The sequence below is a fragment of the Rhamphochromis sp. 'chilingali' genome, assembly GCF_963969265.1.
Source record: "Rhamphochromis sp. 'chilingali' genome assembly, chromosome: 16".
Lineage (NCBI taxonomy): Eukaryota > Metazoa > Chordata > Actinopteri > Cichliformes > Cichlidae > Rhamphochromis > Rhamphochromis sp. 'chilingali'.
The window spans coordinates 4,757,623-5,009,861 of NC_137943.1; the positions used below are offsets into that span (position 1 = coordinate 4,757,623).

Consider the following 252,239-nt stretch of genomic DNA (forward strand, 5'->3'; position numbering starts at 1 on the left):
ATGCTGAAAGGGACCATCTGGAAACTGAACCGGCTGTAAGGGAGTAGGAGCAGTTTTGGCCGTTTTGTCACACAATTGACAGACTGAGCACGATGACAGAATCGCATGGACTTGAGTATCCATGCATGGCCACCAGTAAAGCTCTCTGAGCCGCTGCTTTGTGCGAACTATGCCCTGGTGACCTTCGTGTGCGAGGCATATCACCTTTTCCTGCAGGGACCTTGGGACCACCAGACGTGTCCCCCGGAAAACCAACGGTGATTCCACAGCAAGTTCATGTCGCACCAGGAAATACGGCTGTATCTCAGGTGGGAGAGACCTTTTCACCTTAGGCCAGCCTGAGCGGATAACCTGTTGCAGCAGAGAAAGGTCAGGGCAGTCCTCACATTCAGCTTTAAAATCCGTCAACGGTGTCGCTGTCAAGAGAGGAGAAACTTCAGCTATCTCCAAGAGAAGGTCTTTTTCAGCATCAATGTCAGTGCTGGAGTACATCAGGGGAACCCGTGAGAGGCAGTCTGTGATGACATTCTGAACACCAGGACGGTACTGCACATCATACTGAAAACACATCAGCCTTGCAGACCATCGTGCGATTCTCATGCCCGCTCTGTTCATACCTTTGGTGCTGAGAAGGGTAGTAAGAGCTTGGTGGTCAGTACGAAGTGTGAATCTGCGGCCCCATACATATGTACGCCATCTTTCCACCACCCAGACACAGGCTAACGCCTCCTTTTCTGTGGTGGAGTACTTTCTTTCAGCAGGAGACAGTGTTCGGGAGGCGAACGCCACAACCCGCTCCACTTGATCTGGATGTAACTGTGTCAACACAGCGCCTAGCCCATAGTCTGATGCGTCTGTGGTGATAAAAGCAGGTAAGTCAGGGTCATAGACGGCAAGTGCGGGACTTTCCAGAAGGAGTTTTTTCAGGTTACTGAAGCTCTCATGTGCTGCCTCGTTCCACTGGAGTTCGACTTTCATGTCTGTTTTCAGCAACTGTCGCAGTGGTTCCACCAGTGTAGCATAATCTGGAATAAATTTACTGAACCAGGATGACAAACCCAGGAACGAGCGCAATGCAGCCATATCCTTTGGAGCAGGAGCCTCAGCAATAGCAGTAAGGTGATGTTGGCTTGGACGTAGGCCTTCCTTTGAGATTACATGGCCCAGGAATGTGATGTGTGACTGGCAGAAGGAACTTTTCCCAGCATTAATCTGCAGGCCGACATCTCTGAGACGTTGGAGAACAGCTTGCAGGCGTGTATCATGCACCTCCTTTGATGTTCCGTAGACGATGATGTCATCCAAGTAGTTGCGAACACCAGGCAGATCTTTCAGGACCGTTTGCATCATTTTCTGGAACGCCGAAGGTGCTGATGCTAGGCCAAATGGGACACGTGTGAACTGGAACAGTCCCTCATGAGTGATGAAAGCAGTCAGCTTGCGGCTCTCCGGATGCAAAGGTAATTGGTGGTATGCTGAGCTGAGGTCAATCTGGCTGTAGTGAGTGGCACCTGCCAAGTCAGAAAACAGATCCTCCATATGAGGAAGAGGATGGCAGTCAGCAATAATGCTCTTATTGGGTTCACGAAGGTCAACACACAGTCTCAACTCCTTTTTTCGCTTTCTGGCCACGACCAAAGGACTCACCCACTCAGCTGCATCGATCCTTTCAATTATGCCAGCTTTGAGTAAGCGAGAGAGTTCTGCTGACACCTCTGTACGTACAGTTAATGGCAGGCGTCTCAGCTTTTGGCGTACAGGCCGCACATTGTTGTTTACCTGTACTTTATGGATGAACCCTTTAACACATCCAAGTTGAGCTGGTGGAATAGGATCAACATTGTACACAGCAGACTTCTGGTTAGACGAATCCGGCTCATCTGCAGTTTCATCCTGAATACGGTCCACTTTGCCTCCGACGATGCAGACGTTCAGTGCTCTAATGAGGTCGAGGCCTAATAGCGGGGAACCAGCTTTGACAATGTAGAAGGAAGCAGGAACTTTTTCATTCTGTGCATGCAGTGCAACTGATGCAGGCAGACAACCCATCACAGCCAACTCATCTTTAGCATAAGTAACTAGTTTGACTTTAGGTCGCACCAGTGAACAGTCTGCAAAATACTGTCTGTAGATAGTTTCTGGCAGAATAGACACAGAAGCTCCAGTGTCTACTATCAGCTCTACTGTCTTAGAGCCACCTTGTACAGTTTCAATGTCGACAGTGCAGGTAAGCTTATCTTGAATAGCTGCCATCATTTTAGCATCTTGCACGCACAGTACTGCCAATTCTGGAACCACTACTTCTCTCACTTCACTGACTGACGACTTACATACCTTGGCAAAATGTCCTTTTTTCCCGCCGTTATTACATTTTGAAGAAGCAGCCGGGCAGTTTTTATCATTAGCTAAGTGCTTGTGAGAACCACACCTGAAGCACTTCCGCTGCTGCTGCTTTGAACCTCCCCGTTTGCGTTGGTCTGGAGTGCAGCCTTTAGCGGGGCGAGGTCCTCTCCTCTGGTGAGAGTGGGAATTTGCCGCGTCGACTGTCTGAACAGGCGCGGTCGGACACGAGCCGGGTGTGGAGAGTAGAGTAGCGTTTTTGACTGCTGCTTCTACCTGGCTCGCAATAGTTAGAGCCTTATCCAGTGTGAGTTCATCCTCCAGTAACAGTTTGTCTTTCACAGCGCTGAGATGAGCATTGGAGATCAACTGATCTCTTATCATTTCACTTTCCATTTGTCCAAAGTTACAAGATGAAGCTAATGCTCTCAGAGCCACCACATACTGAGAAACAGTCTCATCCGCTCGTTGCATACGCTGTCTGAATGTATGACGGCACGCCACGACATTCACTTTCGGCACAAAATGCTTCTCCAGTGTGCTCATGGCGTCAGCATATGTATCACCTTGCTCCGGTAACGTGTAGAATAACCGCTGTCCCTCCGGGCCCAAGCAGTGTAGCAAAACAGCGCGTTTCCTAGCATCCGGCCATGCGTCTCCCGTGGCATTGATTACTAGCATGTAATTGTCGAATATTTTCCGCCATGTAGTAAATGGAATCGGCGGCTCACCCACATGTGGAAGAAAAGATGGTGGACTCGGAACTGATGCACTCATCCTCGTCGCCAATTTGTGGTGTTTCGACAGAAGAACGGAGACAGCTTGGTTTGTAATGGAACGTATATATTCAGCAGTAGTTCGCCATTTTACATCTCACCATACACTTCACTTCTTCTCTCCTTCCATCATCCTTAGTCACAGAGCCCCCTACTGGTAACTGAGTATATGTTCATATTCAGTCCCCCTTGTAAGCAACCCTTCACCATCTTAGCAGTGTATGTAAACACAACACAGAGGTTAATCTTGATTCACATGCAGCCATATCAGACATTTTCATCTGCTCTCTTTTCTCATTTGGGAGTTTGTGGTGTGAAGTGGAGGAAAAAAAATGCTGGGTAAATAATATTAAGTGAAAACAAACAAGTACCCATCCTGACCACCATCATCAATCGTCATCATCATCAATAAATCCAAGCAAGAAGGGCCAAGTTCTTGTTTTTTGGAACAGTGACCACCCGTAACCCCCAACCATTTGTTTTGGTGAAAAGTTTAAACCAAAACTATGAGCTAAAAGAGACCAAATGATCTGTGTAGAAACGTGTAGAAAAAGCTGGAGCTGATATTCTGCTGTTGTTACAGACATGTAGAGTTATGCTTTATTCTGGGGAAACACAGATTATGTCATATACTCAGAGTGCTTAAAACACAGTTTATAAATCACAGCTGCTCTCCTGTGTATTTTGCTTTGTCTCCATTTTTTGTTTTTTTAGAAATGTATTTTAAAAACTACAGAATGAGTTGAGTGGAACTCGGGAAGATCAACACGGCAACAGATTGTCTGCATTTGCTGTTTGTTCCTTCCACATCTGTGCTTCCTTGATTTCTGGGAGTTACCTCACTCTGGATAGCACTTCAAGGTAGACAGCTTATCAAGATGACAGAGTGTTGGCAGAAAGCCTCAAGGTGAAGTGTTGCATATTGTTCCTTTCACTCGTTTAATAATAAACCTTTGAGTGAACATCTGAAGGGCTGACTCACTTTGCATTAGTCAGTGCGTTCCTTGTCTAGAGGATGTTAGTGCATATGGTTGTAATCCAAAAAAGCATCATATGAAAAGTCAGTAAAAAAAACAAATGTAATCATCTGTGTGAGACAGAATTTTATTATAGCAGTTTGAACTATTATTTTAATGCTTACTGTTTTTTAGACTTAGCAGCTCCAGGTCATGCTTTTTTTTTTCTTTTCTTTTTTTACAATGGGACCCTTCAGAGGGCGTTCCTTTCTTCTTATCATCAACGCTGACCCAGACCAATTTGCAGCAGACTCTCTCTAAACCCTGAGGAGAGCCCACTCCATAATCAGCATGTCAGTATAATCAGCACTCATCACTCAGTGACCTTCATGATGTTTTTGAGAAGGAGAAGCCAAGACCAAATCCCAGGAGCTTGTCTGCAGCTAACTTTTGCATTGGATAAAAAATTAATATTTTCATATTTGGTAATGAAAGAAGATAAAACCGTATCAAGGAAAAAGTTTGTCAAATTGAATATATACAATGTGTTCTCAAAAGAATTTGCTCATCCACCCTCACACACATGAATTTGAGTGTTATACCATTCATAATCCATAATGTAATATGATGTCGGCCCACCTTCTGCATCTGTAACAGTTTCAGTTCTTTTGGAAGATTTTCCACAAGGTTTAGGAGTGTGTTTATGAGAATGTTTCACCATTGCAGCATGTTAGACAAGAAGGCCTGGCTCACAGTCTCTGCTCTAATTCATCCCGAAGGAGTTGTTTTGGGTTAAGGTCAGGACTCTGTGCAGGCCAGTCAAGTTCTCCCACACCAAACTCACTCGTCCATGTCTCTGTGGATCTTGCTTGTGCACTGGTTCACAGCCACGTTAGAACAGGAAGGGACCATTCCCTAACTGTTGGGAGCATGAAATTACCCAAATGGCGGCATGCTTTATATAGCTGCCTCCAAGCTTTACATTGTGCTTGTTGATGTAAAGCTTGGAGGCAGCTGCTGGGCCATGGAAACCCATTCCATGAGGCTCACTACGCACTGTTCTTGACCTAACCTGTAGACCACAGGAAATTTGGAGGTCTGTAGCGATTGATTCTGCAGAAAGTTGGCAACCTCTGCACACTATGTGCCTCAGTAGCCGCTGATCCCTGTTTTTTTTTTTTTTTTGGATAACCTCAGAATCAGTCAGCTAATTATAAGTTTAATCTATTTTTTTCTGAGGTCCTTTAAATAGCCAATATTATATAGTGCTAACCTGCCTGGCTTCTCTAATTTTTCTTAAATAACAGCCATTTCAAAAGCTTGAATAATTTTACTGTGGACTGAATGACTACCAAGGCCAGGTAGAATAAAAAGCTGATTATTTAAAAACTTTAAAAAAAAAATTAAGTAATCAAAGTGTTGTAACTAAGCTAATGCTTCAGTCTTTCTCATGACACTGTTGGGTAGTGATGTCTCATTTGTTTTCACCACTGATCTGCCACTTAGTGTGTAATGTATTTTAGCAGATCTAGTGTGGTAGGTTATAGAACAGAGGTTTCCTATATCCATGATGTTTTTCATATATTGTTTGTTTGGCCTGGTGGCCTTGTTTGACTCCACCATCTGCCTGGGGATACACAGAAACTCCTTTCTGTGTGGAGTTTGCACGGTCTCCCTATGTTTGTGTGGGTTCTCTGTCTTCTTTCCTCCCTCTGCGTGTTGTAAATCTCAGTGCTTCACCTTGGTCATGTTAGACCAGTGTCTAGACTTCAGGAGGCCATGCTCTGCTACAGTACGTACATTTATCTAATTGCCAAATATCTTATTAATCAAATTCTGTATCTCAATGAATCATGTTCAGTCTCCGGATGCCTTTTTGCCAACTGCACTGTTGCCAAAAACCCAGTGTCAGATGGTCAATGTTCCTTCCTGCTGTATAGTGTCTTGGTGCAGTTGAGAGAGAACACTGGGTACTAAACCCTAAAATGTGATGCCTCCTGTTGTGCACCTGCTTACCTGCTTAGAATTTTTTGGAAGTGGCCCAGAGGGGCACAAGGAGAGAACTTTGAAGGGGAATCAGCCAGATTTAAATGAAGTATGATTTGTGCTTTTTAATGGGAGCTTTTTGTTGCTTTCTGATCACACCCTCCAAATATGTGGAAATCCTCTTCATTTTAAATGTCGCAGCAAGACAGTAGCACAGACTAATGCTACAGTCATGATGAAGACTTTTGATAATTTTTTTAATTCACATTATTCCAAAACCCAAGTTGTTCTTTGCATTGCAAAGCTTTAGTAAACTGGATTTTCTTCTTTCTTTTTTTAAGTCTCTCATAGCTTAAATTATGAAGAATGGCACATAGCAAACAAAGCAAGAAGAGACTTATGTAATGCCTAATTTATGATATGGGAATATACTGTTTACCCAGCCAGAAAAATAAACTTAACTTTTACACCCTCAAGAGTTCATCTTCTATTCAGATATTCTCTATGGCAGAGGTGGTCAGAAACACGAAAAACTAGGCAGTGGATTGTAATTCTGGCTCAATGTTTAGGTTATATCTGCCAACACAATGCTGTAAAACCCCTGTGACACAAACATATACAGTATATACACTGGAGCAGAAACCAGATCCAAGTGAACCACAAAACAACATAAGTGCAATTGAGATTGTTTGGCATTGTGCCCAGAGCAAAGGTTTCATGGTAAGTGTATATTTTAGAGTTTGGGTGTGTCTCTGAGGTGTCAGAAGCAGTGAACCAACGATGATTCAGTAAAGAATAGCCTGCAGCCACTGGCCCCGTATATATTTATGAGACAGTAAAAGGAGAAAGAGAAAGAAAAAAAAGCAATACTGTAACAAAAGGAGAAGCGAGGAGCAGTGATGTGTGTACAGTAAGTTCTGTCTTGTCTGACTGTGTGCTTGTAGGGGTGTCAGCTATCTGTCCATCTTTAGCTCTCCATGGCATGGTGTTGCTTCTGTGTTGCATGCTTTTCCTTTTCACTCACATACCTACCTACAATATTTGGACTGCAATATGGTTGCACATATGAAACCGATGCACAACAAAAGAGGAACCTTTATATTCAAATAACTCAGTAACCTTTGGCACACACTAATAGGAAGTCTCATTACATGAACTTTAAAGTGTATTTCTGTAGAAGAGAAAAGCACTCTGGAATTTATTACTTCAACTCAAAATAGGGGAAGGATGAACAGTACTTTGTGTTGGACCAGAGAAACAACACTGAACATAAAACATGTTCTTCTCATTTGCAGGTGTGTAGGCTTCACTAGTATCACATCATCCCCACCATCCTATCAGCTGATTTTAGGTTCAATGCAACAGTGTTTGAGTTAAAGCATATGTTCAGTTTCACTGCAGTGAATATGTATTTTCATGCTTGACAGGAGAGAAGTTAATCCGGCAGCCTGCTGGGAAACTTTCCTGTGGTTTGTCCAAATGCCTTCAGTAATGAATCTGTACTCGAAGCTGCCAAAATGAGTTTTAATGTCAGAAATATTATTATAAATGTATTGAGTTCTTTAGAGGGCATCTCAATGGATTTCCTCTCCAAGATATTTTTCACATATTGCAATTTTAGGCTTAAAAAACAAATCAATACTCTGTGAAGGCCAGACAGTAAGAACACAGTCTGCAAGCCTTGAGAATATTTTGTTACCTGCTGTGAAGTTAAATTGGAATCTCGCTGAGGAGCAAATTTTTGTTGTTGTTGTTCTCCCAGTCTGCTTCCCCACAAAGAAGAGCTACCCACCAGCTGATAAATATTTTATTTCTTGAATATTAATTTTCCTTAATGGGGCTCAAATGAGACAGGTGTGCTGACACAGACAGCAGCCGTCTGCTACACTTCAGCTCCTCTAACTCAAGTCAGCCTGACCTCATGAGCATGTTTGTGCCTTTAACTCACAAGTAATGCGGCCTGCTATGCAGCTGTATGACACTCTAACAAGCCTTTGCTTAAGCAATTCATTTGTTGTATTTTATATTTAATTTTTATAGATAAGCAGTAGACATGTGTCTGGGCACTGTACCCATACATTTCCATGGATGCTGCTTTACAAACCAAGGTTTCTAGCAGTAGTGTTGTGGAAATGCTTGCAAAACTTTAGGATAGTTTTAGAACAAAGCACAGCAAAGTTATCTGATGTTGTAACATTCACTAAGGTCTCTGTTATATAAACTGGATTCTTGCATAAAGATATTTTCCTGCAAAACCTCCATGAAAAGTGTCCAATGAAAAAATTGTCATGGTTCAATAAAGTTAGTTGAGTTTAATATATTTTATTCACCTGATTGATAAATTACATATCAATGTTATATTTTTATAATTTAATACATAATTATCATCAATGGAGCTCCAGTGGAGAGGGTGCAGTCCTTCAAGTATCTTGGTGTCCACATCTCCTCAGACCTGACATGGGCTGCCCACATTCAGGTCCAGACCAAAAAGGCTAGGCAGCGCCTGTATCACCTACGACAACTGAGGAAGTTCAGGGTCTCTCCAAAGATCCTCAGGATCTTCTATACAGGTGCTGTGGAGAGCATCCTCACACAGAACATGACATCGTGGTTCGGGAACAGCTGTGTGAAGGACCAAAAAGCTCTCCAGAGAGTGATCCGTACAGCAGAACGCTGCTGCAGGATTGCTCTCCCCCCGCTTCAGGACACCTACACCAGGAGATGCCGGACTAGAGCAGCGCAGATACTGAAGGACCCGTCCCATCCTGGCAACAAACTGTTCCAACTTCTGCAATCTGGTAGAAGGTTCCACATCTTCCGGGCAAGGACAGAGAGACTCAAGAGGAGCTTCTATCCCCAAGCCATCCGTGCCCTAAACACACACACCCGCCCTCTCACATCATCTATAATTGACTGAGACAGGACTCTTCCAGACACTAAACCAAGGCACAATGTACATTTCAATTCCTTTAATTTTAAATATGTTTATATTGTCTATCATGTAAAATAGTCAGATATCTATTCATATTAATGTACAGAATTCACCTGCTTGCTGCTACTACTGCACATTCACCCAGTGTATATACTATATATGTGTGTGTGTGTGTGTGTATATATATAGTTCTTCCTCTACACCCCCCCCCCCCCCCCAATTTTTGCACATGTCGAGGAGCGTGTCAGGCTACATTTCACTGTGTGTTATACTTGTATAACTATGCATGTGACAAACAAAGAACCTTGAACCTTAATTTTAATAAATTCGATGCCACTTTCATACCTGTGTATTTTCCTTTAACCATATCAGACTTTAAAGCCGAACACTGTCTTTCACTGCTGTGATCACCTACAAACAACACCCTCTATTTCTCCATATTTTCACACCACGATCACGCAAACACATCAGCTCAACGGCAGCATATTCACAACAGCCTCACAGCACACACAGACTTGCAGGACACATAACACAAGCCACGCTTGTTCATATTAGTGAATATTCACACACATAGTCAGACTTATGGAGCCTCTCACCACACTTCTTTTTCTCTTTCTATTTACAAACAAGTGATGTTTCCACATTCTCTCCACCTGTCTAAACGAAACACCCAGCATACTTCATTAGACATACACACACACAATTATGGGCATGCTGAGGTTTGTCACATGGAATGTAAATGGAGCTGGCTCCAGAGGAAAGAGGTTAAAGATATTTAACCAGCTTAAAAAACTACAGGCAGATGTTGTTTTATTACAAGAAACTCACAGACCTGTCACAGGTTTAAACGAACTTAAAACACCTGAGTTTCCTAACGTGTTTGCAGCCTGTTATAATTCTAGACAAAGGGGAGTAGCAATTTTAATACATAAAAATGTTAATTTTACAGTACTCGATACAGTTATAGATCCAGAGGGTAGATTCCTTATTATTAAATTATCAATATTGAACAAAAAACTATGTATTGTAAGTATATATGGTCCAAATGTTGATGAACCCTCATTCTTCCACGGATTTTTTAGTGCACTCTCTGAACACCTTGATTGCACACTCATTCTTGGCGGTGACCTCAACCTTGGACTAAATGAAGACATGGATAGGCTCAACACAACAGGAACTCAGCGCAATTGGCAATCCACAAATATAATCAAACAGTATATGAGCGACTTTGGTCTTTGCGATGCATGGCGCTCTCTTCACCCCACCAGTAAGGAATATACTTTTTTCTCGCATGTTCATCACTCTTACTCTCGTCTGGATTATTTTTTGGTCAGCAGCTCACTGCTGTGTGACATTTCAGACACTGAGATTCATCCTATAGCTGTCAGCGATCATGCTCCTGTATCTTTAACACTAATGCACAAGAATAACACTACGCCAAGAAAAAACTGGAGATTTAATATATCACTACTTAAAGATGAAGACTTTATTAAATATTTTAAAAAGGAATGGACTTCATATTTAGACTTTAATGACACTCCCGGAATATCTGCTTCTGTTCTATGGGAAGCAGGGAAAGCTGTGATGAGAGGTAAAATAATTTCTTTCTCATCACACAAAAAGAAAGAAGAAAACAAAAATATTCAGGAATTAGAAAAAAACATCAAATCACTAGAAGAAGCCTACGCGTGCGACCAAGATCAGGAAACATTGAACAAAATATGCAAAACAAAACTAGAATTAAATGAAATTATTAATAAAAAAAAAAATAAAATATAAAAAAAAAAAAAACACAATTCCTTATACAAAGACTTCGCTTGCAGAATTTTGAACACAGTAACAAATCAGGTCGATTTCTAGCAAACCAGCTAAAAATAAATAAAGAAAAAACAACTATATGTGCTGCTAAAGATTTATCGGGGAACACAATATATGATCCTGGAAGAATAAACAACATTTTTAGGGATTTCTATGAAACTTTATACTCACCACAAATAAACCCATCTAAAAATGAAATTGATCTGTGTCTTGACAACGTAACTCTTCCAAAATTACTAGACAGTCAAGCAATGGAACTGGATTCGCCACTGACGCCAAGTGAACTCCAGGAAGCCCTGATAAGTATGCCCAGTAATAAGGCTCCTGTCACGGTCTGCGGAAATGTGTGTGGTGGACCCAGGTGCGAACACAGGCGAGGATGCAGGAGTGGATTTAAACAAAAGCGAGCCGTTTATTATGGCTGATGAAAAGGAACAAAACAGAGTGAAGGCAGCATAAGAGTAACAGTTAAAACAAAACCCTAAACTGGAAATAAACTAAGGAAAAGCTATGGCTTGAAATACGGAACACAGAGGTGGTAACACAGACGACGCGACACAGACTGTAAGAAACACAGAGACTAAATACACATGAGGGATGATCAGGGGAAGTGGCCACACATGGGAACGCAGCTGACACACATGAACTTAACGACAGGACAGGAGGAGTGAAACTGAATACACTGACAGTGAATGCAGGCCTTCAAAGTAAAACAGGAAACATGAGACATGAACCAGGGAGAAGTAGTACGGGGGGAGGTGACATAACTGACAGCATGAACTTGACAGTACAAGACACACAGACATAAACACACGAAGGGCAAGGGAGACGTGACGCAAGGGTGATATATACAAATGGCTGGACTAACTCAATGAACCTAAATAATCAATAAACATCAACATAGACTAAACACAAAACACTGGGTCGCACGACCCAGGACCATGACAGCTCCAGGTCCAGATGGCTTCCCTGCAGAATTCTACAAAGAATTCTGGATAATTTTGGCACCAGTATTCCACGGCATGTTGCAGGAAATCGAGGAAAATGGCAGACTACCACCAAATATGAATTCTGCCAACATTAGTCTCCTGCTAAAACCAGGCAAAGACCCTTTATTTCCCTCAAGCTATCGTCCAATTTCTCTTTTAAATGTAGACCTTAAAATAATCTGCAAAGCTCTCTCAAAGAGATTAGAGAAAATGACCCCCCTCTTAATTCATCCTGACCAAACTGGTTTCATAAAAGGTCGGCACTCCTCAACAAACACTCGTAGATTACTTAATTTAATAGACTACTCATACGATAAAAACATCGAAACCATAATATTATCTCTAGATGCAGAAAAAGCATTTGACAGAGTTAACTGGAAATTTTTATTCGCAACTTTACACAAATTTGGTTTTGGAAACTCTTTCATAAACTGGATAAGAATATTATACAATTCCCCAACAGCTCGTATCAGAACAAATGACCAGACATCCTCCAGCTTCTGTCTCCTGAGGGGCACCAGACAGGGATGCCCACTCTCCCCTTCACATTTTGCAATTTTTATCGAACCTCTAGCAGCAGCATTTAGACAGGCTACAACAATTAAGGGCATAAAATGTAAGAACATAGAACATAAAATCAGTCTCTATGCGGATGATGTGTTGCTTTTTCTGCAAAACACACAAACCAACCTCTCTGAGGTAATTAGTCTAATAAACTGGTTTTCAAGAGTTTCAGATTATTCAATTAACTGGCCAAAATCTACAGTTCTCCCCATTAACTGCTCCTTCCATAATTCTTCCTCTGCCCCACTGCAATCCGGAAATATTAAATATTTAGGTATTAATGTCTCTCCTAAGCTTTCAGACTTAACTAACTTAAACCACATCCCACTTCTAAAGAAAGTAGAAGGCGATCTGACTAGATGGAAATCTTTACCCATATCACTCATGGGAAGGGTCGCCACTATAAAAATGATGATCTTGCCAAAAATAAATTACTTATTTTTGATGATCCCTAACAAACCATCACAAGATTGGTTCAGATCTCTGGATTCATATATTTCCAAATTCCTTTGGAAAGATAAACCCCCGCGTATCAGCTTAAAAACGCTACAAAGAACCAAGGATAGAGGAGGATTAGATCTGCCTAATTTTCACCAATACTTCTTAGCCAACAGGCTTCAGTTCATCTCAGAATGGTTAAAACATACCTTCTTAGTTGAGCCCTGGCTAGATGTTGAACAGGCACTATGCAAGGATCTAGAGATTTCAGACCTACCATTTATTAGCTCAAACATCAAAAGACATGAATGCTTTAAAAGTATCAACATCAGCTTTTCTCTGACAGCATGGTGGGAGTTTCTAAAAATAACGGAGTCTTCATTAATCCCATGCAAACGTACACCTATCTGGAATAACCCTGACATATTACAAAACAATAATATGATTAATTTCCCAGAATGGAGTTGTAAAGGAATTAAATACTTAGAACATATATTAGAGGGAACAGAATTTATTCCATTTGACAGACTAGTTATACAATATGGGATCAACAAGACAAGATTTTTAGAATATCAACAAATTAAATCCATAGTAAAAAAGAAATTTAACCTCAGTCAAGTTGAATTACAAACACCACTAAGTGCGGCACATTTTCTTACTCTTAAATCCCCCAAATTATTATCTAAAATATACAGAACACTTTCTAAATTAGATGAATCAATATCCCTTCCTATTGCAAAGTGGGAAGCAGATTTATCAGTCAGCTTAGACCAAAACTTCTGGTCTCAGATTTGCTTAAAAACCTTTAAATTTATTAAAAATCCCAGTCTGCAATTAATACAATACAAAATACTACATAGAGTGCACTATTCAGGTCATCGGATGTTCAAGATGGGCTTTACATCTTCCAACAACTGCTCACACTGTCAAGGCAATACACCAGACAATTACATCCACGCTCTTTGGTTCTGTCCACCAGTGCAGAAGTTTTGGCGCGAGATATGTGAAGACTTATCAAAGTGTCTGAAATGTAAAATTCCAACCTCCCCCTTAGTGTGTTTACTGGGCAGCTTAGATAATGTCACTTCAGAAAAGAATATAGCCCATATGATTTTCACTGCCCTATGCATAGCCAAGAAAACAGTCCTCATGAACTGGAAAAATAAAAATAATCTTAATTCTAACCAATATAGAAATTATCTATTAGATTACATTAGTCTTGATACAGCCTCTGCCACCACATCAGATCAATTGCTCTGGGCTCCTTTTATCAGCTCCATCACCTAGTGGGGGTGGGGGGGTCATAGTTTGGTCCCGCCTTCACTGTTGTGATTGGTGTGGGGGTAGGGAAAGGCTTAGGGCGTCGGGGGGTTCCCCGGAGGCATCTTCCTTGGGGGGCTCAACCCGGGGTAGCGGTCATGTCCGGTTAGGGGCTCTGTTGGCTCTCAGGTGACTGTTTCCTCGCGGCTGCGTGCAGCGGGGCTAGGGGAGGGTCTGTGCTGACGGACGTGGGTTACTGACCTGGTAGCCTGGCTGGCCCTGGGTGGGTCCGGGATGGGCGTGAGGTTCTGGGGGCGCTCCGTCTCTGGGCTGGGGCCCGGGCCGGGCCTCGGGGGCTTGGATCCTGGTTGGTGTGTTGCCGGGGTTGTGGGCGGGTGGGTGCATGGGGGCCCGGCCCTGGAGCAGGGTGCCGCCGGTGCGTCGAACCACCTGGGGGGCTCTTCAACTGGTGGGGGAGATGGTCACATCTTGCAGGAGCTTTCCTCTCTTCAGGAACTCTCTCTGCAGGAGGGGGAGATACAGGAGAGGTGGAGTAAGATCTCAGCCTGGGCGTTTACTGTCTTATGTAGTCTGGAAGATGAGTGGATGGTGGGGTGGGTGCAGTTTTCTCTGTGGTGGGGTTGGGTGGACTGTCCTGGGCTCTGTGGGGCCGGGAGGCGCTGCTGCACTGGGCCCCGGTCTGGATGGGCCTGGGCCCCCTTTCCCTGGCGGGTCGCGGAGTGTGGGAGTGCCTACTGGGGTCAGCGGGGGAGCTGGCCCCAGGGAGGGGTTACCTGCCCCTCCCTTCCTTCCCTCCCCATCTCCAGCTGCCTCCCTCTTCCCGCTCCACCACAACCACCCACACATGCAGGGCCTTGGAGTACGGGTATGTCACCAGGGTGCAGAGGAGGCTACCCCCCCTCTGTCCCCTTCTGGCTGCCTCTGCCTCAATTTTATCCCACAACTTAGACATTCACATTATTCACACTCTCATTACACATACATATAGGATCTTGGGGGTGGGCACAATCACGGAGTCCAAATTACCATCAGGGTGTACACCCCACCCCTGGCGTCGTTGCCCACCTCTCAATTTTAAATACACGTAGACATTGAGGGCTAGCAGGAGGGACTATGCGCTTACCTGCTGCTCTCTGGCAGGTAGCTCCATGCCCTCCTGGGTTTTAATTGCACCTTAGAACACACATGCATCAACACTACAATGAGCGGGTGGAGGGAGGTTTGGAGTCTTCTCCCACCCCCATTCTCTGCGGCCTGCTGGAGCGGGAGGACTAGGTGGAGTTGGCCGTCCGACTGCGGTCTAGAGTGTGGGGCCTCCCTGCTGCTACGGAGTCGGGGTGGTCTGCCTCTCCCCACCGCAGGGAAAAGGGTAACACCACCTGGGTCTGGGTGCAGTTCCCCCCTCCAGGGGCAAGGGTACCTAGACCCAGTTTGTAGAGTACGCTTGGGGAGTGTGATCGTGTGTACAGCGTCTCTTTATGTCTGTCTCCACGTTGGTTGAGTGTGGAGTGAGTGCATATGAGAGCATGAGGGTGGGAATGGATGTTTGTGTCTGTGTGTGCCTGTATGTCTGTGTCTATATGTCAGGTTGGGTATCAGACGCCACCTCGCTGGGGACACCTCAGGCCCTCCAAGGTTTGGAGGCCTATCTCCACCCACCACCACTTCCCCTGCCGGTGGCGGACTCCCTCAGGTGTCGGTGCGTTGGTGGTTCTTTGTGTCTGGGGGTGGGCGTCCAGGTACACACTGGCTCACTCCTTGGCGGCCGCTTATCGGGGCCTGGAGCCTGGGGCTCGCTCGGGCCCCTTCGGGGGTGGGGTGCCCCCGGCCTCTCGGCCTGGGGTTCGGTCACTCAGGCACAGCTGGCGGCCGGCGGAGCTCATGGGCGCGTCACTGCAACTCCCCCTGGCTTCTGCTCCGCGGCTGCTGAGTGAACCCTCATCTGGGACTCTCCTCAGCTCTTACTGGAACAGTGGCGCGGCTGCCCCTCTGTTGGTCTTCCATGGTCTCTTGTGTTCTGGGGGCCTCTGGATGTCTGGAGTTTTGATCTCCTCCATACCTGCTTCACACCCTGGAGGACGGGGCTGTGGCCCCCCCACACTCCCTAGCAGATCGTTACATGGAGAAACCTTTGGAATACAAGCGCGCTGATCCACACAGGTATGCACACGGGTGTTCACTGCTCGTAGACCCAAATTACACCTTTCTTGGCTGCTACTTCGAAGCACATCTGTCCTGCGTGCTGCACAACAACATTGAATATTTAGTATTTACTGCTGTTTACACTTAGCTAGATTAATGCGATGGTGTTGTGTTTAGTATGTTGCTTTGGTTTTTTTTTTTTGGTCTTTTTTTGCTTGTTTTCTATTCTTCTCTCAACAGGTGATCCAGGAGATTTTTATTTTTTTTCTCCCCCCCTTTCTCACTGTCCCTCTCCCCTTCTGTTTTTCTTTTCCTTCCTCTTTCTTTCTCCCTTTCCTATCCCTCACTCATGTCTGTCCCGTCTGTAACATCTGAAAATAAAATATAATAAATAATAAAAACAAAGATCGACCAAATGGACCAATACGGCAATGCCACGATGATCCATTTGGCAAAGTAAATCCATTGGGTATCCTTGTTGGTCTTCAGACAACAATTCTGATGGCTAAAGAACCAAATGGGACAGGCGAGGGAAAAAAAAAAAAAAAAAGGAAAAGATATATATGAATCTTATAAAGTTTGTAAATGTCTTGTGTGAAACTTGTATGAAAAGCATACAAGAGTGAAAACAGATATAAGATCCCTTGAAAAATTATATAATGAAACTTGTATGTTTTGGATACTTACTAAAACAATGTATGAAAGTAATGAGAAAGTGGCCACTTTCATGAGTAATCACATATAAGTTTTTACTATTTCTTTTCCATATGGGAACACTCCACATTTGGGAAATATATCATTTAAAATAAAACCAGTGTTTTTGTTGCATTTTAAAACTCTAAAGAACTAAAGAGTCTGGCACAAGAGGTAATGACCATCCTGAGGCCAGGCCACTGCAAATAAATTAGCAGGTTTCAGCAAAGAGAGGGCTCGAGTCTGGCAGGTGAAAAAGCTGAGCTGTGTCTCCGTGAGTGGTTAGTCCTGGAACAAAAATGATTTTTTGAGTGATTACTGATTTAGCAATAACACAGATGTAGTGTTTTCAGCCAATCACCAAATAAACTTTTAGCAAGTTAATTGTCCTGCGAATGAAAATGTCTAGCAGTACTTCTGCTATAGAATAAAGCTACCTCGCAGTTTCTGTGTGTAGATTGCTTGGAGGGGAAAGCAATTTCCTTTAATCTTCCCTTTCCTGTGAATAATCTGTGAAATTCTTGCAATATTTCCTCTCATATGACCCTTTTCCACAGGGTGTTGGGTGTCTAATCCAGAGGCAGTTTAACACATTTGCTCCCCCCGAACTGGTGCAGGTGTAAAGAATAGAGGCACCAGCATGACACCATATAATTGCTGGGTCCAAAGTTGGAACCACTGAGTCAGTCACTAGCTATTGGAAGGGCTACCACAAGAAATTCACTAATGATTGGCAGATATATGTCACAAATTCTGTCATATGACATTACTAAAATATTACTGCAACCTCTATGAAATGCATTTTCATTTAACCAATAATTTGCCCATAAATGAGGCTTTTTAACAAATCAAACTGCTTGAAAATTGATTAAAAATTCATTTTTTAAAATACAAAATTCAGAAAAATAGCCCTAACAAAACACAGTGTGGGTACCTCAGTAAACATGTTTCATGATTTTTAAGTATAATTTTGCAAATTAATGGGCAAAAGAATGAAAGGGAGTAAACCAACTCACTGTAAGGCACTTGAAGTACAATTTTTCAAATGCATTCAGTGCATATTATATGAAGTTTTATTAAATTTTTGTGCAGATGGGCTGATTTCTGGCATATCCCCCTATTAAGACTATCTTCTTGAGCAAGCACTGACAGATTCCATCACAGCTGCTTGTTTTAGATCTCTCAGCAGACGTCTCCTCGTACCTGTGCCTCTGCCGTGGACAGTGTTCTTCAGCGTACTGTAACAGTCGCAATTGAGTGGTGTCTCTTTAAGACAACCTAAGTTAATGTTTAGTGATGTCACAAGCATGCGCCACTGCCCTCTGGTGTGTATGGAAGAAACGTGCCTGCATATGGACACATGGACTGAGATGGTCCTCATATCTTTACTTCCCTAACTCAATGTAGCGTTACATGTTGTATGAACACTGCTCGCCTCGTATGATAAAACGGCAGCCGTTCAATCGGGCCTTGTAAGGTTTGTGCAGAGTGTGTTTATTAAAGAACAATCACTGTGGAATAGCCAGTACCAGTGTGGCCGTGGGTTTTTGACTGCTGCCTCCTCTCAACCACTGAATACAACCCATGCTACAGTACCATACAGTGAATATTCAGCTTTTAGTGAAGTAGATGGAGACGCAGTGAGTTCTGAGTTAGTGTTGGCAAAAAACCTCTGCATTCTGAGTGAATTTTGAGGTGGCACAAGATGTGACATGACAGTTAAGATCACTTGCTATGAAGATTCAGACTCCACTCAGACTCTGTTTGTTTTCCCAAGAAAAACAGGATGTGTAATCCCCCTCTTCCACCCATAATTTACACCGATTGACATGACACCACAGCTTTGATGGGAACTCCAGTGGGGCCAGTGCCACACCAGACTACCTTTAGCCACACCCCTGGATAAAAACAGAGAAATAAAAAAGATCATTATATGAGCAACTTCTGTGACAACAAAAGCAAATTCTTCTCTGATCTTTTCTCTTACAACAACAAGAAAGTTAAAAGAAACACGATCGTCTGTTGTGCTGCTGCGACTAAACATCATTTTACTTCTCTTCTGTCATTAAAAAAAATCCTTTCAGTAGTTGGGAGACAAAGAGCAGGCTGCTGATCCTTAACCAGTTCTTGATCCTCAGTGGTTACCTCTTATCTTCTCAACAATAAATAGAATCAGAATCACCAAAACTAAACTGCAAGGGATGCGGAGCAGAGACCAGGGTTCAACTGTGAAACCTTGGACATTAGCAACCATATGGAGCTGTAATTTAATGGGAAACCAGTCTTGTTTTTGAAACCACATGGATAGCACCTGACCAATCAGTAATGGCCTGGAGCATGTCAAACTTCTGTGTTCTTCCAAAATTTCTTTATACCTAATCCTAAGCTTCTGGTTATAACTTAAAAAAAAAACCTAACAGTGGTAAGTTGATTGAAAAAAAAAAAACTAATGAAAGTGATGGTAAGTCCAATTCTAGACATGCACCAGTTGTCTTGTGTAACCAGTACAATTAGTAATTCAATATCTGTAATGTATTCAATTTTGATTTGAATGAATTAGGTATAAGAAAAAAGGGTATCACCAGTAGTTATGCTATTTTTTTTTACTTCTTCTGCGTTAATATAGCTTGTTTTCAGATCTACATTTCACTCTTAAAGTTTTCCTTCAAATTTTGCCAGATAGTGACTAAAAATGTACTCTTTTTTTGCAGTTGTCTGCTTGGCTCTTTTATGGAAACCAGTCCATTAAGTATCACGCCATAGAAATGCACAACCCTGTATAAGGGTGTATGCTTGTGCTCAGTTCAGTGAATTAACTCAAATCTCTTCATTGACCTCAACTTGCACTATAAATCTGAAAATGTTTTGAAAAATGTGTCACACAAAAGTCCTCTAATATGCTCCAATAACACTAAGATTGAGATTTTGATTTTCCATGTATTTCAATAAGTGCCCTGCAAAAGGCTAAATTATAGATGATATAAAAGATGGACGCAGCTTCTAGGTCTGAAAAGAGAAGTCAATGTGGAAGTCCCTTAAGCCTGAATTGTTTTAAAAAAACCATCTTGTTATTTATAAGTTTGTAGAGTATGACCCTACAATAATGCATTAGAGAAAACCCCAACAATCATATGAACACCAATGAACGCCCTTTTAACAGGAAAAAAACTCCAACAGAACCAGGCTCAGGGAGGGGCGGGGCCATCTGCTGTGACCAGTTGGGGAGAGAGAAGGAAGACAGGATAAAGACATGCTGTGGAAGAGAGACAGAGGTTAATAACAAGTATGATTCAATGCAGAGACTATTAACACATAGTGAGTGAGAAAGGTGACTGGAAAGGAAAAACTCAATGCATCATGGGAATCTCCGGCAGCCTACGTCTATTGCAGCATAACTAAGGGAGGATTCAGGGTCACCTGGTCCAGCCCTAACTATATGCTTTAGAAAAAAGGAAAGTTTTAAGCCTAATCTTAAAAGTAGAGATAGTGTCTGTCTCCCGAATCCAAACTGGAAGCTGGTTCCACAGAAGAGGGGCCTGAAAACTGAAGGCTCTGCCTCCCATTCTACTTTTAAATACTCTAGCAACAAGAAGTAGGCCTGCAGAGCGAGAGCGAAGTGCTCTAATAGGTTGATATGGTACTACAAGGTCATTAAGATAAGATGGGGCCTGATTATTTAAGACCTTGTATGTGAGGAGCAGGATTTTGAATTCAATTCTGGATTTAACAGGAAGCCAATGAAGGGAAGCCAAAACAGGAGAAATCTGCTCTCTCTTTCTAGTCCCTGTCAGGACCTAAAATGGCCTAAAATTAGCTAAGACTGCTGGGTCTAGAGATGCTTTTTAAGTAACGGTTTAACTACTGCTAGCTTGAAGGCTTCTGGTACATAGCCTATTTATTAGAGATAAGTTGATCATACATTTGGACAGGTTTCTAGAAATGCTTAACCAACAGTTTTAAATTCTCCCTAATGTCGCCTGCTCTGGCCCCTGGAAGACAACTACCCGTGTTTGGTGGCGTAGCTTTGCATGTCTCAGAATAGAATCGCCAATTAGTTTGATTGCCGGGGGGTGTCGCTGAGTGGGGAGACAGAATTAGACACATGAACTGGTTGGTGTACCAGGCTTCTGTTTAAACTACATTTCCTCCTCACTGTCACCCAGCCATCCGGTTTCCCCAGCTGCTCAGGACAGTCTGCAGGGGGACAGCTATATAGGGGGGCCTACGCTACCTTCGGCTCCACAGGCTACAGGGACCTGGCTATTTTGAGGGTGCAAAGCAGAGTCTCCAGTTCAGTGATCCTGGCCTCCAGAGCTGCAAACAGGCTACATTGAAGTATCATTATTGCTAAAGGAGGCTGAGGGGTAATTAAACTTACTTAAACTTAGACTTATATCACTTTTAACAGAGAAAAAAAAAAAAAAGAAAAAGAAAAAGAGAGAGAGAAACCCTTCCGGGAAAAAGTTTAATCGTTGTCATAGTGAACATGGTGAGCTAAGACAGCTCGCTGATACACAAAAACAAACATCTGCAATTACAACCACGTTTTGGGTGAGGCTTCTCAAAAGGCTACCGACTGAAGGCTGGCTGACAATTATAATACAATGCATCATTAGTAGAACATATGACAGAAATACCACTCAGTCTGGGAACCATATTTCTCTTGCTTTGGTCTAAAATCTTTTCCAAAAATGAGGTTTGGTCTGCCTTGTGTACTTATAATTCCATCAATAACTGCTTCGTTAAAAGGTTGAAAAAAAAAAAAAAAATCATAGTTGTTTATAAATCAAGGACTTAACACTCATTAGAACAAGCATGCTGTCACACAGCTGAAAAATTGGGTGGTTTAAATAATAAAACATGCTTCTTACAACAAAATTATGACAACCAAAGTAATAAGATGCATGGACTCTTAAACTGAGTGGCATTTCCTTGTAATTCTGTGGCAGTTGAAAATAGCAAAATGTTTTTGGAAGAGTCTTCAAGAAGCAGGCAAACAGTTGTTGTTCAGCAACTGCGTATGTGTCACAATTCTTCAACATCCAAAAAAAAAAAAAAAAAAAAAATAAAAAATAATGAAATGGTCAACGATTCATCTTTTCAAGTGAGCATTTCTGAAGCATAAACATTCTTTTTTTTTTTTTTAAAGTGGAGCTCTGCAAAGAGTAACTACACAAACAGACAGCAGTAATGCCTCTTGAAATCCTCCCCTGTGTTAGCAGAGAACATAATCCAAAAACTACCCAAAAAAAATGTAAATAAATTTAAAAAAAAAAACAACAAAAAAACAAAACAAAAACACCAACATTCAGGTTGTGACTCGCTCGCTTATGACATTTTAGTTTATAATAAAAAAATAAAATAAAAATAAAAGAAATAAAAAAAGAAAGAAAAGAAGGAAAAAAGGATGTTTCAGATTCCATAGTTTAAAGTGCAGAGCTGCTGTAATGAGCTGCATGTGACACATGTAGTGTTGCATGTGGGAAAAGAAAACTGCTTCTGCACAGCATCAAGGCAGCGATGCCTGAAATGTATGATTCCCCAGCTGACCTGTGATTCTTTTTTTCCATCCCAATGTCTGGAAACACCTTTATAAAATATAATTAAGAAACAAAAGAAAAGATAAAATCTAAAATACATTACCAATCACAGTGCAATAAATTCGGAGAAGATTCATTCAAAACTAAATTTCACCATCTATTTAAACTCTGTGAGAGATCAGTTGTACAACCATGTACCACTCCTCATCTGTATCACCCTTTTCTGTATAAGTGCTGCATTATGAGCGTCCACCAGCAGGCGGTGCTGTTACACTGTATGATGACAGAACAAAAGCAAGGATGTGGGAACTGAAAGCAGAACAAAAATGGACCTATGGCTCTGTAAACAAATATATATTGTCACACTACTACGCACGTAGCAATTACTTTATAGTTAACAGTTCTATTCATGTGGTCCATCCTGTTTTACTGCATTTTTAAAAAGGCTATTCACACAACTCTGGAGTTCTGTTACCTTCTTTGCAGTCTCTGTTTCAAAACTTCAATTTTTTTTTTCTCCTCCACTTCCATGAGAGATGCCTGATTTCTGTGATTAGGGACAGTATGGCTACAGAAGCAGAGTCCTTTCTGATTTTGAATTAATTACAACATCATTATGCGAGTCTGCGAGGTGCAGCATAAGTTGTGGTAAAGCTGTCACACAGAGAATCAGTTGGATGGCTTACAAACAGGTCCATCTGTAAGCTATCCAATGTTTGTAATATTTCAATATGATGATGATGATTTCTTTTTAAAATGAACTAATTTTATTTTATTTTTTTTTAAATTGCACTGGCTATGGCTAAAAAGAACAGATTTCTCTGTGAGCTTTACTGTAATGACACGCAGACACGCCAATCAGCTGTGTCCACATTTGATCAGTGGGCTCAGTGTCCAGTACAGTCAAGCAACCCTGTTTGCTGTGCATCAGAGAGCGCTCCAACATCATTCTGTGTGTGCAATTTAAAATGCTCTTCAATTCTTTCTTTCTACACTGCACATTGAACAAAATCAAGGAAACTTCCTGAAATTGTATGCATGTTCTTAAACCTTAAATAAATTCAAACAAGATGGAATTCTTGGCAAAAGACTCTTGGTGCCGGCAGTGTGATGAAGCATCATCGAGTGTTCCCAAGTAATTTTTTTCCCCATGTAGACATTAACGGCTGCCTGTGCCATCTGTGATTGAATTTCTAGTACGCAACATCTTTACTCATATTTCGAATGTTCAACCATTGCTAATCAGCTAGCCTTGGCTATTCCTATTTCTGGTTTTCCTACTTCCTGGTCAAATAGACTGCATGGACAAAAGTATTGGGCCACACTTTTTAAACGTTGAATTCAGCCGTTTCCAGTTCTAGTGCTGCAGTTGTAAAAATCAAGCATCTAGCCATGCAGTCTGACTTCACAAACATTTCCTAAAGAGCTTATTGAATTTAAGCATGACACTGCAATAAGCCAGTTTAATGTTTCTTCCCTCCCAGATATTCCACAATCAACTGCAAGTCGTCTTATTCCAAACTGGAAGCATTTAGGAACTGCAGCCTCAGAGTGTTAGACCACATCAAGCTACAGAGTGAGGTCACCAGGTGCTGAGGTACATGGTGTGTTACCAACACTCGGCACAAAAATTGTGCGCCAGGAGATCATAGCATAGGTCTCTATGGCTGAGCAGCTCCTACGGGTATTATGGTAGGTGACCCAGTAGTTTGGTCCATAGCTGTGCAGCTGTTCTAGTCTTTGATGCCAGGCAACTTCCAAAAAACAAGCTCATCCAAATATACCATCTTGGACAGCACGAGTTCTTGTTCTACTCTGGACAACTGTCACAAGCTCGTCTCGACTCTAACCAGAAAATACAGTCCAAGATGGAGAGCCTTTTTGGGAAAAACAGAAGAAGTTCCTTTCATGGCACAAATCTAATCATTTGAAGTGCTGAAGTAACATTCGAGGTTGATTTTTGATGTCTCGGTCCACTTGGGGTGAATTACATTCTTCTAAATAAAACAAATAAAATCTTTAAAGACCTCAATCAACAAAAACAGCTACAAAAATATGGTTTTCCTCTGTGTGTCCATAGTAAACATGCAGATGCCTTCAGAAGGAAGCTGCCTGACTGTTACTGATTAATGCTACACATGAGGCCCAGAGGAAAGCTGTACGGTTCAAAGCCTATGCCAAACGGAATGAGGGAGTTTGAGCTCTTACAGTCGGTATGCAATGTTGTATCACCAGGAAATCTCACAATGAAGAGAAAGTATGTTTGCCCACTGGGTGTCTGTTCTTTAAACTTACTGAAGGCAGTGGGTGGTCAGCAGCAGCAGTTTAGGGGGGGCTGCCATATAAAGCAAAAGGAAGATGAGCAAGGCTTTCGGCTGCTGTTAAACTTCTTCAGAGGACACTCACTCCCAGCAGCTTTCTTGACTAAAGGTAAGCACCGGTTTAAATCCAGACCACAACGCTTGGAAAATAACTTTGAAAAGGTTCGTCCTCTCTGAACTAGAAGCTTAATGGTACTTGGTAGACTTCCGCTCTCAGTGCACTTCATGGCGACCGTGGTCAGTCAGTTAATGACTTTGATTTGAGGGTTGGGGGTGAAGTAAAGTTCAAAAGTTTGTCCTTCTATTGTCGTCTCATCTCCCCGTCCTCCTCATGGTTCTCACATGTCCACCTGGTTCACAATGTTTCTTTTGGAGGCACAAGAGTCAGCCAGAAGAAGCGCCAGCTGATGAGAAGTGTGTGTGGAAGGAGAGGGGCAGTGGTGGCATTACCAAATATGGGATTCACAGTGAGTCATTTTAATGACGCCCACTCCTCCACCTAACCGGCGGTAGTTCATTCCTCCGTACAACCTAGAAAGAGGAGACAAGTCAAAGAATGCCAACAATGCAAACACAGGGCTGCACAATTAATCCAAGTGTAATCTCCATCACCATTTTTGCTTCCCACAATTATATAATCACATTTGAGCAATATTTAAAATTCTTGCTCTGCCATTGAAAACACAAAGAAAAAGCCACTCAAGCACTCCCTAAAACTCAGCCCCTGTCCACATGTCTGCATGTACTAATCACAGCTGTTCACTGCGTCATGCAGCTTGAAGTTCCCTGCAGGAGTCTGTGTGGCTGCAACCAGAGTTAAGATTAGCATTTGTGTTCAGTGTCACAGCTATGAATTTATTTAACACATGTAGACGCACATCACATAGCTAAGTGTTTGACAGCTGTACTTGATGTATAGTAACTAAAGAACTGATCCTACTAGAATACCATTTACCTCCACGTGTTGGCGTCAGGGTCATAGACTTCTATAGTTTTCAGATACGTCGTGCCATCAAAGCCTCCAACTGCCATCAGTTGACCATTAACCACTGCTAAGCCCACCTACAGACACACATAGTTACTCCAATGCCTCATACAACATATGGTATCATTTAAGGTGTGCATTAAAATACATAAACATCCATCATCACTCTCCAACACACACTCACCCCACTCCGTCTGGACGTCATTGCCACTACAGGAGACCATTGATTGGTCCTGGGGTTGTATCGCTCTGCGCTGCTTAGCTCTGTGGTGTCGTCTCTACCTCCCACAGAGTAAATCATGTCCTGATAGACCGCACAGCCAAGGTGCTTTCTTCTGGTTCCCATGGGGGACACTGTGTGCCAGCGGTTCTCTTGAGGGTTGTAGCGCTCCACTGAAGAGGAAAGAATGAGGTGATTAAATAACAGGAGAAAATGGCATAAATATGTAGACAGATTTCAATCATTGGTTCAACTAAGAACATCGTTCAAATGTGTTTATCAATGGGAAACAAGAAACACCACTTACATACAGTTTGGTTTGCTTTACCATTAACTTTAACCAATAAGAGTAAGTGTAACTCCTTAGCTATTGGTCATTAAAGATCATCATCATCATCATCAAGCCTCTGTAATTGTATTCAAGCCCCAAATTGCAACCCTAAACTGCTCCCTGTTGGTCAAACTTAACTGAAAAAGTTTTAGTTTTTATTACACTGCTTTTAGACATAAGTTACAGCATTTTGTCAGATAAAGTATCAGTTTTTACACACAAATATAATTCAACAAATTCTTTTAATCTAAGTATTTTAAAAATGTTGCATTTTTTTAAATCCTCAGCTTTTCAACTAAAATCTGTCTAGTTATGTTTAGTAATTATAGTAGTCAAAATGTGACACTGTGCACTGGAAATTGTTATAGCGATTCAACTAAAGAAAAAGAAAAAAAAAAAAGAAAGAAAGAAAGATTTAAGACATTTGACACCCATCCAAACTGAGGCATGTTTGTCATTTGTTTTAGTTTCTGTGTATTTTTGACATTTAAAATATTTATTTTTAGGCCTTTTTGACACTATAGAGGACGGGAACAGAGAGCAGTGAATGACACACAGGAAATGTCCAGAGCCAGACTAGAACCCAGGCCCCTGCGGCAGTCTTTATCTAAATGTGGCTCGCCTGCTCTGTGAGCTGTTCTGGCAGCAATACTTCAGACATAAAGACTTGAACAACCTCCAGGGAGAAAACTGAAGGCAATTCTGAAGTGCCAAAAACTGCAGTTCCCGAAGTGGCCATTTGAGCCTTTTCCAAACATTTGTCCATCAAGGACTGTTAAAATGTTAAAATAAAGTGCATAATAACAAAGAAGTTGTTTACACTCCTATGGATTTCCCCCCTTTTAAACATTACAGCGATCATTTTTGTGCTGCCATATGGGTCTGCATCTGCTTGCTGTTTGGTATAGACAATCTATGCTCTCATTTGGTGAGTGAAATGCCACTATTTGAGATTAGTCTATTACTTGGCACCAATTAGCAGGTACCTGATAACCAAATCTTGCTAAGGTTAGCAGATGACTTAGTATTTCTCCATCTTTTTTATACAGTCCATGCTTACACATGATTCAGTGCACACCTGTGTTTAATGGAGATGTCCCATCAGATCCTCCTACAGCATATAGAAATCCTCCCAGTACAGCCACAGCTACACCCAGTCGCCTGGTGCTCATGGATGCGACACGAGTCCATTTGTTCTCCTTGGGATCATACCTGAACACAGCCAGGTTGGCCATTTAATTCCAAAGAATCATTTTTGCATTAAACGAACTTTTATCTAGTAGCCACCAATGGAACTGGAAACCCAAATAGTATAGTACAGGAAATCTGCTACCTTTCAACTATGTTGAGACAGGAAACTCCATCCTGCCCTCCCACTGCATACAGATATCCTCCAAGTACAGCGACACCAACACTGGTGCGACAAGTACTGGTGGGGGCCACATCGCTGCTCCACTGGTTGGTTTTAGGATCGTATCTAAAGTGGAGGTAATCATGTAAATAGTAGAATAAGACACACACACAAACAGACTGTTGGAAAGCTGTGAATATCTACAGTGAAAGCCTCAGGGACTTCCGCTGACCTCTCCACAGAGTTGAGATATGACGAGCCATCGTGACCTCCCACTGCATACAATAGATCATCCAGGACACTGACACCAACTCCACATCGCCGCTTACTCATTGAAGCTACCATCCGCCACTCATTAGTCTGCGGATCATAGCGCTCCACACTGGAAATAGCGTCACCGCTGCACCAACCTCCAACTGCAAGAGAAAGAAAGAAAGAAGAAAAAGTAAAAAATAAAAATCAGGCTTTTCCTACAAAATACCAACAGTCGACTGGTAAGGACTTAAATTAAAAACAAATAAAATGCAATATTAGGAAATCATGGTTTTAATTTCTGTGCCTAAGATACTGACCTGCAAAAAGGACCTCTCCACATCGGATGGGTTTCCTGGGTCGGGTTCTGGGACCCTGCATTAGCGGTCTCTCCTGTGGTAGCAGCAGGTAATTCTTGGCCTCATCCACCAAGTCTCTGTAACATTAACCCCAAAGTAAACAGTTTCATATTAACCACAATAGCATCAATTTCCTCGATTATATGTGCACAAGCAGGATTTTTACCACTACTCCCCTTACAAACAGCACTCACCTGCACTCCTCGTCACTCTTGATGAGTGGATCTGAACCCACTGTGCCCACGAGGAACTTGGGGCTGAGGAGTGGCAGGCGGACATGCTGTAGGACCTGCAGAGCAAATACAATTAAAAAAGTCAAGCTTGAAACATTAGTCAGACTAGAACAACTAACTAAAAATGTAGTTCACAAACTATCAGAAAAACACTCAAACTAAACTAACAAGGAAAAATGGACTAAGAGAATTAAACCAAAGGAGATGTTGAATGTACTGCAGGCTTCTAGCGACAAACCTGGGGTAGCTGAGGTCTTCGCTCCTGGATGCTGTATTTCACCCAGGCCATCACGGCATTGAAAACCTGCTCCTCACTCCGCACGTTCAACTCATCACTGGAGATTATGTCAATGAGCTGGTTGGCAGGCAGGAGCATGAACTCCTCACTTTCCATTACCTACAAAAATGAAGTGCAACAGACAGTCAAAGAGAGCACTGTTTATTAAAGGTCTCAGCACATCAGTCAGCAAATCAATTTTCATTACCATCAACGTCAAATAAATTGTATTCACACTTTTTAAAGCAATTCACCTTTCTCACAAAAGCATGATATGAAATCTCATTTCTACACTAACAAAAGCAAAACCTGTCACGGGGAATAATCTCGCTCTGTCTTTTCTTCTCTCTGTTCTTTGTTTTCCAAAGACAAATTGGCTTTTAGCTGATGACATTAAAAATAACTGAGGTGAGGTGACTGAATAGCTCTCATCAGTTCATTTCACAATATTTTAGTTGGGCTAGCATCCTGACTTTCTCCACTTAAGATCATTGCCCTGTTGATGCCTGCATTGCCGTTGCTCTGTAAAATGTGTTGGCACAACTTTGAAATCATTGCGTGAACATGGACTGGAAGGAATCTGGGCCTTGAGGTAGCAAAGTGCAACTTTTAACATAATGGCTTACAGTACTGAAAACAGAAAATTCACTTTAAGAGAGAAGTCTTAAAGGAGACCTACAGCACTGCTGTAACACTTTCTCAAAGTGTTACTGTGGACTAAGGTAATGCCACCTAGAGTAAGTATATGGTTAGACACCACGTTCGGAAGATTTTTTTTTTTTTTTTTTTTTTTTTTTTTTAAAATGGGAAAGAGTACAATAACCTCAGTGTCTGAATTTAGCAAGAAATTAAAGGTCGTTCTTTATCTTTAAGACATCCTACAGTTTAATTAGTTTGTGTATTCTAGTTTCATGGATAGATAAAGATGGGTATCGTTGCATAGCAATGAAAATGCAAGCTATAACTTACAATAATATTGCGTATAGAAATGGCCCTAGCACAGAACCCTTTTGTGTGTGAACAAGACTCCCTATTTATTAAGATAAGATTCAAACCACTGTAGTAAAACATTGTGGTCAACAGTACTGAATACTGCACTGCGGTCTAGCAGCACAGAGAATAAGAGTAAGATCATCTGTAACCCTCACTAGTACTGTGATGAGATCTGAAACCCGACTGAAATTCCTCTGCAGATGAAAGAATAGCTGTAAAACAGATAACTGATAAAGATTTTTTTTTTTTTTTTTTTTTTTTTTTTTTTTTTTTTTTTTAAATAAAAGGACGGGGAAAAGATTGGTCTATAATTAGCCAAGACAGCTGGATCAAGTAAAGGATGATGACACAGCTGTTCAAATATGTCTCTAGAAGGGACAATACTTTGTGTACCTTCTGAGAGAAAGGTTTATGATCAGGGATTTGGTAATTAGGTTAAATGACAGCTGTTTAAAGCCACGATTTTCAAAGGACGGTAAGGTCTTGCATCATGCATGCTTTGCACCGTGCGGGTATATTTGTGGTGTTCGTTGCCTTTGTGGAAACATGGTATTGACAGTTTGCAGTGCATGCTATTCAGCTTCTTTTTCAGACTTTCAAATTCAATTTTATTTATATAGCACCAAATCACAACACCGGTTGCCTGAAGGCTCTTGTGCCCTGTGATATGTTGGCCCTTTAAACAGCCAAAATATCTTCACCATCTTTTTCAGTATTTTCCTTGTCTTTGAAGCCTTGGGCTAATTCCACTGGCGCTTCAGTTTCTGTTTTCTAGTTTCATCTTTTATCTGCTCACACTCCTTACGCACTGGTATGTATAGCTTCAGTATCCAAAACAGTAGCACATGTGCTTCCGCTAGCCACTTCCCTACACTGTATTTGTTAAACTAACTTGAGATGGCTATAACTCTGTTCCAACCACATGACTGATCTGGCAATTATTTATTTATTTATCTATCTATCAAATTTTATAGCAACCATGTCTCATATGAAGGTTATCTTGTGATAATCTTCTTTACAGGAAGTGCAGAATTATTAGGCAAGTTGTATTTTTGAGGAATTATTTTATTATTGAACAACAACCATGTTCTCAATGAACCCAAAAAACTCATTAATATCAAAGCTGAATGTTTCTGGAAGTAGTTTTTAGTTTGTTTTTAGTTTTAGCTATTTTAGGGGGATATCTGTGTGTGCAGGTGACTATTACTGTGCATAATTATTAGGCAACTTAACAAAAAACAAATATATACCCATTTCAATTATTTATTTTTACCAGTGACACCAATATAACATCTCCACATTCACAAATATACATTTCTGACATTCAAAAACAAAACAAAAACAAATCAGCGACCAATATAGCCACCTTTCTTTGCAAGGACACTCAAAAGCCTGCCATCCATGGATCCTGTCAGTGTTTTGATCTGTTCAACATCAACATTGCGTGCAGCAGCAACCACAGCCTCCCAGACACTGTTCAGAGAGGTGTACTGTTTTCCCTCCTTGTAAATCTCACATTTGATGATGGACCACAGGTTCTCAATGGGGTTCAGATCAGGTGAACAAGGAGGCCATGTCATTAGTTTTTCTTCTTTTATACCCTTTCTTGCCAGCCACACTGTGGAGTACTTGGACGCGTGTGATGGAGCATTGTCCTGCATGAAAATCATGTTTTTCTTGAAGGATGCAGACTTCTTCCTGTACCACTGCTTGAAGAAGGTGTCTTCCAGAAACTGGCAGTAGGACTGGGAGTTGAGCTTGACTCCATCCTCAACCCGAAAAGGCCCCACAAGCTCATCTTTGATGATGCCAGCCCAAACCAGTACTCCACCTCCACCTTGCTGGCGTCTGAGTCGGACTGGAGCTCTCTGCCCTTTACCAATCCAGCCACGGGCCCATCCATCTGGCCCATCAAGACTCACTCTCATTTCATCAGTCCATAAAACCTTAGAAAAACCAGTCTTGAGATATTTCTTGGCCCAGTCTTGACGTTTCAGCTTGTGTGTCTTGTTCAGTGGTGGTCGTCTTTCAGCCTTTCTTACCTTGGCCATGTCTCTGAGTATGGCACACCTTGTGCTTTTGGGCACTCCAGTGATGTTGCAGCTCTGAAATATGGCCAAACTGGTGGCAAGTGGCATCTTGGCAGCTGCACACTTGACTTTTCTCAGTTCATGGGCAGTTATTTTGCACCTTGGTTTTTCCACACGCTTCTTGTGACCCTGTTGACTATTTTGAATGAAACGCTTGATTGGTCGATGATCACGCTTCAGAAGCTTTGCAATTTTGAGACTGCTGCATCCCTCTGCAAGATATCTCACTATTTTTGACTTTTCTGAGCTGTCAAGTCCTTCTTTTGACCCATTTTGCCAAAGGAAAGGACGTTGCCTAATACTTATGCACACCTGATATAGGGTGTTGATGTCATTAGACCACACCCCTTCTCATTACAGAGATGCACATCACCTAATATGCTTAATTGGTAGTAGGCTTTCCAGCCTATACAGCTTGGAGTAAGACAACATGTATGAAGAGGTTGATGTGGACAAAATACTCATTTGCCTAATAATTCTGCACTCCCTGTAATCTTCTTTTCTTGACATTCATTCCATCATACATGCATGTGTGGTTTCAAACAAATGAAGGGGAAGGAATTACGGAAATGCCAAACTATAAAAATGAGTTTTCAGCATTCGCTTAAAAGAAAAACTAGAACCTCAGTTTTACCAAAACAGAGAGGAAATTAGAATACATCCAATTAGTAACGGCAGAGAAATGTTCCTTGAGGCAGGAGAGGCTGTTGAGGTTGTTGGGCTTGACAGAAAAATATAACTGTGTTTCATCCTGCAAAGCAGTGGTAAGAGATCCCATTAAAACCATTAACTAGGTGACCCAGGGGTAACATATAAAAATAAATAAATAAACAGAATTGGTGTAAGGCTTGAAGCCTAGGCACTCCACAAACGAGCGGTGCAGATTAGAGCATACATTGATTAATATGAATTCTAAAATATCTAATTGATAAGTATGAAAAAAAAAAAAAAAAAAACTATTAAGGAGAAGAACCGGTGATCCCAACCCAGCTTCATAGTATGCTAATAAGTAGCATTATCAACAGTATCAAAGGCTGCAGATAAGTCAAGCAGGACATAAATGGATTGCTCACCTTTATCCGAGTGCATAAGGACATCATTAATAATTTTCAATAACGCTGTTTCAGTGCTGTGTCTGTAACCTGATTGGAATTTATAGAAAATATTATTTACTCTAAAATCCGAATGAGTTGACGACCAACAACTTTCCTAAGGATTTTGAAAAGAAACAGATTGGAAATTGGCCTATAAGTATTTAAATCAGTGGGCTCTAAGGAGGTTTGTTTTTTAGTAGAGGGACGACGCTGGCTGGAATCCAGCCAGATGAAAGGGACCGACTGACAGGCAGGGTCAAGTGCACAAGTGTGACACTATATTCAAAATATCTGTTGAAGAGATTATTTGAGAGAGACTTGGAATATGGAGAGCAGTCTTTTTCCGTCTCTGTTCAGCCTTTCTTCATTCTCTTCTTTGGTGAATCTGACTTTTAACAGTGCGACATGATGCTGAATTGAAGAGCATATATTATTAAACCAGTTAACTAAGTCACTGATATCTGAAAAAATAGTTTTTGATGCAGTTACATCTGGGTTGCACATCACCAGCTGTTAGTATCTGCACCTTCACAGCCCGTTTGTACTTGACAGTGTGTTTTTGCCTGAAGTGGAGAAAGTGATGCTTTCACCTTTAGCAGGAACAGATTTCTATTTTATGTACTGTGATTTGTTGGTTTAAAGTCTGAAGCTTTGAAGTAGCTCCAACTGTCGTCTTTACCTGCATTTGTCTTCTTGTTGTGCGCACCACAGAACGTAAATGTATGGCCTTACTATACCAACAACACCATGATATGGCACTTTTAGATCATTTACAAATGTAAACCATTTTTATAACAGACGCATTTGGCACGACAGAAAGAAATCTCTATATCCTAAATGTATACTAACGTATGTATACTAAATGTAAATTTTGCACATTCAATCTAAAGCAACATGTAGAATCATTGTAACACGTAGCACTATACAGCGATTATAAACGACCGTGAACAGTTGTATGTGGGTTCTTACCTCCTGAAAATTGTGCTGGGTGAACTTATCTGCAATGCGGAGCAGCTCGCGGCAGGAGTGTGTGTCAGCAAAGGCCCTGATGCCCAGGCAGTTAGATGGATCCAGCTGCCTCTTAAGGAACTCGCAGCACGCCTCCTGGATCTCAGCAAGCTGGAGGAGGCAGGCTGCAGGGAGCAGCGTCTGGACATTCCCCTCCTCTACAGTCACCTGAAAGGGTGCAGATCAGGACATCAGATACACTGAGTTTTTTAGCTTTAGCAACTGATTGATCACAATGTGTGGTCTCCACAGCTCCTCCGTTTTTATGCATTCAAACTGTGGCTCCATGTCAGTCTCCTCACATCTTTTGAGAAAGTTCTGCTATAGTCAAGGTTATAGCCAAGAAACATGTTTTTCATTTTAATCATAGACCTTACTGTACTCTGCAGGAAACAAAGCCGCCTGCAAAGGTTTTGCTCTCCTGATTCGTACTTTTGGAAAACTTTGCCATAGACTTGTTTGGACAGGTTTTTTTACATTCAATATGCAGTTTCATCAGTTTGTCTTTTTTTTTTTTTTTTTTTTTTTTTAAACTTAATGTGCACCTGCGGTTAATTCTAACAGCATGCTACCATCCCTACCTGTGATGTATAAGCAAAGTCAATCAGCAGCTCCATGGCTCTCTCATCAATGTCACGAATAACCACTTCCGTCTGCCTGCTCTCTGCCAGCTCTCCAGTAAACATGGCCCTGAAGAAGAACGGGAAAAAGAAAGATGACATTATTTTTTGTGTCACAGCAATCACTGGAGCCCAGGAATTTAGCTGTAAATAAACTAGCCTGATGTGGGATCACACAGTGTCTCCTCATACCTGAAATAGGGGCTGCAGGCAGAGAGGATCACACGGTGCGCGTAGATCTTCTTGGCACCCACCACCAGCACCACATCACAGAGCTCCCGGTGTTTTCTCAGCAGGTTGATCACCTCCAGGGTCTGCCTCGGGTGTTTGTCTGAGACGTAGGGCATGCGTGCAGGCTGGGGGACCCCTTCAGGGAGCTTGTTGGGGTCCCCCAGAGTACAGCGGCTGGTGATGTCCATTCCAGTGGCGTCCTGACGTGCGCTGGTGGCCCTGACATTAGCACATATCAATATACTCTTAGTTACATTAAATTAATTTCAATTAGAATAAGCTAGCCAAGAACCCACAGTGATGGTAATGCTGAGAGAATGCTGACCCCAGCCAGGCAGTCGGACCACGAACTTTAACAGGTAACAAAAGTGATGAGCAGTCAGGCTGCGCCCTCCATTTCTACCACTCATGTTTCTAAAGTACAATCACTGTGGTGATCACTCTAAAGTCTCTTTGTGCTCATTTTCATCTTTGCATTGTATTAATATCTAAATACTATGGAAAAGATCATGTGTGTTCTCATTAGGATGTGTTGGTGTGTGAGACTGTAGCTTATAGGTTTATACTTGTAAATGACAAGTGCGAGACAAGGTGTTTCAGGACATTTTGCAGAGAAACACATAAGTAACAAAGTACTTTCTCGTGGGAGTAATTAAGTTATATAGTGCATTACTTTACAAGAAAAGTGTTCCGAGTACATGCTAGGGCTGTCACGATTAGTCACGAATACGTCAACTATTAAAATCGTCGACGACTGATTTAATAGTCGACTTGTCGTTTAAAGCTTTGCAAGATCCCGAAAGACGCAGGAATAAGTAGTAGGATTTAAGAGTGTAATAACGGACTGAAACAGAAGACGGCAGCACTGCATGTACAAGGACCTCATATCACCATATCACCCCCCCTCCAAAAAAAAGAAAAGCACTTCACTCTCAAACTGCAGGCTTACTTGTGGTTCCTAGGATATTTAAAAGTAGAATGTGATGCAGAGCCTTCAGCTTTCAGGCCCCTCTTCTGTGGGCCTAGCTCCTAGTTTGGATTCGGGATACGGACACCTACTTTTAGGATCAAGATTAAAACTTTACTTTTTGATAAAGATTACAGTTAGGCTTGAATTAGGTGACCTTAAATCCTTCTTTAGTTATGCTGCAATAGGCTTAAGGCGCCATGGGTGGCTTTGCTCACTATGAAAAGGAGGAGAATAGGTCAAAACATGAAGCCAAGACTTTGTTGAGTGGTTTTGGGGTTTTTTTTGCAAAGTTATTTGCACAAACGAAACTCCTCCCCCTTTGTGTCTGTGTGTCTCTGAGCTTCTGTACAGGATTATCAATAAAATACCGGTAAAAAGTGGCTAGATCGTAGCCGCAGCAGTTCTGACAGAGGTTTCTTCCTGTTATAAGGGCGTTTTTCTCTTCCCACTGTTGTCAAATGCTCGCTCATAGGGGGTTGTCTGGTTGTTGGGGTTTTCTCTGTGTTATTGTAGGCTCTTTACCTTACAATATAAAACGCCTTGAGGCGACTGTTGTTGTGATTTCATGGTATATAAATAAAATTGAATTGAACTGAATACAGTGTCAGTCTATGGCCATCAGCTGAACCTAATATAGCAAGGTCAGTACCCTGCATGTGCCTCAGCCAGTGTAAACTTATCCACACCGGTCGGTTGACTTGGTGTACCCCTGCATCTTTTTAAATCCCAGGATGACTTTGGGTTTGGGATTTACTTCAGCTCATGTTCCCAGTACTGGTCAAGAATTCCTAACACCTGAACGCATCCTCTTCACTTTGTGTCCTTACCATTACAGATGGGAGAAATGACATCATTGCACATACATGACCTTTGTTAAAGACGTTTTGTGGATTGTATTTAATACATAATGTAAAGTTTCAAATCTTAGTCAAAAAAAAATAAAAAATAAAAAATCAGCAAATAAATATCCTTTGAGTGACATATTTTCACATAATAATGTGAAAATAAAATGCAATGTAATCCAGGGCAACTCAGCAACAAGACAAAACTGCTGTGATATTTTTAAAAAAGGAACTTCATCTAGCCAGCATTCACAGGAACTGTTGGCCTGAGGAGAAAAGGTCATGATACACTGAGCCTCTAATGCTTTCACTCAAAACATTCTGACCTTTCATTATGTCATTTGAATTGCCCTAACAGTAACAGTAGGAAAAGTACAAAATTAAAAAGCTTAAGTAGGTGTGACGTTTTAAAGACTGGAGTCAAAGTAGTGGGGTAAATGAGGAGACATAAATGCTGCACCTATAGAGATTTTGATTTAAATTTAAACTGCTCCAGACTCTTATCAGAGACATTCGGGAAATTTTTTCTACTCCTGTAATTGGATGATGTCAGAGTAGGCGCCATTCCTACACGATTAGCTTTGGCTCTGGCGACACCCCACCGATCTGATGTTCAAACCTTATGTTTATAAGTGGCAGCCAATCAGATCAAAGTCTCTTAAAATGTGGGTGGTCTTTAGAGGGCTAAAATAGCTCATTTCAGACAGAAGATGAACTGAGGGGCCACACCAAGGTAGTATAAGATAAATAAGCATCATTTTGAACAATGACTCATACAAAACTACTCCAGTAGCCAAAGATTACAATTATGGACCTGAAAATTGACCTAACGAGTATCCTTTAAAGCTGCTGGTTGCACAACACAGGCAACTTTTAACTATAAAGCATAAAACAATAATTAGATACTGTCTTAGTGTTAACGTCTTAAATTAGGTCCTACCTACCCAATTACACACAGCTATTTTAGTTTTATATGACAAATGTAGAATTACGCTGTTTCATTTCACATTAATGACACTAAAACTGCCTTTACAATTAAACTTCCGGAAAATCGGGTCAGGATATTTTCTTTCCTCAGACAGAACAGAGAAAAGAGTTCACCTCAGTCACATTTCCAGTATTCTGTGTGGTTTCTGCTTGGACTGCACGAGTTCATGGCTGCAACACATGCATGAAACAGCTCATGTTTATAATCTGGATGGGACCTCAGCCCTTATACACTATTATGTTACATTATACAAAAATGCTAATGTTGATCATTCTTCCCCCACCCAAAAGAGAAAAAAAATAACCTAATGTCCATCCCGTTTCACCTGTAACATGCACAACAGACTCCATGAACACAGTTTTTCATTTTGCATAGTGGCTCTGGTGTTTCCCCTTACTGTGAAAAGTTTATTTTTAGCCAGTCTTGTTTCACAGACTCCTGCTCTGCATCGTGACACCACCTATCTTCTCCAGTGGGCCATCAAACCTAAATTTAAAAGCCCAACAAAGCAGCAGAGCTAAGGTCAGTATCACCAAGTGCTATAGAGAGTTCTGGGTAGAACTTCTATTGAACCAGCCCCTTTGATCCCGTAAAGAAGGGATTTTTCTGCCTTTTAAGCTTATGTGGTGACATAACAAGGTGTCAATGAGCCATAGAGGATCTTTAACGCTCACACTGAAGGAATTTGATTGAGGATTTCCGTGACTACCACATCTGATATAATACTGCCGTTAAAAAGAAAATTGGTAAACAGTAACCAAAGAATCTGGAATTAACAGCCACATACTTTTGCCATTCTTCCCAGAAAACTACCACACTTACCTGCGCATTGGCTTTGCATCCATGCACTGAAGAACAATGTTTGGTCCTATACTTTCAAGTTAACCTGTGAAGAAAAACAACACAAATCAGCATTTCCTGCAGTTAGTCTGACCCCCACAAATATAAGATAAAAACTAGTATTTTTTTATATCTGATTTGTGATTCCTGCCTGCTGATGGGAAAAAATTACAACCTCTTGTGACAGCAGAATAATCATTTTTTCCTGTGATTTACTCCACACCACAATCCTACCTACCAAATTGACCACTTCTGTCAGCAAGACTGAGACCAAACAATCTACTGCTATCAAATTATGATCCTGCAATAAAACCTACCTTTGTATGCGTTTTGCTGACACTATGTGTGTGCAGCCTTCTCTCTGTAAATGTTCAGGAACTGGTGACTCACAGTGTCTTTCCGCTTCCTTCACATCTCACTCCACTATAACAAATTCTTATAGCCTTCTTCCATTCCATCAATTATTTCCTATCAAACACTTTTATCATCATATCAACCAGTATCACCCCTCTGCTGCCAGTCTTAATTTAAGTTTTTTTCCACATCCAATAACTTTTTTGATACTCACTAAAGCATGGCTCTCTATAGGCAATCATAGTCCTCTTTTCCTCTTACCTGAGGCACACCTACACCAACCCTGGCTGGTGGGGATTGCTGTCATTTTTCTTTTTAATTTAATGCATTCCCATTTTACTGCGTAGTATAACTTCATTCGAACATCTTGGCTTTACCAGAAAACTCTGAAGACCCTGGAATGATTTCAATATTTTACAGTCCACCTAGGCCAAACAATGTTTTACCCAAGAAGTTATCATACTTTACTCCAAATTATGATCAAATTCTTATCCTCAGTGATTTTAACATTAAAATTATGTTCTAACTGGTCAACCATCAATGACCATTCTAAATTTCCCTATATGAATGAATCCATCCAAGCATTCATTCATTCATTTTCTTCTGCTTATCCATTTCATAAAAATCACACACTTGATTCTAAAAATAAAATATCAATAGTGTAAATAAAAATAAATATCTCAGCACTGCCAGCAGCTCTCTGTCTCACGAGTGGCACAGAATGCTAAGCTGGCTTCCACCAACTGTTGAGTTAACAGACTGCTATCTATCTCCAAACATACTACAAGTAGCTCTCACTGTTTCAAACTTCAAACACACTGCTACCATTGCAGCGAGATGGAAAGAGACAGCAGTAAATGCTTAAGCCTACTGTAATTAGTGAAGATCAGTGGACAGAAATGAGCTGAACAGCTGAAGTTAAATATCAAGATTTTTTTTTATGTATGTAAATAACAGTTAACTAAAAAAGTAAGCTAATTCATTACATTGTTTAACGGTTGCACCTTTTGTCTAAAAGTAAACCTCTAAAATAAAAACCCCCACACAACAACAAAACAACAACAACTGGCCTTACTTCCAGTTGATGTCACTCATTCAAAACCTGGAGTCCCTCCTTCACACACACATTCTTTCTTCCTTCTCGTTTTTGTCATATGGTTACACTGAGGTGTCAAGTGTTTCAGCCAGCTGCTGCTGCACTAGATTAAATTAACCTAATCAGAGAGAAGTCAGAAAACAAGACCCCAAAATGGAAAGCGCTGTGTGGGTTCATCCAGACAGTAGCGGGCTTAGAAGGCTCATTTTAACGTAAGCTTTATTTCAAAAATATCCCCAATATTACTCCATCGGTCTACATTAACACAAGGCAGCTCTCTATGAGTTATTTATTTTTAGCTCTTCGACATGTAGCTTAGCTAAGACACGCTAATTGTTGGCTGATAGCTGCATTAGCAGTTACCAGACTGGTTGGCGATTTATGATTTCCAGTGCTGTGGTAAGAGTTGTGTTAGTATGTGACTTAGCCAAAGAGGAGATAAAAGGAGAAGTAACGTCTTCCGAGGCTAAATGCGTTCCAAAAAACTGAAAATCGGGACTAGCTTCTTAACGCTACTTAACTTCCCGAGGATATGTGGGAAAGCTAGTGCTACAGCTAGCACTGAGATAGGAATTCCCTTCACAATACAAACGTTAAAACAACCTAATACAAGCAGAGACAACAAATTTAAACTATAAACGACATTCAAGAATAATCCAAAGCGTTTAGACTATTTCTGGTCGTCAGAGATGCTGTTTTAGCATCAGCCCACAAGCCACGGATTGAATATTATAAACTGTAGTGCTAACATTAATTAAATCAGTAGTGAGCGGTATATACCGATACCATAAGCAATGACAACTACGTAGGAAAAAAGCAAGAGTGTACGAAACGGGTTTTACCTTAGAGTTCCATCCCAACCACAGACATTAGTCAGCCAGGCTCTTAATGTTTACAGTTTTAAGCCGTCGGTTGTTGAACTCCGCAGCTTTTCTTCCTCGGTAATATGCGCATGCCGAATGTCAAGCGCCACTTCCTGATAATTTGATTTCAAAATAAAAGTAGGGGACTATGTCATCGCACGTAAAGATAAATAATAAAAAATAAAATGTACCTGAAGTACTGTGCAAAAGTCTAGTGTAAGGGTCTAAAAAGTAGTTTGTACTATTCCAACGAGCTTGAAAGTCAACATTTTGTTTGAGCATCTTTTTTCTACAACACAGCCTGTCCGAGTCCAATAGGACAATGCCCGTGCTGATCGTGCTGATCGATGTAGCGGTTCCGAATGACAGCAACATCAGAAAGAAGGAACACGAGAAGCTGGAGAAATACCAAGGGCTCAGAGAAGCGCTCGAGAGCAGGCACGTGCAGAGGGGGGGGGCTTGAGGGGCTTGAGCACCCGCCCCTTTCCTGATGAGTGCCCAAAGTGCCCTTTTGTTGAAGCAACTTTTAAATTTTTTTTAATTTTTTTAATTTATTTTTTTATGTGTGTGGGCGCGCGGAGTCCTGTCTGTGCTCCTCAACAATAATATTTAACTATTAATCACAGTTTTGCTAAATAAAAGGATCTGGCTTGCATCAGTCACATGATCACATTTAACCAATGATCGCCCTTGACGGCAGAACGCGCTGGTTACGAGCCGGGAACGAGCTCACAAAGAGCACGCGCATTTTTTGCGGTCCGGAGCTGTAGGAGAAACTTACCATATTTCTTCCATACAGACTGATGCGACAAAACCAGTAAGTAGGTGTGCAGCGTACACTGTAGTGTATAGCACACAGGAGTGTTAGCTTATTACGTACACGTTGGTAAGCTGTCTTGTTGCAACTGACGAACTGAAACAAACGAGCGTGCTGTGTGTGCAACAGCGCGACAAACATTACCTGTCCTTTTATTAACTGCACAAGTAGTGCTGGTCACAGCTGCTGGCTACCTGTGTAAGGCTGTCATGGGTCTGTAGCTCTGTCACCGTTTTAGGGAACATATTTAGTTTTAAAGTATTTAGAAACATATTTAGTTTTAAAGTAATTTTCTGGGCATTTCCTGCCTTTCTGGAGGGATTATATTTCACTAAAAAACGATCTAATATGCATGTCCACATAATTATGCATTATTATAATTATAATATATTAAAAAACACACTGTATTTTACAGAACATACATTAAGAAGTAGATTATATTAGATTTATATTTTAAATAAGACAAAATTTGAATTTTACAGCAGTAAAATTATTGTATCTCTACAGTTTAAAAATGTAATAAGCTTTGCCCCTGCACAGAGTGGATAGTGAAACAAATGGAATCATCATAATGACATTATTTCATATTTATTACTTCCCCCTCCTCATTGCTTTATTATTGTAGCTCTAGTAATAAATAATAATGTAAGGATGCCCATAGTATATACAGTATTCTGAAGAAGGTCTAAAATGTCACTGTGTGTGCATGCATGTGTGTTTTATGTATATGGATTTTTTAAAAGTATTACTCATGATATAACATTGTCCAGACATGCCTGGTAAGGACATGAGGAGGAAACAGTAGGAGCTGTGTGAGGCTACTAAAGGCAGGGCTATAACATTTTTCTGTCATCATTTTATTATAGATTAAGTGCTGGAGTTGTTAGGTGTGGATAATTAGATTATAGTTTATTGCAATAGCAAGTTGTGCCTTGTTCTCAGATAGACAGCAAGTGCAGAGTGATATATGAAAAGATGGGATGGAAGGAAGAAGAGAAGCAAAGAGTGATTCACAGGCAGAGCCTAAATTATTTCTCACAGTTTTTTGTTGCCTTATGGTTCCAAGCGCTGTCACCAATCTTTGCATTTTGTTATTATCTCATGACACTTGTTTAATCAGCTACCATCTCTCCTATGGACTTTTTAATGTCAACAGTCTCAGATCAACACAGCCCTGCCCTCCAGCACTATCAGCAGCAGGAGCAGCAGAAACCCCTCAACAGCAACATTGTACCCATCAGGTAAAACATCGGCTAAGTTTGCTTTGCCTTGTTGCCCATATTAGATTCTTGATGAATGTGTGTTGTTGTTATTCAGCCTGGTTCAATGTGCCCCTTTTTAACTTTGAGCACCCGCCCCTTTAAACCTCTCTGCACGGCCCTGCTCGAGAGGATGTGGAGGGTGAAGGTAACGGTGGTCCCCGTGGTAATCGGAGCACTAGGTGCGATGACTCCCAAGCTAGGCGAGTGGCTCCAGCAGATCCCAGGAACAACATCGGAGATCTCTGTCCAGAAGAGCGCAGTCCTGGGGTGTATATACGTATATATTAGGAATGCAACGATACTCGTATCGTTGAGCGCTCAGTGGATCAGCGCTCGACAGTCGAGCGCTGATCCACTGAGCGCTCAACACAGACAGCATCGTCAGAAGGAAAGTTGATCAAATAAATTAAACATTTTGTATTGTTCGATACATATGCGTACCGAACCGAAAGCACTGTATCGAACGGTTCAATATCGATACGAGTATCGTTGCATTCCTAATATATACGTGTGTGTGTAGTCCATTAAGGGGTTTTTGAATATCCCTGGTATATCAGTTACAGCAGTTAGCTGCTTTACAACACACACCCTTTATATAGTTTCGTATTCGTTCTTCTTTGTAAAAGCGCATACTCCCAAAGAATACCACGGTATAAAAACAACTTTGTTCCAACACCCATCACTCAAATTATCAAATCATAGTTTCTATATCCTACAAGAGTGCAGTGTAGACTTTTGATTGGCTTTTTGTATATTTGTGGTATTGGATATGTATACACTCACTCAGTGTGTAGTTCATACGAATTCTATTAGAATCTAGCATTCATTTATTAAACACATTTACTGTATTACTTTTTTTAAGAATATCACTACTGAGCAACAAGTGTTCATTTAATTGTAGTCAATAATACTTTCAGTGTCAGCTGGAGAATACTGACATTTTGTTTACATTTGCTTTTTAATATACAAAACATGTATTCTACATGTTTATCTTTGCAACAACAACAAAAAAAAGACTGTTAGTAGTGTAACTCAATCCTGACTTTTCTAGTAGTCATAAGACAGGGCAAAAAGCATTTTAAATCCCATCCCCAGTTCTTTAACCTTAACAAAAACATCACTCAAAAAAAAAAAAAAAAAAAGCAAACAAGCAATTTTACATCATTTTCAAACAAAGTGCCTTATCTCATCAAATCCTTCAAATAAATTAAATTTAACACATTAACAAAAGTCTCATCTTACAGACATCAGTTTTCACATTAATTCTCATCCATTTCATTTCATGAAATTAATGCAGTAACTTGAGCTGATGAAGTGTCTGCTTACATTAGGCAGCAGTGTAAATTCAGTACTCTTCATATGCTGGACAATGAATTTAACCCATCCAGTCCTTACGAATTCATTTTAAACCAACTCCTCTCACTCTCTATTATTTGCTCATCATCCAACCATGAAGGAACCAGTGGCTTTATTTTTCAGGCAGCAGGTTGAAGCTTAGGCATGGCTGACTGGCAGTTGTGTCAGTGAATGGGACATGTGTGGCTGCAGCAGAAGTGGGTCTGGAGTTTGGACTGTGGAAGTAACAAACTCAAAGTTATTCAATGATCATAGATGTCGGTAAATAAGCATGGTTTCTGACAAGATCTCAGACTTTGATTTTAACAACAATAACTGATTCCCAGTACTGAAAATGGGATTCCTCCAAACTATCAGCAAGTGATGCAGAGATTACCTTAGCTCTGAGTTTCCTGCGTATTGGTAGATTCAAAGACTGATCAGCATAGCAATGACCGTATTACCATCAGTGTTGGGGAGTAACGCAATACATGTACCGCCATTACTCATATTTTGTATTTTAAATACGTAACTGTATTCTGTTACAGTTGCTGTTTAAGAAGGTGGTATTCAGAATCAGTGTTGGTCAAGTTACTTGAAAAAGTAATCAGTAACTAATTACTGATTACTTCCCCAAAAAAGTAATCCAGTTACTTTACTGATTACTTATTTTCAAAAGTAATTAATTACTTAGTTACTTTTTAAAAACGATTTACAACCTGAATAGGTGATAAAGTGATAGATCTTTCAGCCCAATTCTACTTTTTCTGCATAATCCATCATACAAAATGTAATCAAATGGAAAAGTCTCTTTTTTTTTTAACTTGTTTTATTAGTTTTAATCTTTTAACTTTATGCATCAAGCAAAAATGTAATTATATGCAACATTCTCTGACTGGAAGAAATTTGTTTAATATATAAACCTATTTTCTGCACATTCCAGCACATAAAATATATATTTTTTTGTGTTTACACTCACTCTTTCAAATAGATGCAAGTAAAACACAGCAGAAAGTAAATAAAATCAAAGACTCGTGGTCCTTTTGCTCTATTTTCACCTGTAAAGCAGGAGTGGAGCAGGCGGAGGGTTACCCTGGTGCAGGTGTGCCGCAGCGGTCAGTGGAAGAATCCGCGAGTTTCTCTGTGTTTCCCATTACGTCGTTGCGCACTCGGTGCTTGTTGGAAGTTTAGGGGGTTTTTTTCGCTGTAAAAAGAAGTTTTCTTCCCACGCACAGCGGACGCTAATGTTTTTGTCACTTTTTATGGAATCAAACTTAAAGGTCAGTACTTCCACGCTTTAAACGCTGCACGCTCATACGCTCTCCCGCACTCGATATATTATCCATTGTTGATCTGCAGACAGCTGTTGTCACAAACGTAGCACTTGCTTATGTCACTGTCATGAGACATTCTCGCAAAAAAAAAAAAAAAAAATTTCACGGTTTTAGTAACGCAGCGTTCCTACGGGAAAGTAACGGTAATCTAATTACCGTTTTTGCAATAGCAAACCTGTTACTTTACTCGTTACTTGAAAAAAGTGATCGGATTACAGTACTGCCCATCTCTGTTCAGAATACAGTTACTTTGTTCAAATGAATGGATTACACGGCGATACTTTCCTGTTTCATATGTTAGGCTATGCCCTCTCTATTTTTAGTTTTCCATGCCGGTGGACACCCAAACAAAACGCGGATTAAGAAGCTCTAATGTCCGTGTCTCAATCTCGCGGCTCATGTCACCTCTACTTGCGGACCGCATAATGACGAGAAGAAATGTTTTTTTAAGAAATTATTCACAAAAATGATTTAATATGAAAGCATTAGGCAGCGTGTTACAGGCATCGCCTTAAAGAATGTAGCCTCATGGGCAGTGTAGTCCGTGCTGCAGGGAGAATGGACTGCCATACCCGTTATGTGTCTGTGAGCGAGGGAGGGAGAAAAAGAAAAAAGTACGAGCTGTCACGGAGCAGAAAGCGGAGCTGGAAGCATGTAAATATAATAATAACCACTGCAGCCAAGAAGAGTGCCTGACGAGCCCAGTTGTAAGTAAGCTATTAAGACTCAACTGTACACTGTGTTCGTGTTTTCCTCCGAAACAATAAGTTCCGTTGGAGCAGCCTTTCAACCAAAGTAAAGCTAGTTTTCAGCTACGAGCCCGACACGAACCCGACATATTAGCCAGAGTTCCCTTTACGGTTTTACGCCTTTACAGCTCAGAGCCGCGAACCTGTTTTACAAGTGTGGAATAGTTTTCTATACGAGATCGCTGCAAAAAGTGCAGCCTTACCTAATGTCAACCTACTGTTACTCATTTTATATTAAGATTTAAAATCTAGTTGGTATTGGTATGGCAGTAAAAGTAATAAATCACACAGCAATAGTACATTCATGTAGTTGTAAAAAGCATGAGAATATATTAAGTAATCCAAAGTATTGAGAATATGTTACTCTCATTGAGTAACGTAACGGAATACATTACAAAATACATTTTGGGGCATTTATTCTGTCATCTGTAGTGGAATACATTTTAAAGGTAACCCTCACAACACTGCTTACCATCCATATAGGTCAGTGTGGTGAGGAGAGGTGCATCTGGAGAAATATAGGTGGTATACTGGAGATCATCCATCAACGGTGGAGACAGCTGACCAGGAGCAAGTGATGTCATCATTGTTGACTGGGCAGGATTTGGGTTAATGTGCTTCTTTTGACGAGCTCGGCAGTTCTGAAACCAAACCTGTATGAAAGAAGCCTGGATTAATCGCTGGTCTTGGAGTGATGGTTTCCCTTGAAAGCGCAGGGGATTGTTTTTCTTCACACAGAAAAATGTCTAGACATCAACTGTGCAAATACCCTGGATTTCTCACTATTCTCAACTTGAGGGAAAACGAACTTTGCAAGTTCATTATGTTGCTTGCTGGCATTTTAAATTCTGGATTTAGCTCCAGATTCTAACTGTTTACATTAATCCAACAATTAGCGCAAAGCAATACACCAAAAGTTACACCTATGTTTAGGGCTGCTACGATTAGTCGACTAGTCACGATTACGTCGACTATCAAAATCGTCGACGACTGATTTAATAGTCGACGCGTCGTTTAAAGCTTTGTAAGATCCCAAAAGACGCAGGAATAAGTAGTAGGATTTAAGAGTGTAATAACGGACTGAAACAGAAGATGGCAGCACTGCATCTACAAGGATGTCAGCTGCCGTTAAACCCCGAAGAAGAAGAAGAAGAAGCTGTGTCCCAGAATTCATAGCGCAGCCCAGCTCAGTTTCCAACAATGGCGGCAGCTAGTTAGTTTTAAAATTACTCTTATTATTCTTTCTGGGTCACAAAATAAACGTTTAACATATTTTCAGGCGAGAATGTTGCTGCGTAAACCTCAAATATCTGCTCAGTTTATCAAGACACCACATATTTTCAAAAGCACTCCGACGTTTTCGGAGACGTCTGTTACCCGCTAGCTCGATAGCTAACCGGGGGCAAGGCTAACTAGAGCCGTGAGAACACCGGACTCCCGGCTGTCACTTAGATAACTTAAAAATTTTATTGTTTGGCTTTTTTCAGTATTTTATTTGTTCCTGAGTAAATCGGTTTGGCTGAGATCAAAGTTATAGTTTTTACACAGCTGAATAAACATCAAGCAGACAGCTGATTATCAGAAGTGTGAGATGCTCGAGAATTTACTCCGGTGTCCTGTTATATTTTAGATAGCAAGGAGTTTATTAAACTTCACCGAAACAATCTGCAAATGTCATTAAAATTTAATAAACTATCATCTTGTCTTTATTTTTAGTTAGCACAGACCTTAAACACCTAAAGCTGTAAGCTAATGATAGTTATATAAGAGCAGATGCTGCTGGTGCAATAAACTGTACGTTTTACATCCAATGGATGATGATCTGATTAGTCGACTAATCGCAAAAATAATCGGTGACTAGTCGACTATCAAAATAATCGTTTGTGGCAGCCCTACCTATGTTATGACCAGTTATGAAGAAATCTGACAGTTACTGCGAACTTTAAAATTCTTACAAAAATTGCCACCCACAGAGTTTAATTATGACCCAAAATTTGTTCACTCCAACCAACTAAGCATGCATTATTTCAAAGGGACTGCTAAATTTGCTCACTTAATCCTGTGACACGTTATTGCAGGACCTCCCTGCAGTCGTTTAGTATTGTCATTCAGGTCTGTTTTACCTGAATAACCCTGCGGCTGAGTCCAGTTCTCTCTGCCAGCTTCTGCAGCGTCTGTGCATCTGGGTTGTTATCTTTAGCAAACTGGGTCTGCATCACCTAAACAAGTGGAGATGACAGATGAGTAAATGTTTACATCACTGAAATCTAAGATGGGTTTCACTGTTATTTTAACAGACCATGGTAGCAGAGTGCTATGGTGTTCAAATGCCACTAGAGGGCAGAAAAACGTCAAAATAAGCTGAACAAATATCTGGCTTATATTGTTCTTTCCTCTGAACACACTCAGCAAACAGAGCCCCAGTAACATTCACTAGTCACCATACAATCATACACAGCCATCACTTTAATATTAAAACAGTAACTTAACAGGGTTCTCTCACAGAAGAACAAAGTATTCACTGGATATTAAAAATGTAGACATGAAAAAAGACAAAGTGCTATTATTTTAGTCATCCATGCTAGTGGTTGTACTTGTTGTGACACTTTTAAGTGTAAATGGTCTAATGGCAATGCAGGAGTTAGCACGCAGGAAAAAAAGAAGAAAAAAAACAGTGGACAACACCTGTAACTGGTCCACAGTGAAGCTGGTCCTGGCCCTCTTAGCTGGCTTGGGCAAAATGCTAAGGTCATCTTTGTCTGCCATCTCTTCATTTTTTGGTTGTTCTTTAAGAAAAACAGGATTAAAGGACATTTTAAATGACTGGTCCCATTTCAGGTCAGATGCCCTGCGGACATCACCGGAACACGAGTTCCATCTAGAAGACCCATGTGTTAGAAAGGTGTCTTTTTGTACAGGGTCAGGCTATATTCTTCAGTATGTGTGACAGAGTGGTAACAGGAGGATTCAGCTGTCTCTCTGCAGAGTTTAAGGTTCGGTGTGATATTGTGACAGGCAGAAGCATTCGTGTTAGCAGTACAGATATATTTTCAAAGTGGGTGTTACTAAGAACTTCTAATATTTTCATTTCTATCCTTGAGACATTTATTCAAGTATTTGATGTTTGAGTGAAACTAAAATGCCAATGCAAGCAAGTATGGCATTGAACTGGTAATGTCTGGAGTATTCTAACCATAGGTTTTTTTGGAAAGACTTCCAAAATATAGTTTACATGGCAGCAGAAATGACATACCTCAGTAAGATGAGCATGTGGTCTGTACATGACATTTGCTTGTCTTTTACTTAACTTTAAAATTCAAAGTTGAATTTTTTAATTTTTTTTTTTTTTTGGGGGGGGGGGGGGGGGGGGGGGTGTAATATTCATTTCACAATCATTTTACTGTTTGCTGTAATTCAGATCGGACCCTTGTCCATCCATACACTCACTGTTTTCCTTGGCTCGTTTGAGATTCTCCATCATAATATCATAGTGTGGCCGGCAGAAGATTCGATTCTCCAGAAGTCCGCATTCTTCCCCTGTAGAAAGCTGGCGTTTACACGAGGTGCAGGAGAAACAAGCCAGGTGGAAGGTGCTACCTCTCGCCCGACGCACCCAGTCACTAGAATGGATGTTACGCCCACAACGGGCACAGCGAGTCCCATATCGCCTGGAACAGAGGGAAAAAAAGAAAAAAAAATCTGTATTTATCTATGAAAGACTTTCTTCAGGTTTTCAGTCCATCCTTGATACCCCATTTTAAAAAAAAAAAAAAAAAAAGTCATTTACATTTTTTCCTGTACTTAAAATAAAAACAAAAAAGAAAACGAAAACCCTCACCCAAACAAGATTTTGTTAGCGACTATAATGTCTAAGGCATAATCCATTGACATTTTTAGCCTTTCCTGTCAGTTCACTGTACCTACATTGCCTACACGCCCCAGTATGTGTACCAGCCCGGCCCTGACCCTGCATGAGGGCTGATATCAATCATCATCTGAGATCAAAGTGCATGTGTACCTGATCGCAGGTGTGATGAATATAACCAGACAATCCATTTGAAACAAACATATTCTTCTCCAGTGATGCATTTGGGGATAAGCTGCAGCAGCTTGCCCTTCTTATCCCCTAACAAGAGAAGTTGATGTGTCATACGTTATTCGGACTTCCTTAAGAGTCATGTTTTAGTCAGTTGGAATAGTCTCCCTCTGCCAAATATTAACTATTAGTCAAAATTTAAACAGGATGGAAATGACAGGAAGTTTCTAAACAACTGAAAGCAAAAGGCAGCCCAATTGCAAGGTGTTAAATATTTTCACCAGTCAGTCGATTCTGACTAAAATTAATTCATGCACGTAACACACAGATCAGATAGTTTTCTGCTCTTTGATATCATTACTTAAAGACTAGATGTGTACTATAAAAATATGAATATCATATATGCAACAAAATCTTACATTAAATTATATTAAAAAATTACCTGGGGGCATAGTCCCCACCTCTTTGCATTTGGAATGGTTTCCTCTGTTAGGATAAGCATCTGGTTAGGTCAGTTTGTTATAGTGTTCTTGTTCTTCTAGCCAAATTGTTTTGTTTAAGCTCATTTTCCATTCCTTCATGTTTTGGATAAAATCTTTATGATCTTTTGGGGTGAAGTGAAAGCTACATTTTTGTAATTGTAAAGCGCTTTGAGGGCCCCAAAAAGCGCTATATAAATGCAATCCATTATTATTATTATTACTACATTTTGAATAGCAAACCTGTGTGTCCTTTCACTGCTTGACAGGAAAAAAAAAAATCATATACCGATAATGTTAAACTATTCTTGAGTCCCAGATTCCCACAGTCTGACATTTTATAAAATTCACATTTAGAATAGAACTAACTGCATATAGGACACAGGTGGTGTGCGTGTGTGATGTACCTGAAGTAGTCGAGTTTGCAGAAAACCTCTTTGTCTCTGATGTAACAGCTCACGTGTCGGCCCAGTGAAGTCTTACACACACTGCATGAGAGGCAGCGCACGTGCCAGCACAGATTATTGACCTAGGATTTCAAATTTTGACAGAGTTTAGAATTATTTAAATACCCTTCCAAAGTATATTCTATCATCATTACTAAAGACCATAGAGGCTCCTGGAATTATTGGTAATGCTTTTATTTTTCTGAATGCAATGAGATATTATTGTTCTCATTTGATAATTAATAAGCCTTTTGTGGTGTGATTCCAATTCCAAAATAATACCAAATGTACATCCAGAGACAGAAAAGCTTTAATGAGCCAAATGAATTTTGACTGCACACTCATCCATTCTGTCCTTATAGACACAGAAGTGTTTAAAACATTTTATTTATTTATTTTTATTTAATTAATTTTCTACAAAGTTTTTTTTTTTTTTAAAGCAGAATAATTATGTTCCTAGTGTTAGAAGTTAGTGTTAATAGAATTCCTTGGAGTACTTTAAAGGACAGTACAGATACAATGAGATTTATGCATCTTAATTTTACAAACACAAATATAAAAATAAAATAAAAAAAAAGTCAATGTATCAGCACTGCCCTCTAAAGCACAAAGAGGACCCCATGCCAAGGGTTCAACAGCTGTACCTTAAGAACTGTGACCCCAATGACAAGGCGATCATAAACCTACGGGCAAAATGAAATACTTTATTTTCTGAGGGTGAAGATTAGTACGAAGCATTAATGTGCTGTGTAAAATTGCAGAAATACTTGTTCTGCTTAGGCTAGCTCATATATTTATATCAGTTTTCAAAATTAATAAACCCTCAAAATGATTTAATTCCTCTTGTAGGACAATCAAATCCACATTTAGCTATAAAGAGAGGCAACTTTGCTGTACAACTCTATTAAAAGAAAGCTGACAAGTGCTGAAAATATCTGAACTACTTTTCCCCCTTTTCTTAGAATGATAACTGGACTGCTTTGTATTAAAACTGGCCTAGTTTGGAAGTGTTGTCAGTGACATTTTGGCCAGACACAGTATGTTAGTTTGACCTTCAGGAGGTATCTGTCCACTATCTCCAGACCGCAGGAGGTGCACACCGGTTTCCCCTGCACACAGACCTCGGTGGGGACCGCAGACGAAGAGGACGAGGAGAGGGAGGACGGAGAGTAAGAGTCCTCATCAAAAATATCATCGGGACCAGAGGAGCCCTATTAGAAATAACAGTCCCCAGAGTAAAAAAATAAATACAAATCAAAATGATTAAAAAGGGACAGCAAAAAAATAACTTTACACTTTTAAAAATGTCCTCAAATGTGTCACGAAATTTAGGAGCATAAGTCAATTTAAAAATTAATTGCGTTTGTTTTATGTACATTTGCTACTCAAATGCGTACACTCACGCGTGCTCCTTGCAATTTCTGTGTCTGTCTCAAGCTGTTATCCCCACGGGAAAAAGAAAACGCAGTTAATTTGGAAGTGAAACACCTACTGTGTCGCTATAAATATGTCCTTGTTGTAGCTGAGTGAAAACAACCTCCGTCGATGGCGTTTCTTCTTCTGACATGGTGTCAGCCATAAGTCTGGAGTGACGCACTAGCCTGACTGGCACCTAGTAAAAGTTATGTCGTCCTCATATGACAACCATCGAGATTAGCCTTCGCTTTCTATAGGTATGAGTGTGCATTTATTTTATTTAAGTAGACATGGGTCCAGACATGGTGTCGAGCTAAATATTATTTTTATTACGGAAGCCCACACATGACTTAAAATATTCTATTAGCATTGTGGGGAAAAGAGGACGTATATGTTCAATTAGCAGCTCGTGGGACCGCATGTAGAGCGGCCTCGCGCACAGCTGAATTTAATTCTGACTAATTGTGTGTTTAGTAACGCACGTGCACAGGCTAAAGACCACTGTATGCTTGTCACGCTACAGTCTGCACTTGGCTACAGTCTTCCAGAGTCAGGTCACAAATCAGGCTTCCCCCCCTTTCTATTACATTTTTGAAAGTGTAGCTACATGGCGTAGGCTACGAAAATATGAAACGTGGAGGTGCCCGTCTTTATTTTGTATTTATATTGCTAACGTCTGCATGAATAAATATTTATATTTTATTTTATTTTATTTTATTTATGTACTGTGATGCGGAACTTATGCAAATTGAAGAAAATGTGTCACTTTTTTAGAAGCCTGTACCTGACTTTATCGAAAACAAAAAGTTCGCTGAACCCTCTAACTTCAAATATTGCATTATATTTGGGGTATCTTAAAAGTTCACTAAGCTAATTTAGGTCGCTGGCCCACATTCGTCAATTGTTCGTTGTAAATGAGCACTGGGATACAGGGCAGCTGAAATGTAACGAGTCTGTTTGAAAATATTATGTAACTAATTTTCCGAAATAAACATAATAATAATAATAATAATAATAATAATAATAATAATAATAATAATAATGATGATGATGATGAAAATAATAAATAACTATAAGCTCGTACGAAGTTTGTTTTACCTGTGATTAACTTACAGAATGTGACTTAATGATAGATTTGTACTCACCACGCTGTTGGACACACAGTTAAACATTTTCATGAAGCATCCCCGTTCAGCCAGATGTTCACAGCAGCAGCGGTTCGCTGTTTTACCCTCCTTGTTTTATTAGTCCACCGCGCTTCTGCCGACTCGCCTGCTTTATTGTGACGGTCAGAGGTTTGTTTCTCTTCTTACCACTTGTTGCAAAGAAAAAAAAAAGAAAAAACCCGACAGAGAAAGACCGGCGCACCTCCCACTGCGTTAGTCTGAGACCGCCCGCTGTAGCAAGAACTCCATTTCGGGTAGATTGGTTTAAATCGTTAGTGTTAAATTAAGAACAAAAATACTTATATTGATATTGATGAATCGTGAGCTTTAAGGCCTCAAAACTTTAGATATCAATATCAGTCAGTGAAAAATGACAAATTGTTGACTGAAATTACAAAGAAATTACAAAGAAATGAGCAAAAAGACATTCCCCCCCATTTTTGCTTAAAATATAGGTCCAGTAAAACGAATTTGATTTGGAAAATTCCCATGACGCAATGTAATATACAGTTATTTACTCGAAAACGACTTTACAATATTGTACTTGGGAAAAATGTTAATATTTGCATGCTGACAGTGTAGAAAGGGAATTTACAGTAGACAGCTTTTCAGTCGAAAACATCTAACCCAGGATTTTATATGGAATCACAAGATTTCGGTTTATATCATTTAGTTTATTTCTCATAACCTGGAAAAAAACATACTGCAACACTTTGAGAAAATCTTCTTAAAAAATGAACCTTCATAAATCTTTTCTTGTGAGAGACACTTATAGGTTCAGTTAAGCCCAGCCGGACTTTATCACCACTCTTCATCTTTTCCTTCCTTGTCATTAGGGACCTAAAGAAAACATCACAGGTTGTGTTTGGGCGCTGAATTATATTTATTTAGACATCCACACCATCTGAGCAGCTGCTAAAGTTGTTGATTTAATCCTTCGAAACTGCTCACAGTACATTAGAACAACAGTTTTAATCAATTCAATTAAGTGACCCTGCTGTTCTTTTGCTGTGCAGCATTGAAATACAGTGTGTCTATATTTATAACTACAAATAAATATTGAAAGTTAAGCTATTTATTGCAATACTATCACAACACTTTCATGACTTTTCATGTACCTTTTATTGTCCCCTTTAAAAAAGAGATGTGCCCCCCACATACACACATCCATTCTTTGACGATTACCTTATGAGACATTAAGTAAAGATGAAGGCTGACCAGAAATTGGGATCGAAAAAGCATGAATGAAAACATTCTCAGAGGGCACTTTCTGAATGGAGAATCAAGAGGCAGGTCAAGAATTCCTTCGGGTCTTATCTGCATATGCAACCCAATACCGCAGCCCACTCAGACTTCTAAAACTGTATCTTTGACGTGGAATTTAATGGCTTGATGTGTGCTTAACCCTGAACAGAAAAGTCTGCTTTTAAAAACTGTAATGTGAAATATGAAAGTAGCAGCACCACAAAACATTCAGTTATTAATGGATGTCATCTGGACCTTTTCTGAAATAGCTATAAGAATGTACGAACATATTAAATGGAACGGTCTTTGTCAGCACTTTCTAGGAACATAAACTTGTTAAACTGTCTAACAGACGGAGTATTGTATCTTTGTCATAAGATGATACTATCATTAAAATGAACATAATAACTTTTTCAGTGAAACAGGCATTTCTGATATTTTCTTGCCCTACTGGAGGAATGGCGAGTAACATTTGTGCAGTGGTTAGCACTCTTGTCTCTCGGCAAGAAGGTTCAAATCCACCATGTGACTGGGCCCTTTCTGTGTGGACTTTGCATGCTCTCCCCGTGTCTGAGTGGGTTCCATCCAGGTGGTCTGGCTTCCTCACACATTCCAAAAACAACCAAAAAGTTGACTGGGAGGCAGAGCTAATTGGTGATTCTAAATTGCCCATAGGTGTGAATGTGAGTGTGACTGTGTTAGCCCTTTGACAGACTGACCTCTCCAGGCTGTACCCTGCCTCTTGCTGGATGGATGGATGGAACTTATCATCATATCATTATAACTTCAGAGTACACCAAAATGACAGATAATGTTGTAAAAGGTTAAATCTAATAAAGTTCCTGTCTTTTTGTGTCTAGGAGTAATTGTAATTGGACAAACTCTTGAAAAATGGCCTAACCTCCCTGTCAGCACCCAATGTAGAGACCCAAAACATAACTCTACTGTAACTCATCTCTCTCTCTTAAACACACACACTGAAGCTGATGTAAGAGGATGTTTATCTCCCAGTGATGCTGATTACAGACATGCAAACCCTTACTTACTTCTTCTCTACAAATCTGAATGGAACTGAATGGTTCAGCTCCTCCAAAAAACAAACCAAAACTGCCCTATTTGCATTTGCATGACATCTGACATTAAATTTGAAAATTTATAGTCGGACAGTCAGCGTGTGGTAACTCTAATAAAATCTTTGTAGCACAATTAGTTTGATCTTGCTTTTCTTTCCTTTCACTTTAAATATCCACTTTAAATGTTCTGCCAAAATTAGCTCAGGCTAATGAACATTTAGTAAAACTACAGTGTGTTCCATGCTAAGTCAAAGCCATGAATGGCTATCATTCTTAAACAGAAAACACTGTTTTTGCAAAAGAGTTACCCCCTGCACCTACTACAGCTTTCTTCAGGCTTTATTTATTTTATTTGCAGCAATATGCATTAATCTCATGTCAATGAAGCTTCCGTATGACTGTTCCCACCACTAACACATGACCCTACGCTGTGTTCACTGCATCATTCCATGTCTGGCACTGATCACCACCTGCACTCATGTATATATCTTTCTACGTAGCACTTTAATTCTTATTCTTATTTTTATTTTTTCATGTCTAGTTAAGCGTAATTTATGACAGTATGTTTGCACTGAAGCACTGCAGCAATTTCCTAATGTTGTAAACCTGCTCAACATTTGGCAATAAAACCCTTTCTGATTCTTATTCTGATTCTTCCAGTTGAGGACATGTGAGATGTTCTCAAACATTTATACTCATACATACTATGATTTACTGCAAAACTGCATCAACACTATGCAAGCAAATGTTTTATTTGTCTTAATGTCACTGTAAAATATTCTAATAACTACTGGCCTCTGTGCAGGAACAGAAGCCCAGTGCCCTGTCCCCCTCCCCTACACAGTGGCAAGTTTACTGTCATTAAGTCAGAGTTCGTGAGCAGTGGCAGTGTTTGTCAATGGGCTTGGTTTCCCTCTTTGGTCATAAACATCCCAGCATCATAAAAACACACAGTTATTTTTGGTTTAAGGCAGCTTTTGCTTTTAATTTGCACGTGACATGCTATGGCTTATCTCGCTGCTTGGAAGTTTTCTCAGTACGGGTGTGTCTCTGTACATCTTTGTGTGTTTGTGTGCAAGTTTATCTGAGATGATTTAGCTGAATGTCAGAGAGTTGCTGCTGAAAGATCGGTTGGGACTGCGTGCATCATGGCTGCTCACTGAACGTGTGGTTGAGAGAGGAGACCACCTTCCTCGCCAACTGCTAGGTTTCCATAGGTTATCTGACCCCTGGCAGGAAGTGTTGTGACAGGTATGGATGGAAGAACATGACTGGAAGACGGTGGTCCTTTCATTCTGTACACCGGAAACTCTACAAACGGTTACAATTAGGAAGGGCAGCACTTTGTGTGTGCGTGGATATATATGTGTGTGTGTGTACCTCTTTAGAAATCTTTGTGGGGACCAAAAACTGGAATTTTACTATACTTGTGGGGACCAAAGGTCACTTTGAGGACAAAAGTGCCTGTCCTCATGAGTTTGAAGGCATTTTTGAAAGTCAAAATGTGGTTTTAGTGTCAGGGTTACAGTTAGGTTATGGTTTAGGCTAAGGGTTAGGGTTAATCCTTCATTTTTGATGGTTAGGATAAGCATTATGTCAATTACATAACCTCACTAAGATATAAAAATGAGAATGTGTGTGTGTGTGTGTGTGTGTGTGTGTGTGTGTGTGTGTGTGTGTGTGTGTGTGTGTGTGACAGAGAGTGGCAACAGTTGCCTCAAGGCGCTTTATATTTTAAGATAAAGACCCTTCAATAATGCTTCCAGAACGCCAACAATCAGATGACCCCATATGAGCAAGCACTTGGAGATGGTGGAAAGGAAAGACTCCCTTTTAACAGAAGGAAACCTAAGGCAAAGCTGTCTGATTCCACAGACAGCCTGAAAGCTGAAGGCTCTGCCTCCCATTCAACTTTTAAATATTCTAGGAACAACAAGTAAGGCCGCAGTCTGAGAGTGAAGTGCTTTATTTGATCAATATGATAATATTAGGTCTTTAAGATAAGATGGGGCACAATTATTCCAGACCTAGTATGCATTGAGAAGGATTTTAAATTCAATTCTGGATTTAACAGAGAGCCTATAGAGAATGCAGCGATAGAACGGGAGAAATATGCTCTCATTTTGATGCGTTGAGAGGTTTTGAACATTTTAGTTTAGTTTAGGGTAATGGCTGACGTTGGTTTTTAAATTCTTTAAGTTTTAGTTGATTTAGTATCACAAGATTATTGTTGACTAAATCTAAAGTTAATTCAGTTTACTTAAATATGTAGTGTTTACAAAGCCTCTTATTTTCCTTGACATCAAATGCAAAATGTGTCCGTATGTCTACGCTTCTCTTCCCCACAAACATCGATGTTTTGTCATGTTTCCATGAAAAACAGTAAGCATGGGGGTAAGGTCGCTGACATACATTAACAGTATGAAATTAACAAGTGATGTGATAGTTTTGAAGCCACACAACAGCTACCTAACGTTCAGAGCACAAGGTTCTTGGTATGTTCACCAAATGCAAAGTTTTTGTGACACGTGATTATTATATGGCTTATTAGTATGACACAAATTTGTGCGTGTCAAACCTTTTCAACTTGGGTGAAAAATTTGCGTAGCTCTCCAGGTGGGGGTTAGAGAGAAGTGAGCAGAATAATAGGATTCATCATAAGTTAAAACAAATACACTACTACAACCTCCTTGTTCTGTTGGCTGCTGAGCTGCATATTCATGGGTTTCCAACATGACTGTATTCAAATCAGTAATGGGTGGTGAAACTTTGCTTGTCATTTAGTGTGAACATCACTATACAAGTTTCTCCAAATGTCTCAAGTCCACTTTTTTTACTTTTGGACCAAATGTCTGAAATGTCTGCTCCACATATCAAGCCAGATTTTTTATTTTCCAGGTAATTCCACTAAAAATGCTCCAACCGGCACTGACGGGAGAATCACAGTCAATAAGTTTAGTGGACAGCAGGTTGCATTATTTCAGGAAAACCTGATAATTAAATCAGCCACACCACTAACTCTAGCACTGAGATCAATGATATAAAAACAATTCTCACACGTTAAGGTTGTTAGGAAGTTGTTTTTCCATATCTACTAGAATGTAAACATGCTTTCAAACATCCTGGTGGATAGGTTCACTTTTGGAACCAGACTTGAGTGAACACAAGAGGGCCAAACACCCAGATTTCATTTAGAAGTGAGGTACTAGGTCTAAAAACATGCAAGAGGAACCCCCAACTTGTTCAGTGTAAAATCAAAAAGACCATAAAGGAAATAATATGCAAAATGATAACAAAAAACATGATAGGATAAAGCAATTTAATAATACAGACTGCCAGCTAGAGCAGGGCGATATGACCAAAAATATTTATCACGATATACATTTGAAAATTTGCGATAACGATATAAGTGACGATATAATTGACACTAGACAAAATACTTTACAACTCCACAACTTTATTAGTGCAAAAAAACCCCCCATCAATGTATTTTCACTTAAACAAGCAGCTGTTTTTTATGTGCATTAAAGTTATATAAAAATTTAACAGTGCAAATGCAAATTCCTCGCTGACAGTTTAACCAAAAGGCATTTCCAGTGGAAACTGGCCGACATATCCTCAGCATAACCATGTATAATATCCACAAAACTTAAAAAGAGCTTATACACACAAAATACGGCACTATTATGTTGAGGCACAGTTTGTATCACTCCGCGAGGCTGCCTACGATAGCTGTAATGCTCCGACAATCCATCAAGCGGTGCGGGTTCGTAGCTTAGCAAAGTCGTACTAAAACATTTGACAGATTTTTGAGCGCCGTGTACATAAAATTGTTTCGAGGTCAGTAAGCACAACCAGAGTTCATACATAAGGCCCATTGGATTATAAGGGGCACTGTCGATTTTCAGAAAAATCAAAGGATTGATTTTAAGTGTGCCGTATTTTCCAAAAAACACGGTAATAACGACGGCCCGCTAGCATGCGCTACCAAAAATAGTGCTTTGTTGTGTAACTGACGGATGAAAGCTACACCAGTTCCACACCACTGAAGTTGCAGCATTTTTACAAACGATTCTGGTCCATCCGCTTCATTCAACGATCTGCTTTCGCCGCCATGCTTTTTCCGCTGTGTGCGTATGAAAACAAAGGCACTGCGCATGTGCGTTTTACCCATATTCTATCACAATATTTCATTTTTCTATCGTTGCCCAACATTATTACCGTGAACGGTATGATATGGCCCAGCCCTACTGCCAGCTAATGTAAGTGACAGCCAGCCGTATAGTCTATAAGCAAATAATGTTCGTCCATCTCTACATCATTACCTTCTCTTATTTTATTTCAGCTCCAAAAAATCTCCAGGACACTGGGACAAGTACAATAAACAGCACGATTCTGGGTACTGTATTGCTCTGACAAGGATAAGTTGGTAGCAGCCGGGGTAACCAGAGGAGTACCACATCTGGGCCTCATTATCTAGTGACAGATGAGTTGTATTCTGCCGGGCGACACAGCTTGGGGCTGGGTAGAGGTGTATTCTGACAGAGGGAAATGACATCATGCAGAGAAATGATGATGATTCCTGGGCCTCGGGGAGCCATTTCTGGTCTAGAGGCATTTCATTAAGTTTCATTTTATTGGGATTGTCATTAACTGATACAGTAAAGAGAGTCTCACTGCGGTCCTGAGCTAGGTCCTTGTTGTATTTCTTGTATTTCAGAGGATCAAATACACCCGTGTGCATAAATGTGTGAATGAATGAATGCCCCTCCTCTCGTTCATCATTTTGCTATTTTCTTCCTCCTTCATGTATTCCCTTTCAAAAATGGAAATGTATGAGATTGGAGGTTTAAATTACAGTATCTGTAAAAAGTTAAATTGTGTAAGGAGAACATTGTAGGAAATGCATTAGAACTTAGACATGGGTAAAGTAAAGTAACATTGACACAAGCATGATGAGCTGCTTTCTTGCATCACTTCACTTCAAAGACTAGCACAGTCTGATGGTATGGATACCGCAGCCGCCTGTGGAGGAGCTACAAGGCATCTGTTTCTCTAAAAGCCTGAGCTACTTGTCCTGTGTGTCTGTTTGTTTATTGGTCTGTTTGTTGTTAATTTTTTGGTTTTGCAATTTCCCACAAGAAAGAGCTGCAATGTACAAGAATATTCACATGAGTTTAGGACAAGTTCATCTTTTCTTTTTTCTTTTGCCTTTAAACTAATTCTCAAGACACTAAGGCAGACACTAAGGCAGAAAAATATTTTCTAATGATCCTTCAGTCCTTTATCAGGACAAATTTGGTAACAGAACACAATTAATCGATGCTCAAAAGGGACGTACACAGACAAATTAATCATTAAGGGGATTTAGGATTGGCCCGCCCCTCCCTGAACCTGGTTCTGCCGGAGATTTCTTCCTGTTAAAAGGAGTTTTTCCTTCCCACTGTCGCCAAAGTGCTGCTCATAGGGGGTCATATGATTGTTGGCTTTTTCTCTGTATATATTATTGTAGGGTCTACCTTACAATATAAAGCACCTTGAGGTGACTGCTGTTGTGATTTGGCGCTGTATAAATAAAATTGAATTGACAATTCTAACACTCATTTTTTATCACTTTAGTGATAAGAGGAAAAAAAGGTCCCAAAACATTTGGGTGGTAGTGTATGTGATCATGTTGTAAGGATCGCGAGTATATCTGACTGAGCCAACCACGATGCAGGTGTTTTTCTGTATACAGATTGCATGTGCAAGGGCTCTAAGTACATTCTAGGGAGTACTGGTCTGAATGTTGATAGCCCTGCAAACCCAAACAGAAGCGTGGAAAGATCGGCTCTCCAAAAACGGCATGTGCCTGAACATCAAGAAGACTGAGTACCTTGAATTGGGCCCCCAGACCAACAGTACCATCACTACGAAACTCGACCAGACGCCAGACTCCGAGTCAACGCAGCGTGGATGAAGTGGCGTCAGGTCAGTGGAGTCTTATGTGACAAGAGAATGCCAATCTATCTTAAGGCAAAAGTTTATAAGTCGATGTGCGCCCAGTGGCACTCTACGGGTCAGAGTGCTGGCCAGCGACGACCAAGCACGAACAAGCCCTGCACACCATGGAGATGAAGATGCTGAGGTGGCCTCTGGGTCTCACACGACTAGACTGAGCAAGGAACGAAGATGTCAGGAAACGATGGGGAGTGACACCGATCACAGACAAGATGCGGGAGGCGAGGCTCCGATGGTACGGCCATGTTGCCCGTAGTGATAAGAACTCCATCGCAAAGACAGCCCAGCAATTAGATCTGGGTGGCAACAGGCCATGAGGAAGACCAAAAAAGTGCTGGATGGACCGAATCAAAGATGATATGAAGGCTGCGAATGTTACACCAGAAGATGCCCTGGATAGGAAGAAGTGGAGGAAGGCATGCAAAACAGCGGACCCTGCATCGCGGGATATGAACTGCTAGGGAGGAAGAAGACTGGCCTGAATATTGATGTGGTTGTAAGGTTTGTGTTGCATCTTGTTCTCAATTGTGAGACCGAAAATATTTTAAAGACTAATGTAACAATGGAAGAATTTCTTATTCTCATCAAGTCTTTCTATAGTTTTGTTTGTTATTAAAATTAACAAGATAAAAATTTTATAAATCTCTGTGGCAACCTGTCCAGGGGGTACCCCGCCTTTCAACCTATGTCAGCTGGGATAGGCTCTAGCCCCCCACACTCTGCAAATGAGAACTGGATAAGTGGAAGAGGATGGATGCATACAATTCATTATGCTGCTGTATTCCAGTTCAGTACACTATCTTTAGCTGAAAGGGAGTGATGTTGTGCTGAACACTGTACAGAGATGTTGATAAAATTGATAATTACCAGTCTAAAGTTCTCAGGTGGCAAAAAGGAGATGAAAACAATGCAACGGACTGAATTAAGAGGTTAACTTTGTCTCCTGCTGTGTTACAAGCGTGAGTCTGCATGTGTTCTCTTGGCTTCAGTTTAGCTGAGATGTTTTGCTTACCCGTCATTCACATCAAGCTCACTGAACCTCTGTTTCAGCCTGTGGAGTTTTCAAAGCTCCCCATTCTGCTCCAAAGGAAACAGTGTGCTCTCCTCAGAGGCTAGCTAACGTGCTAGTGCTCTACTGAGATTAGTGCAGTCAGTCGTCGCCTCTGATTTTCAGTGGCTGTATTGCAGTGGAAACGAACAACAGTCTCTTTGATGTCGGCACTCACATATTGAAATGGAGAATGCTGTAATGCATCTGGGGAGGTTAAAAAGACCTGAATTCTTTGTTTTTATAGTATCCCTCTGTAACGACACACCGACAACCTGTGAAAATGGGCAGTGTGTAAAATGTTAAAAAAAAAAACAATGCAATGACTTGCAAATTTCATAAAACCATATTTTATATACAATACTACATAGAAGTGTTTAAACTGAAACATGTTATTACAAATTTTGAATTTGATGGCAGCAACATATCTCAAAAGTTGGGACAGGGACAACAAAAGGCCAGAAGGATAAGTGGTACTATAGGCTGAAAATAATGTGTAATATTTTATCATCAGCGCTGAAAGGTAAATACATGCTGCCATCCGCACAATGGGCCAGATTTCCTAAACAGGGCAAAATGGCAAGTGAGAGCAATCCCCAAATAGCGCTAACAGGAGTGATTCACAAAAGTTGTGTTGTCTTACTTGCAATTTTGTGACTGTGCTGTCTTTTTAAACTTATTTTGACTGCTGTATAGATAACAGGATGCTACATAGTGGTAAACATGGTTCTGGCCAAAAGCAAAAACGAATAGCAGAAACAAAGTAACGTTAGCTTGTTATTCAAAATGTACTTAAGAAGAATTTTCACATACTCGTTGATTCGCTTTACTTTAGAGCACTACCCTCATCACTGCATTTTCTGCAGCAGCAAATAGTTACTGTGCTTTTTAAAGTTTCTTTTGGCTGCTCCCTTATTCACTGTGTTGGGATCACTGTGGTGGCTAACTCAGCAAATTTATTTGGCAGATTTTGACACTTCCTAATGGGGTTAGGGTTAGAGATTTGTATCTCCTTCTGGAAGCAAACCAGGGATTTTATGCTTGTTGAGTTTAAACCACTACACTATGAGTACTACCTGCTTCGTCAGATTTTAAATAACCCTATAAAATTCTTGTTATTCCTGAAGATTAAACCAGCAGGTATGAATATTTTGGGGTGTTGCTCAATGACAAACATCACATCTGTGGTTGGTTTTCCACTGTCATTTGTCAGATGTCTGCAATGTAAACAGCACGTTTCAATGCCTTTCTCTGAAGTCAGAAGAAGAAAAATTATCCAATATTTAATTAAAAAGCACAGATCAGAATAAAGAACAAATGGAAGAAAATATAAAATTTCTAGCTGAACTGTCTCCTCCTGATCCCCCAGATTTATTTATGCATTTGGTTAAAAGGTTAAGAACTGAAAGAAGTTCTGCATTACTACACTACTGCATTAGTAAAGTTTTACCAGGCTTTGTGTGTGTAAAAAAAAAAAAAAAAAAAAGTATTTTTGCCCCAAAGTCTTTTTATATGATAGAGCTGCATTTTTATTTTTATTTTATTTTATTTTATTTTATTTTTTGCCACTTTAGACACAGCAGTCTACATCTTTATGAAGTGTAAGGTTAAACTGAAGCATGTCCATCATCATATTTTTGATGGATTATATATAGGCATTAAATAAATGTTTTGTATTAAAAAACACATAAAAAATATGTAAAACGTTTCAGACAACAGACAACTGTAAAAAGTTGTCTGTTGTTTTTAGGAATGAAGACTGGAGTGTCACCCAGCAGTTGTGAGGCAGGGTACACAGTGTGTCAGTCTGTGACACGCAGAGACAGACAACCATTTAGAATCACCTGTTAACCTCAGATGCATGTCACTGGACTGTAATACAATGAGTTTTGTACTGCACAAGATAAGCTACCAGTTGTGCTTTTTCTAAAATAACCTCACAGCTCACTCTGGCCATCAACCATCTGTTTTGTGAAGCTGGAGTTTCAGTGTTCGGCTCTTACTGTGATGTTAGATTTCCAGTAAAAGATTTACTAAAATGTTTGCTGTGTTTGTGAGCCTTTTGGGTGCAAACTGCTTCTTATATTTGACAAAGGGTTTGTTTGTTTGTTTAGTAATTCCAACAGTCTATATTATTTATTAAGGTGTTTAAAGGTCCTTCATGGTTAATAGTTTTTTTTCTCCTTCCTGCTCCACTGCGTTTTGTATCCTTGTCTTCTCCTGTGGTCTGTCTTCCCCCTTCCTTTCTTTTACTATTTCTGTGCCACTGTGTCTCTGTCTGCTGTTCCCTGCTTTTTACCTGATGATGGTAGCCTGCACTACCATCATCACCTGCATATGCTGAACATTTCTGCATGCAGCACCGTGAACATGCATGGTGTGTGGCGACAGCAAGATATGCACCGCATTTACTGATAAGTTCAAGGACTAAATGGCAAACTAGTGCAAACATCTGGATGCATTTTATTGAGCTAAAGGGTTCATATAGGTCCTTAAAGTTTAAACACCACACTTTATCCATTATTTTTCAGATTTTTATTACAGGTCCTGACCAGTATAACAGTACATTTATTCACATTGCTATTGCACAGTGACTATTATTTTCTACTTGTACACCTCTGAATAAAAAAGATTTTCATGCGTGGTTAGCATATTAATAATATTGAAATCTCATTTGCATATCTTACTATAATAATAATAATATTAATGATAATAATTCATATGATTAATATTATTACAGTACATTTTAACACTGTACTACTCCTGTCACCGTTTTGTTCCACAGTTTACCCACTTTAAAAGTTATTGCTGTTACCTTGAACTAAAACCAGAATCTTGCTGTATTTGTTGAGTTTACAGTGTACCTGTGGTCACAGGGTGTCCTTTTCAAGCCAATATTAGACAAAACAGTCTTTACTTCAAGTAAAACGCAAAGCAGCACAAGTTTTCTCAGCTCTCTTTCCAAGTCTGTCTTGAGGCCTCACTCTGATGCTGAGAGCTGAAACCTCAGCTTCAAAGCTCTGTCTGTCAGCTGATTGGCTGACACAGCGAACAAACAAACTCCAAACTCACTGAAAGCCTATTGCTGGTGCTGACAGAACATTTTCATCCCATTTCTGTATCCCTCCACTGGCACACACAGATATGTTGCTGTGAAGTAAAACACCCTGCTGTGTGTGCGTATGTTGGACAGAATGTTGGATTCCTATCAAGCTATGTTGGAGGATCTAAAACAGGCACTTCTTATTATCACTCACACTTTATTTAATACATCTGCAAAGGCTCCAATGCAAAACGAAATGGTATATACATATATATATAAAAAAAAAAAAACACCCAGCACGCCCCTGCGGGCGGTTTATCCTTCAAGCTCGGGTCCTCTACCAGAGGCCTGGGAGCTTGAGGGTCCTGCGCAGTATCTTAGCTGTTCCCAGGACTGCGCTCTTCTGGACAGAGATCTCCGATGTTGTTCCCGGGATCTGCTGGAGCCACTCGCCTAGCTTGGGAGTCACCGCACCTAGTGCTCCGATTACCACGGGGACCACCGTTACCTTCACCCTCCACATCCTCTCGAGCTCTTCTCTGAGCCCCTGGTATTTCTCCAGCTTCTCGTGTTCCTTCTTCCTGATATTGCTGTCATTCGGAACCGCTACATCGATCACTACGGCCGTCTTCTTCTGTTTGTCTACCACCACTATGTCCGGTTGGTTAGCCACCACCATTTTGTCCGTCTGTATCTGGAAGTCCCACAGGATCTTAGCTCGGTCATTCTCCACCACCCTTGGGGGCATCTCCCATTTTGACCTTGGGACTTCCAGGTTATACTCGGCACAGATGTTCCTGTACACTATGCCGGCCACTTGGTTATGGCGTTCCATGTATGCCTTGCCTGCTAGCATCTTGCACCCTGCTGTTATGTGCTGGATTGTCTCTGGGGCATCTTTACACAGCCTGCACCTGGGGTCTTGCCTGGTGTGATAGACCCCAGCCTCTATGGATCTTGTACTCAGAGCTTGTTCTTGTGCTGCCATGATTAGTGCCTCTGTGCTGTCTTTCAGTCCAGCTTTGTCCAGCCACTGGTAGGATTTCTGGATATCAGCCACCTCCTCTATCTGCCGGTGGTACATACCGTGCAGGGGCCTGTCCTTCCATGATGGTTCCTCGTTTCCCTCCTCTTTCTTGGGTTTCTGCTGCCTGAGGTATTCACTGAGCACTCGGTCAGTTGGGGCCATCTTCCCAATGTATTCTTGGATGTTCGTTGTCTCATCCTGGACTGTGGTGCTGACACTCACCAGTCCCCGGCCCCCTTCCTTCCGCTTAGCGTACAGCCTCAGGGTGCTGGACTTGGGGTGAAACCCTCCATGCATGGCAAGGAGCTTTCTTGTCTTTATGTCAGTGGCTTCTATCTCCTCCTTTGGCCAGACTATTACCCCAGGAGGGTACCTGATCACGGGTAGGGCGTAGGTGTTTATGGTCCGGATCTTGTTCTTACCATTCAGCTGACTCCTCAGGACTTGCCTGACCCTCTGCAGGTACTTGGTGGTTGCAGCTTTTTTAGCGGCCTCTTCATGGTTCCCATTCGCCTGCTGGATCCCCAAGTACTTGTAACTGTCCTCTACGTCTGCAATGTTGCCTTCTGGTAGTTCATTCCCCTCAGTTCTGACTACCTTCCCTCTCTTTGTTACCATCCGACTACACTTCTCCAGTCCGAACGACATTCCAATGTCATTGCTGTATAGCCTGTTAGTGTGGATCAGTGAATCGATGTCTCGTTCACTCTTGGCATACAGCTTGATGTCATCCATGTACAGGAGGTGGCTGACAACTGCTCCGTTCCGTAGTCGGTATCCGTAGCCAGTATCCGTAGCCAGTCTTGTTAATGATCTCACTGAGGGGGTTCAGGCCTATGCAGAACAGCAGTGGGGACAGAGCATCTCCTTGGTAGATCCCGCACTTGATGGTGACTTGTGCTATGGGCTTGGAGTTGGCCTCTAGTGTTGTACGCCACATCCCCATTGAGTTTCTGATGTATATATATATATATATATATATATATATACACACACACACACACAGTATATACTGGGTGGGCCAGTATGGGCCATTTATATGGATACACCGTAATAAAATGGGAATGGTTGGTGATATTAAAGTCCTGTTTGTGGCACATTAGTATATGTGAGGGGACAAAATCCTCAAGATGGGTGGTGACCATGGTGGCCATTTAGAAGTCGGCCATCTTGGATACAACTTTTGTTTTTTCAATAGGAAGAGGGCCATGTGACACATCAAACTTATTGGTAATGTCACAAGAAAAACAATGGTGTGCCTGGTTTCAACGTAACTTTATTCTTTCATGAGTTATTTACAAGTTTCTGACCACTTATAAAATGTGTTCAATGTGCTGCCCATTGTGTTGGATTGTCAATGCAACCCTCTTCCCCCACTCTTCACACACTGATAGCAACACCGCAGGAGAAATGCCAGCACAGGCATCCAGTATCCGTAGTTTCAGGTGCTGCACATCTCGTATCTTCACACCATAGACAATTGCCTTCAGATGACCCCAAAGTTAAAATTCTTAGGGGTCAGATCGGGAGACCTTGGGGGCCATTCAACTGGCCCATGACGACAAATCCACTTTCCAGGAAACTGTTCATCTAGGAATGCTCGGACCTGGCACCCATAATGTGGTGGTGCACCATCTTGCTGGAAAAACTCAGGGAACGTGCCGGCTTCAGTGCATAAAGAGGGAAACACATCATCATGTAGCAATTTCAAATATCCAGTGGCCTTGAGGTTTCCATTGATGACGAATGGACCCACTATCGTTGTACCCCATATACCACACCAAACCATCACTTTTGTTGTTCCAACAGTCTTGGAGGGATCCATCCAATGTGGGTTAGTGTCAGACCAATAGCGGTGGTTTTGTTTGTTAACTTTACCATTCACATAAACGTTTGCCTCATCACTGAACAAAATCTTCTGCATGAACTGAGGGTCCTGTTCTAATTTTTATTTTGCCAATTCTGCAAATTCTGTGCGCCGATCTGGGTCATCCTCATTGAGATGCTGCAGTAGCTGGAGTTTGTAAGGATGCCATTTGTGAGTAGCTAATATCCACCGAAGGGATGTTCGACTAATGCCACTCTCCAGTGACATGCAGCGAGTGCTGCGCTGTGGGCTCTTGCTGAATGAAGCTAGGACAGCCACTGATGTTTCTTTATTAGTGACAGTTTTCTTGCGTCCACATTTTGGCAAATCCAACAGTGAACCAGTTTCACGAAACTTAGCAAGCAGTTTGCTAACTGTAGCATGGGAGATGGGTGGTCTCGTAGGGTGTCTTGCATTGAAATCTGCTGCAGTGACCCGGTTACTGCGTTCACCAGATATCAACACAATTTCAATCCACACCTCACGTGTTAACCTCTTCGACATGTCAATGGCTGTGAACAAAGAGAAACTTGTAAATAACTCATGAAAGAATAAAGTTACGTTGAAACAAAGCACACCATTGTTTTTCTTGTGACATTACCAATAAGTTTGTGTCACATGGCCCTCTTCCTATTGAAAAAACAAAAGTTGTATCCAAGATGGCCGACTTCTAAATGGTCACCATGGTCACCACCCATCTTGAGGAGTTTGCCCCCTCACATATAATAATGTGCCACAAACAGGACTTTAATATCACCAACCATTCCCATGTTATTACGGTGTATCCATATAAATGGCCCACCCTGTGGCGGAAAATTAACACTGCACATGACTCTGAACACACCATCCCCACTGTCAAATATGGTGGTGGCAGCATCATGCTCTGGGGGTGCTTCTCTTCAGCAGGGACAGGGAAGCTGGTCAGAGTTGATGGGAAGATGGATGGAGCCAAATACAGGGCAATCTTGGAAGAAAACCTCTTGGAGTCTGCAAAAGACTTGAGACTTGGGCGGAGGTTCACCTTCCAGCAGGACAACGACCCTAAACATAAAGCCAGGGCAACAATGGAACGGTTTAAAACAAAACATATCCATGTGTTAGAATGGCCCAGTCAAAGACAGATCTAAATCCAATCCAGAATCTGTGTCAAGATCTGAAAACTGCTGTTCACAAACGCTGTCCATCTAATCTGACTAAGCTGGAGCTGTTTAGCAAAGAAGAATGACCAAAGATTTCAGTCTCTAGCTGTGCAAAGCTGGTAGAGACAGACCCTAAAAGACTGGCAGCTGGAATTGCAGCAAAAGGTGGTTCTACAAAGTATTGACTCAGGGGGCTGAATAATTACGCACACCCCACTTTGTAGTTATTTATTTGTAAAAAAATGTTTGGAATCATGTATGATTTTCGTTCCACTTCTCACGTGTGCACCACTTTGTTTTGGTCCTTCATGTGGAATTCCAATAAAATTCCAACACTGTCCACACCTTCTGTTTGTGAGGGCCAGCCACGAGGAGAAAGTTTGTGAAATGAAATAATCATACAGGAATAGGAGCTAAAGAGAATGAACTGAACACCTGCACCAAAGCACAGTATAAGAAAAAAGATGGCATCACGCACAACTACTGTAGTAGAGTCCGAGAATAAAAAATATAGAGATGAAAATTGGTGTAATAAGTTCATTTTAAGTGTTTTATTTTTTTGATATTTGTGGCCACTCTGGGGGCCACTCCAGTGTTGCAGATCAGATGGTTCTGCAGTGTGACAGAATAAAGGAAAAGAACACTGTGCAGGGTGTTTTGCTGTCAGGTCTCAGTGACCTCTGTGATGAAGCATTCCTATCTTTATGGAACTGTTCTCTCCTGGGATGATAGTCGCCCCCATCGGTAGAGCACTCGGGCTCACCGAATGTCTGATTTTTGGAACATTGTCTTGGACAGTGATCTCCCATGTTTTCAAATTTATAGTGAGACCAGATCATGCAGAAATAATTGTTTATTTATCCTTACAACCCAATTGTACTTCAGTCGTAAAGATGATGAAAGAAACCCCCAAAATCAGTTACATCCATCACTATTATCAACAATGAGAAAAATCAGTAAGAATCAAAGAGAAAGAACACAGACGCACCTTACTAAGACACTAGCAGGGTATCAGTCACAAAAGATCATTGAGACAATGTTTTTCGTTTGTCTTTTGTTGGTTATATTTTAAATAAATTCTCTTTTCTTACAGTGAACCTGCTTGACTTTTATACTTACTATGAAACATACACCTACAAAATCCTAAAGTCAAAAGTCAAATCTTTAAATTATTATTTTCTTTTTAATTCTTCTAAAGAAATATTCAGATAATGACACATTTGTTTACTTCCAGCTGTTTTTTAAGGGTGTAATATTCTGACGTTTTTCATCAGACCTGGATGCTGATCAAAGCAGCGTCTGTCAGTCTGCTGACTAACGCTGCTAAAAACCATAACCTCTGAGTCACTTCTGTTTTAGAAAACTTTCATCGCTTTATCTGCCGGGGCACGCACCGCAAGCCACCGCTGTTTATCGAATCATATCATAATCACAACAAACTGCTTTGGAACTAAAAGTGGACTTCAAAGCTGTAGGAAAATATTTTTGGCTGCCTTTATCCTTTCTTTATTTCTTTCTTCATTAAACCATCTGGACCTTCTTCCTCTTTTTTCTTGATCTGTCCTTCCAGTTTCCTTCCTCCTCCTCTCTTATATTCTACCTCTGTCTCATACATTTCCCTCCTTAAGCCCACATTCACCATTTCTCCCTTATTTCCCTCTCAGCCATCCTCTTTCTATCTATCCTTCCATCTCTCCATCCTGCTCTCTCTGACATGTCTTTGTGTTTCCTGTCCTTTGTGAAACCCTCCTCTCTGTCACATCTTGTTTTCCTCGTTCTATCCTGTTTTAATCCAGTCCCCCCCCCCCCCCCCCCCCCCCTCTTAGGACAGAGTCACGCTATTGGAGGAAACGGGTGAATAGTAAGCGCTGAGTGACAGGTTATTCTGGTCCGACTGTGGAGGTAAACATCTCGAGGTAATGGAGGTAAACGTCCGGTCAGTTGGCTGGGTGGTATACAAACAATAGGCCAGTAGGTTCTGGTTGGGCAGTGACACAGTCCGGATTGTCTGGTGGGCCAGAAAACTCACACAAACTAAATGAATCTAGTCTACTCTTCCACAACTAACTGCAAAATTCTTATTTTCATATCATAGCAAAACACTTCAGTGAATCACATTGTCCAAACTGGCAATGTAATTTTTCATTTAATTTTTATTAATAGTTTCTCAATGTTCAAAAATGTGGAAAGGTCAGACTAAGGACCCGGTAATAAGGTTTACTTATAGACTTTGATATTCAGGTAGTCAGATAGTCAGGAAGGGCATCCATGTAAACCTGATTACCTATAACAAACTTAAACAAGACAACAAAAAACCCCAAAAAAACCAAAATCATTTCCTGTACAATTAATACTTCAGTGCTGTTTTGTGGTGGTCGTTTAATTTCACTAACTGTAACTTTTTGTAAAAAGGATTTTATCCAAGCCACCAAAGTGGTTAAAATAAAACTAGGTATTATAGATGAATGCTAATATAAGGGAGTTCATGTACAACAAGATAGTTTCTTACATGCACAACTAAATTATATATTTAAAAAAATCTTCAGGTTACGTATGTGGCAGTCTGCTGTTCTTTCACAGGATGCTGGATCAAAGAACATAGCAGGTAGGGGTTGCTGTTGTTTCTGTAGTTTGACCTCACAGTAGCAGCTGGGATCAGCCCCTAATCTATTTATTATTATTAGTATTATTAAATAAGAGACAGTTACCTGCTTACCTCATCTTTTTGGTTTTTGTTGTTATTTTTTCCCCAGATTTCTGTTGCATTTGTTGACCTGCCATCCTGTTCTGGTGATGATAAAGTCAATCTGCAGGCTCAGAAGTCAAACTGCTACATTTGAAAGGTAAATAGGGGTCACGTGTGTAATTTTATGTGTGTGTGTGGTACGGCTGTCTGTGCAATAAGCATTCTGTGTGTACACGCACACTCTAGCAACCACACAAAAACATACTTTTCATGTGGGACGTCTCCATGTTATGGCTGGGTGCTCTCAGAGATGGAGAGTTAGTGGAGATGCTGAAGATAAAGAGAAGCAGACAAAATGTACTAGCAGTGCTTACAGCAAAGCCACGGCAAGAGGTTTCATCTGTTCTTCTGGGCTAGATATTCTCAGTTCAGATAAATGGTAACATTTATTTAAACAGTCACACATTTTTGCTTTCTTGTCAAACTATCCATTGTTTTTCAACAAGGCCACGAGAGTGAAATGTAAAACTGTGACCTCAATCCCTCAGACCACCCTGATTAATGATGCTGTTGCTTCACGACAGCAGTAGCATCGCGATCAAGTCGTAGTGGATCAAGTCACAGTCATATGTTTCATATTGATACTGTTGTTCGGTTAGTTAGTTGTTCCGACAATTAAAAGCTACAAAGTAGCCTTTCATTTTGCCTGAATCCTTGAATCTCTTGAATTTTCTTACCACATGAATTTTATCTTCCCCTGTTTCTTCCTCACTGCTAGCTTGTGCTAGCAGCAACAGCCTCCTGTGACTGAGAGGCCTGGTTACTAGTTGTTACTAGTTGTTGCTGGTACTACTGCTCACAGTGCAGCAGTTAACATGTTGGTTAATTTGACACATTCTGCTGCATCTATTTTCAGATTTTCAGCTCCACCTTTTCACCACTTGATCTACACTAAATTTATTCTACAAGCTCCGTGAGCGCACAGTGAAGGTAGCGGAGGGGTTGGTCTGATTGGGCAATCCAGTGTCAGTAATGAAAATAAGTGAATGGGCTGCTGTCAGTGCTTGTACAGCCAGTGTGCAGCAGTCCTTGAGGCTGGCAGATGCTGTCAGAATGACGTTTGGGGTTTAAATTGTAAGAAGTAAAGTTGAAAATTACAGAAATCTATCATTTAATTACTTTGGTGTATTGTGAATGGCCATGGTGAGAAAATGTGTAAAATATGTGAAAATACAGTTCCCTTCACATTTACCAATGTCATGCAGTGGGCCAGATTGGAGTCTTTGCCAGGCCAAATCTGGCCTCCAGACCTTATGTTTGATACCCCTGTCCTAAACACACTTCATGTTATTTATATTATTAGTGGATGAACAATGCTTTGCTTGATGAATTCTGTTTCACAATGATAATAAGAGTCGACTTCAAGGGGTCAAAGAGCAATTATCCCTGTGGTGTCCCTTTATGTTGCACTCTTAAACACATATAACTCAGTCTTTCTTTAGACAACTGTCTCATCATATGACCAACTTCTGATCTAAAGAGCAGAGTGGGAGTCATGACAAAATGGCTGTGCATTAGTGCACATGCCACATGCTAAAAGAGATACAGCGGTTCTGGAGATACAGAGGTCCCTGCATTTGCCAATGCCAAGCCTCCTACTGTACATTTTACTGTTATATTCTTCTTTTTCTTCTTTCCTAGCGGTTCATGTCCTGCTGGATGCAGGGTCTGCTATTTTGCACACATTCCTCCACTTCTTCCTATCCAGAGCATCTTCCGGTATGACGTTCGCAGCCTTCATATCGTCTTTGATTTGGTCCATCCAGCGCTTTTTTGGTCTTCCTCGTGGCCTGTTGCTGCCTCCGGTCTAATCGTTGGCCTGTTTTTGCAACGGCGTTATCATCAGTGGCTCGCCCTTGATGGTGATAGTGCCGTCAGTCTGGGGGCCGCATTCGAGGTATTCAGTCTTCTTGATGTTCAGGTGCATGCCGTTTTCGGAGAGCCGATCTTTCCACACTTGTGTTCGAATTTGCAGGGCTGGGTGGTCTTCTGTTTCCGATAGGCTGACGTCATCTGCATACAGGAGGCTCCATGGGTGTGGTGATTGCAAGTCGGCCATCGCAGTGTCCATACAGAAGATGAGCAATAGGGGTGAGAGGGCCGAGGCCTGGTGGATGCTGACGGTGATCGGGAAGGCTGGCGATCATGGGACCACGCTTGTAACGTTGCAATAGAGCAGTTGAGTCCGTTTCACATAAGCTTGTGGGGCACCATGGGTTTGTAGCGATCGCCAAATCAGCTTGTGAGGGACCAGATCGAATGCCTTTTCCAGGTCCAGGAAGACCAGAACATTTTACTGTTACATTAAACACAGACCTTCCCCAGAGCCATTGCAGGGGGGGTGCGGTATGAAAAGGGGGGGAAAAAACCCAAAATGCTTAGACACTGCTAGCACGGGGCGCCCACACAAACGCAAAGCAGGAGATGAAGCATTGCTGAATATGTTTCCAAACCATCTTCATACTAAGCCAAAGACTAGAAAACATGGTGAAGCATATCTGCCCTTTGGTTTCACCTGCACAAGTGCCGAGGTAGGTCTCCCTGCAGGGTTGGTTTTCCCTTCGTCGGGAGCAGCGCTGGGCTCTTCAAATCACGGACAAACAGGATCCCACATTCTTGATTTTTAGTTCACAAACACTTGTTGTAATGACTAACTACTCCTGACATTTTGGAGATGTTTGCTCTTTATACAGTAAAGTCACCAGTGTGTGAATGTGTGTGTGAATGGGTGGATGACTGGATATGTAAAGCGCTATATAAATACAGGCCATTTACCATTTAAAGTTACAGTGGGATACAAATAACATCAGGCTGATCCTGCCACGATTTGTTCCCTCAGTTCAAATCACGGACAAACAGGATCCCACAGTTGTTTATGTTTTTAAACCCATTTTGCACAGAGAGGCATTTTTGGAAAAATGCATTGATAGCAATTTTGAATATTATTACACAGGAAAAAAACAACTACATGTAAAATAATTACACCGTGACGCCTCTGCCTTTCTAAATGGAGGGACAGTAACTGTGTGTGTTTATATGTAAGTGTGTAAAACCTGCAGACAGTCAGATTAACAGTATTTTGTCTCTATCTGCCATTCTGCTATTCATCTCATGTAAACAATAACGTGGCGCACAGCCTGACGTGAAAAAAGGCACATACCTTTGATGTTGCGTGACGAACTCTGTATTCCTCGTCCACACGTAAACGCAAAAAAGGAGTTTTAGAAAATCTCAGTTTTCTGTGATTCGAAACGCCGTTTACATGTGGACGAAACAGCTGCGTTTTCAAAACTACCCGTATAGGTGCGGACGTAGCATAAAAGAGTTAGTAGTTTATTTTCTTACTACCTGTAATTTATTGCAGATTTCTTGTATTTCGACCGTGGCTCAGGGGGTTGGTTCTGTAACCAGAAGGTTGCTGGTTCGATCCCCGGACTCTCTGTCCTGGTCGTTGTGTCCCTGGGCAAGACACTTTACCCTACCGCCTACTGGTGTTGGCCAGAGGGGCCGATGGCGCGATATGGCAGCCTCGCTTCTGTCAGTCTGCCCCAGGGCAGCTGTGGCTACAACCGTAGCTGCCTCCACCAGTGTGTGAATGCGAGAGTGAATGAATAGTGGCATTGTAAAGTGCTTTGGGTGCCTTGAAAAGCGCTATATCAATCCACTCCATTATTATAATTATTTCCTTAATTGTTTACTAAATGTTTGAGGTGTGAAATAAACCGCAATGGAGCAAAATAGGGGTGTGTGTGGTTGGAGGATGTGTTTGTGCGCATGCGTGCGTGCACGGGGGACGGGGGGGAACATTTTTCTTGTAAAACAAAGGGGGCCTAGCAAAAAAAGTTTGGGAACCACTGCATTAAACATATTATTTGCACTTGTATTTACAGTTTTTCCACTCTTTAAGACAGAATGTTAGCGCTGTTATTTCCAAAATCAAATGCTAAAAATCACACCAGCTGTCACAAACACATAAGAAAGAGAAAAGAAACAGACTGTCAATCTTTAAAAAATGAAACTGACATCAATATCCTGTCTCTGCCTCTAGGTGTTAAGCCAAGAGGGACACACACTCACACAAAGGAAGTGTGTGAGGCCCTCTCTGTCTGGCAGAGTGGAAGATGATTCTCTTCAAGGAATGGGACCACTTAGTAATTTATTCACACTGGTGGCCAATACAAACCATCTCCTAACATTACACTGTTAGATCTAAGCATGCAACAAGTCTGTGATCCTACACACCAAGAACTACACTAAGACCTGAAATTTGAAAGAACCATTCACTGCCCACAAATGTGTGGAATTTACATCTCAGCCCTTTGCCGAAGAATATGCAAACTGTGCCTTAAAGTAATTTAAATCTAGACTGGTTTTAATGTTTTTATCTTCTGTGAAAAGCACATTGAGTTTGCATGTAAGCAAATGTGCTAATAAATAAAACTGCCATTGCCATTCTGTTTAGGTGAGAAAATAATGATTTGATGGCTTGGCACATATATTGTTGCAGGCAGAATTCCTTTCACTTTAATGTACATTTAAGTTTCGTTAGTTACACAGCTATTACAGCAACCAATGAGATGCTCTAACCAAAAAGCATTAAAAATAGTCCTCATAAATACAATTACAGTAGCTTTGAGACCAACATCGCTATTAATGTGAACCAATTTTGTTTCATTTTCACCTTTTAGTTCGTGCAAGCATATGCCTATAAAAATAACTGCAAGCTTGCTAACGCTAGCTTTACTTTATCTGCAACTTAGATTCATCCGGCACGGTTTATAAATCACAGTTCATGTCAACATCCAACTCAAATCGAGAATCAGTGGCTCCTACGCAAGCTAGGCTTCCTAAATCACATTTCATCTTATTATATAAAACACTGCACCTCCAATCTCGTAACTGTTTTTAACTAACATCTGTTTAACCTCCTGGGACCTGGCATCCACATATGTGGACATCACATTTTGGGTTAAATTTTGCTCTACAAGGGCCTGATATCCACTTACAAGGACATTATACTGCTACTGTTCTATGAACAATTTTAAACAAATATCCTCATATGTGGCTCTTATTTTTCTTAAAAACAAAAATAAGGTAAAAAAAATAATAAAAAAATCTGGTAATTCTTTGTTTTTACATTCATCGGGTCCCAATATGCCCGAATATCAAAGAGAAATTAAAAATGCATGCAGTGGAAGAGTTCAGGTCTTAGGAGGTTAATGCCTGTTTTATTCTGATTGTGAACTGATTTCTTAATTATTAATTACTGAATGAACATCAAGTTTTATAAAAAAACAAAAAACAAAAAGACTCTAGTGACCAAGAACATAACCTCGTTAGAGATCCCATCATATAAGCTGAGATCTTACTGTTTTTGTGACCACCAGTCACTACTTGGTGACCGGGAGAAAACTCCCAAACCCTGAAAAACCTGAACCATAAAATAATTTCCAGAAAATTTTAATTGTTTTAACTGAGCTGTTGATGAACCTTTTGACAATTCGTTGAAAGAAATTAAATCTTAATTTGTACATGTGACTTTTAATTTGTATCTTTTTTCTGTAATTTATTGCTTGAAAATGTATCATGCAATTTATTCAGGTTGTTCAGGAAAAAAAACACACTGATGGTGTAGAGGTCTTATTACATTACGTTACAGGGTTTAAGTTTTATAAAAACTATTTACTGCATGACAATCGAAGCTGTAAAGGAAACAGTAAAGTGGTGTCAAGAGATGTTGGAATTTCCTCACCCATTTGGACTAAAGTAAAACATCACCTTGTGTAACCAAAATGAAGAAACAAAGGTACCAGACAGCTACTGCTGCCGTGCTGCCACCTCCCCCAAAAGGTCTGGGTTCAGGAGGTAAGGGATATGTGGAGAGAGTGAATGAGGAGAGTGGGATACAGAGGGGTGAGGAAGGGTAGGGAAGTAAGAGGAGACCTCTGCACCTTCTTGGAGTGTTTATATAATGGTGGTAGGATATCCTGCTACATGGTGAAATCATTACAGACTTGTGTAGTCTTGGTTTGTGTGTGTGTGTGTGTGTGTGTGTGTGTGTGTGTGTGTGTGTGTGTGTGTGTGTGTGTGTGTGTGTGTGTGTGTGTGTGTGTGTGTGCGCCAAAGGTCAAAACTCTTTGTTGAATTTGTTGAATCAAACCGAGTGAGTGAGATGAGTTAGTCGTTGCATGTGCTGCACAGATCTTTATGAAGAGGAAACGTAACAGTTAAGACTGCACTGTAAAAAGTGAAGCTCAGGAATTCTAACAAAACAAACTAATGTTTTTAGTTTATGGCCATTTAAATCAAATGGGCATATTATGTGTTTAATATTAAACATGACCAACGTTTGTAGAGGTAATCCCAATAAGACCTCAGCCCGCCCTGCATTCTCCGATGTCCTCAGAGCAGATATGTCTGATCTTGCTACTAACTTACATACTTGAATTCAGCCTGTTTTAACTTTAAGATCCTTGCAGTAAAAGATGCATTATAGTGACCAGCTAAGCACTCACAAAAAGCGTCACAAAAAGAAAAACAGGTTTCAAATTAAATATATGCTGATATTTATGAAGTAATTACATGTCTCTGATTTTTTATTTTCTGTATTTGTTGTTGAGCATTCAGTAGGACGACTTCAGTTTGTTCAGAATGCAACAGTCAGAGTTCTGACATTTACTACATTTACTGAACATATTACCCCAACATTCAAGTCTTGTCACCAGCTCCCAGTTTGATACAGAATTCCCTTTAAAATTCTTCTGTTAGTTTATAAAGCTCTCTGCGGTTTGCCCCAAAGGAATATCTGTGTGCGTGCGTGTGTGTGTGTGTGTGTGTTTGTGACTCATAGTCGCTTACTTTGACCTTTCAAAATAAACCTGCAGAGCTTGTTGTCAGCATGTTGTCAGTGACACAAACGCTGACATAAAAATAAAATCTGATCATTAGCATTGAATCCATTATATTGTGTTACTAACTCGCTTATCTGCTGCTCATACATGAAGGATGTCGGTGTGTCTGAGCACTTTGAAGGGGATAGAAAGGTCACAGGAAAGTCTCTAAATCCTTTAATCTTCACTGTTAAACCATTTCCATTGTAATAAATAAATGTGCAAACAGTCAGACATAAAAGACAGGAAATAGCATTCGTTTCTGTGGCTGTGCTACACTAATTAGATCTTACACACACTCACTGTGGTTCATAGTTCTTTTTCAGAAGAGATTGTTATTGTTTTTATTGTTAACTCGGTTTTCCTGGGTCTTTTCATGTGTGTTATGAATAAATCTTCTTTTTTCGGTACCGGTACTAGTTTTATTTTGTTGTATTTATTCGCGACACCTTAAAGGCCGGTCTGTGAAAATATTGTTGGGCATAAACCGGTCCGTGGCGCAAAAAAGGTTGGGGATCGCTGCCCTAGGTCAGCTCAGATCCCAGTCATATAAATTTTGTCATCAGACTGTTAGCATGATAAACCGATGTTAGCAAACAAACCCAGAGACCATTTGGTGTACATCAAGTGTAGCCACAGAATTTAAATTACAATATACCAACTACACGGATGACGGATATCAAGTTGATGTCAAGGAAGCAGAACAGGAATGAGTATTCGGCCGTTGGGTCTTCAGCAATCAGTGTCTCTAATAGAGTTTAATGTACGCTAAAGCAGACCTTCAGCCGCACAACATCATCCTCTGCTGCTCAGAGTTCTGGAAAACCAGAGTCGCTCTGCTCCACACTGCCAACAGTAATAAAACATTTTCCAACCACCACTGAACAATGGACAAGAAGTAGTTATCAAGTCAAAAAAAACAACCCTACATTTAAAACTAATTCCAAAAAAGGTTCTCCCTGTATATTAGGCCTTTTGAAATCAAGAAGACATGAGTTTCTGCGACCTCTATCTCATCAATATGATCAATACTTGCCATGTTATGGACAAAACTCTTTTTTGTTTAAAATTAACATTGTTGTTAACAAAAACTTGCCAAAAACGCCCAATGTATCAAATGTGATACAAAAAATATATAATAAATATACAATAAAACTATATCGTACACAAAATGATATACCAAAAAAATGTGGATTTTGTTATAAGGGTTAATAAACATCTCAGTTCCAAAAAAAAAAGAATTTGCTGGCTATTTTTTGATGGGTTGGGTCTTACAGGGTTAATTTAGTAAAACTCACATTATCAGTAAGAACTTGCATTGATAAGACATGTACCTACATTTTCTTTCATTAAATCGGACATTTATTCGCGTGTAACATTCTTTGTTACACGCTGAACTATGTTTACTTTTTTAAGTTAAAAAACGGACCTCACAGCCCGTTGTTGGCTAGTGGTGCTGGTTTCAGTATATGCAGTATATGCAAATATACTGTTTATAAGGTTAGGGAAACCTGTAGTGAGGTGAGTCTGGAGAATTCACTGGGATGATGACAAAACGCTTCTCCCACTGAAAACGCTACGTCCAGATGAGGGTTTTTTTTTAGTGGCATGGTACTCACAGGATTTTGACTAATATCAAATAGTATGCACAGTATTGTCTTAAGTTACTTTCATTTTCATGTTTGGTTTAATCACCAAAATGTTTTCCTTCTTTTACACAGAAGCACACTGCATAACAGGTTGGATATGGTCTTTATCACCACTCCCCATACTAAAAACACAGAGACACACTTCCTGTGCTTGTGTCTCACAAAGTTGGTAGATTCTTTGAGGCTGTTAATGTTCTCTTTTTGTCTCTCATGATGTGAATGTGAGTGTACAGTTGTAATGGCAGACACACTCGTGCACATTTCCTCGCCCTATCTAGGAGGAAGTTTTACATTTGTCACTCTCATGTCTGTCTTCCTACCTTGGACGTGTTGTGTGGGGTGGAGGGTTTGTTCTTTTGGGGGGCTGTTTGTATTCTGACTTGCACAAAGTAATGCAAAGAGTGGAAAGGTGCTGAAAAGCAGAGAGCTGTAACGTATTCAACAACGAAGCATGGATCCCCCGGAGGCTTATTCATACAAACACGGAGCAGGAGAGGAAACAAGAATGAATGGATTGATGAAAGAATGAGAGAGAATGTAAGAGTCTGTGCGGGAAAGAATGTTAGTCCTGCGTGCCTGCAAGAAGCCCGACCGACACATCAAGGCGTATTCGGTTACCTTTACTTTCTACATTTCAAAATATATATACCGAGTGCTTTGAGAAGCAATTTAGACGAGAAATTATCTAAATCCAAATGGCGTAGATGCATTTTAATGTTTAAAGTTGAACTAACAATAATACAGTTTTGAACTTAGCAGATGGAAGCTGATGCTGACTCGATTTCAATATAAGTACGGTATTTCCAGGGTTCACAGTCACTGAAGCCTTTAAAGTATTCAGTTTAAGGCATCTAGCATGTTCATGTAGTTCAAGGTTAGAGTTCAGAAAATGAAAATGCTGCCCTACAAAGGCAGAAAGCAGTAATTACACAAACAGTAAAGTGAAGAAAAGGCCATGTAAATAGGTTTATCCCAAATGTAAACCATAATATAACTGGAGAATGCATTTCCTGATGAAAATGCAGTGCAAATGCTGATTTTTAGCTGAAATCCTGTAATTGCTGAAATATTTGGGAAGCTTGTTAAATTTAACAGAAATACACTGTATTTCCAAAATCTCCTATTCTTTAAATCACGTTAAGAGTGGAATGATGTATTTTAAATGAATATTTGAAAAAAAAGAATATTTGCAAAACATCTGCTGTGTGTGTGTGTGTGTGTGTGCGTGTGTGTGTGTGTGTGTGTGTGTGTGTGTGTGCGTGTGTGTGTGTGTGTGTGTGTGTGTGTGTGTGTGTGTGTGTGTGTGTGTGTGTGTGTGTGTGTCAGTGAGTGAGTGAATTACAGAGTAAGAGTCACAGACACTGACTAAATCTAATGTACTCCTGACTCCATGGGCTCTGATGGGGACGTGATGTCAACATTGTCCAAATAGACTTTGAAGCATTAGGAGAAGCCCTAGAGTAATTTCTCAGAAATTAGTAAGATATTAAAAAAACACAAACAAAACGAGCCCCTGGCTCCATTTTACTGAAGGTCAAAATGTCTACTGGGAACTTTAGATAGCAAAAGGGAGCAAAGAACCACATATCCAAGATCTTCAAGCCTCCTTTTGAAACTCCACCAATGTCCAATGTACTTCCCAGTGAAGAACCTCCTTCTGAAAGTCCACCAATGTCTGATGTTCCTCCAGTTGAAGTTGAACGGTTTAATCCCCCAAAAATGTACAGAATAAAAAGCCCCTTTTCCATTAGTACCTAATCAGTACCTACAAGCATGCAAACAAGGTACTACTGGGTTGTAATGGAAAACTAGTTGATCCGAGTCGAGTTGTGACGATTCGTGGCGAGTCGACCCCAGTAGGTACTAATTGAAAAGGGTCTAAAATAACATCTCAATACTGTGAAAGCTTAATCAGCATTCACACTAATAATATAAAAAAAATCAGAATAATCAGTTATTTTCCAACAAATAAATATAATAAAACAAATAGATATAACATATGACATGCAATAGTGACATACAAACACACAAGAAATAAAAGCAGAGGAGTGGCGTGCTCCTCTTCTTCCAGCGCATCACAGGAAGAAGAGGAGCACGTAGCAGCAAATAAGACCAGAGCCCCAAGTGACATCAAGAGTAGGGCCACGTGTTCTGACCAATAGTTAAAAACATCACCATGTAAAAATGTTGTAAATACTTCACTCACCAAGTAGAAGTTATGGCTTGAGCTATTTTTCCCAACTTGTTAATAACATTACTGTAAGGTCACTACAATTAATGTAGTTTGTTGGAAGTGAGTTATAGTATATTAAAATAAAAAAAATAAAAAACAACAACAGTTCTTTAACAAAATATTTTTGTCCTATGACGCCTTTCAGCAGCTCGGTAGCGCGGTGGTAAGTATTGTTTACTCCACCAGCTGGGTGGGGCCTCTCTGTGTGGAGTTTGCATGTTCTGTCTGTGTTTGTGTGGGTTCTTCTCTCCACGCACTCCAGCTTCCTCCCACAGTCCAAAGACATGTAGTTAATGAGGTTAGGTTAACTGGTGATTCTAAATTGTCCTCGGAATCAGAATACTTTCATAATCCCTACGAAAACTATGGGGTTACATAGGTGTGAATGTGGTTGTCTGTTTCTTAAGTGTTGTTGATGTTTTGGGATTTTTTTATTTTAAATTTCTTATGTTTTCTGAGTTTACAAACCCCCATAATTGTTTAAGAATTACAGATGAAAGCTGCTCAGTCTGATGACCTGCGTGAACAAATCACTTTTCATCACTAATAAGATGACCAACTTTCACTGACACGAGATGGAATAAAGGATCATTTCACTTTGCCTTAAAATATTAGAAATTAACACTGATTTTCCTGCAGACAGTCAGACTGTATACCACATCATAATTATCAACCTGTCTTTGATTGAGCAAGTGTCAAAGATAAATATCATGTAGCAGGCAAAAAATATTTTAATCCATCCATTATTGTACTCACTTCATGATATGCTCTTTCGGCCCCTTAAAAAAGGTAAAATATGAAAGTATTATTTTAAAAAGCCGTAATCCCCCTATTATCCGCTAGGTGGTGCTGTATGTACCTCTCATATTAGCTCTGGTTTCGTGGCTTTTGAATTGCTGTCTCACAGATTGTGCTCTTCGTGTTTTTTCAGTTGAAACAGGAACTGGAGTTAACTGTTTCACTGGACTATATGAGGCAGATAAAATCATTCAAAGAAAGTAAAAGCAAAATAAAAACAAATTTAACAATTATCTAATATCAGTCAATGTATTTATAAGCACATTTAAAAACAACACAGGTTGTGTACAGGTTTTTTACTGTGTACAACAGTACACAGTAAAAAAGTAAAAAGTAGAACAAACACACACAGAGAATAAAACATTATACTCAGTCACTATTAAAAGCTAAAGAGTAAAAATGCATTTTCAGATGGGTTTTTAAAAGCCCGACACTAACCCTAATATGGTAAAGCTCTAAAGCCTACTGATTTGGGGCTATTGGTTGTAATCTATGGTAACCAAGAAAAAATGACATAATTTATATTAAACTATAACTTCTGAATTTCCTCAAGAACAGTTTTACTGTGAGCTGAATGAGAAAAGCTCAAAACATGTTTCCACTAAAATCCCTGCTGTTTGTAAAAAACAACAACAACAAACATATTCCACCATTTCCTTTTATTGCTTCTATTTTCACTCGTGCTTTTAATCTTCTCGGCTGCCTCCCTTTTCCCTCTTTATATTCCTCCTCCTTACCCATGCTCTGTAAAACTAAACTGCTGCATATCTGCTGCCAAATGCCAGCACTGTGAGTCCCTTTTTTTTATTCATATATTCAGATAATCTTATTTAGATTTTAATTTTAAAGAACAAGCAAAAAAATATTGGGTTTCAAATCCTCTCCATTATATTGTTATTGTCAAACATTCATACAAAGTCATATAAAAGTAACGCCATGTAACAGACATGGAAGGAATGAGCAACAGACAAAAAACATCATAATAAGTATCATTACACAAAAAACCATAGATATGCAATCTAAATAGCAATAAATGTTTGGCCTAAATCTGGTCCATCTGCAGTTTTCTATCACTATATTGAGTTCAATTCAATTTTATTTATATTATTATAGTATTTTTATTCTTATTCTTATTGTTAAGTTAAAGATTCTGCGACAATAGAAGGAAAATCTCAGTGACCTGATGACCTGAGCAATAAGCAACAGTGAGGAGAAAGAAGTGCCTGCTAACAGGAAGAGACCTGAAGCAATAATAGCTGAAGGCTCTGCCTCCCATTCTACTTTTGGAAACTCTATGAACCATAAGAACTCTTAACTCTGAGAATGTATGAGCATTTGTATAAAATATTACAATGAGATCTTTAAGGTATGATGAGGCCTAATTGATTTAGGACTTTGCATGTGAGGATGATTCCATATTCAGTTATAAGATTAAGAGGAAGACAATAAAGAGTATCTATACGGTAAATTCCAATAGCTTTTCTGGTTTCACTTTACTTGAGCATGAAGAACGTTTGCTTTTTACTATCTGTGATAAGTTATTGTTAACTGCATGGTGAAAATAATGGTTTACTTATTATTTCTGAGTGATATGAACTTAAAGCAAATGAATAAGAATAAAGGAATCAATGGCATGATCTCACCAGTGGAGAAAGTAATGCCACTGAATGGTACCCTGTTTAGGGGTGTCACACAAACTCTTTTAATGTCCTCCTTAAGTATATCCATGAATTTTCACTATGGTTTTCTTCTACTTCGCCTGCTTTGAAGCTCCATTTTCAACATTTTTTGTTCAGTACAGTGCTCCCTCGTTTATAGCGGGAGTTCTAAAAATAACCCACAATAGGTGAAATCCGTGAAGTAGCCAACGTTATTTTTTACAATTAGTATAGATGTTTTAAGGCCGTAAAACCCCTCACAACACATTTTATACACTTTTCTCAGACAGGCCTTGACATTTCCACACTTTTCTCTCGTTTAAACACTCTCAAAGTTCAAACGTTCGTAGAAAAATAAGTCCAGTATTATAGAATGAAACCAAAGATCAAACCCTATTTTTCGGTCCAGAACATGAGAATAGAGCAGCTACGAGAGAATTCAACATCAATGAATCAATGGTACGGAAGTAGAGGAAGAGAAGAATGAGTAAAGTTTGACTTATCTGACTGTTTTGTTTCGCTTAATGCGCCTTATGGTCCAAAACATACGGTACCTTCTACCTTCTGTAGTGACAATTCCTTTTGTTTGACAAACCAAACGTCCCACAATTAGAAATCCACAAGCCACTGTTGCACTGAGATAATATTTTGTACACAGGCAAAAGAAGTCCACTGTCCAAACTTGAAAGTTGTGTTTTTATGGTTTATTCATCCAGTTTGGCAAGCAATAACAAGATCTATTTTTTGTTACTTCCTGCTGCTTCTCCTGCTCTGGTAAAAAAAAAAAAAAAAAAACATAGACCCACCCCAGTGCATGCTGGTCCTATACCAGTCTCTTTATTTATAGAAAAAATGGCCCTACAGTTCTTACTGGCTGACTTAACAAGGTAAACACCAAAACAAAACAAAACATTGAAACAAATATTAACCTACAAATAAAACTTTTAAATAAACAAACCAAAAAAATATAAGTAAACTAACAACAAAGTTTAACAAATTTCAAAATAATAAAAATAAAAAACAAATAGCTCCAACACTCCGGCCTCTAATTGTGTATACAATCACAATTACTTCAAAATCCCAAAAGGAGGAGCTATTCCCTTAAGCAGGTCCTTAATCTTCGTTGATTATTTTCTTCAAGATGAGGCTTCCAGTAGCAAAAGAAGTTTTGCCACTGGCCTTTCCAAAACACTGGTCTTTGTTTGTAGTCTCACAGAACGCACCAAGCCTTTTGCATCCTGGTTTACATTTAAGACTTTTGCCATCATCCACGATCCTCTTGGAGCTGTAGCGTCTGCAATCAAAACAACATCTTCAGGTATAAGACATCTTTTAGTTCTCGTCTATTTTTGTCTTTCTTGCATCAGAGGTAGGTACTCAGAAAGCCATCTCTTCCAAAACAACTCTGCCTACAACTCTGTACCTGTTTCCACCTTTTCCTGACATGAAGATCACTTTGATCAAACAGTCCTGGTGGTAAAACTGGTTTGTTTTTCAGCAACAAGAAGTGATTGGGTGTCAGTGTTTCAAGATCATTTGAGTCATCTGAAACTCTGGCAATGGGTCTGTCGTTCAACATAGCTTCAACCTCACAGAAGACTGTTTGGAGTCCTTCATCATCCAAAACTTGTTCTTTGAGAACTGAGGCAAAAATACTCTTTATGGAGTACAGAGGCGCTCCCACAAGTAAGTAATGAATAAGATAGTTGGTAGGATTTTGTAATTCCTCCACAATGACATTCACTGTCAGGTCCTTTTTGACCTCTGGGTCATCTGCAGAAATTACACTGTACTCCACATCCAGTTTAGGCCATTCCTCCTTTGACTTATAGAGAAATTCTGGCCCATTTATCCATGTCCTACATTTGAGGAAGTCCCCAGCTCTCATGCCTCTGGATGCGTCATCTGCAGGATTCTCCTTGGAAGAAACATATCTCCACTGATTCACATCTGTTGCTTCTCGAATGACAGCAATTCTGTTTGCAACAAAAGTATTAAATCTTCTGGTTTCATTGGAGATGTATTTCAGTACTGTTGTACTATCAGTCCAAAAAACAGATTTTTCCAACCTTACCTGCAACTCTTTTTGCAGAAGCATATTCACTCGAACTGCAAGAACGGCAGCCATCAATTCTAGTCTGGGAATTGTAGTTTGCTTGGGAGGAGCAACTCTAGCTTTTCCCAGGATAAAGGCAACATGTGAGAAGTTATGCTTTTCCAATTTTAAATATGACACTGTTCCATAACCACTTTGACTTGCGTTTAATGGTTTGGTTTAATGCAACGTTCCACTTTGAAATCAGCTGGAGATCCTCCAGCAAATCACGCCACCGCTCAGAAAGAGAGTGGGGAATAGCTTCATCCCACTTCAAATTTTGACAGCAAAGCTCTTGTAGCAACAGTTTATACTGAAGGGAGACAAGATTCCCAAAGGATCATACAGTGAGCTGACCACAGACAAAATGCCCCTTCTGGTTGTTGGACGGTCCTGCAGGGAGGTTCTGAACTGGAACTTGTCTGTTTCTATGCACCACTGTAAACCCAGTGCTCTCTCAACTGGAAGTTGATCTGTGTCCAAATCCAGATCCTTCATTTCCTTTGCTCTTCTTTCCTCTGGGATTGACATGAGCACTGTGCGACTGTTGCTGATCCATTTTGAAAGCTTAAATCCTCCTTTAGTGCAGATATCCGTCAGCCTCTTCACCATGTGCACTGCCTCCTCTTCTGTAGCAACTCTTCTGTAGTAACTTATAAAGGAGCATCATTGAACAGTCAATGATGCTCCTTTATAAGTTGTTCCACAGTCAAATACAACTCTCAACTTGCCCTTTGTGGGATGATACATTCCATGATGAGGGATGTACCACACTTTTCCATCACTTTTCTGCAACTAATCTGCAGGCACAAATTCAGCATATCCTTGTTCAAGCATGTTGTTTATACATGCAGTGTATTCATCCTTATAACGAGCATCCTTTTCAAGTCTCCGTCTGAGACTCGGATGTTAATTGGCAAGCTGGGACCTTGTCTCCTGAAAGGCAAATCAATGTGATAATGATTTCCAATAAGTTTTATTGAACTACTAACAATATCCATGAAACACAGATCCTCTCTGGACATTTCAGTCTGCTCCTCTGATGATCTTTCATTAAAATCATGATTGTACTGTTTAATCAACATTTCTTCAAGATGCTCAACCGAAATCCTATTGGCTGTTACAGCAGTGGGGTTGTTTTTATTTCTGCTGTTACTTCCAGTGGACAGGGGACCATTTATGACCCAGCCAACTTTGGTTTCTACAGCATAAGGTCCACCTTCCACACTGTTTATCACCTTCCATGGCTCTAAAACGTTGGAAGCACCAGTAGCTCCACATCTGCATCAATGTTGTGAAGTTTAACATATTATTATTCAACGTAGAAAATGGCATGGTCTTTTGAGTCAAAACATCTGGCAACGCCATGAAATCATTGGCTCCCAAACCAGACACTTGTGCACTAACGATCCTATTTTGACTCATTGTTCTCGAAAGGATATTGGTCTTTTTACCCTTTAGATTCAGTCTTTTTGCCAGGGTTTCTGTGCAGAATGTACCTGAACTTCCAGGATTCAGAAATGCGTAGGTTTGCAGAATTTTATTGCCCTTTTGGCTCTTAATTTGAACTGGAACAATAGAAAAAAATGCATCAACTTCATGACCGGCCCCAATATGCCCACATGTCTGAGTGGTTGCAGTTGAAAAGTTGACATAGGAGCTTGTCTTGACATGCTCAGTAAGGATCGGTGAGTACTGATCCGTCACTATCTTTTTATTTTTTTGTTTTTGTCTACATTATATTAAATGTTTCATTATCGGAAACATTTTAAGATATACTTATTATTCTTAACATCTCAACAGATACTGTGACCCGTAACTATCGTAAAACGCTTCGACCGGAAGTAGACACCTTTCGCGCATGCGGGGTACGGATCGGGTAGTGACAGTGCCTGTTTGAGTTTTGGACGAAATGGATTCTGGGATATTGCATTTCACCATTTCGAGCTGATTGGAGACCAAAACAGCCGATCAGATTTTTTTGCATCCAAGTCTGTGATTGGCTGATTTTGTGGCACAAATATAACGGTGTACAGAAAGAGTTGAGCGCGCACGGGCAGAAATGTTGAGAGCGCAAGCAACACATTGCGAGCAAGCGCAAATGCAAAAACAGAGCGAGAGGGGCTGCTATTGTGTGTGTGTGTGTGTGTGTGTGTGTGTGTGTGTGTGTGTGTGTGTGTGGATAATAGCAAACACTGAAATACAGTTTTTGCACGCAGCAATGAATTTTGTTCACTCAAATTTAGCTTTTCTTTGCTCAAAATAAATTTCTCCTCAATATGCAACACTTGCACCTGCAATTTCTTTTTACATGCACTCATTTTTTTTTTTACGTGCGCTTAGAATAGTGGCACAAAAGTAACGGCATACCAATCAGCCGCCGCCAGCTCTTTAAAGACATACCACAGAACAAATATCCAGCCGGCCAGGGCCATAACATGGCAATTGAAGATTTATGTAAGTTTGACAAGCTGAACGCACTGTACTGTACAGGAGACACTGCACGGAGGAGACTGATTGATCTGCAGCCAATTAGGACACAGAACACAATGCACTGAAAAACAAAAAAATGCAAAATTGCACAAAAAAATCCGCGAAACAGCGAGGCCACGAAAGGTGAACCTCGTTATAGGGAGGGACCACTGTATATCCACTATCTCTCCTCCTCAAAGGTCCAAACCATCTCAGTCTTGTCTCTCTACTTCTATTTCCAAACGACTCCCATTTCAATTTTCCATCCTGGTGACTTCCAATGAAAATCCTAACATCTTCAGCTTTGTCACCTTCACCTCAGTAGTCTCCTTTTGTTAGTACCACTGTGTCCAAACCATACATCATAGCAGGTCTCACTACCATCTTGTAAACTCCTGCAGCTATCTTTCTGTCACAAATTGCTCTGACACTTGTCTCTACCTACTCCACTTTGCATTCTCTTCTTCATCTGTCTTGTCCACTTTCCGGTGCTTAGGATGATTGACCCCAAGTATTTAAACTCATCTACTTTCACTATCTCTACTTGCACGTTTCCACCTCTCTCCCTCTCATTCACACACATGTATTCTGCCTTCACTCGGCGACCGTGGCTCAGGGGGTTGGGAAGCGTATCTGTAACCGGAAGGTCGCCGGTTCGATCCCTGGGCTCTCTGTCCTGGTCGTTGTGTCCTTGGGTAAGACACTTTACCCTGCCGCCTACAGGTGTGGGCCAGAGGGGCCGATGGCGCGATATGGCAGCCTCGCTTCTGTCAGTCTGCCCCAGGGCAGCTGTGGCTACAACTGTAGCTTGCCTCCTCCAGTGTGTGAATGTGAGAGTGAATGAATAGTGGCATTGTAAAGCGCTTTGGGTGCCTTGAAAAGCGCTATATAAATCCAATCCATTATTATTATTCCTCTTCTCTCCAGAGCATTCCTCTACCTCACCAGTTTCTTTTCCACCTGCTCCCTACTCTCATAATTGATCACAACATTGTCTACAAACATCATAGTCCACAGAAACATCTATCTGACCTCATTTGTCAACCTGTTCATCACTCTTGTAAGCAAAAAGGGGTTCAGAGCTGATCTACACCTCAAAAGACCCATCTGTCAAAATCGTAAATTTTGCAGATGACTGACAGTTACAGACAATGCATACATATGTGGGGTTCCGCAGCTGGCCCTGTGGTGCACACAGAAAAGCCAAGAGTTGAATAAACTGTAGGCATGACAGAGGCCCCTGTCCATTATCCTCCCTCACCTCACTCAAGTAATTACTCAAGTCTAAAGTTATGCCGATCCAGACGTAACCCAGATTAATAAGGTCCGTATGAGGTTCTCAAGATTTAAGAATTGGACAGCAGCAGGTCCTGACACAGTTCACACGTACTGACTAAAGAAGCTAACTGCACTCCATGAGCACCTGGGCACCTGTCCCCCAGAAGGGACCAGTCTCATCCAACTATTGGCCAACAACCTCAGCACAACATGAAAGCTCCAGTTAGGTATAATATCAGCTAAGATGAACAGGCTCCATACATGAGTGGGGCCCAGAAAGGAACAGGCAGGAACACCAAAGGGGCAAAACACCTCCTTCTGATAGAGCAGTCACTCAAGACTGTGAGACCAAAATGACTCTCCTGTGAACTACCTGGATTGATTACAAGAAAGCCTGTGATTCAACGCCCTACACATCGATCCAGGAACAGCTAGAACCATACAAGATCAACAAGAGCCTAAGAGCTTTCATTAGGAATTCGATGGGGACATGGAAGAAAACCCTAGAAGCCAACTTCAAGCCAATAGTACAAGTCGCCATCAAGTGCGGGATTTACCAAGAAGATACTTTGTCCCACTGCTGTTCTGCTAATTTTTAATTGTAAAAAAAAGTTGGCCCATCAAAAAAAGTTTGGGAACCACTGGGTGAACTGGAGATTCTCATTTTGTTAGGCCTGTTGCTCCCTAGAGTGTACTCCATGAGAGCTGGCACAAGCTCCAGACCCCCATCTCAAGCTTGAATTGGATGAGCAAAAGAAAATAGATGAATGGAGGTTGTATTTCAATCAGAAAAATGAAACTTAGTGAATCCCAAATATTTCGTATATAGTTTTTGATCTCAGTACTCAGTAGCAATCTGAGTTTTGGAAAAAAAAAATTCCAAATGAGATTATTTCTGATATTATGAGTTGTTGTAGGTGTTTTATGTTGTCCCATCTCAAATCACCAAAGTTTTTAAATTTTCAGTTGTCTAGTCTGGTAGCTCCAGCTTGGCTAAAAATGTATGATCCAAAGGTTGCACATATAATGTTTGCTGTGAAATTTTTACTTCTTACAGTACCGATCAAAAGTTTAAAACCACTTGAAAAATGGCAAAGAAAATCATGTTTTGCATGGTTGGATCTTAACAGGGCAGAGCTTCAAGATGCAACAAGAAGAAATGGGAGTGAGATATAACATTTTTTGGAGCATGTAATTTATTGAAAACAACACTTAAACTGAAACAGGCTGTTTTACAGCTGATCAAAAGTTTAGGATCACACCTCCAAAAGAAACCCTGTGAACCCCCAAAACAAAAGTTCCAAACATGAACTCAGTAATGAGTAGCTCCACCGTTTCTATTGATCGCTTTAAAAAATTGTTGCGGCATGCTTGATGCAAGAGATTCCATGAGGTGAATGGGAACATTTCTCCAAGTGGTGAAGACAGCCGCATGAAGGGTATCTAAAGTCTGGAACTGTTGTCCGTTTTTGTAAACATCCCTTGCCATCCATCCCCAGGGAAACACGCAGGGTGGTCCAAACAGTGAAGAAGGCGCAGCAGCGCCTCTTCTTTCTCAGGAGACTGAAAAGATTCGGCATGAGCCCCCGCATCCTCAGGACCTTCTATCACTGTGCCATTGAGAGCATCCTCACTGGATGCATCACCACCTGGTATGGCAACAGCACCGCCTACAACTGCAAAGCTCTCCAGCGAGTAGTGCGGTGCTCTGAACGGATAATTGGAGGTGAGCTTCCCTCCCTCCAAGACATCTACAGGAAGCGGTGCCTGAGGAAAGCGGGGAGGATCATCAAGGACTCCAGTCACCCCAGCCATAAACTGTTCAGACTGCTTCCATCAGGAAGGAGGTTCTGCAGCATCCGGTCCCGTACCAGCAGACTGAGAGACAGCTTTTTCCACCAGGCCATCAGACTGCTGAACACGTCATAGACACCTCAGCTTCACTACTGGAACTTCAACATTATGCACTCCACACTGTATATAAATGCCACTTGTTTTGCACATATTCAACTCTGTATATTTTATATATTTTATTATTATTATTATTATTATTATTATTATTATTATTATTATTATTAATTTATTTTTTTATTTTTTTTACTATTTAATTTGTAAAAATGTGTATACACACACACACACACACACACACACACACACACACACACGTAGGAAAATATTTAGTATACACATCCAGAAATGCATATACTATTATATATTGTACATATATTTATTAGTTTCAGGTTGGCCATTCTTGTATTTTGCTCGTTTGTGTTGTTGTGTTTGCACACCTCTGTTGCTTGTGGGGCTCGCACACAAGAATTTCACTCGCATGTGCTGTGCATGTGTGCCTGCACATGTGATGTGACAATAAAAGTGATTTAATTTGATTTGATTTGAAAGGATCACCTCCTGAAGTTTCATTGTTCCGCTGAAGGAAAAAGCACCCCAGAACATTACGGCACTCCCTCCACTGTGGCGCATAGAAAACATCTCAGGTGGGATCTGCTTGTCATGACAGCAACGTTGGAAACCATCAGGGCCATCAAGGTTATATTTTTTCTCATCAGAGAATAAAACTTTCTTCCACCTTTCAGTGTCCCATGTTTGGTGCTCTCATGCAAAGAGAACAGAACAGTCAGCTCTGTGGCGTTCAAGGAGACGAGGCCTTTGAAGACGTTCTTTGATTTTGAAGTCCTTTAGTCTCAGATGCCGTCTGATGGTTATGGGGCTGCAGTCGGCACCAGTAATGGCCTTAATTTGGGTCAAGGATTATCCAGAGTCTTAATGGATACCCAATTGGATCCTCCAACTCAGTGCTGGTGAAATTATTTGGGGTCTTCCACTTGACTTTTTTGTTCCATAACCCTCAGGATCATTTAAGAAATTCCAAATGACTGTCTTACTGTGTCCCACCTCAGCAGCGATGCCGTGCTGAGAGAAACCCTGCTTATGCAGTTCAACAACCCGACCATGTTCAAAAAGGGAACTTTTTTTTGCTTTTGCCATCAGAATGTCATGACAGTGTGACTACCTGACAGAAAATAACAATAAATCCACATATCTGCACAGTTTTGGCCTGTTAAACACATGTGATCTTAAACTTTTGATTAATAAAAAATAATAAAATAAAAATCAATGACTGAGCATGAATATCTCAGAAACTAAAGATAAAAGCCTAAAATTTTCACTGGTCATTCTTACCATAGAGCAGAATCGAATCAGTATCTGTAATTTGGGGCATACTTAAAAAAGCTTACAATTTCACAGCAATCATTATGTATATCTAAACTTTGGACCATAAAATTTTTACAGAACGGACAGAAATATCAGAGAAAGCACAAGACTAATGTCAAGGATCAGCTGCAGTCAAAATAAAAACCTACAGTGAGCCATAACCAACCACATCTTGTATTTACCTATTTGCCTCCCTGTTCCTCACCCATGCTTTACAGTCTTCACTTCCCTCACCCCCTTTAACCCAGACACCCCCTGTGTAGCCTCGCCCCAAATCCTTTCTCTTTTCTAAATCTCCTTCCTACACAACCCAGACACTTTCAATGCTGCCAATAATCAAACCAGCTCTCCTATAATAACCTTCAAATGTTTTTATATAATGCTCCAAAAACAGCAAATGTGCCATTTTCATGACATATTACTTATCATTATCCATAGATAGAGAGAATGCTTCCATGTGTCCACTGTGTTTTGTTTAAGCCTTCATATAAAAGTGATTTTATGCGTGAGCCAGAGTGTACATGGTATATCCACAGAATTAGTGTGTCAATCCCTAAGTTAAGCCTCAGCACTGCAGGGGTTCACTCTTTATTTAGGTCATCAGATGGTTAAAAAGTCAAACCCCTCCAGATTGGTGCAAACTGAAAAAAAGACTGATTGCAGCTCCAACAACTGGTCTGTGTTGCCTAAATCCTGCATGGGCCCTCATATTCAGAGGTGGCCACCGACTTTTTGTTTGTTTGTTATGCAGGATTTGATAGCAGATTTTATGCTGAACTCCTTTTGTATGATTATCTTCTGCATCTGTATTAAAATGATCAGTAGTTGAGCACCAATAACCAGGACATATGCCTGTATGTGGAAAAAGGAGCTAGTTTTCAAGCCAAACTTCGTCTACATGGAACTTTACAATCATATTCTAAATACATGAACAGAAGCATCAATATATTACATTGTTCACGACAGAGTGAGAGATGGGGTACATCCTGCACAAGGTGTCAGTTTATGACAAGACTACCATAGAGATATGTTGTTTTTACAGATTCTATTTCTGAATAGAATCTATTATTGAATTATTCCATGTATAAGGAGCATTGTAAGTGAGTGAAGTGTGGTGGTTTTTAAAAGCATTGCATGTATTTATTTTGATAATGAATCAGTTGATATTATTATTATTGTCTTGCATCCCCCCCCCCCCCCCCCAATAAAATTATGAATTATCTTGCATAAATAGGCTGTTGATTTTCTTTACTCATTTCAGTTATTACCAGCAAAATACTTGCATGTTTAATCATCTGGGAATCAACCCAAAATTACTCATTTAATTAGACAGAGATCTTTGTCAGTGCTGTGTTGGTGTGTTGCAATCAGAAGCTGCCTTTTATCTGCTAACATCAAGTAGCTACGTTAGAGAGCTGTATACCATAAACTGTGTGGACACGAGGCAGAGACGCACAGACTTATGTTGCTGGAGCACTGGGTCACTGTGCTCACACCCCTGGATGATGCATGGTACATGGACTGGTATTTATATAGCAGTTTTCTACTCCAACTGAGCGCTCAAAGTGCTTTTTACTTCAAGTGACTGTGAGCAACTGTGGCTCAATATGTACAGCTTATTGTGTAGAGGTGGAGGAAATATAAAGAAAATCACCTTAAAACTGAACTAATATGAAAGATGAAACTTTTCGAGTGTACCCGGCTACAAATATGCTTTTCAAAGAGTATTGTATCATGGCAGCCTATGATCGCAGACCAACCCTTGGAGCCAGCCTCAAGTGGCACCTGGAGAAACTGAAGTTTTTGCTGCATTGGCACTGGCTTCATATTTCAGCTGCAAAGATTGGTTGTCATTGATGGCGACTTAGACCTCAAAGGAGGACCTTCAATTTAGAGTAACTAGATAACAGTACTTGTTATTAAACTGCAGGAACTCCAACTGAATAGTTACTTAACAAATTCATTAAATAAAAGCTTTTATGATATTTGAATTCTGATGATGTGTAAGAGAAGGGCTCGTTGCACAGTGGCAGGAAGAGCAACTTTAAATGTCTTGTCATGTCTTTTACTTTTTAATGAGAGGATTTTAGGAATGGGACAAAATGAATAAAACTGTGCAAAAAGAAGTGAGATGGAAGAATGATACAGCAGAAAGGAAAGAGAGAGACTTCAGCGGATAGATGGTGTGACAGATTGAGTTTCGGTAAGGCAGGACCAGAGATGCTGATGATAGAAAGAGAGGAGGGGGGATGATGCACATAGACAGGGACATTACATAACACTTCATCAGAGCAGAAGAGGAAAAGGGAGGGTAATAGGAGGAGAGGCTGTGAATGAGAAGAAACCACTCCTCTATTCTGCAAGAACCTTGAGGCCATGCCCCCTGGTTTGACCCATCAGGAGTAACTACAGTCGAGAAAGGAAAACAGAAATGGATGAGTTCAGAACAGGTTTAAAGCTAGAACTTTTTACTTTTTCAAGGATGCCCTCCTGATAATCACTCAAAATTTTATTTGAACAAATAAAATTTGTTTTTTTGTTTTATTAATACAAGAACAGATCAAACTGGCACATGTATTATTGATACGATACTAATCAGTATTTTATGTGTAATGATGTTATTTTTGAATCAACAATGAATAATGAAAGAACTGCTATTATAAACGTTTCTCTCAGCTCTTTTGGGGATAAAAAAAAATGTGTGTCTCCAAATGGATAAAAAAGTTCTTTGCAACCCACCTCTACCCCCAACATCACTTGCCATACTGTTTCTGACTTAATCAGTGTAACATATCTGTTGTCACTGATACCTGCTCTGTTTTGTGCTGGGTCTTGCTATAGCTCTCTGGCTTTCAACATGTGAATCTGGAGCTATGCCACCAAACAAAAATTACTGGCAATTCTGGAACTGACTGAAGCAAGAATATGCCGATTACAGCAGCTACTTTTATTAATGAACATATCAAGTTCTTCATTTCATTTATTTTATTTCATCATTTCATAACAATAGATGAGATTATGAAGTAAGTAATAGATAGTGATTGGTGTCAGATGAATGGTGCCGCCAACTGTGATGAATATATTCATAAGAACAGTCAACAATAGGCGCTAACAAATCCTGGCTTAGGGGATCAGTTAGGTACATGTTGTTATCAATCATATACAAAGATTGGACATGATTATTAGTGTCTGAATTGAGTTAGACTGGTGGAAATACACAATTACTTTCTGCAAGGAGAGTTCTATAGGAACTTTGTTACTTTGATACTTTGCTTGTTGACCATTTTTGTGCTTGTGTATTGTAAACAATATGTGTTATTTGGAGATTACAAACAAACTGCACTGAATCAAATGGAAGGCATAATCCTAGATAATCCTATAGAAACCTCTGTGTCCCCCAGCAGCCACTCAGTCCTCTGGTTCGCTAGCAGCTCACACAATCATCTTAACAAATGTGAAAATATTAAAAGTTAAAGGACACAAGGCAGGCAAAGCTGATGGAAACTGCAGATCAAAAAGATAATTTCAAACATTTTATCACAGAATATCCCATGTACCTGGGTAACCTGAGTCTAGAATGTCCACTAGCAACCAACACTAGCTACAAAGTGAACTAGCCCTCTTTGTTAATGGGGTTGTCTGAGAAATAATATGACTTACTGCATGGTTCAGCCCATGCAGAAGGTTTGTGGTTCAGTTTTAATGAGTGAATATTAAATATTTTTATTCTTCATTATGGTCACTTATACCACTAATATTAGACTTTAAATTGAGAATTTCAGAAACCAAATGTCCATTTTTTATATACAGTCTCTGGTTGCTGTGTATGTCTCTTAATGTCAAGGATAATTACATTTATAACACAAGATTTAGTTGTATGAAATTATAATTCATTTTCATATTTGGGATTGAAAAATACATCTTGTTGAAGAAAAAAATGCATATTGAGCAAGTAGCTTACTTAAGAGACTTCTTTCATCACGTTAGAAATTACAGGACAAAAATATTCTCCCAGAACAACTTTTTATCGACCCTTTCCCAGAAGGAGAGAAGCAAAATGCCCTCACACATAAAACAGCAACCAGAGCCCCTCAATGTGGAGACCAACGGTTGCATATTTTTCTCTAATTTGTCACCCACTGTACGTGTTTTCATATTAACACGCTCCCCCTGAGATGTACGATTAAATCTCTAAATAATCAAGCCAAAACAAATAGCGCTGTCACCGGCGGTCCGTAAAGGCGGCAGCTTCCCCTCCCGCATGCAGACTCTGAAGACTCCTCGCTTGACGCTCCAGGCTCCTGATTGGTCGAGCTGTTCGGGGGAAGGGGCGTGGCTTGCGTCTCAGTCCTGGCACCAGTTTGCTCTGCAAGCACCGAAAGGTGGAGAGATTTTCCCCATCACACACTCTTACTGTCAAACACACACGTTCAGCGAGAGACTCGGGACGCATCCACACGGTGAGTTTCACTGTTTTAACGTGATTCGGGACGTGTCATCGCGTTTTCTCTGCATCCTGGCGATGCGCCAGCCTCGCGTGGGCCTTTATAAATGAAATGTAATTGGTGCCATATTTATATTCAGGTCTGCAGGCTGCAGTGGCACGGATGCAGGCCTATATTTAGCTTATGATATGGCGGAATCATAGTCGGAGACATCGCTGTGCGCGGTGTTTCCCATCCCAATGGGGAGAGGATGGTGGGCGTGTGAGGAGGAGAAAGAGTCGGGGTGGCGGGGGGTGAGGGGGGTTCAGTGTCTCATGCAGAGGTCCGTGGATTCTTGTCTCTTTGTTATGGTGGTGCCGCAGAGTCGGGATGATACACCCCTCCTGCTGAAAAATCACTACAAAACAGATTCCTCCGATAGTCCTGCTTTGGCTCCTCATTAGTAAGCCAAGAGTAATTGTAGTGGTCTCAGTGCAGTTAGCCAGCACCTCTGTCATTACAATATTCCTACATGGGACCGTAGTAGGTTTTACATGATGTTTATCTCTATAGTGAAACAGATGCATCTCCAGTACAGCGAAGGCCTTGTTATATAAAGAATAGAAGAGTATCTGATTTTTATACATAGTACCCCCCCAGTCGAGACACATACACACTTACACGCACAGACACACTCTGCATGCTGTGTGTGTGTGGATTAGAGCGCATTGTTTCGTCTATGCTCATTTTTTCTCCTCTAGGGCTCTTTCTGCCTTTTCTCTATCTCACATGTGAACCGCATTGAGCTACAGGACTGTAGACTGTCTGTGGGAATACTATGGGAAAATGGTTGTCTCCATTCTGCACTCAAAGTAGAAATGGATTGAAGGTTCAAGTAAACGGTGCATATCTGCTCTGTGTGTGATAGCTGGAGCCAAAGAAGCTACATGATGCAATGCTGAGTAAAATCTCTAAAGCCGAAGAACGTGGCTGCCCCGTTACATAAAGTGGGCATCATCTGTAGCCTGGTACACGGTACAGAGCATATGTCACTTTGACATGCTCAGTGTGTTTGGGGAGACAGACATCTGAAATAATGTACTCTCATTACACCAGTCAGACTCATCTGACACTGTATTTCAAAGTTGTTGTGTGTTTGTTTATAACTGACATTTCATTAAAAACAGATCGCTGTTTCTGTTTGATCAGTTATTTATTTGCTCTATAGATTGTGAAGATGCAGAAAATCGTAATGTTTAAAAAGGGGAAAAGACTTTGCCATTTGATTGATAGTCACCATGGCCACCAACTCATTTCCAGAGGTTTCTCATATCACTTTATTGTCATTTTGTTGCTGATTATAACAACAACAAACTCATACTACAATGTCACTGCTCCGCATTATCATCTTAAAATTATTGTATATAATATCGTTCAGGTATTTTAATATTGTGATATTGTATTTGACTTAAAAGAGGTTGATGGATCTTTCTTTTCTGTGTTCTGAGTTAAAGAGGTAATTAAGCAAAGTCACATTTGCCAGTATTAACATATAATAAATGGACTGGTTCTTAGAGAGCGCTTTTCTACTCTACTTGAGCACTCCAAGTGCCTTATACACCTTATTCACACAAGCACTTTTTTGGTGTCTAAGTGCTTTCTATCTAACACTCTGATCAGTGTATTAGGGACAGGCCACTTGGGTTTCAGTATCTTGACCAAGGACACTTTGGCATGCAGACTGGAGCAGCCAGGCATCAAACTACCAACCTTCCAATTAGATGGCCTGTTCTACCTCCTGAGTCACAGCCACTCTTGTATGTAGTCGTAGTCTAAAAATGTAATCCCCGAGATCTAAATAGCCCTAAAGCTGACCCTTAACTACAGCATGTGATTTCTTATTACTAAGACTTGGAAGAATGATTATCAAAATTGTTCTTGGCAATCAGGAGAACCCCCCAAATATTCTAACTGACATACTTTAGGATTAAGTTTATGACAATGAGCAAAGACTGTCATTTAATCTGAAATGACTTAAAATGTCCAACTCACTGAATTGTGAGAACAGGCCGAGTACAATATTTGTATCCAAAACGACCAAAACTTCCAGTGGCTTATTAGTTAAACTGTTCTCATTCCAATGGTGTCATGTTTGGCTGTTTTGTCAAAGCCCCTGGTGTCTCACAGCCCCTGGTGTCTCACACATAGGCGTAAGATATCCTTTGATGATGGTATTATTGGATGCCAAAGGCAAATGCTAAAAACAGGACCAGGAGACTGCAGTTTTTATCTCTTCTCACTTCTTAGCTTTAGGCACCAACACTGCTTACTTAGGTTTAGAAAAAGAACTCTATTTGGGCTAAAACAAACCCATTCAAAGTGTTAACTATGCATGCTAAAAAATAAATGATGCTAAAAGGATAGCCAGTCACCTCAAATTTGACAGTAAGGCTACGTTCACACTGCAGGCGAAAGCGCATCAAATCCGATTTTTTTGACCCTATGCGACCCACATCCGATCATGGTATGACAGTGTGAACGGCGCAAATCCGATATTTTCAAATCCGATCTGGGTCACTTTCGTATGTGGTGCTGAATCCGATACATATCTGATGTTTTAGAAAGCGACTGCTGTTTGAACGGTCATGTCGCATTAAATCCGCCTTTTACGTCACCGACACAAGACTGAAGCCAATTATCAGCGCCGGAGAAGACATCGCGAACGCTTCCTGGCCATCCAGTGTAGATGTCAGTGAAACATACTATTGTACATACTATTGTTTGAGTACTTACGATTGTTTTTTTTGTACTTTTTATATTTTACATTTATATTTATTATTGAAACTTGCACCAAGGGAGTGGCACTCCAATTTCGTTGTACTCTGTACAATGACAATAAAGGCTATTCTATTCTATTCTATTCTATTCTAAACTGTTGGGAAGACAACGTAAACATTTTATTTGTACTGTATAATCTGCAGATTCTGACAGAAATCTGCAGCTATCCTTGGAAGCACCGCTCCTCTCTTAAACAGCAATAAGGATCATTATTAGGTTATTTACATTATTATGTAAATAACAAAATAACTTAAAGCAAAAATTGGGAAACGTAAAGTCCGAAGTCTTTATATTAACGGCCATCAGTCAAACAATACTGTTTGCTCTGGGTCTAAACAGAGCGCGTTGTGTGTGACATCTTCTTTTGCGCATGCGGGCCGCTTTGAGCGTTCACACTAGAGCGCGTTTGCTGTCGCATTTTATTTGTAGTGTGAACGAGCAGACAAAAAAATCGGATTTGATCAAAAAAATCGGAATTGAGCATTAAGACCTGCAGTGTGAACGTAGCCTAAGAGACCTGAAGAGTGTATATGTGATGAGTTCAGATTAAAACTGAGCTCAGATATTCTAAATCTTTGCAAACAGGAAGTAATTTTTGTAGGTGAGAGTGCAGAGAACTACACAGTCCAAGTAACCGCAGAGTAGCAAATCAGGAGAACATCCAGATTCCAGACCAGGTGCATGAAAATTCCAGATCATGAATATATAAATGAAAAAGGCATGTCAGTTCAACTCCTTTGACTCCTTGAATGTTTGAATCACAGAGATACTAAATGTAAAAAACGTAAGGCCATTTTTTGCCTGAGACTGCTGGCACAGAAGCTAGATGGATTATCAGAGATGTTTTAATGCATGAGCGTTGTAATGATGATGATGCCATAATTTCTGCCTCAGGGATTGGTGGGATTACATCCAATCCCTCTCAAAGGGATCAACCAAGTAGCCCGGAAGTCAGCAGGCACCCAGCTACAGTGGGGCAAAAAAGTATTTAGTCAGCCACCGATTGTGCAAGTTCCCCCACTTAAAATGATGACAGAGGTCAGTAATTTGCACCAGAGGTACACTTCAACTGTGAGAGACAGAATGTGAAAAAAAAATCCATGAATCCACATGGTAGGATTTGTAAAGAATTTATTCGTAAATTAGGGTGGAAAATAAGTATTTGGTCAATAACAAAAATACAACTCAATACTTTGTAACATAACCTTTGTTGGCAATAACAGAGGTCAAACGTTTACTATAGGTCTTTACCAGGTTTGCACACACAGTAGCTGGTATTTTGGCCCATTCCTCCATGCAGATCTTCTCAAGAGCAGTGATGTTTTGGGGCTGTCGCCGAGCAACACGGACTTTCAACTCCCGCCACAGATTTCCTATGGGGTTGAGGTCTGGAGACTGGCTAGGCCACTCCAGGACTTTCAAATGCTTCTTACGAAGCCACTCCTTTGTTGCCCGGGCGGTGTGTTTTGGATCATTGTCATGTTGGAAGACCCAGCCTCGTTTCATCTTCAAAGTTCTCACTGATGGAAGGAGGTTTTGGCTCAAAATCTCACGATACATGGCCCCATTCATTCTGTCCTTAACACGGATCAGTCGTCCTGTCCCCTTGGCAGAAAAACAGCCCCATAGCATGATGTTTCCATCCCCATGCTTCACAGTAGGTATGGTGTTCTTGGGATGCAACTCAGTATTCTTCTTCCTCCAAACACGACGAGTTGAGTTTATACCAAAAAGTTCTACTTTGGTTTCATCTGACCACATGACATTCTCCCAATCCTCTGCTGTATCATCCATGTGCTCTCTGGCAAACTTCAGACGGGCCTGGACATGCACTGGCTTCAGCAGCGGAACACGTCTGGCACTGCGGGATTTGATTCCCTGCCGTTGTAGTGTGTTACTGATGGTGACCTTTGTTACTTTGGCCCCAGCTCTCTGCAGGTCATTCACCAGGTCCCCCCGTGTGGTTCTGGGATCTTTGCTCACCGTTCTCATGATCATTTTGACCCCACGGGATGAGATCTTGCGTGGAGCCCCAGATCGAGGGAGATTATCAGTGGTCTTGTATGTCTTCCATTTTCTGATGATTGCTCCCACAGTTGATTTTTTTCACACCAAGCTGCTTGCCTATTGTAGATTCACTCTTCCCAGTCTGGTGCAGGTCTACAATACTTTTCCTGGTGTCCTTCGAAAGCTCTTTGGTCTTGGCCATGGCGGAGTTTGGAGTCTGACTGTTTGAGGCTGTAGACAGGTGTCTTTTATACAGATGATGAGTTCAAACAGGTGCCATTCATACAGGTAACGAGTGGGGGACAGAAAAGCTTCTTACAGAAGACGTTACAGGTCTGTGAGAGCCAGAGATTTTCCTTGTTTGAGGTGACCAAATACTTATTTTCCACCCTAATTTACGAATAAATTCTTTACAAATCCTACCATGTGGATTCATGGATTTTTTTTTCACATTCTGTCTCTCACAGTTGAAGTGTACCTCTGGTGCAAATTACTGACCTCTGTCATCATTTTAAGTGGGGGAACTTGCACAATCGGTGGCTGACTAAATACTTTTTTGCCCCACTGTAGGTATAGTTAACATTTTTGCATCATTTGTAAGGCAATAGGCTTTTCTAGGCTTTTCCACTAAACCAAGCAAACAATATCATTGTAGAGCTTGTCAAACCTTGACTACATATATAAATCGTTTTACAGTGTAGCATTGACAGTAATAATCAGTTGTTAGCTGGAAATGTGTAAGCTCTGTTGTCATTCAGTAAGTCAACAAGTCAGCCAGGCAGAGCTAGTACTGTAGAGATACGATCTAATCATGTTGTAGTTTCTCCAGGCGATATCATAGGCCTGGCTTGTAAAATAAGATAAGATGACCTTTATTAGTCCCACAGGTGGGAAATTTGTTAAAATGTAAGAATTATGTAAAAAATGTAAGATTATGTAACAAAACATGGAGTTATCTCATAATGTTTGTGCCCAGCATGAAACCAGGCGATATGAAGAGTGATAGCATTCTGTAGCCATTAGGTTTTTCTGGAACTTTAAAGAAAATCTATGGACTACAAGATGAACTTCATTTGTTATCCAAAACTATGATGTTTCCTATTTTTTTCTGTTAAGTAAAGAGGAATGGAACAGTGGAAAAGATGACTAGATTACCAACAGTTAGTGGTCTACAAAAAAAGTAGTAACGGTTGTAAATAATATTGCTAATTATTAAAGTCCTACGGTCAGGAGGAGTCCTAGGTAAGGAGCTTCTGGAGTTAAGGAGTTTTCCTTTAACTCTGGGCTTCCGTACACCTCTATGGAAATTTTACCCTATTGTAGCAATTTGTTTAGCTTTTCAGTTCAATTCAATTAAGTTTAATTTATGTAGTACCAAATCACAACAACAGTCATATCAAGTTGCTTTATATTTTAAGATAAGGACCCTACAATTTATAAAGAACAATCCCAATGATCAGACTGTGAGCAAGTACTTGGCGACAGCAGGAAGGTGAAACTCCCTTTCAACAGGAAGAAACCTTCGGCAGAACCAGGCTCAGGGAGGAGCAGCCGTCTGCCACAACTGGATGGGGGTGAGGGGAGGAAAACAGGACGAAAGACGTACCATAGAAGAGAGCCAGAGTTTAATAAGAGCTAATGATTAAATGCACAATGTGTAGTCCTTTCCAACTGATTGCTGTTCTATCTCTAAACACCCATGTTTCAAGGTGCACAAGGGATGTGTATTCACCAAAAACGTTTGGGTAACACAAACACCAACCAGCAGTCAAAATAAGCAACTAGCTGTTGAAAATAGTGTGAATACTAGCTGAAATGTCAGACCAAATAACATTAATAATAAGGATAAAATTACCGTAGGTAAATTATCAGATAATGAAACAGCTAATGAAAGATAATACTGCTTTTTGTATGCTGGCTTATAAGCCCTTGGTTTGTGTGACAAATTTGGGTTTACAGCTTGCTGCATTGCTTTTAAGTGACAACACAAGTCAAATAATGCAGCTGTGTTACTCACACATGGAAAATAAACTGTCTATCAAATTCCACAAACTTTCATCTTGACGCGTTTCAAAACATTATGTTAAGACTAACTGTAAATCCACTGAAATGGAAATTGTGCTTGCAGTCTCACTCCTGCTTAGTGATGAATTCACAGTGAATTAACTTTTCATTAATTCTATATATTTATAAGTTTCCCCCCTCTGAATATTTTAATGTTATCCAGTCAGCTTTTCACTTTGCTAATATATGGATCCACACCAGTCACTTTGAGAATTCCTCTAAAGACTTTCAGCAAACTTCACTATACTTCATTTATTATTGAAACCAATTTTATTGCCAGATTGGGGACAAGGTGCGTTAACTTCCCTCAAACATTTATTATGTCTGATGAAATATATCAGTCACTGAAAGAAACATTATTGTTATGTAGTGTTTTAATCCTGCACACATGTTATCCGCTACTGGAAATATCAGGTTATGTGCTTTGATTGTACTGTTATCTTCAAATTATTTGGTTCATGTGAGGATTGGTGAGGAGGTGACCATGTTAAGCAGTATGAACATAGACCTGGTGCTGCTGCCTTATTTGTGGTTACCATAGTGATCTGCCTTGGTTAAAAGTGGATCACATTAAAGCACTTTTCCTGCTTTGTGAGACAGATCTTTTAAGAGAAATGTCGTTGCTAAATCTCAAAATAAACAGCTCAGTGCATTTTTAAAGGTTGATTGATAGCTGTAACTTCAAGATGGAAAGAGCAAAGAGCTTAATTGGTCAACCTCTAATAGTTAGCAAGACAGCAGTTCTTCTGTGAGGACTGTCAGTTTGCTTGAGGGCTTGGCGTTGAACAAAAGTGCTTCAAATGGGAATGCACACCAGATAACACTGTGTATGAAACCTTTAGAACGGGAAAGGCCGGTGTTGTATTGGATGTTAAAGTACTTGCTGTATATGATGATCAGTCCCTGTTACATCCAGGGTATCCAGTGGCATCTGTGCATTGACGGATGGGTTAACATTATAGATTGCATTTAAACAGAGCCTTTAGGATTACTAATAATACCATTACTAGTAACTCAATTATCCATTTACTAATTTACACATCATGATCTTTATCAGATCACCCAGATGAACTACTTAAATGTGACCAAGGTAAATACCAACAGATATCAAGCACAGAGCAAAAATTATTGTCCATGTAGCCTTTGGAGTGAGCCAACTGTACAGTAGAGGTTCAGTGAATAGATCAAACAATGGCTTCAGAGGCAACAACAAAGGTCAGTTTTTCCTGTGGAGAAAAGAGGCGGAGATTCAAATCAGACCTGACATCATGTGGCAGTTGAACCAGGAATGATGGAAAACACTGTGTCCCTTTCTCATCTTCATATTCATCCTTCTGAGAGCTTCCATTATTATGTGTTCATGATTTGAAATAAGCAAAGGTTATTTCTGTCCTACTGAGCTTAAGATCAGACCAGCCATCAGCCAGTACAGCAGAGCGAGGCAGGAATGAGTATAAAATGTCCCCTTCATTTAAAGCATCAAAACATGCACCCTGCTCCCAGGATGTAAGCAAGAGTTCATTATTTAAACCCAAAGTCTGGAGTGCAGTCACAGTTCATCCCAGTTAAATGTTTGGGTGCAGAAAAATGTTAGCTGCTCAAAATAAGTTGAAATTTATCCAATCCTTCCATATCCATCCAGTCACAATGTTTATTTTTAAACAATAAAATAAACAAATCTCAGTGGTCCGAAACGCAGTGTATTCACTGGCTGAGTCATCCCTAATGGCTTTTCAGTTAAATGGAACCGCAGTTCTGAATACAAAAGGACACATGAACTCAATGTAATTGTTCCTCAAACTGAATTCATTATCAATCACATGTCACTAAGCACACGCAGTATGCTTAGATGAGTGACTACTGTGTTGTCACTCAATTAGCCGAGTCCCATTTTGAAGCCTAAGATGAGCATTTTTGCTGTTGCTGCTTGTTTTTGCAAACAGACGTGATGAATTGATCTGATAGTGAAACCACACATTCACTAGCTATTGATTTGTGACCTCTCAGTCACAAGCTTGGTTTGATGTTTGACATCATATGACAGAATATCTCTTGAAGTTGGATTGCAAACTTGGAAACTTTATTGGTAACTACTAGCCTAACACAAAGACATTTCTTATTTGACTGTCAACTGCTTAGTTTAAATGTATCAAGCTTTCATTTATGAAAAGATGAATGTGACTATGGCCATTTACAGTTCAACATTTTTACTTTTAGACTTTACTAGAGTAGCTTTGCATGACTCACAGTTCAAAATAAACCTTATTCTTACTCTTGGTACCATTTCTTAAGTAATCATCCATCTAAAACAAGATGTTAAAGCTCCCTTTTTTCCTCTCTTTAGGCCAAATTCTTGCTAGTACATAACATGTAGCTGTGCACACAAACTGGCTGTCTTAGCCATATCCTCTCTTTTGACATCATACTGAACAAAAAAGTAAAAAAAAATACTGAGCCAAGTTTTTACAGTCTAATGAGCCTCTGCTTTTTTCTGCTTTTTGCTATTTGTGCATACATCAACCTCATTATTAAACCTTGGCCATGTTTAAAACGAACCTCCACCACTGAATCAGTATATATGTCTCCAGAAAAAAAAGCACAAGCATAATAGTCCCACCTTAATGGACCAAGAATGAAAGAAAGTAACAGAAACAGTGCTCTGTTGAATGAATGTGCTACAAAACACAAAGAAAAATCTATGAAATCAGAGTATGCACACAGCAAGAAAAAAGTGAGATGGAAAGATACAGTATCATTTCATGCAGATCAGTTTCCATTTGTTCTCCTCTATTCAACTTCACCAGCTCATATCATCTGTGCACTTCTTGTTTTCTTGAGTACCTTGACAACACACACACACACAGAAACTGAAACACAACACAAAGTCACACTTGACAGGTTTGCGCAGTTAGTAATCTGGATTTAGCTGACTTGTCTGCACCTACCCTCATATACTGGAACGTGTGTGCGTGTGTGTGTGTGTGTGTGTGTGTGTGTGTTATCAGTGGTAATATAAACTGCTGCTCATCAGAGACAGTCTGTGCATGTATGTGTGTGGGTGTGTCAGAACTTGTGCCCATCAAGGAGGAGACAGTGAGGAGCTGCTGAGTCACCATGGCGACTGGCTGGGCAGCCATGACAGGATTTTGTTAACACGTTTTGATGGCATGAGTCTGAAAAACAGAAACCTTCTTATATCACTGATATGATGTTTTTGTCCTGATTCTTTAATCAATGAGAATGGTTCTTTATAGTTACCTATAGGGCTGCCACGATTTGTCGACTAGTCACGATTACGTCGACTATCAAAATCGTCGACGACTGATTTAATAGTCGACGTGTCGTTTGAAGCTTTGTAAGATCGCAAAAGACGCAGGAATAAGTGGCAGGATTTAAGAGTGTAATAACGGACTGAAACAGAAGATGGCAGCATTGCATGTACAAGGATGTCACCTACCGTTAAACCCCGAAGAAGAAGAAGAAGAAGCAGCTGTGTCCCAGAATTCATAGCGCGGCCCAGCGCAGTTTCCAACAATGGCGGCAGCTAGTTAGTTTTAATGTTACTCTTATTCTTCTTTCTGGGTCACAAAATAAACGTTTAACATATTTTCAGGCGAGAATGTAGCTGTGTAAACCTCAAATATCTGCTCAGTTTATCAGGACACCACATATTTTCAAAAGCGCTCCGACGTTTTCGGAGACATCTGTTACCCACTAGCTCGTTAGCGAGCCGGGGGCTAGGTCACTAGCGCCGTGAGAACACCGGACTCCCCACAAATCGTTTTCAAACCCACCGCTGTCTTTCGCTACTCAGGTTAAATATATATGAGTCACTTAGATAACTTAAAATGTTATTGTTTGGCTTTTTTTTTTTTTTGTATTTTATTTGTTCCTGAGTAAATCAGTTTGTCTGAGATTAAAGTTATAGTTTTTGCACAGCTGAATAAACGTCAAGCAGACAGCTGATTATCAGAAGTGTGAGATGCTCCAGAATATACTCCAGTGTCCTGTTATAGTTTAGATAGCAAGGAGTTTATTAAACTTCACCGAAACAATCTGCAAATTTCATAAAAATTTAACAAACTATCATCTTGTCTTTACTTTTAGTGAGCACATACCTTAAACACTTAAAGCTGTAAGCTAATGATAGTTATATAAGAGCAGATGCTGCTGGTGCAATAAGCTGTAGTTTTACGTCTAATGGATGATGATCTGATTAGTCGACTAATCGCAAAAATAATCGGTGACTAGTCGACTATCAAAATAATCGTTTGTGGCAGCCCTAGTTACCTACATGTTTCCTGTTTTCATATCACATTGTTTTCCTGCTGTCTGGACCAGGGTTTTAATAGTTTTGCAATTTTCATTAGTTTTTATTTTTATTTAGTTTTGACTTCAGATTTTCAATTTTATATCAGTTTTAATTAGTTTTTACCAATTGTTTGCTAGTTTAGTTTAGTTTTTATTTTTTTGAAAATCCTTAGTTTCAGTTTAGTTTTGATTAGTTTCAGTTATAGTTTTAGTTTTGTTTGCAATAATTAAGTGTAACAAAATCCCAGTTTCATCATATCAGTCATTCTCTTCTGCTTATCCTTGGGTATGTTGCTATTCCAGCTACCATACCCTGCACCCTGGACAGGTCGCCTGTCTGTCGCAGGGCTAACACGCAGAGACAGACAACTCACATTCCCACCTATGGGTTCTTTAAATAAATAAATAAATAAAGGCAGATGAACAACCATTGATACCAGGCAACTATAAAATGTATATCTTGGCCCCAATGAGACTATTAACTCTTGCGGCACCGGGTGTTCGTAATTTTGGTTCAAGTGAATTGATAAACTTTTTGAAGGCAATTGACTCACACAGTTATGTAGATGTCCCCGTCCTGTTGTCTCGGGATGCATCATGCTGCCTTGCCTGGGGTTAGCTTCTGTTTCTGGTGATGAGGTTTGAGTGTGCTCCCTTACCTTCTCAAGGTAAGCTAGGTTAGCCTTCTTGTGTGAGCTTTTCAAGTGCACTTTAAGGTTTGTGGGATTTTTTTCCTTTAGAAATGTCCCTCATAATTTGTCTCTTTCCACTACAAGACACTTCATCCAAAACACAGTCATATTCAAAGTAATCCCAAATTGGACTCTGGCGCTTTCTCCCGACTTTTCCTGACATGATTCTGCGCGTGGACGGAGCAGCAACACAGACGACTCGACTAACGTACTGCCACCTGCTGGCATAATGAGACAGCAAGAAAAAAATCTGAAAACTAAACTTCATCTTCACCCTTGACTATTGTATGACACACACACATCAATGAAAACTAAACACATTTTTGCTATAAATTCAGTTTTAGTTAGTTTTCCTTCTTTTGTTTTTATTTTTATTTCCGTTAACGAAAATGTTTTTTCACTTCTAGTTTTCGTTATTTCGTTAGTTTTCGTTAACGATAATAACCTTGGTCAGGACCATGCGTTTGTCACACCAGGTTTTATTAAAAACATAAAAGGAGAAAAGCAAGAAAACATACGTAGTATGATGAAACCACGATTGAACTGGTATTTCTTTCAGAGTCAACATTTCTAAACCAGTTAATGGACTCTCAGACACATTTCAGCTCTCTAGATTACTTGCTCCCAATTAAATTAGGGAACATATTTATCCTCCACATCTGCCAGCTTTGTCATCTAGCTGTTGAGAGGAGCTGCCCTGTCATTGTGGGACAGATCCCTGCTTGGCATGTAACCACGCAGATGAAATCGACTTTGTTCACCGAGTAGTGAGTGTGGATGAGCTCCTTCTATTTCCCTAAAGCTGCACATAGCAATTTGTAACTACTTATTAGAACTTATTTAACCTCAGATGTTACTGCTTGCTGTGGAGTCATCATTCAAATGACTTGCTTCACATTAGATATACAGTAGTTGTTTGATCTTTCATTAATATGAAAGTTTAGATCAGTAGAGCTTCAAAATACATATGTGCATTGTGTTTAGATTGATGATATGGCACCATGTGGTTAGTCTCCAATAGAGATTTGCAGCTGTGATGGTGGAAGAGCATACAGCCCACTGTCCCTTAACAGACGTTGTTGTTTTTTTTATTACTTTGAGCCAGCTGTTTTCCTACTTTAAGATACAGATACATCAATCAAGTCATGTTTAGTTCCATCTGAAATACACACCTTGTCTTAAGGTATTTGATGTCACTAGTACAAATCTCATACCAGTGTTAAATGAGTTTATGTTTTGTTCCATTTGCGTTTTTGTTTTTTTGTTTTGTTTTTTTGTGCAAAGTGCAAATCTATATGAAACAGGTCGATGGAGATGCAGCCAGGATTCAAATTTGGTGGAATGCAATGTCAAACCAAATTACAGTGTCCTTCTTGATCTTAGATCTGGAAAATGACAATAAATTCAGTACACACATTTTCCATTATTCTTTTTTCTTATTACTCCTACTTTCAATGTCATGGAAAGTGCTGCTACAGCAGCGATGTGCTCCTCTACTTTTTTGTGAATGAGCCTGGATGCACAGATGTGTATGAATATATGTGCTATGTTGACTCATAAAATCTCATAATAAACCAGAATCCTGAATATAACCATGTGTTGGTAACTGCACTTAATACTGTAGCTACAAATATTTGTGGTCTTCTAAGCCAAACAGAAGTGCAAATGCATATGATTTTTTTGCCATTTTTAGCCACCAACGAGCACAGTGAATGTGGGAAAGTGTATCTCCCCGGGGCCACTAACCTCTCCATTCACTGCTGTTACATCATTAGCACAGATTTAGATATTGTACTGTGAGTCATCACAGAGCTGAATTGACCTACAGCTTAGCTGAAAACTGACTTGTATCTTTCTGTGTAATGAAAACAAGTGTTTTCTAGTCTATGGTGAGATGATAACTTGACCAGATGTGTAACAAAATCAGAACTGTATTCATTCCAATTTTGTAAATCTATTTTAACCCACATACAGATGAGAAGTGAATGAAAAAAAAAAAAGGGGGCTCGTCCCTTTTCGTTCGTGTGATTGGTTCGTTTCCTTTTTGCGTTTGTGGTGGGGGGGAAAACGTCGTGCGCGAGTTTTGCGGCTCTGGAGTGCGCGGATGCGGTTGGGTGTCTGCGGAGTTGTGTTTTCCTTTTTCGCTTTGCTCGTGATGTCGTTTGACATGGATGATTTTGCGCAACGTCCCTCCATTGAAAAGTTGGAGCGGTGCACAAAAGCAGATTTGTTGGTAGTGGCTAACTTATTCGGGGTGGATGTTCCGTTGAATGCTAAGAAGGCGGAAATTAAACACTGTTTGGTGGAGAGACTGGTGGACAGGGGAGTGTTTGGGGGGCAGAAAACTCCTGCACCAGGAGGGACCACCTCATCAGCCTTTGGTTCGAGTTCTGCATCCGCATTAGGAATACCAAGGGATTGTGGTCGGTATAAACAATCACAGGCGAGGGACTGCCACCGACATACACCTCGAAATGCTGCAATGCGAACAGCAGAGAGAGGGCCTCTTTCTCAATCGTGCTGTACCCTCGCTGATGGACATTGAATTTCGTTGAGAAATAGCCGATTGGGTGATCCACACCATGATGGTCTTCCTGCAGCAATACGGCACCTGCCCCGTTTGCACTGGCGTCCACTTCCAACTTAAAAGGGCGTGCAAAATCAGGGGCGGCCAGCACTGGCGCACTGCACAGGAGAGTCTAGTCCAGTCCAGTCCAGAACGCACTCTGACACGCAGAGGTCCACACAAAAGGTCTCAACACACTAGTGAGGCTAGTGAGAGGTGCGACCACGTCCGCGAAGTTTTGACAGAAACCCCGGTAGTAGCCCACCATGCCGAGGAAACGGCGAAGCTCACGCCTAGTCTGAGGGGCGGGAAAATCCAGTATGGCCTGGATTTTGGCCGAGATAGGGCGCACTTGCCCCTGACCCACCTGCTTTCCTAAGTACGTCACCATGGCTTTACCAAAATCACACTTGGCGAGGTTGAGGGTGAGGGATTCCCTTTCCAAGCGATGGAACACATCAGTGAGTGTCTCCATATGCTCTGACCAGGTGTCTGAATAGACGACAATGTCATCCAAATACACTTCACACTTGCAGACGCCGCCCAGCACGATATTCATGAGCCGTTGAAATGTGGCGGGAGCGTTGCGCAACCCGAAAGGCATGACAGTGTACTGGAGAAAATGGTCAGGAGTAACAAAAGCAGAGATTTCGGCCGCACGTGATGTTAGGGGAACTTGCCAATAGCCCTTTAACAAGTCCAGCTTGGTAACGAAGGTCGCAGAACCGACCCTATCAACACAATCCTCCATTCTGGGCAGAGGATAGGAGTCAGGCTTGGTCACACTGTTCACCTTCCGAAAATCTGTACAAAACCATGGGGTCTTATCCGCTTTAGGCACTAGGAGACATGGGGAACTCCACGCACTAGAGCTAGGGACAGCAAGACAATTCTCCAACAGATAAGAGACTTCTGTCTGGAAAAGAGCACGCGTAGTGGGATTCACCCGGTAGGCATGCTGTTTGATTGGAGGATGGTCCCCCACATCGATATCATGCTCCAACACGGTGGTACAGGATGGAGTGTCCGAGAAAAGATTAGGATGATTTTCAATCAACCGACACACGTCATTTCGGACATCATCGTCTACCCCAGTTAAATGTGATCTTAAATCACGTAGGATTTCAGAATTCCTAAGTCGTGCGCAGCCCACAGCACAACCGAAAACCAAATCGTCACCTACTGGGTCATACCGAGTTTCGGAAACCGGCACCCCCACAGTCGCAACTGTTGACACACCACCAGCAAAGTAGGGCTTCATCATATTAATATGACACACACGGCACTTTTTCCTTCGCTCTGGGGTGTTGATGACATAATCCGTGTCACTCAATTTCGCCTGCACTGTATACGGACCACTGAACTTGGCCTGGAGGGAAGATCCAGGGACCGGTAAAAGTGTTAAAACTTTATCACCAACCTCAAATTTTCGCTGCACAGCCTTCACATCAAACTTCCTCTTCATCCTACCTTGTGTTGCACTGAGAGCATCCCGTGCAATTGCGCACGCTTTATGCAAACGCTCTCTGAAAGAGCTCACATAGTCTAACACATTTTCCTTAGGGGCAACAGTGTCGGACAGGAAGTTCTCCTTAAGCAATCGCAAGGGGCCACGCACTGTGTGACCGAACACCAGCTCAGCAGGGCTAAATCCTAACGACTCCTGCACACTATCTCTCACTGCTAAAAGAAGCAGCGGCAACCCCTCATCCCACTCCTTTTGAGACTCAAGGCAAAATTTCCGCATCATCGATTTCAATGTCTGATGAAACCGCTCGAGCGCACCTTGCGACTCCGGATGATAGGCACTAGATTTCCGATGTTTAATGCCAAGTGACTGCAAAACCTGAGCAAAAATCCTAGACATGAAATTAGAGCCTTGGTCAGTTTGAACAGCTTTTGGTAAACCAAAAATAGAGAAAAAGTTCACCAATGCCTTAACAACTGGTTTAACCTTAAGGGTGCGCAACGGAATTGCCTCGGGAAAACGGGTAGCAACACACATCAGAGTCAAGAGGTACTGGTGACCCGATTTTGTTTTAGGGAGCGGACCAACGCAGTCGATGAGGATGTGTTCAAAAGGTTCCCCTAAAACTGGAATAGGGTGTAATGGAGCGGGTGGAATGACTTGGTTAGGCTTACCACTAATCTGACAGGTGTGACAAGAACGACAATACTGAGCAACGTCATTCTTCAATCCTGGCCAAAAGAAATGACGCAGAATGCGGTGATAGGTTTTCCTAATACCTAAATGTCCAGAAAAACTGTCATGGGCAAGACTAAGAACTTTGGGTCGGTACTGTTGAGGCACCAGAACCTGTTTAAACACATTCCAACCCAAATCACCAGCTGTAGGCGGATACCAAGTACGCATCAACACGTCATCCTCGACACTATAAACACGAGGGTACTGGTCGCTAGAGTTGGCAGCGGAAAAACAACTCACAAGAGTCGGGTCACTCTGCTGTGCCGAAACCAACTCCTTTTTGTTGATTTCCAAAGACAGTTGAGGTGTCACTGATGGGCTAATAGGCAGCATCGCCTCAGAGTCGCCCGTCAGTGGAACACGGGTTTCAGATTCAGACTCCGGCCCACCACCAGCACAGAGAAAAGAATCAGATAAATCCACGTCACCGTACTTGCGCCTATGCGCACGAGTTACCGCGCAAGCAGGAAAAACAGAGGAGGAACGCTCCTCAGCGACAGGGTTAGATAATGAAATATCAGGCACCGGTATCTCAACCACTCTCGGGGTAGAAAACACTTTTCCGTTAGCCAAATCATTCCCCAGAATCATCGCAACTCCGGGCACTGGCAACTGGTCGCGCACGCCAACCGGTACCGAACCCGAAACGAGCGGCGATTGAAGAAACACATTGTGCAGTGGCACACGCAGTACATCCATTTTTACACCCCAGACAAGAGCATCCGAACCACAAAAAGAGTCATCAGAAAAAGGTAGAATACCCTTCAAAATAAGAGTCTGCGCGGCCCCAGTGTCACGCAGAATCATGATCGGCACCCGATCCTCCTCTTTTTCATTCAACGAAACAAACCCCTCCGACACAAAAGGGCAGTAGCTCTCATCAAAGCCTTCACTTCCCACTCCATTGCTAGGTGAAGTGGAAGCTGACATAGAACGAACGAAACCCACACTTTTCGGCTTCCTCACCGTGTTGGCCTGCTCCCTGCGCTGTAGTGATGGGCAAGCAGCAACGAGGTGCCCGATTTCATGACAATAAAAACATTTGCGATCTGACATAGGAATAGCAGCAGAACGTGTCTGGCGCTTAGGGGAAACCCTATAACTTCTGACAGGACGAGGTGAGGAAGTGTACTCACGGCGCTCTGTCAAAAGTGCAGCACGATGAGTTAACACAAACTCGTCGGCAAGGACCGCGGCTTTAGACAGTAACCCCACCTTCTGCTCATTAAGATACACGACAATGTTTTCAGGGAGACATGTATTGAACTCTTCCAGCAGGATTTTTTGTAAAAAATCACTTTTTTGCCCCACTGTATGTGTGTCTGTGTGTTACACCGGAGCTCTTTAAAGGGGGAAGCTTGACAACCAAGCTAGCTACCATTAGCTGACAACTTAGCACTGATGTTCTTTCACTCAAATGATGTTACTTCTGGTTCCAAACATACAGCAGCAACAGCTCTGAGAAATCAAATAATAAATGATGACATCCATCTTTTACACTCTTAATGATCAGCATGAATGGTAGATATAGACTACAAATAAAACTTGCATATGACTCAAATGCGCAAGTTGAGTTTGATATATTTTTGCAATGTGCACTTATCAGAAAACTGTGCCAACATTGAAAACAGGAACTGCTGAGATTGATAAGAATTTGGAAGCTCTTCTCAATTCCAATCCCTACGCTTGTTCTCAACCAAAGCCAGACTGATAGTTCTGACAAAAGCAGAAAACAACTTGACCACTTTTATTCTGATGCAACACAGAGGCATCAGGGAAAACAATACTAGCTAGCTAGATTTTAAAAAGAGAGATGAAGACCCAGCTGAAACTGATTCTATGATGATGACAGGTAGCATGAGTGCCTGAGAAGTTGGACTAAGACTCAATTCGCTATCAGGCCGTTGGTGCTGAACATCTCTTGCCCTTGTTGTGTTTTGACCAAGTTAACATCACTGATGTGACTGTACTGACCATTCATAATCAATGATTATTATGGGATTTACACAAAATGTGGTACTTTTGTGCATGTCCTAAACATATGTCAGTGTGCACATAACTTTCCATTGTTAATATATTATTATATAGTATTATATCATATAGTGTTCCTAGGAAGACAAGCAGCTGGGCCCAGTACATTGTGAGATTAGTGGTGACAGCCAGGGGCTTGAAGTATAGTGGAAGTATAGTGTGTGCGGCTGAGCTGTAAAGCTGCAGCACGAGTGTGTGAACAGCAACCGTTAATAAAGCAAGTATGCTGAAAAGCACTGAACCGTGGACTGTGGTCTGCTGCGTGATTACTACACAGCTACGTCCATAACGTAAAGTAAACCTCTGAGCTACAGCAGCAGCACAAGTTCAGCCACAAACAAAACTGGTGATTCGCTTCTCTACACCGCTGACTTTAACACTTCACGCTTGCAACCGTGACTATGTGATTACTGTTTTGTTCACCACAGACGTCTGCATGACAGAAGACTCAATGCAACCAGGTGGAGAGATGGACTCCAGGACACTATCAGTTACTGTCAAGATCGAATTCACACAATTTTCTTTTACACTGTTTTCTGCTTTTGTCAGAACTATCAGTCTGGCTTTGGTTGAGAACAAGCGTAGGGATTGGAATTGAGAAGAGCTTCCAAATTCTTATCAATCTCAGCAGTTCCTGTTTTCAATGTTGGCACAGTTTTCTGATAAGTGCACATTGCAAAAATATATCAAACTCAACTTGCGCATTTGAGTCATATGCAAGTTTTATTTGTAGTCTATATCTACCATTCATGCTGATCATTAAGAGTGTAAAAGATGGATGTCATCATTTATTATTTGATTTCTCAGAGCTGTTGCTGCTGTATGTTTGGAACCAGAAGTAACATCATTTGAGTGAAAGAACATCAGTGCTAAGTTGTCAGCTAATGGTAGCTAGCTTGGTTGTCAAGCTTCCCCCTTTAAAGAGCTCCGGTGTAACACACAGACACACATACAGTGGGGCAAAAAAGTATTTAGTCAGCCACCGATTGTGCAAGTTCCCCCACTTAAAATGATGACAGAGGTCAGTAATTTGCACCAGAGGTACACTTCAACTGTGAGAGACAGAATGTGAAAAAAAAATCCATGAATTCACATGGTAGGATTTGTAAAGAATTTATTCGTAAATTAGGGTGGAAAATAAGTATTTGGTCACCTCAAACAAGGAAAATCTCTGGCTCCCACAGACCTGTAACGTCTTCTGTAAGAAGCTTTTCTGTCCCCCACTCGTTACCTGTATGAATGGCACCTGTTTGAACTCATCATCTGTATAAAAGACACCTGTCTACAGCCTCAAACAGTCAGACTCCAAACTCCGCCATGGCCAAGACCAAAGAGCTTTCGAAGGACACCAGGAAAAGTATTGTAGACCTGCACCAGACTGGGAAGAGTGAATCTACAATAGGCAAGCAGCTTGGTGTGAAAAAAATCAACTGTGGGAGCAATCATCAGAAAATGGAAGACATACAAGACCACTGATAATCTCCCTCGATCTGGGGCTCCACGCAAGATCTCATCCCGTGGGGTCAAAATGATCATGAGAACGGTGAGCAAAGATCCCAGAACCACACGGGGGCACCTGGTGCATGACCTGCAGAGAGCTGGGACCAAAGTAACAAAGGTCACCATCAGTAACACACTACAACGGCAGGGAATCAAATCCCGCAGTGCCAGACGTGTTCCGCTGCTGAAGCCAGTGCATGTCCAGGCCCGTCTGAAGTTTGCCAGAGAGCACATGGATGATACAGCAGAGGATTGGGAGAATGTCATGTGGTCAGATGAAACCAAAGTAGAACTTTTTGGTATAAACTCAACTCGTCGTGTTTGGAGGAAGAAGAATACTGAGTTGCATCCCAAGAACACCATACCTACTGTGAAGCATGGGGATGGAAACATCATGCTATGGGGCTGTTTTTCTGCCAAGGGGACAGGACGACTGATCCGTGTTAAGGACAGAATGAATGGGGCCATGTATCGTGAGATTTTGAGCCAAAACCTCCTTCCATCAGTGAGAACTTTGAAGATGAAACGAGGCTGGGTCTTCCAACATGACAATGATCCAAAACACACCGCCCGGGCAACAAAGGAGTGGCTCCGTAAGAAGCATTTGAAAGTCCTGGAGTGGCCTAGCCAGTCTCCAGACCTCAACCCCATAGAAAATCTGTGGCGGGAGTTGAAAGTCCGTGTTGCTCGGCGACAGCCCCAAAACATCACTGCTCTCGAGAAGATCTGCATGGAGGAATGGGCCAAAATACCAGCTACTGTGTGTGCAAACCTGGTAAAGACCTATAGTAAACGTTTGACCTCTGTTATTGCCAACAAAGGTTATGTTACAAAGTATTGAGTTGTATTTTTGTTATTGACCAAATACTTATTTTCCACCCTGATTTACGAATAAATTCTTTACAAATCCTACCATGTGGATTCATGGATTTTTTTCACACCAAGCTGCTTGCCTATTGTAGATTCACTCTTCCCAGTCTGGTGCAGGTCTACAATACTTTTCCTGGTGTCCTTCGAAAGCTCTTTGGTCTTGGCCATGGCGGAGTTTGGAGTCTGACTGTTTGAGGCTGTGGACAGGTGTCTTTTATACAGATGATGAGTTCAAACAGGTGCCATTCATACAGGTAACGAGTGGGGGACAGAAAAGCTTCTTACAGAAGACGTTACAGGTCTGTGGGAGCCAGAGATTTTCCTTGTTTGAGGTGACCAAATACTTATTTTCCACCCTAATTTACGAATAAATTCTTTACAAATCCTACCATGTGGATTCATGGATTTTTTTTTCACATTCTGTCTCTCACAGTTGAAGTGTACCTCTGGTGCAAATTACTGACCTCTGTCATCATTTTAAGTGGGGGAACTTGCACAATCGGTGGCTGACTAAATACTTTTTTGCCCCACTGTAAGTGCTGCGTTTGACACTGTGGATCACTGTATTTTATTGGATAGGCTTGAACATTTTATTGGAGTTACAGGAAATATTTTATCATGGCTGAGATCTTACCTGTCTGGGAGGTCTCAGACTGTTAGTTTTAAAAATGATCTCTCCGAGACCTGGGCAATGAGGCATGGGGTCCCTCAGGGCTCTGTACTTGGACCATTGCTGTTTTCTATGTATCTGCTGCCTCTTGGTGTTCTTTTACGTTCTTTTAATGTAACCTTTCATTGTTACGCTAACGACCTGCAGCTTTATGTTCCTCTAACCTTTGGAAATTGTGCTGAGGTGTCTAAACTAGAATCTTATCTATCTGCAATTAGGGGCTGGTTATCGGATAATTTCTTGCTCCTAAACACTGATAAGACAGAGTACTTGTCAAAAAACTTCAGTACTTGTCCCAAAATTTCATCTTGAAAATTGATGACATAAATTGCAGGGACAAGGTAAAAAACTTGGGCGTGTGGTTCGACATGGTGCTCTCCTTCGAGTCTCATGTTAAAGAGATAACAAAGACTGCCTTGTATCATTTGAGGAACATAGCCAAATTCAAAATCAACTTTTGCCAACGACATTGCAGAGGTTCTTGTCCATGCATTTGTGTCTTCACGTATTGATTATTGTAATGCTCTTCTTTCTGGGCTACCAAAGAAAAGCTTTAGAGGTCTACAGATGGTGCAAAATGCAGCTGCTCGCATTTTAACAAGAACTGGGAAATTTGAGCACATTACCCCTCTACTGAGATCTCTTCGTTGGCTACCTTGTTAGGTTCGAGCAGATTTTAAGATCCTGCTGCTCACCTACAAGGCCAGTGGATTGGCATCGTCATACCTCTCTGACCTTTTACACCTTTATGTTCCATGCCGTGCTCTACGATCTTAGGACTCTGGCCTTCTAAAGCTTCCCAGAGCCAGAAAAAAGACAATTGGAGAACGTGCGTTTTCTTTTCGTGTACCATATTTGTGGAACAACCTCCCTCAAGATGTTAGGCAGGCATGCTCTGTGGGGATTTTTAAAATTAAGTTGAAGACACATTTGTTCAACCTATCCTACATGTCTTAATTCTAGGCTTTCTAGTTTTTAAATTCTTATTGTTTTTAACTTGTATTGTGTTTTTTACTTGTATTGCTATGTATTGCTTTTATTTATTTATCCTTTTAGTTTCAAATAGCTGTACAGCACTTTGTTTATTATTGTTGATAGTTTTGTAGCCCAGGGATTGAAGGCTACAATGGGCCTACAGTTGGATTGTAGACCCATTCTAGGTCCTGACATCCAAGTATATGTAGCTCAGGAAGTCTAGTGGCGTATGAATGTGTGGGAATGTTAGATAATATGCAAATGTGTACAGAAAAAAGTGCTTGTGTGAATGAGACAAGTTGTATAAATTGTTTTGACTTCTCAGAGTAGAAAAGACCTATATAATAACTACTTCATTTACCATATGACTGCTCTTTGGTCTTGCCCATAGTGGTGGAGAGGCTGGAATTGGAAATTGATTCTGTAGACAGGTGTGCTTTAATCACATAACAAGTTGAGATCAGGACTATCTACAATTGATTGAGCCAATCTGTGGGAGCCAAAATTCTAGCTGTATTGTAGGGGATCAAATATTTCACTCAGTGACATGCAAATTAACTTCTAACTTTTATATAATAGTTTTTTGGGTTTTTTTTTTTTTTTTTGGGGGGGGGGGGGGGGGGGGGATATTTTGGTTTATCTTCTGACTCTCTCCAATAAGACTGCATTAAAAATTAGACACTAATTAGAATTTGGATGTGAGCTAACTTACAAATTCAATAGATCAAATAAACTGTGACAGTTAAGAATGTTGTAAATAAACACTTTCCAACCAACTGATAGTTTAATTGTTGATTTTGATTGTTAATAACTTTTTTGCATCACAAATCTTCATTTATAGTTATAAGAATGCATCAGCGTCTATAGCAGAAATGTAACAGTATACATTTTTAGTTTTAGTATGACATTTCCCTTTTTGTTTGGTTTTATTGGAGCAGATTATGTGGTCTGACTGAGCACTCTAAGCACTTTAGACAGCATAGCTCATTCACCCATTCACACCCACTGATGCAAGCATTTTTTTTCTACTTTTTTCTACATAAATTGTTGTTTAATGTTGTAGTGATTGAAATGATGAAAAGACATTTTTGTTCAATGACTCTTGCAATTCTAAGAGTTACTCTATTTACTGATACTTTAAGATTGAAAAATCTATAATGCAAACTCCTCCCAGAAAACTTTGTCAGCCTGGTCAAAATAATTACAAAACCTAGCTAATACCCTTTTTATGTAAAGCAGAAAAAGGCAGCAATTTGGAAATAGAGCTTAATTGACATTAGGTTTCGCGTTACCTCACACACAGTTACAAAAATATCCTCAGGTTAATCTCAGTTGTATTATGACGGTACAGCAAAGTGTTTAAATTCCTGCCAGTGTGTGTGTCCTAGCTTGTGTGAGGACTGCCAGTGGTTTGGAGGGTGAAGTGATTACGTAGCAGACGGTTGGCTTCAGACAGGGAGAGGTGGTGGTTTTCGGGTAGAAAGACAGTTTTTAATCCTTCAGACCTGAACAGCTCACTCAACAGTCTTACCGTCACTATAAGCTTTTTCTTTTTTCCTCCTTACTTTATGTACTGCTTTTTCTTTGCATAGTAACATAGTAACATGATAATACAGATGTGTCGCACTGATGTTAAAGTTTATTCTAAGAGGGAACCCACTGATTGTAGCCATCCTGTTGAAATAATGTTGTTTGTAAAAAAAAAAAAGAAGAAAAAAAAAGAAAATGTGATTCACAGAATGTTTATTTGAATAGAAATAAATTTTCACATATTTTAAACTTAACTAACTGTCTCTGTTTAGTGCAACTTTCTTGTAGTTGTCCACTATATTTCAACATTGTAATACAGTTCACAGGTATAGTAACTGTTGACTTTGCAGATTACATTTTTAGAAAACTACCTAAAAACAAACAGAATATATTATTCTGCATCTAAAATGATGAGCATGACCAGCTGTTAACTTTACTTTAAAATTTTGGAGTGCACCACTTTTACTAGTACTAGTACTACCTTAAGATAATGTTATTTCATATGTATTATACATTGTGGGAAGAAATATTGAGAAATATATAAGCCAGATTCACTCTTCTTACAGCTCAGCTGTAATACAGCTATTACAGCTTATTCACTAGCCACTCATTAACTATGCATGCTGTAGAGGATGTAATGCACATTGGTTTTATCAGAGCTTTTTCATCTGAAAATATCTGCGTACTGCAGACATAAATAGACAAAAAGCAGCTTCAAACTGAGCAGAACTGCAGAGTCCTGTGATCATCTTTAGTGTTTTTATCATTGTTTTGAGTAATTCTCTGTAAGTAAATCTTCGTATTGAATCTAGAAATTATATACACTGTTACCTTCAAAACGTGAAGCTTTTCCATAATTGGGATTCTGGATAAGCTTCTGTATGGGTTGTATTTCCAGACACAAAACTTAATTGTTATTCTGTATAATTCTGTATGTCAGTAATGATAAAAAAAAATGTCTGCTATTGTGAGTAAAAACAGTAGATAGACAGATTCAATGAGGCAAAAAAAAGCCCCCCCCCCCCCCCAAAGAACCCCAAGTTCAGGCCTCTGAATGTTCTGGCTGATGAAACCTGTCCAATGAAGCGATAAATATTGCAGTATAATACGCTAGGAGGGCAATGGAGGCTTCTATTTAGGGATAGTTCATTTTAAAAATTAGAATGATGGCATTATTGAGTACATCCTGATTGTGTTTGTGTGAGGAAGAGTCAGGAGGAATGTGTGACTGTGACACAAAGTACTTGGAATGAGCACTTTTGGTAAAAATGTATGTTTATGAGAAAAATGAGAGGAGAGTGAAAAAATAATACATTTGCATGTGGATTAGCGCAACAGTGAAAACCAACAAGAGAAAACAAGACTGTTAAAGAACCCCAAAGTGACTCTCAGTTTGGGAATGTTGTGTGTGGTGACCACTGTAAGGTGTCTGACCCCTGAAACAATGGCCTACAGTTCTTCTCAAGGCCTGCTAACACTCTACTGTATGTCCTCATCCTGGCTGCTGGCCACAGAGTGTCAGTGTGTGTGTGTTTGGTACAGTTGCAAGACAATGACAGCTTGTTTGCCGCGAGTGTGGATGGAGGGATAAACAGAAATAAAGGACAGGGAGAAAGAAGAGTTTGTAATAGGGTCATGCTGTCTAAGTGTTGGGCTGCAGTGTGTATTTGTGGGATTTAGAAAGTTGTAAGGGGTAATTTCTTAACTGAACATATTGATTTAAGTTATGTCAGGATGAAGTGCATTTCATATTCTTATTTCCTTCCTTGATGCATCTTATTCCAGAAACGGTTTGTCAGTCAAATTGTGCCTCTGTGTCATGGATTAGTTTGCATCATATTTGCTTTTTATGCTGTACTGTATATTACCGCTCTACTTTTCTCCACATTGGAGCTTGCTGAACAGGTGCTTCAATTAAGCATTTAATTAAGCATTAAGATTCCTTCCAAATTAATACGATTCCCAGTAGGGCTGTTCGATATAACGATATATATTGGATGCAATATAAAAACATCTATCGTTTCAGTTTACGCTATCGTTTGTTTAGTGGTGTCGCAAAATAAACTGTTTATGGCAATATTTTTTCATCGTTTTGATGGTCACTGTAGTGGCTGTATTAATTTCTTAAAGTTCTCTCTTTCTCTTATATTTAATATAACCACACTACAGACGGACAAGCGCCTGTTTTTATGCGTTGCCGTTAGCAACAACGACAGTAAAACCATCGCGTGTCCGCTTGTTTATTTTCCACATAACCCTTTCACAATAAAGCTCAAGATCCTGTTGAGACTTTTCAAAATAAACTGAATCACGTGAAAGAGTATGCAGAGTATTTACGGATGAGAAGCAAAAAAGAGTCGCCAGGTGCTAAAAAATAAACCTTAGACTCAAACGTTAGAACAGCCTTTTTCCCGCAGCACGCCGTATAATAAATACCCACAAAGAAAACGGTGGCCGTTACAACTTATGTCTAAAAATGTATCGCTTCATGCATCGGTTAAAACACTCGACTCCAGGTACATGACGCCCAGCTGGAAACACTTAACGCAAGTCGAGCTGCCCGAGATTCACAGCATTTACAGAAAATGTTAAATCTTTGTGATTTATATCGTTAAGGGGACGATATATGTCTTATATTGGGATATGAGATTTTGGTCATATTGCACAGCCCTAATTCCCAGTTCCAGATGCACTGAAACATCCCCACAGCATAATACTCCCACTACCATGTTTCACTGTGGGGACGGTGATCTTTCTTCTTTCTTCGCACATAAGCAACATATCTGTGCTTATAGTTTCATCTCATCATCAGTAATTCTTTTTTTTTTCAACTCTGAACTGATTGCTTTTGTTTTTGGCACGATGCTTTCTCAAGTAACAGTTCAGGCCCTTTGTGAAGCTTTTATATTGTGTGTAAAGATACTCCTCAGTTTTGACTAGATTTTTCAAGCTTTGAGCATTTGAAAGGTGCTTAAAAAGAAGTAAATGGTTCAATAAAAAGGTCTGTTTTCAAGTTGCTTATTAATATTTACCCAGGTCATTTTTTCTGAAATATGCCTGCTACTTTCTGTAGATAAGTAATTTAAGTTTTCTAAAAAAGAAGTCATATGTTGAAAATCCCTTGCTCTGTTTAAAAAAAAACTTGGGAGATTTTTTCCCAAAAACTGCCTGATAAAGTTTATAAGTGTAGTGAGCAACATGGGCGCCTGACTAAAGGTGAAGAAAAATATCATTAAGCAAAAATTTATGTAAGTAATTTTGTCCCTTTTCTCTCCAGTAACGGGACTATGGACCTGAGCCTGCGAGATGCTCTGGGTGGGGGTGGCGGTGGCGTCCAAGGTGGGGCCCCTGGTGATGCCCTCCTGAAGAGAGACTTTGTGGCTTCACTGGAGAAAGAGAGCTACGATGACAAAGTTGGGGAGACGGTCTCCAAGAGTGACTACCGACCCTTACTGGATGGAAAGGACACCAAGAGCGGTAAGTTGCTACAAGCATTTAAACATAGACATAGTGATTTTCTTCATGTGATCTTCTGGCTGAATGGGTTGGTTGGTAACCCATTAGATATTTAGATATTTTGGCATCACTAGAGTTCAATTTAAGTTGCCTGCCTCACACTGGCGTCCAGTTCAAACTGAAAAACACAACCTGTATTTACCAGTTGGTTCTGTAGAATGAGCCATCAGTTGATGTGTGCTAGCACTGAGATCAGCTGGGATTGCAACTAAGCTTGACTTCATGGCCTGCTTGAAATAACATTAGGCTTGCAGTGCTTTTAAAATGAGTTACATCTTATCAATCTGATGGTAAGTGAAAGCTTAATAATGAAGCTGTGCCATCTGTGTATGGCTGTTATTGTAGTGCGCCATATCTTAAAGTTATTTTAAAGTCTACCACATATCTATATGATAATATATGTAATTTAATAGCAACAGAAAGGCAACATTATGGTACAGGACTCGGTGATTGGATTGGAGACTGTATGCTGCTTAGTTTTTTTGTCACGTTAGAAACCTGATCACTTGAAGAACCTCTGGCACTCAGCTTGGATCCAACACTTACTATAATTCAGTTTGACACCATCCGTTTTTTAGACAGTCCGTCTCTGGGTCAAAGTTCATTTTCAGACTTTACCTCTTAAAGAAACACAGAAGAAATAATTAGTTATAGAAATAGAAGAAATAATTTCCCAGGCTGCGTTGTATCCTTTGTGACTGCTAACATATTATTAACTTGACACCTTTTGAAGATGATCGGTGAAAGAGTCACGTCAGATTTGTCCAAAGCTGTAGGAAAACATTAGTTAGTGTGGAGGCGGCTGGATCTCAGGGAAGTAATGTAGCACAGATAAAGTTCTGTTAACTGTTCATAATATCAGACAAAATGTGCTGAAAAAGTAAAGCAACTTGAAGCTGACTTGGCCTCAAAATGATAATTTGTCACGCAAGCCTGTGATTCAAATGAAAATACCACCAAAGCAAGGTTTGACATGACCATGTTAATCTTCCATAGATGTTGAGTTGATCAAAACTGTGTTATGAAAATGGTGGAGTACAACTGTCCTGTTAGTTTGGTAATGTTTCCTGGCTTGCGGTACTATAATATGGAGAACTGAAGACATATCACTAGATGTTAAGAACGACTGGTGGATAGGGGAGGAGATTTCGATTGCTTTTTGTCAGCACAACGTGTCTGATACGCTTGGTTACTGACTTTTAATAAATAAATAAATCTGAGATGCTTGTAAAAACGTGTATACAGCAACTGTTGCCTGAATATTTTTCTGTGATTCATTCCCTACATCATGGTAAATAAATATGGTAGCAGTAGATATTATATAGTGGTTTTAAAGTATACAAACATTGTCTATGAGGGCGCAGTGGAGAGATAAGCTTTGAGACTGCTTGCCTTCCTTCCATAATTGAACCATAGAGAAATGAAAGAAGGAAATGTTAGGGCATCAAGGTTAAGAGCAAAGCTTTTCATAGAATTGGAGTTTATAGCTATTTGGTTAATGCTACCATGGGGCCAAGCTAAAGAGGTACTTGGAAACCAAACATCCATTAAGAGAGAAACTTAGCCTTCTTTAGACAAATGATTGGTATGAACCAGATCCAGCCAGATGGTTGGATAGTAGGAAGTAGCCATTTGCAAATAAATAAACAAAAAGAAATAAAGAATTAAGAATTTAATGCTGGGCCCCCAAATGGGCAATCAGAAATATGACCAAAACCAAAAAAAAGAAGAAGAAACAAGACAAAACAAACAAGAATTAACAATGTCACATAATATTGCACAGATATGAATTTAAAAAATACCACCGTATGTCCTTATTTTACATAATCACTTATTTCAGTTATATTTAGTTAGCATTTGTTTCACAGATTAATTGTCTATAGATTTAGGGAATAATGAATCTAGTAACGAACCTCGTCCCCTATTCAGAATTGCATGCTGGCTGAAAAAAGAATAACAATAACATTTCACTAAATAATTCATTGTTAGTTATCTTTTGCATGATGATGAAGATACAGGGAGTGCAGAATTATTAGGCAAGTTGTATTTTTGAGGAATAATTTTATTATTGAACAACAACCATGTTCTCAATGAACCCAAAAAACTCATTAATATCAAAGCTGAATGTTTTTGGAAGTAGTTTTTAGTTTGTTTTTAGTTTTAGCTATTTTAGGGGGATATCTGTGTGTGCAGGTGACTATTACTGTGCATAATTATTAGGCAACTTAACAAAAAACAAATATATACCCATTTCAATGATTTATTTTTACCAGTGAAACCAATATAACATCTCCACATTCACAAATATACATTTCTGACATTCAAAAACAAAACAAAAACAAATCAGCGACCAATATAGCCACCTTTCTTCGCAAGGACACTCAAAAGCCTGCCATCCATGGATTCTGTCAGAGTTTTGATCTGTTCACCATCAACATTGCGTGCAGCAGCAACCACAGCCTCCCAGACACTGTTCAGAGAGGTGTACTGTTTTCCCTCCTTGTAAATCTCACATTTGATGATGGACCACAGGTTCTCAATGGGGTTCAGATCAGGTGAACAAGGTGGCCATGTCATTAGTTTTTCTTCTTTCATACCCTTTCTTGCCAGCCACGCTGTGGAGTACTTGGACGCGTGTGATGGAGCATTGTCCTGCATGAAAATCATGTTTTTCTTGAAGGATGCAGACTTCTTCCTGTACCACTGCTTGAAGAAGGTGTCTTCCAGGAACTGGCAGTAGGACTGGGAGTTGAGCTTGACTCCATCCTCAACCCGAAAAGGCCCCACAAGCTCATCTTTGGTGATACCAGCCCAAACCAGTACTCCACCTCCACCTTGCTGGCGTCTGAGTCGGACTGGAGCTCTCTGCCCTTTACCAATCCAGCCACGGGCCCATCCATCTGGCCCATCAAGACTCACTCTCATTTCATCAGTCCATAAAACCTTAGAAAAACCAGTCTTGAGATATTTCTTGGCCCAGTCTTGACGTTTCAGCTTGTGTGTCTTGTTCAGTGGTGGTCGTCTTTCAGCCTTTCATACCTTGGCCATGTCTCTGAGTATTGCACACCTTGTGCTTTTGGGCACTCCAGTGATGTTGCAGCTCTGAAATATGGCCAAACTGGTGGCAAGTGGCATCTTGGCAGCTGCACGCTTGACTTTTCTCAGTTCATGGGCAGTTATTTTGCGCCTTGGTTTTTCCACACGCTTCTTGCGACCCTGTTGACTATTTTGAATGAAACGCTTGATTGTTCGATGATCACGCTTCAGAAGCTTTGCAATTTTGAGACTGCTGCATCCCTCTGCAAGATATCTCACTATTTTTGACTTTTCTGTGCCTGTCAAGTCCTTCTTTTGACCCATTTTGCCAAAGGAAAGGACGTTGCCTAATAATTATACACATCTGATATAGGGTGTTGATGTCATTAGACCACACCCCTTCTCATTACAGAGATGCACATCACCTAATATGCTTAATTGGTAGCAGGCTTTCGAGCCTAGACAGCTTGGAGTAAGACAACATGTATGAAGAGGATGATGTCGACAAAATACTCATTTGCCTAATAATTCTGCACTCCCTGTAGTTCAGCATCATCATTAATTCACATATATTCACAGATTTTTCTTTAATTCAGAATGGTTTAAGTTCATATAAACAGGGACAGCTCATGTTCCTCAGATTATACTCTACATATCCAGGCTATCAGGGATCTTCCTGGGACTGTGTGTCGCTTTAAAGATTGCTTTAAAGTGTACATGACACTTTGGCTGACCTTGTCTAGACTGAAACTGGCTGTAGGATTGTCTGTCTTTTCTCTCAGGCTTGTTCTCTGCATTTTTTCATAGTTTCATTTTTATTTCACTTTCTCTTTCTCTCAGTTTCTGTTCCATCCCTCTTTTTTGTCCTTCTCCCTTCGTGTCATTCTCATGCTGTGTCGGTCTGGAGACAGTGCTGCCTTAGCATCATTGCCTTCACACACACACACACACACACACACACACACACACACACACACACACACACACACACACACACACACAAAGCCATAATTAGCACCCACCTTGAGGCACAGCCTCATCCATCGAGTTGAAAGTGAACCTGTCTGGCTTTTAATGTTTTACTTGCAATAATCCAGAGCTTTAAGGAGCCAAAATAATGCATAAACCCTTGTCTATGGCACTAATATGGCATGTTGGTAACTAAAGGACATATACTCGATCTTCCCCTTGCTCATACCCGCACACCCAACCCAGTACTGTATCTCTCTTTAGCAGAGTCAAGTGATGTCTTTTCACAGACGTCTATACAGTCTGACCTTTGCAGCCAGAGGAGTTGTCCTCTGTTGGGTATGAGAAACAATGGAGTCTACCTCTAACAGGAGTTAACCCTGATGATATCAACATGGTTTGATGATTTATAAGCAGTTTATTATGTTAACATTTTAGTTTGCCTTGCACAATCAGTAGTCTGATACAAAACTCTTACTCTGACCCCCACAAACCAAGCCTAGTCAAGTGCTACAGGCAAACAGAATTATGACTGTCAGAATGAATGCTGCAAGAGTTGTGAAAAAGCTACATTTAATGTATGTTTTAATGTATGTTAGGCCTGTAAATGGTAAGTAGAGTTGATCTCAAAAATGAAAAATATGCATATGTTTAGTACAGTTTTTCCAGGCATAATTAGTGCACTACTAATATTTTAGCTTTTTTGGCATTTTCTTAATTCATAGGCTGGATGAAAGTATAGTTGAGGGAGACACAACAACGAGAACATCTAAGCATTGGTGACTATACGCAGTAGGCCTGTAGGTCATATGAGTGTTCCTGTCCAAGAGAGAGGATCATACTGTGTCTGAGAGCAGATGTTTTACCACAGGGGTTTCTCTGATGTTGTCATATCACAACTCCTCAAATGCATCAGACACACAAGTGAGACCTGAAATGTCCATTCAAGGCCGACTTTTTTCCATGCCTAATTGACTTGGAAAGAAAATGCAATCTAAATACAAAAGTTGCACCCAAGTTAAAATAAGTTATTCATATCTTGATTTGCTGTTCGATGTTCCAAACTTCATTAATGACAAACCTGTCAGTAAACTGTTCAATTTGAGTTGCTCAGTCCAGTTGTTAGACTTTATTATACACTGCTGTCTTCTTTTATAGAGTAAAAAGTAATCGAAATTGTATAAAAATATTAGCAGCACAATTTTCAGATATATAATAGTTTAAATTATGGGTGGGTGGTATAAACGGTATACGGTAGAAACGATATGAATTTGGCCAATGGTAGAGATTTTGACTATACCGCTCTACCGCAATAGCGTATGTTGATGGTGTCATCAAGCTGCGCCTGTTTTGGTTGAAAGTATTGCAGCGGCTGCAAACAATATCATCTGCAAATTATGCCGGGTGACAGTAATAGCGAAGAGATGAAACACGTTTTGGAATATGAAGAAAGCCAAAAACTGCGCTTCCTCCACTTCCGTACTATTGATTCATTAATGTTGAATTCTCTCGCAGCTGCTCTATTCCCATGTTGTTGCAGTATATTAATGACTAACCTCGTATTGTGGATGGATTATCTCAGTTGTTCTCCTGACTGAAGTTTGGTCCGTTTACAGCATCCTGCCATGCGATTGCATTTGTCCCTAACCATCGGGAACCCTCACGTTAACTTGTATCGAGTGGAAAAAAGTTAGCGTTCATCCTTCAGCTTCACTGTGTTTATGTTACGCTAACATAGCTGTGTCGCTAGCGATCATGTAGCACATCATTATATACCAGCTAGCCCAACTTCAGTAACCCTACAAACGTCACTGCTGTTTATTTTCTGTCTTCATTTGTGTTGGAAGTGACAGCAGAGCTGTACTTTGAATTTTTCAGTCAATACATGCTATATCATGCTTAGGTGGAAACTAGCGAGCTAACTTCCTGCTAACTTCCTGCTAACTTCCTGCTAGCTTCTAACTCCATTAAATTTAATAAATTCTGTTTTCATGGATTCCTGGATGTTAAACTTAATTGTTACACCTTGTAAATCAGCAACTCTGATCATGTTATTAAAGATGAAAGAATTTAGACAGTTTTTAACTCTCAGTGATGCTGCAGTGTTTGTTTGACTTTGGAACCTATAAGTTTTGGACCCAGATTACTCTGTGAGGCTCCTGACTATGGTAGCTGTAATCCTCCAACAATCCATCAAGCGGTGCGGCTTCATAGCTTACCAAAGTCGTACTAAAACATTTTTGACAGATTTTTGAGCGCCGTGTACCACATATAATTAGTTCGAGGTCAGTAAGCACAACCAGAATTCATACATTAGGCGCACTGTTGATTTTTGAGAAAATTAAAGGATTTTAAGTGTGCCTTATAGTGCAGAAAATACATTATGCAGAAGAAAAGAATAGATCGCGATATATATCATTACCGCACATGCTTCAAATTATACCGCAATATGGATTTTAGGCCATATCGCCCAGCCCTAGTTTCAATAGTAAAACAATTTAATAGTAAACATAATTAATCTTGTATTTAGAGTAGTAGTTCTCTGGAATTACAATTCAAAGACTACTTTCTTAAAGCAACTCGGTAACATAATTCATAAAGGACATTGAAAGCTGTACTCTTTGACCTGTTCATTAAGAATAATTTTTACAACTGAATAAAAACAACTGTCTGCACTGATTACAGTGACTTTGGTTGTTTTTTGGTTGATCAGACTAAAAACCTACATGGCAAAAAATCTGATTCTGGATCGTCAGTAGTAGCCAGGCCAGTCAGTAATTTGAGTGGTATACCAGAAAATACATTGCATTACATTTCCAAAAAGTAGAAGATTTCAAAGTTAGGAGTTTTTCTCCAGGAGGATTTATATCAGCACTTCTTCCAGTTTGGAGGAGCGCTTATTTGATAGGAGAAGAGGAAAGAGCCAATATACAATCTGTCAAATGGACAAAAATGAACTCTAACAGCTGCCTTAATGTTATACAGGATAAAATGCTGCTTTAACATGGTCAACATTAAGAGAATAACACAACTTGACTGCAGTTCAAATACATTCTATATTAAGAGGAACTTGGTGAATCATTTTTACATAATGACTTGTTAGACTGGCACATTGACATCTCTAGGTGGATGGTGAAGACACGTCAGACACAATATCAATCAATGTCTCAGACAGGGGAGTTTCTCTTCAGCTTCTGTTTTCTCTGCTTTTTTAACTGCATTGTTTTTTCCATGTCCTCCGATTTCTGTTATTCAGTAGTAGCAGGTGTTTACTCTTCCTTTTGCTGTGCTCAGCTGGGATGAAGGCCTTTAATACACCTTTTTGTAATATGAGCTGAATATGAAGCCAGGTGCTCATGTGTCCTCAATGTCACTGAGGACAGCATGTTTTAGTTCTGCCTCGTTTTCATCCTCACACCTCATTTTACTAAAACAGCACCTACTTTACTGCTTTAGAGTGGACTGAACATGAGTGGCCTTATCTCACTTTACACATAGCAGCGGAAAGATCAAGACCAGTACTATCAGAATTCTAATTCAAGAAAGAAAAACAGAGTATTAAGTGTAGTTCAAACAAATAAATATCATATATAATAAATAATTAAATAAATAATTATTCTATTAAATTAATATAATAATAATTATTATATTAAATTATTTAATTAATGATGCCTTAACACCAATTTCTTGTCATCTCCTCTCAACCAGGCACATGATAATTTACCAGTGCATAGTCATGACCCAGTGTGGAGTACTCTCAGCTTTTTTAAAATCTAGATTTAAACATATATATACTCTTTCAAGTCTAAGGTTTGACGCATCAGGAGTTATACAGTAAAAAGAAGTCATCTGGACCTTCTGCAACATGCGCACTGTAAGCTAAAGTAGCTTTGCATGAATCATGGTTCAAAATAATCCTTACTTCATGTTCTGACCTACAGTAGCATCCTCTCCACTGTGCTGCAACATAAGCCCACTGTAAGTACAAAATACTTTCACAGTGATGAGACTAAAAGTCATACAGAAACATCCTCGCTTGAGGATCAATAAGCTATTGAATAATGGGGTACACTTAGTTTACACACCGCTTCTACATTTTGTTCAGTAAATAAAAACATGATGTAATATATCATGTGTTGTTTGTCTGATGTTACATTTAAAGTAAGGTGATTTTTTAAATTAAAACCTGTATATTCTTTTTACAATAACAAGAGATTAAAAACACTTTATTATGTATCTTTTAGGCCTGATCTTGTCACAGTTATTGTACTAATTGTGTATGTTTCATCGTTTGTAAGCACAAATATCTAAAACCACTTTATAGAAAAACATAATTGTAATGAGTAATGAGCTGCCAATGTCTTCTCTGTAATTTTTTAGTCTTTTTTTCTGTGGAAGTAAAATTTCTTTGTAGTGTTGCTTCTTTTTATTTCTTTGGTAGTTAAATGTCTTTACACTGAATGAAAGGGGAACAATTTGGAGGTGTTTTATTGAAACGATTTATTAATTGTAATTTTAGTGTTCTGGCCCAATTTAGGATTAAACTGGACTGAATGTGTATAGTGACTTTAACAGCAGAGTGAAGTTTACCTTACTGTGGGCTCATGGTGTAACACAATGGATAGGAAGCTACTGCAGTCAACTCATGTTTTTATCAAGCTGGGATGTGGCTGTGTTTGTTGAGGCATACTAACACACCCCTGCAGGAGTATGCTTTTACTGTATGTGTGGTATCACAGTACAGGGGAGGGAGAGAGGAGTGACCTTCTTGGAATATTGTGTGTGTTTGTGTGTGCCCGTGTAAAAAGAAAACACCCAGTGAGAGTGTGCGTTTGTATTTGAGGCGTTTTGCATTCCTGAGTGCATGCATTTGTATGTGTATGTGTGTTGTGCTACGGGACCTTGAGGTCATATGCAACTGCAGTACAGTGGAGGAGCAAAGGCAGCAGTGAGGTCATCGCACACACCTTGGCTGTCACTGTCAATAATAGGGATGTGTGTGTGCTGAGTTCAGCTTATCTGTTGAAGTGAATATGACATAAGCGAAGCTTTTACAGCGCTTCTGGAAATGGCTGATTGACTGACAGCTGAGCAAATGTGACATCCTAAAGCCACCAACACAGACAGAGCAGTTTTCAAACTCAGATGGTTTTTACTGCAAACTTTGATCTCTGTTAATAATAATAATAGTAATAATATTAAGAATTATTAAAAAAAAATATGAATAAAAGAGAAAAAGTCAGCTCTAAATTAAAATAATTCAATTGTACTCCACAAGGTATATTCTGACACATGGGGGCATAGTGAGATCTAAAGCAATATATACACTTTATTTATCACCAAAACTTTGGTGACTGTTAATCAACCAAAACATGAATAACAAGCAAACTTAATAATAGAAATAAAATAATTTCAGATTCAGTTCTCACCATTCGGTTTCAGTTCCAAAATTCAGTTTTTTGGGACTGACATCCGGTTCCGGTTCAAGAGTTATCAACCGCAGATTAGTAAAACTATGTTTTACTAGCGGACCGAAAGTGTTACTGACGGGAATCTACAGCGTCTTGAGCTGAATTAAGACTTCAGAAGTCATTCGTCATGTCGAATGACCAGCGGATGAACTCTCAGGTTGGTAATAAATGTATTACATGTATAAGACCAAGCGTCATGTTAACAAATGATAGCCGTACAGTAGCTTTTATGCTTATTGTAGCTGTTAGCTACAATAAGCATTGAATTCAGCTTTGACAAACAAATATGATCGACTGTTTCTAGTAGAATTCCAAAGTTGTCATCTTGTACCCTGTCAGAGCCCTGACAGGGTACAAGAAACTATTTTGTGCAACTTTTTTGTATTTTCAGTTTTGAGGGATAAGCCTCTTAAATTTCTCTAACCAGAAATATATGTTAAAAAAACCAAAACGATTTTCAATGTTTTTGTAGTTTATTGCACTTTTTTGCAATTTATGTAATTACTATGCACTTAATGCATACATATTATTAACATTTGGGCTATAATGGTTGTATTGATGTATAGCTCCCAAAAATGGCACTACAGCATGTAAAAATATAATATAAGCTCTGGCGGACTTGGTTCTATGGTAGGTCTTAAAGGGTTAAAATAAGATACCATTAACACTTTGAGTGCAGTTACAGTTAACAGTGAATATAAATTCTACAAATACATTTATTGCATAGTGTTACCCCCCTCCACCATTAACAAATGGTTCAGCCCATAGCAGGACCGGCTTTTTTCTTGTTTTCAGCAGCAAGCCATGCCTATGATTGTGCCAGAGCACATTTTGAACAACACCGCCCCATGTTGTGTAGCTTTCTGGATTTTATACTTATTGGGCTACATATTTATTTATTACACAGGCTATGCAGTACATAGGATCAAAATTCAGTTGTTTTATGTGGACTTTATGTGAAACTAACATGTTTAATTATGTGGGCTACAAAAAATAATTAAGTTATAGACTATATTTATATGAAAAGCATGTATACTTACTGCATTTGAATCACTTTAACCATATGTCACCACCTGCATATGTGTTTGAAAAAAAAGGCTTTGATTTTGCCACCCCATTTGATTTCTCTGCCACCCTCATGCCACCCTAAGAAAATTTCTCTAGATCCGCCCCTGCTCCAAGGCACACATTGCCAGATGTGAGCACAGAAGCCCCAACCAGTCAGAAGAAGCTTACAGTAGCTTATCTTAGCTCAGTGGTTCCCAAACACCACCTCCCCACCTAACCACACACACACATATTTTGTTTTCAAACTCCATTGAGATTTATTTCACACCTCAAACATTTAGTAAACAATTGAACAAATAAAAGTAAACTGCAATAAATTACACGTAGCAATAAAATAAACTACTAATTCTTTTATGCTACGTCCACACCTACATGGTATTTTTGAAAACGTAGCTGATTCTACGTAGCTGATTCACCTCCCACAGGTGTGTCCTGTGGGAGGTGTTGCGGGAGTATGGGGTGTCTGGCCCATTGCTATGGGCCATTCGATCCCTATACAACCGTTGCAAGAGCTTGGTTCGCATTGCCGGCAATAAGTCGGACTCGTTCCCAGTGGGTGATGGGCTCCGCCAGGGCTGCCCTTTGTCTCCGGTTCTGTTCATAATTTTTATGGGCAGGATTTCTAGGCGCAGCCAAGTGGCGGAGGGCTTTCGCTTTGGTGGCCTCAGAATCTCATCTCTGATTTTTGCGGATGATGTGGTTCTGTTGGCTTCATCGGGTGAGGGCCTCCAGCTCGCACTGGAACGGTTCGCAGCCGAGTGTGACGCTGCGGAAATGAGGATCAGCACCTCCAAATCTGAGGCCATGGTTCTCAGCCGGAAAAGGGTGGAGTGCCCACTCCGGGTCGGGGATGAATTCCTGCCCCAAGTGGAGGAGTTCAAGTATCTCGGGGTCTTGTTCGCGAGTGATGGGAGAAGGGAGCCGGAGAGCGACAGACGGATTGGGGCTGCAGCTGCAGTAATGCGGACGCTGCACCGGTCCGTCGTGGTGAAGAGGGAGCTGAGTGTAAAAGCGAAGCTCTCAATTTACCGGTCGATCTACGTCCCTACCCTCACCTATGGCCACGAGCTGTGGGTAGTGACCGAAAGAACGAGATCGCGGATACAAGCGGCAGAAATGAGCTTCCTCCGAAGGGTGGCTGGCCTCTCCCTTAGAGATAGGGTGAGAAGTTCGGCCATCCGGGAGGGGCTCAGAGTAGAGCAGCTGCTGCTCCACATCGAAAGGAGCCAGCTGAGGTGGTTCAGGCATCTGACAAGGATGCCCCCTGGGCGCCTCCTGGGTGAGGTGTTCCAGGCATGTCCCACCGGGAGGAGGCCCCGGGGCAGACCCAGGACACGCTGGAGAGATTATATCTCTCGGCTGGCCTGGGAACGCCTTGGTATTCCCCCGGATAAGCTGGAGGAGGTGGCTGGGGAGAGGGAGGTCTGGGCCTCTTTGCTTAGGCTGCTGCCCCCGCGACCCGGCCTCGGATAAAGCGGATGAAGATGGATGGATGGATGGATAGCTGATTCTATGCGTTTGGACCTGCGTTTCGAATGAACGAAAACGGCGATTTTTTTAAAACTCCATTTTTGCCTTTACGTGTGGATGAGGAATACAGAGTTCATCACGCAACGTTAAAGGATTGTGCCTTTATTCACGTCACGCTGTGCGCCACGTTATTGTTTACATGAGATGAATTTCTACAATTACAGATAGAGACAGAGTGGGCGATCGTGGCTCAAGAGTTGGGAGTTCGCCTTGTAATCGGAAGGTTGCCGGTTCGAGCCCCGGCTTGGACAGTCTCGGTCGTTGTGTCCTTGGGCAAGACACTTCACCCGTTGCCTACTGGTGGTGGTCAGAGGGCCCGGTGGCGCCAGTGTCCGGCAGCCTCGCCTCTGTCAGTGCGCCCCAGGGAGGCTGTGTCTACAATGAAGCTGCCATCACCAGTGTGTGAATGTGTGTGTGAATGGGTGGATGACTGGATATTTAAAGCGCTTTGGGGTCCTTAGGGAATAGTAAAGCGCTATACAGGCCATCTACCATTTACAAAATACTGTTAATCTTAATATCTTCAGTTTTTACTTTACTGTATAAAGAACATCTCCAAAATGTCAGGAGTAGTTAGTCATTACAACAAGTGTTTGTGAACTAAAAATAAAAAATGTGGGATACTGTTTGTCCGTGATTTGAAGAGCCCAGTGCGTGCTCCTGACGCAGGGAGAACTAATTCTATCACAGAGACCTACCTCAGCAGTTGTGCAGGTGAAGCCAAAGGGAAGATATGCTTCACCATATTTTCTTGTGTTTGGCTTGGAATGAGGTTGGTTTGGAAACATTTTGGCGATGCTTCATCTCCTGCTTTGCGTTTGTGTAGGAGCCCCGTCAAAAATCTGTCCATTATGCTAGCAGTGTCCAAGCGTTCTTTTTTGTGTGTGTGTGGGCCCCACACTTCGAGAACCTCTGTCTTAGCTAGTGGAGTTGGGCAGTTAAAACAACTTGTTTCAGACTGAGGTTGAACTGAGAGGCTGCACTAGGGCCCAACATAATTGGCCTGTATTTATATAGTGCTTTACTAGTCCCTAAGGACCCCAAAGCGCTTTAAATATCCAGTCATCCACCCATTCACACACACATTCACACACTGGTGATGGCAGCTTCATTGTAGCCACAGCCACCCTGGGGCGCACTGACAGAGGCGAGGCTGCCGGACACTGGCGCCACCGGGCCCTCTGACCACCACCAGTAGGCAACGGATGAAGTGTCTTGCCCAAGGACACAACGACCGAGACTGTCCAAGCCGCGGCTCGAACCGGCAACCTTCCGATTACAAGGCGAACTCCCAAGTGTTGAGCCACGATCGCCCCGAAATAATAAGGATTACTTTGAACCATCAATCATTCAAAGCTACTATGGCAGAGTCAAAAAACATTAAAATAAACAATGTGTAAAAACTTTCAGGGCAATAAATGCACACATTATAATGCATTTTTTTAACTGCATCTCCAAGGTGGATATTTAGCTTGTTGTTAGATTTTAAAGCTTCAATAGCCAAACATTTTATTGTATTTATTTATTGACTAATGGACCACAAATTCTAGGTTTGCTTTCTGTTCTCGCTAAGCAAATTTGAGACCACCGCCACAGCTTTAATAGGACAGTGTACTTACTCCTCCCAAAGTTTTAATCCTGTTAGGTTTTTTTTAATTGATTATGCTCATTATTAACTATGGGCTTCATCTATTATTACAGAGCACCTAGAGTGTGAGTTCTACAGAGGAAAGTAGAACTTCTGTTAGACCGTTCTTTTGCTCTGTGTCATTCATGTGATTTCTGGTTAATTTGTCTGTGCGTATCTTTTTATATTAACAACAGTTAATTCAACACATCTCCCATTTTCCCCGGCACCATCTGCTTGGTTTCTGTCATCTGTTGCCCCTTCTTCTTTGTACTGCTAAACTTTGTCTCTGACAGCAGTAAAACATAGCCAAGAAGATTTCAAAACTTAGTAATCTTAAAGCGCTGTGGTGCAAGGAGTGATATTCTAGATATTAATATTGGTCAACCCATGAAAAAGCTAAAACCAACAAAATAGTCACTAACTTGAGCACCATAGGCACAAGGTATCATGTTTGCCAGTGAGGACTTAAATGCGGGTCTCAAGGTTGTCACAGTTAGGTGTGCTTATTTACAGTGCAATTACAAACTGCTATATACAATGGTGCTGGTAAGGAATGGGACTCCAGGGATCCAGGGAGAGGTAACAAACATCCAGTCATCAAACACTCTTCACAGAACAGAACAATCACTTACAGAAACTCAGGCTTTCCACAGTGAGGGAAAAATCCAGGGAGGTGCCGCAGTGAGGAACCCACAGTGAGTACCACCCAGGTGGGGAGAACAAAATAAACAAAGAGCAAGGCAAAGGAGGGAAGAGAGAAAAAGAGAGAGAGAGAGAGAAAAGAAAAGAGAAGACAACAAACAAGCTAACGAGCCAGGGAGGACCCCCTCCTTGTCCCATGACTGTTCCTTACACTGAAGACTGGAGAGATATGGTTTTAGCTCGGAAACATGGAAAGCATTGTCGATGTGTATGTTGGGCAAAGACTTCACGCAAGCAGAGATGGGGTTAACCTCAATCTGGCCTCAATTTCATATGGAACCGCTAAAATTTGTGGACAGTTTCTTAGATTCTGCTTGAATAGGGCCCTAGTCAGGAGCCAGACCTTCTGCCTAGGAGTATAGGAGTCTGATTCCTTCTGGAGGAAGGTTGCTTGCGTGGTCTTCCAGATACGGCGTCACCTGCACAAATGATGCTAAACAGATGGGGCAGAGTGCTCACCTTCTATTCCCGGAAAGAGCGGGGATTGGTGGCCCAAAGAGGCCTCGAAAGGGAACAGGCCAGTTGCTGAAGAGGTCATGCAATTATGAGTGAATTCCACCCAGCCAAGCTGCATGGTCCACGCGGTTATTGGTGGAGACGATGCATGGAGTGCAGATTCCAGCTCCTGATTGTTTTGTTCAGCTTGACCATTGGTCTGGGGATGAAAACCAGATGACAAACTGACCTTCATGCCAATTGCTGAACAGATCTCTTTCCAGACCTGGGGCCCGCGATCGGAGAGAATGTCAAGAAGGATCCCGTGGAGGCAGAATATGCGGTCTGTGAGGAGCTGAACCATGTCCAGTGCTGTGGAAGGTTTGGGTTGGGCGCCAAAGTGTGCATCTTTTGAAAAGCGATTTACTATGGTGAGTATTACCGTGTTTCAACTGGAAGGGCTCAGACCAGTCACACAGTTGAGAGTGATGTGGGACCAGGGTTGTCCAGGAGTTGGAAAGTGCCTGAGCAGACCTGCAGGAGGAAAGCTGGAAGACTTATTCTGTGCACAGATAGAACAGGAAGAGAAGTATTCTCTAGCATCCTTTATCAGTGTAGGCCACCAAAAGAGATGCTATAGGAAGGTGAAGGTCTAATGGATGCCAGGATGCCATGTAAATTTAGTTATGTGTGCCCAGTGGCATATACGGAAGCAGAAATGAAGAGCCGGCTGGGCAGGCCGTTACCGGAGTATTGCTGTGACAGAGCATCATGCTTGATGTTGGGTGAACTGTGTCTGTAAGTTATGGAAAAGTGGAAATGGGTAAAAAACAGGGCCCACCTGGCTTGTCAGGCATTAAGCTGTTCAGCTGTCTGTAGGTAGGCTAGATTCTTGTGATCCATCCAGACTATGACTCGAGCCAAGGTCTCAACACCTCCAAGGTGAGGACGTTGTCGTTCTGTTCTGCAAGAGAGAGACTGCAACAAAACTTTTTTTAAGAAGTTTGAATGCAGCTTTGACTGGGTGACACCACTGAAAGGGAACTTTGGGAGAGGTTAGTTGGGTCAGAGGCAAGACAAGACTGAAATCCCTGATGAAGCGATGGTAAAAATTAGCGAATACCAGGAACCGTTGCAGCTGTCTGCAGTCTTGGACCAGCCAGAGATGCTGGTTCCCAGCTTGATATCCAGTGTTTGTTCCAATCAATGCAGGGGTTGTGTAAACATAGCCGGGGTGATCCAGAATGAGAGGTGCTTTGAACATGTAGAAACTATTCTGCTCCATGTGATTACCCGAAAGGGAGAGAGTGACAGAATTGGTCTTATGAGTGATGTCAGGTGTTGACCATCCAGGGCACTGACCATGGAAACATTACATTTTTGCACCAGGCAATCATTAAAGTAAAGGTGCAACATTTTGGCCACATGGGAGAGGAGTTGATGTCCCATGTGACCCTTCTTATGCATTATAAGCACTCACCGGCCGCTAATCTATGGTGGTGTTCAGCGGGGGTTTGATGAGAGGGTCTGAGCTGCAAAATCACTTCTCACCTTCTCATGTCTTTCGGCCGCATCAGCAGTGCTTCTGCCCGAATCAACGAACTCTGGGAATTGGCGTTTTGCATCTCCTGATGTGCCCGCATGTGATCATGAATCCTAATACACAAAGGTATAAGAGAGTCTAGGGAAGCAGGCAAATCTCAACCACTAGTTCATCTTTTAATTCATTACAGAGGTTATTTAATGAAGTTCCCCTGAGGGCATTCTTTCCCAGCCTCTGTCCTTCGCTCAGTTTACCTTGCTTGAGGTTCAGCAGACCAAGACACAGGGCATGCAGTCAAAAGGGTCCTTAGCACATTTGTTTTGTGCAGTTCTTGCCAAAAACGAAGTCCAGTGTCTTATTTCAAAATAAAGCTGTTTGCAATTCTTTAAAGGTTTGTGACTTATATAATATAGAGGCCTGAAACTTAGTCCTTCATGCACCATACATCCTCAGGCATGCTGCTTTATTTGACTTAAACACGTACACACAGCAGATAAACACTAGCCAGAGAATATGAATTTAAGGAAATGCAATGCTAGTTCATGTCATCCTGTAAAATCACTACCACTCAGTGCCTTTAGAAGGCTTTTGCCATCTTTACAGAAGGAAACACCTGCCATTACAATAAATCTAACCTGTCTTTTCAACTTGGGCAGGCAAGCTGTCGCTTATCTTCATCATCATGTTTATTTATATTTATTCACATCAACACTGAACAATAACAAACAATAATATATTTATAATTAAATTACAATTGATCCTTCAGTTTAAAAATGTTTGTGCTTTACAACCTCTAATAGCTCACTGCCTCCATTACCATTTCTCTCTCCTCTCTTTTACATCCCACTGCTATCCATTGCCTTCTTGGCTTTCTTGTCCGCCCCTTTAAACTTTAAACTCGACTTAAGTGCTTGTGTCTCTCCAGACATAGTGACAGCTGTGACTGAGAATGTGCTGCAGCAGTTTGACTCTAACCTCTTCTGTCCTTGGTATGGAGTGAATATTAGCAGCATATGCGTGCCAATATTAGCTCCACAAACTAGTGGCAGGTAGCAGAAACAGGCCAAAGACAGCATGATAACATCGGGAAGATGATGGTAAAAGATCTCTCAATTTTGGGGGTAAAATACTGTCCCAGCTGTACTCCCCTGTGATTTGCACATCTCACCTAGTTCTAAGCTCCCTTCTATAATAGGCGGGCCCCTTTGAAAGCATTTGACTGCATTTCAAAACAAATTTGAAAAATGAGTCAGATTAAGAGTTTGCTCAAGACTAATCATATCTTTTCATTTTATGTCACAGGTCAGGGAACACTCAGGTGTTGAAGCTGGCAGTAATATCAAATGATCGTTTATTTGAACCTACAAATAAAGTAAAACACAAAGCAGTGCACAGAGGTGGCAGGAGTACCAACCAGTGAGAGAGACAAACGCAGCAGAGAACTCACAATCAAGAGGAAAATTAGACAACAGCTTTTTCAAGACTAACACACCATTTCCTTGTATTGACAACATTTAGGAAATTATACTGTACTCGTATATAAGGATTCTAAATATCACATGTATATAGTTTGTCTTCAAACATTTGACCTCTGACCTCACGTTTACATTTTTGCCTTTCCTTTAAGTTGGCCCTAAACGAGTTCTTGTTCAGGACTACTTTCATACTAAACTTCCTAAACTGACCCGTGAGATGTCTATAAATACAGCAGCAGGATTGCCCTCAGCCTGGATGCAATTATCTGGAATCGTTACTCTTGAATAGACCGGAAGTGCATCTCAGTTCAGTATTGGTGGATGGTTACCTTCACCCCTGTAAGATACGGTCCAAGATGGGAAAAAGTGCACTTAACAAAGCCCAAACTACCCCAGAGGCACTGCACAGCAGGCAGCACTATATGCACTATGACATTGCAGAAGAAATGTTTGAGTTGTGGCTTCCTTCTCAACAACCTTAAAGTGGTATTCCAGAGATGTTCACATCTGTGCTTTTATAGGACCTGAAGAATGTTAATCCTTTTAAAGAACTGGAAATTTGGGTTGCAATGTGGTACGCAGATGCACTGCACCTTTAGGCAGACCTAGACAGCTTAAATGAAAGTCAAAAGAAAGCTGACGTGAACTGGCATTGAGATCTCCTAATCCAGCTGATCTAAAAGCATTGCAACTGAGCTGCAACAAATGCTTTATTACAAATCAAGCACAGAAAGCGTGATATTGCTGACTGTCATCTAAAGTCATTATCATACTAACTGTCTCATTTACACTGCAGTACAATTATTTTGAGAGATTGTTTTTGTATAAAAGTCTTGAATCTTACCCATAAGGAAAAGATATATGTAAATCTTATAAAGTTTGTATCTGTCTTGTGTGAAACTTGTATGAAAAGCATATAAGTGTGAAAACAGATATAAGATCCCTTGAAAAATTATATAATGAAACTTGTATGTTTTGGATACTTACTAAAACAATGTATGAAAGTAATGCGAAAGTGGCCACTTTCATGAGTAAATCATGTAAGCCTTATATGATTTACTCATGAAAGTGGCCACTTTCATGAGTAAATCATGTAAGCCTTATATGATTTACTCATGAAAGTGGCCACTTTCATGAGTAAATCATGTAAGCCTTATATGATTTACTCATGAAAGTGGCCACTTTCATGAGTAAATCATATATAAGTTTTTACTATTTCTTTTCCGTATGGGTAGCCTCACCTGTTATATCAATCTCACATGAATATGTATGTCATCTGTCTGTTATATTGGTATATGCCATCTGATTTGCATATGTTCCAGAGTAGTGCATTTTTTATCAGTTGGACTGTGACTTTAACCTGGCTTTTAAAGCGATTTCCTTCCCTCCATAACAGCTAAAGTTTAAATAAGAGGCGCAAAAGTGCCAGACACTGTGGTGCAATAAGCCTATGTACAGCACAGTGGGAAGCCCATCAAACTGGATTCCTTCAAACTATGCAGTGAGGGCTATTTTAGTGGTGGTTCCCTGCTGCTATGTTTTTGGCTTGTTTCTGCTGGTAGAAAATTTTAAAGGGCTTCCAGTCCAGTGATGCAGAAATGACATAAAAATAATGTTTGAAAAAAAGGAGGTGTTTGACCTTGAGGCTTGATACTGGCTGCTATCCTCAGAGGGCTGTCTGGCCTCTGACTGTGCTTGCACGCACATGCTGCTGCTGCTGTGCGTGTGTGTGTGTGTCTGTGTGTCTGTGTCTTAGAAATAAGGGATACAAGAGGAGGGAAGAACAGTGAAACTTTTCAGACATAAAACAATAAAACATATTTATCATTTACTCACATAAGTCTATCGGCTGCATGCACCTTATATCTATGTAACACTCATAGCTTCTCGGTGACAAATGCTTCAATTTTTTTTCTATCGATGTACTGTAAACATGTGCATGTGCATCTTATACTGTATGAAAAAGGAAAGAAAAACAAATAAAGTTACCTTTCATTGATTTGGTATGTATTTTTTTATCAGTGATTCTGAGGAAAGCTTAACAGCAACTAAACTTGTTAACATAGTCTGTATATAAAAGATGGATGAACAATGCAGAAGCGCCTTAAAGCTGCAATTTTTCTAATGGCCAGCAGAAGGTGGCTCTTCTGGACTTCCAGTTGTACAGAAGTCTTTTGTTTCCTTGGCTTCCTGCTCCTTTTCTCATGGGCAGTTTTCCCAACTCTGCTCGGATCAGCTGGTTCATGCAGTGACAAAGCATAGGTTCATAGAAAGTTCAAGGAAGTTCCTTTGTTGGAAATGTAGCTTCGTTTTCTAAGCGGTGAACATGGCAGATTTGGTTCCAAATTATCACTGAGATGTGGATCATCTAATAGGTCCATCTTTCTCTTTAAAGCGATTCACATTAAGTAACTTCGTAATAACACAAATACAAAAGTAAGTAAAAGTGTGATAGTAATCGGGGGGAAAAAATATGGGAGACTGGCAGCTGAAGAGAAATCTACTCAAAGGGAACCCAGACAGAAAAAGAAAAAAAAAGCTGTGACGTTGTGTCTAGAATGACTCTGCAGTTAGTGCTTCTGTGTGTGTTTCTGTGTGTGCTGCTCTATACTCCAAAAATGGTTGCAGACACAAAGGAACACTGGCTCTCAGAGACACACTCATCCAGTGGACCAAAGCTTCCCTTTAATGCACACTTGTTAATTATTCACAGTATCCACCATTACAGTGCTACTGGGCCAGAGCCAAAAGTATGTGTCCCTGTTTTCCCACAGTACATCTGAAAACAAAAAACAGCTTTTCAGTCAAAACCAATGCATGTGCATTCAGGTATACAAAGCAACAAGATGTTTTATTTTCGGCACAAAGCAGCCATTTGTGACGTGCAGCTTCAGTCAGTTTTGGTTTTCAGCTGCAGTGCCAGTTTTTATGTGTATTTCAGGACCACGGACAGATACATATTAGAATTGGTGCTGTTTGTGCAAGAAGCAAAGATCACAGTTCATTTTATTTCAGCTTCTTTCAGCTTCAGCTATTTTCATTTTGGATTGCACTCAAGTACCTTTGCATGTTCCTAATAATACTTATCTTATTCTGGGTTCTTAGTGCAGCCCCTCAGTTCATCCTCTCCCCTTTGACAGACCTTTGTAAATGGAAAGCCTCAGTTATGTATTAGTTGACTGTATTATATATTATATGCACTATATGTTAGAATCCACCACCATAGTAGATCTCGTTGAAACCATATAGTGATTTATTTTGTAATATTTATATAGAATTATAAGTGACAGCTGGTTTTATTTGTTCAACATGGTTTTGTGATTGTCAGTAAAATAACTGTGCAAGTCAGACTTGGAGTTAATGATGTAATGGCCACTGGTAGAGTAAATATTGTATTATTTAGTTAATGCTTGTGTTTCATTGTTAAGATGACAAAATTATTATGTTAAGCTAGTTTTATTTTCGGCTGCTAATGGGAATTAATGGATGCAAATCCTCCATTTATTTTACTTAACAGATTATATTACCCTTTCAGCTTCTTTCCTTTTGCAGTACTCAAAGGAGCTAAGAAAGTCTGGCTCTTCGTGTCCCATGTGTTTGTAATAGTGGTGATGTTTCTGTCTTGTATATGTGCTTGTGAGTGTGTTAGTTCAGTCCTGGCGTGTGCCTCAGCTGTTGGGAACATGCATCGATCCTCTAAGACACGTCTGTTGACAGGTTGTGTTGCCAGGGGAACCACAGATGCTGTCATCTTCTACTTGCGTAACCATGGTGATAGTCCCTTCAGCAGTGTGTTGTGTCTGCTTGCTTCACTGTCAAATGATAGGACAAAGACATACACAACATGTGGAGGCAGGATTTGCGAAGCAGCACCCGTTTGATGGGCAGACATCTGACAGAGCAGAGCTACATACAGACTGACTGAGGTGCACTGTCTCGCTCTCCATGTGGAGCGCTCTAAAAGGACCCAGCAGAGCGCTCTGTATGATAGGGACAATGGGAAACTACAACTAGTGCAAAAGTAAAACAAAGAAAAATAAATATATCTCCTGTTCAGTTTAATGAAAAACATAAAGCTGTAACAAAGGTTCTTCATATACAGATACGCTTTGCAAATCTAAACCTAGAAAACTAAAGAGACAGTCGTTATATTCTTATATATTCAGCTGAGGATGACAGTGATAATGCTCTTTATTTCCTCAGGTCCAGGGATGATGTCATCAATGATGTCATCAGGAGGACGCCAAGACCCACCAGGACAGCCTGCCTTCAGCTCTGACTACCTGTCTGGTGAGGGTGAATGGACTGAAAGTCATGTAGTAGATAGTAATTTTATCACTCTGCCTACAGTCACAGGAGAAAACCTCTGTAAACACTTTGGTGATTCATTTTGGGCTCAGTCATCCACGGCATTTTCTAAAATCTGGTCATTCAAATTGTCAGAAAGGAGGTTTATGCAGGGTATGCTCATTGGCTAATGGCGTGTGATTGACAAAACGAGCTCTCACTAATCAAATTGTGATCACATTCACCCATTCACATCCATTCATACAAGCACTTTTTTCTGTGCTTTTTTTATGTAACTGCTTTTTATCTAACATCCACACACCCTCACACTCCGATGGATACAGCAGAGAGCAACTTTGTGGTTAATATCTTGCCCAAGGATATTTGGCATGCTGACTGAAGCAGCCAGGGATCAAACCATCAGTCTACCAATTAGTAGATGACCTGCTCCACCATATGTGAATTAAATTCAAAATGTAGCTGTTAAAAAGTTTGAAGCTAACAGAAGACTTCAGCAGTTGACCTATGTACCAAAGTTACATATTTATACCATATATTGAGGTTACTGTGCCTCATTCAGGATTTGTTGCTTGTTAAAATGCAAAGAGGAATGTTTTTCCTTTGAAAGAAAAGCTGTTGGTTAACCTGCAGCCACTTTACTGAGCAAAAACTTTGCATTTTCCAATCTTCTCTGGTGTGGGGATTATAAAGTAAGTATGCAACGCAATTTATTATCATGCATCAATTGCACAGGAATCATGTACAAAGGAAACAGCGAGGAAAAAAACATCCATTTTCAAAGTATCCTGTCAAAAACCATTACTGTGTGGTGTCTGAGGCTTTTGTAAATTTTTTGTTGCATATATATCTTTGTATTCAGTTTTTGTTACTCCATGCACCAAAATAAAATGCAGGTAGAGTTAGATGCTGATTTTATTTGCATTGGTTGACATTTGTTCTGCCCATTTGTTTGTTTATGTTCTGTCCCACTGCTTTATTTCTCCCTGCTCCTCGTCGTCTTCTTCTTTTTTCCACTCTGTTCATTTTGCTTCTCTCTTTGACTCTCGGTCCCCACTGTCCTTTCTCCATTTGCCAATTTTCTTTGCCTCTGTCTGTCCGGCTCTTTCTCTTGGTCAGGTCCTATGCGTGGGATGACAGATCAGTGGAGCCTGAACAAGACAAAGGACAGCAGCAAGCCTGACTCATTTCTAGGTCCATTTTACTTTTTCACCTTCTGTGCCATGAATACCTTTAACTGCAAACTAAGTAGCAGGTCACTGTATTTTGTCTCTTCTTGCTTTGAATCTAAATAAAATAAAAAGACTCAAGAATCTGGTGCAGATTCTGGTATTTACTTTAATGTGGGGGTTTTGAAATAAAGATGGGGTTAAAATTGCACATACATGGTCAGAATCCTGCATATAGCATATCTAATATTTGTTTAAATATGCCTTAGTAAGTTTTACTGTCACCGGGCACTTTTAGTACTAATCGAAAGCTGTAAAGGCGTTTGGCAGAATTATAATTGGATGCATTTCATCCATTTCACCACTGGCTTCTATGTGAGTCTGCCTCATTCACAATTACATCCACTCTGTTCTGTGTACTTGTGCCACTGGTACAAAACAGCCCCTGAACATGATGCTGCCACTACCATGCTCCAACAGCTGGGATAATATTCTTGGGGTTGAAAGCTTTATCATTTCACCTCTCATCCGAGAAACCTCTGCAGTTGTTCAGTTCAGAATTGAAGTCTTTTTTTTCAATAATTGAAACATGCCTACTTTACACACACAGTCATCACACTACAAACAGTTTCTACCTCTCTGTCAGTGCAACACAGCGACCTACAAACCTATTGAAGAGATGTGGGCAGCTAATCTCCGAGCAGACAAACCGCTTAGACACTGAATTAATTACTTAATTAATTAATGAATTATTAATTATGTGACAGAGAAAGTGTTCATAGGAGTTTTTGCAGGCATTTGACAAAACTAAGTACACCCCAAGAGGGAGAATCTTTTTCACACTCTTCTTTACAACATCGCTTCAGTTCTTTGTGCTTTGCTGGGATTTGCTTATGCACAGCTCTCTTAGGTTCCTTCCTCACTATTTCAGTCAGGTTGAGGTTTCCACTGGGTATTTGCATCACCTTAATTCTTTTCCTTTTCACCGTTGTGTTGTTGCTAGTGTGCTGGGGATCCTTGTCCTATTGCATTACCTAATTTTAGCTCTTGAACATGTAAATTATAGTCAAATGTGAGGCAACATTTTTATAGAGAGGCGTTCTTAGCTTTCTCAGTGACTGAAAGGTAAAACAAGGCTTAATCATCACCCTTCCAAGACAGTGCTTGGCAGTTGGAATGAGGGATTTGTGCTAATATGCCAGGTTTGGTTTTTGCCAAACATGGCAGTCAGCATTCTGCACTTTGGTCTCTTCTGGTCAAAGGACATTATTTTACAAGTCTTGTGGTTTGTTTAGATATAACGTTACCATCAGTATTTAACTTCTCTCCCAGCTGCATGTGGTATGAGCATATAAAGTATACAACATTCAAACAGACAGCTTCCTGTTGGTGATGTAGCTCCTTGCTGTTTCTCTCCATCAGGCTTTTCTCAACCTGGGATTGGAGGGACCATGGGGTCCAGTATGCCACCCTTCCAGACCAGTATGAGCACTACTCTTGGCCAGACTGGAATGAGTCCAGCTATGGACACCCAGAAAAGTTCAAGCCATTTTGGTGTGGAAAGCAAAACCATCAGTAACACCAGTGGGAGCAGTCCCTTTAAAAGCAGCGATCCATTTTCTTCCGGTGGCATGGGAATCCATTCCATGAATCACTCTGCAGGTATCACACTGGAGCTTGGTTGCACGTAATACTGCATTCTGGGGCAGCAGGGGAGGGGGGAGTGAAGGACCAGTGAATCAAAATGTTAATATTGATTCAATATCGATAATATATAAAGGACTCATAAACTTTCCCAGACCAAATGGGTTTGGTTGCATGTCTAACACAGCTATAGCAACAAGTGGAGATCACGGATGGAGTTCACGGTCCGTGAACATCACATTTAATTTAATAAAAGCTGAGATGTTATGCTATTCTTGCTTTAATACTACTGAAGAGACGCAAAGGCAGAGCAGGAGGGAACAGTGGTGACAGGAGAAGTAACACCCTGATCACACAGGCCATGCTTTCAGCAGCAGAGGGCAGTCTTTTCTAGTTTTCACCGTCACTGGAACACTCCCAGCTCTGCTGTTTTGTTGCTGGTGACCTTATTGCTTTACACTCTGTGCACCCGGCTACTGTCCTTATCATCAATCGACAAACTGGATCAACAGACAAATGAAACAGTGACCATTTTAAATAATATAGCGCCACACAGTGTTCATTAGTTCCTGCAGTGAAGAGAAAATAGTAGCCTAACGTAGATTTAGTACACCACATGACATTTGTAGTTGTCTTTATTATGAATTTCTAATGTTTATCATAATCAGTAGCAACTGGGTGTCAACTAAATTTGTTGTTGCCAGGTAACAGAAACACAAACCCAGAGTAGTGCATCAGAGTTTTCCTGCTCATGTAATTGTACATTTTAGAAACTAGAATAGAAACATGCATATTCTCCTGCAAATGCTTTTATATGTCTTCATTATGTTGTCATCTACATCTAACTCTAGATTCTGCCAGAAATCAAACCCTGCTATCAAGAGTCAAAAGAAAATGGCCTGCAAAAAAACAACTAAAGGGCTCTAAAGCCCACACTTGAACTCTTATACTGACTTTCCAAGTTTCCATTTTAGGCAGAACTTATTAAACATTTAGTAATATTTTTATTCATTAGCTTTTCTGTATTCTGCTTGTTGGTGTACTAAAGATAGTCCTTCTAGCTTAAAGCCAGCTAACAGTTATGTAACAGCTTCTATTGAGTTAAGTCCCTGTCTCTCAGCAGATCTCATGCATCAGTGACCCAATGAATATATATACTAGATACTTTCAAAATTGCTCTTCTAAAACCAAAGGTGAGCTCAGCTGTTAGCCATTAAAGGCTACTGTAATGGATGCATTTGTACACCACAATTGTTGCAGCAGCTAACATATTTTGCAGATAATTACAGTTTGTTGAGCCTTATCTATGTTAAATTCTTCTCAAGTAAGGACAACAAACATATGTTCAGAGAACATCACAATGTGCATTATGTCAATACCTGATAAAAATCTGAAGCTGTGAGCTAGCTAGCTTTATTTGGCTATTGATGAAGCTTTCTCCTACTGGCTGAAAATTGGTAGTTGGTCCTTCTCCTTTTACATCAGTGTTTCCCAACCACTGTGCCGCGAGAAATGATCAGGTGTGCCCCGGAAGATTATCTGGTTCTACCTGATTAGGACTCTTAAGCAACACCACCAAACCAAAAGTGTCACAAAAAGCAATTTGATGATCTTCCCCCGCGCACCAGGTATAGCAGAATGGGCTCAATTTGTCCCCAGTATACCTTGTATGCTTTCTTCTGACCATTACTCATGCTAGGGCCTTCATCTGGGTCAGAATTTTCTCCAGGACTCAGGTCAGATTGACTGCTTTATCTTTTCAAATATTTATCTATTGCTATTATAAGCTGCATGGTCTCAGAGCATGACTATTATGTAATTTCTGTTTTACTGGCAGTTGGCAACCCATTTAATTAGAGCAGGTAGTTGTACTGCCCTCTAGTGGAAGAGAATGTAATTGGTCTGCCCATTAGTCACGCTGGTCGTTTAGAGCAGCGATCTCCAACCTTTTTTGCGCCACGGACCAGTTTATGCCCGACAATATTTTCACGGACCGGCCTTTAAGGTGTCACGGATAAATACAACAAAATAAAACTAGCACCGGCACCGAAAAAAAGAAGATTTATTCATAACACACGTGAAAAGACTCAGGAAAACCGAGTTAACGCTAAAAACGATAACAAAATAACGCTGAAAACCAGACATTTCACCCCTGAGCCTCAACTCTCACGGCCCGGTACCAAACGAGTCACGGACCGGTACCGGTCCGAGGCCCGGGGGTTGGGGACCGCTGGTTTAGAGTACTCATCAGGTGGAATCAGATAATCTTCCACGGCACACCTGATCATTTTTCATGGCACACCTATGTGCCGCAGCACAGTGGTTGGGAAGCACTGCTCTAAGCGACCCAGATGAAGGCCCTGGCATGAGCAGTGGTCACAAGAAAGCAAAAAAGGTATATTGGGGACAGACCGAGCTATACTTGGTCTGCGGGGGAAAATTCTCAAAATGCTTTTTGTGACATTTTTTTTGGTGGTGTGCCGTGTGATGTTTCTAAAGTGAAATATGCGCCGTGGCTCCAAAAGGCTGGGAAACACGGTTTTACATAACCAAGGTGAAAAAATGTAACCTTCCTGCTTGACAATCCTGCTTGTCCCCTCACTCAGAACTCATCTGCTGTCCCTCAATTTCTCTTAACAGTTGTTAACAGTAAAGGACAAGCAAATGTGATAAAAGTGCAGACTTTCAGGTTTAATTTAAGAGTTTCACAAAATATATTGCATTAAGTGTTGGGATGAGACTCTATGACAGAGACTCTATGGAACTGCAAATATGTGGTACAATGAGATACTGATGCAAGTGAGGAAAGGCCATCGTCAGACTGACAAATCCAAATAAACCTGTCAGAGAGATAAAAGAAGCTAGCAAACACTTTCAGAGTGGCTAAATCAACAGTCTGCTGCAAAAGAAAAGATTTTCTCAAGGCAAAGAAATAAGATATTCATCTAGACTTTCATCCAGGCGTTAAAAACGGAAAGAAAATGTAGTGTAGAATTCCTAATGTAATTCATCTGTAATTCCTGAACAATTAGTGCAATCCTTTTGTAAAACCCTTGAATAAAAGTCTACACTTTAGTCACATTTTGATTGAATTATTTAAAACCCACTGTGGTGGTGTCCAGAGGCAAAGACGCACTCTAACTAACTGTAAGTACGAAGTGAGAAAGCAGTAATGTCATTCCATTGACGCCAAATCATAATTTCCTGTCGACACAGTTGCCAGAAACATCTTAAAAGTTAGTTTTTTGATTGTCCCACATTATCTTTAAGCTTCAGTGAGCATGAATAACTCATCCCTGTCGGCAGGCAGAAAACAGAAACCCAAATTTGGGGTGATGGCGAGTCATGCCCCTCCACTTCCTCCTGTCTCACATCACTGGGTATCTAATGAAGCAACAATAAAAGAGCAAAAAAACAAAAACATGTTACTTAAAGTCACAGGGGGATTAAATTGGATCTGTCTAGGCATTGGCACAATTTAGGAATTTACATTCATGGAAGTGTCATTGCTGAGGTGCTTTATAAGTATGGAAAATAGTCATTTATAACACAAATTCTGTGTGTCTTTTTAAGTTGTGTCTACAACTCAGTGTGGGGATATTTCTGCAGGATACTGATGACACATTTTCCAAACATGCTTCTATTCTTCTGCGTTTACTATCCTGTGTTTAAGGCTTGCAGTCCACTGCGCTCCTGCTCTGTCTGCGGTAAACCTTAAATAGAATTTGGCAAATTACAGCTCATACTGTGTTTTTGCATGGGTCATGTGTTCAAAGCAGCCCATGCTCCAACCTTAATGTATTTCATGGCGGTTTGCCAGAGTCCAGATTAAGAAGTACTCCCATTAAATATGTTATCCTATTAAATATAGATGATAATATCCCTGGTCTTGTCTTCCTTTAGTGTTGTTTATAGCAGGGCAAGCATCAGGTTGTTGGGAGAAAATAGCCAAGTCAATCAATTAAACCATGCTGGGAAAGGTGCCAGATTTAGAGAGGATTGCACCTTTTTCTGGATTTCCATTAATAAGTAGTGATGTAAGACTGCAGTTAGGATGATGAAAACTAGAAAAAATAATAATATTTTAGACTGGAAGAAGAGCCGATGAGCAGTCATAGACTATTTTACAGTTTGCCTGTTTCTGTCTGTTCATCTTACTGTTTCTTGTTCTCTCTGAGCTGATGATGTGCTTGTCAGAAATAATTGAGAAATATGGATTCAGAGGAAAAAGCCAGAGCCAACTGCGATGCCTTCATTCCTCAAATAAGAGAAGATAGTGGGAACAGACAAATAAGAAGATCATTTCAGTGCAGGCTGAACATTTTTTGCTTTGTCTGCCATTTGATCGTTTTGTGATTCCGCAGTGCGTTCCTAACGCTTAATGTGATTTGAGTGCGTTTGAATGTGCACTTAGTAGACACGCATGTTTTTAATTTTGTTCTTGCATGCTAGATCCTGTGTTAACTGTGCTTGGTATATTTGTCTGTTTAAGTTGCTTCAAGGTTGCATTGCTCTCACAGTGTGCTTATTTTTCTGTGGCGTGTGTGCGTCCTCCCTCTAAGAGCAACTTTGTATCCTGGATGGTGGTGATGATGATGTTTAAATATTCAGAATTATGCATATTTGTGCAAAAGGACACTTGCATCACACATTTACTGGTTGACTGGCACTTCCTTTCAGACTTCACTGGCAATTTGGAAAACAGAAATCTACACCAAACTATATGACCAACTTTCAGTTTTGACTTCCTCTCATTTTACATTATAGTTATTATCATAAAGAGTAACAACTAAAAACAACATTACCCTTCATGCACACAAATGTGCATGTCAATCACAGTCTAACTTGGTCCTAAAAGGTTCCCTCAAACGTTGTTGTCAGTGAAATTTTAGTTTACAGTATATCCAGTCAAATCCAGGCAGCTGGGACACCAAGCAAATATATCTAATGCCTGGTGTAAAACAGCATCTATAAAACGTTTTATGCACGTGTGATCTATTATAGTCTTTACAGAACCATAGACAAAACAACAGGTGAGTAAAGCAAATACAGGTTGAATGTATTTATAAAAGCAGGCACCATCACATACAACTTACTGCAATAAATTGTTGAAAATGTTGTGCCTAAAAAGAGCCTAAGAGCAGTCAGACTATGGTTACTATCACTGGAAACCAACCCAGCAAAACAAACTTCACTTCATGATTTTATGTGCATTTCCTGGTTGGCATGTGGCATACCACTAGTACACAAGGCGGGAATTTATTGCGTATTATAGCATGTAGCCACGTGTGCTTTCCAAATGCATTGCTAATACATCTTCTATAGTACCAGCTTAGGTGTTTCTCCTGTCCAACCATATCATGTGATGTCACTAAAAATAATCTGTCTTCATCCGGTTGTTATTTTACAGTGTATGTACACCACACCGAAATATTTCAGCAGGTAATAAATTTAAACGAGTAAAATTTTAAAATAAGTTATGTTCCACAAAAATGTCTGTTCTTTGTTTTTTGGGGGATGAGTCAAGGCTCCAGGTGACAGTAATAACAGACGTTTATTATTTACAGTATTTGTTAAGCAATGAGAATAAGTATAGTTCAGTAAGATAAACTCATAGAAGACACTTATCTCTACAAATAAACAAATTTAACATTAGTAGGAAATTAGTCCAGCTTTGCTCAATTAATGTGCATAATTGAACTTATTAACAGGATGCGAAGAACTAAAAGCTATCACTGAATGTCAGAGATGCCTCTAACTTGCATTGCAGCGATATCTACTGAAGTTAACTCTCATCAGGTAGTCCTCATCCAGGGACTCATGTGATACCTTTTTGGTACCCAAAGATGGCCTAAAGAGTAGGCTGCCCTCAGTGCAACTTGAAAGGACCAAGAAGTAGCACTGCCTAAATGTGGTATTTTTCTTTTGTAGAGTCTGTAGCTATTATCAAACCTGAACTTCGAACAATTTTTAGTTAGCTATGTTGGTGTAGTTTTCACACACGTCCTTTCTCACATGTAGCACACATCAGGGAATACTCTGGATGCAAACTACTCTAATTACTTTGGTTTAGACAAAAAAACTACCTGAATCATGTTGAAGGACAGGTAGTCAGTGCAACAGTAAGGACAGTGAGGGCTTAAGCTCTTGTAATGCACCCACTAAAGAGCACTATTAACAAGACAGCTTGCTGGTTAGACTTTGTTTTTAGCCTAAAATTGTGTAGCTTCTTTAACGTATCGTCAACCACAATGGTCGTTAAATCATTTTGATTGTATAGCAGCGTCTGGCAATGGTAGACATAACAGACTGGGGGTTTTGATGAAGTTAAGAAATGTCAGCCTGGAAAGCACAACTTAGGATATCAAGCACCACTGAGTGCTCTTGTGAAACCACAGAAACCCTTTCTAAGGTAAGATACATATCTTGCATAAGTTAACCCAACTGCGTAAGAGGGGGGAAAAATGTCTGCTTTAGCTTATTTCATAAAAACTCATATTTCAACATGAATTTAGAGTAATCCTATTATCTTCACTACATCAACTTACTTTCACTGTCATAGATGCAAGAGTTATTTACCAAAATAGCTGGTACACCCAGTTAAATCAGATTTAAACCTGAAATAACGAGTACAGCTATAGTAACCATAATCTGATGGCTTTTTATCAGGTGTTTCTCTGACACAGTATGTGATTGGTTCCTCCTCTTATAAAACCCTCCCCCTCGGCAGCTCCCATCCTCTCTCCCAGCGGCTCAGTGGATGACAGCAGTGCTACATCCTCCAACTCTGAACCCCTCAGCCCTGACAGAGCAGGGCCGGGGAACGAAGCCGGCAAGCAGCAGCAGCGGCGACGGAAGAAGAAGAGGAAGGGCCGTGATGAGGTCTACGACTTCTTGGATAGCCAGGAGAATAACATCAGCAGGATGCAGGATAAAGGCAGAAGGGAGGTGGAGGAGGACGAAGATGAGGAGGAGAACTGGGAGTGGGAGATCAGAGAGAGTGGAGGAGGGGGTAGGGTAAAAGGCAGAAAGACTAAGAGTCGGGCAAGACTTCCAGAGGAGTGGGGAGCTCCACAGCAGCCTGTCTCTCCCACACCAGCTACAGTTGCCCCTAAGTGGGCTGCAGGTGCTGACATTGGCTCTAGTGACCCCAAAGCTCCAAACTCCATCCCCAGCCCCACTCTACCCTCTGCCCCTGAACAGATACCCACAAGTTTTACCAACTGTTCCCATGTTGGCCAAGTATCAGATTTGTCTTCGCGCTCCTACGAGCCTATGTGTTTAGATGACTTTTCTGTGTCTGTTAAAAATGGGCAAAAGCCCATTGAAGAGAGAATGTCAGCCAAACCTGAAAACCATATTAGCACAGCTGCTAGTACAGTCACCAAGAATAGTTTAGCTGGGGATGTCAGCGGTAGCCTAGCACTAATGACAGGGGACAACCTAAGCCCTGTCTCCCAGACCTTCTCTTTCCTTGATTCAGTTCTCCAGACCCCACCGGGTTCCACTCCCGACTCCCAGACAACCACCCCCATCACCAACACAGCCTCACTTGCTCCTGCTTCCCTCACAAAGTCAACCCCAGTAGAAACCACTGTCCTTGCTTCACAAGCTGCTTCTGATTTCAACCCTTTCAAGAGCACTTCAGACCTTCCCCCCACTGTGTCCACCAGTCCATCACCTTTAACTTCAGCAGAAACATATCCTTCAGCAGCCATAGCTGGATCGGCCCTCAACGTCGATGCCAAGCCTTTCATCCCCTCAGCCACACTAATGTCCTGCACAGCTACCCCCAGTAATTCGGAGGCCACTCCTGTTGTTAGAACAGCAGCAGTGGCCTCCACGGGAACCGCCGGTCCTGCATCCTCTACCACTTCAGCCACACCTCTTAATTCCTCAGCTGCTTCCTGTAAGAAAGAAGCCACCCCTGCATCGTCATCACCAGACACTCCCCCCAAATGCGTACCAGTGTCCCTTAGCTCAGCCACACCCCCTCCTCCCATCACCCAAGCAGCCCCTCCCTCTCTCCCTGCACACTCAGACCACCAGGAGTCCTCGTCGCCACAGCTCCCCCCATTGGAAGGTTGGTGAACTACAGGGAAGATTATGAATAACATGGAGCTAATTTAAAGAAAAGTGATTGTAGGCTAGAATAGCAAGAAGTAGTGATGTTTGTCTCCCTGTATGCATGGCTCTTTGCCTGCTTGGTGCTCGATCCTGTCGCCTGCGAATCCGAAATAACCGGGGCCCGACAGATATATCCAGAACAGCTTCTGTTTAATCAGCTTTTAAGATATTTACCTTTACGACAGATAAACATCTGCTCTTTGTTACTACTGCAAATATAATCTGGAAAATATCGCAGACAGAAATTCATTTGTGTCCAAATATAATAATATCCTATGCTGCCAGCATGACTATGGGACACAAATGTACTGTGCTGGTCGGGCCCTACAAACCTGCCAGGGTAAACTGTCTGATTGGATTTTCCTCTGCCTGCCTCTGTGTATCTGTTACTGTGATCATAACAATTTGATAATACTTGACCTGCTGCTGATAGCTGCTGCCGTCTATGCTTGCTCCACTGTCTACTGTTTCATGTGATTGTCAGCTGCTATGTAACCTACCACTATCTCCTTTTTGTCTGTAAAAACACACATAACCTGGGTCGCTGCATGGAAAAGCCAGTTTGTCAATGCCTTTCAGATTCAGTCAGTAACTTTGTAGACTTTAATCATCTGCATAGAGGCAAATTAGTGTATGTAGAAGAGGCAAGGTGTGGCCGTGACCATAGACGTCATATAAAAGATGGACAGGATGTAGCCACTGTGATGCCATTTGTTCATTTGCAAACTTTAGAGGTGTGTTTCTGCTGTCATGCTGCCATCTTGTCTTTTTGATGCCAAACTGTGAAATTAAGCAGGACTGCACAGTCATAGGATTGCAATGTGTCAGTCAAAATCAGGCTGGAACTAAAGCATAACCTTGTTATCTGAACTAATAGTGACTCATCAGAAAAATGTCAGCTGAGGTCACAGAGCGAGGGAGCCCTTAGACTTCTGTACTTCCTTTTAGACACCAGGAGTTACCACTTCCTGAGTATCAGAAAGCACTTGATTTTTCAGATGCAAAGGCTATGCCCATCTTTTATACACAGTCTATGGTTGTGAACAAGAAAACTGGAAAATGTGTTACAAATTCATCTTTCATTTATTTATTAGGTCGATAAGGCACAAAACCCAGTTTTTTATTTTTTCACCTCTAAAGTTTTATTTTCGCAGTGATTTTCAGTAGTGAATTCTATTGCAGGTGTTTATTATAAACTATATATGACGTGTTATATGTTAAAGATGCATTACTCCATTCAGCTATTTTCTAAATTCTCTACAATGTAGTATTTGACCCAAAATGAACCAAAAAATCCTCAAATCTCTACTACTTTGAGCCACAGGATGTGACCTTCATCATAAAGTTACCCATGTGTCACCTGTGAGTGACCATATTTTCACATTAAAGTCAAGTATCGGTCTCTGAACCATTTTCATGTCCCTCATTGTTAGATTAAATCTTGTAACAAGGGACTTCAATTTATTCTTTATATTTCATTGGCCAAGAATTAGGGGATCTAAAAAAAGATCAAACGGTGGCCCTCACCGCAGCAATGTGCTCCGATGTGATCAACTCAAGAAAATACCAGCAAAGAGGAAAATACTGTAAAACACATAACAGAAGTTGGATAAAACACAAGTGAAACAGAAAAAAACGGCACAAAAATACCAACTTAAAAACACAACAGAAGTGTTTTTGGGGAGACAACAACGTGGACGCAACAGTTACAAAATTCACAAGCTAACAGTAAACTGCTAATAGCAAACACATATGTGCAGTTTTTATGTGAATCATATGATAAAAACACACAGACTCCTCTGTTTCTCTCATGCATGTCTCAGTGCAGTCCTTCACATGTTTTGGTTTCTGTCACATTCATATCGTAACACTTCTCTGCTCTTGTTTTGTGAGATTTTTTTCTAGTTCCACTCTGTTTTATTCAGCTTCTGTTGTGTTTTGTGTGTTTTTGTAGTATTTTTCTATTTACTGGTATTTTCTTAAGTTGCAGTCTGTTTGACCTCTCAGGACCACCAATCTTAAACATAGTTAATTTGTAGGTACGGAGGAATTTATATTTTTGCTCAGGTCATACTTCAGATTACAATCTTTGTTTTTGCATTATTATCCTGATTAGAAGTAACCTTCATGTAACAGGATTTTCCCCTGTTGTTATTACAACAGACAGGCATATCCATCCAAATCTAACCAATCACCAGCCACATAGTAACCTGCAGTTTACTGTCCAGTGCCTGGTAAGGCCTGCCTCCTGTAACCTGAGAAAAACCCTGATGGCACCTCATTCTAGTACTCCTTCCTCTTACTTGAAATGCCTGCATTCTAGCCTGATCACTCTGTCGCTACAGACTACATCTCGTACCCTCCTTATGAAGATTTACTTTCTACTGTAATTCCCTGTGCTTCGCTTTAGTCCCGACCTTAAACCACCCTGACACTCCTGGTGAAATATGTGTTTAATGCTCTTTAGATAAAAGGTTTTGTCAAGTAGCTAGAATTGCGTCTGTCTCTTCCACACAGATCTTGGCCTGAGCGAAAGTTTTCAGGTACATGACTCAATACTCGAGTCTTATTTTAGCGAGAGAGGTCTTAAAGCAGAGGGATTGTTAGAGCTGACGTTGGAGAATTGTGTATAAGACAATGGAGTTAATTCTAAAGCGAGTAAACTTGATTTTTTTCTCTCTCCCTTTCCATTTTTTCTTTTTCATAATGCCACCAACAATGTAACCTCCACAGGTAAGAACAAGTTTCCCTTTTCCCTTTTTCTTCTTTCTGACCCAGGAAGTTTGCACATCCTTATGTTAGATCATTTTGGGGATGTTTAGTATGCTTGTCCCTGTGTTTGTTTGTGGATGTGGATGACAGTGAAGTATTTAAATACACAGAACACAGAAAATGTATTTTATTTCTAAAAGTGAACTGAGGGATGTTCCTGTGGTTTAAGATTCTTAAAGCTAATTTGAGATTTCATCCACCTAGCCCAGCATACATCACCACATTACCTTCTTTAGGTGAAAACTGTACACTGTATGTATCTCAAGTCTAAGGTTCATTCCCTCCTTTGTAAGATGGGGTCTGACGAACTCACTAATGTGCATGGAAAGAATGCCTGGATCTGTCCATTTATAGTCCAGTTTTGACCTGGAGACTAATGTTTAAACCAGAAATCTCATAGAAAATACATCTATAATTCATTTTCATAAAGATATAAGTAAACAACCAGTGACTTTGAATGACTAAATAAATGTAAGTGATGATACTTGGCACTCTCTAAATGGGTTGATTTTTATGGTGCCTAAGTCAGCCCCACATCCTGTATGACTCTTCAGCATTACAAATACAGTGATGATGTTTGCAGGGCTGCGATGATTTTTCACAGATTTTTCCTTAAGTTTTTATTCCACAGTTCAAATTTGAACTGCACATTTCCCATTGTGTTTGCAGAAAACTTTATGGTTTGTTATTGCTACGATTTAGTGTTACCAAAAATCTCAATGACATTTCCTAACAAAAGCTGGAAACGACTGAAATCACAAATTTATTCAGCTGTTTGTTGCAGGATGTGTTTAATGTGGTTCACTACACATTACAGTACTTGGAAGACAGTTGTGTTGCATTTGACATGTATTTCGCGTGGTTTACTGTGAGACTGACATCACTATGTAAGGCATAGTGATGTATTGATGTTTTTTTTGAATGACCACAGTTATAGTGAATCTTTCTCATCCAACTTGTATCCTGTAGCTTGTATTTCTGTGTTTGCTGAGAGGCAAAAACGCTAATGCTGGAAATAGAACAGCTCTAATAAATAATTTAAAGTTACTGTGAGAGTCATGTCCACGGTGAGTGTATGTACATTTTTCACCACAACTGTACATTATTTCCTTTGGGAATTAGTAGAGATCAAAAATGGAGTTATTAAAGAGTCTGTTTGAGTTTACCTGAAACACAACTTCTATGTGACTGCTTAAAATGGGCAGGGTTGTATCCACAACAACATAGAATCAGTGATTGCAGGTTAAATGATTAAAAATATATTTTTAACAGTAGTATTTCAGTAATATTAGAGACAACCAGCCACCCTTCCTCCAAAGGGTGTCTGGTTGTATGGTTGCTGCTGTGCTCCGATGTGATCAAATATTAAATATTAGATATTAAAAATTGCTGCTGTTAATGACCTTGTGTGTTAGTCTCTTCACTCTGTGTAATTTGGCCCAGACTGCGCAGGTTGTATGTTTTTATTACCCAGCCAGTCTGGGAGTTTCTCTCTCCTGACTTTATCTTGACTCCATCTATTTTTAACTCTGCATCTTTCTCTCATATACAATATTGATGACAGTGACTGTTTCACCCTTATGTAAGGCGAACACACCCTCATTTTTTCAATGTGCATGTAGTCCGAAAGAAAGAAGAAATTGTTGTCGTTCCTGCTGTGTCAATGTGTGTGTGTGAGACAAAGAGTCTCTGGTATGCAAAGCAAAGTGGCAACCATCTTTTACCTGATGCTGTGTCCTGGATTCGTCCTTGAGAGAGAGCCAGGGAGATTAAATCAAAGCAAATTCTAGAAATTGAGATAACCACCGGGAAACCCAGTGTGTTGTGGTTGGCTGTGTAACACTGCATACAGTCATGTTGCAGTCTGTGTCGGCTGTTAAGAAGGTTGCTGTTGTAGAATCTCAGCCCTGCTCACTGGCTCCATCAGGTGCCTGCTACAGAAATTACACCTATGAACCACTGCTCTCTGAAATCATCACCAAGAAACATGTGCAGGTGTCATAATATTGTCGTGTCTCGGCATAACTGTAAATATTCTTTTTTAGTTTTTACAAAGCATTGTTTCGTCACATTCATTTGGCAAAAATCCAATTTTGGTTCTATTTTTGAAGCATTTTATGGTCTAAAATGTAGGACAGAGGACAGAGAGGACAGAGTCCATCTGACTGAGTCACCTTAGTGTTGTTATCAACTTTTTTCATTAGAAAAAACTGGGCTGCATTTCATTTTTTATTCACAAATGTGCTCCACATTTATTTTCAGTGTTTTCAGTGTCAGATTTTTCTTTTAACTGGCAATTAAGATTGAGTTTGTTTTGCATGTGCGACTGCTATCCACTGACAAAGCTGTCACCGCTGCTTGTCTGAGCACTAATTAGGAAAATTTGAAGAAGTGTTTAAAGCCATTGCTAACTGTTTCCATGTGATCGGTGCAGACTTGTTTTCGTAACAATAAGCAGCAGCATCACTGGTGCCAGGAGGCTAACACTGGTACAGCAACAGCTTTGCTAAATTAGACAAACACTGCATTAGTCAGATATATAAGTTTTCTGAAGTTGCTGGTAATGGTTCCGTTTACGCATAACTAACATTTTACACACAGCAGCTTTCATTTAGCTGCATTTGTTTTACATGTGGACTGGCAGACCGGGGTGGTGGTCCCCATCTTTAAGAAGGGGGACCGGAGGGTGTGTTCCAACTACAGGGGGATCACACTCCTCAGCCTCCCTGGGAAAGTCTATGCCAGGGTGCTGAAAAGGAGAGTTCGTCTGCTAGTCGAACCTCGGATACAGGAGGAACAATGCGGTTTTCGTCCTGGTCGCGGAACACTGGACCAGCTCTTTATCCTCTCCAGGATACTTGAGGGTGCATGGGAGTTTGCCCAACCAGTCTACATGTGTTTTGTGGACTTGGAGAAGGCATTCGACCGTGTCCCTCGGGGTGTCCTGTGGGAGGTGTTGCGGGAGTATGGGGTGTCTGGCCCATTGCTACGGGCCATTCGATCCCTATACAACCGTTGCAAGAGCTTGGTTCGCATTGCCGGCAATAAGTCGGACTCGTTCCCGGTGGGTGATGGGCTCCGCCAGGGCTGCCCTTTGTCTCCGGTTCTGTTCATAATTTTTATGGACAGGATTTCTAGGCGCAGCCAAGTGGCGGAGGGCTTTCGCTTTGGTGGCCTCAGAATCTCATCTCTGATTTTTGCAGATGATGTGGTTCTGTTGGCTTCATCGGATGAGGGCCTCCAGCTCGCACTGGAACGGTTCGCAGCCGAGTGTGAAGCAGCGGGAATGAGGATCAGCACCTCCAAATCTGAGGCCATGGTTCTCAGCCGGAAAAGGGTGGAGTGCCCACTCCGGGTCGGGGATGAGTTCCTGCCCCAAGTGGAGGAGTTCAAGTATCTCGGGGTCTTGTTCGCGAGTGATGGGAGAAGGGAGCCGGAGATCGACAGACGGATTGGGGCTGCAGCTGCAGTAATGCGGACGCTGCACCGGTCCGTCGTGGTGAAGAGGGAGCTGAGTGTAAAAGCGAAGCTCTCAATTTACCGGTCGATCTACGTCCCTACCCTCACCTATGGCCACGAGCTGTGGGTAGTGACCGAAAGAACGAGATCGCGGATACAAGCGGCAGAAATGAGCTTCCTCCGAAGGGTGGCTGGCCTCTCCCTTAGAGATAGGGTGAGAAGTTCGGCCATCCGGGAGGGGCTCAGAGTAGAGCAGCTGCTGCTCCACATCGAAAGGAGCCAGCTGAGGTGGTTCGGGCATCTGACAAGGATGCCCCCTGGGCGCCTCCTGGGTGAGGTGTTCCAGGCATGTCCCACCGGGAGGAGGCCCCGGGGCAGACCCAGTACACGCTGGAGAGATTATATCTCTCGGCTGGCCTGGGAACGCCTTGGTATTCCCCCGGATAAGCTGGAGGAGGTGGCTGGGGAGAGGGAGGTCTGGGCCTCTTTGCTTAGGCTGCTGCCCCCGCGACCCGGCCCTGGATAAAGCAGATGAAGATGGATGGATGGATGGATGGATGTTTTACATAAGTAGACAGCCCACATCAACTAATGGCTCAGCATCTTACTGAGTATGTGCTAGGGCGTTCTATCTCAGCTCCAGCCCAACAGACTGACGACCTGTCTAGGTTGTACCCCAACTACTGCCCTGTTGCTGAGATAAATGACAGCCCTCCCGCAACCCTGAATTAGATAAGTTGAAGAAAATGAATGATTGAATTAATAAATAGGTCACATTAGCTACCTACCTTCCTCCTTTCATGCTGTTTCTGACTTAATCACTGTCACAAATGTCTCAGAACAGCGCCTGCCACTAAATATTAATGAATACAGTATCAGTCTTCTTTTAACTCTAATGGTCTTGAGTAAAATGTACTTTTGAACATTTTGACATTGTTAGCCATAACCAGAGAGCGCTCAATATCAAGGTAAACGTGATCACTCAGCACCAGAAGGTTCATTATAAGGACATGGTGAATTTGAAAATTTCAGCTATGTTAGAATTAAGTAAGATTGCGTAACCAGTATTATCTTTTCTATTGGTAATGAATAATTATGTGCTAATTATTTCTCATCCTAAGTAATCCTGGTCCTTCATACTCTATGACCAGAAACTGTGAAGAAATTCTGAGTTAGGAGTGATGTGATCTATGTTCGCTTTCACCATTGTCGAGTGTAGAAACTCTAGCACCATATCACAGTAACAGTCACCTCAACGCGCTTCATATTATTAGATATTTAGTATTATTTAGTATTTATTTAGTATTTATTTATTTATCGTCATTATGAAATTGCGTTTGGGGCTTCCATACAACCCAAAAAAAAGAAGAAAATAATAAATACCCCTTAAAACCCAAGTGTACATATTTAACCCAGTGTGACTCCAATGCAATAAGACAATCCTTAGCAATAATGTTCGTAGAAATTCAGACAAAGACCTGAGAAACATGACAAAATACAACAATGCAACCCATAGATAAAAATATGTCTGTGAAGGTTCTCAGTCATCCAGGTCATCATAGTCTAAGGAGCTAGGAAAGAAAAGCTTCTGGACTTCTTTGAGTTGCTTGAAGACGTTTCACCTCTAATCCGAGAAGCTTCTTCAGTTCTAAGGGTCCGTTAGAACTGAAGAAGCTTCTCAGATGAGAGGTGAAACGTCTTCAAGCAACTCAACTTCAAGCAACTCAAAGAAGTCCAGACGCTTTTCTTTCCAAGCTCCTTAGATTATTAGATAAAGTTCCTACAGTAACACAGAAAAAAAAAAACAACTATGAGATCTCTGTGCAAGCGCCTGGCGGCAGTTGAAAGGAAAAACTCCCATTTAAAAGGAAGAAACCTCTGGCAGAATCAGGCTCACTGATGGACAAAGGACACACTGTGGAAGAAACGTAACATGCACCCAACCTTGAGATGATTGATACTACTCTCATATGTAACAAATATGTAGCTTCAACCTGTTAGTTTATCTTAATGTAGAGACTGGAAACGTGTATTTCACCTAACTATCCATGCTTAGATATCTGACTGCTCACTCATCATGACAGCTCATTTGGTTCAGTCACGTGATGACTATGTAAGGTTGCTTATCTCTCAGTAGTGTTTAGACTCTCTAAAAGGCAGAATTTTACTCACAAGTGAGCTCAACATAAGACATAGATCCTCTAAAGAACAGCTTTGGACTGAAGATTGACATCTTTACATGTCTTCTCCTCTGCCCTTTGCATGCCAGTGTTTGCACTATTCCTCCTTCTCCTGTATTTTTATAATTTTTTCACTCCTTCCCATCTGCTGCCTGCAGATCATCTGAAAGTCACTCCATCTTCCTGCGTTCCTGCCAATTCTGACTCACTGGCGCGTAACAAAAATTGCAATGTAGAGGCTAGAAGTATCTGCCAGTCTTCTATTTGCTTATTTGGGTCTCAAAATGTATCTTTTTCTTTCTTATTTTAGGACAAAATATATTGTCTTTGATGTTTTATCAGCTCTAATTTTCCTAATTAAAAATCTCTGTGGTGCTTTTAAATTAATTCCAGTCATAGGAACAACAAGTGGGCTAAGGGGGAGGTTTTGGAAATAATTTTTGTTTCTTGCCCTCCTTTTCTCCCGACTTATCACCTCCATACTTCACCCCAGTTTTCTTCTTAGTAGCCTCAATCCCCTCTCTGGTTAAGTCTCTTCCTCATGTATTAGCTTTATTTAATCTTTCTATTCCTACCGTTCTCCCGCTTTCTCTTCTACCCTTTATCATGTCTCATCTTTATCTTCTGTCTTCCCCATTCCCCCGTCTACCCACCCTCCTTCTCTCTATTTGTCCTTTCTTTTAATGCCCTCCATCCCTCATTTTCTTCCCCTGCCTCCTCCCTCCCTCTTTGCCCTTACTGTCTCCTCCATCCACATCACGTCTTTCCCTCTCCCTCCCAGACTCCCCGCGTTGCTGCAGAACCATAATAATCACCGCATCGACAATTTGGGTGTGGGTGGGGGCTGTGGGGGTGTCGGCATTGATGGTAGTTTGGGAGGGAGGAGGGTTGAGGAGGGCGTTGTCAGGGAGACATGGGAGGCGGTTGCCGTGGAAACACAGAGACTCTGCAAGTGAGGGATGGAGAAGGGGTGGACTGGGTGTGACACTCAGTGAGGTCGAAGAGTTAAAAATAGAAACGCTCTGACAAGATCCCCCTCCCCACCACCACCACCACCTCTCCACACTGCTCACAGTTTCTCTTTCACTCTCTCTCCCTTTTCTGATCTGTGCCACGGGCAACCAGCTGTGGCATGTTCTGCCTTCATCTCCAGTTTATCCTTGACCTTCAAAAAGAGAGCTGTTTGTGACCTCCACCTCCGATAAACTGCGCCACAAGACTAGATAAGATTTCATTTGCTGCTTTGTCTACGTATGTGATTTTGTTTTGCTGCCTCAAGCTTCTATTTGTGTCCCCAGTGGCTCTGTGGTTGAGTTGCCAAAGTTTTAGTCAAGTACAGATTTTTACATTTACACTCAGGAGGCTGTATTTAACAACTTCAAATTTCTAATCATCAAACTTTCCAGAGATAATTTCTCCAGGCTGAATTTGCATTTACAGCAGGCCTTTCATAGGCAAAGTACAGCCACGTTAGCATACTAATGAAAAGAAAGCTTGGAAAGGACAGGAAGGAGCTGGAGTAAAGGAATGAAATATTGGAGCTCATTGCTATCGTTTCTCTTTTTGCCTATGAAGATAATATTGAAAATATTACTTAACTTTAATTTCGTTTGCAAAGAAAAAATGTCTTTAACAATGTGCATAGGGTTAGGGTATTCTGAACAGTATTCTGCCTTAAAAATCACAACAGTAATTAAAGTATGCTAACATAGGCAAAAATAGGCCTAATAATGCCAAATAATTGCAGCTATTAAGTCTATAAAATTAAGATTCTTTAATTAATGGCTGAACTAAGAGTTAAGCAGTCCATGCAAACAAAGTAACAAAGGCAGACACGAGGCAGAGTACTAGAAATATTCCCAAAACTCCAAAAAAGCAAAACTCATGGGAATTATGCAAAAGCAGTGGAGTTGCAATGCAGTTGTGGAGAGACAATCTGGCAAGGAAGAAATGGAAGCATGAGGTTGTACCTGTAAGTATCGAGTGACTCACCTGTTGGGAAAGGTGTGGTACAAACAGCAAGAAAGTCAAAGTAACGGCAGTAAAACCAGGAGACAGTTTCTCAACGTTATACAGGTCATCACATTTTTACATAATCATTGTTAATAAATAGTAAATAATAGTTAATTAAACTTCAGTATCTTGTTATTTTGCTATTGAAAAAGTTCAATAATAATCATTTTTAGTAAGGTTGTAATTAATGTTTGAATGGTTGTGTCATTAGTCAAATGTCAATTCTTAGTGAAAGCAGTGAAACAGAATTTTAACCAATTTCAGTTTTGTAAATGTCATCCAATAATGTTATTAGACCCACCACACAATATTCATTAATGAAAAATTGCTACTTTACAAACTAACTATTAATCCGTTTTTTATTAGTATCATTCCATTTTTAGCAGTAAAAAAAACTTTTCAAGTGGATTTTAATTAACTGTCAAGTTCTCAGAGTAACTTGCAAATATTGGATGTTTCACAGCAGTTCTCCAAAGCCCCTCTTCTCTCAGTCAAATAGGACAAACAGCAGAGATGGATGTCAGGTTAGGGAGAAAAATAGGTCGCTAACTGACATAGAGACCTCATTTTGGTTCATATCTGCATATAAACTGATCTGATATTCTTTTTTAACGACACATGCAGTACTCTGCAAAGAAATGAGCCACCCTTCATTTCTTCATGTGTTGCCTCCAAGGAGCCAGACTTTGATGTCATTTTTTAAAGAACATTAATCCACAAAACTGTAATATTTGGTAAAAGAAACAATCCATGCTGGAATGGTGGTTATGTAGTTTAGCCAAATGATTCAGCCTTCTAATTAACTTGGTCAGAATTTGGAGCTACAGTGACTTTTAAACACGACTCACTGAAGTAATTCAGGTAATTAGAAACTTTTAAATTGATCTAATTTGTGTCAAAGCTCTGAGCTATAACTCAAAGCTCATACACATATTTTTAGAGCGAGCGTCAACTTTCTCCACACTTTCTTGATCGAGGCTGCTATGGTATCGGCAGAGATATTGACTCACAGCTCATGGAGCCAATTAAGGTAGAGGGTTTCTCACATCACACGTCAGTCACAAGGAGACGATTCTCATATTTATAAATTCAGCCTGACTTAATTGGTAGGAAAAAAGCACATGATGTCTTTATAATTATCTGGTTTCCTGAACTGGTAATAAAATGGGATTGAAACTTTGTGTCAATTACAAGTGTAGAAAAACACAATGTGCTTAAGCTAACATCACTGACTGACACTGAGACACAAAAGAAACAGGCATCATGTAGATGTGCAAGATTCTGCCCAAATCTGAATGATCCAACTTTTGTTTCATTAAAAGATTGTTTCATCTCTGCTTTAAAGGTTCATAGTCCAAAGTCCAAAATAATCTGTATGTATCTGTTTATACTAAGCCTTGGTTTAGCCATTTAGTTCATTGATTGATTGAAATGAGCTTGATTGTGTCACAGTAGACACTAGTTGTAATATTCTTTTTTGTACTAGAGGGAAACGAAGTGTTGAAAAAACAAAGCTGTGAAATATTAACTATGTGTCATCATGGTGAACTGCACTGTACTCTAGCAACACAGTGAAACCTGATGTATGGAGTATTGGCTACAGGCCACAAATCCTTCAGATCTGATAGTTCAGCAGGTACCTACAAAGGACTGAATACAAAGTGGAAGTCGTCATCTGTCACACTTTAAACCTTGAACCCAGTTGTGAGTTAAACCATACTCAAACATAAGTGGTGCCTGGATCTTTTGCATAATACCTATCCTTTCTAAGTCTGTTGAAGCTATGCAACGGTCTAATGTCTTCCTCTCATTTGGTTACACTAGACAAATTGTTTATGGATAATTATGTAATAATACTCATTCATTTTCAGTCACGCTTGATGAGCTGTTCTTGCTCTTTTGGCACAGGCCTGGCATCTATTAGGGGTGAAGTGGTGTTTGATGGAGACACTCGACTGCCCCAAGTTGCTTTAAGAGGCAGATTATCTACTGTCTACATATTCAGTAGTGCTTTCTACTACATTCTCTGTCTTTCTAAAGTACTTTTAATCGTTTAATATTATTTTAAGTGTTGAACCATTGGCAGTACAAAAAGATGAAGGTAGCTTTCGGTCTGAAAAGTGAAGCCAACAAAGAAGTGCCTGGTGTCTCCTGTGGTCTTTTAGAAGACTATGAGAAAAAGGCCCTTGACCTTGACCTTGGTAAGCTAGTTTTGTAAATCCATTGTAAAATAATGTTATTAATCCTATCATTCATAACATAGAGTTTCAAAACACAGAGAAGATGACGGCAAAAATGCTCATCTTCAGGTTTCAGAATGGGACTTGGTCTTTAGGGGTTAGTGTTACTGATAGAATAGGATTAGGTTCAGTTTTCCATTAAAGTTTTGCCTGGAACTCCCTAATGGAAAAATTCTACACTAATAGAAAAAATGTATGAGATTTAATTTGTAATGTGATATCTTGTAGTTTCTGAATATTTGTCAGTTTAGCATGTGGGTAAAACAAAATTCAAGGCTAATGCCACGCAGGTTGTTTGGTGACTCAGATGTTAAGATGAAGGTAACACTGCTGGCTGATACTACTAGAACAAAACATTAGCAGGAGACAGCTGCCTGGGGACTGACGTCTAAGTCATCATCGCTGGTATCCCTAACCCCTTTTTTGAGGAGGGCAACTTGGAGGACTTTGATCTCAAAGGGTTAAGTCAATTATGATTGCTAGTTCTTAGTGGCTTCCACCTCTGTATGTACTCAGTGCTGCTGATCAGAAACACCCTGCTTGCCTTGCCATTTTGGACATGCTCCAACCCAGTCATCTAGCAGTTGTGATTTGGCCTCGTTCCAAATCAGTTAGGCCTTAACACCTGCACATTTCCTCCACATACAAGATACTGAGTAAGAGAACCAACTGTCATTTATTACCTAATATATCCAGGACTTTCACATTCATCGCTGCTCCAAGACAGTCATCATTGCAGTTTAGAGTTCCATGACGTACATACAGGATATTATGAGAGCTATATCCCCTTTAAAAACATGACCTTGGTCCTTTGGAAAGGTTACTTCTGCCTTTAGGCAACCATAAGAATCTCTAGTAGATTGTGCCAAGAGAGAATGCTGAATTCCAGATGGTTGCACTCCTTGAAGTCAATTTATTCTCACTGCAGTGCACATGGTGTTTGTGATATGAGTGCAGCACAGAATGTCAGGTCACTCTGGAAACAGCATCATTTGAATGCCTAGAAAGTGCCTGGAAATTTCACTTTGCTGAACAAGCCTACAGAGAAATGTAATGTAATACTGACAGCTGATGAAAGAGTTCTATTCCTCCTTACAAAGGTTTGTCCCAGGCTGAGACCACTGCACAACTCTTAAAAATCCTTTTTTATAGTCTACGTCAGCTCCAAGTGTTTGGACTTCATCTTAATTTAATTATTGGTGTGTTGTGGATGTCATTGTAATAAGGGCACCATTGCCTTGTGCTTTGAGTATTACACAGGCATGCAGAGCAATCAAACCTAATGAGTCGCTCTTGGTGACACTTAATACCACCGTGCACAAAAGACAGCCACTACTCACTTCGCCATGACCATGTTGCATTAACAGATCCAACCAGTCGCCTTCAGGCAACTTTTGTTGTAATTTGTCCATATATAAATAAAAATATCGTGCTATATTTCATAAATAAAATTATTATTTTTTAAAAAAAAAAAATTTTTAAACTTCCTATCCACTCTCTTACTTATCTGCCCTAACTTTAAATATAGATATTCTTTAAATGGTAGATTTTACATGATGAGATATCCATTCATTCATTTTCTTATTTAGTCTTAATTGGTCAGATCAGTCAGATCTCTCACTAGTCCATTTTGCATCACTATTAATATAAAACAAGCACAATGTTCAGTGGAATTTATTACTCATCTGGTCAACATCTCTTATACTAATATATTTAGCTAAATGTGGGACATGTTTTTGACAAGTTACTTTTACCTCAGATAATTTAGCTTGAGTTAGTGATATATGTGCTACATGTGCACAGTCACCTAAAACATTCACAGTCTACTAGGGATTCAATTCAATTTTATTTATATAACGCCAAATCACAGAGAGGTCTATTAATACATAGTGAGTGAGAAAGGTGACTGGAAAGGAAAAACTCAATGCATCATGGGAATCCCCGGCAGCCTATGTCTATTGCAGCATAACTAAGGGAGGATCCAGGGTCACCTGGTCCAGCCCTAACTATATGCTTTAGCAAAAAGGAAAGTTTGAAGCCTAATCTTAAAAGTAGAGATAGTGTCTGTCTCCCGAATCCAAACTAGAAGCTGGTTCCACAGAAGAGGGGCCTGAAAACTGAAGGCTCTGCCTCCCATTCTACTTTTAAATACTCTAGGAACAACAAGTAGGCCTGCAGAGCGAGAGTGAAGTGCTCTAATAGGGTGATATGGTACTATCTCTTTCTAGTCGCTGTCAGGACTCTTGCTGCAGCATTTTGGATTAGCTGAAGGCTTTTCAGGGAGTTTTTAGGACTTCCTGATAATAATGAGTTACAGTAGTCCAGCCTGGAAGTAATAAATGCATGAACTAGTTTTTCAGCGTCACTCTGAGACAGGATATTTCTAATTTTAGAGATGTTGCGCAAATGGAAGAACGCAGTCTTACATATTTGTTTAATATGTGCGTTGAAGGACACATCCTGGTCAAAAATGACTCCAAGGTTCCTCACAGCGTTACTGGAGGCCAAGGTAATGCCATCCAGAGTAAGAATCTGCTTAGATACCATATTTCTAAGCTTTTCAGGGCCGAGTACAATAACCTCAGTTTGATATGAATTAAGAAGCAGAAAGTTAGCGGCCATCCAGGTCTTTATGTCTTTAAGACATTCCTGCAGTTTAACTAATTGGTGTGTGTTATCTGGCTTCATGGACAGATAGAGCTGGGTGTCATCAGCATAGCAGTGAAAATGTATGCTATGTCTTCTAATGATGCTGCCTAAGGGAAGCATGTATAGTGTAAACAGAATTGGGATGGGAATTGATAAGGATTTAGTGATTCCACAATATCACTTATTCATTTAATTCCTTATAGATTCTCCTATCGATTCCAACTGCTCCATTTTGAGAGTCACCACCATGACTGAGCAGCACAGACATTAGATTCTTGCAAATGAATTACATGCTGTGGGTCAAATGTTTGTGCCTGTTGGAGGTTTTTCCCCTCTTTGCTGTGATCAGTGTTGGGGTCATTACTCATAATAATTATTACACATAATACACAGAAAACTTTTTGTAAAAAATAACGCAGTACTTGACTTAATTACAGAAAGCAGAAAGTAAGTCATTATGCCGCTTGTTACTTTACGTTCATGTTACTCTCTAGAATCACCTTCTGACACATAGTCTAATAATCACCATTTATACCATCATACCATCAGTCCCACACACCAACACCAATCCCTATCCTAATGAGGATACACATATGTTTCTCCTAGTATTTAAATATGAACAAAAAGAGACTTTAAAGTAATCGTGACAGTAATTTTACATTAGAAACATGAACAGGTAGAAATGGATCTGACTGCTCATCTGCTTCTCACCTGTTGAAGTTTAGTGTCTGGTTGCTGGCCTGGGGTATTCACTCAGCTTTAACATCATGCGGGTTCTTGAATAACTTAGGGTTAGCATGTTGTCTGTGCGGGTCCTTACAAAAAACTGAAGTTATGTTAGCAGTAAAATGTGGGTATTTCTGCCCTGGACGCTCTTGTCCTTTTATGCAAGAAAAATGAAAGTAATGTTCATATCTGTGCTGTAGACTGTGTCACTATTGTCACACGAACTGAAAACACCTCATTGTAATGCAAGTACAAGGGGAACTGATAAGCGGGATCAACAGGCAAAGCAGACATATAATTCTGGGAACCTGTTCTGGATATCCATCCCTGCATTCAGTACAGCAGTGTATATTATTTCATATCCAAAACTAATTTTGTTAAATGGTTATTATTCTTATTTGTGAATAGAAGAAGAATTCTTATTATTGTCCTTCTAATTAATAGGAATAACAATCCTTTTATTGTTACTTGTTTTGTTTTTTGAATTCCAGTAACAACAAGAAAAATGGAGGCAAGCAAGAGCCTTAAAAAATATATAGCACTATATATTCCAGAAATTTGAATCAAAGAACATTTAGCCTTGTCTAGTAATGGTTATGAATGCAGAATCGGTGGCACTTATGTTAATCCCATTGTAGAGACATTGGCTGCAATTCATCGGGAGATGCTTCAGAGGTCACTTGCAAGATAATTCTTCACGAATAGAAGTTAATGGAGCTAAAGGGCTACATTAAAAAAGGCCAGAGTGTGTTGTAGGTTTTGCAAATATACTATTAAATATATTTTAGGATTTAATACTTATGCCCTTTTTGATCTCTTGTTTTTGTTTTTTTGACGAAGAAGCCCATTTGTCCATAAAACACCCGCTAATGTATGCTGATCCATCTCTTAACAATAATAACAGGAGTAATTGCGCCACAGTTACAAATATGTAGTGACTTTCATTACAAAGTTAAGTGCAAGTTAGCGGATAAGAAGGAAAAAGAATAATGTGTTTTCTTGCTTTAATCATCTGGTTTCAGTTTATTTGCCGGGAGGAGTGAAATGGTTGAGTGATCTACAGGTTTTGAGCGGTGAAAATATTTCTTTTAATTTTTAATGCACAAAAGTAGAAGATAAGAATGCAAAGTGCTTTCAGGACAGAAATAACTGCATTATACTGCTAACACAACTTTGGTTAATGCTAACACAAAGCTAGTCAACATGTAATTAAGGCAAGTGGTGAGCAGTTAGCAGCATTGTAGCCTCCATTTCTACCTGTTCATGTTTCTACAGTAGACTCACTACAGTACAGTAGAATTTCAAGTGTCGTTGGTCTGTTTTTTTCAGAATCAGAATACTTTATTAATCCCGAAGGAAATTAGGGTTACAGCAGGCAGCACGCTAATGGCGCATGCGCACTTACAAGGGAACCTTCAAACCTTTTTTAACTTTGCTTTGTATTGTTGGTTTTGTTAGTGTGTGGAGCCATAGCCTAAGGTTTATAGTGTTAACTAGTAACTACATGACAACTACTTTAACATGGGCATTTTAGGCAGTAGCATGAATAACTATCCCAACACTGCTCACAACTGAAACTTCCATGCGTGTGCAAGAAGTAGCTGGTTGTGGTGTTTGAAGGTAATGCTATCATGGGACATCCCCAACACTAAAACTGAAAATGGGCCTAGATCCGTTAAAAACATGATGAAAATGTCCAGAGGATTTCCAGATTGTTGGCTAAAGCTCCATTGGGCTGCATGCTGTTCTTTCCAAACCCCATGTCTGGAGTTCAGAGTTGTCACATTGTCATCTGTTGTTAAAATGTCAGCTATATTTGGCCCCTTTATAAATTAATTGAACCTCAGTTAAAGTAATAAGTGTAATGAAAGGATTTGATTCAGTAATTCATGTCAAGTGGATAAAATCTTTGCACAGGGAAAATGCGAAAAGCGCAAAACAATTTAACTGAAGGCACAAATTAATGGAGACAAGAGTGCAAGGTTCAGACGTAAATTCGTTTGTGTGGCACTTCACGACGTCACTGTGGTAATTTTTATTATGTAGTTTGTCTGCTTTTGTGGCCAGTCACTGGCTGATACAACAGGGAGACAAGTCTCACCAGGATGATTACAGTCTTCAGCGTGTCTTTCGCCATGTATCAACATGTGAACACTGGCTGTCATTTGGCAGACGAGTGACTGTGGCAGCCATTGATCTGGTGCTTGCGCGCATGTGTGCATGCATGTTCCCCGCATGTGTGTATGCAATCTTTGTCTTCATGTGTGTATGCCTGTGCATGTTTGTCGCTAGGGGTTGGATGCTGAAATCTCGCTCCAGCGAATGAGGGAATATTCCTGGCTGTCATGTGACTGTGTGATGTCAGTGAGAGAGAGAGAGAGAGAGAGAGAGAGAGAGAGAGAGAGAGAGAGAGAGAGAGGAAGAGAACAGAGATAAAGACATAGGGAGAGAGTGTGAGCGAGAGAGAGAGAGGAAGGTGCAATTTACCCCCACAGCTGATCAGTGCAGTGCTCAGAGAGAAGCTGAGACGACTAGACTCACACACACACTTCTTTTGGCTCACTTATATGCACATGCACTGCACACACACACACACACACACACACACACACACACACATGCACTTTGGGCATGTCAACACACAAACTGGGAGGCATCACTTTAAAAAAGAAAGGATGCATTGCTTCCTCTGCTTTCTAAGCTCATGATACTTTGGATACCGAGGACAGATCTGCCTCCTGGACAAGAGTAAAACGATTCTTACTGGAGAGAGCGAAAAAACTCTGAAGAAGAAAAAAAAACTACACAAAAAAGGACACGCAATACCAGCAGAGATTATTACTGGCAGCAGCGGGTTTGGACAGTGGGTATTATCAACAGCAGCTGCACCAGCAGCAGCATCAACAACACAAACCTTCCAGCACTCTCTCTGGCGTTAGCGTCCCTGCGCTCCTGGCCTCCTCTCCACTGTTTCCCTCCAGTCCAGTCTCTATGCACCACAGTGACTGGTACTGCCAAGGCCAGATGGCACTGGGGGGGCAGGTTGCAACTGCAGCTCAGGCAGGGTCCAGAATAACTTTGAAGGAAGATCAGGTGAAATTAGGGCAAGCCAGGATGGAAGGTACATCGTCCAGAGTGATGCCCGAGGCTCCAGGTGCCCAAACCTTCAACATGCCGGCACAGAAAATCGATGATGAGGAGTTCAAAGGGGGGAGATTGAGGGAGGGTGGACTTAGGGTGGGGGAGGCAGGAGGGTCATTAGGAAGTGCAGCACAAAGTCCCAACAGCCCCCTGTCCTCCCACTCCTCCCTATCTTCTTCATCACCCTCACCTTCTCTCTCACCTGGGACATCCATTCTGAATTCAGCCTTGGACCCTAAACCTATACCCAAGCCCGACATTGGCCAAAGTAATCTGCAAGCAAAAAATACAGGCAACAAAGATGATTTGGCTGTCCAGGGCCAGGGCTCACTTTCTCCTGCAAAACAGACTTCTGGCCAAGGCACAACAAGCCCTTCCTTCACTGGAAGCACCAACTTAAGTCTTGGAAGTCAAGACAATGAGAAGAAATCATCTGGGAACTTACTCGGAAAGCACAGAGAAACTTTTCCTGCAAGTACAACTGGAAACCAAATCCTCAAGCCATATTTAGAAAAGCAAAGTGTTCATACACAACCTGGTGAGACTGCTCTTCCATCTGCTGACTTAACCCTGAGCAAATCTGGTCACACTGCTGCACAAACCACAGACCCACCTGCAGCCTCAGCCAACAAAACTACCACTAGTGTTGGACAGAGTGGATTGGAAAGAGAATACTCAAGCCATACTGAAAAGAGAACGTCAGGATCGTGGACATCAGAGGATATTAGTGTTGAAAAAGAGCACAAGGTTGCAAGTCCCAGAATGTGCCGGGATTTAAATGGCACTGAGGATGGCAGAGCGGGATCGTGTCGTCCATGTAACAGAGAAACAAAAACAAACCATAGTAGTGATGCTCCACAGCGGGCTGCAGTGAGACGAGCAATGTCTGACTGTTCACATCTGGCTGTTCCCATGGTAATGGCAGGGACATACCCCACCAGTATGGGAGGCTCACCAGTGATGGCACCAAATGTGCTGAATTTTACCATGACAGGAACAGCATGCCTGACCAGGGCGCCCTACCAACACGTGGCTGTCCGGCGCTCACTTACGGTCACGGACGGCACCGAGGCGGCTGCTGCAATGGCGACAATGATGGTTTCCCCATTAATAACATCTCCTGTTTTGCCATCTTCCCCACCCCCAAAGAGACATCATGGAAGCTGCGAGAGCAATTTTCTAATTCCTGTCCCACCCCCTGTTGGAGCGTCAGCTAACGTCTCTCAAGATAGTAAGCTAAACACAGCGGGTAAGACTTCTTGACTCCCTCTATGTGTGTGTAGTTGTAGTCACTGGAGGCCATGACTATGCATCAACCAATCAGCACACAGTTTTGCTTGACTGAATAATATTTACGTTCTACTAAAAAAAATCAGTTTATACAGCGTATACTTGTTTTGTATATTTCTCTACATTTTGCTGACATCTAGTAGCATGTAAAATGCCTCATCTGCCAGAAGGTGAACTTAATATAATCCAGTGTTTTGGTTAATAGTGTTTCCCAAATACTATTAACCAATAAAAAAGAATGCCATGCGCGCAAGAATGCTTCTGTGTGACATAGTGAGATTAGATGCTGCTGTGCAAACAGAAAAGTAGAAACATGCGAAGCAAAGACTATCGCAGCCATCAAATGGCTCTGTCTTTAAAAAGTCCATCAATGGTAGATCTCACTGTGAGACCTAGTGACCCTGCATGCTCATTTTCTAATGGCTTGGGTAACAAACGCAAGCCGTTTGCCAGTGAGCACATCCTGTTGTATCCTCATTGTGACTCCTGTTAATGTTGACTTGAAACTAGTGACTAAACCCACAAAGTCATTAGCTTACTAAGGCCACAGGCTTCTATACAAAAATTTAAGTTTTAGGCACTTCTGCATTGGCTTTATTTATTTCCATGCTGTGTACTTGCATTCTTGAAAAACTGTGACAATGTAGTAGTAGTAGCTACGCCCACTGCTTTCACAAAAATGTATATGCATTTGGTGAGATGGACATTGCAAACTTGTTGGAGCAGCCCAAGGTAGTTAAATTAATAGTGTTACTTCAACCCATAGCCACATTGTATATTGAGGGGCATCCCACACTAGCAAAATCAAAACCATGAAGACTAAATGTGTAGAGGGTTTTGCCTTGCCAGGAGAGTTTATTATCTTCAATTAAATTTAAAATCTTCCTTATGTCACTGGAGCATTAACATTATACACCTAAATTCGTGAGTAGCAGCAGATCTTTCTTTGCCCTTCCTTCCTCTGCACTTCAACTGACCACATATCATTACAGCACAATTACATTTGGCTAAATTTAGCTGTCTGCTGTGGCTTCCTTTCAGACAATAAGCCAGAGTGAAAAGAGATGCATTTTAAATTTCAGTAAGAGGCTTTATTTCTTTATTAGGCTGCCATATCAGTTTCAGTTTTCACAGAAGCCAGTTTTTATCCACAGCGTACATCTAGTGTCATTCTAGTTTATGATAGCAGTTAATCAAGTTAATGAGCTGAGTTGAAAGGAGTGTATGGCAGTTGCACATGTCAATATGTGGAGTAATGTGTAATAAAGTAATGTAATAAAGGTATGAGAGGGTTATCTTACACGGCCACTAACTTAAGTTTGGAATCAATGTATAGCTAAGTTGCATGGCTAGTAAACACACTGAAAATAATGTGGACAGAATGACAAAGAATAAAGGAAATGACAGCAGACAAGAGCTGTTTAACCAGGTTATAAGATTTCTTGCAAAGGGGGAGGAAGAATTACGATGTTGTATTTGAAGTAGAGGTATGATCCATAACCAGGTCAGTGTTACATTGAAAGCTGTCTGGCCAATAGACGTTCTCCTCCAGGGGACTCGTACTATAAAAAAACGTAAAAGGTTGAGTCTCTTTTAATTGACATCTTCTCCTAACAGGTGATGGAATAAGATAAATCAGTCTGGGAAATAACATCACATCTTTATCGTGTTTCATCTTATCTGATGAGTGTCTAACATAGATCATGGTGCAGAATTCTTTTATGAGTGCCTAGAGATATTCAAAGGACATTTTCACAGGTTGAGACCGATGGTGAAACAAAAGCATGTGAAGAGAACAGGCAGAGGATTATGGGAGAACTCTGTCATAGATAATTTCCTTTTTTATAGACTTTTATCTATAACAACAAATCATCTATAACAGTGTTCTGCCATAATCTTCTGCCTGTTCTCTTCCCATGCTTTTGTTTCATCATCATTGCGGGGTGGCTGTAGCTCAGGAGGTAGAGCAGGTCATCTACTGATCAGAAGGTTGGTGGTTTGGTCCCTGGCTCCCCCTGTATGCATGCCCCAAATTGCTCTCTGAAGGATCCATCAGAGTGTGAATGTGTGTGAGTGTTAGGTAGAAAGTATTTAAAAAGCATAGAAGAAAGTGCTTGTGTGAATGGGTATGAATGGGTGAACGTGGCGCTTTGAGTTGAGTAGAAAAGCGCTATGAGGAGTCAGTCCATTTAATGTTCCGAGACTGAGTAGAGAGGCCCTGCCACTAGTGTTGGACAGAGTGGATTGGAAAGAGAATACTCAAGCCATACTGAAAAGAGAACGTCAGGATCGTGGACATCAGAGGATATTAGTGTTGAAAAAGAGCACAAGGTTGCAAGTCCCAGAATGTGCCGGGATTTAAATGGCACTGAGGATGGCAGAGCGGGATCGTGTCGTCCATGTAACAGAGAAACAAAAACAAACCATAGTAGTGATGCTCCACAGCGGGCTGCAGTGAGACGAGCAATGTCTGACTGTTCACATCTGGCTGTTCCCATGGTAATGGCAGGGACATACCCCACCAGTATGGGAGGCTCACCAGTGATGGCACCAAATGTGCTGAATTTTACCATGACAGGAACAGCATGCCTGACCAGGGCGCCCTACCAACACGTGGCTGTCCGGCGCTCACTTACGGTCACGGACGGCACCGAGGCGGCTGCTGCAATGGCGACAATGATGGTTTCCCCATTAATAACATCTCCTGTTTTGCCATCTTCCCCACCCCCAAAGAGACATCATGGAAGCTGCGAGAGCAATTTTCTAATTCCTGTCCCACCCCCTGTTGGAGCGTCAGCTAACGTCTCTCAAGATAGTAAGCTAAACACAGCGGGTAAGACTTCTTGACTCCCTCTATGTGTGTGTAGTTGTAGTCACTGGAGGCCATGACTATGCATCAACCAATCAGCACACAGTTTTGCTTGACTGAATAATATTTACGTTCTACTAAAAAAAATCAGTTTATACAGCGTATACTTGTTTTGTATATTTCTCTACATTTTGCTGACATCTAGTAGCATGTAAAATGCCTCATCTGCCAGAAGGTGAACTTAATATAATCCAGTGTTTTGGTTAATAGTGTTTCCCAAATACTATTAACCAATAAAAAAGAATGCCATGCGCGCAAGAATGCTTCTGTGTGACATAGTGAGATTAGATGCTGCTGTGCAAACAGAAAAGTAGAAACATGCGAAGCAAAGACTATCGCAGCCATCAAATGGCTCTGTCTTTAAAAAGTCCATCAATGGTAGATCTCACTGTGAGACCTAGTGACCCTGCATGCTCATTTTCTAATGGCTTGGGTAACAAACGCAAGCCGTTTGCCAGTGAGCACATCCTGTTGTATCCTCATTGTGACTCCTGTTAATGTTGACTTGAAACTAGTGACTAAACCCACAAAGTCATTAGCTTACTAAGGCCACAGGCTTCTATACAAAAATTTAAGTTTTAGGCACTTCTGCATTGGCTTTATTTATTTCCATGCTGTGTACTTGCATTCTTGAAAAACTGTGACAATGTAGTAGTAGTAGCTACGCCCACTGCTTTCACAAAAATGTATATGCATTTGGTGAGATGGACATTGCAAACTTGTTGGAGCAGCCCAAGGTAGTTAAATTAATAGTGTTACTTCAACCCATAGCCACATTGTATATTGAGGGGCATCCCACACTAGCAAAATCAAAACCATGAAGACTAAATGTGTAGAGGGTTTTGCCTTGCCAGGAGAGTTTATTATCTTCAATTAAATTTAAAATCTTCCTTATGTCACTGGAGCATTAACATTATACACCTAAATTCGTGAGTAGCAGCAGATCTTTCTTTGCCCTTCCTTCCTCTGCACTTCAACTGACCACATATCATTACAGCACAATTACATTTGGCTAAATTTAGCTGTCTGCTGTGGCTTCCTTTCAGACAATAAGCCAGAGTGAAAAGAGATGCATTTTAAATTTCAGTAAGAGGCTTTATTTCTTTATTAGGCTGCCATATCAGTTTCAGTTTTCACAGAAGCCAGTTTTTATCCACAGCGTACATCTAGTGTCATTCTAGTTTATGATAGCAGTTAATCAAGTTAATGAGCTGAGTTGAAAGGAGTGTATGGCAGTTGCACATGTCAATATGTGGAGTAATGTGTAATAAAGTAATGTAATAAAGGTATGAGAGGGTTATCTTACACGGCCACTAACTTAAGTTTGGAATCAATGTATAGCTAAGTTGCATGGCTAGTAAACACACTGAAAATAATGTGGACAGAATGACAAAGAATAAAGGAAATGACAGCAGACAAGAGCTGTTTAACCAGGTTATAAGATTTCTTGCAAAGGGGGAGGAAGAATTACGATGTTGTATTTGAAGTAGAGGTATGATCCATAACCAGGTCAGTGTTACATTGAAAGCTGTCTGGCCAATAGACGTTCTCCTCCAGGGGACTCGTACTATAAAAAAACGTAAAAGGTTGAGTCTCTTTTAATTGACATCTTCTCCTAACAGGTGATGGAATAAGATAAATCAGTCTGGGAAATAACATCACATCTTTATCGTGTTTCATCTTATCTGATGAGTGTCTAACATAGATCATGGTGCAGAATTCTTTTATGAGTGCCTAGAGATATTCAAAGGACATTTTCACAGGTTGAGACCGATGGTGAAACAAAAGCATGTGAAGAGAACAGGCAGAGGATTATGGGAGAACTCTGTCATAGATAATTTCCTTTTTTATAGCCTTTTATCTATAACAACAAATCATCTATAACAGTGTTCTGCCATAATCTTCTGCCTGTTCTCTTCCCATGCTTTTGTTTCATCATCATTGCGGGGTGGCTGTAGCTCAGGAGGTAGAGCAGGTCATCTACTGATCAGAAGGTTGGTGGTTTGGTCCCTGGCTCCCCCTGTATGCATGCCCCAAATTGCTCTCTGAAGGATCCATCAGAGTGTGAATGTGTGTGAGTGTTAGGTAGAAAGTATTTAAAAAGCATAGAAGAAAGTGCTTGTGTGAATGGGTATGAATGGGTGAACGTGGCGCTTTGAGTTGAGTAGAAAAGCGCTATGAGGAGTCAGTCCATTTAATGTTCCGAGACTGAGTAGAGAGGCCCTGCTCTGCTCACTTTTTGCACCATACCTTTATTTTAAGACTACTAAAGTAGCTTTGCATGATATATAGTTGAAAATAATCTTCGTTTATCTCAGTCAGGGCCTTAGTTTACTTGAAGGCTTATTTTTGATTAGCTGCCCTACGTGAAAGGTTTGATCAGCCAGAGTTGTTTTCCTGCAATGACCTTCTAAGGATATTCGCTGTCACTGATGTCATACAGATGCAAGAGTAGGAAAAACTGCCTGAAACATAGTGTTTAGTGCAGTCTAGCCTGATCCAGTTGCTCGCAGAGATTACTTGTACTGACCTCATTATTTGAAACTGTGTCCATGTTTAATGTGAGTATCAGTCATTGGAAGTGTTTGTGTGACAAAACATAAAAGAATAGGCTGAATAGACCCAATCTGAGATTATTTAATATGTACCATTTGCTCTTATTGTAATGGCTTCTGCTGGTTTACTTTTAGAATAACTGCATGCCTCTAACTGTTTAATCCATCCATTCAGTGTGTTGTTTTGTTTTGCAGCCTGCAGTTGACAGAAAGCTGGAACATTGATTAGACATTGACACTGACTGTACTCATTCAAATATAGAGCGGCTATTTCTAGAATTGTGTGTGTGCATATTTGTTCATACACACAGTATGTGTGTGTAGGTGAACAGCTTCCACTGACGTGAATCTTTGAGATTCTAAAGGCACACACCCACACAGACACACTCACAACAGACAGCATGTCTGCAACTTAAGGTGCTGTCTTCATTCAGCACAGAAGGGACTCACAGCTACACGTACCACACGCACAACAAAGTACACAACTGTGAAGGGAGGGGGCAGACAAGTGCAAGGCTCAAATCTTGAGCTTACACGACACAGACTGAAAATAAGCAGATATTAAGAACAGTTAGGCTCAGCTAACGGCAGCTTTCATTTAAGACACGTCTTTCAGCTGATGGCATCAAAAGCTTCGTTATGTGCTTGGACTCTCAAACAAGACACAGCTTACAGCAGCTGCCTGTGGTTTTTAGAGCTCATTCAAAGGACTGAGACTGGTACTTATATAGGTGTTTTGTGCTCGAACTAGGCACTCAAAGCTCTTTTTGGACTCTGCTAAATTTGGTAGTATCACTGGTTCCCGTTAATAACAGCAAACTAACGTTAAAAAGCAGCTGGTTCATCTGTAGCCCAAAACAGATCATGGTTTTTGTTTTTTAACTGGAGGTCAGAACACAATCAAATAAATCAGCAAAACAGTTTTTACATAAAATAAGTACTTTACTTCCTGGTTTGTTTGTTGTCAGAAAAGCTGGAAATGGCATCTTCTGGTCATGTTTTGTTAGTTTAATTTTGCTAGCTGAATACGTTTTGCTAAATGCTAAGAGTTATAACCACAAATGTTACAAAGTTGCTTTTTGTAACAGTGAGGCTAAAACCAATGAGGCACATTATACTTAAGTGCTTTTTAATTTGCAGGGTTAATGATGTGAACAGCATATATTTAACCCAAACCGTCATCTTTCATAAGTCTAAACAATTTGTATTGTGCTTCAGTGTAGCCACAAAGCCAGTGAAAGGAGTGAAACAAAGCTCTGATTTATTCCACCTTCATTTACAATTTACAAAATTTCATAAACACAATTTACTAAATTGTTAGTTTGCTACAATATCTGTTAACTGCAGCTCAATTAAGTATTAAATGTAATATCTAGTGTTATTCATTGTTTTAATTATTTTAAATTCAACATTAAATTTTATAATTTGTCCAACAGAAAAAAAAACTAGTACTATATGAGGAAGTCAGGAGCAGTAAAGAAGTATGTGAGGGTGGTGAAGTAAGAGACTGGTGATGGGTCATGGTGGGGAGGGTATGACATTAGGTATCTACTTTGAGCCAAGGGCGTAGATTTGGTTTTGGCATTGGTGGGGACGGATGAGTCAACAACCGAACCTGCCCCGTTTCTCTTTTTTTTTTTTCCTTTTTGTCGTTGCTTCTTGATAACAAAAGGAGAAATATACTTGCCTACATATGCTATTCTACATGCTTTTAAACCATTTAAAATTACAATTCATAATTATATAATGAATTATATAATTATGACATATAATTATACGTCAATTTTATAATGTTAAATTACTATTAAACAAATGACTAAGTATTTTAGACTTTAGTTTACTTCAGCCATAATCCATATAAATCAGGTATCGTACAAAAATAAAAATAGCTTCAAATACAGTCATGACAATAAAAGAATATGACTTTAAGGACTTAACAACATTACTTCAGTTATAATACACCAACATCTCTGATACATTAGCACTAAGGGAACACTGAATGACCTGCTGGCTACTCATCTAAGATTACCACAAAAGATCTCTCAGCAAAAGTATGCAACATTTTAGGCACTACTGCTCCAATCAAATCAGTGAGCTGGGATTTTTTATTCTAAACATGAACTACTGTTACAGCAACAGACATTAATACTACTGGTGCCCCACACAACAACCCAATGTCCACTATGTGAAGCAGCCAAACACATGCCTGCTCCTCTCGTTAACTGAGATAAACTGCTGGCATATTGGTTTTGCATCTATACTGTCCAGGCTCTCCTGGTGGACACACAGCAGCATTGTTTAATCTCATTTGAGTCATTGTTGACCTTAGCCATCTTTTTAGTCTTCTGAGAGCACTGAAGCTTCTTTTAGCCTCAGTACCTGCGTTTTATCCTCAGATTAAAATTATTATTATGTGCGTGATGTGCCTCACCTTTGGCCCTGGCTCTTCCCCTCTGACTGCACTAAGACATATTGCCACCGGATAAAATAACACATTGATTCGTGCCATATAAAAAGTGAGACATGTCAATTCAGATTCTTTGTCAAATATACACTAATGAATCAATTTACATCAGCAGCCTAACAATTGTCATGATAATAAATACTAGTTAATCTATAGCACCAAATCATCAGTCAGTCACCTGTGACCTCGGCTCTTCACCTCTGAGCTACAACATGGCAGAGCTGCCTCTGTCACCTGATCAATAACAGTGAGACATTCCAAATACATGCAGTCACACATGAGCTTCAAATACAGTCATGAACCATCAAGTCATCATCCAATTTCACCTGTGATCTTGCATCACCATTACTCTCTGAGCTTTGTGTTGGTTCTTCTGTCACCTGACAAATAGGACAAACATGACAATAAGAATAAAATGTGCAGCTGCTTCAGTGTTTCTGTCACTTTGTGCAGATCTTGACTCATCAGTAATGTTTGTAGGGTGAGTGCATTTTTAAACAATTTGTGCAAACTGCACTACAAGGTGGAATATTTGCAAAATCATGACTACCTCATGATATTTTGTCTCAAAAATTAACCCTATGAATATGTCACTACCATTAGGATGGAATTATTGTGTCACCAACATTTTAACGTTAGACATATATTTTTAACAGCCTCTGTAAACTAATATCCTGGCTGCTCGAAGCTGCCGTTTTCTCTGACAGTTTCAATCAAAATTAGAAATGCTGCTCTGAGACTGAGAGAACTAATAGTGCTGCATGTTGTGCAGTTAGTTTCCAAAACACGTTATTCATGGTTACATACAATTTTAGACCGATGTGGGCCAAAGCCTAGCATAGCCTGTAACGTTACTAAGACGGACACATTTTACGAGTTAACTTGACTTTAAGTAACTTGCAGGTTTCTTTGAAAAATACTTTCTTATATCCAGGTTCTTCCTTTTTGCTGCCATCCTCCTCTCCTCCTTGCAGGTCCTCGCAGCGCAGACTTGCTGCTGCTAAAACTAAACAGAGCTCCCTGAAAGGCACAGCCAATCACATTGGCCATATTTGTCACATGACGTAGGACTCCAGTAGAGAACGTAATTTAACTCTTTCTGCACCGCTGGGTGAATGAGACGTTGACAGATTTTATTTTTTTATTTTTATCGGGTTTGTTTTTCTTTACTCGAAGAGATCAAATTATTGGTGGGGACAATTCAATAATCACTGGATATTGGTGGGGACATGTTTTGAGCTCATTCTTGTTGGACAGGTTGACAGATGAGGTCAGGCAGGAGTCTCCGTGTACAATGATGTTTGGAGTTTGTAGACTTCATTGTGATCTGTACTGTGAGCAGGGAGCAGGAGGAAGAGAGCCTGGACAGGTGGAGGTATGCACCGTAGAGGGGAATGACAGTGAGTAGTATGGCCATGTTCTGATTTACACAGCAGTCAGCTGTTTCTTTCTCTCTCTGTTTTACTTACAGACACCAGCATGTGCAGTTGGTTGCTAGCAGCTGTAGCATGGTATGATGGTATGGATGATCTGACTTGTTCATGTTGGATGAGTCATATTGCTGGTGTGCCAGGGTGCAGTAATGTGACCGTGAAAACTGAGCAATAGAACCACCAGTTTATTAATCAGGGTATGAAATATAGTGGAAACCATAGAGCAGTCCTGATGTGTCTGCGGTCCATGTTGTTGAGTTTCTCTGAGTTTCACTGAGTAACTAAAGAATAATTTTGATGGTATCCTTTGTTCTCTGTATTTGACATTTTAGTCAGCAAATTGTATGCTGTGATCTACAAACACATATATCACCACAATGCAGTCCAGCCAACAAACACTAGCAATCTGAGGTCCTAAAAGCAGATATAAAATGGATAACACACAGGTTTCTACATACCTGTGTGTTATTGCTGAGACAGCACAGATCCTCTTTGCCACCACTTTCCACATCAGAATCAGAATCAGAATCAGAATACTTTATTGATCCCTGGGGGAAATTATTTTTTGTTACAGTGCTCCATTTTAAACCAACATTAAGACAAGACAGACAATACGCTAACTAAGAATAGTACAATATATACATATATATACATACATACATACATAAGTCACTTATAAATAAATATTTGGAAAAGAAACGTGTAGTTGTAGCAGCAAACAGTGTGTTAAGTGGATGCGTTGTACAGGGAGATGGCCACAGGCAGGAATGATTTCCTGTGTCGTTCAGTGGTGCTTTTCGGTAATCTCAGTCTCTCACTGAACGAGCTCCTGTGACTGACCAACATGTCATGGAGTGGGTGGGAGGTGTTATCCAACATTGTCTTTATCTTGGACAGCATCCGCCTCTCCGACACCACCTTGAGGGAGTCCAGCTCCATCCCCACAACATTGCTGGCCTTACGGATCAGTTTATTAAGTCTGTTGGCATCTGCGACCCTCAGCCTGCTCCCCCAGCATGCAACAGCATAGAGGATCGCACTGGCCACCACAGACTCATAGAAAATCCTCAGCATTTTCTGGCAGATGTTGAAGGACCTCAGTCGCCTCAAAAAATAGAGACGACTCTGGCCCTTCCTGTAAAGTGCTGTGGTGTTTTTAGCCCAGTCCAGTTTATTGTCAATGTGTACTCCAAGGTATTTATAGTCCTCCACAATGTCAACACTGACCCCCTGGATTGAAACAGGGGTCAAGTGTTTCCTGGTCTTCCTGAAGTCCACGATCAGTTCCTTGGTCTTTGCCACGTTGAGCTGCAGATGATTCTGCTCACACCACGTGACAAAGGAGTCGACCACAGCCCGGTACTCTGTCTCATCATCCCTGCTGATGCATCCAACCACCGCAGAGTCATCAGAAAACTTCTGAAGATGGCAGGTCTCTGTGCAGTGGCTGAAGTCTGTGGTGTAGAGGGTGAAGAGGAAGGGGGAGAGGACAGTCCCCTGTGGTGCCCCTGTGTTGCTAATCACCTTGTCAGACACACACTGTGGGAGACGTACATATTGTGGTCTTCCTGTCAGGTAATCAACAATCCAGGACACCAGAGAAGCATCCACCTGCATCGCTGCTAACTTATCACCCAGGAGGGTCGGCCTGATGGTGTTGAAAGCACTGGAAAAGTCAAAAAACATGACCCTCACAGTGCTCGCCGGCTGGTCCAGATGGGTGTAGACACGATTGAGCAGGTAGATGATGGCGTCCTCTGTTCCGAGACGAGGCTGATAAGCGAACTGAAGGGGATCCAGATGTGGTCTTACTATGGGTCGCAGCTGGTCCAGGATGAGCCTTTCCAGGGTCTTCATGATGTGGGAGGTCAGTGCCACGGGCCTGTAATCCTGGGGGCCACTGGGACGAGGCGTCTTTGGTACAGGGACGAGGCATGATGTCTTCCACATCACCGGGACCCTCTGCAGACTCAGACTCAGCATAAACAGTTTATGAAAGACTCCACACAGCTGGGGGGCACAGGCCTTGAGGACAAGGGGACTCACTCCGTCTGGTCCAGCAGACTTGCCTGAGTGAAGTCTCCTCATTTGCATCTCAACCTGGTATTGAGTGAAGGTGATGGGTGGGGGAGGGGTGTCAGGAATCTCACAGGAGGCAACATGTGAAGAGAGAGGCTGGCACAGTGGTGTGGCTCTGGATTCCAGGCTGACTGCAGGTGAGGTTGTGGGGGTGGGAGCAGACACTGTGGTGTCGAATCTATTGAAAAACAGATTCAACTCGTCGGCTCTATTCTCACCTCCCTCAGCTCCCCTGCTGTTGGTTGGCCTGAATCCAGTGATGGTCTTCATGCCCCTCCACACCTCTCTCATGCTGTTCTGCTGGAGTTTCCACTCCAGCTTCCTCCTGTAATTGTCCTTAGCCTCTCTGATCTTGTCCTTTAGTAACACCTGGACCTTCCTCACCTCCTCTTTGTTGCCCCCTCTGAAAGCCCTCTTCTTGTTGTTGAGGAGGGCTTTGATGTCCTTAGTCACCCACGGCTTGTTATTTGGGTAACAATGAACAGTCTGAGCTGGAACAATGGCATAAAAGGCTCCTTGGGTTCGCCTCCCACAAGAACACCTTTCTAGCACATTTAATACTTACAGCATGTAGGTCAGATGACATATATATATATATAAAACACCCAGCACGCCCCTGCGGGCGGTTTATCCTTCAAGCTCGGGTCCTCTACCAGAGGCCTGGGAGCTTGAGGGTCCTGCGCAGTATCTTAGCTGTTCCCAGGACTGCGCTCTTCTGGACAGAGATCTCCGATGTTATTCCCGGGATCTGCTGGAGCCACTCGCCTAGCTTGGGAGTCACCGCACCTAGTGCTCCGATTACCACGGGGACCACCGTTACCTTCACCCTCCACATCCTCTCGAGCTCTTCTCTGAGCCCTTGGTATTTCTCCAGCTTCTCGTGTTCCTTCTTCCTGATATTGCTGCTTCTATCTCCTCCTTTGGCCAGCCTATTACCCCAGCAGGGTACCTGATCACGGGCAGGGCGTACGTGTTGATGGCCCGGATCTTGTTCTTACCATTCAGCTGACTCCTCAGGACTTGCCTGACCCTCTGCAGGTACTTGGTGGTTGCAGCCTTTCTCGCTAGAGAAAGGTTCCCATTTGCCTGCGGGATCCCCAGGTACTTGTAACTGTCCTCTACGTCTGCAATGTTGCCTTCTGGTAGTTCAATCCCCTCAGTTCTGACTACCTTCCCTCTCTTTGATACCATCCGACTACACTTCTCCAGTCCGAATGACATTCCAATGTCATTGCTGTATAGCCTGGTAGTGTGGATCAGTGAATCGATGTCTCGTTCACTCTTGGCATACAGCTTGATGTCATCCATGTATAGGAGGTGGCTGACAACTGCTCCGTTCCGTAGTCGGTATCCGTAGCCAGTCTTGTTAATGATCTCACTGAGGGGGTTCAGGCCTATGCAGAACAGCAGTGGGGACAGAGCATCTCCTTGGTAGATCCCGCACTTGATGGTGACTTGTGCTATGGGCTTGGAGTTGGCCTCTAGTGTTGTACGCCACATCCCCATTGAGTTCCTGATGAAGGCTCTTAGGGTCCCATTGATCTTGTACAATTCTAGGCATTCCAGTATCCAACTGTGGGGCATTGAGTCATAGGCCTTCTTGTAATCAATCCAGGCAGTGCACAGGTTGGTCAGTCTGGTCTTGCAGTCTCGGCTGATTGTTCTGTCTACCAGTAGCTGGTGTTTTGCGCCTCTGGTATTCTTGCCAATTCCTTTCTGTGTCCCGCTCATGTATTGACCCATGTGCCTGTTCATCTTAGCCGATATGATGCCTGACAGGAGCTTCCATGTAGTACTGAGGCAGGTTATTGGTCGGTAGTTGGAGGGGACCGGTCCCTTCTTGGGGTCCTTGGGGATCAGGACCGTCCGGCCTTCAGTTAGCCATTCCGGGTGTCTCTCGTTAACTAGCAGCTGGTTCATTTGTGCTGCCAGACGCTCGTGGAGTGCAGTCAGCTTCTTCAGCCAGTAGGCGTGAACCATGTCGGGCCCTGGTGCTGTCCAACTCTTCATACTGGAGACCCTTTCTTGGATATCTGCCACTGTGATGGTTACTGGACCCTGTTCAGGGAGGTCGCTGTGGTCTGCCCTCAGATCCTCTAGCCACTGAGCATTGCCGTTATGGGTTGCATCCTTCTCCCATATGCTCTTCCAGTATTGCTCCGTCTCCAGCCTTGGTGGTGCTGTCCTCTTATTGTTCCCTTGCCACTGAGAGTACACCTTTGCTGGTTCTGTGGAGAACAGCTGGTTTATTCTCCTGCCTTCTATCTCTCTGGTGTACCTCCTCAAGCGGCTGGCCAAGGCTGTGAGTCTCTGCTTGGCAGTTTCCAAGGCCTCAGGTATGGACAGCTTGCTGTATTTCTTAGGCACCTTATTTGTCGCACCTTTCTGCAACTCCGTTAGTTGGCTAACCTCCCTCCGTGCTACTTTGATCTTGCCCTCTAGCCTCCTTCTCCATGGAGGGTACTGCCCCTTGTGGCTGTTCAACTTGTAGCCAAGCATCTCACTGATCACTGCTGCCGTATTGTAGATCAGCTTGTTAGTGTCGGTAATCGTGGTTGTAGGTATTGCCCGTAGTGCTGCATTAACATCATCTAGCAGACCTTCTGAGGGTACTTCACGTAATCTTGGTAACCGGCTACGGGGGATCCAGGTTTCAAGCTTGGCCATGATCCTATTTTTCAGGTCAGTTCCTCTCGCACGCAACGATCCTTCTCCTATCGCACTTGGGGCTATGTACCCAATCTCGGGTGGGGGTGATGATATCGCCCCCCTGACCTGGCGTCCTGACTCCTCCTTGCCGTAGCATTTGTGTTGTACCTCGTCAATCTCTAGCTGTGAGAGCAGTCCCTTCTTTCGAACTTCTTTGGAACACTGAGCTACTAGTTGTTTCGCCGTCATTGTGGATGTTGGGTATCGAAGAATCCATAGGTCCCTCATCCTATTCATGTAGCCCCTTCTGCCGGGGTTACTTGCGTAGTAGCATTCCAACAACGCCCTGTTTTCGTCTCTTGCCCACCGATGCCTTCTTGTTCCAGTAGCCCACTTTTCGTCAGGGTGCCCTGGTTCCTCAACACCTGACGCGGACCTTGTTGATCCGGGCGACGTCCGAGCCGGCATGCCTTCATATTTATCTGTCTCGCTCATGTCTGCGGTAGGCTCGCTTAGCATAGGGGGTCTAGCCTTAGGACCCTTACTGGATACAGACGCCCCAGGCAGGAATTGAACTTGCGATCCTCTGTTCCTAAGGCGTGTAGTCTAACCACTACGCTATGGTGTTGATATTGAAAGAGTCAGTGAAAATAAATTTCTGGGGGTAATAATAGATGAAAAACTTAACTGGAGAGCTCACGTAAGATATATTCATTCCAAAGTATCACGAAGCATTGCAGTACTAAACAAGGCAAAACAGGTATTTGACAGAACATCACTTCATATTCTCTACTGTTCACTGGTTTCACCATACTTAAGCTATTGTGCAGAGGTCTGGGGCAATAACTATAAAACCACATTACATTCACTTTTTACTCTTCAAAAGAAAGCAATTCGAATCATCCACAATGCAGGTTATAGGGAACATACAAACTCACTATTTTTGCAGTCTGAAATATTGAAAATTGACGATATAGTGAAATTCCAAACAGCACAAATTCTATTCAAAGCAAAAAATAAAGAACTGCCAGGTAATATTCAGAGTATGTTTTTTTTGAAAGAAGGAAGTTATAATTTAAGGGGTTTTTGTAACTTCAAAACAATGAAGATACGTACTACAAGAAAAGGCTTTTGTGTTTCTGTTCAAGGAGTGAAACTATGGAACAAACTGAATATGGAATTAAAGCAATGTCCAAACATAAAACTGTTCAAAAAGAGTTATAAAAATATGATCTTCTCGATCTATAAAGAAAAGGAAAATATTTAAATTAAGTGAATGTCTCTATTTAAAAACAAACAAACAAAAAATTCATGATGTGATATTATAGTATATAGTATATCAGAAATCTGTTCACTATTTTTATTACAAATTATATCAGTAAGGAAGCTGACTAAATATTCACTGATAATTTATGGGACAGGGGTGGGATTAAATAAGTGTATACTTCTTCCCACTCCCTTTCAACATGTAAATTAATCAGAATGTTTTTTTGTATGTAATTTGTATAGTATTTTTTTTCTCTCTTATTTCTTTTCTAAATGTACTTGTATATTGTTCACATGTTGAAATAAATTACCAATCAATCAAAAATTACCAATCAATCCAGCTGCTATGGCTATATATATATATATATATGTATATATATATATATATACCACCTTTTTCACATTCACTAAGGAATAATTCAAGTAACATATAACTAGTAAACTCAGCTGAACAGTTAAAGGTAAACGTTCAATAGGTCTCAGTCACACAGGCATAGAGACTGGTCAGTGACCCTCGGGCAACCTCTGTTCACTAGAGAAATAAAAGACAAATGGCAACACCAATGACAGCAGACCAAGCTTGCTGTTTAGCAAGGTTACATACAGTCAAGACTACCTACAAAGACAAGATAGCGATGGCAATAATATATTTGTAAGAGTAGCTGGATCGAAAACAAGGCTAATCCTACTGTGAAGGCTGTCTGGCCAAAGGATATTTTCCTCCAAGGGGATTCAAATTTATTCTGGATGTAATTCATTTTCATTATTTCTAAGGTTAAGCCTCTTTTAATTGTCATCTCCTTCTCTAGTTTGAGATGTAATAAGACAATTCAGTGAGGGGGAATGGGTTTTCTTCATCATTGGGTTTCATCTCATTTGATGACTGTCTAACAGATATGATCTTGCACATTGGTTGATGAGTGTCCGGATGTATTTTTCACATGTGAAGACTGGGGCTTCAATTGCGAGGCAGATCAACTTTTTCTGGGGAAATCTGTTTTGTCCATAGAAGCCCATAGTCTATAGAGGCGAAAAAATGAGGACATTTGTGTTTATTTCTTGCAACAATGCTTCAGGCACTAAATTTTATATCATTGAAAAGCCTGTTTGTTTCCCCTTTTTATGGGTTGAGGACCAGAGTTGAGTATTTGGGTCGCACCCATGAAAAACTCAAGCTTGTCTGCCAGTGCCATTGTTTCGTTTACTGGATTGGATGATTGAAGTTTGAAGAAAGAGGATGTATTGGCAACAATTGATTCATTTAACGAGGGGGGCCTCAGTAGCACGTGGAAGAACATTATGCAGCCACAGCCTGGCACCTCCTCCTTGTGCTGGTCACCAGCTGTGTGACCAGCATTTGTTTTAAGTAAGCCAGTGTGGTTGCACATGCTATACCTCCCACAACCACTTGCCACCTGGTTGTGGACTACACACTTTGGTTACCAGGATATCACAAACCAGTCTCTAGGCTTGTATGAAGAAGGATTTAAGAAGGTTATTTAAAGCCACAGAAAGCTTGTCGCTGAATCTTGTGCTTCGTATTGCTGAACTATCACTAGTAAAGTTCTATTGTGGCTAAACGCAGGCACCACAGAAAAGGAATGTGTGGCATGAAAAGGACAGTATGTGTGCCTCTGCTCCACTGATTTTGATCTAATTGATCAAACTGGAACGTGTTAATGAAGTGTGCTGCCAACTCAGTATTCTTTTGCACTGGCTGGATTTCACTGTCTGTGAGAAGTTTCTATAACACTCAGTGTTGATTTCTGCCTTTATCGAAAGACTAAAAAAGACGCTGAGTAATATTGTTTGGAATAAGAGACACATTTTATGGACCTTTGCTGTTCACTGCAGCTGAAGACGTCAGGATGCCTCATTTCTTCTGTCATCAAATTCTCCTTTTAGTTTGTTTGCTGCTATTTGAATGAAATGGATAATATTGACTTATTTTCACCAAAATCAGACAAAGCTCTGCAATAAATCTCGGCCATCAAGGCCATTAAAATTAATTTAACAAAGAAGGCCTCTTTAAGAAGCCACTGCAGCAAGTTATGAGTTTGCATTAACATTAGCTTAACCTTCCAGGGCAGGAAGTGACTTCATTTACAGTTTGATAAACCACCACAAAATAAATCACTGGGGCAGACAACCAGTAAAGAGAGAAGCAGCAGGATAAATAGGACAGTAGCACTGAATGCTGAACATACTGTGGCACCTTACCGGCACACGTGAGCCATCCATGTGGCAACTTTCCGTGCTCATTACTGCTTGTGCCTGATTTGATCTCTACTGCAGGCTAGTTTGCAGCTCCAGTTAAGAGCAGCATAAGAAAATGGATCTTTTTTCATGGCAGCTGTAGATGCTGCTTGATTGTTGGAGAAAGCACAGCAGCAGCAAGCTGCCATCGGTTGAAAGGAGGAAGAGCAGTTATCGCACAGTAAACAGGGGGCAAGAGGGGGGGAGGCATTAGGGTACAGCACAGCCAGGCCTTTCCACTGTCACAGTTACATAAGATGTGTCTTCATGGCAACAAAAGGCCTCTGTCGTTTTCTGCTCCCAGCCCTCAGCCCCGCCGGCTGTGTCCTTAACCCCATCGACCTCATTAAATATTCCCCTCTGCTCTCCTCATGTATCCCTGTTTACTTTCTTTCTTTCACTTTATTGTCCTTTTTCCTCTGTGGATCAGTTATTACCGCCAAAGGTTCTTCATAACCATGTCACACACTGAAAAACACTGGAATTTATGTAAACACGAGTATTATTACAGTGGCATGTTTAAAGTTTCAAATAATGTGGAAATTTTTTGTAGAAGTATCCCTGTAGGCCAAACTTCAGGTGTTTTTTGTACTCTTTGTTCTTCATGATGTCATTCTGTCATTCTCGTAGTGAGAAAAACACGCCACATTTAATTTGAGGATTTTTACTCTTGGGAGAGGTGCTGAAGATAGTCTATTGATGAATGATTACAAAAATGTATTAGAAAAATACACTCCGTGATTGCCATATCATCCTCAGAGATGTTAACCAGATACGGAAGAACGGGGCCCATAACACAGCCCTCCTTTCACCGTCGTTGAAGATCATTTTTTTGGTCTCCATGTTCCACCATAACTCAGATCACAGGGCGCAAGCTATTTAAGTATCTCCCAGATTATTAAGGACTCAGTTGGTGGTAGAGCTCTGCTGTTGTGGAATAATTTATTAAGATCACCATCGAGACCTTTAAATCGAGACTAACAACCTATTAATTTCACTTGCAAATGCAGCTTTAAAACCTTCCTGCTGGAACCTCATTTTGTGTTTGCTTTAGTTTTATTCTCCAATCTGTTAGAGTACTCTGCACTTTGTAGTTATTAAGCATTTAATGATAGATGGTGTTTCTTAAAAGAAACGGTTTAGATATTTTGTAACAGTACAATACAAATAAAGACAAATAAAATCTAATTATAGATGAATCATAAGAGAGATATAAGTCATCTAGTTCATAAAAAAGATGACAGATCGACTCTTAAAAAGGGTTCAGGGTTGGATAGGGTTTGACCCCTCTGACATGGATTATTGTGAGGATACAGCCTCACCATTGCAAGCTCTTACATAAGGCAGTGCAATAAAATAGATGGTGCTGGCCTGTTTACCAGCCAGACCCAGAATCATCTGCTGCCTCGACCTACATAAAACCTTCCATGTGGAGATTCAAATCTATAAATAACAAAAGTGCAGTTGCAACCAGAAGATCATTTGATGTGATGGGTTTTGTTGGTGAACACAACCTTCAACATTAGCACTGTGTCATCATTTAGGTGCCACACTGGATTAAAGTTTGTGCTCAAGCTTGGTCCTGTTTGTATGTCACTGTATATTCTCACATTTCACAGGACAGAATAATCTTTATCATTTCACAGACATGGTTTCTTCATAGCCTCAGATGGCCTTTGCTTACACGGATATGACGAGGGCCATTTAACAAATAATGAGTGCACATTGTTAGTGCCAGAAAAAGCTCAGAGAAGATCCGGGATGGGTGGATAAGTCAGCTTTGGTTTCTTTTACTCATTACTACATTTGTCTTTTATTTTATTTATTTTTTCAGCAGCGGTCCCCAACGCCCGGGCCACAGACCGGTACCCGTCTGTGAGTCATTTGGTACCGGGCCACGAGAGTTGAGATTTTCAGTTTATGGTTTTCAGGGTTTTTATCTTTTTTTTTTTTTATCGTTAACTCCGTTTCTCTGGGTCTTTTCCCGTGTGTTATGAATAAATCTTTTTTTTGGTACCAGTACTGGTTTTATTTTGTTGTATTTATCCACCATAAATACAATAAACGAACCGGTCAGTGGTGCAAAAAAGGTTGGGAACCGCTGGTTTAAAACATACAGAATGTTTTAAATTATGCCTGGATGATTGATTTGTGAGGCTGATTTTTATTTAACCTTGTAGAAAGTAAAATGTTAAAACGGATTTATGCTTTCTGCTCAGATAGCACTTATCTTAAATCAGAATCAGAATCAGCATACTTTATTAATCTCTAAGGAAATTATGTGGGTTACAGTTGCTCCAGTATAAATATCAATAACAGAAACAGACAAGACTATTTAACAATACAATATGTTACAGACTTAAGAAATTTAAGAAATAGAACAATATATACAAATCACTAAATAATAAATATCAAGGATTGACGGAGGTGATTATAAATAAATGTCAAGAATGTTGACAGCAACATTACTGAGTAGAAAAGAGTGTGTGCAAAAAGGATGTAACTATTGCAGTGTTTACAGTGTGTTAGATGGAGGAGCTGTACAGGGAGATGGCCACAGGCAGGAATGATATCCTGTGTCATTCAGTGGTGCTTTTTGGTAATCTCAGTCTGTCACTGAACGTGCTCCTGTGACTAGCCAGCCCGTCATGGAGTGGGTGGGAGGTATTATCCTGCATTGTCTTTATCTTGGACAACATTCGCCTCTCCGACACCACCTTAAGGGAATCCAGCTCCATCCCCACAACATTACTGGCCTTGCGGATCAGTTTATTTGCATCTGCGACCCTCAACCTGCTGCCCCAGCATGCAACAGCATAGAGGATAGCTCTGGCCACAACAGACTCACAGAAAATCCTGAGCATTGTCCAACAGATGTTGAAGGACTTCAGCCGCCTCAGAAAATAAAGATGACTCTGGCCTTTCCTGTAAAGTGCAGTGGCGTTTTTTTTGTTTTGTTTTGTTTTTAAGCTAGAGATATAGAGATTTTGAGAATATGAACTAGACTGCACATAATATGTACATCCCCCTTTTGCTTACTGCAAAGCAGCTTTCAAAATCATGTTGTAAGTTGAACAGAATCTTGATATTTGATGACATTTATTAGAATTTTGTTACAATTTTGAATTTATATATGTGGGCTCTTTTGTCTCCAGTCACATCCCGTTACTCATTATGCAACAGGGTTTGTTAAAATAGTCTGACGCTAATGACAGCATTCTTTCTTTCGCAGTTAAATCTGACAACAAAGACAAGCAGGAGAAGACAGACACCGTGTCTGGGAAAACAGACAAGATTGACAACTTTGACAAGAAGGAAGAACAGCAGAAGGACTACGGCCCAGACAAGAACCAGAAGTCTGAGAAGATAATCAAAAACGAGGAAAAGCTAGAGAAGATGAACGCGGAGAAAAACAACAAGGCGGAAAAGGTGGACAAGCCGGAGAAGACCAACAAAGATGAGAAGAAGGAGGAGAAGGGTGTGAAAGGGACGGCCAAGTCTCCCACAGGGAATGGTAGCAAGACCCTGGCGAGCCCTGACAGCAAGAGCAAGGTGGGTCACATACAGACACGCATAAAGAGAATAATTAGTGTCATCTACGCACATTTCCAGCACGCAAACTGCACAGTCATCGTGGTAAAAGCAGTCACCCGATAATAACAAGTCTGACCTCCCACAGTTGCAACGAAAGCCTGTGAAGTGTCCTTGAGCAAGACACACAATTGCTTACAAATGCTGCAGAAGCTGATCACAGAAATCACAGAAACATATTTCCTTTATCTCTTGTGTGTGTGCTAGGGGAGGTCTGTGTGTGTCTGTCTAAAGTCTTGGTCACACCAGTATTTTACCTTCTGAGGCCCATGACATCATAGGTGGTAACCCTAAGCTTGGTGTGAATAGCGTTTGAGGTGCGCCAGTTGGAATAATTGTTTTATTTTCTGATTGACAGGACTACATTACACACACACACACACACACACACACACACACACACACACACACACACACACACACACACACACACACACACACACACACACACACAATTACAACCATTTTGAGTTGCAATTTCACACACACACACACATATATATATATATATATATATATATATATATATATATATATATATATATATATATATATATATATATATATATATATATATATGGTACTCAGTAGTATGCATGTCCCCCGTGTGCTTGTGTGCATGCTGCCAGTGAGATGGTATCTTGGTGGATCTCCTCCCAGATCAGGACCAGGGCATCACTGTGCTTCTGGACAGTCTGAGGTGTAACCTGGCGGTGTCGAAGGGACTGAAACCTAATGTCCCAGAGGTGTTCTTTTGGATTCACGTTAAGTGAGCGCTGGGGTCAATCATCCTTTATTCTCCAGGATAAATTCTCCTGCTTGCATACTCTTACCACTTGAGACCTGGCATTGTCGTCCATCAGGAGGAACCCAGGACCCACTTCACCAGCAGTGGGTCCAAGGATTTCATCCAGATACTTAATGGCTGCCAGGGTGCTGTTTCCCAGCCTGTAGAGGTCTGTGCCTGTCTTCATGGATATGCCTTCCCAGAGCATCACTGACCCACCACCAAACTGATGTTGAGCAACATGTTGAAGAATATTACAGACAGCAATATCTCTCCCTTAGAGATAGGGTGAGAAGTTCAGCCATCCGGGAGAGTCTCAGAGTAGAGCCACTGCTCCTCCACATCGAAAGGAGCCAGTTGAGGTGGTTCGGGCATCTGACAAGGATGCCTCCTGGGTGAGGTGTTCTGGGTATGACCCACTGGGACCCAGGACACGCTTGAGAGATTATATCTCTCTGGTGGACTTGGTGTTCCCCTGGACAAGCTGGAGGAGGTGGCTGGGGAGAGAGAGGTCTGGGCTTCTCTGCTTAGGCTGCTACCCTTGCGACCCGGCTCTGGATAAGCGGAAGAAGATGGATAGATGGATGGACAAACAGTAATACAGCCCACTAGAGGACGTCAGGCCCTTGAGCCATCCAGTGTATTTCTGATTGTTTGGTCAGAAACATTCACACCTGTGGCCTCCTGGGGGTCATTTTGTAGTTCTGGCAGTGCTCGTCCTATTCCTCCTTAGACAAAGGATCAAATACCGGTTTTGATGTTGGCTTAAGAACCAACCCTTTTCAGCTCTCCTAGAGTAACTGCCTGTTTCCTGGAATCTCCTCTATGCTCTTTAGACACAGTAAACCTCTGGCACTGGCATGTATTGATGTGCCATTCTGGTGGAGTTGGATACTCTGTGCTACCTTGGTAGGGTCCAGTTATTGTCTCATACTAGTAATAGTTACACTGAGGCTAGTAGTGACAAAAAAATGTTCTTGACAAAAAATATCTTGACCTGTAAAACCATTTGTATTGCCTCAGGTTGTCTCATTGTTTCCCCTCTATTGAACCTGTTTCATTAATCGGTTTTAGCTGCTTTACTGTTAATGAAACAAGTGTATACATACAGAACAGAATTATATACATAATAGACTATCACCTTTGGAGTAAATGAGTATAAATTTAGGAGTAAAGACAAAAACCCAAAGAACTTTAGTGACCAACTGGCAAATAAACCGCTTTCATACTGACATGTTCCCAGTAGGTAGCATTTAAGCTAACTGTTTACGTTAAAGCCACGAGGCCAGAGAGTTTTCATACAACTTTCTACATTATAAGCTTACACAAATGAAACTCACTGTCCACTAACTGCATGCTAGCTGACGTGTTTGTGAATCTGTCCAGTGTCTGACATTGAATTTCCATATTACATGCAGCTGTGGGCTACTGCTCATTTTATCTCACTTGAGGCCTGTAATTTCATTATTTAGTAATCATGACCTTTCTAAGCTGGTTATAAATTGCTTAGTCGGTTTTATAATTTATGGCCTGTTTTATGATTATCTATGGTTGCTGGCTGGGCTGCTATATCACGCTGTCATTGCAGTCATTGCTGAGTTCACTGCAGCTTTTTCTTTTTCTATCTGTCTTTCTTTTTCTTCCTTTCTTTTCTGCGCTGTCCTCCTTTTTTTACTATTATTTTGGCTTCTTTAATTTCATAATCACCAGCCTAATGCAGGTTCCACCAAACCAGATTCTGCCAAATCACGCCCATCCACTCTCTCCACAAATGGCGAGGCCAACTCGGCCAAACGCCCCTCCCCCACCACTGCTTCAGCCAATAAAAAAAGCCCTGTACCCAAGGCAACTACACCTACTGCTGCCAAGCGGCCGCCAACAGCAACTAGCTCTGCTAAGGCTGCCAAGGTAAGTATAAGACACAAGGTTACATGTATATCTTCAGTGCAAGCTATGTCTTTATTTGGTAAAGACTGGATGACTCTCAGTCTACATTAATATCTAGATATGTATTTCAGAGTTATAAAATAGGATCCTTACATGCCATTTCACATTTTAAAATATATATTTCACCCATACATGAAAGATCGATGTAACCACCACTGCCCATTAGATTATGGCAGGGGCCTCCAACTCCAGTCCTCGAGAGCTACTGTCCTGCAGCTTTTAGATCTATCCTTGTTCCAACACACCTGAGTCAGATTAATGGCTTGTTACCAGGCCTTTGCCAACCTTGACGGCACACTGAAGAGGTAATTCAGCCATCTGAGGCTATGTCCCAATTCAGAGACCGCACGCTTGAAGTATGCATTTTGAGTGCGATTACGTCACCGCCACGCGACGACGGCTGTCCCAATTCAAAGTGTACTCCAAATGCGCCGTCGATTTCCCCAAATATCAAGCGTGGTCCGTGTCACTACCCGATCTGTACCGGAAACCCGATTGATACCCAGCATGCGCAAAAGGTGTCTACTTCCGGTTGAAGCATTTTACGATAGTTATGGGTCAGAGTATCTGTTAAGATGTTAAGAATAATAATCTCTTAAAATGTTTCCAATAATGAAACATTTCAATATAATGTAGACAAAAACGAAAAATAAAAAGATAGTTACGGATCAGGACTCCCGATCCGTACCGCGCATGCGCAGATGTTTTCTTCTTCTTCTTCTGTTCATTTAATGGCAGTTTATTCCTCAGTGTACGAGGATACTGCCCCCTGCTGACCGAGCGAATGAGCCCTATTGTAAACTGAATTAGCGTCATTACAAAACGTGTGTTAAATTTGATTTAGTGATAGTCGAGTGTGTTTATGCTTGTCTGTGTGGAGAGGATTGATTGGAATAGTGATGATGATGTCCGCTATCACTGTCAATTGTCAGTGAACACTTCATCTGGCTGATGAATCTTCACGTGACATATTACAAAGTCTGTATTATTAATTAGGCGCCATTTTTCTTATTTTACGGCGCTGTTGTTCAATCGGGGAACGCTCTGTGTTGAGGAGAAAAGCATGCATTTGTTTGTATACGGATTATCCATTGTTTAAATGTCCCCGTAGTCGAAAAGGAGGCAGAGCTGTTGAGAAATACTAGGTGCTAACTGGGCGCTAACCGTATCATTCAAATATATTGAATGTCGCAATGTTGGCAAAGAGAGGAAGTGACCTAAGATTTGCGCATGCGGGGAACCGATCGGGTTTCCGGTATGGATCGGGTAGCTACAGTCAATGGTAGCGACAGTCCGGTGCACGCTTCGTGGTCCCATATATCCCACAATTCATAGCGCAGCGGTGGGTGTGGATAATTTTACCGAAAAATACGGCAGACGGCAGAAGAAGAGTGAACTGTCAAAAGTAAGTACTGAATATGATGTCACTTACTTATGTGCGAATGTTTAATAACAAAGAACATTAAAACATTACTGTTGGCCACATGTCGGCAAAGTTATGTGACATTAGTGATGTTTGTACTTTCAGCGTTAACTTGGTTTTAAAGCCTCTACTTCAATATATATATATATATATATATATATATATATATATATATATATATATATATATATATATATATATATATATATATAGTTGACCTTAATCTTACAGAGAATGTGATGATTTCATGGATAATTAAAGTCAGTCATATATCCACAAACACAACAGGCTGAAAGTCAGTGATGCTGCTCGGTTTGCAGTCCTGAATATCACGGCACAAGCAGGATTCACTGCACTGTTAATGTTAGCTATGTTATATTGCTGCCTCTGTTCGGTGGTGTCGAGCCAAACAGACTTTAACGTGTGTTTGAACGAGCTGACGGTTCACTCCTTAAGCTGAAAGAAAGATGCTTTAATCACAGCAGTCACACGTGTGTCCACTGTACCATCTGGGACTCTTCTTGTTTAGCACTCGTAATAACACAAACACTAAATCCTCTTGTTTGTAGCAGTGTGTACACCTGAGACTGTCACCTGTCTGTCTGTCCTGCACTCTCTCTCTTTTTCTTTCTGATTGTGGAATAAAAGTCTGAACATGTGTTTATAAGTTACACTTGTTTGAATCCTGCAGCTTATCACACATTTGATTTCCATGTGTGACAACTGCAAGTGTCCAGAGTGAGGACAGACTGAGGGACCCACTGCTGCACATCATCTGTGAGGCTTTGCACCCCTGATGATCCACCAGGACAAACTCAGCAGTGTGTGAGGAAGAGGAGGAGGAAGAGCCAGCAGCAGCTGACAGATGGAGAGAATAGACAGACTGTTCCCTGTTTGTGAAGGACTGCTAGGAAAGTTTAACATAACTAATTGTCTGTCCTGAATCAGTCTTATTAGGTAATGTTCAAATAATTTTATCATTCCAGTGTTTTCAGTGTGGGAGAAAGTACTCAGGGCCTTCAAGTTACACACTATGAAAGGCAGCAACAAGTTTAATGTTCAGAAACCTAAAGTATGTATCAGCAGCAGAATGGAGCTAAAATAAATGTTTGTTTCAGTTCTATGAAGCTTTGAGTATTTTGGATTAGTAGCACTGCTGTGTTTGTTGCATCATATTGCTGTAATTTTTTATATGCTTTATATATTCTGAGGTAAGTTGATCTATAGTGTTACATCATATTCTATAAGGATGTTATGTGTTTGTAGACTTTCTGCCCAGTTTGACCCATTTAGCAGAAGTCAGCCTGTTTAAGGCTCTGATATCTATTCTGTATGACTTAAAGCAGTTATGACATGGTCTGATTTTCTCACCCAATAAAGGAATATTTCATATATCAGTCTACTCTTCATTCTATCAGAAACAGTTATCACAGCTTGTACATTTTCTTTTTACACATATATGTAAGCAAGCTAAATGTAATAATGCGAACATATTAAGAGAACAATATTTGTCTCTTATGTATAACACATCTGTATATACACTGTCAAAGATACTTGTCTTTGACTGAAGATTTAAGGTGATAGGAAATATAAAATTTTATATATATATATATATATATATATATATATATATATATATATATATATATATATATATATATATATATATATATATATATCCGTAATGCTGCATTAACATCATCTAGCAGACCTTCTGAGGGTACTTCACGTAATCTTGGTAACCGGCTACGGGGGATCCAGGTTTCAAGCTTGGCCATTATCCTATTTTTCAGGTCAGTTCCTCTCGCACTCAATGATCCTTCTCCTATCGCACTTGGGGCTATGTACCCAATCTCGGGTGGGGGTGATGATATCTCCCCCCTGACCTGGCGTCCTGACTCCTCCTTGCTGTGGCATTTGTGTTGTACCTCGTCAATCTCTAGCTGTGAGAGCAGTCCCTTCTTTCGAATGTTGGAACACTGAGCTACTAGTTGTTTCGCCGTCATTGTGGATGTTGGGTATCGAAGAATCCATAGGTCCGTCATCCTATTCATGTAGCCCCTAAAGACAAGAAAGCTCCTTACCATGCATGGAGGGTTTCACCCCAAGTCCAGCACCCTGAGGCTGTACGCTAAGCGGAAGGAAGGGGGCCGGGGACTGGTGAGTGTCAGCACCACAGTCCAGGATGAGACAACGAACATCCAAGAATACATTGGGAAGATGGCCCCAACTGACCGAGTGCTCAGTGAATACCTCAGGCAGCAGAAACCCAAGAAAGAGGAGGAAGACGAGGAACCATCATGGAAGGACAGGCCCCTGCACAGTATGTACCACCGGCAGATAGAGGAGGTGGCTGATATCCAGAAATCCTACCAGTGGCTGGACAAAGCTGGACTGAAAGACAGCACAGAGGCACTAATCATGGCAGCACAAGAACAAGCTCTGAGTACAAGATCCATAGAGGCTGGGGTCTATCACACCAGGCAAGACCCCAGGTGCAGGCTGTGTAAAGATGCCCCAGAGACAATCCAGCACATAACAGCAGGGTGCAAGATGCTAGCAGGCAAGGCATACATGGAACGCCATAACCAAGTGGCCGGCATAGTGTACAGGAACATCTGTGCCGAGTATAACCTGGAAGTCCCGAGGTCAAAGTGGGAGATGCCCCCAAGGGTGGTGGAGAATGACCGAGCTAAGATCCTGTGGGACTTCCAGATACAGACGGACAAAATGGTGGTGGCTAACCAACCGGACATAGTGGTGGTAGACAAACAGAAGAAGACGGCCGTAGTGATCGATGTAGCGGTTCCGAATGACAGCAATATCAGGAAGAAGGAACACGAGAAGCTGGAGAAATACCAAGGGCTCAGAGAAGAGCTCGAGAGGATGTGGCGGGTGAAGGTAACGGTGGTCCCCGTGGTAATCGGAGCACTAGGTGCGGTGACTCCCAAGCTAGGCGAGTGGCTCCAGCAGATCCCGGGAATAACATCGGAGATCTCTGTCCAGAAGAGCGCAGTCCTGGGAACAGCTAAGATACTGCGCAGGACCCTCAAGCTCCCAGGCCTCTGGTAGAGGACCCGAGCTTGAAGGATAAACCGCCCGCAGGGGCGTGCTGGGTGTTTTTTTTTTATATATATATATATATATATATATATATATATATATATATATATATATATATAGATATATAGATATATAGATATATATATAGATATATATATAGATATATATATCATACTAATCTGACAATACATATAATATTGGCCATATTATATTTACATTACCACAGTGAGATGATTTTAGTCTCATGAACAACATTAGCTAATTGTTATTTACTAGCTAATCTTAAAATGACTGTTCAGCACAGAAATGAAGACCAACAACAGTCATGTTTTACAGTCCTGTGGTCTCAGCCTCAGATACTCAACTAATCAAAGTGATGTCATGACAAAAATGAATGAGCAAAAAAACATTTTTCTCCTTCATTTCTGTCACACAAAGCTGTATGAAACGTTTCTTGTGGTTAGTATCATGGTTGCTAGGCAACCTGAACAGCGTGACGAAGGCTAGACCGTCCCATTTCACAGGCCTCTCTCTTCCGCACTTCTCGTACTTATAGTATGCACCGTACGTAGTACGCGTAGTGCTTGTACTTAAAGCGTGCGGTCTCTTAATTGGGACACAGCCTGATTCAGCTGTGTTGGAGTAGGGATGCATCTAAAAGCTGCAGGACAGTAGCTCTCGAGGACTGGAGTTGAAGATCCCTGGATTATGGACTCTGAAATTAAACATACTGTATAATCCTGTGGTCATGCTATTAATAATGTCCTCTTGTTGGCCATGCTTGGATGACACAGGTCTTCCACTGATTGAGAGCGTTTTCATACAAATCTTTTGCCTACTATCATTTTAAAAGCCCTGATTGTTCCATGTGGTTCCAGATATCAGCCACCATCTGTCGCAAATGTCCTTTTTAATCTCCCAATGTTAAAACGTTAGCCTCCTCTTTTCTCTTGTCACTTTCATTTTCTACTTGCATTTGGCTGCACTATAAAAGCCTGGAAAACACTCCTTATGCACACAGCAGTCATACACAAAGTCATACACGTAAAATTCAAGAACACAGCTGTTTATCTCTTCTTTGGTTTTTCTTCAGACTCCAGAAAATGGGGAAAAACGTCCACCTGTGCCAAAGGCCACGCCCGCTCCCCGTACAACTGCCAGTAAGAATGGCTCCTCTGCAACTGCTGCAGGCAAGACTGCAGGTACGAGGATACAGTGCAGCATCAGTTCCTTTGCTGCACCTGCAGCATATCTGACTGTACCGGTTTGCATGATATGAAATAAGATAAGATAAGATAAGATAAGATAAGATAAGATAAGATAAGATAAGATCACCTTTATTAGTATCTCAACATATTCTCTGCAACAGGAAACTTCACTCGCTGCTCTAGCTCGAACAGTGACTTGCATTGCACACTGGCGCTGCTCCAGGCTGCATCAACAGGCTAACTGAATTGCTACCATATGTTAGACTTAATCAGATTCAAGTGCTGGCTTTTGAAGAGCCCAACTGGTATTTTTGTCTGCACATGACAAACAGTATCTCACCTCTCAGAGCAAGGGAGATATGAGCTTTTTGTGTGTACCCTCACACAATATGATTCAGTCACTCAGTTCACAGCAATAGGTGTTATGTGCTGTAGGGTTTATGTTTCATTTTAGCTGCATGAGTGCTCCGTTACTCTTTGAGACTTTTGCCCCAGTGTCAACAGTTATGTCCAAGTCCATGATGTTTCTGTCACATCACAGCAGTATTACATACTGTGGCTTTATCAAAAACTGTACATACTGTTACTGGAAACTCATGTTATGCAGTTAACAAACTTCATGTCACCAGAAATTGTTGAGTTTCTGTCTGATTTTGCCTTTAAGCAGTCAGCTCTGCAATATTGTAGAAAAATAAATATCTATGGGCAGAACATATCAGTTAAATAATCACATCGTTGCCAATAAAACCTAAAAGTAGGTGTGATAAATTCAAACTACATCATATAGAAACATATAATATAGTGATAAACAATAGTCTACACTCACAAAGCTTAATTAAACACAATATTGACAAAACATTTTTAGTTTTAGTCTTTGATTATTTGATCAGTCTGTAAGTCAGCTGATTTGGTTGTCGGGTCTGTATAATCATATCTATTCTAAATGTATTTTACTTTGCCTAAATATTGCATGTAAATATAAATATTTGAAATACTATAAAAGAAACTAAAATGATCAAAACTAATCCCAAAAGTAACCAAAACCAAACGACACAAAAAAAAATGTGACAAGTTCATCCAAGTTTTCTTGTCTTTCGGAAATAACAAGTAAGAAAACAACTCTACAGCAAGGTAAGAATGGCAGAGCCGTGATTTAGCACTTCTAAATTTACCGTGTGTTAGTACGGTTAACAGTTTTCTGTAACATCAGCTAGACAGGAGGTGACAACAGCAGTGATTGTACATGTCTATTCTTCACTCTCTTTATAGCTTCGATTTGGTGTCCACAGACTTGAGAATAAACAAATAACTCATGAGATGCTGAATATTGAAGTCTCAGCTCAAGTTAGTCATTAATGTTGTCTGTCATATTATTGGATCATTACTATAATTTAATGTGAAAAGAAGTGTCCTATTCAACAGGGTGTTTTATATATATATATATATGTATATATATATATATATATATATATATATATATATATATATATATATATATATATATATATATATATATATATATATATATATATATTAGGGGTGCAACAATACACAAAATTCATGGTTCGGTTCGATACTTTGGTGTCACGGTTCGATATTTTTTTGATACAAAAAATGTTAATGCCTTTTTAATTTGTCATTTATTTAAATTATAAATATATATTTTCACTCAAAAGTACAGTTTTTAAATTTAATGTTGCTGAAACAACAAAATAATAAAATAATAAATCGATCTGATCGAGAAATCCCTCATCTTTGGAAAAGAGAGTTTATTACAGAGAAATGTCTCTTTCCAAAATAAAAGCTATACTATACGCTTCTTCTGGGCTATATTCTCAGCAGCATATTAAACATATCAGGTCCCCATAAGGAGAATCATGTGCTAACGGCTGTCTAAATAACTCGGGTAAAGTTTGTAGCATGCGTGCTTGTTGTTTTTGTCTGCTTTCACTTGTCTTTGCACTAGGATGATGTTGGTGCAAATGTGCAGTCATATTCGTTGTGTTCCCACTAGTACTGTCAGCGTTAATCTGAAATGACGTTAATGCCACAACACGGCAAATCTTCGTTAACGAGCTACCGCGGATTTCCCAGTGCGTGGGGCTAGACAGCGTCAACACGTTAACGAGCAAACTGCGCTAATGCACTAGTTCCCACCCATGTAATTGAGCATTGTGTGGCACATCCGACATACTGTTTTGTCCATGACGCGCTTACCTTCAGGGTCATACTTCACATGAAGACCAAAATAGTTCCAAAGGCCAGATCTGAATGTACGGAGCTCCGCAGGGGATATGGGAGAAGAAAAAAAATTAAGACGGACTTTTGCGAGATCTCGCAAAACAAACTCGGGATCTCGCAAAAGTTTTAGCTGCATTCTTCGGAGGCCGCCAGCTCGAAGCCAACCGGGAGGTCGAGGCACGATGTGCCGGGAAAGCGGTGTTCCCCCCAGCTGTAGTAGGTCTCGACCTCCCGTTAGCTTCGAGATAGTGGTGTCAGATCTCCGAAAACGTCAGAGCACTTTTGCAAATATGTGATGTCTTGTAAACCGAGCAGGTATCTGACAATTACACAACTACATTCACGCCTCAAAATATCTTAAGTGTATTTTGTGACCCAGAAAGAGTAATATTACAACTAAGTAGCTTTGTTGGATTTCAACTTTTGCGAGATCTCGCAAAAGTTTTGCGAGTCCGTCTTAATTTTTTTTTCTCCCATGTCCCCTGCGGGGCTCCGTATGAATGAGGGTGGGGGAGGTTCAATTTGCCATGTTGCAACGAGCTTAGCTTCTGTCTTGCTAGCTTGCGCTGCGCTTAGTGGATCAGCGCTCGACAGTGCAGCCTAGGCGGAGTAGTCGAACGCAGATCCACTGAGCTCTCAACACAGACAGCATCGTCAGAAGGAAAGTTGATAAAATAAATTAAAAATTTTGTATTGTTCGATACATATGCGTACCGAACCGAAAGCACTGTATCGAACTGTTCAATAGCGATACGAGTATCGTTGCACCCCTAATAAATATATATATATATATACTCCTTTCATGCTCACCTTTCCACTCTTTTTACTTAACCTATTTCCCAGAGGAACCCACCCGAGGGATTAATAAAGTTCTATCTAATCTAATATATATTCTATATTCCTTTTTTCCCTCTTCTTTCTGGAGCATTAAAATAAGTACCCTAACTCCTCACAACCTTAAGCCTATTTTTGGAATGGCTAGAGGGGCACCACCTGAGGCTGGAAATGCCTCATAATTTTTTTTGTATTGCTACCTAAAAATTATGGCGAAAAACCTGTTTTCTGTTTTCCACTTACAGCCAACAAGAACGACAAAACTGAGAGCAAGACCAGTGAGGCCAAGAAACCCAAGACTACACGTAAGAAACATAAAATACTTAAAATAACAGGTTAATTTTTTTTTTGGGGGGGGGATACACAAACTACACAATACACATGTTTTCATGCAGTTGTAAGTTAGTTTCACAGACATCAATGACTACAAAAGCTCCTTGGGTATTTCCAGTACTTCTTCTACCAGTCAGGTCCCTGTATCCACTTCAGGACCACTTTGAGGTATTTTATCAAAGCAGGGACCAGCATGGTAACACAAAATTCTGGGCCCAAACGTGGGAGAAGGTTACCACCAAAATTTCAGATGCAGCCCGAAAATTTTGTCCTCCATGATTTTATTCAAACACTGGCAGAAGTGTCACAACACTGGTAGAACTGGGGTAATATAGAGTAATAAGTATGTTAGATTAAATAATTAAGCGACATATTTTATTGTATAAGCATTAAATGTAATAGAGAGAAAACCCCAACAATCAGACAAACCCTGTGAGTAAGCACTTGGCAACAGTAGGAAGGAAAAACAATGCATACTTTCATAAAAAGTAAATGACATAGTGGTAGGCTTTTACATTTTCACAAATTTTACTATATTATACTAGAATATAAATTATTATACTATTATAGTGATATATAAATTATACTTATTATAATTTCTGTTTCTCTGTAGCCCGTCCTCGCCCAGCCTCAACCGCCGCTCCTGCTACCCCGGCTGCTTCCACCAATGGAGAATCCAGTGCCACTCACCGCCGTCGGGTCATCACCAAACCCCCTGTGCCCAAGCAGACTCCCCTGGATAAGAAACCAGCTGTTCCCCGTGCTCCCCGCACCCCCCGACCCATCAATGCTCCAACACCAGATCTAAAGAACGTCCGTTCCAAGATTGGTTCCATTGACAACATCAAGTACCAGCCTGGTGGAGGAAAGGTAAGACAAAGAGACAGCACAAGAGAGTACTATGAATAATTCAGGACAGTGATGTACCTGTCAAGATTCATGAATGAATGCTTTTCTTGTAACAGCGAATGATTTGGCGATGGGTGGTTTGTACTTTAAATAGCGCATGTGTGTTATACAGCATAATAACATGAATTAATTCCTTTACTCTGGGATTGAGATTGGATGTCAGAATATATTTAATTTAACCTCTGCATATTTCATAGTTAATTTACAGTTTTTCTTTTTAATTCCTGGTCATTCTGAAACAGATAACATTTTTTAAATAGATAAAAGTAGTGTTGAAAAATGCTGAATTCAAAGTATTTCAAGTGTTTTACCTTAACTGTATAATAGGTCCTGGTACAAACTCTCAGAACAGCACTGCAAATCTTTCTCGCAGTAGAAGTGGATTTCCTGAAACATTGTAAATGTGTTCCTGGATCCTCATAATTCTGTACAAACAATGTCAGTGCCTGGAGTGCAGAAACGATCAGATGACTACATGCTCTGACTCTGCGGAATACACTGGATTCAGTTATATTTGCAGTGCCGTATAGCAGTGCCGTTGGCACGGTGCAGCTATGGTTAGACCTACAGTAGAGAAGAACACTAGTAATCAATCAATCAATTAAAGCTTTATTCGCCACATGCAGGTTGCCCTGCAGTGAAATGGGTAAGTAAACAGTCTACCAGCCAACCCAGGTGGCCTTGCATGGAATGGGAAGGAACAGACTCAACACAGTGGTTATCAGGGTGTTTTTGTTCGCCTCCGGCCTTGAGCCCACAGCTGGCGCCGAAGGGGTAGCCACATCATAATGGTGATTTTTCTTTTAGAAACAACTCATGAGAATTTCAAGCTGTTTTTAACACTCCGACACTGGTCTCTCAATCTCCCATTGGATAGCTGCGAGTTTCTCCATGATGTTATTTACCTTCAATTCTGTGGTCTTTTCAGTCTTTTGCTCACAGAGCAGATTCTGAGACCTCACGACCCGCGTGTAATCCAGAGGTGTTGTTCCGAGTGGATTCTTCCCTGATGTAATCCAATATACGCTCAGAGGTGTTATTCTGAGCCTTCACTGCAGCCGTTAGCGCCTCCAAGCTCTTAACCATGCTGCCTTCAGTGAGCCCTTTCTGAGAAGCCGCACCTCGTCCCATCGTTTCAATCCCAGTGGGCAGCCTTGGGGGAGTTTGAACAGCCCGTTCCGCTTTCTTAATTTTCCAGCCAGGGCAAAGCCAGCTCCGATCAGCAAGAACCCTGTTATCATGGTTCCGAATAGGTAGATATCTTCAGCATCTTCGATCGACAGTCCCGCCAGGCACACGATCCTGCATGTCTGCCACCCGTCCATCGTGTATCCGGCAGGGAAAGTCCCTCCAGGGCACTCGGGCTCTCACGAGCCCAGACTTCTCGTTGAGAAAAGGGTGTCAATAGCATTCAGAGACCAGGTGATCAAATCCATAATTCTCTTTAGGTTTTAGAAACAGACTGTGAGAGTGTGTTCCAGGAAAGTGAAAAAAGCACGAGACAAGACAAGGACATAAGAAGCTAAGCAGGGAAGATAAGGGAGAGGAGAAAAGTGCGACCGCTGAGAGCCAAACGAGAAGAGAGTAAGAGAGAAAAGCAATCCTCACATGAGCTACTGAGTGTATATAATTTGACACCATTTGAAATAACAATAACTCAGAAACATGTCACTTCTGCACTGTGGGCATTTTAAAGGGTGTGTACATGTTAACTGAGAAAATAGCAACTTTACAACTCTATATTCGTTTTCCAGCGTCCTTCTAACATCAATCTTTTAACATATTCCTCTTTCTGAAATATCCAGTTTTTAACAGCATCTTGCTGCAATGCAAATGTTCTGACAGATGATGTTCTATCTCAGAATGACATACAGAACAGGAAGCATGCATGCTACCTGTATTCCACCACCCTAAAGTTGCCCAGCATGTCATGACATGGATCAGAGACATGACTGTGTTGTCCGTCTCCCTTCAATGTTATGTGACAGTGTGTCTAGAGGAAGGGGTGTGCCGTCGCTTTCAATCACAGGCATCATCCTCTCTCTGTCTGCCCTGCCATGTGAAATAATGTGTCCACTCTATCCATTATATCTTCTCTATTGTCCGTCAGAGAGTGGTTTTGCCTCAGAACAATATTGTGCTGAGAAAGTAGCCATTTTGGAAAATGTTCAGGGATTTTTTTCTTTCTTGTTGGGAGTTATTGAGAAGTTTGACGTCTCTCTCAGACGTTTTGAGCTTACTAAAGCTCGAGCTGGAGATCAATTGGATAGGCTTGGAAAACAGAAGCAGGGAAATGGCTAATATGTGTTTTTTTACTTGTGAATGTTTTCTGTTTATGCACAGATAGTAGAAAACATGGACGTGGCTTCCAAATATGAAAAAAACAAAAAAAGCTAATGGGGAAGTGCCTCACGCTGTGTACGTAAAGTGCTCTCTATCTGAGGGCCAGCGGACGGTGATTTGCTGTCTGTTTACAGGTTAACAGGCTCGTTCACTTGTTTTGGTTCATACTGAATAAAAAATTAAGTCACTTTTATAAAACTTGGTCATATCATGATTCAAAATCGAGAATTATGTTTATTATAAAATCACAAGCTAATTGGCTAATAACTTGTCATTAACAAATGAGTGTTTCGCACCTACAGCTCCTGGTGGCATCGTCTTTTGTTTTGCAGCCATGAAAATGGTTGATGTCGCACTAGCTACGTCCGTCGTAGTATTAGCTAAAGAGTAGCAAAATACAGTCAGGCAAATTTACATACGTGCACACACAATGAAATCGGAATAAAATATGTTTATTCTTGAGCTTCAGAGGTTCTGGTAGGGTTGAATGCTAATAACTAAGCTAATGGGTTCAAGCTTTATGTTGATCATTCAGATAATCGGGGCAGGGATAGCTCAGTAGGTAGAGTGGTGGCCCCATGATCGGAAGGTCGGGGGTTCGACTCCACTGAACGGCTACCCTGAGGTACCCCTGAGCAAGGTACCGTCCCTACACACTGCTCCCCGGGCGCTGCATTGGTGGCTGCCCGCTGCTTCACTGGGTGAATGGGTTAAATGCAGAGAAACTATTTCCCTATGGGGACTAACACGCACACTTTTTACTTTACACTGATCAAGAACGTCTACTTTGCAAAATGTTGAATTATATTTAAATGTTCTCACAACTAATAGTTGCATTCCTCATACACTTGTTGACATTTTGTCCACTTGTTTGTATGTTTTTGTGTTTCTCTAGATAGTCAAAGTTAATTTGCGTTCTTTTGCACTAACTACATCGGTTTCATTTCCATGTGTCTGTAGTGACCTTTTCTGAAATTGCAGATACAAAGTGTCTTTCTGTGCACCAAAATAGGTGCACAATGATTAACAAATATTTATGTTAATATCTTCCTTTCACATCCATTACTTTCTCCTGCCTGGTCATACTGCAGTGTTTGGTTGGGTGTTGTTGTATCCAGCATAGACGTCGCCACTACTCCCATTCAGGGGAACACAATCCATGCACCTTTTCAGCAACGCTTAACTTCCACAACTTGTAGCGTTTAGTCATGATTGTATGGCCAATTAAAGTTAGATTACTGTAGAAAAGGAGCTGTTGCTTTCTGTGCAAATAGTTCTGTGAAATTGCCCTGACCTTGTACTTTTCTGTGTGTAACAAAAGAGCAGTCGGAAGGGAAAATATTGCTATGAACTGTACTTAACCGCTCCATTCACTCTTTCAGGCATTGTGTTTCACAGGAGCATCTTCCCTGCTTTTCAAAACACGCTTTTACTCTTTGAAAGCTTCTTTACACAAACACATCGGCGCCCTGCATCGTAATTACTGGCACTGACTCATTCAGTCTTTTGTGATACTAAATTGCTTATGTTTACATTTTCTATTCAGGAGCAGTTTATGTGACTAATAGCCTTTCCCACCTCAGTATTTAGCAATAATATCAGTGCTGTTTATGTGAGCAGTGGTACACTCCAGAAATGTGACATTTGATTTGTTGTTTTCAGACTGTATAAATAAGCCGACACTCTTTTTTTGTGATGGTATTTGATTAGCTTTTGTCACTAACAAAAGAAAAATGTTACTACATTTGTACTAATGTCATGTTTTAAAAAGGCTCCATCTGTTCCAGTTTTCTACCATCTGAATGCACAATACTCCTGATCTTCATGCTAAATTGTCCCAAAAATAAATTCTAACATTTAACCGGTGCCACTACTATCAATTATATAATATTATTCATACACCCACACATTTGGTTAATGTATTTGGTTCTTCGGCTTCTTTTTTAAGTAGCTCTAACATCCATTACACTCACACAATTGGTCCAGGCATTTGCATTCTTTTGATCACACCCATGTCGTCCACCTCGTTGTGGTGTAGCATTTGGTTGGTTGGAGGTTGTATTGACCAGGGGTGCTGGTTGTCTCCTCAGGTCTCTTCCACCCCGAACAACAAGACATCAGACCCCTCCACCCCTGCTGCCAAGGCCAGAGTGAGTCCTTGCCATTGACACCTTCACACCCCAGTACATTCACCCTTCTGTATGCATTCATCACAAGCACCACCTGCTCAACATCTCGAACAACACTCCACCTTGCTGTTCATTCCTACATGCACCTGCATATTCTGTCTGTTGATACTAAAGCAGGTTTCATTGTATGGTATATTTGTAAGAGACAAGTATAAAAAACAACAACTCTAAGACTAATTTCTAACACCAGTACCTTGATTAATAAGTGTAATTGTTTAAAATCATTATTGGACAATATCATATTATGTCATTATTGCAGTTCTGGACAGGCTCTAACTGCGTTATATAAAGTTTTAAAATCTCAAATTTGCTTGGAGTAAACAGTTCAGTGCAAAGGGAGTCTTGTAGTGTCTGACTCGTTCATGCAGTATATTCAGTGTGTTTATAATATTCTAGTGAAGTCTAAGAACTTGGTATACTATTTTAAAATGTTTAAAAATCCCAATGATTTCTTGGCTTAACTTGGATTGCCTCAATATAGAGGCTTGTAGGTGCTTTAACAACAAATCGTGAATAACCAAGAGGTTATTCAGGTTCAAGAATGAGATAAAAAAAAAGAGAAATGGCAACAGAAAAAGGATGAATCTGTATGCAAATGGTAAGCAATGTGCAATTTTATGGCGTTATTTTTGTGCCACTATTCTGAGCGCACATAAAAAAAATTGCAGGTGCAAGTGTTGCATTTTGAGGAGAAATTTATTTTGAGTAAAGAAAAGCTAAATTTGAGTGAACAAAATTCATTGCTGCGTGCAAAAACTGTATTTCAGTGTTTGCTATTATCCACACACACACACAACAGCAGCCCATCTCGCTCAGTTTTTGCATTTGCGCTTGCTCGCAATGTGTTGCTCGCGCTCTCAACATTTCTGCTCGTGCACGCTCAACTCTTTCTCTACATCGTTATATTTGTGCCACAAAACCAGCCAATCACAGACTTGGATGCAAAAAAAATCTGATTGTCTGTTTTGGTCTCCAACCAGCTCGAAACGAGGCAGCGGCGGAGGAACACAGAGTGGCGGAGTTTGAAATAATACTCTTTCTGGGTCACAAAATAAACTTTTAAGATATTTTCATGTGAGAATGGTGCTGTGTGAACTTCAAATACCTGCTCGATTTATCAAGACATCACATATTTGCAAAAGTGCTCTAACGTTTTCAGAGTTACCCGAGGGCGGCTGCTAGTGTGTGTGTGTGTGTGTGTGTGTGTGTGTGTGTGTGTGTGTGTGTGTGTGGATAATAGCAAACACTGAAATACAGTTTTTGCACGCAGCAACACGCTGCTGTTAGATGCATTCGTCAGCAAATGTGGCTGTGTTGGTCACTCTTGCATGAACAGCCTACCCAAGCTACCCTACCCAATCTGTGAGCGAACCGGTCCAAGATCACTACCTCCAGAGAGCCGTGTGTGGTTCTTCCACATGCTACTGAGCCTCCCCCCGGTTGTTAAATTGATAAATTGTCAGTATGTCTTGTTTTTTCAGACTTCAATCACCCAATCCAATAAACAACACCAAACAAGAGTCAATAGCAGAATAAGCTGTCTGGCTTTGTCAAGTTTTTCATGGGTGTGACAAACAACCCAACTGCTGCTCTACCCACAAATGCTTTGTTCTTACAAATGTGACACCATTTAATGGGAAATAAACAGGCTTTCCATTGATATAAGATTTACTGCCAAGAAGCATTGTTAGAAACAAAGAAATAATCAACCAAACACAAATTCACTTATTCTTTGTGCTAAGATTTATCCACTGCAATGAATACAGAACATGGGTAGTATAACAGAGTGTGTACCATTAGCTAGAAAAGCTAGAAGACATGATATGTGTACAAATACAAAATGCAAATTAATCTCACGCATTATCTTTGGCTGAAATTGATGTTGCATTCTTTGAAATGTGGTCTCCTCTCATGGATAAGTGTCACTTGGTTGCCACTTTTTAGCGGTAATTTACTAAAATATTTTCATCATCCTACTTCTTTATCTAGCATAGCATGAGAATCATTAGAAATTAAGGAGACATGATGAACGAGAACCATGCAGCTGCTTGAAATCAATTAGGATATTTATGATGTGCTATCTGTGAGGAATACAAACTGAGGAGTCTGCTGCTTTTTGTCTGTGTGTTTGTGTGTGTTCGTGCTTACGCATTAAGTGTATGTGCACTCACTGCTCAGTGAGTCATCCTTTGCTGGTGCCACCTGCGTCATCATGCCATTTTCATCCTGGAGAAGCAACACTAAGACAAAGACAGAGAGAATGGAGGAAGGCGTCTTAGGCTTGCTGCAGGGCTTTTTTACAATGCAGCGACAGAGCCAATCAAAGTGATATCACACAAACAGGTTGGTGTTAGCTTATATAGAAGCAGGACAGGGTGGCTGCTTTTGATTCTTCATCATCAAAGTGGCTTATCTGCAACATCTTAAAAGCTTTGACTATTTTACCTGAGAAAGTTTTGGACACACTAGTGAGTCCAAAGTCCACAGTCCACAGTCCTTAGGTTGTGAAAAAGATGAAGACATCAAAGGGCAGCCTATTATTTCCATTTCTGGCTCTATATTTTTATTTTGGGAATTTACTAGAATAGCTTTGAATGATTCAAAATTCAAAATAATCCTTCTTTATCATATACTGGACCTTGGTGCAGCCCCTTAGTTTCTCAGCTGTCTGCAAGTGACAGATCATTGAAATTTGCTGTGTCGCCACGGCCATGCTTTTTGACGAAAACTCAAAAACTCCACATTATGACCCAGGTTTGTAGTTGAGACTAACCAAATATGAAGTTGGTCCTACAAAAAAACAAGGAGGAGTTGGCAAAAGTATAACAGCATGAATAATCTCCTGAAATGCCATCTTCAATTCAAAGGGCAAAATTTCATGAGTTTTCAAGCAGATTAAAGGCCTCAAAAAGCCATTAGAAGTGATTACACGTTTCATGCTCCGGCCATAATGATAGTAGTTGGATTAATTCTTATTAAAAGGTAATTAAAAATTAAAGTTTATTTATGAAGGGTATTTTTTCAAGTCAAGTGGCTTTATTGTCATTTCAACCATGTGGTAGTCACAGTGAAACCAGACAGCATTCCTTCAAAATTACGGTGATTTATATAACAGGCAGTCAACACAGGGAGTGCAAAAAAACAGTGCAACACCAGGCAGAACAGAACAATCCCACATAGCAAAATTGGTATGGATCGGATCTGGCCCACACACCGCAAAGAATGACGGCCTTTTGGTGGCCCGGATCTGGTTTGCCAGATGTGGCCCACACATGGACCAGCAGCAGACACACTGGTGGTCCTGTGCCCAGAACAGTTTCAGCTCTGGCCCTAGATGTCAGCCTAATATGTACCTTAATCAAGACATGTAATAACAACATGCGCCAGAATATAATAGTGGAAAAGTAACATGAAGAAACTCTGTTCAGACAATGAATGGATTGATTCTTATATAGCCCTTTTCACTGTCCCAGATTACTGAAAGTGCTCTAAGCAACATGTCACATTAACACACTTTGTCTAAACTGAGTGCTTCCTAACTACATTCATACTCTTGGCATGCAGACTGGAAGAGCCAGGGATCTTACCACTACCCTTCCGATTAGTAGGTGACCGGCTCTACCTCCTGAGCTACAGCCACACAATGGTAAACATGAGTAAACCCTCACTAGGTTTTGGATAAAGTTTACACTCACAAACCTGTCAAACCTGCATTTAAAACGTTGGCTACCACAGCAGTATAGTATTGCAACATGGCATTTGGGTCTTCTAACTAAAACAGGAAAATAGGAACATAACTAGTGCCATCAATGCCAGACCTGGCACACATCTGGTTGACATGCACCAGTCAGTCAGAAGTGCCAGCTTGATGCTGGATCTGGGCCAGACCTGTTTTCTATGAGCCTGGGCCACATAAACCAATCCACAATCGGGCCAGATGTGGCATGCCATCACATAAATGGTGCCATCTATGCCAGGCCCATATCTGGATGACATATGTCTTACCATGCCAGAAGTCAGCCAGCAGTGCCAGCTTGATACCAGATCCGGGCCAGACCTACTTGCTACATGGGATAGAGATACAAGACAGTGCAAACACAACAACAATTTAAACATGCATTTCACTGACAGAAGTTTCACTGACAAATGCAACTGCATGGCAGGATGCTGTAAACGGACCAAACTTCAGTCAGGAGAACAACTGAGATAATCCATCCACAAAACAAGGTTAGTCATTAGTATACTGCTGCATGGGCTGGGCTGTAGTTACATCACAAGGGTTTAAAAACTGAGCTTTAAAATGTACAGTGGTAATAAAAACCGAGAGAGGCCGACAGTGATCCCTAACTGTTTTTAGGGGCTTGTTCAGATTAAAGAGAACAAGATACAAATCAATTATAACATGTTAAAAAACATGTTTAGAAGTGACCAAAGTCACATTTTGGCAGGTTGAGTCAAGTTTGCTTTGCTCAAAAATGTCTTTTATCTGCAACATATTACTCAGCCCCAATTCAGAATATAAACCCAGATTGTCCAGATAGGCTTCACACCCAGAGAGACCCGCAAGGTTCAGTTTTAACCAGCCTGATCAAGTTTAGTTATTCATTGTGCCCTGCAAGCCCACTCTACACAATACTCCATCCTAAGCAAAGGGTATCATTCAGGCTTTGTCATGCTGTTCACTTTCTGGAATCAGTACAAATCTGATCTGACTTATTAGATTTCTCACTAAGAGGCAGGAAGAATCCAGGTTACTTAACTCTGAATTGTTTAACCTTCCCTGTATCGGTCAGCACTGGATGGCACTACCACAGGTAGAAGCAAACTTTTCTGGTTGATCACAGGCCTTCTACTGAGGGAGATTCAAGATTCAATGTCACATCAATCGGATCACTGAGCTCTTTGGCCCCACAGTATGGTATGCCTTCAACACATTAATTTTAGGACAGCCTTCTTTTGCAGTTTGAGGTTAGCAATCAGGTAGGTTCTCAGTCATCCAGGTCATGGTAGTCTAAGGAGCTTGGAAGGAAAGTGACTGGACTTCTTAAAGTTTCATGAACCCCCAAAAAGCAAACGGCATCAGATTTAAATTGGATAAGTATAATTGTTTTCTACTTATACCTCAAACCTATGTCTATGGTGTATGGCAAAGACACTGCAATAATTCAGAGAAAACTCTAACATCAGACAACCTGTTATGAGCAAGCACTTGGCAACAGTGGGAAAGAGAAACTCCCCTTTAACAGGAAGAAGCCTCTGGCAGAACCAGGCTCAGGGAGGGGCGGCCATCTGCCGCAGCCAGTTGGGGTGAGAGAAGAAAGACAGGACAAAAGAAATGCTGTGGAAGAGAGCCAGAGATTTTTACATTTCAGTTATGTATCTCATTTGTAGCCAAAGCTGAAATACTAAGGAGAGAAGCTGACCATATAACATGTTCTTCCAGCTTGTAGTGTACTGCTGAAAGCACTTCAGACAGAACAACAGGTTTTTCTGCAAACTAGTCTATTTTTGAATCTTTTTAAAACCACCTTGTGCCCTCTGTTGTTCTGAATCTGTCACTTGCGGTTGCTTTTTTGCTTTGCTTTTAGCAGCATGTGTTAACACAAAATTACTGTCCACGGCACTCTTGCATGTACTCTCTCTCATCTTTGAGTGTTTGTCTTATGCTTTTTTTTGTAGCTATTGCTGTTTATGGAAGCGCTCTGTTGTTATTCACTCAGTATTCTCATCTTTTGCTAATTATGCATTCATTTTTGTAAGAATCTGCATTGATTCTTTCTAAGAATGTTTCCCATTAACATTCTCATTTTGATGGTTTGTCACATAATGTACCAAAAGCATTTTTGCTGTCTCATGTGCAAACCATCAATGAGCTTCTATAAAAAATGAATAGCAAAAAGTCTTCCATACTTACAGTACAAGGCTACTCTGTTTCCTGTCAACTAAACCTGCCAGCTGATCAGCTTTCTTTCTTTCTTTCTTTCTGTCTTTTTTTCTTTCCTCATGTTGCTTGTCTGTGTGTCTGCCTGCTTGTCTTTAGGTTCAGATAGTGCACAAAAAGCTGGACTTCAGCCACGTCACTTCTCGCTGTGGCTCCAAGGACAATATCAAACATGTCCCTGGAGGTGGCAATGTAAGTACTCCTGAAGCTGGAAGGAGACTCTCACATTTTATGCTAATTTAACCTAATTTGGACTATCTTGCTCAAAAGGTTGATCAGTTGGGAATGCCCCTTGTGCCTTGTACTCACCTAGCAGGTGTATTTGTTACAAAGAGATAAAATGGGAATTTATGTTCTTGGTATGTAAATCAGGTCCATCGTTGGGGGATGCATATTGTATTGGGTCCTTATTTACACATTCATACAGTATTGCTCTTGCAAAACAATATTCCTGTTCCTGTTTAAACAATTGCCAGATAATCTCATAATCTCATCGTAAGAAATTGAATCAGTCTGACTTATAAACATTGTACTGTCCTCCGGTGTTCTCTGATTGGATCTCTTCAAACAAATTTAGTAAATAGGAGCACCCATAAGATCTGAGACTGACAAAAATATTTACAAGGTTCAATTCCAAAAATGCACTTTGCGGTTTTGCCTCTTGGTTTAGTTTAACGTTCAGTAATTGAACTGACCGCAGGTGCTCATGCCTACCCTTTCAGGACTTGTTTCTACCTGGTCTGAAAACCTGCTTCACTATCGCCATCTCGCACAACCACAGAGTATATACAAAATATTAATTTAGTCTCCAAGTTAAGCCACTGTAGAAGAGCCTTTAAACCTCTAATGGCCATCAGGGGGCAACTCCTGTAGTCGAAAAAGAGGTCTGATTGTACAGAAGTCCATTAATACATTAACCTGCTGCTAACTGATGAGATTATGTTCTCAATTTAGAGTAAAACAGTTGATAAAGCAGGGTATAACAGCCAGATTGTCGAATCTGATGAATGAAAACCAGAGTCACTGTGACTGTTTCCATCTTTCACATACTGTAGTCTATCCTCAAAACCACCACTTTGCTCTGTCAGCTCAAATAAACTGGGGTTTTTTTTCAGTGTGGGGACATGCAGTCATACTAAAAGGTCATGGTAAAAAGAAAGTATACCTTGTGTCATTTTTACTTACTAGTGCTTACCAACTAAAACAATCATTTGGAAGTTTATTGGGATTTGTCTATACACAGCTCTCTTAAGATCTGTTATAGATTTGCTGGTTTGCTTGGGATTATTGTCCTTTTACATTAAATCAATATGGCCAAGAATTAGCTGTAGCAGGCCTCATGTTTGACTCTAGAATACTTTGGTATGTAGAGCTTTGTGGTTGACTCATGGTGACGACATGGTGCCCTGAGGCCTGTACTATGAAGCAGGATTTAATCTTATCAAGGTAACTTCAGCGTTCATCCTGAGTTTTCTATACTAAGAAGATTATTCATTTCTTACTGGAGTATATTGCCATAGAAACTTATGCTGTGAACTTGAACTGCGAAGAAGCTGGTTATTTTCAGATTAGAGATCAACAGGTATGAAATCACCACTTGCTGACCAACAGCATTCCCCGAAGGCTCTTTGGACCTCTGCTGTGAGAATTTGAGGGTTTAACATTTTTCAGCTGCATCTAAAGTCTTCGCATTTCCCTCATGAGCATCAATATTAAACATAGGTTCTTAGATACAACTTAGCATTACTAAAACACAATACACAGACATATCAAGTTTGTACATAGACTAGGCCTAGCCTTTTTTATCTTAAGTCTTTACTCTCAAACCTTTAAACAGCGCTGAGTCTCCAGGTGAGAGATTTAAAAACTAAAGCTGTTGGGAGCAGGTTATGTTGAGAGTGTTGGTTGAAAATCATCTGGATGTTTTCACTGTTTCTTTTAGTTAAAGCATGTTTTATACATGATGTAATACAGTTTCTATGCTGGGGGTTACATTTTACATCTGCAAGCTGCTGCACCTTAGTAGAACCACTGAATGAAGCACAAACTGTGTCGCATTGTCTTGGAGATGTGCATGAATTCGTTTGGTGATGAAATGTTACAGTGGATAAAATAATTATTTGAGCTCGTTCACTTAAAAAAGACATAAACACTGTCTAATTTTTATGGTGGTTTCATTTTAATGGAAAGAGACAGGATATCAAGGCAAAATCCAGGAAAAAAAAACACCAGCATTTACATTTTCTGTATTTACTTACATCACTGATGTGTTTTTATAGTGGAAGATGACATTATGGATATTTAAACTGACTTTTAAGGATTTTAACTATTTGTTTCTATTCTTTAATATCCATTCACATTAGGGTAAGCTACGGGTCCAACAAAAGGTTTTGACAGTTTGTGTTACTAATAAAATTTTATCAGCAGAGTTATGGTCATCTCATTCTCCAGTCTGTCATCTTATATGTGAATCTGACTGATTTTAGCACATGTTGTGAGGCAGGTCATCGTGCCAGCTGCCAACTCTACAGTCATGGTGTGACTAGTTACAGCTCGTCCTGATTTATCTGCACAAACGGAGCGCTGCCGAACAAAACAAAAAGGCACCTTCTAAAATAATGAAACGGGTTAAAACAGGAAATCAAGCATGATTGGTAAAAAAAGCTGTGAGTCAATTTCACATACTCTGTTGCATTGTCAGGAATGTCACGCCGCTATATGAATGCGGCAGATGCAGTATAATGAATGATAGCGATTTTCTAAAGTGGCCTTGAGTGGACGCTGAAGTGAAAGTTGCATTGTACTGAATGACTTAGAAAATAAAAAGACAAGATTTTTATGTACTCCACCCCAGGTGCAGATCCTGAATAAGAAGGTTGATGTGAGCAAGGTAACATCCAAATGTGGCTCCAAGGACAACATCAAACACAAGCCAGGTCCATCCCAAAACATTTGTGCTTTTTCTTGCCATTAAACCCAAATGGCATCATATTAATTTTTCCTTATTTTTTTAATCCCAGGTGGTGGTGATGTGAAGATTGAGTCTCATAAGCTAAACATTAAGGCTAAGTCTAAGATTGGATCCGTGGACAACGTGGGGGCAGGAAATGGACAGACCAATGGACAAAAGGTCACTCTTAAACACAGTTAAACATGTGTTAGCAGCTCACAGAAAATTACCTTTTGTGGTTCTGCTGATTCATTGTGCCACTACTGGCCACCATGTGCCACCATGAGTTTTCAAACTTTGTATGCCCATGTTTCTGTCTGACCCCTACGAACTGTGTGTTTATTTTTGGCTGCAGGAAGAGAAAACTGAGCAGAAAACATCATCACCCCCAAGTGGCACTCAGACAACAGGACCAGGAGTCACTGCTAAGGCAACAGCACCTGGAGGTGTTGCTAAGGAGAACAGCATGAAGGAAACCACACCCACTCCTTTTGGGGGAGATGGACTGAGGGAGCCCCTCAGTGCAGAGAAATGCATCACTGAGACAAGTGGGTGTAAAGGCACACACTCACACACACTGGCTTCATTTTTTATTGAGAATGCATACAGTTTACAATTATGACAGGTGTGCTACTGAAGTGCCAAATAAATGAGAATAGGGTTCTTAATCCTAGCCAGTCACTTCACGCTATGCTACTCATATCTGCGAACCTTTAATCTGTAAATGTAGGGACTTTAATCTGGATGGTTCATGTGTACAACTATAAGAAATCTCAGAAATTTTTTTTATTGTTCCTTAAAGCTTTTAATGCTGCTGCTAACACCTGTAAACTAATGTTAACAGTAAGTTGTGGGTTAAAACTCTTTCTTCTGCTCACTTTTTAATGCTTTCCATTGTACATTTGAAGTGACAATTACACTGTTATAACTTTGTTTGAAAACAATCAATAGATAATTTAACCAAGATTTCTAACTTTTTATGTATTTTCCAACGCCTGGCTGGAGCAAACCTCTCCAAAGTATTACAATCCCATCTAATGCTGCTTCAGTATATAGGAAAATCCACAGCTTAAATGGCCTACTGTGTCACTTATTAGCAATATGTAGCTTGAAAGTCACTGCTCTGAGAATTTGCAAAAACTCAATTGTAGTGTATTCTGTTGCATTCACTCTGTTTCTGTTTATACTGTGGATATAACACTGCTACTGAACCGCAAATGCCTTGCTTTGAATCAAGGATTTTCTTTAGTTATTTATCTGTGTCACCTTGTACCACCCAGGCATAATTTCTGCCTGAGCTATTTTGATAGTGCTTTAGATAAGGCTACCTTAGGCTACCTGCCTGAAAGCCTGGTGTTATTTGCTCAGAGCCACTTGTGCTGACTTTCTAAGAGATCTCGCCTATCAACACAGAATAGCACACAATTTGATTGTTGCCTGCAGGTGCAAAATAATAGTCTTAATACACTTTCAGCATCTGAGGAACTTAAGATTGCTATTATCTTTATGGCAATATCTTCAAAACTACAGGAAAATTGTCCAATGTGTGGTTTTATTATAGTTTGCAGACTTATGTTAGCATCTGTATGCTTCTCTCATACTTGCTGTATTCAAATTCAGCAGTCCTCTTTTACTTTCTCACTTTCTATTTCCAGTTAATAGGAAATGAATATGGCATTTTGGTCTTTGCCTTTCTGGGGTTTTAAAATATGCATGACTATATTTGGACAAGCAGGCAAAATGAATAGCTAACAGTAACATTAGCTGGTTAGGTTGGTAAGTAAGATGACAGAGAAAAACCCCAGCTCAAAACAAAATATATGTAAACTGAACACTATTTTCATATCTTTTAGTGTAACCAGAGAGTGAATATGTGGTCATATATAGTACTAACATCTCAATCACAAGTCTCTGCCAGATTCTATCTAAAAGATATAGCCTGGGAGCCAATGTTGAAGTCCCCTAAACCTACAGTCCTTTTAATGAAAAGCAGAGGGTGAAGGTTGGCCTTTCAGACAGTATGAACATGTAGTTTCCCTCAGATCTTTCTCACAGTGGTCACATCCAGTTTCAAAACAACAAGATGGGGGAACGTGGAATGTTTAAACTAACAAGGAAGTCATGCCACAGTGGCTACATCCATCTTTTATAAAATTGGGTGATTTGTAGAGAACCAACATTGCTTTATTGTTGTCATGTGTCATGAAAAGTGAAAAGAAGTACAGAGGGAAGCTACAGCATGACAACAGTAATGGGGTTTTTCAACATTAAAGCATATACACCTATTCTTGTAGACCCCTAAAATAAAAATTATGAATAGTGGTACATGTACGATAGGAGTAAATTAAAAATAGATAATGTAGATAGTGTGTGTTTATGAATGAATAACCACATATACCCGCTCCCTGCTTACATGTCGGATAGAGTAGTGAAGCCAGCTCACCTTTTTACCAAATTATGAAATGAAATAATGAGGAGACCTTCAGAGTGAAGATGAGCCAGTCATGGTGGATAAATTCATCTTTACCACAGCTTTACCACTCAGACTCCCCGAGTTCAGAGGGACAACAGACTGTTGCTGTTGCTAAACTCATCTTAATTGATGAATGGCTGTAGCACTAATACAATTTTAAAAATGTCATTTGCCCCATAATTCATATGAGCTCACAGCAGACATCAGCTAGAGCCTGTAAGGCTGATAAAAACAACAAACTTGTTTTTCATCCTATCATTTTTTCTTCGTTTTGCGCTTCATCTGTTTTTTCTTCTTTAACTTGTCTCACCTCAGACTGAGTCCCAATGACCCGCAGATTTTGGCGGGACACGCATGGCGCTCGCTGGCCTGCCAATCAACTACCAACCAACTACCACGGCGCAGTCACTTTCCTCTGATCCCGCCCTTCATCTTGCCCACTGCAGCACCGAACTGACCGATCGCCTCTCAGTGTTTCTCTGGGATCTGCCTGCCAGCTTCCTGCTACCAACTCTGACCTTTGGCCCCTTGTCACCCTTGGGTTGCCCCACCTACCACAGAGAAAAGTAATTGCTGTTTGTCCATGTTTCTCTGTGCAGGTTTCCACCAGCTTCTCCACTGATGCCATTTCCTTGTAAGCACTGACTAAGGTCATTCCAACCTTAAAGCCCAAATGTAACAACCCCAAAGCAATAATCCCACAATCAATCAATCAGTGCTCTATTAAGTATCTTGACCATAGCCACTTTTTCTCATAGAATGTTCACCCTACTAGTGAAAACAGTTGCCTCAGATCACAGTAATGGAGCTTTGTTCTAGACCCTCTGGCAGGCTTTGACATTTAAAAACCAAACTAACAAAAACAGCACCATTCGTAGGTCATCAGACGTCTCATTACAGGTCAGTCTACAATTCATCACACGTTACTTCTCTTGGTATCAGTGCACCAGTTTGTCTCTTCAGAGTTCTTCACAATAATGATTCCTTGAATTTTAATATTATGATGTTTGTAGTCGTGGCTGCAAAGAGCACAAAATGAATCTGGTCTCGAGCGGCTATGAAGAGAGATGTCTGGAAGCAAATCTGAAGATGGATTTTAAAACCAGTGCAATAGCATCTCAAAAGTCAGATGGTTTTAGTACAATTGAAATCATTTAGCGATGTAACTCGTGCATTATGAAGGCAGCAAGAGGGAGGATACAGGAGCTCTGCTGATACTCTGGGTGGTTTCGGCTCAAAGAGGATTTGGCACAAAAAAATCTGTGTTTGATCTCAGAGCCAAGTGTTTTTAAAGTTAAGATCTCTCTAATTGACCTTGAAGGAGTGAATATAAATTCCAGCTGAATGAGTGATATTGAAGGATGGTAATAAACCTTGAAATTAAACAGAGTGGCACAGAACACATGCACTCTATAATGTAATGTAGCACTTATGATGGACAGTGTCAATCACAGTGTCACAGGATTCTTTCTAAACATTCAGTCACACCAGCACATCAAATGTCTCCATTTCAGAGTCATTATAGTGTAGACCTGTGGAATCTGTGTGATGGTCTATGGTTGGCATGTCCATACAGGCCAAATGGTTCCTTGCAAATTTTCACTGCTGACTAATAGTAAGCCGTCTTGACAATGCTGAGAGAACAAAGCAGTTTTCAACTGAGGAAGCTACTGTAGGGATCCAGCTGTTTTTCAACATCAGCTTTTATTTCACCTCGGTACGCTCGGGAGCTTTTTTTTCCTTTTCTTAGTACTTGATTGAAATTATAGGGCACAATCTCTGGCACAGTATAAAAAAATGTAGAAGCTTAGAGAGCTGTTGTGATGACTAACTCTACAGCATGCTTTCTGCTTGCTATATTCCAGGCCACCTGCAGTATTAAGTCATTTGAATTTGTTAACATTTGTTCATATATCAGGATATACTAACAAAAACTTCTGCTTTAGATAAATGAGTACAATTCTTTTTCTTTCTCTGTTACTTACTGTCCACATTCTCCAGAGGAAGTTGAATACTTTGATTTGCAACCTCTTTTCCCAAAAAAGGCAGAAGACTTTGTAGATCATTAAAATGTCGTTTGGTGTTAAAATGTTCATTTGAAAGCATATTGTTGAGATATTCACTCAAGCTGAACTAGGGTTTAATGAGTCACTGTTAGCTTTATTTAACCAGGAGAGCAATTAAGAACACTTTGGGTAAAGGCATTTAAAAGGTAAAAGAACATTTCTACACACCTGAAGCCATTTCTACACGCTCACTGGTGATACACTGCCCCATAGTGGCAGAGGTTTTACTTACATTTTTCAACAATTACAAAATGTTCCTTAAGGTGATCCAACTTTTTTTTGAAAAATCCTGCTGATGTTAAAAATGTAATGGCTTTTGCAAAGCACTGCATTCTGCATTTATTTACATTTTACACATGGCCAACTTTTTGGAAATGAGGTTGCAGATCAGTCCTCTGCAAAGTCATCTGATATATCAGCACTGCGGATATTTTGTTTTGGGATGGTGAAGGTATTCAAGTACTAGCTTAATCAACAGCTATTTCAAGACATACAAGTCATTATTTGAGCTTTGAAGGGTACTACACTTAAAATCAACATCATTGTTTGGCTCCTGCACTGATTGCAAACCTTCACACCCACTCATTCACCTGCACCCATCATGAGGGACCTCAGCAGTCACCCTGAGCTTGTATGGCATTTCCTGGTCATGTGGTTGACCCCAGTGGAGGGTTTGGGGCTGCAGACCAACATTCTCTAGTTAAATCCTCCCTCCTGCTGGTGCTTTGTAGAGCCCACTCCATAAAACCATTTAGTCTCACACACATAAGCACAGACTGATACAGGAAAGCACACATATGCTTGCTGGTGTGCATACACAAATAGACACACAAACACAAAGCACCACCGAAAAAAGGTGGTGTGCTGACGACAAAGCATTTCTCTGTTCTGGAATCAAAGCAACTCTTCATTGTTTTCCTTTTTTTGTCTGTCTGTTATTTTGGTGGTCCATGCCGATATTGTTCAAATAGTGATGAGCTGTGTCAGTGTGATGTTCCTATTATACCATTTTCATGATGGTATCATCGCCTCATTGCACCACCTCCTCATCTGTCACCTCTACCTGTGTCTCACTCCAGTTCTCTGACAGCAATACAGTGTAGGGAAAGCCTCCAGTTACCTGCACATGCACAGGGCGTTCAGATAGAGAAGGACAGACAACCACTGATGTTATCCAGTAGTTATGAGAGGAGAGAGATTGCGTAAATGAAATAATGTATTCATGGCTGATCTAACACCAGAGTTTCCTTTGTAGTGATTTACTTATACTAGACTGGACTGTCTAGTAGATTGAATTTACTGAGTGCTATTTAGCCACCGTGACTACCCACAGTAGCAGATGATGAAATGCCTTCTCTGGCGTATAAATGAGTTTACCCTACATCTGTAGTGTAAATAGAAGGAGCTAAATAGTTCTTGTTTGGTTTTTTGCTTAGTTTGTGTGATTTTTTTAAAAAGTTTTGTTTAAGTAAAAACCTCAAAGTTAAAAAAAATGTAAAAATTGAAACTCTTAAAGTAAACTGGACAGCGGGAACTGCCCAGCTCCAACATGCCATGAATGCAGCAGTATTTCAGCCAAGCACATCCGAGAGGAGCCTGCAGATACTATAATGAGGCCCACTGAGTGTAAGCTATAAAAATAATGCGCGGGATCACAGTACACACACAAAAAACCTGAATGGCTTAATGCTTTATAGGAAATAATCAACTGAAAGCCAAGTGTGCTCATTTTGTTGTAATTCCAGATGCTATCTTAAGAAATCAAACATGTCAGTTTTAGGTACAGTTTAGATTCTAATAAGCCAGCACTGTGATGTGACTTTGATTTGCACACTGAAAGCATTGCTCCGTATCAGCCCGGTAATACGGACAGGCCCCGTGTGCTCAGTGTGCATTAAAAGGCTGGGATGGTCTCTGCTGAAAACACTGAGGGATTAGTGACATGTCTGTGGCGTGCTCCCATAGTTGTCAGATGTGTGAAGTGTTACTACTGCATCCATCCTGTAGAGAGTGCTGCTTAGCCTCTGGAACACTGATAGTCTGGCTCTTAACAAAGGCTGAGTGAAAAAGCTTACGTCACTATTAGAGATGCTGCAGAAGGCTTCCATTCTGCCCTCATTCAAGCTATCACTATATTATTGTGTCTGGAACACTAAATATTATCATAATCATACAAATTATGTACAGTTCCCCAGAAAACTCTAAAGTCTCGTGCACTTGAACATAGTCTTGTTCATTTTATTGATGCACTTAAGTGATATTAAAGTTGCTTCACTGTATGTTGGTAAACATTGTCAGCAGTGTACTGTACATGTGTGCTTCTGGGAACAAAACAGTTTTGGTAGCTAGATGACGTTATAATATTCAAAGAGCAAGTGATCAAATAGTCAACAATTAAGACAACTAAAAGCACCATTTAAGAATATTCAATATTGTGTTGTTCCCTCCAGATCATTCCCATGCGTTGCCTAAAAGTAACATGTCTTACATGACATATGCGTGGGTCATATGTGAAATTAATGATGTGAACCAACTTTCTTCTGGAGCAGAAGAACAAAAGTATGAAAGCACTTTGGGTTGTGGATCGTGTATATATAAGAAGTAAGGTGTAGCTCCATGCGTGAACATCTGGTGGGATGAGCTGATGTTGTGTGTCTAGACCTGGATTTTTGTGGCATTGTACTGTTGGCTACGATGATTTGACGCTCAGCTCTCCAGTCTGCTCTCATGTTGTTCCTGTTAACATTCCCTGCGTCTTATTTTCTGGCCAAGCTGCAGAGTAACATTCTGTAAGAAGTCCATTCAAGGTCTTTAATGACCTTTTGGAGGAGCCAGTGGGCCCCTTGTTTGATTTATTCTGAGAGCGCTGACTTTAAAACTATCTCTGGTCAAGAACAGGTTTCAGTGTTAGCATACAGTGTGTTAATGTTAGCATACAGTGTGTTAAATAACAAAAGCTGATGTTATGAAATCAAGACTGTTAAAATGGCCCTTTTATAAACATGTTGAGCTCCATATTTATATTCTTGGACTAGAGTAGAGTTCAAAATAATGCTTGCTGGTCTTTTGCTTGTGCAGTCCCTCACTTCATCCTATACCTGAAACAAGCCTTTAAATCAGCTTTGTTCTGATTGACGGATCCTATGATTTGGACAAAGTAATCTCACGATTTTTTTTCTATTGTAAGGTAAATATTCTAAAGTAATACAATTCTAATGTTATTCAAGTTAAGTTATATACATTGACAGAAAATACAGGAAAGCCCCACAGACCCTCTTTAAAGCTATGAACTTTAAGCCTGTTTCATTTTGCAACACATTAAATCAAAGAAAGAATTCATTAACAACAGAAAAATTCAAAAATATTTAAGGCTTTCCACCCTGGCAACCAGTATTTGTACACAATTTTATTTGTATTTATGAGTATACACAAACTTTTCAATGTGAAAAAAGACTGTTAATTTACAAAGTTCTTTAGGAGCAGCTTTTTGGGACCATTGATTATGAGCCAGACAGTAGCCTACAACATGCTTGTATCAATGCTCCCAAGTTAGCAGATAAAAAGATTGATGGTGGAGCCTACTCGGTAAGTGGGTTATGAAAAATTTAGAGGCAGACATGTTAATTTATATATATAATATGGCCTTATCTTATAAATGAAAAGAATGTGTAGATTTGAAGAGCTCAAATATTCTTATCAGTTTCAAAAATGCAATCTAGTCCAGCTGAGGTTTTTGTGATTTGAGTCTTGTCTTTGGATATTCAGTAAGGAACCCAATGGACCCTTCAGTTAGTAAAGTTTTAATAGAACCATGGGAATGTGCTCAGTGTTTACTACAGTCATCAGGAGTGTGATACAGTTAATGTTACTTTGGAGCTTGGACAGAAAGTAAGAGTCAGATTCACTCTGATGTCCGTTTGAACTCCCAGTTATTGCACTCAAATACCACCCTTCCACTAGTATTTCACACTGTATATAGACACCATCACGTTTTTATCACTCCGCGTGTAACTCAAATTAGTTCAAATGAAATAAAAAGAAGAAAAAAAAAATCTTACTTCTTAACAGGGTGTAGTGGATGTTGATAGACGGGCATTTATGTTCATAAACCTAGTTAGAGTTGAGGTAAGACATTCTGGTAAGACTGAAAGCATAGGGAAGGAAAAGTGTACTTTTTTTTCAGAGTCTGCCTTTTTTCCATCAAGAAAAGGGCTGCTGAAGTTTCAAGAATGTTTTAAAAATGTATTAAAGATGCAAGATTATGAATACATGTATGAGGTTTGTCTCTGTTCTGTTTTGGAAGATAGCTCACATATGGATAACAATGTTTACCAGATTCAAACTGACAGGCAGGAAGAGAACCAGTGTGTGTCCACTTAGATATGATCTGAAGAAGCTTTGCATAAAGAGAACATGAGGAATTGGCAACATTTGGTGTGAACTGCACTGACACACACTGGTGAGCCCTTTCTTCTCCCTACCACCACCAGAAAGTAATACCCTTTATTAAACAGCTCCTATGTAGACACCTTGACATATCTACCAACATGGGACTGAATTAAGGCAAGTCATGGACCAAATTATCTTCCCACTGTCAATAACAACAATAATAGACCATTCTGAACCTCTTTGTAAAGTAACAGAAAAGTGCTTCAGAAGCAAAGTTTCAAACACTTCAAAAGTAGTGTTGGTAGATATATCTGGAGCCCCTAACCACGTCTCCCACCTGCAGTGGCTCATCAGCACCACAGCACTGAAAAGCAGCTGATTTTACCTCTGTCCTTTACCATATATACAGCAGCTACCAATTAAACCAGTATTCCAGCTGTTTAAATGTCAAGTGGAGTGGAAAATTACAAGTGTGTGTATTGTATTCTGGTCTTCTGCTTGCCCTTACTCAACCTGAGAGGCAGCAGGCAAAAAGAAGCTACTTTTCAGCACTGTAGAATAAACCCACTGTAGTGTGTGTGTGTGCTGTATTACTTTGTAGGGCGCAACACCATAGCAAGAGCATGCAGAAGACAACAAACCAACTGCTGGTTGTTAGAGGTATCTGTCCTATTAGATAGAGCTTATCTCCCCTTTCAATTCTGAATATTTGGTATGAAAGAGATGTTAATTGTGGTTAATTGTTAACTAGTGATGTGAATATTAATCAAGAAATAAAAAGATAAGCAAAAGTTCACTGTTTTGTCATTTCTTCACACATTTCTCTCACATATTGACAGATTGCTTTCCACCAGCACAAGGCCATCAGCAGCTGTCAGTGGATAAGAAATGTTAACAAGTTTAAACCATTGATGCGTTTGGTGGTAATGAAATTAATAACAGCTGCACTAGAGGGGCAACAAAGAGACAACCCACAAAACAGGGATGTTTTACAGGTGAGGTTTTCAGGTGTCAAGGTTTGTTGTGTGTCTCAAGAGTATTGAGGCGATTCCAGCAGACAAGCAGTTACTGTAGGAGAGCTGGACAGGGTTGTAGATGGTTCTTAACCCATCAGCAGGACCATTATCTTCTCTACTCCGTGCAAGGAGGAACAGGATGAGCACTACCAGAGCTACTAAATGACCCCCAAACCACTGGTGTGAGTGTCTCTGACCAAAATCAGAAACAAACTGAGGGCCCAACATCCTCTGGTGGGCTCTGTGCTCACTGCCCAATTCTATGTAGTCCAACTGCTATTAACCAAGTACCAGAATCTACTAATGGTGCTTTTTACAGATGAAAGCAGGGAGATCAAAAAACCTGGGGACATGTAATAGATAGTATGCGATCTATTACATGCTATCAGCTATCAGCACACACAAATGAAATTATACTTCAGTGAATCAGTAGATTTGAACATGTTAATTGATGCTAGCAAAAATGATATTAATCAGAAACAACTAGTTAATTGTAAATTCATTGATCTTAATGTTATTTTAATCTAACTTTATGAAATCAGAAAAAAATACTTCAAAACTTTTTGCTGTATTAACCACATGAAATATTAGCAAACTATAACATTTTGGCATGTAGTTTTTCTGGTCTGTTTAAACAAATGTACCCACTTTGAACGAGTGTGATATTTTTGGCTTTGTCGTCCTGTTGGCTGCTACCTTCTGTATCATGTTACAACCCACCTGATTTAGATAGCAGAAGCATAGGAGAGCTGGAGGACCCAGATGAACAAAGCATTTGAAACTAAATAGGAAAATTTAATAAACAATTAAATTCTAAATATAATTAAAGTTTGACTGCAGTATTAGTGTGTATTGTTTACATAAATGAATAGTAACTGATGGTACTTGTCAAACTTTAAAATCAATTTACCCAATTTAGGATGGGTAATGAAAACCCTACCTCTTCCCATAATGCATTTACCTGACTGTATTACCACTAAAATACAATGAATTATTAGTACTGTTTCTATAGTTCTTTTTAATCGTGGATGATGAAATTGGACAAGGGTTATTCTCTGACTCGTCAACTGCAGAAAGGACAAAATGAAAACATGTTTAACTGGAGTCGGTGCTTGTCGGGTACTCTTGATGTCTTCAGTAAGGAAGACTTTAGTTGCTGCAATAGAAAGAAGACAAAAAAGTAATTTGATGACACAAATCAGTGGCGCAGATAAAACACACTTTAGCTGAAACATAGCAAAAGTGCAAACTGTTCTGAGAATGTGGGGACATTGCTGTGACTTAACCTGAACTGAACTGCTGTGACTTAACCTGTGACTTAACTACCTTAACCTGAACCTTCTGAAATGCTGGTCTTTGGACATGTTTAGTTGCTAGAGCCAAAGAGTTGGTCTACTTCATTAGTTTGGTGTGTTTAAAATTTCTTTTGCTTTTCTAGGCTAATTAGGCTTCATTATGTGTTTACATTACAGCTTCAGTTCCAGGTGACTTCAAGTCAGGATGTGTCAGAGAAAGAGAGCAAAAAGAAACTGTTAAGACAGTGAACAGTGAACATCTAATTAAAAAGCCAATGTGTGATTGTGGCGGACAGAGGGGGTGTAAAAAGAGCATGAAGAACCAGGTAAGCAAATAGGGAGACAATGAAGTTGGGTGAAAAAACAATAACTATTTTTCACAAAACATTTTACATGTATCTTATGAATGGTTTATGCACTTTCCAATAGTACTCATAGAAAATACCAGTGAACATCCTAAACAGAACTTTGGACATCCACTGAGACAATCGAAGTTGGGTGTGGGTTAATAATGGTCACTGTTGACCACAAATATGAAATTAAATAAAAATGAATAATAAAGATTAGCTGAAAATAAGCCGTGTGGAGACCAGAACTTCTAGAAGTCAGATGTCCACTTGCTTCTCCCCTCGTCCTTGCCTTCTGGCATGGCATTGTATCTTTGAGCACAAAGATAACCTGTGAAATTCCTGCTGGCTGCCTTCAGCGCGGTGATGATTTAGTGGAAAGTTTATGAACCACTTCTGACGCACAGCAGAGGAGCAAACAGAGAAGCTGCAACAGGTGATCATTAAGTGACGGACAATAATATACTGTACAGCCATTTGAACTAGGGAACAACAACAATGTATACTGTACTGTACTGTCCTGTTCAACAAATGCAAGAAAGGGCAAGGCAAGAAGCAACCTATTTTAAATGTGAATTTTATATAAAAATTACACAGACATGCTTGTGAGACAGTTAAACTTCTGCAGCACAATCATTTTGTAATTGTATTTTTATCATCCAATTAAAAATGATGGCTTACACCATTAACTTGATGATACCAATTGAAATACCTCTGTTATGCACAAACCCAATAGTTATGTCAACAGTATTATCATATTTGATCCTGTAATGTTTTAAAGTCTCCAACCACTTTATAACAAGTCCAATGTTACTGAAGGACTTATTCCGACACAAAAGGGAGACTTCACTTGTGTTTTTGGTGCCAGCTGCTGTAGGAATCTCAACTGCTTGGCGCAACCTACTCCTTTGCAGCCACTCCAACTCAACTCAGTGCTCCTCTTTCAACCAGTCCCAGCAGACTACTGAAATAGAGAAGGCATCTTCAACTAAAAGCAGCAGATCACAACCTGTCACATACTTCCACCACCTGACTTAGGCCCAAGAGCCGTCAGACCTAACCTGCCACTATGGATGATAGCATCATACACCACCAGATAGGTGGCAGCATGTACAGAGTGCAGCAGGTGCACTCTGTTCATGAGGCGCTGGAAAGGGACTGGGGATCCAAGCAAGCTGAAAGTGAGCGTGACGAATTGGTAGAATTTGCATGGTGTGAGAAGGATGTTTTTTTCTTAGTCTCTCTTAGTCTCTAGTTTTAATATCTCTTGGTCAAATCCAGCATAATAAAAAAAAAAACAAGCAGTGCCTAGCCAGTCCAGGAGCTCACTGACCCATATAGACCCGTCTGTCTTTACCAGAACTTCAGGGCTACACCAAGCACTGTAGCAATCTTTTATCACCCTCATGTCCAGCATGCCATGTGATCACACGGCAAGTGGGCGATTTGGAAAGAAACTTTGAGCTGAAAGAAGAAAGCAAAAAAAGCACTTTGTCCCACGGTGAAAATTGTCTGAGCATTGTACAGGTGCTGCTGACAATCCTGGCCCTGACCGTATTTTCTGGTTGATAACCTACCCATCATGCAGCTTTGGTCTTAGGTCCAGGGCGTACTGAATTTCAATTTTGCTTGCGCTTGGGCTTTCCTCTCAGTTTTCTTTAATTAGGTCCAGGAAGAAAATCCAGTAGACGCCTGGGGGACCACCCACACTGCAAAACTGTCCAAATCAATGTTGAATTCTCGCGCAGCAGCTCTATTCCCTTGTTGTTGCAGTATATCAATGACTAACCTCATATTGTGGATGGTTTATCTCAGTTGTTCTCCTGACTGAAGTTTGGTCCATATACATGGTCCATCCTGCCATATGTCCATAACCATCAGGAATCCTCCACATTAACTTTTATCAAGTGGAAAAAGGTTAGCTTTACTGTGTTATGCTAACATATGCTAACATAGCTGTGTCGCTAGCGATCACATAGCACATCATTATATACCAGCTAGTCCAACTTCAGTAACCCTACAAAAGTCACTGCTGTTTAGTATTTCTGTCTGCATTTATGTCGGAAGTGATAGCAGAGCTGTATGTTTTAATTTTTTCAGAAATCTCTCAGTCAGAACATGCCATATTACGTTTAGGTGGAAACTAGCGAGCTAACTTTTTGCTAACTTCTAACTCTGTTAAATTTAATAAATTCTGTTTTCATGGATGCCTGGATATTAAACTTAATTGTTACACCTGGTAACAGTGGCGGTCCAAGCCTTTTTGGCGCCCCGGGCAAACACTCCCTCTGGCGCCCTCCCTCTTGGATTTATAACATTATGAATGAAATGTGCTCTATTTGGAAGCAGCCGACCCCCTCCCCTTTCGACAGGTTGTGTGAGACTTTAAATCATCAAACTGTAAATTATAAATTTTAAATTGTTATTGATCCCTTTACCTCTGGTCCTAAAGTGTATATTTATTTTCTTACTCTTCTTATATATATATTGTTTGTTTACTGCTGTAACTGGAGCCTCGTCGTCTCGTCTCTATATACTGGACTGTATGTAGCGGAGATGACAATAAAGTTTACTTTGACTTCAGCACCGCAGGCGCACCGAGGGCTCTCGCGCTCACTTTTCGCGTATAGAATTTCGAAAAAAAACATCGGTGCAAATTATAAGTCTGTATCATGTCTGGTGTTTTCGTGTTTGTTGGTTTGTTTTTATTTTGTTTTATTTTGCGAGTTGGTTATTAGATGCTGCTCCAGCCAGCCAGGGAATCCCCCGCCGCCCCGCACTCTCCTCCCTGTGCCGCAAGCAGCAGGCGCACCTCGCAAACGGAGGGCGCCCTTACTCCCAGCAAATGGGAGTAAGGGATAGAAAACCGATCGGTGCCTATGCCATTCCCAATATGCGCTGGCTGATGTCGGGGCAGCATGAGTACGAGCAATTTTTTATTTTTATTTTTTTTGCCGATGCCTGTGATGCCGCCCCACCCCCGGGCAACCGCCCGTGTCGCCCGTATCAAAAACCGCTACTGCCTGGTAAAGCAGCAACTCTGATCATGTTATTAGAGATGAAAGAATTTAGACAGTTTTTAACTATCAGTGATGCCGCAGTGTTCATTTGACTTTAGGACCTGAAGCGGATGGAGTTTTGAACCCAGATTACTCTGCGAGGCTTTTGACTACGGTAGCCGTAATGCTCCGACAATCCATCAAGCGGTTAGGCTTCGTAGCTTACCAAAGTTGTACTAAAACATGTTTTGACAGATTTGTGAGGGCTGTGTACCACATAAAATTGGTTTGAGGTCAGTAAGCACAAACATAAGGTGCACGGGATTATAAGGCACACTGTCGATTTTTGAGAAAATTAAAGTATTTCAAGTGCGCCTTATAGTGTGGAACATACGTTAATTTCTTTTCCTGCATCCATCCCCAAACCCTGACAAAGCCACCATGTTCTAAAGATGGCTATAGACACCCACTGTTGTACCTGACCTCTAATGGATACATTGATTTGAACTAAAAATTTCAAATTTGGGTTCATCATTTTATCATTCTCCGCTTCTCTTCCTTAAGAATGGCATCTTGATAGCCAGCAAGTAGTAGATGAAGAACTGAAAGGCCAGATGCATCTCTCAGGTCTTTGCTGTATTTGCTGTAGTTTTCATCTGAGAATCACCTTGCTGGAAACAAAATGCCTAAAAATACAATTTAAAATGGGGTTTTTTTTGTGAATTGATTGTTATGATGTTAAGTGGCTTCTCCGTGAATCGCTACCTTATCGTGGTGGAGGGGTTTGTGTGTTCCAGGGATCCCAGGGGCTATTTTGTCTGGGGGCTTTTGCCCCCTGGTAGGGTCTCCCTTGGCAAATTGGTTCTGGGTGAAGGACCAGACAAAGAGCGATTCAGAAGACCCTTATGAAGAAAACATCGCCCTGCAGCCAGGCCCGGGGAGGGTGCCCGAGGGCGAGCGTCTGGTGGCCGGGCCTTAGTCCATGGGGCCCAGCCGGGCACAGCCCGAAAAGGGGACATGGGCTCATCCTCCCGCAGGCCCACCACCCACAGGAGGCGCCATAGGGGTCGGGTGCATTGTGTGCCGGGCGGCGGCTAGGAGCGGAGGCCCTGGCGGACTGATCCCCGGCTGCCAAGACTGGCAATTGGGACATGGAATGTCACCTCTCTGGTGGGGAAGGAGCCTGAGTTAGTGCGTGAGGTTGAGAGGTACCGGCTAGATAGTCGGGCTCACCTCTACGCATGGCTTGGGCTCTGGAGCCAGTCTCCTGGAGAGGGGCTGGACTGGAGTTGCCCCGGTGAGAGGCAACGGGCTGGGGTGGGTATTCTAATATCCCCTCGGCTTGCTGCCGGTACGTTGGGGTTTTTCCCGGTGGATGAGAGGGTTTGTTCCCTGCGCCTTAGGGTCGGGGAACGGGTCCTGACTGTCATCTGCGCTTATGCGCCGAGTGGCAGTTCAGAGTACCCAGCCTTCTTAGAGTTCCTGGGTGGGGTGCTGGAAGGTGCTCCACCTGGAGACTCTGTTGTCCTGCTGGGAGACTTCAATGCTCACGTGGGTAATGACAGCGAGACCTGGAGGGGCGTGATTGGGAGGAACGGCCTCCCTGATCTGAATCCGAGTGGTGTTTTGTTATTGGACTTCTGTGCAAATCACAGTTTGGCCATAACGAACACCTTGTTTGAACATAAGAGTGTCCATAAGTGCACGTGGCACCAGGACGCTCTAGGTCGCAGGTCGATGATCGATTTTGTAATCGTATCACCAGACCTGCGACCATATGTTCTGGACACTCGGGTAAAGAGAGGGGCTGAGCTGTCAACTGATCACCACCTGGTGGTGAGTTGGATCAGGTGGCGGGGAGGACGCTGGACAGACCTGGTGCACCTAAACGCATAGTGAGGGTGTGCTGGGAACGTCTAGCAGAGTCCCCAGTCCGCGAGATCTTCAACGCACACCTCCGGCAGAGCTTCAACAGCATTCTGAGGGAGACTGGGGACATTGAGTCTGAATGGACCATGTTCAGTGTCTCCATTGCCGAAGCTGCTGCATTGAGCTGTGGCCGCAAGGTGGTTGGTGCCTGCCGTGGTGGTAATCCCTAAACCAAATAAACCAAATGGTGGACACCAGAGGTGAGGGGAGCCACCAGGCTGAAGAAGGAGTCCTATCGGGCTTGGTTAGCCTGTGGGACTCCGGAGGCAGCTGACAGGTATCGACAGGCCAAGTGGCTCAGGCAGTGGCTGAAGCAAAAACTTGGGTGTGGGAGGAGTTCAGAGAGGCCATGGAAAAAGACTTTCGGACTGCCTCGAAGAGATTCTGGCAAATCGTCAGGCGTCTCAGGAGGGGAAAGCACTGCACTGTGTATAGTGTTGGCGGAGCGCTGCTGACTTTGACTGAGAAAATTGTCAGGCGGTGGAAGGAATACCTCGAGGACCTCCTTAATCCCACTGACACGTCTTCCGAGGAAGAAGCAGAGTCTGGGGATGAGGGGAATGACCCGCCAATTTTGGGAGGCGAGGTCACTGAGGCAGTTAAACAACTTCTTGGTGGCAGAGCCCCTGGTGTTGATGAGGTCCGCCCCGAGTTCCTGAAGGCTCTGGACGTTGTAGGGCTGTCCTGGTTGACACGCCTCTACAATGTTGCGTGGAGATCAGGGGCAGTACCCCTGGACTGGAAGACCGGGGTGGTGGTCCCCATCTTTAAGAAGGGGGACCGGAGGGTGTGTTCCAACTACAGGGGGATCACACTCCTCAGCCTCCCTGGGAAAGTCTATGCCAGGGTGCTGGAAAGGAGAGTTCGTCCGCTAGTCGAACCTCGGATACAGGAGGAACAATGCGGTTTTCGTCCTGGTCGCGGAACACTGGACCAGCTCTTTATCCTCTCAAGGATACTTGAGGGTGCATGGGAGTTTGACCAACCAGTCTACATGTGTTTTGTGGACTTGGAGAAGGCATTCGACGGTGTCCCTCGGGGTGTCCTTTGGGAGGTGCTGCGGGAGCATGGGGTGTCTGGCCCATTGCTACGGGTCATTCGATCCCTATACAACCGTTGCAAGAGCTTGGTTCGCATTGCCGGCAATAAGTCGGACTCGTTCCCGGTGGGTGATGGGCAGCCAAGTGGCGGAGGGCTTTCACTTCGGTGGCCTCAGAATTTCATCTCTGCTTTTCGCGGATGATGTGGTTCTGTTGGCTTCATCAGGTGAAGGCCTCCAGCTCGCACTGGAACAGTTCGCAGCCGAGTGTGAAGCAGCGGGAATGAGGATTAGCACCTCCAAATCTCAGGCCATGGTTCTCAGCCGGACCCACTCCGGGTCAGGGATGAGTTCCTGCCCCAAGTGGAGGAGTTCAAGTATCTCGGGGTCTTGTTCGCGAGTGATGGGAGAAGGGAGCCGGAGATCGACAGACGGATTGGTGCAGTGGCTGCAGTGATGCAGACGCTGCACCGGTCCGTCGTGATGAAGAGGGAGCTGAGTGTAAAAGCAAAGCTCTCAATTTACCGGTCGATCTACGTCCCTACCCTCACGTCCCTATCCGCCATGAGCTGTGGGTAGTGACTGAAAGAACGAGATCGCGGATACAAGCGGCGGAAATGAGCTTCCTCCAAAGGGTGGCTGGCCTCTCCCTTAGAGATAGGGTGAGAAGTTCGGCCATCCAGGAGGGGCTCAGAGTAGAGCCCTGCTTCTCCACATCGAAAGGAGCCAGCTGAGGTGGTTCGGGTATCTGACAAGGATGCCTCCTGGGCGCCTCCTGGGGTTGGTGTTCCCAGGCATGTCCCACCGGGAGGAGGCCCCGGGGCAGACCCAGGACACGCTGGAGAGATTATATCTCTCGGCTGGCCTGGGAACGCCTTGGTGTTCCCCCGGATAAGCTGGAGGAGGTGGCTGGGGAGAGGGAGGTCTGGGCTTCTCTGCTTAGGCTGCTGCCCCCGCGACCCGGCCCCGGATAAAGAAGATGGATGGGTGGATGGATGGATGGATGGATGGATGTTAAGTGGCTTAAAAACACAACAAACACAAAAAACCCATTCTTTAAAAATGGTCAGGTACATGGAATCAACTGAAACTGAGAAAAAAAGTAGCCAATCTCAGGAGAAAAACTTTAACAGACCTTTAGAAAAACTGGAGAACTATTGTTCAACACCACTTTAAATATTTTGCTATTTGGAAGCAAAATTCAATAAAGAAGATGAGGGATGGGTCAAGGCTTTTATACAGAACCAAAACATCTAATCTAGATGATAACAAGACATTTTAAGGGCCTAGCTATTGTAAATATGTAACCATTACATTTAACCAGTGTTGGGGAGTAACGGAATACATGTACCGCCGTTACGTATTTAAAATACAAAATATGAGTAACTGTATTCCGTTACAGTTACCGTTTAAAAAGGTGGTATTCAGAATACAGTTACTTTGTTGAAATATAATGGATTACACTGCGGTACTTTCCTGTTTCATTTTGTCGCGGGTCAGGACTGTTTGGGTTTTGTTTGACAGCTACCTTCTTTTATTCCATGGTTACAGGGCAACGCTCTCTCTCTCTCTCTGCGACTGTGTGTTTCCTGGGTGAGAGAGCGCCTTTTCGTTGTTGTTGTTGTTGTGCTAAGCTAACAGGCAGAATGCTACAAGCATAGCTCTAAAGAATGTAGCATCATGGGCAGTGTAGTCCGTGTTGCAGGGAGAATGGACTGCCATACACGTTATGGGTCTGTGAGCGCGAGGAGGGAGAAAAAGGGGAGTGGAAAGGTACGAGTTGTCATCGAGGAAAAACGGGAGCTGGAAGCATGTAAATATAATAATAACCACTTCAGCCAAGAAGAGTGCCTGACGAGCCCAGTTGTAAGTAAGCTATTAAGACTCGACTGTACACCGTGTTCGTGTTTTCCTCCGAAAACAATAAGTTCCGTTGGAGCAGTCTTTCAACGCCTCTCTCTGTCTCTCGCAAGAAAAGTTGACCCACACAACAAAGTAAAGCTATTTTTCGGCTACGAGCCGACAGGGACCCCGCCGTATTAGTCAAAGGTCCATTTACTACAGTTCGGAGCCGCGGACCTTCAGTAATAGTAATAAATCACACAGCAATAGTACATTCACGTTGTTGTAAAAAGCATGATAATATATTAAGTAATCCAAAGTATTCAGAATACGTTACTGTCATTGAGTAACGTAACGGAATACGTTGCAAAATACATTTTGGGGCATGTATTCTGTAATCTGTAATGGAATACATTTTAAAAGTAACCTTCCCAACACTGCATTTAACCCACCAAAAGTCAGAAATTGTGAAAAAGGACACGCCTTAAGTAGACCAACCAGATATGATAGCAGCCTAGTAGACTATATAACAAGTGTTCTCTAGCATATCAAGACTATCTCTCCACACCGTTACATATTCCATATGTACGGGGTACGACCCCCCTTGGTCGTGGCATGTGGATATTTCTTTAAGACACTCCGGCACGCCCGGCTACGCCCCACAGCATACGTATAAAACAGCTGTGCAGACGTGACACCGGTGATCGTTGATCTCCACTTGTTGTGTGTGTGTGCGAAAGAGTGCTTACCTTGAGAATACTGTGTGTGTGCGTCTATTGGAGCGTGCTTCGGCATCCTCCGTGGGTGATGTATTTCTCCCTTCTAGGTCCCCTGGTAGCCCCGGTATTCCCCTGGTATCCCTTAGCTTGGTTCCCCCTAGCTGGCCCTTGCTTCCCCTTGGTTGGTCCCCCTTCCCCGGCATATCGCCTCGAAAACAAAGCAGGCTTATGCGCCGGTCGGACCATGCTGTGCAGCTGCCGGCTAGTGAGTAGCTCGGCTACAGTGTGGAAACACGGCAGGGACACGGCTTCAACGTTCAAGCTTACGCTGTCGCCTTGGCACTGTGCAGCTCGGCTGCTAAGTATGTTAACACAGAGGGGATACCGCTTCAGCGTTCCAAACGTTCGCTGTTGGCCTGCTTAACACTGTGGAAATAAACAGTGGGGAATTATGCTACGGTTCATGCCAGCTATCGTTAGCCGGCCTGCGAGTAGCATTCCAGCCGGTTAGCCTGTCTGGCGTGTTGCCCGCAGCTTGCGGGTTAACACGGCCAGCAGGGCTCCGCTCGTAGCTCGGCTACATTGGGGAAATGTGTCAGAGTTCCCAGCATATGCTTTTACCTGTCAGCACTGTGACACAGGAGCTAATAAACAGTGGAAGGGGAGTTCAGGTTGCGGCTAGCGCCGGCTACCTGTTAGCACTTCCTGGTTAGCGTGTGGCCCCCGCCCCCTTACTTGGTAGCAGAAGTATAGCAGCCCGCACGTCCCAAACATGTCTGTGTATGGTATTTTTGCCTTTTATGGTAGGCACGAGCAGTGTGGCTGTGCCTGGGTGAAAAGGGGCACATATCTGACTAATGTGAAAGCAGCCTAGAGCATGCTGTGCTGGCTGACGTGGCTGCTGCTTGCATGCACTGCTTTGTTGCCAGCGCAGTCTAGGCAGACCGTGCTGGGTTTGAAAGCATTAACTGGCCCCCCCCCTCCCCCTTCTCCTGCCTCCAAAAATGAGAGAGCGGGCTACTATGGGGAACATGGCTGCCACTGCTGTGACTCCAGTTAGGCAGGCCATGGACTGGGTCCCCTCCCACACCTGTTGCTGATTTACTGCTGGCCCCTCCCGCAGCGTCCCTCCCATGGCTCCACCTCTGTGAGGCCTGGGCTTGGAGGTTGGCTGTCAGGTGGCGGATGTTGAAGAAGCTTCCGTCCTATCCTCCGGTGTTGCCCACCTGTCCCTGGGCTGCCCCCTGCTGGTCCCCGGGCGAGTTGGGACCCTTCAGCTGGGAATTGGCCCTTCCTGAGGTCCCCTCTAGCTGAGTGGACCTCCAGGTTGTTGCTATCACACAGCCTCAGCGCCTACTGCCTAAGGTGCTGCTGCTGCCTGGTTGCAGGCCGTGTGTGCCCTGCCTCCTGGCGTTTATGAGCCCCTGCCTGCAGTTGGATGCTGCCGTGCATGGCGGGAGTAGTTGCCTTTGGCCCCTCCCCCATAGCCCCCCAGTCTCTAGTTGCCCCTCCGGGCCTTCCCTGGGCAGGGCGGCATGCCCTGACAGGGGCGTGGGGGTTACTTATGCCCTGCTGGTGGCCATTCTGTCACTCCCTCTATGGATGGTGCTTGACACGACAGCTGCAGGCGGGCTAGGCATGGAGAGCCCACCCCAATCCTGTGCCTCTCAGGCTAAATGAGGATGCTGGCTGCAGCGTTCCCTCCCGGGGCCCCGCCTCTGCGAGGCCTGAGTCGGTAGAGGTTGATTATCGTGAGGTGTTGAGGAAGCTTCAATCCCCTCTGGCTGCCACTGGGGTAGGGTCCGGACTGGTGAACCCATGTCTGGGTTCCCTAGTTCTGGGGCCCTCCCACGGCATTCCCTCCCGTGGCCCTGCCTCCTTGAGGCCTGGGCTGGTGGAGGTTGATGGTCAGAAGGTTGATGTTTATGTTGCTTGGCTCCGGTCGGACGACTAAGGTTGCCTGATGGGACTGTCTGTCTGGCCTGCGGCCACCTCGCTTTAAAGAAGCTGAGGGGCCTCTGCAGGCGTGCAGAGACCGCTGTGTTCGGTTGAGGTGGGGAGGACTTGGAGCCTAGGCTCAGCTGTCCTCCAGCCGGTCTCCTCCCTCCTGACATCCTTTGAGTTGGGCCTAGTGGCCAGCTCCTCTTGCCCGCGCTTCGCCGGTTCATACGGCAGTCGGACCTCGCTGCGTCAGACGGCTCGGCCAGCAGTTGACAGTTCTCCAGCCTGTGGCGCTGGCTCTCTGTCTGGCACGTTGCCCAAATGTTGCGGGTTACGTGGCCGGCAGGGCCCGCTCAGTGAGCTGACACCCTCGGTGAGTCACGTCCCTGGCTGCACTGCAGCTCCGGGCAGTCTTCCCCTGGCATGTTGCCTGCATTCGCCGGCTTACACGTCAGTTGGACCTTGCGGCGGCGAGTGTGCGTTCTCCTGCCTATTTTGGCTGGGTTCTCTCTGGCATGTTGGCTGCTGCAGCTCCTGGCTGTGTTCCCTTGGCGTGTTGCCTGCGCTTCGCCAGTTTACACGCCAGCCGGGCCTCACTGTGTCTGATTATTTGGCCGGCGAGTGGGTGTTCTCCGGCCTGCGACGCTGTGCATGGGTGTCTCATTTTCGGAGTTCACTGTCTGCGGACAGCACTAGCGACCGCTCTGCCCTGGGGCGGGCCTTCGGGTTGGGTCTCCACTTGGCTTTCAGTGGGCTAGTCCGCCAGCCTCCCTCGTCTGCGGATGGCTGGCCGGCTCCGTGGTTGGATGGACCCTACAGGTTGCTTCCCTGCCTTGGCCCTGCGTCTTTGCAGCTGTACTGCTGCTGTGTTCCTCTGGCGTGTAGCCCGCGGTTCGCCGACTCTCACGCCAGTCGGACCTCGCTGTGTCTGATACGTCAGCCGCCGAGTGGGTGTTCTCCAGCACGCAGCGCTGGCTCTCTGTCTGGTGGGTTGCCCCTGTATCGCGGGTCACCTGGCCAGAGCCGGTGCTCAGTGAGCTGACACCTCCCGTCTGTCCGTTAGTGTCTCATCAGGCCCACTCTGCTGGCCCCCTGTCTATAGACACCGCGGAGTGGTTGCTGTGCCCTAGTGATGAACCTTGGGTTGCCACTTGGGCCCTCAGTGGCCTGAGCCACCAGCACCTCCCCTGTCGTGGATGGTCCAGGTCAGCTGCTCTACTCCTGGGACAGGCCCTGGGCCTCATCCTACCTCGGCCATCCTCTGAGTGGCCGAGCTGCTGCGACAGGCTCTCTCTCTCCCTGGCTGTGTATCACTGCCTAGTGCCAGGCGGGGATCTGTTGTGACTTGACTTCTCCAGCTGGTGGCTCCGCCTTCCCTTCTGTGGCGTCATCCGCATATCGCGGGCTTCTGTCATAGTGATAGCCAGCTGCTGGGCACGAGTGTCTTGGTAGGCTGTGTTGCCCTGGCGTTTTGACCGCGTTCGCCGGCTTTCACGCCAGTCGCACCTCGCTGCGGCAAGTGCCTTCTCCAGCCTAGTGTAGCCTGTCCTGTCTGGCGTGTTGCCCGCAGTGCGCGGTTCACTCGGCCAGCAGGGCTCCTGTCGTTCCTCGATTGGGACGGCTTCTCGGCTCTGACCGCGGGTTATGCCGCGGCCGCTGCTGCTGCTGCAACGGCAGACTGTGTTTCCCTGGTGTATTGCCCGCGCTTCGCCGGTTTACGCGCCAGCTGGACCTCGCTGTGTCTGATGCTCAGCCAGCGAGTGGGTGTTCTA

At 41.2% G+C, this 252,239-nt stretch overlaps 3 protein-coding genes across 7 annotated transcripts; 1 reads left to right on the forward strand and 2 right to left on the reverse strand.

The window, feature by feature from the left end:
* Nucleotides 1-21,372: 21,372 nt before the first annotated feature.
* Nucleotides 21,373-41,114, reverse strand: klhl20 (kelch-like family member 20). Its single transcript, XM_080861902.1, has 14 exons — nt 40,753-41,114; nt 38,443-38,506; nt 34,782-35,039; nt 34,551-34,659; nt 33,931-34,137; nt 28,746-28,904; nt 28,469-28,563; nt 28,236-28,351; nt 27,896-28,079; nt 27,646-27,789; nt 27,391-27,524; nt 25,946-26,154; nt 25,732-25,838; nt 21,373-25,307 (listed from the first exon to the last, which is right to left on the reverse strand). Exons 2-14 carry the CDS (start codon nt 38,463-38,465, stop codon nt 25,223-25,225), a joined length of 1,830 nt encoding a protein of 609 aa, XP_080718028.1. The 5' UTR covers nt 38,466-38,506; nt 40,753-41,114; the 3' UTR covers nt 21,373-25,222.
* LOC308383782 (uncharacterized protein) lies at nt 39,992-238,096 on the forward strand. 4 transcript variants are annotated; one of them, XM_080861897.1, is made up of 20 exons: nt 39,992-40,122; nt 42,747-42,831; nt 72,802-72,860; nt 73,009-73,098; nt 127,270-127,469; nt 149,571-149,657; nt 150,792-150,866; nt 152,264-152,503; nt 159,216-160,568; nt 201,886-202,205; nt 204,742-204,939; nt 210,558-210,666; nt 213,993-214,052; nt 214,694-214,950; nt 219,423-219,482; nt 225,562-225,654; nt 228,317-228,398; nt 228,483-228,592; nt 228,768-228,960; nt 231,201-238,096. In XM_080861897.1, exons 1-20 carry the CDS (start codon nt 40,064-40,066, stop codon nt 231,203-231,205), a joined length of 3,735 nt encoding a protein of 1,244 aa, XP_080718023.1. In that variant the 5' UTR covers nt 39,992-40,063; the 3' UTR covers nt 231,206-238,096. The 4 variants fall into 4 exon arrangements, with proteins under 4 accessions (XP_080718023.1, XP_080718024.1, XP_080718026.1 ...); XM_080861898.1 differs by lacking the exon at nt 150,792-150,866; XM_080861900.1 differs by lacking the exon at nt 72,802-72,860 and having other exon boundaries at nt 40,099-40,122.
* Nucleotides 43,982-53,985, reverse strand: LOC308383785 (LIM/homeobox protein Lhx8-like). 2 transcript variants are annotated; one of them, XM_080861904.1, is made up of 8 exons: nt 53,793-53,985; nt 52,284-52,442; nt 51,193-51,314; nt 49,718-49,938; nt 48,956-49,056; nt 48,394-48,489; nt 46,743-46,923; nt 43,982-44,423 (listed from the first exon to the last, which is right to left on the reverse strand). In XM_080861904.1, the coding sequence occupies exons 1-8, from the start codon at nt 53,823-53,825 to the stop codon at nt 44,347-44,349; spliced, it is 990 nt and encodes a 329-aa protein (XP_080718030.1). In that variant the 5' UTR covers nt 53,826-53,985; the 3' UTR covers nt 43,982-44,346. The 2 variants fall into 2 exon arrangements, with proteins under 2 accessions (XP_080718030.1, XP_080718029.1); XM_080861903.1 differs by lacking the exon at nt 53,793-53,985 and adding an exon at nt 52,724-53,786.
* Nucleotides 238,097-252,239: the final 14,143 nt, after the last annotated feature.

Bases quoted from the DNA above. Each gene is read 5' to 3' on its own strand.
- klhl20 (XM_080861902.1), bottom strand. From the start codon at position 38,465: ATGGATGCAAAGCCAATGCGCAG. The intron at 34,138-34,550 runs GTAGGGATGGTA...GCACCCTTTCAG, and splicing joins ACTTTGCTTATACATCACAG to GTGACTGTAGAGGAGGGGAA. The intron at 27,790-27,895 runs GTCAGCGGAAGT...CCTCCACTTTAG, and splicing joins TATCTCAACTCTGTGGAGAG to ATACGATCCTAAAACCAACC.
- LOC308383782 (XM_080861897.1), top strand. From the start codon at position 40,064: ATGGAAAGCGCTGTGTGGGTTCATCCAGACAGTAGCGGGCTTAGAAGG. The intron at 228,399-228,482 runs GTCCATCCCAAA...TTTTAATCCCAG, and splicing joins CAACATCAAACACAAGCCAG to GTGGTGGTGATGTGAAGATT. The intron at 228,593-228,767 runs GTCACTCTTAAA...TTTTGGCTGCAG, and splicing joins GACAGACCAATGGACAAAAG to GAAGAGAAAACTGAGCAGAA.
- LOC308383785 (XM_080861903.1), bottom strand. From the start codon at position 52,810: ATGGCTGACACCATGTCAGAAGAAGAAACGCCATCGACGGAGGTTGTT. The intron at 51,315-52,283 runs GTCAAACTAACA...TTGAAATCCTAG, and splicing joins TGGACAGATACCTCCTGAAG to GTCAATAATCTGTGCTGGCA. The intron at 49,939-51,192 runs GTACATCACACA...CCTCTGTTCCAG, and splicing joins TGCAAACTCGACTACTTCAG to GCGATATGGGACTCGCTGTG.